Source organism: Chlorocebus sabaeus, chromosome 20 (genome assembly GCF_047675955.1).
Source record: "Chlorocebus sabaeus isolate Y175 chromosome 20, mChlSab1.0.hap1, whole genome shotgun sequence".
Classification (NCBI taxonomy): Eukaryota; Metazoa; Chordata; class Mammalia; order Primates; family Cercopithecidae; genus Chlorocebus; species Chlorocebus sabaeus.
In genome coordinates, this window is record NC_132923.1 from 34,299,593 (window position 1) to 34,587,950 (window position 288,358).

Here is a 288,358-nt window from a genome sequence, read left to right on the forward strand (position 1 = left end):
TTTTACTTCTCTTCTCCTGGACTTTATGCTGTTGTTATATATTTGAGAAACACATGTGTTTTGAATGTCACAGTACATTGATATAATATTTGCTTAAATAATTAATAAGCTTTAAATATTGAATAATAGCTTTAAGTATTTAAAAAATCCTATATATTGGCTCGTGTTCTTGTAATCATTGTTATAATCTCTAATGTTCTTTGCTATTTACTGGTTTACTGCTTCTTCATATTTTGCTTCTCCACTGCCTTTTCATTTGCATTATTTCCAATAAGCATGATTTACTGTCATATATTTGTTTCACGGCACCTACCATTATTTTTCAAGATCTGCTGCTTTGAAGACTTTTTTTCTTTATCATGATTTTGTGAAATTAGATTATGATGTGCCTTACTGTAGTTTTCCTCATGACTTTTGTCCTTGGAAATCATTATTTTTTCCTGTATTTGTGAGTGTAGAATTTTTATCCAATTTGGAAATTCCTCTCACCCTTCAGGAATTCCAAAATTCCTGAAGGAAATTATGTGTATGTATATTATATGGTTTCAAGGTTTTCTTTCCTCCAAATGTCATGTTGAAATATGATCCTCAGTGTTGGAGGTGGCACCTAATGGGAGGTATTGGATCATAGGGGTGGAGCCCTATTGAAGTGCTTAACACCATCACCCGGGTGTTGAGTGAGTTTTCACTCTTAGTTCACACAAGAGCTGGTTGTTTAAAAGAGAATGGCATTTCTCTGGCTTCCTCTCTTGCCATGTGGTATGCCAGCTCCCCCTTTACCTTCCACCATGATTGTAAGCTTTCTGAGGACCTCACCGAAGCAGATGACAGCACTATGTTTTCTGTAGAGCCTGAAGAGCAGAACTGCGAGCCAAATAAACCTCTGTTCTTTATAATACAGTCCCAGGTATTCCTTCCTAGTAATGCAAAACAGACTAACACAGTATGTGTGTGTGTGCAGCAATACAATTATGTGTGTGTGTGTGTGTGTGTAAAATACACGTATCATGGACATATTTTAGTCTACATAAAGCTTTCCCACAACTTAGGGATACTCTGTAGATTTTTTTGAGTATATCCTCTTTCTCTCTGTGCAGCTAGTTTCTGTTATCAAGTTTACTAATACTTTCTCTTGTTTAAGCTACCTTTATTTCTAGGCAGTATTACTGTCAATACAGAAATTTGGTTTTCATTTTTAGAAGCTGGGTCATTTTAAAAACATCTGTGTCTTCCATGTCTCTATTTAACCTGCTCAGTGTTATGTCTGCCATTCTGTATAAAATACAGTTATAATAACTTTTTTCCTTGCATGTTAATTCTAACATCTGTGTAAATTTGAGCTTGTTTGTGTTGAATTATATTGTTAGTTGTGGGGCTATATTTTCCTGCTTTCTTTTTCATACTTAGAAAAGTTTTATAGAATGGCAACCACTGTGAAGTTTGCCTTTTGGATGTGGAATATTTCTGTATCACCATATATATTTTTGAGCCTTGTTCTGGGCTGCACAGAAGTTACTAGGAAACAATTTGGTGTTTTGATTCTGTTTTTAGTTTTTCCTTCGATTGGTAGAACCAGTGTAGCATTTCTTCTGGAGATAATTGCTTCACACTATGGAGGAAAGATGCTTTTTAAAGTGCTCTTTCGATGTTTCATGTATTATGAGGCTTTCCATTCTGGCTTGGGGGAATAGGCACTATTTCTGGTCTTCCGAGCTCTGGGTACGGCTTTCCCATTCCCTCTATTTTTATTTTTTCACGTGCTATTCTATCCCCTCACCCCACCTCACCCCTGCTTTTGTATCCAATAGTTTCCTCACATGCATATGTGGGGCAGCACTCTGTGAACTAGTTGACTAAGATATTCGGAAGATTTTCAGAGGTCTTCTCTCCCCACCTCTCCCAGCTCTCATTATTATTTTTCCTGCAAACTCTAGGTCTCTCTGGACTTTTCACTCTGGCATCTCAATGTAAGAGCTCACCAGGTTTCAACATGGATTCTCCATCATTTCATTATGGTCTGGAAAAGACAATAAGCTAAGTAACAATTTTTAAGAACCCACTTCATTTGTTTCCCATGTCAAAGCAGTGACTTTCTTCTATTATTTGTTTCCATTATTTTGAAAGGAAAACCATTGCTTCCTATATTCCATGGGTCATCAAACTATGGCTCACAGGCCAAATTTGGTAATGTCTATTCACCTACATATAGTCTATGACTGATTTTGTGATATAATAGCAGAGTCAAATCGTCAAATAGTTGCAACGGAAAGTGAATATCCCTCAAAGCTGAAATATGTTATATTTGCCCCTTTACAGAAAACACCTTCTAAGTCTTGATGTATTGTATTATTTTTAGTTTTTTCCAGAAAGTAAAGTAAGTTTCAACTCTGTTACTACCTCTTGCCCAGAAGAATAATTTTTTATTGACAACTTCTTTACTATCTTAATTCTTAATACAGATCATACCAATCTCTGTAAATACTAAAAAGAAACAATATCCATGTATTTTTAATGTCATTAGGTAACCAATCCCAATTCAGGAGCCTAGTTTATGGAATAATTTTGCCAAGTCTTATTTCTGTGTTCTTTACTGTATGTCAGAACATTTTACTGTCCTGACAAATCCTTAATATCTAAGATAGTAGACAATGCAGTATTACTTTACAGTGCTTACACTGTTGAGTTGTGTTAAAATTTGATTCTTGCTTCTTTAAAGAGTTCTGTTAACTACTTTTCTGTTTAAACAAATGCAAAATGATACTTTTTATTAATTCAAAGCTGATAACATGTCATGCATTACTGATTTATTAAATTCCTTGGAATTTTTGGTCTTTCTGCATAATTAAAATTTAGCCAAATGAAGTCTCTACAGCTATGAAAAAGCTTGTATATCTGAAGAATAATACTATTATTCATTGTTTTCCTCCATCCTTTTTTAGTCTAGTTGGATATGAATACTAAATTCGTAATAGTTCCCAGAATGTTCCATGAGTAATTTGCTCTGAATGATTAACTGCTGCTATTTTTAATTACCTTTCTTTATTTGCCTCCCTAACTTCTATCCCTGCTTTAAAAGCTTGAGAGCAGCTCATTTTACTTGTTAATATGTAAGCATATGCTGTACTGTCCTTGGAATAATTTAACCTGTTATATTGGATCTTGATTTTGACTATGAAACATTAGAGATTCCCAAGACTTTTTTCCTACTAAATCATTTTCCAAAAATATAATTATAAGGCACTTCAGATTCTAATTAGTACAGATCTGATTAAATAGCCTATGATGCAAGTTAAATCCTATAAAGCACTGCGATGAATGTGTACAGTCATGAAAACTAGCTTAAACTAGGAAATGTTAGGATGAGTCACTCAGTTCAACCTCCAAGCAGTAAAACAGCAAATTCTTTTCTGGTACCATCTGCTGATGAAGAATATTGGGATCTTCAGTTTATTTAACTAGCCATTAAAGGATCTGAGCAGAGGGACATGATCTGATTTTCCGTTTTAAAAGGATCACTTTGACTGCTAAGTTGAGAATAGACTTTAGAGTTATACAATTCTAAGTACAGAAACTAGTTAAAGGCTATTGAAATATTACAGGACATGATAGTGTCTTCAACAGCAAGGTAAATATGCATATAGTTGTGTTGCAAAGTGGCAATATAGTAGACATATTTCGGGAGATTGCATATAGAGCATTAGGGGTATCAACGATGTTTCTAACTCCATCTGTCCATCTATCTTGTATACTTGTCTTCATAGCTATCTTTTCATTTGCTTGTTTATTTATATTCCCTAAGAAACTAAAATGACGGAATTCCTATTAATTAAGGCAGGAAAGAGCATAGGTTTGGAAGATAGGGGTAATTAAGAGTTTTAGCTTTGAAAATAGGTTAATTTAAAATATCTACTATTTATGCAAGTGGTGATGTAATATAGAAAGTGAATATCAAGGTTTGGAGAAAGGTATAAGTTACAAATATAAATTTTGGAATTATAAGCATATAACATTTTATTTTTCAGGTCATGAGGACGGATGTGATCCAAGAGAGTGAGTGTAGAGTACAGACATCCAAAGACAAAACCCCACAACATACTAGTATTACAAAGTTTGAAGAATGAGGAGGAAGCCTCAAAAAAGATTGAGCAGAGTGGCCAATAAGATAGGAGCAAGTCAGGAGAATATGGTGCTTCAGATCCAAGTGAAAACAATTGATTCTGAAACCAAAAAAGAAAGAGAGGAAAGTTTCTGGTTCCTCATACCTTAAAATCTCTACAACATTCATTCATCTGTATCTGGGATTTTGTATGGCATTTAGTCACCAGAATCAATTGTGGAAGATTATTGAGGAAGATGAAATTAAACTGAAGAAGAAAAATATTCAAGATATCCTAAAGCTTATGAAGACTTGAATGAAAATGTCCATTAACATTAATAATAAATATGACAATAAGCCTGATTTTTCTAGATTACTTTTTACAATATTGCTGACCTCACATAAAGAGACTGTCACTTCAATCACAAATTTGTTTTCACAGAACTAAAGGTATGTGAATTACATTTCCAAGTAGATTGACACAGTAGAGGCACAATAGATACATAATTAACTTTAGGAATGTTGACTCAGATTTAAAAATTAAATAACTAAACAATCCGTTCAATTATTTTCCCATATTCATTGAACTAACATTAATGATTTATTTACTATATCCTAAGTGAAAATATTATGGAAGCCAATAGGACTGAGCAGAGGTGGGGGCAAAGTAAGGCACATCTGACAATATGACCTTCAGGCTATAATTTAAGAAGTGAAAAAAGAATTTTCAGGCAACAAGTCAAGCCAGCAGGTACAGTAGAAAATGGTGGGAGGATGCTGGCATAGGAACAGCCCACAGAAAACAATCATGAAACTGTCTGAAATGTCAGAGGGAAAGTGACATCATCAACAGCATGTTCTTATAGCAAGGTGGGGAGGTTGATGGAAGGTGGAGTAAGAAAGGCAAAGAGTAGACAGTTCTGGAAATGCCTCTTATGTCAAGCTAAGGATTTTGGATTTTATCCTCTAAATCATGGACAGATTCTTCAGCATAGATATGGAATGATCAACTTTGTTCATTATAAAGATATTATCAGTAGTTCGATGGAGTCAGTTCATCCAGTTGGGAACAAATATCAATCAAGCTGACTGTTTTAGCATCATGTAGACAACATAACTGGTTGATTAATTTAAATTTTCAGCCATTTGTTTTGACATGTGTATATACAGCCTCAAAGTAAAAATGATATTTTTAGCATGCCTGATTTAGTACATAATTCTTTATGGCAGCTATATTTAAGAGTCAGTTATATCGCAAATCTTACAGGTGCAAAATTGTGTGTGTGTGTGTAATATACTTTAATCAAAGTAAGCATAATGAAGTACATAAAATAAAATGGCATTAACAGCTAAACAAAAAAAAATGGTACAGTTAAAACTTTTCAAAAATATAATCATAAGCTTTGTTAAATAGTGAGAGTAAAGGATGATAGAACAAAAATTTAGGTTGTATTTTATGTCACCATTCAACTGAGGTTATCCTAAACTTCCTGCCTGGTAGTCAATGAGTAATTCACTTATTTTTATGCACAAAACCATATGCATTTAAAACTGATTCATGCTTTCTTGCATTATTTATAGCAAGTCTAATTTAAACAGGATATGATGTTGAACACTAGAAATAAGAAAAAGTATTACAAAAAAAAGAGTTGATACAAAGTAGACCTAGAAATACGCTTGATGCTTATTTCTGTGTCTACTCTACATTGGAATTTAAGGGCATAAATAATTAAAGTTAAGTCTTCAACACTTCAATTTGAGAAAACAAGAGAACATTGGGGTTTATTGTCCTAATGGTATCATATGTCATCAGAATAGCAAGCTGCAAATAAACCAACAGCTATTTGGCAGAAATGAGAGGGGATTTATAGAGAGGTTAAAAATTGAATTAGATAATTTTACAGTTGCTACTAACACTTTGCTTTTCTTGCTTGTTCACATATTTATGAGCACAATCTTGTGCCTGAAATTTCTGAAATAAGATAACAACAAGCAAAGAAAACATCAGAATAGAAATAATGCTAGTTCACAATATTTTTTTGTGTGATTTTAAATGACTTTGGCCTATAAAAATGTGAGGTAAAGCCCCATCAGATCATGTGGACTTAAATATGGGAGATGTAATTAAACAAACAAACATAGGGCTGTAATGAAAGTAGGGCTCAGGGATCTGGGGGAGACAAATGATAAATGCTCACTACCAACATACATTTTGGTCTTAATAAACCTAAAGATCTTTTAATACAGTGGGTAACTAAAGAGACCTCAATTATCTGATATGCTCTGTGTTTCTTCTTGTCAATAACCTTAGCCCCCTTAATACTGTGTGACACCCTCTCTAAAAATATCTCATTTTGGATAATAAATTATGTGATCAACTATTTATAATAAGTAACACTCTGACTTTTTTTTTTTTTTTTTTTTTTTTTTTTTTTTTTTTTGGCCACCACTGAGCTTTACCTTTTCCTTGGAACGCTATGTTCTCTTATCTTGGAGAGTTTGAGTTGAAATCCTCTTCTTCAATTGTAAATGGGATTCAAGCAATAGTTCTCATTCCCTTCCTATTTTGAAGGGAATACGTTGGCTGGTAAAGATGGCATATATAAATTTAAAGCATATTCTTGGCAGCAACCTGCATGAAATACCACAATCTATCTGTAGATTTTACAGTGCTAATTGCCAGGTGCTGTATTTCATAAAATGTTCAGAGTCCACACAAATGATAAAAGTGCCAGATGGGGCTTGTCCAACAAGAAACCTCAAAAGCTTTTCCCTTCTGTCAGTACAGCAAATTACTCTAAATATTTGTGTGGGTATTATTTGTAACTTCCGTTATGGTGATGGAAAGGAGTTGAATTGAAAAGGAATTAGAAAAATATTTTAAAATTTAGCCCATTTAAATTTCTTATTAATTTTACTGCATACATCTAGCTTTATAATGACCTGTCATCTAAAACTGTACAGATGGAAGTGGTATTTTATTTTTATTATAGTATATGTGCATGTAAAGTATAAATTCATTATATAAACATGGAACATACATCTAAAAACATATATAAATACTCATGATAAAAACCAATTCCTTTAACTCATCACTTTTTATCCATCAGTCTACAACCCAGAATTATTTACTGTATTTCCCCATCATGTGCTTATCCATGCCTTCATTGTTCAATGTTAAATATTGTCACTGACTTTGTCCTATCAGTAGATGAGAGTATAGTTCTCTTAAACTACATTGACTTTTGTTTCCCAATATGCTGAAAACAGGGTTATTTACTAGTTAGTTGAAGCAATAACATTATTTTCATTGTTTTGATAATGGTCATCATAGTTTCAAATTGGTCACAGCAAGTTTTTGTAATGCAATATTATAACTAAAACTTGTGTTTTAATATCTCTTCGCAATACATTCTTTCATACAAATCCTTAGATATGTTTTGCATCAGTGACAACTGGGACAATCTGACCACTGTAATTTTTTCCTCTCATTTTAAAATAATTTTATATAATAGACTAATTTTTAGAGCAGTTTTAGGCTCCCAGACAAATTAAGTAGAAGATCCAGAGATTTTCCATATCATCCCCTTTTCCACTTATATGGAGCCTTCCCCATTATCAACATCCCTCACAAGAGTGGTACATTTGTTACAATCCGTGAACCTATATTCATACATTATTACCCAAAGTACGTAGTTTACATTAGGATTCTCTGTTAGTGTTGTGTATACTATGGATTTTGACAAATATACAACAACATGTATCCACCATTATAGTTCAAATAAAGCAGTTTCATTGTTCTAAAATTTCTCTGCGCTCCACCTATTCATCCCTCCCTCCTTAAGCCCTGGAAGCCATTGTTGTTTTTATAGTCTCCATAGATTTGCCTTTTCAGAATGTCATTTAGTTGGCATCACACAGTATGCAGCCTTTTCATATTGGCTTCTTTCACTTAGTGGTATACATTTAGGAATCCTCCATGTCTTTTCATGACTTGATAGCTCATTTCTTTTTAGCACTAAATAATATTCCATTGCCTGGATGCATCACAGTTTATCCATTCACCTCCTGAAAGACAAGTTGGTTGCCTCTAAGTTTTGGCAACTATGAATAAAGCTGCTAGAAACATTCAGATGCTGGGTTTTGTGTACAATAAGTTTTCAGTTCATTTGGGCAAAAACCAAGAATCATGATAGCTAGACCATATGGTAAGAGTATGTTTAGTTTTTTAAGACACTGTTATACTGTCTTCTAAAATGTCTGTACCATCATTTTGCATTTCCTCTGGCAATGAATGAGCATGAACATTCTTTTTGTTCCACAATCTCATTAGCTTTTGTTGTTGTCAGTACTTTGGATTTAGGCCATTCTTACATGTTTATAGTGGTATCTCTCTTAGTTTAATTTTCAATTTGTAATGATATATGATGTTCAGCATATTTTATATAGTTATTTGTCATCTGTAAATCCTATTTGGTGAGGGGTCTATTCAGGTCTTTTGCCCATTTTTTAGTTGGGTTATTTTTTTTACTGTTGAGTTTGAAGAGTTTTTGTAAATTTTGGATGACCATCATTTATGAGATATGTCCTTTGCAAATATTGTTTCCTAGTCTGTAAACTTTTCTATACTTATATATTGACAGTGTCTTTCTAATAGCAGGGATTTTAATCTTAATGAAATCTAGCTAATCACTTCTATCTTTTATGGTGTTGCATTATATCTAAAAGATTGATTTCATATATAAGGTCATTTAAATTATCTCCTATGTTATCTTCTAGGAATTTTATACTTTTGCATTTTACATTTACATTCATTATACAATTTGAGTTAATTTTTTAACAGGTATAAGGTCTGTGTCTATATTCATTTTTTTCCATATGGATGCCCAGTTGCTCCAGCATTATTTATTAGAAATGTTGACAGCTGTAGTAAAACCTCAGTTCTTGTCTTCTTAGTTAAAAAAAAATTTAAACAAGAGACACCCAGCAATGGAGATGCAGCATAGAACAATTTATTGCCAAGGAGAAAGAATATTCTGAAAGCCAGGTGCAGAATAGACAGTACAAAATGAAAGAGGACTCAGGACTCATCCTTAGAGGACTCATCCTTATAAGACTGCTTATAAAGATGAGATAGTATTGACTGTTACTGGGGAAACTCCTTTTTATGGGAGTCTTACATGATTATTCCTGAGGGGGTGGGAAGAGGTGTTGCTAGTAAGCATGTTCTGGGTGGTCCTCTGGGTGCACATGTGCAGTAGGCATACATGCTTGTTCATACATCACATGTCTCATTAGCATCTTAAATATTCACCCAGTGATACGTTTTTACTGTTATAATGAACAAAAGGTCAGTTTTAGGGCAGGTAAAATCAAAATGTGCATGCTGTCTACAGGGGAGATTTCCTACTGGAGATAGCTTTGCTTGAATGCGCTTGCCGCACAATTGCCACATCCTGAAGATGTGGTTACTTCCTTAACTACCTATCCTGCCTCAATAAGACTATCTTTGCTTCATTGTATTGTTTGGTCCCTTTTTTAAATTAGTTGACTATATTTTTGTGGGTCCTTTTTGGGGCTCATTAACGAATCAGAACCCATTAATCTATCTGTCTATTCTTTTATCCACTTTCTTGATAATTGGCAACTTTATAGTCAGTCTTAAATTTGGGTAGTGTCAGTCCTCTAACTTTGCTCCTCTTTTCTTATATTGTTAGATATTCTGGGTTTTTGCTTCTCCACGTAACTTTAGGATTAGTTTATTGATATCACAAAACAACTTGCTGAATTTTTTGTGATTATGTTGAAATATAGATAAGATGGGAAGAACTGACTGCTTTCACAAGAGTATTTTTGTTTTGCTTGTTTTTCTCACATTGTTCTTGTAAATGTTTTGTTAAATTTCTACCTAAATATTTTATTTGGGGTGTTAATGTAAATAATATCATTTTTCATTTAATATTCTCCTTTTTCATTGCTGGTCGTATTAGTCTGCTTGATCTGCCATCACAAAATACCACAGACTAGTTGGTTTAAACAACAGGTATTTATTTCTCACAGTGGTGGAGATTTCCAAGATCAAAATTCTGGCCAATTAAGTTCCTGGTGAGGCCAGCTTGCAGACAGCCACATTCTGGCTGAGTTCCTGTGTCCTCACATAACAGAGAGTTTTTTATCTGTCTTCCTCTACTTAAAGTCGTCAATCTCATCATCAGGACCCCAACTCCATGACCTTATTTAACTTCAATTACCTCTCAAGACCCATTTCCAGATAATTATATTGGAGGTTAAAACTTCAAAATAGATTTCTTTTTTCTTTTCTTTTCTTTTTTTTTTTTTTTTTTTTTTTTTTTTGAGACAGTGTATCACTGTCACACAGGCTGGAGTTCAGTGGTGTGATCTTGGCTCATAGCAGCCTCAGCCTCCCAGGCCCAATCAATCCTTCCACCTCAGTCTTCCAAATAGCTGGAGATATAGGCGCATGCCACCATACCTAGCTAATTTTTTTAAGAGTCAAGGTCTTACTATGCTGTGCAGGCTGGACTCAAATTCCTAGGCTCAAGTGATCCTCTAGCCTTGACCTCCCAAAGAGGTTGGATTACAGTCATAGGCCACTGTGCCCAGACCAGCTGATGGGATACAATTCAATCTATAGCACTGGTATAAAGGAAATGACAGACTTTTGTACTTTAACCTTACATCTTGAAACCTTGCAATAATTGCTTATGACTTACAAAAGGTTTCGTCATTTTTTCCAGATTTTCTACATAGACAATTATACATCTGTGAACAAAGACAGTTTATTTCTTCCATCCCAGTCAGTATATATATTACATTTCTTACCTTACTGCATTAGTTAGGGCTTCCAATATGATGTTGAAAAGGAGTGATTGAAAGGAATATTGTTGCTTTGCTCCTGATATTACTGGAAAGCTTTTGGTTTGTAACAATTAAGTGTAATGTTATTTGTGAGTTTTTGACGGTATGCTTTATCAGGCTGAGAAATTTCTCTTCTATTTCCAGTTTGCTAAAATATTTGTTTATATCATGAGTGAATGCTGGGTTTTGTCAAGTGCTTTTTATGCATCTGTTAATATAATCATCTAATTTTTCTTCTTTATCCTGTTTGTGCACTAGATTACATTAATTGAATAAACTATTGAACCAGCCTTGCATACCTGGGATAAATCCCACTTGGTCATGATGTATTATTCTTTCTATACATTGGTAGAATTGATTTGCTAATATTTTATTGAGGATGGTTCTATCTATTTTTGTGAGATATATTGATCTGTACTCTTTTTTTGTAATGTCTTACGTATTGGTATTTGAATAATGCTGATCTCATAGAATGAGTCAGAAAATAATTCCTCTGTTTCTATATTTTGGAACAGCTTATAGAGATTTAATATATATATTTTTTAAATGTTTGATAGAATTCACCAATGAACAGGTCTAGTTATGATGTTTTATGCTTGGAAAGGTAATTCATTATTAATTTAATTTCTTTAATAGATATCGACCAATTCAAATTATTTATTCTTGTGTTGATTTGTTACATTGAATCTGCAATGGGCTGAATTGTTTTTTCCAAAAATTTGTATGCTGAAGACTTAACCCTCAATGGGATTGCATTTAGAAATAGGGCCTTCACTTGTAAATTTGTTTGAGTTCTTTGTAGATTTTGGATATCAGCCCTTTGTCAGATGAGTAGATTGCAAAAATTTTCTCCCATTGTTTAGGTTGCCTGTTCACTCTGATGGTAGTTTCTTTTGCTGTGCAGAAGCTCTTTAGTTTAATTAGATCCCATTTGTCAATTTTGCTTTTCATTGCCATTGCTTTTGGTGTTTTAGACACGAAGTCCTTGCTCATGCTTATGTCCTGAATGATATTGCCTAGGTTTTCTTCTAGGTTTTTTATGGCTGTAGGTCTAACATTTAAGTCTTTAATCCATCTTGAATTAATTTTTGTATAAGGTGTAAAGAAGGGATCCAGTTTCAGCTTTCTACCTGTGGCTAGCCAGTTTTCGCAGCACCATTTGTTAAACAGGGAATCCTTTCCCCATTTACTGTTTTTGCCAGGTTTGTCAAAGATCACATGGTTGTAGATGTGAGGTATTATTTCTGAAAGCTCTGTTCTGTTCCATTGGTCTATATCTCTGTTTTGGTACCAGAACCATGCTGTTTTGGTTACTGTAGCCTTGTATTATAATTTGAAATCAGGTAACGTGATGCCTCCAGCTTTGTTCTTTTGGCTTAGGATTGACTCAGCAATGCCAACTCTTTTTTGTTCCACATGAATTTTAAGATAGTTTTTTCCAATTCTGTGAAGAAAATCATTGATAGCTTGATGGGGATGGCATTGAATCTATAAATTACCTTGGGCAATACAGCCATTTTCACGATATCGATTCTTCCTATCCATGAGCACAGAATGTTGTTCCATTTGTTTGTGTCCTTTTTTATTTCATCGAGCAGTGGTTTGTAGTTCTCCTTGAAGAGGTCCTTCAAATCCCTTGTAAGTTGGATTCCTAGGTATTTTATTCTCTTTGAAGCAATGTGAATGGGAGTTCACTCATGATTTGGCTCTCTGTTTGTCTGTTATTGGTGTATAAAATGCTTGTGATTTCTGCACATTGATTTTGTATCCTGAGACTTTACTGAAGTTGCTTATCAGCTTAAGAAGATTTTGGGCTGAGACGATGGAGTTTTCTAAATACACAATCATATCATCTGCAAACAGGGACAATTTGACCTCCTCTTTTCTTAACTGAATACCTTTATTTCTTTCTCCTGACTGATTGCCCTAGCCAGAACTTCCAACACTATGTTGAATAGGAGTGGTGAGAGAGGGCATCCCCGTCTTGTGCCAGTTTTCAAAGAGAATGCTTCCAGTTTTTCCTCATTCAGTATGATATTGGCTATGGGTTTGTCATAGATAGCTCTTATTATTTTGAGATATGTCCCATCAATATCTAGTTTATTGAGAGTTTTTAGCATGAAGAGCTGTTGAATTTTGTCGAAGGCCTTTTCTACATCTATTGAGATAATCATGTGGTTTTTGTCTTTGGTTCTGTTTATATGCTGGATTATGTTTATTGATTTGCATATTTTGAACCAGCCTTACATCCCAGGGATGAAGCCCACTTTTTCATAGTGAATAAGCTTTTTGATGTGCTGCTGGATTCAGTTTGCCAGTATTTTATTGAGGATTTTTGCATCGATGTACATCAGGGATAGTGGTCTAAAATTCCCTTTTATTTGTTGTGTCTCTTCCAGGCTTTGGTATTAGGATGATGCTGGCCTCATAAAATGAGTTAGGGAGGATTCCTTCTTTTTCTGTTGATTAGAATAGCTTCAGAAGGAATTGTAGCAGCTCCTTCTTGTACCTCTGGTAGAATTCAGCTGTGAATCCATCTGTTCCTGGACTCTTTTTGGTTGGTAGGCTATTAATTATTGACTCAATTTCAGAGCCTGTTATTGGTCTATTCAGGGATTCAACTTCTTCCTGGTTTAGTCTTGGGAGGGTGAATGTGTCCAGGAATTTATCTATTTCTTCTAGATTTCCTCATTTATTTACATAGAGGTGTTTATAGTATTATCTGATGGTAGTTTATATTTCTGTGGGGTCAGTGGTGATATCCTCTTTATCATCAAACAAATGTACAAGAAAAAAAACAAACAACCCCATCAAAATATGGGCGAAGGATATGAACAGATATTTCTCAAACGAAGACATTTATGCAGCCAACAAAAACATGAATAAATGCTCATCATCACTGGCCATCAGAGAAATGCAAATCAAAACCACAATGAGATACCATCTCACACCAGTTAGAATAGTGATCATTAAAAAGTCAGGAAACAACAGGTGCTGGAGAGGATGTGGAGAAATAGGAACACTTTTACATTGTTGGTGAGACTGTAAACTAGTTTAACCATTGTGGAAGACAGTATGGCAATTCCTCAAGGATCTAGAACTAGAAATACCATTTGACCCAGTCATCCCATTACTGGGTACATACCCAAAAGATTATAAATCATGCTGTTATAAAGACATATGCACACATATGTTTATTGTGGCACTATTCACAATAGCAAAGACTTGGAACCAACCCAAATGTCCATCAATGATAGACTAGATTAAGAAAATGTGGCACATATACACCATGGAATACTATGCAGCCGTAAAAAAGGATGAGTTCATGTCCATTATAGGGACATGGATGGAGCTGGAAACCATAATTCTGAGCAAACTATCACAAGGACAGAAAACCAAACACAGCATGTTCTCACTCATAGGTGGGAATTGAACAATGAGAACACTAGGACACAGGAACGGGAACATCACACACCAGGGCCTGTCATGGGGTGGGGGGTTGGGAGAGGGATAGAATTAGGACATATACCTAATGTAAATGACTAGTTAATGGGTGCAGCACACCAACATGGCACATGTATACATATGTAACAAACCTACACGTTGTGCACATGTACCCTAGAACTTAAAGTATAATAAAAAAAAAATTAAAGAAAAAAAAAGAAATGGGGCATTTACAAAAGTATTTAGAGTTAAATAAGTTCATAAGATTGGGGCGCTGATACAACAGGATTACTGTTTTGTTTTGTTTTGTTTTGTTTTGTTTTTAAGAAATGACCTCAGAGATCTTGTTCTCTCTTCTCTCATGTGAGCATAGAGTGAGAATAGACTCATCTTCAGTTTTGAAAGAAAGTCCTTACCAGAACCAGATACTGCTGGCACCTTGATCTTGAACATCCAGGCTCCAGAGCTGTGAGAAAATAAATTTCTGTTGATAAGCTCTTTAGTATATAATGTTTTACTATGTCAGCCTGAGCTGATTGAGACAACATCTTTTCAAGGAATAAGTCCATTACACCTGGTTATCAAATTTGCATTCATACAGTTGTCATGATATTCCTTTATTATCCTTTCAATGTCCATGGGATATGTAGTAATTTTCTCTCTTTCATTCTTCATATTAGTCATTTGTGTCTTTTCTCAGTTTTTTTCTTAGCCTGATTAGAGGCTTGTCAATCTTATTGATCTATATAAAGGGCTCGCTTTTCATTTCATCATTTCTTTATCACTTTTCTATTTTGAATTGAATGGGTTTCTGCTCAATTATTATTTTCTTCTTATGACTCTTGGATTTAGTTTGCTCTTCTTTTTCCAGGTTCCTAAGGCTGTAGTTTACCAATTTTACTTTTTTTCCTTTTCTAATATATGTATTCAATGCTATAAATTTCCCTCTAAGTACTGCTTTCACTATGTCCTACACATTTTGATACATTGTATTTTCATTTTAATTTAGTTTAAAATGCTTTTTAATTTCTCTTGAAATGCTTTCTTTGACCCATGTTATTTAGTAATGTGTTGTTTATTCACCACTTAACAGGATTTTTCAGTTATCTTTCTGTTGATTTCTACTGAATTCTGTTGTGGTCTGAAGGCAAATATTGTATAATTTATATTCTTTTAAATATGATAAGGTATGTTTTATGGCCCAGAATTTGGTGTATATTGGGGAACGTTCCATGTGGGCATCAAAAGAAGGGATATTCTTCTGGCTTCAGAAGAAACCATTCATAGATTGTCCATCAAATAACAGTTGATTGATGGTATAGAGTTCAACTGTGTTCATATTGATTTTCTATGTGAAGTATGTGTTCATTTCTGAAAAAGACTGTTGAAGTCTCCAACTATAATGGTGGATTGACTCATTTATTTCTCCTTCCACTTTTGTCAGTTTTGCCTCATATTTTGACACTATGTTGTAGTGATAAATTAAGGATTATTGTGTCTATTTGAGGAATTGATTATTTTTTCAATAGACAATGCTACTCTTTATTCTCTATGAATTCCCTTTAACTGAAGAAGTCAGCTCTGTCTGAAATTAATATAGTTCTACATTATTTTTAAATTAGTGTTAGCATGATATATATTTATCTAATTCTTTACTTTTAATATATGTCTTCATATTTGTGGTGGATTTATTGTAGACAACATATATTTGGGCCTTATTTTTTTGGAATATTTAGACAATTGACATTTAAAGTGATTATTAATATTGTTGGATTAATATCTATCACATCTCTTACTCTTTACCTGTATTCCTCATGTTTTCCTAGTTTTGTCTTCTACTCTTGTTCTGCCTTGTGTAAGCATTTTACATAATATTATTTTATTTCCTTCCTTAGTGTATCAGTTTGTTATTGACTGAATGTGTGACCTCAAAATTTATATATTGAAATGGAAATCTCCAATGTGTTTGTATTTGGAGCTTAAGCTTTTGGATGGTAACTGGGTGATGAGGGTGGTGCCTTCATAAATGAGGTTACTGCCTTCATTAGAAGAAGTCAGAGGTTGCTCTGCTTTCTGCCGTGTGAGGGTATAACAAGAAGATGAACATCTGCAAACCAGGAAGTAGATCCTCACCAGATACTAAAACTACCGGTACCTAGAACTTGGATGCCAGACTCCAAAAGTGTTAGAAATAAATTACTGTTGTTTAAGACACCCAATTTATAGTATTTCTGTCATATTGTCCCAAACACAGTTATACTTCTTTTTTTTAAATTTACTTTATTATTATTATTATTAATATACTTTAAGTTTTAGGGTATATGTGCATAACATGCAGGTTTGTTACATATGTATACTTGTGCCAAGTTGGTGCGCTGCACCCATCAACTCGTCATTTACATCAGATATAACTCCCAATGCAATCCCTCCCCCCTACCCCCTCTCCATGATAGGCCCCGGTGTGTGATGTTCCCCTTCCCGAGTCCAGGTGATCTCATTGTTCAGTTCCCACCTGTGAGTGAGAACATGCGGTGTTTGGTTTTCTGTTCTTGTGATAGTTTGCTAAGAATCATGGTTTCCAGCTGCATCCATGTCCCTACAAAGGACACAAACTCATCCTTTTTTATGGCTGCATAGTATTCCATGGTGTATATGTGCCCCATTTTCTTAATCCAGTCTGTCACTGATGGACATTTGGGTTGATTCCAAGTCTTTGCTATTGTGAATAGTGCCACAATAAACATACATGTGCGTGTGTCTTTATAGCAGCATGATTTATAATCCTTTGGGTATATACCCAGTAATGGGATGGCTGGGTCATATGGTACATCTAGTTCTAGATCCTTGAGGAATCGCCATACTGTTTTCCATAATGGTTGAACTAGTTTACAATCCCACGAACAGTGTAAAAGTGTTCCTATTTCTCCACATCCTCTCCAGCACCTGCTGTTTCCTGACTTTTTAATGATCGCCATTCTAACGGGTGTGAGATGGTATCTCACTGTGGTTTTGATTTGCATTTCTCTGATGGCCAGTGATGATGAGCATTTTTTCATGTGTCTGTTGACTGTATGAAGGTCTTCTTTTGAGAAATATCTGTTCATATCCTTTGCCCACTTTTTGATGGGGTTGTTTGTTTTTTTCTTGTAAATTTGTTTGAGTTCTTTGTAGGTTCTGGATATTAGCCCTTTGTCAGATGAGTAGATTGCAAAAATTTTCTCCCATTCTGTAGGTTGCCTGTTCACTCTGATGGTAGTTTCTTTTGCTGTGCAGAAGCTCTTTAGTTTAATGAGATCCCATTTGTCAATTTTGGCTTTTGCTGCCGTTGCTTTTGGTGTTTTAGACATGAAGTCTTTGCCCATGCCTATGTCCTGAATGGTACTACCTAGGTTTTCCTCTAGGGTTTTTATGGTATTAGGTCTAACATTTAAATATCTAATCCATCTTGAATTAATTTTCGTCTAAGGAATAAAGAAAGGATCCAGTTTCAGCTTTCTACTTATGGCTAGCCAATTTTCCCAGCACCACTTATTAAATAGGGAATCCTTTCCCCATTTCTTGTTTCTCTCAAGTTTGTCAAAGATCAGATGGCTGTAGATGTGTGGTATTATTTCTGAGGACTCTGTTCTGTTCCATTGGTCTATATCTCTGTTTTGGTACCAGTACCATGCTGTTTTGGTTACTGTAGCCTTGTAGTATAGTTTGAAGTCAGGTAGCGTGATGCCTCCAGCTTTGTTCTTTTGACTTAGGATTGTCTTGGAGATGCGGGCTCTTTTTTGGTTCCATATGAACTTTAAAGCAGTTTTTTCCAACTCTGTGAAGAAAATCATTGGTAACTTGATGGGGATGGCATTGAATCTATAAATAACCTTGGGCAGTATGGCCATTTTCACGATATTGATTCTTCCTATCCATGAGCATGGTATGTTCTTCCATTTGTTTGTGTCCTCTTTTATTTCACTGAGCAGTGGTTTGTAGTTCTCCTTGAAGAGGTCCTTAACATCCCTTGTAAGTTGGATTCCTAGGTATTTTATTCTCTTTGAAGCAATTGTGAATGGAAGTTCATTCATGATTTGGCTCTCTGTTTGTCTGTTACTGGTGTATACGAATTCTTGTGATTTTTGCACATTAATTTTGTATCCTGAGACTTTGCTGAAGTTGCTTATCAGCTTAAGGAGATTTTGGGCTGAGAAGATGGGGTTTTCTAAATATACAGTCGTGTCATCTGCAAAGAGGGACAATTTGACTTCTTCTTTTCCTAACTGAATACCTTTGATCTTTCTCTTGCCTGATTGCCCTAGCCAGAACTTCCAACACTATGTTGAATAGGAGTGGTGAGAGAGGGCCTCCCTGTCTTGTGCCAGTTTTCAAAGGGAATTTTTCCAGTTTTTGCCCATTCAGTTTGATATTGGCTGTGGGTTTGTCATAAATAGCTCTTATTATTTTGAGGTAGGTTCCATCAATACCAAATTTATTGAGCGTTTTTAGCATGAAGCGCTGTTGAATTTTGTCAAAAGTCTCTTCTGCATCTATTGAGATAATCATTTGGTTCTTGTCTTTGGTTCTGTTTATATGCTGGATTACATTTATTGATTTGCGTATTTTGAACCAGCCTTGCATCCCAGGGATGAAGCCCACTTGATCATGGTGGATAAGCTTTTTGATGTGCCACTGAATCTGGTTTGCCAGTATTTTATTGAGGATTTTTGCATCGATGTTCATCAGGGATATTGGTCTAAAATTCTCTTTTTTTGTTGTGTCTCTGCCAGACTTTGGTATCAGGATGATGTTGGCCTCATAAAATGAGTTAGGGAGGATTCCCTCTTTTTCTATTGATTGGAATAGTTTCAGAAGGAATGGTACCAGCTCCTCCTTGTACCTCTGGTAGAATTCAGCTGTGAATCCATCTGGTCCTGGACTTTTTTTGGTTGGTAGGCTATTAATTATTGCCTCAATTTCAGAGCCTACTATTGGTATATTCAGGGATTCGACTTCTTCCTGGTTTAGTCTTTGAAGAGTGTAAGTGTCCAGGAAATTATCCATTTCTTCTAGATTTTCTAGTTGATTTGCGTAGAGGTGTTTATAGTATTCTCTGATGGTAGTTTGCATTTCTGTGGGGTCGGTGATGATATCCTCTTTATCATTTTTTATTGCGTCTATTTGATTCTTCTCTCTTTTCTTCTTTATTAGTCTTGCTAGCGGTCTGTCAATTTTGTTGATCTTTTCAAAAAACCAACTCCTGGATTCATTGATTTTTTGGAGGGTTTTTTGTGTCTCTATCTCCTTCAGTTCTGCTCTGATCTAAGTTATTTCTTGCCTTCTGCTAGCTTTCAAATGCGTTTGCTCTTGCTTCTCTAGTTCTTTTAATTGTGATGTTAGAGTGTCAATTTTAGATCTTTCCTGCTTTCTCTTGTGGGCATTTAGTGCTATAAATTTCCCTCTACACACTGCTTTAAATGTGTCCCAGAGATTCTGGTATGTTCTATCTTTGTTCTCATTGGTTTCAAAGAACATCTTTATTTCTGCCTTCATTTCGTTATGTACCCAGTATTCATTCAGGAGCAGGTTGTTCAGTTTCCATGTAGTTGAGCGGTTTTGATTGAGTTTCTTAGTCCTGAGTTCTAGTTTGATTGCACTGTGGTCTGAGAGACAGTTTGTTATAATTTCTGTTCTTGTACATTTGCTGAGGAGTGCTTTACTTCCAATTATGTGGTCAATTTTGGAATAAGTGCGATGTGGTGCTGAGAAGAATGTATATTCTGTTGATTTGGGGTGGAGAGTTCTATAGATGTCTATTAGGTCTGCTTGCTGCATAGATGAGTTCAATTCCTGGGTATCCTTGTTAACTTTCTGTCTCATTGATCTGTCTAACGTTGACAGTGGAGTGTTGAAGTCTCTCATTATTATTGTATGGGAGTCTAAGTCTCTTTGTAAGTCTCTAAGGACTTGCTTTATGATTCTGGGTGCTCCTGTATTGGGTGCATATATATTTAGGATAGTTAGCTCTTCCTGTTGAATTGATCCCTTTACCATTATGTAATGGCCTTCTTTGTCTCTTTTGATCTTTGATGGTTTAAAGTCTGTTTTATCAGAGACTAGTATTGCAACCCCCGCTTTTTTGTGTTCTCCATTTGCTTGGTAAATCTTCCTCCATCCCTTTATTTTGAGCCTATGTATGTCTCTGCGTGTGAGATGGGTCTCCTGAATACAGCAGACTGATGGGTCTTGACTCTTTATCCAGCTTGCCAGTCTGTGTCTTTTAATTGGAGCATTTAGTCCATTTACATTTAAGGTTAATATTGTTATGTGTGAACTTGATCCTGCCATTATGATATTAACTGGTTATTTTGCTCGTTAGTTGATGCAGTTTCTTCCTAGCCTCGATGGTCTTTACATTTTGGCATGTTTTTTCAATGGCTGGTACCAGTTGTTCCTTTCCATGTTTAGTGCTTCCTTCAAGGTCTCTTGTAAGGCAGACCTGGTGGTGACAAAATCTCTAAGCATTTGCTTATCTGTAAAGGATTTTATTTCTCCTTCACTGATTACTTAGTTTGGCTGAATATGAAATTCTGGGTTGAAAATTATTTTCTTTAAGAATGTTGAATATTGGCCCCCACCCTCTTCTGGCTTGTAGAGTTTCTGCCGAGAGATCTGCTGTTAGTCTGATGGGCTTCCCTTTGTGGGTAACCCGACCTTTCTCTCTGGCTGCCCTTAAGATTTTTTCCTTCATTTCAACTTTGGTGAATCTGGCAATTATGTGTCTTGGAGTTGCTCTTCTCGAGGAGTATCTTTGTGGCCTTCTCTGTATTTCCTGGATTTGAATGTTGGCCTGCCCTACTAGGTTGGGGAAGTTCTCCTGGATGATATCCTGAAGAGTGTTTTCCAATTTGGTTCCATTTTCCCCCTCACTTTCAGGCACCCCAATGAGACGTAGATTTGGTCTTTTTACATAATCCCATACTTCTTGCAGGCTTTGTTCATTTCTTTTTCTTCTTTTTTCTTTTGGTTTCTCTTCTCACTTCATTTCATTCATTTGATCCTCAATCGCTGATACTCTTTCTTCCAGTTGATCGAGTCAGTTACTGAAGCTTGTGCATTTGTCACGTATTTCTCGTGTCATGGTTTTCATCTCTTTCATTTTGTTTATGACCTTCTCTGCATTAATTACTCTAGTTATCAATTCTTCCACTTTTTTTTCAAGATTTTTAGTTTCTTTGCGCTGGGTACGTAATTCCTCCTTTAGCTCTGAGAAGTTTGATGGACTGAAGTCTTCTTCTCTCATCTCGTCAAAGTCATTCTCCGTCCAGCTTTGATCTGTTGCTGGCGATGAGCTGCACTCCTTTGCCGGGGGAGATGCGCTCTTATTTTTTGAATTTCCAGCTTTTCTGCCCTGGTTTTTCCCCATCTTTGTGATTTTATCTGCCTCTGTCTTTGATGATGGTGACGTACTGATGGGGTTTTGGTGTAGGTGTCCTTCCTGTTTGATAGTTTTCCTTCTAACAGTCAGGACCCTCAGCTGTAGGTCTGTTGGAGATTGCTTGAGGTCCACTCTAGACCCTGTTTGCCTGGGTATCAGCAGCAGAGGCTGCAGAAGATAGAATATTGCTGAACAGCGAGTGTACCTGTCTGATTCTTGCTTTGGAAACTTCCTCTCAGGGGTGTATTCCACCCTGTGTGGTGTGGGGTGTCAGACTGCCCCAGTGGGGGATGTCTCCCAGTTAGGCTACTCAGGGGTCAAGGACCCACTTGAGCAGGCAGTCTGTCCCTTCTCAGATCTCAACCTCCATGTTGGGAGATCCACTGCTCTCTTCAAAGCTGTCAGACAGAGTCGTTTGCGTCTGCAGAGGTTTCTGCTGCTTTCGTTGTTGTTTAGCTGTGCCCTGTCCCCAGAGGTGGAGTCTACAGAGACAGGCAGGTTCCCTTGAGCTGCTGTGAGCTCCACCCAGTTCGAGCTTCCCAGCGGCTTTGTTTACCTACTGAAGCCTCAGCAATGGCAGGCGCCCCTCCCCCAGCCTCGCTGCTGCCTTGAGGTTAGATCACAGACTGCTGTGCTAGCAATGAGGGAGGCTCCTTGGGTGTGGGACCCTCCCAGCCAGGTGTGGGATATAATCTCCTGGTGTGCCCGTTTGCTTAAAGCGCAGTATTGGGGTGGGAGTTACCCGATTTTCCAGGTGTTGTGTGTCTCAGTTCCCCTGTTTAGGAAAAGGGATTCCCTTCCCCCTTGCACTTCCCAGGTGAGGCGATGCCTCACCCTGCTTCAGCTCTCACTGGTCGGGCTGCAGCAGCTGACCAGCACTGATTGTCCGGCACTCCCTAGTGAGATGAACCCAGTACCTCACTTGAAAATGCAGAAATCACCGGTCTTCTGTGTTGCTCGTGCTGGGAGTTGGAGACTGGAGCTGTTCCTATTTGGCCATCTTGCTCCGCCCCTTTAATTTACTTTTTTAGTGGCTTCTCTAGAGTGTGCAATATACACTTACAAATAATACAAAACCATTTTCAAATAAAACTATACTATTACACAGCTAGTTCAAATGCCTTATAATATATAACAACAAAATAATCCCAATTCTGTCACTGTCATTCCTTTCCTAGCATCACTGCTGTCATTCATTTCACTTATTTATAAGTTTACATGTGCACACACACACACACAGGCAGGCAGTTGACCCTTAAACAACATGGAGTTTAGGGGTGCTGACTCCCTCAGACACACTTGAAAATGACATATAGCTTTTGACTCCCCAAATTTTAACTATGAATAGCCTACTGTTAGCTAGAAACCTTTTTTTGTGTTACAATTTTTTCTTTTTGTATTTACAAAAGCAGTAAATTAACACACATTTTGTATAATATATGTGTTATACACTGTCTTTTTACAGTAAAGTAAGCTAGGTAAAAGAAAATATTATTCAAAAAATAATAAAGAAGAGAAAATGCATTTACTACTAATTAAGTGGAAGTGGATCATTATAAAGACCTTCATCCTGTCACTTGCACACTGAGTGAGTTGCACAGAAGAAGAAAGAGGAGGGGCTGGTCTTGTGTTCTTTGGGGATAACAGAGGCAAAAAAAAAAAAAAATCCACATCTAAGTGGACCCACACAGTTCAAACTCATGTTGTTCAAGGGTCAACTATATGTGTGTGTGTGTGTGTATACACACACATATATATAAGCATACATAATTTAATACTTTTTTTTTAAGACTCTAACTCTGTTGTCCAGGCTGGACTGCAGTGGCATGATCTCAGCTCACTGCAATCTCCATCTCCCGGGTTCAAGTGATTCTCCTGACTCAGCTTCCCGAGTAGCTGGGATTACAGACATCCGCCACCATACTCTTCTAATTTTTGTATTTTTAGTAGAGACAGGGTTTCACTTTGTTGGCCAGGCTAATCTAATTCCCGACCTCGTGATTCACCTGCCTCAGCCTCCCAAAGTCCTGGGATTACAAACGTGAGCCACCATACCAGACTTGAATATATTTTCTGTTACTATTTTAACGAATTATTGTCTGCTTGCTCAATTAAAAATAAAAAATATATTTTTGTTTTACCTTCACTTATGTCTTCCCTTATGTTTTTCATTTTCTTTATGTAGATCCAATTCCTGACCTACACTGTTTTCCTTTCTCTGAAGTTCTTTAAACATTTCTTGCAAGACAAGTCTATTGGCAAAAAAGTTCCTCAATTTTTGTTTGAGAGTCTTTATTTCTTCTTCACTTTTGAAGGATAATTTCACAGGGCAAAAATTGTGGGTTGGTGGGGCTTTGTTCCTTAATATATTAAATATTTCACTATTTTCTCCCTTTGCTTGCATAGTATTTGAGGAGAAGTTGGATCTAATTCTTCTATAAGCATGTTGGGTTTAATTCTTCTGGTTTTTCTTTTTTTCAAAACTGGTCTTTATTTTTGACTTTCTTCATTTTAAAGTTGATATGCATAGGTGTATCATAATAAACTATGCATTTGTTGGCATTCATCCTGTTTGGTGTTCTCTGTGGTTTGGTGTCTGACATTAATTTGGGCAAAATTCTCAGTCATTATTACTTCAAATATTTCTTTCTTTTTTTTTCCTCTCTCTCTGTCACTTCTTCTCCTTCTGAGATTTCCATTACTAATATTTTACCTCTTGTAGTTATCCTAAAATACTTGGATATTTGGTTCTTTTTTTCTCAGTCTTTGTTCTCTTCACTTCAACTTCGGAGGTTTCTCTTGAGATAGTCTTAAGCTCAGTGATTCCTCAGCTGTGCCTAGTCTTCTGATAACCCCATCAAAGACAGTCTTTATTTCTGAAGCAGTGTTTTTGATCTCTGGCATTTATTTCTGATTTTTTCTTAGAGTTTTAATCTCTTTGCTTATATTATCCATGTCTTCTTGTGTTCTGTCTACTTTATCCAATAGAGCCTATAGCGTATTAATTATAGTGGTTTTACATTCTTGGCCTGATAATTGCAATATTCATGCTGTATTTAAGTTTAGTTTTGATTCTTGCTCTATCTCTTCAAACGATGCTTTAGTAAAAGACTTTTATTAATGTGATGGTAACGTGTGGGGAGAGGGGAATTTTTCTGTAGTCCCATACCTAGTCTCAGTCTGAACTGGACCTTTACCTCTGAACTGTAAACTTACAAATTCCTCTCATCCTTCCAACCCCCTTGAGGGGGACTTATTTAAAGAATACCGAATGCTTCGGCATATTTCAAAATGAATCCTCCCCCAACCCTCCCTCAAGACAAACTCAAGGTATTCTTCAGTATTCATTCAGAGAATTTGGTCAGGGTCTTGGAGGTAAAACTCGCAAAAGGGTAGAGACTCCTCCGTGATTGAGTTTTTATTTCTCAGTCTTGTTCACACTAAGCCTCCAGCAATTCGTCAAGTACTTTTTAGTTTTCCTATCCCAGGCCTGGTTCCTGCTGTTTTTGCTCTAGTAAGTTTTGATTATCTGTATTTACCTGTCTGTTGCTACTATGGGTTGGGCATGGGAGAACAATTTGCTCTGGGACTTCATTTCTTTCACAAACCTAAAAAGAATTACCGATTTTTTAGTTTTTTTTTTTTTTTTTCCAGCTTTTCACTTATTGTTAGAAAGGAGAGCTAACATCCAAGCTCCTTACACATGCCAAACCAGAGACAAGAAGCTGGCCACTCTCATGTTAAAGTCTGTTAGAGGAGGCATTCTACAGTATTAAGGAACTAAGTCCAGTGACAGTAAGCAACGTGCATATCAAATACTTGAGACCTCTTTAATTATCTGTTGTCTTAAAAATAGTATTATGAACCTCTTCTTACTTGAGACATACTTCAGAAACCTTAGAACTCCTTCTAAAATGTAGTTGGTTGTTTTGTAGTGCTAAGTAGGTCACAATCAGGTCATGATCCACAACACACCAGATTTAGGACAAATTCCACAAAGATATCCATGACATAGTGAAAAAAAAAATAACTCTGTGAATGAAAATTCCATAGTTGAGCTGATATTTTTCCATTTAACTTCTTTAAAAAATACAACAAACAAAACAGTGCAATGGGAAAAATATTTTGAATTATTATATGTCTTCTTGTACCTTTATTCTTTCCTTAACTTTCATTGATAGTTTGTGCATTGCATTTTGAGTTAAAAATAGATTTCCTTAAAATAGTATAGAAATAAAACTTTATTATTTCTAGAATGCATTTTTCTTTTCCCTGTAGTTGTTTTTGTTTAATTTCTATCTTAGTATTTCAAATATTTCTTCTTCCTCCAGAGCCCATTATTTTCTCTCTTCTTAAAACTTGAGTTTTCTGTTTCAATGTTTTTCCTTAAAGTTTCAAAATCTGTAGTTGTACATTGGCTTTGACCATATACATGGAAATCTATTTAAATTCTCAGTGTACTTGAATGGGGTATTTCATCTGGTATGTTTTGCTTTATGGTTACTGGATCTAAAGGTGATACTTATGATGTGCAATGCTGACACTAATTTATCTAGAAAAGGAGAATGAACTCTTTGACATAAAGATAGACAGTTTGGTGACCTTTTTTATTAAAAAAGTATATTTTTCCATTTACTATTATTTTAATTTTATATTGAGAGGGAGAGGATATAATTCCAGCACATAGCTTGAAGTCAATAAAGTACAGAATTTATATGATGTGTGAAGACTGTTTCAGTGGCTAGATATTATGAAATTTTATTATAATACTCTCCTGTGCCCCTTTACCCTCAATAACTCTATCCTGCTCTAGTTTAATTATAGCTTTCAGCCATGCTCTTCCTCAATCACCTACCCACTTCAAAACATCATTGACATAATAGTAGCCACTGTTAGAGGAGCTATGCTGAGGAAAACCTCAGGAAGAACCATAGAATTATAAAGAATAATATGAAGAACACACTGTAGAAAGATGGCATCAAAAAGAAGGATACAATGGGGAGATCTTGCGGCCATATTTCAGTTTATAATCCCTGGCCATGCAGCAAACCGAAGCAACCTCAAGAAATAAGACATCTCAAGATAACAGAAGTGATCAATTCTTTATCCTCATTTTGTCAGTTTCTCTTATTCTTTAAATCCACCCTGACTTTCACCAATTGGCGCTATTTTAAGGTATTAAGAGCACTCTCTCCTCCTTCTACTGAAAGTTATATGATTAACAAAACCAAACTATGTTTTGGAATACATTTTATAACCTGTCGTTACATTACAGTCACCCTAAATAACAAATAAATTAATATGGACACTGGCTATAAGTGTTGTGATGACACCTACATAAGGAAATCAGTTTTTCTCTATACTTCATGAGATGCAAAGGATAAGGTGATGCCTGTATCATCAGCAAAATAATTTATCCGCTACTGCCTTTTATAAAAACCTAGAAAGCCATCACATATAAACATGTAAAAGTTGATACAAATGTTGAATATTCATCCTTAGGAATATTTAGACACTTACCTGCTTTCTCATTCATGCTACTTTATCATTTTTCTTGATACGTAAAGAATTTCCCAAATTACTTTCCTGAAACTTTTGATCACAGCTCTCTGTATGTAATTGCTCTCAACTTATGTAACAATTTTGCTTTTTTAAAAAAATTGTCTCTTTTTAGAACAGTTTTAGGTTTTTTGAAAGAATAAGAGGTTAGTTAGGACAGAGAGTTCCCACATGCACCATAACAAATTTCCCTATTGATGTTTCCTTAGACTCCTCTTTGTTATGACAGTTTCTCAGACTTTCTTTTTTATTGATAACTATCTTAGTCCATTTTCTCTTGCTATAACTGAATACCTGAGACTGGGTAATTTTTAAAGAATTTTAAAAAGGCATTTATTTCTTACAGATCTGAAGGCTATGAAGTCCAGAGTCTTAGGGGGAGACAGGTGCATCTGATAAAGGCCTTCTAGTTATGGAGATTTTCCTTAGAATCCCAAAATGGCACAAGGCCTGCATGGCAAGTGGGCTGAACATGCTAGCTCAAGTCTCTCTCCCCTTTTATATTCATTAATGTCTTACCCTCATGACTTCTTCTAATCCTAATTACTCCCAAAAAGTTTCAGTTCTCAAATATCGCAGTCAAATTTTTTATCCTCTTTTTCATTTTTTATTTTTAAATGTTGTGTATACATAGCAGGTGCGAACATTTACGATATGCATGAGATGCTTCAATATAGGCATTCAATGTGAAATAAGAACAACATAAAGAATGTGGTATTCATCCCCTTAAGTATTTATTCTTTGAGTTATGAACAATCCCGTCTTTTTAAGTTATTATAAAATGTACAATAAATTTATTATTGACTATAGTCACCTTATTGTACTGTCAAATACTTAAGTCTTATTTATTCTTTATAATTTTTGGTATCAATAAATCATTCTCATTTCCACCTGACCCTCATACTACCCTTACCAGCCTCTGATAAACATCCCTCAACTCTCTCTGGTCATGAGCTCAATTGTTTCAACTTTTAGATCCCACAAATAAGTAAGAACATGTGATATTTCACTTTCTGTGTCCTCTCTTATTTTGCCTAACTTAATGATCTTCAGTTCTAATTATATTGTTGCAAATAACTGTATCTCATTCTTCTTAAATCTGAATAGTACTTCATTGTGTATATGTACCAGATTTTCTTTATCCATTTATCTATTGATGGACACATAGGTTGCTTTCAAATCTTAGCTATCGTAAATAGTGCTGCAACACACATGGAAGTGCAGATATCTCTTCCATATACCAATGTCCTTTATCTTGGATATGTATCCAGCAGTCAGATTGCTAGATCATATGGTAGCTCAATTTTTGCATTTGTGAGGAACCTCTGATCTGTTCTCCATAGTGGCTGTAATAATTTACATACTCAACAACAGTGTAAAAGCTTTCTTTAAAAAAAAAAAAAAAAAAAAGCTTTCTTTTTCACCATATCTTTGCCAGGATTTGTTACTGCCTGTCTCTTGGATGTGAGTCATGTTAACGGGGGTTACATAATACCTCATTGAAGTCTGGATTTGCAATTTTCTTAAGATCAATGATATTGAGCACCTTTTCATATACATGTTTGTCATTTGTATGCCTTCTTTGGAAAAATGTCTACTGAAATCTTTTGCCCATTCTTTGATGAGATTATTAGATTTTTTTTCTGTAGAGTTATTTGAGCTCCTTATATTTTCTGGTTATTAATCCCTTGTCAGATGGGTAGTTTGCAGATATTTTTTCCCATTATGTGGGTTTTCACTTCACTTGACTGATTGTATTCTTTGCTGTGCAGATGCTTTTCAACTTGATGTGATCCTATTTGTCCATGTTTACTTTCGTTGTCTGTTCCAGTAGGTTATTACCCAAAAAGTTTTTGCTCAAACCAATGTCCTGGAGATTTTCCCCAATGTTTTCTTGTAGTAGTTTCACAGCTTGAGGTCTTGAATTTAAGTCTTTAATCCCCTTTCATTTGATTTTTGTATATCAAAAGATATAGGGCTCTAGTTTTATTCTTCTGCATATGGATATCCAGTTTTCCCAGCACAACTGTTTTACCCTAGTATATGTGCTTGAAACCTTTGCTGAAAATAACTTCACTGTATCTGTGCAGATTTGGTTCTGGGTTCTCTATTCTGTTACATTGGTCTGTGTGTCTGTTTTTATAACAGTCCCATGTTGTTTTTGTTACTATAGCTCTGTTGTATAATTTGAAGTCAGAGAATGTGATTCCTCTAATTTTGTTCATTTTGCACAGGGTATCTTTAGCTATCCTGGGTCTTTTTTGGCCCCATATACATTTTAGGATTTTTTTTCTATTTCTGTGAAGAATGTAATTGGTATTTTGACAGAAATTGCATTGCATGTGTAGATTGCTTTGGGTACTATAAATATTTTAACAGTATTGGTTATCTTAAATGGCCCTGATTGATATCTACAGAAATTTGTATTAGTCTGTTCTCTCACTGCAAAAAAGAACTGTAAGAGACAGGGTAATTTATAAAGAAAGCAGGTTTAATCAACTGACAGTTCTGCAGGCTGTACAGGCTTCTGCTTCTGGGGAGGCCTTAGGAAACTTACAATCATTGAAAAGGCAAAGTGGAAGGAAGCACATATTCATATGTTCCTCAGGAGAGAGACAGAGTAAAGGCGGAGGTGCTACACACTTTCAAACAACCAGATCTCTTGAGAACTCTATCATGAGAACGCTAAGGAGAAAGTCTGCTCCCATGATTCAATCACTTCTCACCAGGTCCCTCCTCTAACCCTGTGGTTTACAATTAGGCATTAGATTTGAGTGGAGACACAAAGTCAAGCCATATCACTCTCCATCAAAAAACAATAGAATATAGATTCTTCTCATTATCACATAGCACTTATTACAAAATAGATTATGTAATTGGAAGTAAGCACTCCTCAGCAAATGCAAAATAAGTGAACCATAACCAATAGCCTCTCAGACCACAGCACAATTAAGCTCAAAATAAAGACTAAAATATTTACTCAAAAACATACAATTACATGAAAATTTAACCTGCTCCTGAATGTTTGGCTAAATAATGAAATTAATGCAGAAACCAGTATTTGAGAATAATAAGAACAAAGACACAATATGCCAGAATCCCTGGGGCACAGCTAAGGGAGTTTTAGCAAGGAAACTTGTAGCACCAAATACCTACATCAAAAAGTTAGAAATATCGCAAATTAACAATCTGACATCACAACTAAAACAACTAGAGGAGCAGTAGCAGACAAATCATAAAGCTGTCAGAAGACAAGAAATAATCTAAATCAGAGTTGAAATGAAGGAGACTGAAATGTGAAAAATCATTCAAAAGATCAATGAATCCAGGAGCTGACATTTTGGAAAAATTAAGTAGATAGACCACTAGCTAGACTAATAAAAAAAAGAGATGATTCAAGTAAACACAATCAGAAAAAAAAATAAGGGAGACTTTACCACTGATCTCACAGAAATACAAACAACAATCAGAATATTATGAACACCTCTATGCACATAAATCAGAAAATCAAGAAGAAATTAATAAGTTTCTCAACATTTACACTCCCCAAGACTGAACCAGGAAGAAATTACATCTCTAAAAAGACCAAAAACAAGTTCTAAAATTGAGGGAATAATAAGTAGCCTACTAACCAAACAAACCCCAGGACCAGACAGATTCACAGCTAAATTGTACCAGATGTACGAAGAGCTGGTACCATTCCTATTGACACTATTTCAAAAAATGAGGAAAGGGATTCTTCCATAATTCATACTATGATGCCAGTATAATCCTTATACTAAACTCTAGCAGAGATAAAAGAACAACAAACACTTCAAGTCAATATTCTTGATGAACATTGATGCAAAAGTCCTCAACAGGCTACTCGTAAACTAATCCAGCAGCACAGAAAGAAAAGCTTAACCACCACAATCAAGTAGGCTTAATTCCTGGGATGCAAGGTTAGTTCAACATATGTGTATTAGTTTATTTTCACACTACTGTAAAGAAATATAGCCAACTATCACAAGAACAGAAAACCAAACACTGCATGTTCTCACTCATAGGTGGGAACTGAACAATGAGATCACTTGGACTCGGGAAGGGGAATTTCACACACGGGGCCTATCATGGGGAGTGGGGAGGGGGGAGGGATTGCATTGGGAGTTATACCTGATGTAAATGACGAGTTGATGGGTGCTGACGAGTTGATCGGTGCAGCACAGCAACATGGCACAAGCATACATATGTAACAAATCTGCACATTATGCACATGTACCCTAGAACTTAAAGTATAATAATAATAATAATAATAATAAAAAGAAATATCTGAGACTGGATTATTTTTTAAAGAAAAAACATTTAATTAACTCACAGTTCCACATGGCTGGGGAAGCATCAGTAAACTTATGATAATGGCAGAAGAGGAAGCAGGCACGTTCTTCACAAGGCAGCAGGACACATAATAAGTGTATCCAGGGGAAATGTCAGATCCTTATAAAACCATCAGATGTCGTGAGACTTACTCACTATTATGAGAACAACATGGGAAAAACTGCCCACATGATTTGATTACCTTCACTTAGTCCCACCCTTTACATGTAAGAATTGCAATTTAAGATGAGATTTTAGGTGTAGACACAGCAAAATCATATCATTCATCTCTGGCCCCTCCAAAATCTCATGTCCTCATAATTCAAAACACAGTGATGCCCTTCCAACAGTCCCCCAAATTTTTAGCTCATTCCAGCAATAGGCCAAAAGTCTCAGTCCAAAGTCTCATATGAAACAAGGTAAATCCCTTTTGCCTCTGAGCCTGTAAAATGATAAGCAAGTCACTTCCTAGAAACAATGCAGGTACAGAAATTGGGAAATACACCCATTCCAAATCCGAGAAATTGGCAAAAACTAAGGGTCTACAGGCCCACACAAGTTCAAAATCTGATAGAGCAGTCATTAAACACAAAAGTTCTCAAATGATCTCCTTGGAAATTCATGTTTCACATGCAAGGCATGCTGATACAAGAGCTTGGCTCCCACAGCCTTGGGCAGCTCCAATCTTGTGGCTTCGCAGGGTACAGACCTATCCCACCTGTGTTCATGGGCTGGCATTGAGTGTCTGAAGCTTTTTCAGGTACACTGTGCAAACTGTTGGTGGATCTACTATGCTGAGGTCTGGAGGACAGTGGCATCCTTCTCACAGCTCCACTAGGTACTGCCCCAGTGAGAACTCTGTGCGAGTGCCTACCCCACATTTCCCTTCTCCACTTCTCTAGCAGAGGTTTTCCATAAGGTCTCTACCCCTGCAGCAAACTTCTGCCTGGATATCCAAGTCTTTCCATACATCCTCTAAAATTCAGGCAGAGAATCCCAAATCTTAATCCTTGACTTTTGCTCACCCACAGGCCCAACATCAAATGTAAGCTGCCAAGGTTTGGGGCTTGCACCCTCTGAAGCAGTGGCCTGATCTGTGCATTGGCCCATTTTAGTCATTGTTGAAGCTGAAGGAGCTGAATACAGGTCACATGTCCTGAGGCTGCACAGAGCAGTGGGGACCTGAACCTGGTTCAGGAAACCATTTTTCTCTCCTAGGACTCTGAGCCTGTAATGGTAACGGCTGCTGTGAAGATTTCTGACATGCCTTGGAGACATTTTTCCCATTTTCTCAGTTATTAACACTCAACTCCTAGTTACTTATGCTAGTTTCTGCAGCCTGCTTGATTTTTTTTTTCCAGAAAAAGGTTTGTGTTTTTTTTTCCTACCCATAGTCCGTCTGCAAATTTTCCAAACATTTATGCTCTGATTCCTCTTGAACACTTTGCTGCTTAAAAATTTATTCCACCAGCTACCCTAAATCATCTCTCTCAAGTTCAAAGATCCACAGATCTCTAAGGCAGGGGCAAAATGCTGCCAGTTTCTTTGCCAAAGCATACCAAGAGTCATGTTTGCTCCAGTTTCCAACAAGTTTCTCATCTCCATCTGAGACCACTTCAGCATGGACTTCATTGTCTATATCACCATCAGCATTTTAGTCAAAACCATACAACAAGTCTCTAGGAAGTTCAAAACTTTCCCACATTTTTCTGTCTTCTTCTGAGTCCTCCAGACTGCTCCAACCTCTAACTGTTACCCAGTTCCAAATTTGCGTTCACATTTTGGGCTATCTTTAAAGCATCACGCTGTTACCTGAGTACCAGTTTACTGTATTATTCTTTTCCCATGCTGCTGTGAAGAAATACCCAAGACTAGGTATATTCTAAAGAAAAGAGGATGAATTAACTCACAGTTCCACATGGCTGGAGAAGCCTCAGCAAACTTACAATTATGGCAGAAGGCACATATTTACAGGGCAGTAGGAAACAGAATGAGTGCAAGCAGTGAAAATGCCAGACACTTATAAAACCGTCAGATCTTGTGAAATTCACTCACTATCACAAGAACAGCATGGAGGAAACTAGCCACACCCATGATCTGACAGGTGGGGATTGCAATTCAAGATGAGATTTTGGGTGGGTACACAGCCAAACCATATCAATATGCAAATCAATAAATGGGACTTATCACATAAACAGAACTTAAGACAAAAACCACATGATTATGTCAATAGATGCAGAAAAGCCTTTAGATAAAATTCACATTTTCTTATATTGATAATGCTAAATAAACTAGGTATTTAATAAACATACCTCAAAATAGTAAGAGCTATATATAACAAACCCATACCCGACATCATACAGAATGGACAAAATCCGGATGCATTCCTCTTGAAAACCAGCACAAAACAAGGATGCCCTCTGTCACCATTTCTATTCAACGTAGCATTGGAAGTTCTGGCCTAGGCGATCGGGAAAGAAAAATAAATAAAGGGCATTCAAATAGGAAGATAAAAAGTCAAATTATTTCTGTTTTCAGATGATATAATTCTCTATCTAGAAAACCCATCATCTCAGCCCCAATGCTTCCAACACTGGTAAACAACCTCAGCAAGGTCTGAGGATACAAAGTCAATGTGCCAGAATCACATTGCAGAAATCACATCCATACACCAACAGTCAAACTAAAAGCCAAATCAGGAAAAAAATTGAATTCACAATTGCCACAAAAAGAATAAAATATCCAGGAATACAGCTAACTAGGGGGGTGAAAGATCTCTGCAAGGAGAACTATAAACCACTGCTTGAAGAAATTAGAGATGATACACCAAATGGAAAAACATTCCATGCTCATGAATAAAAAGAGTAAATATCTTGAAAATAGCCATACTTCCCAAAGCAATTTATAGATTCAATGGTATCCCCATTAAACTACCATTGACATTCTTCACATAAATGGAAAAACTAGTTTAAATATTCATATGGAACCAAAGAAGAGCCAAAATAGCCAAGGCAATTGTAATCCAAAAGAACAAAGCTGAAAGCATCACACTGCCCAATGTCAAACTATACTCCATGCTACCGTATCCAAAACAGCATAATATAGTACAAGAACAGACACATAGACCAAAGAAACAGAATAGAGAACCCAGAAATAAGACTGCACACATACCACTATCTGATCATCAGCAAATCTGACAAAAACAAGCTATGGGGTAATAATCGTCTGTTGAATAAATGATTCTGAGATAACAGGCTAGCCATACGTGGAAAATTGAAACTGAACCCCTTCCTTGCACCATATACAAAAATTAACTCAAGATGGATTCGAGACTTAAATGCAAGACCCAAAAACTACAAAAACTCTGGAAGATTAACTAGGCAATTCAATTCAGGATATAGGCATGGGCAACACTTTCACGACAAAGACCGAAAGCAATTGCAACAAAATAACAATTAATGAATGGGATCTAATTAAATTAAAGAGCCTCTGCACAGCAAAAGAAGAATATCACCAGAATAAACAGACAATATAAAGAATGAGAGAAAATTTTTGCAAACTATTTATCTGACAAAGTCTAATATCCAGCATCTATAAGAAACTTAAACAAATTTACAATTAAGAAAACAAACAACCCCATTAAAAAGTGGGCAAAGAATATGAACAGACACTTTTCAAAGAAGACATACATGTATAATAATATATAATATATATAATAATGTATAACAACAATTATATGAAAAAGAAACCCCTCAGCATCACTGATAATTAAAGAAATGCAAGTCAAAACCACAATTAGAGGCCATCTGACACCAGTCTGAATGACTATTATTAAAAAGTTAAAAAATAACAGATGCTGGTGAAGTTTTGGTGAAAAAGGAACACTTACTATCGGTGAGAGTGTAACTTAGTTTAGCCACTGTGGAAGGCAGTGTGGCAAATTCTCAAAGACATAAAGACAGAAATACAATTTGACTTAGTAATCCTATTACTGGGTATATACGCAAAAGAAAACAAATTGTTCTGCTGTAAAGGCACATGCATGCATATGTTCACTGCAGCATTATTTACCATAGCAAAGACATGGAATCAATCTAAATGTCCACCAGTTATAGACGGGATAAAGAAAATGTGGTACCTATACACCATAGAATACTATGCAACTATATATTTTTTAAAAATGACATCACGTCCTTTGCAGGGACATGGATGGGGCTGGAGGCCATAATTCTTAGCAAACTAACACAAGAACAGAAATGCCACATATTCCTTCACTTATAAGAGGTAGCTAAATGATGAAAACATATGGACACATAGAGGGGAATAACACACATTGGGGTCTTTTGGAGGGTGGATGGTGGGAGGAGAGGGAGGATAATGAAAAACAACTAATGGGTTCTAGACTTAAAATATTGATGATGAAATAATCTGTACAAGAAACCCCCATGACAAGTTTATTTCTATAACAAACCTGCACTTGAACCCCTGAACTTAAAAAAAAAGTTAAATATATAGATGATAGATAGATAAATAGATGATACATTGGCAGATAGATAGATGATAGATAGATAGATAGATACAAAGATAGATAGATTCTTTCAATCCACAAATATGCATGAAATATTTTTTCATATTTTAGTCTCCTCTTTACTTTTTTTCTCAGTGTTTTATCATTTTCATTACAGAGATCTTTAACTTCTTTTGTTAATTCCTAGATGTTTAATTTTATGTGTGACTATTGTAAATAGGATTACTTTCTTTTTTTATGATTAAGGAATCAAATTTATTGAATTTATTAGCAAAAGTTGAAACCTAACACGTATGATCCAAAACCAATAAAAGAATATATTATTTTCATGGACTATAGTATTATGTGAATGCTACATTTATTCTAAACAATTAGGGGCTGCAAAAATGAATGCATATTACTAGATAGCAACACTGCTTTTTAGATGGTACACTCTTCATTGAAATGTATTCTTAATTTTACCAGGTTAAACATATTTGAAATCTTATGTCACATGCTTTTTGATAGATAATAGGGAAATAAATTCAGCTTTACCTTTCCACAGTAATTAAAAGTTGAATTTTCCACAGGAATTAAAATTTGAATTTTCACCAAATATGAAATTTCCAAATTAAAAACATATATTTGTACACTCTTAAAAAGGAATGTGGTAGTTCTTGTCAAACAAGGAAATTTAAAGCTTAGAGTTATGGTTTGTCTTATGCTACATAGACTATTCACCTCCCTGAAGATCTAATCATAAGAAAAAAAAATTTATGCATAGTTTTCATCTAAAATTAAGTTTACCAAAGGTAAATAACTGGTTACTAGGAACTGCATTTAGCAGAAATTACTGTAGTAAAAGTTTAGGACAGTTTGAAATAAAACTCAGGAAATAAGATTAATGTGAGTAGTTCTCCAAGATCCTAACTGGTAGGATATAAACTATGGGTAGGAAAAGATAGTACAAAAGGAATTTCTTAAGGTTTAAAAAATACACTTTCATTATAGGAGAAAGAGGATTCAGAGAAACAAAGGATTGTAACATTATTGATTACATTTTTGGTGATTACCCAGAATTTTTTTGTACATGGAAATAGACAGATTTTATTATACTTTAAGTTCTGGGATACATATGGAGAATGTGCAGGTTTGTCACAGGTATACATGTGCCATGGTGGTTTGCTGCACCCATCAAACCATCATCTACATTAAATATTTCTCCTAAAGCTATCCCTCCCGTAGCCCCCAGCCCCCAACAGGTCCAGTGTGTGATGTTCCACTACCTGTGTCTGTGTCCTCATTGTTCCACTCTCACTTATGAGTGAGAACATGCAGTGTTTGGTTTTTGTTCCTGTGTTATGTTACTGAGAATGATGGTTTCCAACTTCATACATGTCCCTACAAGGACAAGAATTCATCCTTTTTATGGCTGCATAGTATTCCATGGTGTATATGTGCCACATTTTCTTTATCCAGTCTATCATTGTCATTGACTTTCTTCACAGAATTAGAAAAAAACTACTTTAAATTTCATATGGAACCAAAAAAGAGCCTGTTTGGCCCAAACAATCCTAAGCAAAAAAAAAAACCAGAAAAAACAAAACAAAAAACAAACAAACAAAGAAACAAAGCTGGAGGCATCATGCTACCTGACTTCAAACTATACTACAAGGCTACAGTAACAAAAACAGCATGGTGCTGCAATCAAAACAGATATATAGACCAATGTAACAGAACAGAGGCCTCAGAAATACACATCTACAACCATCTGATTTTTTACAAATCTGATGAAAACAAGTAATGGGAAAAGGATCCCCTATTTAATAAATGGTGCTGGGAAAATTGGCTAGCCATATGCCAAAAACTGAAACTGGACCCCTTCTTTACACCTTTTACAAAAATTAACTCAAGATATATTAAAACCTTAAACATAAGACCTAAAACCATAAAGACCCTAGAAGAAAACCTAGGCAATACCATTCAGGACATAGGTATAGGCAAAGACTTTATGACTAAACCACAAAAAGCAATGGCAACAAAAGCCAAAATTGACAAACGGGATCTAATTAAACTAAAGAGCTTCTGCACAACAAAAGAAACTATCATCATAGTGAACAGGCAACCTTCAGAATGGGAGACAATTTTTGCAATCTATCCATCTGACAAAGGGCTAATATACAGAATCTACAAAGAACTTAAACAAAATTACAAGGAAAAAGCAACTTCATCAAAAAGTGGGCAAATGGTATAAACAGACACTTCTCAAAAGAAGACATTTATGTGCCCAATAAACATACGAAAAAAAAAAAAAGTGTCATCACTAGTCACTAGAGAAATGCAAATCAAAACCACAATGAGATAATATCTCATGCCAGTTAGAACGGTGATCATTAAAATGTCACCAAACAACAGATGCTAGAGAGGATGTGGAGAAATAGGAACATTTTTACACTGTTGGTGGGAGTGGAAATTAGTTCAACCATTGTGGAAGACAGTGTGGAGTTTTCTCAAGGATCTAGAACCAGAAATACTATTTGACCCAGCAATCCTATTACTGGGTATATACCCAAATGATTAGAAATCATTCTACTATAAAGATACATGCACACATATGTTTATTGCAGTACACAATAGCAAAGACTAGGATGACTTTTTAAATTGTTTTTTCACATTGTTCATTGTTGGCATATAGAAATGCAACTGATTTTTGAATATTGAATTTGCATCTTACAACTTTTTTGAATTTATCAGTTCTAATAGTTTTCTTGTGAAGCCTTTAGGTTTTTCTAATTATAAGAGTATGTAATCTGCAAATGAGGATAATTTGACTTCTTCCTTTACAATCTAGATGCCCTTTATATCTTTCTCTTTGTCATTGCTCTAGCTAGAACTTCCAGTACTATGTTGAATAAGAGTGGTCACTGTGGCCTCCATTTTATGTTCAATATCTTAGAGAAAAGGCTTTCAGTTTTTCCTTATTCAGTATGATACTAGCTGTGGGTTTGTCATATATGAATTTTATTATGTTGAAGTATGGTCCTTCTATACCCAGTTTTTCTTTAGGGTTTTTCTCACAAAGTGATGTTAAATTTTGTCAAATGTTTTTTCAGGATTAATTAAAATAACTATATGGTTTTTATCCTTCATTCTGTTGATATGATGTATCATGTTGATTGATTGTGTATGTTGAACCAGCCTTGCATTCCTGGTATAAATTCCACTTGGCCCTGATGAATTAGCCGTCTAATATATTGCTAAATTTGGTTTGCTAATATTTTGTTGAGCATTTTTGCATAAATATTCATAATTTATATTGGCCTGTAGTTTTTTTTTTTTTTTTTTTTTAATGATTTGTCTTTGTCTGATTTTGTTATCATGGTAATACTGGCCTCATAGAATGAGTTTGAAAGTATTTCCGCCCCACCCATCCACCTTTTTTAATAATAGTTTGAGTAGGGTTGGAATTAGTTCTTGAATGTTCAGTAGATTTCAGCTTTGATACCATTGAATCCTAGGCTTTTCTTTACTGGAAGATTTTGTGTTATTGCTTTAATCTCATTGTTACTGGTCTGTTCAGGTGTTGAATTTCTTCCTGCTTTGACCTTGGAAATTGTGTGTGTGGGAATTTCCTTTTTATTCTTAGATTTTTATTCTTAGATTTTCCAATTTATTGGCATATAGTTACTCATAGTACCACTAATGATCCTTTGAATTTCTGTAGTAGCAGTTGTAATGTCTCCTTTTTAATTACTCATTCTATTTATTCGGATCTTCTTTCTTTTTTTGTCTTAGTCATTCAGGCTAAATGTTAGTCAATTTTGTTTAATCTTAAAAAGAAATTTTTGTTACATTGATCTTTTGTATTGGGTTTTTAATTTCAGTTTCATTTATTTCTTCTCTATTTTTTTTAATCTTACTAATTTTGGGTTTGGTTTGCTCTTCCTTTTCTAATTCTTTAAGATGCATCATTTGACTGTTTATTTGTAATGCTTTCTTTGTTTTCATTTAGGCACTTATGATAATAAACTTCCCTCTTAGTACTACTTTTGTTGTATTCTGTAGGCTTTGGTATATTGAGTTTTTATTATTTGTTCCAAGAATTTTTTTCTTAATTTCCCTCTTGATTTCTTCATTGACTCATTGGACAGTGAGGAGCATATTGTTTAATATCCATGTATTTGTATAATTTACACAATTCCTCTTATTATTAATTTCCAAGTGTATTCCATTGTAGTCAGAGAAGATGCTTGATATTATTTCAATTGATTTTCTTTGAATATTTTAAGACTTGTTTTGTGACCTAACATATAAACTATTCATGAGAATGATAAATATGCTGAGTAAATACAGGTGTATTCTGCAGCTCTTGGATAAAATATTTTGTAAAAAATTATTAGAACCACTAGGACTATAGTGCAAATTAAGTGTGATGTTTCTTTGTTGATTTTTCTGTCTGGAAGATCTGTCCAGTGCAGAAAGTGGAGTGTTGACCTATCCTGGTATTATTGTATTGGGGCCTACTTCTCTCTTTAGCACTATTAATGTTTGCTTTATGTATCTGGGTGGTCCAGTGTTGGATGCATATTTATTTCAAATTGTTATATCCTCTTGCTTAATTGAATGATTTATAATTATACAGTGTCATTCTTTGTCTCTTCTTAGAGTTTTTGTCTTGAAATCTATTTTGTCTGATGTAAGTATTGCAACTCCTACTATTTTTTGGTTTTCATTTTCATGGAATATCTATTTCTATTCCTTTATTTTTAGTCTATGTGTGTCTCTATTGATGAAGTGTGTTTCTTGCAGGAAACAGTTCAGAAGGTCATGTTTTTTATTCATTCAGCTAGTCTGAGTCTTTTGATTGGAAAATTTAGTCCATTATTCAATGTTATAATTGATAAGTAAGGACTTACTCCTGTGTTGTGGGAAGTCAGGGAACCCGAACCGAGGGACTGGCTGAAGCCATGGCAGAAGAACATAAACTGTGAAGATTTCACTGACATTTATTAGTTCCCCAAATTAATACTTTTATAATTTCTTATGCCTGTCTTAACTACAAACTCTGAACATAAATTGTGAAGATTTCATGGACACTTATCATTTCCCCAATCAATACCCTTGTGATTTCCTATGCCTGTCTTTACTTTAATCTCTTAATCCTATCATCTTCGTAAGCTGAGGAGGATGTATGTTGCCTCAGGACCCTGCGATGATTATGTTAACTGTACAGATTGTTTGTAGAGCATGTGTGTTTGAACAATATGAACTCTGGGCACCTTGAAAAAAGAACAGGATAACAACAATGTTCAGTGAACCTTAAACTCTGACTACCAGTGAGCCGGGTGGAACAGAGCCATATTTCTCTTCTTTTAAAAGCAAACGGGAGAAATATCAATGAATTCTTTTTCTCAGCAAGGAATATCCCTGAGAAAGAGAATGCGCACCTGAGGGTAGGCCTCTAAAATGGCTGCTTTGGGGGTGGCTGCCTTTTATGGTCGTGGACAAAGGGATGAATTAAGCCCTGGTCTCCCATAGTGCTCCCAAGCTTATTAGGATAAGGAAATTCCCACTTAATAAATTTTGGTCAGACTGGTTATCTGATCTCAAACCCTGTCTCCTGATAAGACGTTATCAATGACAACGCGGGCCCAAAACTTCATTAACAATTTTAATTTCACCCCGTCCTGTGGTCCTGTGATCTCACCCTGTCTCCATCTGCTTTGCGATATTTCATTACTTTGTGAAGCATGTGATCTCTGTGACCCACACCCTATTCGTACACTCCCTTCCCATTTAAATATAGCTAATAAAAACTTGCTGGTTTTACGGCTCAGGGAGCATTGTGGAACCTGCCAACATGTGATGTCTCCCCCAGACACACAGCTTTAAAATTTATTTCTTTTGTACTCTTTCCTTGTATTTCTCAGACCAACCAATGCTTACGGAAATAGAAAAGAACCCACGTTGAATATCGGGGGTGGGGTTTCCCCAATACTTCTGCAATCTTTTTTTTTTTTTTTTTTTTTTTGACCCTTTTATGGTCTTCTCTTTCTTATTTCTTTCTTTCCTGTCTTCCTCTAGTGAAGATGATTTTGGCTGATGATATAATTTAGTTTCCTGCTTTGTTTGTGTGTGTGTGTCCATCATATATTTTATGGTTTGAGTTTAAAAATAAGGCTTGCAAATGTTGTCTTATTATCAATTATTTTATCCTAATAACAAGACTATTTGCACAAACAGAAAAAAAAAGCAAAAATAAACCTAATAAAAACTACTCCTCAATTTTTACCTTCACTTTTTAACTTTTTTGTTGTTTCTGTTTATATTTCATTGTACTGACTGTGTCTTGAAAAGTTGTTGTAGTTATTATTATTTGTTTTTATTATTTTTTATTTTGAGATGGAATCTCATTCTGGTTGCCCAGGCTAGAGTGCAGTGGCACAATCTTGGCTCACTGAAACCTCTGCCTCCCAGGTTCAAGCAATTCTCTGCCTCAGCTTGCCAGGTAGTGGGATTACAAGTGCCCCCCACCACAACCAGCTAACTTTTGTATTTTTAGTAGAGATAGGATTTCACTATGTTGGCCAGACTGGTCTTGAACTCTTGACCTTTGGTGATCTACCCACCTTGGCCTCCCAAAGTGCTGGGATTACAGCTATGAGCCACCACACCCAGTCTGCAGTTATTATTTTTGATCAGTTCATAATTTTTCTACTTAGGATAAGAATAGTTAACACACCATGGTTATAGTTATAATATTCTGTGTTTTTCTGTGTACTTACAATTACCAGTGAGTTTTGTACCTTCAGGTGATTATTTCTTCCTCATTAATGTCCTTCTGTTTCTGATTGAAGTGTTCCCTTTAGCATTTCTTGTAGAGCAGGCCTGGTATTGATTAAATTCCTCAGCTTTTGTTTGTCTGAAATAGTTTTTATTTCTCTTTCATGTTTGAGGCATATTTTCATCACACATACTCTTACAGGGTAGAAGTGTTTTTTTCTTCAGTACTTTAAATGTCATACCACTACTTCCTGGCTTATAAGATTGCCAATAAAAGTCTGTTGTCAGATATATTGGAGCTCCACTGTGGGATATTTGTTTCCTTTCTCTTGCTGCTTTTAGCATCTTATCTTTATCCCTGACCTTTGGGAGTTTGACTGATAAGTGCCTTGAGTTAGTCTTCTTTGGAATGAATCTGGTTGATGTTCTTCAACCTTCTCCTACTTGGATATTGAAGTCTTTCTCTAGGTTTGTAAAGTTCTCTGCTATTATACCTTTGAATAAATTTTCTACCCTTGTCTCTTTCTCTACCTCTTCATTAAGGTCAAAAACTCTTAGATTTGCCCTTGTGAAGCTACTTGTGATGTCTTGTAGGCATGTCTGTTTGCTTTTTATTCTTTTTTTTTTTTTTTTGTCTCCTCTGATTGTGTATTTTTAAATACCCTGTCTTCAAGCTCACTAATTTTTCCCTTCTGCTTAATTCATTCTGCTATTAAGTGATTCTGATGCATTCTTCAGTATGTCAATTATATTTTTCAGCTCCAGAATTCTTTTAATTATTTCAGTCTCTTTGTTACATTTGTCTGAATGAATTCTGAATTCTTTCTCTGTGTTATCTTGAATTTCTTTGAGTTTTCTCAAAACAGCTATTTTGAATTATCTTCCTGAAAGATCTGTTTCTACAAAATTGGTCTCTGTTGCCTTTTCTAGTTCACTTGGTGAGGTCATATTTTCCTGGATGCTGGTAGGTGTTCTTTGGTGTCTGGGCACTGAAGAGAGGTTTTTTTTTTTGTTTGTTTTTTGTTTTTTTTTTTTTTTCAGTCTGTCTAGACTTATTTGTAGCTGTCCTTTTTGGGAAAACATTCCATGTATTTGAAATAAGTTGGTTGTTGTGATCTAAGCTGTTTCAACTTCAAGAGGTACCCTAAGTCCCGTAAAACTGTGGTTCTTGCAGGTTCATACAGGCCTTGCCTTAATGGTCTTGGACAAGATCCAGGAGAATTTTCTGGATTACTAGGCAGAGACTCTTGTTCCCTTTCTTTATTTTCTTCCAAACAAATGTAGTCTCTCTCCTTGATCTGAGGCACCTAATACTGGGGATGGAGTGACACAAGCACCCCTGTGACCACTACCACTATGGCTATGCTAGATCAGACCCGAATCCAGCACAGTGCTGGGTCTTCACCAAGTCCTGCTATAACCACTCCCTGGCACTGCCTGTGTTTACTTAAGGCCCTAGAGTTCTAAAATCAGCAGGTGGCAAATCAAGTGAGGTCTGTGTCCTTCCCTAAATGGCAGTGAGGTCCTCCAAGTCCCAGGTTGTTGCAGAAGTGCTGTCTGGGAGTCACTAAGATCAAAAACCTTAGAAGTCTGTCTGGTATCCTATTTTATTGCACCTAATCTGGCACTTAAACCAAATGAAAGAGTGCTTCCCACTCCACTTCCCACTCCCCTCAGGGCCAGGGCAGGTCCAGAAATGCCATTCAAGAGTTAAGTCCCAGAATCAGGAACCCCAAGAGCCTGCTTGGTGCTCTAAACTTTGACATATGACAGGAAGAAAAAAAGAAAGAAAGCATAAACTGACATGCTGTATTACTATTTTCTATTTTATATTCCATGCTGCTTAATCAAAAAATGTTGTATTTTATATGGTTTGGATGTGTATCTCTACCCAAATCTCATGTTCAGTTATTGTAATCACCAATGTTGGAGGTGAGGCCTGGTGGGAGATAATTGGATCATAGGAGTGGATCCTTCATGAATGGTTTAGTACCACCCCTTTGGTGCTGTTTTATGATAGAGTTCTCATGAGATCTGGTTGTTATAAAGTGTGTAGCACCTCCCCACCCGCTTCCTCCTGCTCTGGCCATGTGAGGTGCCTCATGCCCCCTTTTCTTCCATCATGATTATAAGTTCCCTGAGGCCTCCCCAGAAATTGATGCCACCATACTTCCTGTACAGCCTGAAGAATGGTAAGCCACTTAAACCTCTTTTCTCTATAAATTACTCAATCTCAGGTATTTCTTGACAGCAGTGTGAGAACAGCCTAACATATAGTTTAATTACTTTAGCAGATTTATAAATTGTGTATACATATTTGTAAATTTTGACAACTATGGCTTCTGTTTCTTTGGTAGACATTACAATTTGTTTAGGCAAAATTACAAATTATGTATGCTTCATTTTCAATTTCTAGGTTCTCTAGGTTCCATAGATTAACAAGAATATTGTGTTTAATCACAAAAGTATATTACACTCAAAATTGGTATTTATATTATATTAGGAAAATATTTATTCAAGTGAGGTACTATCAGGCCATATCCTCTGCTATCAAATGAAACTTTTTGTATAGATTATTCCTAGTTTTTCCCTACTATGATGGGTGGTCTCATAGACCACTTTGACAAACATCCATTTTCAAGATGACTATCCTGGCATCATCAAATCATAGACTCTTGGCTCTTACAGTCTTACTGTTTCTATTTGTTAAGATTTCTTTATAATATTTTGTTTGTGATGAAATTTTGTTTATGATGAAATCTATTTTTTTAACTTTTATTTTAAGTTTATGGGTACACGTGCAGAATGTTCAATTTTGTTCCATAGGTAAGTGTGTGTTATAGGGGTTTGTTTTTCAGATTATTTCATCACCCCAGGCATTAAGCCTAGTATCCACTGGTTATTTTTCCTGATCCTATCCCTCTTCCCACCATTCACCCTCCAATAGGCCCAATGTGTGTTGTTCCTCTCTATGTGTCCATGTATTATCATCGTTTAGTTCCCACTTGTAAGTAAGAGTATGCAGTACTTGGTTTTCTGTTCCCGTGTTAGTTTACTAAGGATAATGGCCTCCAGCTATAATAGAATGAGTTATATTCCTTTGGGTATATACCCAGTAATGGGATTGATAGGTCAAATGGTATTTCTATTTTTAGATCTTTGAAAAATTGCTACACTGTCTTCCACAATGATTGAACTAATTTATACTCCCACCAACACTGTATGTGTGTTCCTTTTTCTCCACAATCCCAGCAGCATCTGTTATTTTTTGACATATATCTTCATGGACTCCTCTATCTACTCTGCAATAAATTCTTGTATAGGTTGAATAACCCTTTTTTAGCATAAAAGTCTGCTAAATTCTTTTCCTTAACATCTATACAACATTATCTACTATAATCTTGTAGCTTTGTAAGAACAGTTTTTTGGGGTAAGCACTTTAGCAGATTTATCTTAAGGTAAGAAATTCACTCTACAACATATGAAACATTTATTAATAGCATTGTCTATTTTCATTTTTTATGTAAGTCCACAAAATAAACTTTTCATAAGGCAGAATTTGGTACTGAAATATTCCAAAAAATTTGTTCTATATATGGACACTTCTTAAACTACAGGAAAATAATTATGAGGTTTTCCTTGAAAAGGTAAGGGTAGTAACATAATGTGGTATGTCAGTAGATGGTAATATGAAAAAAATATATAATTATTAATAACTTCATTGAAAAGCAGTGTGTTTTATTTCACAATATAGATGTAACTGCAATTATAAACTTCAGAGTTAAAGAAAATCCTAGTAGGAGTTCTTGAGATAATTTAAGTAATATGAGGGAAATTTTGCACAATGTGAGTGCTGATTTCTTTAGAAAATCCTAGAAAAAAGGGGCTGTTCATTCAGGAGGCCAGAGGAAAAACAAACAGATGGAATAAAAATGACAAAAATTTGCTGGTGAAAGTAGAATTAAGAATAGAGAGGCAGATGGGAAAACAAATGACATATTTTAGACAGTTCAAAGGTCTTTGGGAAACATTACTTTGGAGTTAGCATTTTGTTTAAGACCTTCCCTTTTCAATTTCAAAAGTGGATTGTTAATTTTTTAATATTTCACTACATTTTAGGGTTTCTTCCAAATGTAATAATTTATTGATTTTGATATATCTGGGTTTCCATAATGACCAATGTCAACATAAGTTTTATCTAGAGCATTTTCCCAAGATAAACGTAGAATAACAGTGAGACTTCATATAGGAAGTGTAAATACTTCCAGAAGGAGATAGCAATTTTGAAATAGACCAACACAAAAGGTACAAAACAGACCTCAAGATAGTCAAAAGTGGGTGTTTGTAAATGATGTCCTGGGGTCCCTACCCTCTCAAGAGACAGAAAGGGACCCTAACATCAGTAGCCCCACCATCCTTAACCCACTTACTTAAACAAAACAATGAATTAACTAATTAAGAAGTGTTTTCATGAAGGCTCTAAGCAAAGTTTGGCCAATTTCTTTTCACTAATTGTGTACCAATCTAATAGATATCCAATAAGACTTCACACCAGCTTAGTTTGGACAGGAAACTATTGAGGTCCATGCCTCCATTTATATCTATGAAGGCCCCTGCTTAAATACTTAACAGATACAAGAAAATCTAAGATAGAAAAAAATCTGTTTGAAAAAGACAGCATATGACAAATAAACTGAAGCAAAAGAAACAACAAAAAATGGTAAGGATAAAGGCAAAGATATTCACAAATGATGCAAATATATGCATAATTCTGCCTTTGGAGCACACAGGAACATATTTTACTTTACAGAGTCCCCATATTTATTGTCTTTGAATTTTCATATATTTTACATGAACTGGGCTTGGGCAGCTGTTACAGGGATAATTGCCACTTACCATCCCTGTTTCATTTCAATGCAATCTTCTATGTAATTTCTATTACTATTTTAGTTTTTCCTCTTTTACTACTCCCTGATATTCAACAAGACTTCAGGACATTCTCATGGTCATTTATGCCCCCCAATATTGCTGCTGAATGAGAAAATGAGCACATAAAATACATAAATTAATTAAAAATATAATTGAATCCTTTCAGGTTATGCCGCCTATTTTCTATAATTATTGCTTGCATTATAAATATGTAAATGCAGATTTAAACCTTTTATTTCTCTGAATTTAGTCAAATTTCAATATATTTGCAGCACATTTTATTTTAATGATTAAAAATCATAATCTCATAATTTCGCTAAGATATTTTATTTTTTTATTTTCCATTTTATTGTGTCATATTTTTGCTGCTTTCTGAGAGAAAAAAAATGAGAAGAAAGAACATTTACTTAACCATATTAATGAAAAATATTCCATATTCTTATTTAGTTATTTGCACAAATTGTGGTTAAAGCCTCAGTCTATTGAATTCATTTATTCTAGCTTAAAACAACTCAAAAACATATTTGTATTACACTGTTGATTTTATACATAGTGTATAAAACAGTTTTCTCTAAAGAGTTTGGCATCCATATGATACTTTTGGAAATACGATATCTACCTTCATTACCCTTTGAGACTTTTTAAAATCTACTCTTCTGTAGGATACTGATGTTATTTTACATTACAAACATTAAAAGAACATTATCAGGAAGTTTTTCTATGGTACAGATTGTGCAATTTCATAGAAAAGTCAATTGTGAATGTTGAAAATACAACTATGAATAACAAGATTAAAAATGTATCTCAAAAAATTTCCTAGAGGAAATAAAAACATACTATGTCTCACTTTAAGACACTTAGGGTAGTATAATTATTTTGTAAAATGCAGTAGAGCACATGAAATGCCAAACAGTTTGGATTGTTAGTAATTTGGCCTTCACTGGAGCCATAATATGCAAACATAAGTGATATGAAAATATAAATGATATATAACATCCAGAAAATATGTAATAGGGGAGAATAACTAGAGAAAATTTGTAGGAATCATATGTATGTATAAAATGTAAAATATCCACAAACAAAATAATCAGTGATTGTTTCATTATTTTTGTTGATTTTATAGAAAAAATATTTTACCTCACTGAGAATAATCTTGATATGTACTTACCAAGGTGCAAGACAATTCATTATAAAACAATAAGAAAAACAGATTGTATGGGCAATATATGAAGTAGTTGGTGAAGCATGATTGGCATAAATCATACAGCTATAAAATATAAATTACAGGGCATGTAACATGAAATCAAGTAATAATTCATAAAATAATATTCTGCACAAATGAGAGTATTTGATATCGGAATAAACAGAATTTTGAAGAATTCTGAAGGATGTTGCAAAATTCAATCAGAGCACAAGCTTCTATCCTTAGATTGTAATTAAGAACATCAGCACCTAATTAAAAGAACAATGCTTATAGTTTGATACAACTAAGATAAATATTTTATTAAAAAGATACATTTTTCAAGTCAAATGTTAATAATACTTAAGCAAAGAAAAAATCGAAAAGAGATGGAAAAGAAAAATTTGTTATGGAATATAAAATGTTGAAGCTGGAATTTATTTAAAAGGAGAAAGGTAAAATTCATTTCCATACCCTAATTTTATCACTGTGTATATATACATACTTATGATATGTCAAAATTCATTATACCTTATTTACACTTTTGACCAAAATTATAAGGTAATTGGGTTAATTTAGTTTATTAACTTTATATATTATCTTATCAGAAAATGGAAACAATAATACACATGGAGATTTTAAAAAGTAATCTTTGATAGAGGTAAAAGAATTTGGAAATTAACTTATTCATGGCCATGCCATAAACCAAATGATAAACAAAATCTATTCTCCATTTCTTAGTCTATGGAAAAGTTCTTTCTCTACTATAATAGGTTTAATAAGAATTGTAAACAGATTCAGAAAATATCAAATTATACACATGATCTTGTTCAGCTTTAAAACTGTATTAATCCTAATTTGACTATTGGCTTTATTCAGGCTGTGAAATAGATAAATCAGTTTTGTTTAAGAAAATAATTAATTAAAAACAAGTTTCATTTGTAACAAGCATAGTTAAAAATCTCTATTCATGACTACTATAAAACATTGCCACTTAACCTGTTTCAGTTTCTTCAATCAAACGTAAATATTAATTGAAGCTACTTAATAAAGTTAGCATACAGATAATCTATGTAGAATTGTTTCTGAAACATGGTACTTTTTAATGTGTTTACAAAATAAAAAACAAATGGAAGATAAACAGATTCTAGGTTTCTTAATGTGCTTACCTATTGTTCTTGCTCTTTCTTGGTGATTGAGCCATTAAAATAACCACTGATAAATCATTTAAAACCACTAATTATCATCAAAGCAACGTACATGTTTGGTAGTTTTCATGTATTTATCACTTGATAAATTTCACACAACTTTAAAAAAGAAATGCGTGATTTTAAATCTCTGTTTAGTTGTCACCTAATAATCCCGTATTAAATGAGACATCGCGAATCTCAAAGGTAAACATTTAGTTATAATCTTGGGTAGATATTATTATATTTTAAAAAGTAAACTCCAACAATTTTTCTGTTTGTAACATGTGTGAACATGGAGTGCAGACATCTCTTCAACATACTGATGTCATATATTTTATATGCATTCCTGGAAATGGAATTGCAGGGTCACATATATTCAATAGTTCTATACCATATAGTTCTATATTTAATTTTAGGGGGTATAGAACATCTGTACTGGTTTTCACAAAAGCTGTACCAGTTTATATTCTCTCTGACAGTGTACAAGGGTTCCCTTTTATTCATATTTTTGCCAACACTTGTTATCTTTTTTAAAATGTAATAGCCATCCTAATGGGTGTGAGTTGCTATGTCATGGTGGTTTTGATTTGCATTTCCCTGATTATTCTGGGTCTTGAGGATCTTTTCATGTATCTGTTATCCACTCACATGTTTTATTTAAGGAAATATCTCTCCAAGTCCTTTGCCCATTTTAAAATCAGATTGTGCTTTCTTTCTATTTTTCTTTCCTTTTTTGGTATTGAGTTGTATGAATTCCTTGTATATATTAGCTCCTTATGAAACATATGGTTTGCATTTTTTTCCTTTCCATAAGTTGTTTTTTCATTCTATTGATTTTTTTTCATTTGCTGCATAGATTTTTTATTTAGATATAATCCCACTTGTTTGTGTCTGCCATTGTTGCCTATGCTTTTCTTGTCATACCGCCAAAAACAATCTTTGCCGAGATCAATGTCAAAGAGTTTTTTTCATGTTCTTTTCTGAGTTTTACTGTTGCTAGTCTTACAATTTAGTTTTTAATCATTGTAAGATAATCTATGCATATATTGTGAGATAAGAGTCCAATTTCAGTTTTTTGCATGTAAGCCAAATATGAATTGAAGAAATGACAAGTGGGTATTGAGGATCACCAGACTCTGATGACAGCTGGAAAACAAAAGGTCATGCACCAGAAGAAAAAACTTTGAGTAAGAGATGTTCAGAAAACCAGGCAAAGAGCCCGGCAAAGGAGGATGAGTTTTAATGTATGGAGTCCAAGTGGCAGGTAATAGACGTTAGGAGAATAAGGACTTTAGAAACAAATTCATTCATTACACTCAGGAGGGAAGTTCATATATTTCGATAACTGATTATAACATGATGGTGATCTTGTGGTGAAGCCCTGGGACGTCAAACACTGGGAAATCTTAAGCTATCAAACAATACCATCAAACATACTTCTTGGTAATAACGTGACTCTGAAAAACATGGGAATGTAATAAGTACAAATAAATCAAACCTATGTATGATGTCAGAGCTTATTTTAGCACTTTATTTATGACTGAGGTTTATATGGTTAGAAATGCTGTCAAATTGCACAATTTATATTAAATAGTCACTGATTTCTAGTGTCTTTAGAAAAAAATGTAATATTGAAAGATGTAATAACTAAAGATTGGTTAAAAAATAGTTTTGAAATGAGAAAGAAAAGAAAAAGTAAAACCAAATAAAGTGACAAATTTGGGAAGATATAGTGTTATGTAATAATGTTATATTATGAAAATGTCTAATTAAAGAGTTTAAGATCAATATTGCACCAAATGTGTCCAGGTACATGTTCCAACATTTTCAATTAAATATGTCGGCTAAGTTTTGACCTTAAAGCAACAGTTACATTAAAAATGTATTCATTTTAAGATTGTAGAATCACATATTGATTTTTTAAAGTTACATAATTAATCCCAGATAATTGCAATTAAAGACACCAAATAGGGCCATCTCAATTTCACTGGGAATTCTGAGTTACTTTATTGTATCAGGTTGTAATTTTATATTAACTCAGTCACTCTAAAAACGTTCATGACTGACTTACATAGCAGATTTACAATGCCAAAATATTAGTCATTATGTTTTATTCCTAAGACTTTTTCATCATTTTATTCCGAAGTCATTTTTGACTGTTATAAATTACCACAACTTCTTGCTACAGATACGTGAGGGTTGTTACACAACATATTTGTTTATTCATTCTTCTTTTTCCTGTTCATAATTCCAAAGAGTTTATTTTAATTATACAGCTTTTGCACAAGACAAATATACAGAACATATATAAACATTTCCCCACTCAAATATTCTAAATCACTAATTACAGAAGACAAGGCCATAAAATAATTTTCAATTTATTCAGCAAACACAAAAGAGTTTAAATGTGGTAATTTTTATTCATTATTCCATGTTTATAAGCTACAGAGGACTACTAAGACTAGGTTCTAAATTCCAGGCATTTATTTTAGAATGAAAAAATGTTCATATATGTAAACAAATAAAATACTATAATAAACTAAAGCAAATTAAGATAAAAGTTTCTATGGGGAAAAAAAATGTAGGAAGTAATCACTTCTTCAGAGGAAAATCATAAAGTCAGGAAAAGCCAAGTAAAAATGATACGTTTTTATTTCTTAACAATACTCATCTTACTTATTATAGATAAAATACAGGTGAATGATTTTAAAAAACTAAGGAAAATGTATAACTAAAAAACTAAAGACATAAAGAAACTAAATGTAAGATATGGTCATGTCATGCTCCTACTTAAAATTTTTGATTTCCTTCAATTATTCGTAGAATAAAATTTCTGATGATCTTACACATGACTACAGCTGAATTTCTTTTTTTTTTTTAAATTATACTTTAAGTTCTAGGGTACATGTGCACAATGTGCAGGTTTGTTACATATGTATACTTGTGCCATGTTGGTGTGCTGCACCCATCAACTCATCAGCACCCATCAACTCGTCACTTACATCAAGTATAACTCCCAATGCAATCCCTCCCCCTTCCTCCCCCTCCATAATAGGCCCCGGTGTGTGATTCCCCTTCCAGAGTCCAAGTGATCTCATTGTTCAGTTCCCACCTATGAGTGAGAACATGCGGTGTTTGGTTTTCTGTTCTTGCGATAGTTTGCTGAGAATGATGGTTTCCAGCTGCATCCATGTCCCTACAAAGGACACAAACTCATCCTTTTTTATGGCAGCATAGTATTCCATGGTGTATATGTGCCACATTTTCTTAATCCAGTCTGTCACTGATGGACATTTGGGTTGATTCCACGTCTTTGCTATTGTGAATAGTGCTGCAATGAACACACGTGTGCATGTGTCTTTATAGCAGCATGATTTATAATCCTTTGGGTATATACCCAGTCATGGGATGGCTGAGTCATGTGGTACTTCTAGTTCTAGATCCTTGAGGAATCGCCATACTGTTTTCCATAATGGTGGAACTAGTTTACAATCCCACCAACAGTGTAAAAGTGTTCCTATTTCTCCACATCCTCTCCAGCACCTGCTGTTTCCTGACTTTTTAATGATCACCATTCTAACTGGTGTGAGATGGTATTGCATTGTGGTTTTGACTTGCATTTCTCTGATGGCCAGTGATGACGAGCATTTTTTCATGTGTCTGTTGACTGTATACATGTCTTCTTTTGAGAAATGTCTGTTCATATCCTTTGTCCACTTTTTGATGGGGTTGTTTGTTTTTTTCTTGTAAATTTGTTTGAGTTCTTTGTAGGTTCTGGATATTAGCCCTTTGTCAGATGAGTAGATTGCAAAAATTTTCTCCCATTCTGTAGGTTGCCTGCTCACTCTGATGGTAGTTTCTTTTGCTGTGCAGAAGCTCTTTAGTTTAATGAGATCCTATTTGTCAATGTTGGCTTTTGCTGCCGTTGCTTTTGGTGTTTTAGACATGAAGTTCTTGCCCATACCTATGTCTTGAATGGTATTACCTAGGTTTTCTTCTAGGGTTTTTATGGTATTAGGTCTAACATTTAAGTCTCTAATCCATCTTGAATTAATTTTCATATAAGGAGTAAGGAAAGGATCCAGTTTCAGCTTTCTATATATGGCTAGCCAATTTTCCCAGCACCATTTATTAAATAGGGAGTCCTTTCCCCATTTCTTGTTTTTCTCAGGTTTGTCAAAGATCAGATGGCTGTAGATGTGTGGTATTATTTCTGAAGACTCTGTTCTGTTCCATTGGTCTATATCTCTGTTTTGGTACCAGTACCATGCTGTTTTGGTTATTGTAGCCTTGTAGTATAGTTTGAAGTCAGGTAGTGTGATGTCTCCAGTTTTGTTCTTTTGACTTAGGATTGTCTTGGCAATGCAGGCTCTTTTTTGGTTCCATATGAACTTTAAAGCAGTTTTTTCCAATTCTGTGAAGAAACTCATTGGTAGTTTGATGGGGATGGCATTGAATCTATAAATTACCTTGTGCAGTATGGCCATTTTCACAATATTGATTCTTCCTATCCATGAGCATGGTATGTTCTTCCATTTGTTTGTGTCCTCTTTTATTTCACTGAGCAGTGGTTTGTAGTTCTCCTTGAAGAGGGCCTTTGCATCCCTTGTAAGTTGGATTCCTAGGTATTTTATTCTCTTGGAAACAATTGTGAGTGGAAGCTCGTTCATGATTTGGCTGTCTGTTTATCTGTTACTGGTGTATAAGAATGCTTGTGATTTTTGCACATTAATTTTGTATCCTGAGACTTTGCTGAAGTTGCTTATCAGCTTAAGGAGATTTTGGGCTGAGATGATGGGGCTTTCTAAATATACAATCATGTCATCTGCAGCTGAATTTCTTTCATGACACTTTTCTGCTCTTCTATATGTTATCCATACTCTCTTATTTTTAGGTGTTTTGTACAATTATGCATTCTAGTTTGAAATTCTTGCACACACAAATCTCTCACCTCAAAAACTAATTTTTTTTCTTTTATCTAGTTAACTCCTACCTGCACTTTAGATCTCAATTCAAAGCCACTTCCATGAGAAAAACTTTCTACATAGCCTCTCTCCTACACACAATGAAATGAGAACCTAACTCACAAAATTCTAGAGTTTACTGTAATATCCTCTTATGCTCTTATGCCTCTGATTGCATCTAGTAAACATATGTTTATATAGATTAATACTCATCTCTCCAAATCATTTAGTGTATCACAATGTCTGGATTTAAAATATATTCATTGAATGAGTTAATCATTTTGATTGATTTTCCCTCAGGCATCTGTAAATGGTTACACATATAACTTCATTGGAAATTATTCATATATATATATATATATATATATATTTTTTTTTTTTTTTTTTGAGACTGAGTCTCACTCTGTCACGAAGGCTAGAGTGCAGTGGAAAAATCTCGGCTCACTGCAAGCTCTGCCTCCTGGGTTCAAGCGATTCTTCTGCCTCAGCCTCCCGAATAGCTGGAACTAAAGGCAGCCCGCACTCCCACACCCTGGTAATTTTTGTCTTTTTTGTAGAGACGGGGTTTCACTATGTTGACCAGGATGGTCTCTGGCCTCTTGACCTCTTGACCTCGGTCTGGACCTCTTGACCTTGTGATCCGCCTGGCTCGGCCTCCCAAAGTGCTGGGGTTACAGGCATGAGCCACCACGTCCGACCTGAAGTTGTCCATATATTTTAACACTTCTTCAAATATCTGACCTGTATTCATACAATTTTATCTTTGGCGTACAGAAATGGTTTGAATCAGATTTAAAATACCCAGGGGCTCATCAGTGGACTAGCTAAATAAATAAAATATTTAGCTTTTATTTTTAACAAATGAAGAATTTCCATTTCCATGATAATGAAGCACTGATGCTATAATGCTTTTCTAGTTTAAAAAATTAGAAAGCTTTACTAAGCATATAAAGTGAGGATTTCCATATATTAGACAATAATAGTGCATAATTGTGATCACTTAGGAAAAACTAAGAAGTAGAGCCTTATCATCACCCTAACTTCCACTAAGAGGCCATTTTTGTACTATATTCAGTGAAAGGGATCACAGGCAGATCATAGTAGTTGAAGAGACAGGCAAGACATATGAGGTGATAAAGTAGGTAGAATTTTAGAAACAAAATACTAGAGAAGAGGGACTTAAACATAAGAGTTACAGAAACTTCCACAGATACCACTGACAATTTTGCTGTATAATGACCTATATAATCATAGGAGAAAAACTCCATGAAGCCAGAAAATTAAAACTATTTGGGAGATGTAGCCACAATAATTTCAAAGATTTTATTGGGATAGAAAGCAGTTCAATTTTGGTAAACTAGAGAAAAGAGACTATACAGTGCTTAAATCAAGCCTAGAGATTTGAGACGGCAGAATAAAAAAATCAGCAAACTTGAAAATTTGATTTATTGTTAGAGTTTATCCAGTCAGAGGAAGAGGAAAAAAAAAATGAATGAAGAAAACGGAACAGATTCTTAGAGAACTGCAGGATACAATCAAATGTACCAATGTACATATAGTGCATTTTCCATAAGGAAAGGAAAGAAAGAAAAGAGAAAAAAATTCCAGAAATAATGGCTAACAACATCTCACATTTGATGAAAAGCAATACACATTCCAGAAGCCAGATAGACTGCAATTAGCAATAAAATCAAAGAGGTTAACACCTATACATATAAAAATTAAACTGTTGAAATCCAAAGACAAAAAGAGAATCTCGAAAGCCACTAAAGAGAAGCAGTTCATCACATACAGAAAATTCTTAATAAGGTAAAGTGCTGATTTATAATTAGAAATTATGTATGCAAAAAGACAGTGTGATGATATAGTCAAAGAACTTAACTAAAAGGACTGTTGACCGTGAATTCTAAATCCAGTAAGATTATTCTTCGAAAATTAAGAAAAAAAATAAGATATTCTCATATCAATAACTGAAAAAATATGTGTCTACCAGACCTACCATACAAGAAATACTACCAGTCTAATAGGCTGACACAAAGGGACATTAACTACTATCTTCAATCCATGTGAATAAATAAAAAGCACAGATAAAGAATATTAATAGGTGAATATAAAATTCAGTGTAAAGTAAAATTTTTGTTACTAGCACTTTTTCTGTACTATTTGGTCTAAAAGACAATTGCATAAAACAACAATCACAAATATCTCTTTAGTTTCCACTCAATTTTGTGTGAACCTAAAACTGCTCTAAAAAACAGAAACTATATTTTAAAAAAATTAAAAAGAAAAATTTAACAAAGAAAACTACTTAAAGTGATAATTATAAATTTGTAGTCATGGGACTACAATGTATAAAGATATGATTTATACAATAATAACACAAAAAAGAGAGGTTGAAACCACATAATGCTTTTCTAAACTACTGAAATTACAATTAATTTGATATTAATACAAACTAGATTATTCTAAATTAAGAAAGTAATTGTAATCTCTAGAAATTAAAATTTAATTCACAATAGCTAGTAATAGAGCAAAAAAACTCAGAGATTTAAAGAAAAATGAAAGAATGTCTTAAAAATACTATACAATTGTATGCTGTATGTCAGAAACAAAATTTATATTAAAAAATGTCATAACGCTTGAAAGTAAAAATACAGTAAAAGATATATTATGTTAATGGTAACCAAAAGAGAACGGAAGTAGCTATCATATTAGATAAAATATACATTGAGAAAAAATAATGGCTACTAAAAATAAGAAATATTTTTATAATGATAAAAGGGCACAGAATCAATGCATCAGGAAATTATGACAATTGTGAACCTAATATCTAAAAATACAGGTGAAAAGTACATGAAACAAAACTGAAAGAATTAGAATAAGAAACAATTCAACAACAATATTTGGAAAAATCAATATCCTAATATCAAAAATGAATAGAATAAACAGAAGGTCAGCAAGAAAATAAAAGTCTTCAATAACACTAGAAATCATTTAGAACCAAAGCATACAGAACATTTCACAAAACAGACATATATAAAACAGCAGCGGAATGCACATTTTTACAAACATACACAGAATGTTGTCCAGATAGACCACATATGATAGGCTACAAAACAAGCCTCATTAAATTTAAAAGAATTGAAATCAAACAAAGTATGTTATTCAACCAGAAAAAAGTAAAAAATTAAAAAAATAAAAGAAGAAAATGTGAAAAGTTAACAGATGTGTGGAAGTTCAAACACACACTTAAACAATGAGTGTAAAAAATCACAAGAGAAATTTGAAAATATTTTGAGATAAATGAAAAAGAAAGCAGAACATGTGGGGTGTGGCTAAAGCAGTAGTTGGGAAGGAATTTATGTCTGTAAATGCTTATATTGAAAAAGAAGAATAATTTTATATCAATAGCCTAACATTCCACCATAAGAAACTAAAATGAAGGGCAAACCAAACCCAAAACAACGAAAGGAAGAAAATAATATTTGGGTGGAAATAAATAAAATACATAATAGGAAAACTATAGAGAAAATAAACCAAAACCAAAAATTGGTTATTTGAAATGATCACCAAAATTACAAGACCTCTGCTATAATAACTAAGATAGAAAGGAGATAAGATTAAAATTATTTAAATCAGAAATAAATGAGAAAAAAATAGTACTGATCATTCAGAAATAAAAAGGATAATAAATAAAAACTATGAACAAACATATGCCAACAAATTAAATACATTACATGAAATGAACAAATTATGAAAATGACATAAACTAAGGAAACTGACTCGAAGAAAGAGATAATCTGAATAGAACTGTAAAAATTGAAGAGGCTGGGTGTGGTGGCTCACACCTGTAATCCCAGCACTTTGGGAAGCTAAAGCAGAAGAATCTTGTGAGGCCAGGAGTTTGAGGCCATCCTGGCCAACATAAGAGAGACCTTTTCTCTACCAAAAATAAAAAATAAAAAATAAAAAATAGCCGGTATGGTGGCCTGTGCCTATAGTTCCAGCTACTCAAGGGGCTGGGGTGGGACGATCACTTGAGCCCAAGAGTCTGAAGCTGCAGTGAGCTGTGGTTGCACCACTGTACTCCAGCCTGAGTGAGCCAGTGAAACCATTTCTAAAATAAAATAAAATAAAATAAAATAAAATAAAATAAAATAAGTAAAAAATATAAACATTAAGAACTAATACTGTATTAGTCCATGTTGTTCTGTTGTTATAACAGAATATCAGGTGTTGGGTAATAAAGAGGTTTATTTTACTCATGGTTCTAGAGTCTGGAAAATTCAAGATAGGGTGGCTGCATTTGGTAAGGGTCTCATGCTGCTTCATAATGTGGAGGAAGTCATCACATGGCAGGAGTATGTGTGAAAACAGCAATCTGACACCTGGAAAAAAGACAAAACACCAGGGTGACCTTGTTTTATTATAAACTGCTCCTGCAGTAGCTAATTCAATTCCTTGAGATCCAGAACCCCCTCTGTCCCATGAGATGGGATTAATCACTTCATGAAGGCAGACCCCTTAAGACAGGAAAAGCCTCTTAAATGTCTCACCACTTTTCAACCAACCTTCAACACCACACTATTACACTGGAGATCAAGCCTTAATATGAGTTTCGGTGGGGACAAACCATATTCAAATCACAGCAACTAGTAATAATGTAAAAACTTCCAACAAAGGAAAGTTCAGACCTAGATGGATACACTACTAAATTCTAACAAATAGTTAGAGAATAATTAATACCAATCATTCACAAGCTTTTCCAAATAATAAAAGAGGAAGGATCACATATCAACTCATTCAGTATTATCCTGATGCCAAACTGAACAAACACATCAAAAGGCAAGAAAATCACAGACCAATGCTCTATGAGAATATAAAAACAAATATAATACACAAAATATGAACAAACTAAATCCAGCAACATATAAAAAGCATTATACAACATGACCAGTTGGAATTTAATTCAGACATACAAGGTTGTTTCAATGTATGAAAATTAGCCAATGTATTGTGCCAAATTAATAGAATAAAAATGAAAATCAAAAGGTCATATCTATAGACATTGAAATGGCACTTGATAAAAATCTGACACCCTTTTCTCATAAAAATGCTTACACATTAGGAATATAAGGGAACACTCTGAAGCTGAAAAGGTATCTATGAAAAACCCACCACTAACATCATACTTTAATGGCAAAACACTGAGTGTTTTCCTCCTAAGATCAGCAGTAAGACAAAGATGATCACTCTCATTACTTTTAGTCAACATAATACTAGAGGTTCTAGCTAGTGCAATTAGGCAGGAAAATGAAATTAAAACCTCCAGATTAAAAATGAAGAAATAAAGTTATCTCTTTTTTGCAGATAACCTAATCTGTTATATTATATTTAGGAAAAAAAAATCTATAACAATAGAGCAGGAAACAAGATGGATATAAAACAATCAATTGCATTTCTGTAACCAAAAATATACTAAGATAAAATTAATAAACAATTCTATCTACATTAATATTAAAAAGAATAAAGTGATTAGAAGTGTATTTGACAGAAAAGCAAAAACATACACACTGAAAGCTAGAAAATATGATGGAAAGGAATTAAAGATTTGAATGAAAAGAAACCTGATGTTCCTGGATCAAGACTCGTGGCAACATTTCACCAATTCAACACAATCTCTATCAAAATTCCAGCTATGTTTTTTTATAGAAATTGACAAGTTAATACAAAATTCATATGGAAATACAAAGGACTCCAAGTAGTCAAAACAATCTTGAAAACGAAGAATAAAGTTGGAATTTACACACTTCCTGATTTCAAAACCTACTACAAATCTACCTTATTCAAGGCAGTGTAGCAGTTGTATGAGGATAAACATATATATCAATGGAATAAAAGTTATAGTGCAGAATTATGTCCTAACAAATTAGTTGAATATTAACAAGGATTTCAAGGCAATGTAATGTGGAAAAAACAGTCTTTTCAGCAAGTGGTGCTGAGACAACTGGATATCCACATGCAAAATTATAAAACTGGGTTTATACTGTATACTATACAAAAATTAACTCAAAACAGATCAAAACCTATATGTTTGAGCTAAAACTATAAAACTATTTTTAAGAAAACATAGGTCTAAATCTTTGTAACCTTATAGTGAGAAATGGTTTCTTGGATATGCCACCAAAAGCACAAATGACAAAGGAAAAATATAGATAAATTGTACCTCATCAGAATAAAAACTCCTTTTGAAAGATTACATTAAAAAAATGAAAAGACATCTCAGAGAATTGGCAAAAACATTTGCAAATCATATAACTGTTAAAAGACTATTATCCATAGTATGTAAAGAACTCTCACAACTCAACAAATTAAAAACACAAAAAAACAGAAAATGGAAAACAAATGTCAATAGCTATTTCTCCAAAGAAATACACAAATGACTGATGAGCACATGAAAATATGTACATATCATTAGTTAGAAGAGAAATGCATACCAAATAAGATACCAGTTCACACTCAATAGTATGGTTCTGGTCAAAAAGACAGATAAAACAACTTTCGATGCGGACAAGAAGAAATTGGAACTCACCTGTTGCTGGTGAGAAAGTAAAATGGTGCCACTAGTTGAGAAAACAATTGGGCTTTTTGTAAAAATCTCAAACATTGTTAGCATACGGCCCAACATTTCCACTTTTATATATCCAGGAGAATAGAAAACCTACGTTCATATGAAACCCTGTACACAAATATTAACTGCAGCATTATTTACAATAACCAAAAAATGGAAACAAATCAAATTTCCATTAATCAATTAATGGGCAAGCAATCATAAATTGATATAACCATACAAAGGAATAGAAATCAGCCATCAAAAGTGAATATATATTGATACATGCTATTACATAGATGATCCTTGAAAACATTGCATGAAAGAAGTCTGACAAAAAAGGCCACACATTCTATGATTCCATTTATATGAAATATTCATAATAGCAAATGTATAAAGACAGAATGATTAGTGGGTGCCATGGGTAATTGTTTTTGAGGGTGATGAGAATATTCTGGTATTAGATATCAGCGATGATTACGTAACTGTAGAATACACTGAATTTCATTGAATTCTACACCTTAAAGGGATACAGTTTGTGGCATGTGAGTAATGTCTCAATTTTTAAAAATTAAAAATCAAGTGTAGGAATGATCTAGATGTTAGACAAATAAATGTTAGCCAAAAATGTATACATTCAAAAATAAAACAACATAAGGCATGCACTTAATGTATGATATCACAACATTAAGTATGAAAACAGAACTTACTGGACATGGAAAGAAGAATGTGTTACATGATTGGGGAAAAAATCAGCAAACAGAAACAAACCAAGAAATTACAGAAATGCTGGAATTAAGCCACAAAGATATTAACACAATTATTAGAAATATTAGTAAAATTACAAAGGAAAACTGGAAGAGGGAATTGGAATATATAAAATATAAAGGTTCTAGAGCTAAAAAGTACGGTATCCAAAATGAAAAGAATTCACCAGATCAGCTTAAGGGGAAAATGAGGTATTGCATAATAAAAGATCAGTAAAATTGGCATAGCAATAGAAATTTACACAAAGTCAAGCAAAAAAAGAAAAAGATTTTTACAAATGAATAGAAAATAAGTTATCTGTGGAGCAATGTCAGTTAATTAAACAAATGTGTAATTGAAGCATGAACAAAAAAAATGAGGGAGTGGGGAAGAAAATTACACTTGAGTAAATAATGCCCAATTTTTCCAAGATTATATATTTATATCCAGATAGCCAAGAATCCCATCTAACCTTAAGCAGAATAAACGACAAAAACAAAAAAAGCAAACTTAGGCACATCATGGTCAAACTTCTTAAAATCAAAGATCAAGAGAAAAATGTAATCCGAAGGGGAAAATGCATACTACATACAGAGAACAACAATAAAGACATTGACTGAATTCTCAACTATCCAAACAGAAACAATGGAAGCACATTTTATGAAAACCAAAAAGATTGCCAATCTGGAATTTCATATAAGGTGAAAAGGTCCTTTAAATATGAAAGTGAAATGAAGACACTTTCGTGTAACTAAAGTTGAGAGAATTTGTTGCCACTCACGCTAGAGGGCGTATTTTTAAAAATGTCTCAGGGCCGGGCGCGGTGGCTCATGTCTGTAATCCCAGCACTTTGGAAGGCCGAGGCGGGCGGATCACTAGGTTAGGAGATAGAGACCATCCTGGCTAACACGGTGAAACCCTGTCTCCACTAAAAATACAAACAAAATTAGCCTGGTGTAGGGGCGGGCGCCTGTATTCCCAGCTACTAGGGAGGCTGAGGCGGAAGAATGGCGTGAACCCGGAAGGCGGAGCTTGCAGTGAGCCAAGATAAAATAAAGAAAGTAATATCAGACTAATGTAATTTTTTTTCAGAAAATTGAGAAGATGGGAGCACTACTCATACCGTGAGACCAGCATAACTCATCATGTAGGGGCAATACAGGTGAAGAAAATTATTCATATGAAAAAATATTGACAAACAGAATGTAGCAATACAACATAGGCTACAGTATTGTTACCAAGTGAAGTTTATTCCGAGAATGTAAGGTTTGTTTAAAATTAGAAAGTCTATCCATGTAATTCATTTCATTGGCGAAATATTGAATGCTACTTTTTTAGTGGAAAAATGTAGAAGTTTGCTGATACTTATCCAAGATAGTTTTAAGTAACCTTTTTCATGATATTAAAAATAAATTTAAATAGTAGGAAAGGATGGATGGAATTACCAAGTAGTTTGAACTATCTGGTTTATAAGATATTTTAATAAAATAATATTTATTTGGGGTTTTTGGTGTAGTGTGCAGTTCTCAATTCTCAGTGTTGACATATGTCTACAAGGTTGAATGGTGAACAGGACAGATAAGGCAACAAAAGGGGGTTATAGTGCAGCACACTATGTACAAATTTTTCTTTTTACTCTTCATTACCCCTAGACCAATTCAATCCCCTCGTTCATTAGGAAGGTCCATTTCTCATAAAGATTCCAATTTCTCAGTCCACAATAAATGTCCAAATAGGTGCTGATTCACCATTATATTTTCTTCATTTACCCAAATACTTGCAATCATGAAGTAAAATATCATGAAAATCCATTTCACAGGCATTAATTTATGAGTCATTAAAAATATTTTTTAAATGCAATTCTGCTTATGTTACCAAGTAATGTATTTAGGGGTTTTATCTGGGTCCTCTCATTATTGTTTACTTGTTCCTCTCACTGTTGGGACCCCCTACCCAAGTTATCTCACTATAGACTGCTCTGTATTAGAAGTTAATTCTAGTTAAATAATGAAATATGTCATATTTTAACATGTGACAATATGTCCCTGTTAACAATTCAAGAACCTCGATCTGCACGTAACCTGTTCTAATTTCTATGAACCTGTTGCTCCTCTATTCACTTAATTTTTTTTCCCCTGGCTTTGGCTATCTGAAATTGCAAGTATTTACAAAAGTGTACTCAATAAATGATTTCACAGTGTCTTTTTATTAGACTATTTTTCCCCTCAGACTACTTTTGTTTTGATATTAAATGGAAATGGCTCCTATAATTATATGTGTTATTTTATTTGTTTGCAATTGTGATAATCTTCACATTCTGCAGTACTTTTAATTAATAGTGTTTCATTTCATTTAACATCATTTAAATATCAAAAAAAGCAACCACTTCTATTTTCAGATATTCAGTGATTTTCTTGAAAGCACACATAAGAACTGACTGAAATGAAAATTGAAAAACTGTTTTCAAAGCCATTACTAAGAGCTTCATTTGGTGCCTGTAGTTTTGTTTTGTTTTGTTTTTGTGGTTTGTTTTTTTTTTTTTTTTTTTGGTCACAGGGTTTGTAGCATTTGGAGTTATTTCATCTTTGTGAGGCATTTATAGTATATATGAGATTTTTAAATATATGAAATACATACACAAGTGCTTTTGAACTAGATATTCTTTTTTCATCAGAGTTACAATTCATCATTATGGTCTCCTATAAATATTTTCTTCAGTTACAAATATTTTTGAAATGAAATCTCTTTAAAAGAACAATATTTTCCAAACGAGTTATGCTCTATTTTTAGAACATGGAGAAAATAAAGTAAATATGAAAAGTAGTATTTTAATGGTGGTAATGGTAGTTAAAGAAAATAAATGATATTACAAATCAATGTATCCTAGCTCAACCATGATGTATTTTTTTAAATGTACAACAAAATTATTCAATATTAGCCACAGTAAATGACTGTTTGTCTGTCACTGTTGTATGTTATTGAAATACTAAGAATAAATATAGAGCTCAAAATAGGCTGTCTTCCATCATTATTATTCCAGCATTATTGGCAATGCTCTGGGGATGTATGCAGCACTTAATAAAACCATACACATAAACAATGCAAATAAGAATTCAGCAAAAGGCAGTTTGTGGTCTTAACTGGAGGTAATTTCTTTTATTTATGCCACCAGATAAAACTTAATTAGGGAATAAAACAGAACAAGAGATAAAGGAAGATACAAACTTGTACATGGTGTACTTGGTAGTGAACTTAAGATCATCTTGGTAGGGTTTTTCTCTCTTATACATGGTTGGGCACAGCATGGTTTTCAAATATTCACTTTATGCAATAAATAGGCAATTGTTCAGCAAGACCCTAAAACAACAATTTCTTCAGCTGTAATTTTTACAGTATAATTGGAGAGGAGGGTACATGCAGGACATTGACAGGAGATGTGATTGAAAATTTATCCTTAGGATTATCTTCATTAAAAATATGTACTATTTGAATGTCTTTCTCAAACCCACTCAAATTAGAAAGGATGATATTATACTTTCCTCTTTTACGGTATTAAAAATAAAGATGTTTTTAAAAAAACATTTGATTCTTATCTTGCCTCACTATTCAGATTAAATCCTCACTTAAACTCCAATTATTTGGGCACCATTTTTTTATATACTTTAAGTTCTAGAGTGCATGTACACAACATGCAGGTTTGTTACATAGGTATACATGTGCCACGTTGGTGTGCTGCACCCATTAACTCATCATTTACATTAGGTATATCTCCTAATGTTATCCTTCCCCCCTCCCCCCATCACATGACAGGCCCCGGTTTGTGATGTTCCCCTTCCTGTATCCAAGTGTTCTCATTGTTCAGTTCCCACCTATGAGTGAGAACATGCCGTGTTTGGTTTACTGTCCTTGTGATAGTTTACTCAGAATGATGGTTTCAGCTTCATCCATGTCTCTACAAAGGACATGAACTCATCCTGTTTTATGACTGCATAGTATTCCATGGTGTATATGTGCCACATATTCTTAATCCAGTCTATCATTGATGGACATTTGGGTTGGTTCCAAGTCTTTGCTATTGTATATAGTGCCACAATAAACATACATGTGCATGTGTTTTTATAGCAGCATGATTTATAATCCTTTGGGTATATACCCAGTAATGGGATGGCTGGATCAAATGATATTTCTTGTCCTAGATCTTTGAGGAATCGCCACACTGTCTTCCACAATGTTTGAACTAGTTTACAGTCCCACCAACAGTGTAAAAGTGTTCCTATTTCTCCACATCCTCTCCAGCACCTGTTGTTTCCTGACTTTTTAATGATCACCATTCTAACTGGTGTGAGATCATATCTCATTGTGGTTTTGATTTGCATTTCTCTGATGGCCAGTGACGATGAGCATTTTTTCATGTGTCTGTTGGCTGCATAAATGTCTTTTTTTGAGAAGTGTCTGTTCATATCCTTTGCCCACTTTTTGATGGGGTTGTTTGATTTTTTCTTGTAAACTTGTTTAACTTCTTTGTACATACTGGGTATTAGCCCTCTGTCAGATGGGTAGATTGTAAAAATTTTCTCCCATTCTGTAGGTTGCCTGTTCATTCTGATGGTAGTTTCTTTTGCTGTGCAGAAGCTCTTTAGTTTAATTAGATCCCATTTGTCTATTTTGGCTTTTGTTGCCAGGGCACCATTTCTATAACATGGGTAGATTCAGAAAATAATGTGTATGTTTGTGTACAGTATGTGTGTGTGTGCACGTGTGTACATACATATGTACACAGATTGAGGGAGGAAAAAGAGAGAGAAAAGTAAAACAAATGCAAATATGGTAACTATTTTGGGGGGAAAATAGTTGAAAGTATACATAATTATTTTTCCTTTTCTAGCAACTTGTTTTGGTTTTGTTTTGAGATGGAGTCTCGCTCTGTCGCCCAGGCTGGAGTGCAGTGGCATGATCTCGGCTTACTATAAGCTCTGCCTCCGGGGTTCACACCATTCTCCCACCTCAGCCTCCTGTGTAGCTGAGACTGCAGGCGCCTACCACCACTCCTGGCTAATTTTTTTGTCTTTTTAGTAGAGACGAGGTTTCACCATGTTAACCAGGATGGTCTCAATCTCCCGACCTCATGATCCACCTGCCTTGGCCTCCCAAAGTGCTGGGATTACAGGCTTTTCTAGCAACTTTTCTGTAAGTCTAAAATTACCTGAAAACAAAAAGTTGAAAGGAAACACTTCCTAAAATTCTAAGATTCTGTTGAAGAGTTACACAAGAAAATAAAAAGCAACATGTACTTTTTAATGAAATTCTAAAAACTTGACAAATCCAGATTCTTTGAAGAGGAGAATTTGACAATACTTTTAGAATAGATTGCTTTCCAACGTCTACTCTAAAGGGCACAATGAAAAATGAGTTATGTATATGAATTCTAGAATATTCCACTTTACACAAAATATAATAGTTACTTGTTCCTTAAGTTCCATGAAGTATACCTTTAGGAGGCAGAATGCTGGTTTTTAATAGCCTGATCTATGAAATACACTAAGTAGTACTACAAATCTCTGACTGTAATAAAAAATTAAAAGTGAACTTCTGAATTTTTCTCCTGGAGAACAAAATGTGTTTATTTTCCCTGTTATCTCCCTGTAATACAGGCTTTATACTCTAATTGGATTCAAATAATAGTGTTTCTGGTGGCGGGTGTCTAGGATCTTGGTATTTTGAACAAAGAATTGAACAAAACGCACAAACAAAGCACTAAGAAAAAAGCACAAATTTATTGAAATGAAACTACACAAACTAGGAAAGGGCTCAAGCAGCTGCTCAAGAGTACTGGTTACAGAGTTTTTCTGGGGTTTAAATACCCTCTAGTGGTTTACCATTGGTTACTTTGTTTACACCCTATGTAAATGAAGTAGTGACCTTCAACCAGTCTGATTGGTTGCATAAGGTGACCAATCATAGGCTGAAGTAAAGTTACAGAGTTACATATGAAGACTTGGTCTGTGACTAGTCTGATTAGTTGCAGGACAGGACCAATCAGAAGTACTTTCATTTTTCCATCTACAACACAGAAAACAAAAGGTGGGAGTGGGGGACATTGCATATGGAGTAGCCTCTGATCCTTTTGTTACTTGGGTGTTGAGAGGTGGGGTTTTCCTTTTTATTCAGTTCTAGGAAGTCTGTGAATCAGTCTTAGGTTCCCTGTCCCCAGACCCTATTCTCCTGCCTCAATAGTAGGTGTGGGAAATATATGCATCAAGGAAGTCAGCATCAATTTACATTCCAACTGTACTGTTGTCAATATGTCCAGATATAATTTATAAGTTACTGGACAATGTCACCTATGTACTCTCTTGCTTGATTATATTTCAGCTGGATTGATTCTTTTAAACCTAATTTCTGGAAAATTGAGGAATTTTCTTTTCATTCTTTGGTGTTATATACAGTAAAACTAGTCATGTAATAGAATAGTAGTGATCCTGCTGATAACAGAAAACCTATTCAACTAGAAATAGACCCTCTGAGTCCTCCTATCTTTATAACATCCCAATAAGATCACATAATTGTTTATCAATATTGACTACCTCATTGTGTAAACAAAAGTTTATGCTTTTTATTTATTATTTTACTTATTTATTGAACAAATATTTATGAGTGTGCCCTGTGTGCCAGAGATTGTAGACATAAAGGATTTAGAAATGAATAAAGTAGAAAAAATAAAACAAAACGCCTGATTTTCACTGAATTTATATTTAAATAGGTGAAAAGCTAAAATAATTAAATACATCATTCAGTATATGAGATTATAACAAGTGTGATAGATTAAAAAAAAAAAAAAAAGCACGAAAGGAGTGAATATGTAACAGAAGGCAAAACTTCTATTTTAAGGTAAGTGGTTACAGAGACCTTTTTAATAATGTGATATTTCACTACTAGGGTAACCCATGCAGTTATTTGAGAGACCTTTCTAGTGCAAAAGTGTTAACGCACATATGAATATTTTTGGACTACCAGGGAACAAATAGGCAATGTAGGGAGAGAAAAGTGAAAGAAGAAGATTGCTGAAGACCCAACGGTGGTAAGGTGTTTGATCATGTAGTGATTCCAAGAGCTTTCGTTTTAACTATGAGTGAATTGGGAAACCACTGGAGAGTTTGGAGCAAAGAAGTTATCTCGCTTTGATTGCTAAGTTGAGTGTAGTTTATGGTGGGCACAAGTGGAAGAAAGAAGACCATTTATGGTTGTAATGCAAGAGCCATATAGTAGTGGTTGAATCAGCCAAATACCCAGCATTGCAGAAAATGTTGGTAACACAAACTCTATTCCAGTTTTCCCATCTAGAAAATTAGTGAATCAGATTTGATGACCTCTTAAGTTGTTTTAAGCTTTAATATCTCATTAGTCTTTGAGTGTCCTAAATTGGAAGTCACAGCTAATTAAACTAGAAAATAAGTTCAGTTAGACAAGTGAAATATTATTTTGTTTGACAAGATTTCCACTCCTCCTCCTTCTTTTAAACACTTGTATTTGTATCTGTGACAGTCATAACAGAAGACAGATGGCACAAGCAAATTAGGATATTTTGAAGGTTTGTAAATAAAGAGACTAATTTTCGAGGTTGGTTAAAGTGTAGAGGATCCACAATGGAGTATGTAGGAATCTTAGCTAGCAGCCATAGAGTAGCCAAGCCCTGTAGGCCCAAAAGAAAAAGGGAATTAAGGAAGAAGAGTTTACTGAAATTAGAATAGAAAGAGGGTTCTATACAGCAGACATTTTCAAAGGAAGAGTGACCCATTATGGAGAGAAACACCAGTGCAGCATAACCTGTCAAGGATATAATCAGGGCAATAAATACCCCAGCCTCACTTTCCTGTCTTAATGTCCTCCCTCCCTCCAATTTCCACTGTCTGAGTAGAGAGCAGAGCTAGAAACGGATACAATCCATACAGATTACCCTCCACCCCAAAGGATAAAGAACACAGGAGGGAAAGTTAGAGAGTACCCGTGGAGGGGCAACTGGAAGATATTTGGCACAGAAAGCAAGGGAAATGCCTTGGTTTATTTGTTCTCTTATTCATGCACTTATTCAAGCATTCATTTAGTCACTCAGAAAAAAGATTATTAAATATGACCAACATGTCAGTACCAGGAATAGATACTGGGTTTATGATGATGGTTCAGAGGGAAATGTTTTCTGAAAATATAGAGATCACAAAACCCCAAACATTATCCCAATCTACCCTTTATTTCACAACTAATTGCATGAAGTAGAGATAAACAGAAAATGTCATACACTGGAGAAATAGTCTAGTTCTAGTATCACTGTATTTCTACAGTGAAGGTCAAGACCGTCTCTGGAAATCCCATCTAAAAGTGAATGCAGCATCTCTCAAGATTCACAAGAGCAAACAGGTATGAGAAATTTGGGGAGGGAACCCTGTATCTTGGAAGTCAGTGGTTGCACCTGTGTTCAAAAACATAGGATATGATCAACTAGAGAATAAGCTGGAATCCTGGGCTCAGTTCTGATTAAACTCTACCCAAACTAATCCAGCCTACTAACTAATGGCCATTTCTATTGATTTAAGTATGATTTAATGATGTAGCCAAAATAATTGTAAAATAGAAGTCAGATCACATAACTTATCACTCACAACACCACAGCGACTTAGCAGACCCCTGAAAATCAAAACAAAATTTCTCAATATCATTTATGAGAACTTAAGTAAGCGGGCCCTCCTCTTATTGCTTCTTCTCCATCACCACGTCCATCTGTGCGTCACACTCCCTTGTCTGGCTTGCTTCAGCCATTCTTTTTAACCATTCCTTTGATATGCCAACACAAGACTTTTGCAGTCTGTTATGTTAGAAATGTTTGGATTTTTTTTTAAAGATAGCTTCAAAGCAAATGCCTCCTGTTTATGCTCCTCTCTCACTATATCAGTGATGTTTTCTCTGGCCACGTGATGTAAAGTAAAAATTTCTCACCCTGATTGACCCCCAGCAGGATTCTCTTTAATCAGTTTCTCTGCTTTGTTTTCCTTCATAGCATTCATCATTATTAGTCCACCATACATCTTACTTACTTCTTTATAGCCTTTTCATCACAACCAAATCTTCATTCCCACAAGAGTATGAATTTTGTTTTTGTTTTTGTTTTGTTCACGGTTTTATCCACAGGGATTAAACATACATAGACTAACAAATGGTGGATGCTCCGTGCAACTTGTAGAATAAATTAATAATAAAAACTTTAAATTTTGGAGTGGTATACTGCAAGATAAGCACGAACAACTAATAATTTCGCCACTCACTAAAATTTCAGTTTAAAAATTAGGAAGAGAAAGGATGTTCTTGAAAGTGGTTGATCAAATAAATGATTTCCTACATTACAACACATAATGCCAGAATAAAGGTCTACTAGAAATGAAAGAATGAAACTCACAGAAATAGCATGGTAAATAAAAAAGAAACTTTTTTTCTTGATAAAGAAAGGCTGTTTAACTGTCTTCTGGGTGGACAGTGAGATAAATATGAAGAAAAACTGTAAAATAAAATATGAAATATTTGTTAATAAGAATAGAAAGTGGGTTGCAGCTCTGAGAGATTATGGAAAATAAAATAATCACAATCATGCATCACTTAATGATGGGGATATGTTCTGAGAAATGCATCATTAGGCAATTTCATCATTGTAGAAACATGCTGGCATTTACACAAACCTAGATGATGTAACCTATGACACACCTAGGCTATGTGGTATAGCCTGTTACTTACTCTCAGGCTACAAACCTGTACAGCATGTTACTCTATTGAATACTATAGGCAACTATAGCACAATGTTATTTGTACACCTAAACATAGAAAATATATAGTAAAAAGACCACATTGTAATCTTTTGAGACCACCATCATATATGTGATCATTTACCAAAACATCATTAGGTAGTGAGCGACAGCATTTTCACTTCTTTTTTTAGCTAATATGTGTAATTTATATAATTACATGTCTCATATTTTTAAATAATTTCAAAAATAGAAAATACACTAAGTATTATCTGGAGTGATTTTTCTCTGAATTATTTTATCCTACTGAAATTTCAAACATTGTTTTCACATGTATTGTTCCATAAAGAGATCTTCTTTACAACCTAGTGAGAAGAGTAAGAATGAAGGAATTATTGTTCTTATTTCACAAGGTCATAAAGTTTAGCTTCAGAGAAAGAGTTCTGCTTACTTAATCAGAGACACACTTTTAAAATTGAGACAAATTTAGCTCATCTGATTTTTAGCCAATGTTTATTCATCCATATCTAACATATGGAAACAAATAAGTCTCACAGAGATCACATGCCTATATGTAATCTATAGTGGTGAGAAATGTCATGATTTCTTTGAATATTTGTAGAATGATTCACTGCAAAAAAGAGAATAGTTAATAGATGCTTTTTCTTTTTTTTAAAAAAAAAAGAGAACAATTTTAGGTTCACAGCAAAATTAAGAGGAAGGTACAGTATTTGCCACATTGCTCTCGCCCCTACACATGCATAGCCTCTACCGTTATCAACATCCTCCACCAGAGTGGTGCACTTTTTACAATTTAGGAGCCTACATTTGATACATCCTAATCACTCACAGGCCATAGTTTACATGAGGACTCACTCTAAGACTTGTACATTCCATGGGTTTAAATAGATGTGTTAACAACATGTATCCATCATTGTAATATCATACTGAGTATTTTCACTGCATTAAAATTCTCTGTGTTCTGCTTATTCATCCCTCCCTCCCCTCTGATCCCTGGAAATCACTGTGTTTTTTTGGTTCATTCGTTTGTTTATTGTTTACTGTCTCCAAATTTTGACTTTTCCAGAATCTCGTATGGTTGCAATTGTACAGTAGATAGCCTTTTTGGATTGGCTTCTTTCACTTAGTATTATGCCTTTATCTTTCTACTATGTTTTTTTCATGGCTGGAAAGCTCATTTCTTTTTACCGCTGAAAATAGTGCATTGCCTAGAGGTACCACAGTTTATGTTTCTACTCACATCCTGAAGAACACCTTGGTTGCTTCCAAGTTTTGGCAACTGTAAATAAAGCGACTATAAACAACTGTGTTTAGGTTTTTGTACACATAAATTTTCAACGTTTTTGGAGAAATACTAAGGATAATGTTTGCTGGGTAGCACAGCATGAGTTGTTTAATTTTATAAGAAACTGAAAAACTGTTTTGTAGAGTGCCTATACGATTCTATCTTCCAACCAGAAAATGAATGAGAATTGCTGTTGCTCTACTTTCTCACAAGTACTTGTTAATGTCATTGTTACAGATTCTGACCATTCTCACTGGTATGTAGGAGTATTTCATTGTCATTTTAACTTGCATTTCTCTGATAACATGTAAAGTGAATCACCTTTTCATGTGCTTATTTGCTATCTATATATCTTTGGTGAGGTGTTTTTTAAGGTCTTTTGTTTAAAAAATTGGATTGTTTGCTGTTTATTGTTGAGTTTTAATAATTCTTTCTATATTTTGGATAATATACCTTTTATCAGATATGCCTTCTGCAAATATTTCCTCCCATACCGTGCCATGTGTTTTCATTTTCTTGAGAGCCCCTTTAGTAGAAGTTTTGAATTTTAATGAAGTCCAGCTCATAAATCTTTTCTTTTATGGTATGTGTCTTCGGTGTTATATGTAAAAAAATCATCCCTATATCAAGCTCATTTAGGTTGTCTACTAGGTTTTCTTCAAAGAGTAATATAGTTTTGCATTTTGTATTAAAGTTCATGGTCCTTTTAGTGTTAATTTTTGTGGCAAGTTTAAGGTCTGTGTTTACATTCATTATTTTGCATGTGAATGTCCTATTTTGCTAGCACTATTGTTGAAAATACTCTTTTCCCCATTCATATATATATATATATATATAGTATTTACAATATGAAAAATAAATACTGTGAACATTTCTATGACCACAGATTGGTTAACCTAGATGAAATGAACCAATTCCTTAAAAGACAGAAATTATCGACTATCACACAAGAAGAAATATATGTATATACATAGTATTATATAATATATAGTGTATATATAATATATTATATATAATATTCTGATATTAGTGTATATATATAAAATATATATATATGTTCCTTTCTCAAAGATCATTTCATTCTATTTGTGTGGGTCTAAATGGGGCTTTCCACTCCGTTACATTAATATATGTGTCTATTTTTTGCTAACACTATACTGTCTTTTATTGAGCTTTACTGTAAGTCTGAATTTAAGTAGTGATAGTGCTTCAACTTTTTCTTCAATATTGTGTTGGCTATTCTGGATCTTTTGCTCCTCTGTATAAATTTTAGAATCAGTTTGTCAATATCCAAACAATCTATTGCTGAAATTTTGATTGGGATTGTATTAAATTATAGGTCTAGTTGAGAATAACTGGTATCTTGACAATATTGAATCTTTCTATCTATGAACAGGAATATCACTAAATTTATGTAGCTTTTCTTTGTTTTCATTCATCAGTGTTTTAGTTTTCCTCATATAGCTCTTATACACATTTTGTTACATTTATACATATGTATTTTATGTTTGTGGAGTGCTAATATAATTGGCATTGTCTTTAATTTCAAGTTTCACTTGTTCATTGAGAAGGCAATTAAATTTTACATGCTAATCTTGTATCCTTCAAACTTGCTACAATTACTTATCACTTACAGGGAGTTTTATCTGTCAATTTTTTTCACATTTACTGCATAGATGATCACGTCATCTGTGAACAAAGGCAGTTTTATTTCTTCCTCTTTAATTAGTGTACCTTTTATTTTCTCTTTTTGTCTATTTCATTAGCTTGTACTTCCAGTATAAAATTTAAAAGCAGTGTTGCTCACTTGACATCCTTACCCTGTTCCTAATCTTAGTGGGAAATCTAGCTTCTCGCCATTGATTATAATGTTAGTGCGAGATTTTTTTTGTTTGTTTTTGTAGATACTACTATTAAGATGAGAAACATTTCTTCTATGCTTAGTTACATAAAGCTTTTATCATGAACACATATATTGTGTCAGATGCCTTTTGCGTCTATTCATTTGATTATGTATTTTTTTCTCCAGCCGATTTTTGTTATGAATCACATTAATTGATGTTTAATGGAAAACTGGCTTTTCAAACCTTGAATAAATTCCAATTGGTCATGATGTGTAATACGTTTTATTCGTTACTTGATTACATTTGCTATTATTTAGTTGTTTTAAAATTCAGACTGTAGAAAATTGTATGATGTTTTTCTTAAATGTTTGTTAGAATTTACCACTGCACCAATTTGGGCCTGATTATTTCTGTTTTGAAATAATATTAATTATTGATTAAATTTTTATAGATATAGACCTATATAGATTATCTATTTCTTCTTGTGTGATAGTTGATAATTTCTGTCTTTTAAGGAATTGGTTCATTTCATCTAGGTTAACCAATCTGTGGTCATAGAAATGTTCACAGTATTTATTCGTCATATTATAAATGTCCCTAGAAACATCCTGTCTTTCATTTCTGATATTAGTAGTTCGTGCCCTCTCTCTTTTTGTCTTAGTTAGCTTGGCTACGTGCTTGTGGGATTTACTGATGCTTTCAAAAAATCAGCTTTGGTTTCATCAGTTTTCCCTATTAATTTCCCATTTTCAGTGTGATCACTTTCTGCTCTACTTTTTATATTTCATTTCTTCTTCAAACTTTGGATTTAATTTCCTCCTATTTTTCTAACTTCCTAAAGCAGAATCTTAGACAATTGATTTTAGGTCTTTCTTCTTTTCAAATATTTGCATTTAATACTACAAACTTTCCTGTACGGCCTGCTTTCACTGCATTCCACAAATTCTGATAAGCTGTGTTTTCACTTTATGTAGTTCAAAATATTTTTAAATTTCTCTTGACTTCTTCTTTGATCTGTGAGTTATTTAACAGTGTGTTGTTTAATCTCCACCTATTTTGGGAGTTCCCATCATATTTCTGTTACTAATTTATAGTTAGTTATATCATGGTCTGAGAGCAGATATTGTGTGACTTCTATTCTTTTAAAATTGTCAAAGAGTGTTTTGTGGTTTAAAATTTGGTCTATCTTGGTGTATGTTCCATGTGAATTTGAAAAGAATGTGTACATTCTGCTGTTGTTGGCTGAAGTAGACTGCAGATGTCAATTATATCCAGTTGATTGATGGCATTGTTTAGTTTAACTCTGTCCTTACTAATTTTCTGCCTACTGAATCTGTCCATTTTTGATAGAGGAATGTTGAAGTCTCCAACTATGATAGTGTATTCATCTATTTCTCCTTGCAGTTGTATTAGCTTTTGCCTCACATAGTTTACTGTGCTGTTTTGGGTGTATATGCATCAACGACTGTTACATTGTCTTGGAGAACTGACCTATTTGTCATGTAATCCCCTTCTTTATTCCTGATAACTTCCCTTGCTTTGAAGTCAGCTCTGTCTGAAATCAACACAGCTACTCCTACTTTCTTATATTAGTGTTAGCATGATGTATTTTTTATCATTCACTTACTTTTAATCTATATGTGTCATTACACATAAAGTAGGTTTCTTATAGACAACATGTCTATAATCAAGTTGTCAAAACTACTTATTTAGTGTTTTGTCATTTTAGAAATACTTAAAATATAAGATTAACCTTTGCTTACTTTATTGACAGATTGACAGATTTTGTGCTTGTACCATATTGAAGTTACAGAGCTATCTATTTTCTTAGATGATACTCTATCACACATCATTTTTAGAAGACTTCAACATATTCTTAAATAATATGAAAGAGTAATACAATGAAAATAATTTTAAATGTACTTCTATATGGAAATGCTCAGCCTTGTCAAAAACTTTATAGTCAGATGCCTACCTTCATACTGGGGATCACTTTTAGAATCTCCGTGATACAACAGTAACAAAACAGACTGATTCAATTGTATTATCTCCTCAAATATTGTGGGCAGAATTGTAGCCAGGGATAAAATTTTCTGAAATATTAAACAACACTTACTGAAGACTTTGAAGAATACACTACAATCCTTCCTTGATTTACATAACAGGTGCATTCCTGGAAATTTTATTGCATATTAAACTTTGCAAGAGTACTATGTGCTTATATGTGAAGTGGAATTAGCTTACACATTCAAATAATTTCAAACAGATTTTCCACCTATGTATATCTACAGATATCATCCTTAAAAGCACCACTGATGCAGGAAATATGTCTTTGGGAGGACTGTCCTTAGCATTGTAGGATAGGGAACAGCCTTGTTCCTTCATTGGTAACATTCCCCAATGATTGTGACAATCCCTGTTGAACCACATTTCCAAAATATTCCCAGGGATCAGTGCCACTTTTTTTCTGAGACTCACTGATGTAAGTCATCTTATTTATTAGACATTATTACTATCATGATTAGTTTTACTTTCAGAGTGATATCCAATTATCACAGGTGAGTCAATCAAGCAATCATGTCTATTAAGGCTACTTTATGTAAACTTACTTCCTGTTCTTTGAAATTTTGATAGTTTCAAGCTCTGGAGGTGTGTGGTTATCTTGGAGCTCCAGAATAACTCGCCCTACAAAAGTCCACATCTTTATCGAAAGTCAAACATCATGTCGCTGTCGTTACCAAGGTTAACTGAGGTATGTACATAATAAAGAGGATAGAAGTACCTAACACTCTAAAGGAGCCACTATTCAATCTTTTAGAACAGAAGCTCATGAGACTTTTAGTTCTAGCACCTTAGAAATTGAATGTGATTTCATAACACAATACAAACAAATATAAATAATCTTTTGTGGCAGGAGCTCTAAGTAAAGAGTGGAAAATTTACATATCTGGGAAAAAATGAGATAATCAGTCCCCAAATATAAAATTTCAGATTTTCCAAGGTTCGTTTGACTTCATTTTAATTTGTGAAGAGATAGGCTATGGTATATTGGAGGAAGATGTGTGTTCAATAGAACAAGAGATCTATTACTCTTTAAATGTGATTGATGTGGACAGTGGGAACACACCCAGGAGTATGCCTTGTAGGCACTTCTCATATCTGTCTACTAGGCCAATGAGTAGAGCACAGAAAAGACAACATGAAAGAGGAAGAATGTGAAGAGGAAAACGGTAACATATTTTCTTAATGCATATGGCTTCTCTTCACAATGTTGATTAAATTTTTGGTCCCACGCAGTGAGACTATCTGTGTCAAGTTGTGTAACTCTTCCACTTTTTTTTTCCAAAAATGTCCTCAAATATTCATTATTAAAATATTCTTCCTAAGTGGTGTTTTTCTACTATTAAGGGAAAATATTACATAGATAAGCTTATTATTATGGAGCAAGGAAAACATACTATGAAAAAAAGACAGAGACAAAGCATTTAGGAGAGTAGTTTACTATTAAAGATTGTGTGCAGGAGAATAAAAATATATCACATATTCACAGTGTTTCTGGGGTGAAAATTTGTAAATCTGTCTATAGTGGAAAGATAACAATTTTCTAACCATAATTTTTATTTATTTATTTATTTATTTATTTATTTATTTATTTATTTATTTTTGTGAGACTGAGTCTCTCTCTGTTGCCCAGGCTGGAGTGCAGAGGTGCAATCTTAGCTCACTACAATCCTCGGCTCCCAGCTTCAGGCAATTCTCCTGCTTCAGCCTCCCTAGTGGCTGGCATTATAGGTGTGAGCCACTGCACCCGGCCTCTACCATAATTTTTAAGTCTGCAAAAATTATCACATATTTTGAGGCTTCAGCCTCACAGAAGTAAAGAGAAATTGCTTTGGTTGCAGACTGAGTAACTTCACAAAATATGGCTCGAGTTTTAGATATTTGGGTGACCAGAAGCAGATAGGGTGACTTGGTGTTATAATTTTAAAAATTTATTTCAGGGATTAAAGTTTCAAAGTGCTGCCTTTTTAAAACAATCCCTGACTCCTAGATGTAAGATGAATATTAAATTATAATGAAGACAAGAGAAAGTGTCAGTGTTGCTCTCTCAATAAAAATAAAAGTAGGGAACACTTAGCACTGCTGTGTGCCATCTAAGTTATCAACCTATCATAGAACATGCAATTCTCAGATTAATTCTATTAATCGTGCTTAGCTTCATTCCCAGTTAAAGATGAGGAAACTGAAGCACCTGTTGGACACCTGATTTGCCTGAAGTTACAGAGTGACTAAAAGTAAATTTTTAAAGCAATTGTATATTTATTTTCCATTTAGTCATTTTATTAAAATTGACATATTCTTGTAAGAACATTGTTTAATGAATAAAGGATTATATTTTATTATGTTTGAAATACAAATATCTATAACTGTAGAATCTATATCTTGTACTAGTACCTCAGCAAGATAATGGGCTGTATGTTACTGATAAGAACTAACAAAATAAACTTCCCAACATAAGATAAAATATAAATAAGTCAACACAATACACACATACAGAGACAGAAAGAGACACGGATATGTCACAGAGAACTTTATGTTGAAAGTTATAATATGTTAATCAAATAAGAGAAAATTTCAGTAAATGAAGACACATTATGTTCATGCAGAGGAAGATTTAGTACCTTAAATATGTTATTTCTGCCCCCCAAAAATCATCTATAAAATCAATGCTCTTCTACTGAATTTATGAAAAGCTTTTATCATAAATTTTGACAGGGTGATTCAGAAGTTTGTACAGATGGAAAGTAACAAGAATAGCTAAGCAATCCTGAAGAAGAAGAAGTTGCATGGATTTGTGCAACCAAATATGAGAATGTATTATAAGTTCTTGTAAAATATTTGCAGGATATTTGTGCTTGAGTAGGAATATAGACTGATGATAGAGTAGAGTAGAAAGTCCAGAAACAGATTTTCACATATTCACAAATCCGACATGTTAGCTATGAAAGTAACATTGAAAAACTAATGGGATATAAAGAATATTCAAAAGCTGATACTTTAACTGTTTTTCGTGTGACAGAAAAATTAAATTGGATCATTACTTCATATCACACACAAAAACCAATTACATATAGCTTAAGGGGTTAAATGTGAAAGATAATTCCTTGAAACTTTTAGAGGAAAATATAGAATATAATTATGAAATTAAAAGATAAAGTATTTTTGAAATAAAGCATAGAAAATCTTAACCATACATAAGCACATTAATAAATTTAATTATAATACAATTTTGAGAACTTTCAGTTTTCTGTGGAAAAAAATGCTATTCATAAATTGAAGGAAGAGATTTACAACACATATAGCTTACAAAGAATTTTTATTAAAAAAGTTATTGGTTGGTTACAGTGGCTCACACCTGTAATCTCAGCACTTTGAGAGGCTGAGGTCGGAGACTCACTTGAGCCCAGGAATTAGAGACCAGCCTGGGCAACATAGCAAGACCCTGTCACTGCAAAATAAAAATTTAAAAAAAAAAGAAAAAAGCTAGGTGTGGTGGTGCGCACCTGTAGTCCCAGCTTCTTGGGAGTCTGAGGTGGTGGGAGGATCCCTTGAGCCCAGGAGTTGAAGGCTGCGATGAGCCATGATCCTGCCATTACATTCCAGCTTATGCAATACAGTGAGATTCTCTTAAAAAAAAATTAAAACTTATGAAAAGTTGCTACAAATCAAAAGGAAAAGAATCAGTAGAAATGTAGAAAAATTAAATAAACATAATTTCAAAAAGGATTAATCATGAAAGATGGATTAAGAGAAAACATCCATTCTTGAAGAAAACTGGGTATCTGAGACATCAATGCCTAGTAGAAGTGAATAGAGAAACTCAATGTGTTGTACATGATCATGCCCCAAATCATTACTGGGCACACATTGAAACCATCATCTCATCATATTAAAAGGCCAGGAGTTTCTTGTCCTCAGAATAAAGTCACCCTTTTAATGGTCTATCTGCCTCTACGCCTCTATCTTTGTCTGGTAATGACCACTTCTCCAAGAAATCTTCTGTGAGAATATCTCATCAAGCTTTTCTCCCAACTTTTGTCATTTCCCAAAAGAAACCTGGGTGTCACAAGTTATTTCTTATCTCTTTAATTTCCTTAAGGCTCTATATAATTCCTCTTTTAAGCATAATTTCCACTGCTCTCCAACACTTAAAAATTTTCCCTTGCCCTTGGAATACACAGTATGTCATCAATACACTTACTTATATCCTCAACCCCTTCTCTGATCATTCTCTTCTCCTCCTTTTAACGAAGCCTGAAGCTCCTGTGGGATCTCATATACTCTCCCTATAAGTTGTCTTATATGGTTGGTGTTTGCATTCTCAGATCAGTGGATCTAATAGGTCCAGATAATCATTTTTTCTTCTTGTCCTTATTACTATTTTCAAACCACTTTTATTATTTCCCATATAAATCACCCAGTTTTGAATCTCATATCAAAGACTCACTTCCTAGACAACCTATGAAATAGTAAAAAGTATTGGCAAACCATATATTTGATAAAGGGTTAACATCCAGAGTATATAAGGAACTCAATTCAATAGCAAAAATCCAACCAAACTGATTTAAAATGGGCAAAGGACTTGGGTGGATATTTCTCGAAAGAAGATATACAAATAAGAAACAGGCATATGAAAACATGTTTAGCATTACTAATCATCAGGGAAATGCAAAGTTAAATTACAATGAGATATTACCTCACATCTGTCTACAGTGAGATAGTACCTCACACCTGTCCACAATATTACCATACACCTGTTAGAATGACGATCGTCAAAATGATGAAAGATAACAAGTGTTGGCAAGAACGTAGAGAAAAGGGAACCCTTGTATACTGTTTGTGGAAATGTAGTTGGGCCAGCTTAAGAAAAAATCTTATGAAAAACCAGTATGAAGGTTCCTCAAAAACATAAAAGTAGAACTACCATATGATGCAGCTATCCCATTATTAGGTATATATTCAAAGGTAATGAAATCAGTATCTCAAAGAGGTAGCTGTACTCCCATGTTCAATGCAGCATTATTCACAATAGCCAAGATATGGAATCAATCTAAATATCCATCAATGGATGAATGGATAAGGAAAATGCACTATACACACAATCAAAAACAATGCAGCCTTTGAAAGAGAAGCAAATTTGAGACAACATGGATGAACTTGAAATGCATTATGTTGAGTCAGGCACAGAAAGCAAAATACTGTATTATCTTACTTATATGAGGAATCTAAAAAACTCAAACTCTCTAGAAGCTATAGTCAAACTCTCAACTTTACAGAAGTAGACAGTAGAATGGTGATTACTAGGGGCTGAGTGGGGAGCTTTAAGGGGGACATTGGTCAAAAGAAACAAAACTTGAGTTAGATAGGAGGAACACATTCAAGAGATATATTGTACAACATGGTAACATGGTGACTATGGTTAATAACATACTGTATTCTTGAAAAGTGTTAAGAGAATCGATTTCAAAAGGTCACATTCTCCACACCTTCTCAAATACTTTTTTGGTCACACCCTAGTCTTTGTAACTACAATAATGGTATCCATTCCATTACCCCAATTTCACAATACCCATGACCACCATCTCCCATCTTTTCAGCTCACTTTGTTTAATACTATGACTCTAAAAGTAGTTTAGAACCCCACTAATATTTGATCTTACTACCTTTTTCATACCTATTCACTTTCCCCTTATAATCACTTGCCTTTTTTGCTCATCTTTAATTCACTAGTATATCTTTATCATTTTATTTCATATACATTCAACTCTTCATTTCTTCTCTTGCTTCCTACACTTACATGACAAAAATCACAATTATATTTAATTCTCACTCTGTACTTATTGCACAATAGCACCTATAAAATTAAATACCGCTGGAGCAAAACAGAGCTACACATTTTAAAGTTGTGTGGCCTGGTAATGATACTGTATTTGTCTTATCCATTTATTCTCTTACACTTATAATTTTTCCTATCTTTTTTTTTCCTTCAAATTTCCAAATACTCTTCCAACAATCACTCTCTGGAGATAATTTTGCTTCCGAGTTTACTAAGAAAATAGAAGTAAACATAAGATAATTTTCATTAGTTTCTACCACCATATTTATCTACCCACCTACATCCAACTTATTTACTCTGCCTTTTTTCCTATTAACATTGATAAATTGTCCAAATTCCTAAAAGTGAAATGGTTGTGAGGGGAAATCATTTCATTTTTTTGCTAAATCTTACCCATCAGTCTCCTGAGTCCGTTTTTCCTTCTCTACTGAATTATTCCTAGAAGCATACAAACATGCTGTAATGTCTCTCACATTCAGTGAGACTATGGCAGCAATCATTCCTACTATTCAGACATTTCCTCTTGAAAAATAGAAAATAACAGAGAACTCCATACAACTGTCAACTTAACAGAACCCACAAACTTTACATCATAAGGAAGTTCCCTAGGAAATACACTGTGAGACAGAGATTGGTCTATTAGCAGGAGATTTATTGGAGAATGTTCTCAGAATAAACACTTTTAAGGAGTAAACAGTAGTATTGGGCAGAAAGAGAAATTAAAGAGTTATATAGTTACAATAAACCTTAGTTACTGTAAAAGATTATGACAGAGGTCACATGTCTGGAGTTAGGATGGCCCTTCAGGGTTTTTCCAAGTCAAGGTAAGCCGTTTGGGTTTCTGTGGTGCTATGTGGCCCAGAAACTGGATTCAGGCTGTCCTTGGAAAGAGGCACAACCCTCAGTGAGCCATGCCCCTTTAGCTGAGGACAATTCCTGAAAAGGAACTCAGCAGTGCCTGGCAGAATGTGCTCCTCCTTTCTAAAAAGATATCTGAGTGGTGCACCTGCAGTGAATAGTTACATTATATTTTCAGAACAAATGAAAAGCAGGAAATTTAAAATACCAAATTGTGTGTAAACCTCCCTAAGGTAGAGATAAATAGGAAACCCATGTGGATGATACCTGACTCCCCTCTCTTTCATATCCCCAATCTAAGGTGTATCCACCTCTTACCATCTCCTCCATTCAAGCTAGCATCCAAGTAATTAATTTTCAAAATTATCTAAAATACAGTCACAGCCTTTTCACTGGTCTCTGTACTACCACCCTTTCCCCACGTTATTCAGTTCTTACTACAGGAAATTAAATGATCTTATTAAACATAAATTATCTTTGCATCACCTCCAAATTAAGAACCTTCTATCTCATTCAAAATAAAAGATAAAGGCCTTCCATGGACCTCTAAGACCCCCTGTATAATGTGGTCCTGAATATTGTGGTCCCTCGTGATCAGACATCCTCCTTGTCCCTAGGTCCTACTAACCTGGTTTCCTTACTGTTCCTAGGACAGTCCAGACATTGTTTTGCTTCAAAGCATTTGCAAATGATGTATCCCTTTTTTGTATGTCTTCCTCATGTAACAGCATCACTCACTTCCATATCTCCTTCTGATCTTTATTCTATTCACCTTCTCAGTGAGTCCTTCCCTAACTACTTGATTTCAATTTGTTGTATCTTGATACCATTTAATATTACATGTTTACTTAAATTTCTTGTTTATTGCCTGCTTTCTCCAACTAAAATGGTAGCTAGAAATCATTAGAAATCATTCTTAATTATTGTCTAACTTTTAGAGTAGACATCCAATCCAAAAATCTAAATTTTGCGTCTGCCACCAAAATATATCTTGAATCTTCTTGCCTTATCCACTTGTGCCAGTGTGGTCCCAGCCACCATCACCTCATCACCTTTTGCTTTAAATGCTGCATTCTTCTAACTGCATTTGGTATTTTCACACCCTTTCCCCAACCCTTCTGTTTTCTCCTCACAGGGCAGCCAGAGTGATACTTTGAAAATATAATTAAGGCCATATCACACCTCTGGAAAAAAAAAAAAAAAGCTATAATACTGACAACAAAATATAAATTTCTTAACATGGCCTACAAGACTCTAACCTCATATCTTATCACCTTCTCTCCACTCATTTCACTAGAATAAAAAATCTATAATGAAGGAAAGTTATTTTTGTCTCTTCTGTTTACTTCTATAATACTAGTACCTAAAACGGTGTCTAGCTTATGGCAAGAATTTAACAAATAATTGTTACATTCAGTTCTCATCATGCATATATTATTTTTCATTCTCGTGTTGCAAATTGTATTTCCAATACTGGCTTTAGCACAGGAACAGAAAACTAAACACCACATGTTCTCACTCATAAGTGGGAGGTGTAACACTGAGAATACATGGATACAGGGAGAGGAACATCACATACCAGGGCCTGTTGAGAGGTGGGGGACAAGGGGAGGGATAGCATCAGGACAAATACCTAATGCATGCCGGGCTTAAAACCTAGATGATGGGTTGATGAGTGTAGCAAACCACCGTGGCACATGTATACCTACGTAACAAACCTGCATGTTCAGCACATGTATCCCAGAACTGGAAGTTTAAAAAAATTCTAATTTCATTTATTTTTTCATAAGGTGACTTGACATTTCTCCCAATCAAAAGGTAAAATCTATTTTCTTGCCTTAAAATCTGGATAGAATTATGACTAGAGAAGAAATTATGCTGTGTGATCTCCAAGGCTAGTCATTAAAAGCAATACAATATTTTCCTAATTGTCTTAAAACATTCACTCTTAAAACTAGGCAATCAAACTGCAAGGAAACGGACACAGTGCATGAAAAAGCCCACATATTGAAGAACTGACACATGGCCCTTGACCCTAGTTGAGTTCTCATATGTGAGTGAGTCATCTTGAACATAAACTCTCTAGCCCTTAATTAGCCATCAAAATTAATTCCTCATAAAGTAGAGATAAGTCATCCCCACTAAATGTTGTCTAAATTAAAGATGTGTGAGCAAAATAAGTGATTGTTATTTTTTATACCACTAAGATTTGGGGAAGTTCATTACATGGCATCAGTAACTAGAACACTTCAGTACATTCTACTTTCAATTCCTACCCACTCTCAGGTCTTTTTACCTGAAGTTTCCTCTACCTAGAACTTTTTTCACTTACAATTCCCTTGTCTTGTGTCCTTATGAGACAAATGAGGCACAAGGTAGTCGAGTCTCTCTGTTCATATGGCACCTTCCTTTTCCCCAAATGTTTGGGTTTAGCTGCAGTAATAACAATCAAACCAACAATCTCCTATAGCAGTTACAAAATTAAATGTTTTTGCTTTTGTTTTATCATATACACAGACGTCTGAGATACTTAGGTTTTGCATTTGTGCAATGCTTCAGAGATGTTATGGAAGATCTCTCTCTTTGTTATTTTTTGTTTCTATTTGTAATTATTTTTCCACTGTCAGTTACATATCGAAGGTAGGGATAAAGAATGAAATGCCTCATGTCAGCTCCATCAGCTACCATTAAATTATTATTCAGATGTACCATACAATAAAGTCTATTTTTAATTAATTGGTAAAAGTTTGTCATAACATTGCCCTTAACTGCAATGGAAAATAATATATTTTAAAAAAGAGTATAAATATCTTACTCACAATTTTATAGATTCTATATTAAATAGCATTTTATATGTATTGGGTTGAATAAAATATATTATTAAAAATAATTTTACCTGTTTTAATACTTTTTTAATGTGGCTACTAGAAAATTTTAAATTTTAAATATATGGTTCACATTATATTTTATTGAACAATGTTGTTCTAAATGGATCAATCATCAACATACAAATTTCATACTGAGGAACAACACAATGTAACTGAAAATCACACATTTGGGAAACAGACCACAGATAGGTTTGAAATTATTAGGAATATGGACTTGAGCTTATAATTTTTTCACTAAGGTTTAGATTATGTACTTGTAAATTAGTAAAAGAAATATTAGCCTTGCAAAATTTTCAAGAATAATCAGTTGTTTCTAATAAGCTTAATACACTCTTGGTACTTGAAAAAATGCTTTCTCAATAGTATGGTTTCTCACAGCACTAATTTTAGTAAGTATTATGGTATTTATTCTGTGTAGTACACTTAGATTGGCATGAGGATATGGCAAAGGTAAACATAAAATGACCTAAGAGGACCTTGTAGAATAATAAAGAATATACATAATAAGAATCTGAAATGAAATGGAAAGGGATTATAGTGATTAATGCATTATTATCATTTACATGGAAAAATAAATTACTAATTTCAGTGGCAGGGGTTAGGTAAAGAAGACATCACATGAGAGAGGTCACAAAGGATAATCTCAACAGTTGATAAATCAGGGATCAGAATGTAAACTATAATTTATTGACATTTATTACTATCTTTACTTGCATTACTTCTTTTGATCTTTACAACCTCTTATGAAATTGTTATTATTCTGTTTTCTATAGTAAAGATAAAGATATGAACAATTGAAAAGTAAAAGAACTTATTCAGTGTCACCATGGCATAGCATATCAGTGGAAGGCACAGGACCTGTGGAGAGTTGGGGGCACACTTAGAAAAAAATAAAAATCTAGAACTGAAACAATCATTGACTGAAGATGTCGGGACCAGAAAGGTATGTTGGCTTGAATGGATAGTCATGCTCAGAGGTTTTTTCTTTGTTTATTAGGTAAAGGATCATCTTTAGTGGGCTTCAGAGAAGGAATGTTATGAGTATTTAAGAGGATATATTGGAAAGGCCTGAAGTTTATAGGAGAAAATAGGTGTTATGTTAGGTCTGTGATTCATATGTGGGGGCAATTCTCTCCCCTCATCCTAGGAGACATGTGGTAATGTCTGGGAACATTTGTGGTTGCCACATCTAGGGGTGGGGTGCTACGGGCATGTAGTAAATAGGGGTCAGGGATGCTGAAATATTGTGCTAGATATAGTAAACAGATCCTCTACAGAAAACAAATCATCTGGCTAGAAATGTCGTTAGTTCTGAGTGTGAGAAAAACCTTGTATTACGAAACTGGTGTCCTCAAGTATGTGCTCACTTAGCACTCATAACTTTTGAATTATATTGAAAACACTTTTATAATTACTTTTGTACTCTCTCACAAAAGACCGCATAAAAGTACAAGTCCTTTTTTTCATCTCAATGTCTCTAGTGCCTTGCACAGCTCCTACCACACAGTAAATAATTAATAGATGATAGCTGATTTGAATTGAATTAAGGCAATGAGAACCTAAACTAGGACAGTAGAACTGGGAATAAAAAAGAAGAGATTTGATATGAAAGAGCTGATACGATTTGGCAATTGACATGGATGATAAAGGAGCGTTTTGCATCAAAAACATTTTGACACAGTAAGCAGGCAGGGAATAAATTCAACTTTGAAAATGTTTTATTTAGTTGCTGGGAGAATAAGGCTGCTTAACAGGCAGTAACAAATTTAAGTCTCAAGTGTCCAGGAATATTCTGAGAAATCAATGCAAATTGCTGCATTTTGTATAAGTATGAAGCTATGGTAAGGTGTGAAATTGTCTAGTGAGATCGCACAGAGTAAAAAAGAATATCAGCTGAAGGCAAACCGCTGGGAATTCCTATACTGAACTTAAGATGTGACTGGCAGAGGCATAGCAAGAAGAATCTTAAGAATAACAGTCAGAAAAAATAAAAAGAAAATAAGAGTGCTATAATATATAGCTGCAGAAAAATCAAGTATGATAAAGATTTAGAAAAGATCATTACATTAAGCAATTAACTCTAATCCCACAAACTTTTTAAGTGCATAAAGATTATTAAGTTATCAGTATGAGTCTTCCCCTTTTTGTTATTTAGTTTTACGCAAAAAGGATCATAGTCTACAGTCTATTTTAAAATGGATCAAAATCATGACATTTGACTAACTACACTTCCTCCTAAAACACATAACAAATCTGTCAACTAGAGTCAGTTTATTTCCTTTTCTGTTCTAGTCAGTTTATTTCCTATTATCAACAATCGCAAATACTGACCTACATAAAGGCTTACACTAAAAGTTCAAGTTTTCTTTTCTTATGTCAGAATAAACAGTTCAGTGACTGTTTTTTAATATATTTAATTTTAGCAAACATACACAAAATGAAAAAATGCACACACCACAATTAAATAGGTCCATGGCTTTTCCAAAGTAAATATTCCTGTGCAACCAGTGCACCTTAGAGATACAGAACATAATCAGCATTCATGAAGGCCCCCTGGGTTTTGTGCAGTAAGCATCCTGCCAAGGATAACCTTTATCCTTATTTCTCACACCATAGATATATTTACCTATTTTGAAATGTATTTACATGGAAATACGAAATGTGAACACTTTTGTGTCTAGCTTCTTTAGTTTAACATTAGGTTTGAAATTTATCTGCTGCATGTGTCTCCAGTTTGGAGAAATGAGCATTTGTGTATATGTATTTTGGTCAACCCATATAGGCATTGCTTTAAGATACATAGCCAGAAGTAGATTCGATAGCTTTAATAGAGACCCAGACCACCAGTTTTCCAGAGAGATATTATCAGTGTAAACACTCACCAGCTGTGCAAAATAGTGCTGGTTGCTGTACAACCTGACCTGTTTGTTTTCCTTTTTAATTGCAAGCATTCTGGTGGCTGTGTAGCAGTGTCACATTGTGGTTTGAATTTGCATTTCTTTCCTAACTAATAAAGTTCAGTACATTTTCAAAGATATGATGGGCATCTTGATATATTATTTTGTGGAGTGCCCACTTAATCTTTTGCCTGCTTTTTCTATTTATTAATTAAATGTTTATTAATTATTATGACATATATTCTATATTTAAAGATTTTGTTAGTAAGGTGTACTACAAATACCTCATCCACACGGTGTATTTAGCCTTTTCACTCATTTAATTAGATCTTTTCATGGAATCATATTATCAATTCTGATATAGTCCTTTTTTTTTTTTCTTTATGATGACTTGGAATTTTACCTAAGTATAGCTGAGGGTTGAAGGGGTAAGAGAAATTTAGGAATTTTTGCCTACTGCAACTTAAGAAAGTCGTCTTGTTTTTTCTTCTAAAAGTTTTATTGGTTTACCTTTTATGTTTATTTCTGAAATACTGGAATTGATTTTTGTGTAAGGTTTGAAGTTCAGGTCTGTGTGTGTGTGTGTGTGCATGTGTGTGTGTATACATATATTCTACATTTTAATATCCAATTAACCTAGTACCTTTGGTAAAGACAATTTTTATCAATTGTGTTATGTTGTTACCTGTTTCATAAACCAGATGATCATACATGTATGGATCTTTTTCTGTACTCTCTACTCTGTGTTCTTGATAAATATGTCTATCCTTGGAGTAGTATCACACTTTCTTAATTTCTTTGTTATATACATATATATACACTGCTATATACCCATATGCTATAGATATATTGTTCCTTGTATGTGTGCAATATATACATATTATATATAATATGGTAATGTATATATACACATATGGATTATATGCGTATATATGGTAATGTGTACATATATACACAAATGTATGTGTATGTATATACATAGATAGGTGAAAATATATATTCTTTTAGTTTATTTCTTCTTCTTCAAGACTTCCCTAAATTTACTAAGTCATTTGGTTTCATATAATTTTTTATAAGAAGATACTGATTTACACACAGATACCCAACTTTTGGGCATTTCATTGATTTTGTGTTATAACATAGATCAATTGGGGGGAAACTGACATAATTATATTTTTATTCAAATTCATGAATGTAAATTATTTCTGTATTTTAGGTCTTCTTTAATGCAGATATGAATATATATATATATATGCACGTGTGCATACACACATACATGAATTGGCTTTTAGTAACAAGATCTTGCACATCTTTCATTAGAGTTAATCCTAGAAATTTAATTTTTTATTCTACAGCAAATGTTATCTTTCACACTTTTAAAATATTTTGCTCATTTATAAAAATTAAATTGATATTATGTATTGAATTACATCCAGCAATATTACTAAATTTAATTACTAACTCTAATAATTTGTCCGAACATTTCTGTGTTTAATTTAATAAGAGATCTCTTCCTCTCCCAACAGATGACAAAATTGATATGAGGTAGGTGCTTCACACTGAGAATGACCTGAAGAATATCAGTCTGTACATTTTATTTTACTTCATCATCCACTTTTTCAAGGAAGTTAGGTAGAAGAGATGGATAGAGAAGTAGTCCTCATCTAGATTAGAAATGAATTGTTGAAATAGGTAACCATAAGCTTGAGAGACTGGGCATAAAGCAAGCTAATGCTTTTAGATTTCTATGTGATCCTTCTCTACTACTTTTGCAAAATTACAAAGAAATGTTTTCTGTTTCATCAACTACCTTTACTTCTAAATAACATTTTAATATTGATTCTTTTCTTTTTTATTAATGAGTGAAATAATTAAGTAACAACCATGTGCTTTGCACCTGGGATATTTATGCTATAATTTGGCTGTGATTTTCTTCAACCATTATCATTGTTACTGCCAGACTAAATTTTCTATAACTTAAGGAATCCTCTCCAAATTTGTCTCTCATTTCTTACCTGTTTTTTTTTTTCTTTAACTAGCTTTTGATAAATTATTTATGCCACAAAATTTGAGAGAGCATTATATGTTTTAGATATGGGGCTGACCTCATTAGAGTTATCTGCTCTGTAACAGGCTGGCCATAAAAATTTACCTCTTAAAAGTATCACCAAAGTTAATCTCCAATTGTACGTATTTCCCGTAGATCAATAACTGCCTCTTACTGTGGATCAGGGTCTTGGTAAGACCTTGTTAGTGAGAGAAAAGTGGGTTATCCCTCAGCATGTTGGAGCTGGGAGCTGCTGTTCTACTTCGTGAAAAGTTAGAGAAAATATTTTTGAGGAAGAGACTTCACTCTGAAAATGATATTCCCTATTATCTACTCAGCTAAAAAAAAAAAAGTGAGAAAAAATATATTTGTGGCTATTCCTTATTATTACAGATAGAACCCAAAATGTTAAAAAAGAAATCTCTGAGAATAAATATAATAAACAGTTGTCATAATAGACCAAGATAATAAAATCAAATATGTGGATAGTCTGCATATCCTACCTGGCTTTATAATAGTGCATAAAATACTAAAACGCCCAGAGACATTAAGTAGACAAGGGAATGGAACCCCAGATGGTATTATTAATGATAGAAATAGTAGAGGTAACTTTATTTGTTCAATTTTTAGTTAAGAGCATACAGTTTATTTGAGTCCATCAAATATCCTTCTGATACTAGTAAGCAATTTAAAGTAGAAAGAAACTGAAGCAAAGAAAGGCTTAATGATTTGCTCCAATCCTTTTAACTTGCTTCAGTACTGAAAGATTGGATGTGATAGCTGACAGTAACAGCAGATGATAGCATAGATAGCAGTTTACAGAACACCCAGTAATAAATAATCATATTATGATTGTAGAATACAAGCCAAAACCTGATGAGTCACTACATTGTACACCACATAATGAGGAAATTAAGACTAATCTGTAAAACTGGATGGAAAAAACTCAAATTACAATATTACTTGTGTTTCAAGGGCAGGAAAATGCTATGTCATTGTTTTTAAACTCCAAGAAATAGTGAGAGCAGTGAGAGAAAATAAATGGACACAACCATATGACCATTTAACATTAATGATATTAACTCAACAGTAATTTTTTAGTCTCTCCACGTGCCCAGAATAATAGTACATACAGGAAATACAGAGATAAGACCCGGGCTCTTCTCTGAAGAGGCACTGCAAGAGACAAATTATTTTGTCTATTGAATGAGACAAATATTTTTAAATCAAATTATACAATGTGCTGTGAAACTTTAAATAGCAAAAATAAAAATAAGAGGAAAGGTATATGCTAAATTCGTCCAATAATTCTAGTAGGCTGAATAATAGCTTTCAAAGATACTAGCTTCTAATCCCCGAAAAAAATGTGTTTTCTCTTTTTTTCTTTTTCTTTTTTTATTTTTATTTTTGGAGTCTCGCTCTGTCGCCCAGGCTAGAATGAAGTGGTGCGATCTCAGCTCACTGCAAGCTCTGGCTTCCAGGTTCACGCCATTCTCCTGCTTCAGCCTCCCGAGCAGCTAGGACTACAAGCGCCCACCACCTCGCTCGGCTAATTTTTTTTTTTTTTTTTTTTTAATAGAGACGAGGTTTCACCATGTTAGCCAGGATGGAAAAAAAGTTCTTTGCAGAAGTGACTGTTAATGATCATGGGATGGAAATATCCTGATTTATAGTCCCTAAATGTAATCACAACTGTTCTTAGAGCCTCAGAGACAAATTACGCATGAAAGAGGAAAAGGCAATGTGACCACAAAGGCAGACATGAGAGTCTTCAGGCCACAAAACAAAGAATGCTGAAGCTACCAGAAGGAAATAGGAAGAAATAAAGAGTTTAGAGCGTCCTGTAGGAGCATGGGCCTGTTCCCACCTTGATTTTGTCCCAGTAAAACTGATTTTGGACTTCTGGCTTCCAGAACTGTGAGATATTAAATTTCTGATGTCTTAAGCCACCATGTTTTGGGGGGTTTTGTTTGTTTGTTTTGGTTTTTTTTTTTTTTTTGGTTGTTTGTTTTTGTTTTTTTTTACAGTAGCCACAGAAAATTAATAACATATATACCAAGAATAAGGAAGCTCAATCTCAAAAATCTGTGTAAACAACTTTAGAGGGAAATTGTTGCTCTTGGCTTTGATATATCTATTTGTCTTTTTGGAGTTGTCAACTCAGCTTTAGTCATGGAATCTTCTGATTCCCTCTGGATACTTAGATATGTACAACCCAAATGGAGCAAATACCAACATATATATTGTCTTTTCCTATTTCCATCATGTAGGCATAAGATCTGAGAAACACTTCATGGAAGGACTGGGATTTGAAAAATGAATTCAATAAGAATTAAAAGAGAAAAAAATTCTAGACAAGTAAAACGGCATGAGCAAAAGAACAGAAAAGACGAAGGTTCTGTTTATATCGTTGATTGACTTGGTTGAAGACATAAAACAATATTTAAACAGTTTGAAAAGTCTATATGGAATTGGGGACATAACTAAATGATAGAGTGACTAAAGCCAAATTGGGAAATAATGTGGAATTGTGATGATGTCTTATTAATGAATGTGTTCTAGGGACTTAGAGTTGATGATTTAAGTATAGGTGAGATGACCAACCTTAGCTCTAATTCTGTGAGCATACTGTTTGTGTCTTCCCCAATAAGACCTTAACCATGTTTGAAACTCTAATTGCCTGAGTGTTTCTGCTAACAGGATGTACTTTGTACAGTTGCTGTCTCTTATAGCTGACCTCAACTAGAGAAGGATGTCCCAGGTTCTTTACTTCTTGGGTGAGATATCTCCGAGGAGTTTTCTGCACTGACTCCCAGAATCCTCAACAGGTTCAAGTTCCAGTTTCCCCAGTGGCACCTTGTCAGATCATAGAACTTACTATCTGAATTGCTTTCTCTGTCTCTTCCTAGTTCTCTGACCCGTGATACCGAGGATCACCTATCATCTCCAAGTAGCCTACCTGTTCTCTAACCCTGTCTCAAGAACTGAATCAGCAAAGGCCAAACTAAGATCATTTTTTTCAAACTTTATTTTTCTATCACACTGTCCAATAATTAATTTTCACAGAGTAGGAAGTATACGTAATTTTGTGTTAACTATAAAGTTTTTGAATAAAATATGTTTGACCAATTTAGGTTTGATTTTCTGATAGACAGTGAATAATAGTAGCAGATTATCTGTTGTGTATCTGTAATTAGATTTAACTGAATGCTTTGTATTTTTATTGCTAAATCTGGCAGCCTTAGGAAATGATAAGTAATAGGTTTATTTGGAAAGACCTTGCATATCAGGAAAAGAAAGAATCTAACCTGAAGCTAACTCTTTGTGCAGGAGACTTTATTAAAAACTAGGTTTTTAACAGCAGTTTTTAATGTGTTTTCATTGTGTACAGCTTAGTGTAATTTGACAAAGAGTACAACTTGCAATAATTTCTCTTTTAGAGAAACCATAGTTATGTTCTCAATTTTTTAATTATTCAATTATCTCAATCAATTTCTGACAAGTGTCAGAAAGATGCTCAAATTCGTTCATATAAAAAGCATATTGTCTAAATCTTGAAACTCTTTGTATGGTTCTATTTTCCATCTCAGATAAGCTCATAAGCATAGAAACAGACTCATCCGCTTTTTTTTTTCTTTTTTAAATGTGTTCTCTTTCTCTTCCACACTCCATATGGTTCTTTTCTGCTTTTGTCCTTCTCACCAGCAAGTTTAAAATTATACAGTATTTAATAGAAGTAGCTATTTTCTCCATGAAAATTAGTTTTATTTATTTGCTTCATCTAAGACATGTTGCTGTGTATTATGTTCACTGTTATCTTCACCTGGATCCATTCCAGAGTGAAAGTGATGTTTGCAATGGTTTTAGAAGCAGCAATTTAAAGCTTCAAGTTAATTTTAAGAGCCATTAAACTCATTAAAATAAACTACTTCAAGCATTTACCTTTGCCATTCTCTGACGTCCCCACTCATCATCTGCATATTTCCTTTATGTAAAGTAGTAAAATTACTTCAAAATATACCTACGGAATTATTCTCAGGTATTCTGTGTTGATTGGTGTGTTTCTTCCCGAAATTTCCATATCACTTAAGAATCATAATATAATCATCTCTGACGTACAGCTTTCTTTTTTCATGTAGCTTTGTGTGCCTGCATTATGACTTCTGAACAAATTATATGCTTCTTAAGAGAAGATGTATAGTTTTGCTTTATTTTATCTTTCTTTGGCCAAAGAGTATTTCCTCTTCTGTGTGAAGTTTCCGTTCATATGCCGAAAATAGCATGTCACACTGTTGTAATTTTTGGTGGTTTGCCCAATTCCACAGCAATGCTAAGCCCCCTAGTTTGCTTTATGAAGGTAGAAACTATGTGTTAGTCTAGTGAATGGATAAATAAACATATTTGTAAACTCATGAAAATACATCAAAATATTACTTATAAACTTTCAAAATATTTTCTATTTTTAATTTTTACAGTTGTTTTTGCATAATGCTAGCTTATTTTTCTGTTGTGAAGATGGCTTATTGCAGTTATCTCAGCTGCACTTGTAAAATAAGGACATTGTCATTCAATTTATTTTCTAATCAAGCAAAGTTTTTCCACATTTTGTGTCACATTATAGGAAATTTATGCTGTCTTGCTAGTTTTAAAGTTTTCTTTCCTCATTTATCCCCAACTTTAAATAGCTTTCAATCCCTGGTCTCACTTCCCACATTCTTCATTAAAAGAATCTCTTACTTCAAACAACACTAGTGTCCCATAAGATTTCTGCATAAATCAAAATAGGTCTTCATGAATATCCAAATTCCACTTTAGGGAATGATGTTTTTTTCTGATGCAGTGTGTAATTCTTCAATTGAAGAGTAATTTGTGTGGAAAAGAGGATGCTAGGAAACTCTCCGCCTTACACATTGGCATAAATTAAAGGTTGTAATGTGCTTCTGCATGTAGAGAATTATGAATACATTTTCTTAGTAGAACAGTCTGTAATAACCGTGTCAAATAGGTTATAATTTATATATTATAACTGAGTTACTCAACTCATGTAGCAAGGAGATGGCAGTGCTTTTAACTGCAACCAGCTTCCAGGTTTTGATCACCTGTGTTTGTGCTTTAGGACACGCCGATAATCTTTGGTAGACTCGGATTTTTTGTTCAAGGCCAATGTTATTTACAAGCAGAGTTAGCAAATAATTTGCTATAAGTTGCCAAATAATTTGCTAAAATATGCCATAAGCCATAATTTGAAGGTAAATTGAAAAAAAATCTTGGCTCACATGAATTCCATTATTAATGTTGTGGTTAATAGGAAGATAACATATATTAATTTATTGAAGGTATTTGGCTATGAATTATAAAATTAATACGTATAAAAATACATGATGTGGGTACTCTTGTCTTCTCTTAATGATAATTAAAATTTAGAATGATTACATGCCAATAAATCACACATCCGAGGAAAATGAAACTCAGTGAAATTAAATAATTTGTCCAGGTAGATTTAGAGCAAACTTTCAAATCCACGACCTTCTGAAAAGATAAGCTGGTATCAATCACTGTCTTGTCTGTCTATTTATTTCATTGTTTCTTTCAATCATTCATTCCAAAATAATTCTAATTTTAAAATACAGTGAAAAAAATGAGACAAATTATCACTTGTCTACAACTTAATGTATCTTGTGAGTTATGATATATGACATCTTCATTTTTATTGATTTTTACATATTCTATAATTTCAACTTTGATTTGCTATAAAGTTTCAGGTATTTGAAACTTTGCTATTGATATTGCTTTTATTGTCCACACATTTATAATTAACTCTTGCTATATGGACTTCGTGAAGAAGAATATATTCTGTAACATCTTGGTCTTTTCGATTTATTGGAGTTTCTTCAACATTTTGTGCATGGGTAATCAATATGAATTTATACAGACACTGAAAAGAGAAGGACTTTCTTATTATTAGTTGGTTTAAAAAATTTAACCAATTTATCTGCATCTTTATTTTCTGTTTTGTTGTTGTTGTTGTTAAAAATTGCTCTTTTAAATCAATACACTTCTGTCATTTTCACATCAATAAATTATTGTGTTTCTAACAGTATTTCTCATATTTTTGAGGCTTTTTAAAAGAAAAAGTGCCATAAATTTTATAGGTTTTTATTATAAAATATTTTGCTCTACATAAAATTATTTCAATTTAATGACAATTTTTCTTGTATTAATAATCCTACCACTATATTTAACTTTTGTGAGCTAAAATTTTGCAACTGTTATTATAATCTGTTGTATAAATTTTTTCATGAGAATGAATTTTGTAATTAGTATCATCTGAATGTATGCTTTTAATTCTGTCAGAGAGCCTTTTAAATTAAAATAAAATTTAATCACAAAGAAAGACATGTTACATATAATTAGTTACACATTACTGAGTAGTATGAAAAACATAAAAATATATTATTTGCTTCAAACTCATTTGGTTAATCAAGTTTATATTTTTTTTGCATTTTTCTGCACCTAACAATATACTCATGTAACTTACTTAAAATTATATTCATGTAGTTTTTTTTCTTTTCGTTTTATCAACAAGGCAAAACATACACATTATTCTAGAATATTCTTTCCTTTTTCACTTAACGATCCATCAATGACATTCATCCGTACCAGTACCTATAGTCCATCTCATATTTTTAGTGCCTGTATCATGTTATATAATATGGGTATATTTTATTCACTCAAAAACTAATATATATGTTAAAGCTATAAAACATTTTGTACATACATTCTTATATTATGATGGTTTTAAACTATCAACTGGAATTCTAAACGATGACATTGATTGATGAAGATATAAATAAAGTTTTATTTATAAACAATACCACCATATTTCTCGTCCTACCCCCGATAGCATATGTAGTTCACAATCCAGTCAATAGTGTGGTACACATTACCATGCCTTCCAGAGTATAAAACAAATGTAACCTTTTAAAATTTCTCAAATATTATAGTGACTATTATTTTAGTTTGCATTCCTAATCACTAGTTTGGTTGAATTCATATTCATGTTTTAGTGGCCTATTTGCATTCTTTAACACTTTTTCCTTTGAGTTAATCATCATTTTTAAAAACGATTCCTTTTAGCAGAGATATATCTCATGTGTATTGCAAATGTATCTTCTAATCCATTATGTCTATATATATTTTAAACTTATTTAACTTAATTATTCAATATTTTATTTTCAAACACCTGTGTTTTCTATATTTTTTTCTTACTATGGGGTATTTAACTAATTTATACATACTCTTACAACTATTATGTTTGCTTCTGTCTCTGTCATGTTGTTTAATGACTAGTGTTTGTTTCTTTGTACTTTCAATCTTGGCCCTTACTCTCAATAAAATCTTTTTATTTGCGGGTTTCTTCAGAACTGCATGCAAAGTTGGTCATTCTACTTTAATTTCAGTAAAGGGCACAATGTCATTCTTTTGTTAAGAATATTATGCTACGATAATCATTCATGCAAATGTTTAAGAACATAAAATTATAACCTGAATATTAGAAATTAAACTGTTTAAACATTTTTCTAATTTTCTGTTGTTAAATCTTTGGATGTGGGAGTAATGTATGCCATCATGTCTTTTTTACATAGGAAAATTAGGAATCAGTTTATAGCCATAGTCATATCAAGTATATTCTACTTAGACAAAATGTGTTCAAATATATGGTAACTGCAGTTTGAGAAATTGCTAATCCATTTTTTAAACAAAGGTTTTAAATAACGTGATCTGCAATAGGAAAAAAAACCCCCACATCTTCTTGATAGCACAACTACAAATTTAAAGAATGTTATCTCTTCTTCAGGAAAAGACTCCAGTGATATTCTTCACCAGTTTGAATACACAAAAATTTAACAATGTGTATAATATTGTCAAATGTCAACTTGGAATGTCAATTTATGGGTTTGCATAATTTACTGGAAAAATATTTTGCCTTATATTTGTCTATATGTGATGTTTACTGATCTCAACTCTTTTAACTAAACATTACAGTCACAATGTTTTTGTTTTTTCTTTTGGTGATTTTTTCACTTATATGTTCACTGTTTATCCAGTAATTACTTATATCATAGCATTATTATGTTTTCTGGGCCCTTGAGTATCTGAGAATTTATTAATTTCAAACAAAGTTCTAACCCTGCTTTGTTTGGAATTTATGGATGATAACATTTTTTTTCTTCAGAACTCTGAAGCTCTAATGTTCATTGTCTTCAGCTCTTCTAAAACAGTGTGCTTTGTTTTTTTATTTGTAAATAAATTTTTTTTTTGTTTCCTGTATTCTTGGACATTTCTTTATTGTTATAGCTTAAAATTTCCAATGAAATATAGTTTGATGTTGTTCTCTTTATTAAGCTTAAAAGCTTTTCTTATATCTTTTACATTTTTGTTCTGAATTATTTATTTATATTAGAAATTATTTCTTGAGTGTTATGCTGTTAGTATCATTGTCTAAGTTTTCACCTTGATTATGGCTACAGAACGATGATAACGGCTAAAACAAAAATTGAGCAGTAAATGCCAAAGGTGACATGCAGGGTCTTATTTTTGTATGGAGGAGACTGAGAGAGCAAGAATCATGGATATGATAGTAACATCAAGAAACTTTGGCTCCATTCTACATGACAGTTCTACCTCTGGACTTAAAACTAGGGTAGGCTTCCTTATTGCTCCTCATTGCCACTTCTGGAACATCCTCTTCCTTTCTTCCCTAATAGCTACTAGCTTTAGTCGCGTAAGCCACCAACTATTACAGACATCGTCTAACTCCTAGAGTCCTTTCCTCCAGTTTCTCAAAGAAACTCTGGAATATGTCACTCTCCCCAAAACTTTTCCTTATTTAATTCTTACTGATTTTCATATCCATATAAATACACCTTCTAATCTCCTGGATTCTTACTTGAACACCTCCACACCAATACTTTTGATTTCCATTCTACTTCAGCAGCCTATCTTCATGAACATACGCTAATTTTTCCGTGTGATATGTACTATTTCAATGTTAAGTTTCCATCCCTCCACATTTACCAACTATCTTCTACTAGTCCTTTGACTCCAACAGTCCTTCAACCCTAACGATACCATTGATCTATAAACTTTTCTCTTTTGCTTATTTCATCATATGTTGAGATCTCTCTCCTCACTCAAACTCAAATCCAACGTTATAATTATACTAATTATTTTGAATATAACCTCATAGGCCTTACTGTATTTTTGCCCTTTATATTTGCTTGGTAAAATACCAACCAACCCTGGTTAAATACTAATGAAGCTTAATGTACCTGGAGAAAAATTGATAGCCTTACGGACTGATCTCATTTAAAATCCTATTCTCCTTAGTGTGTCTTTACCTATCCAGTTATCCTGTATTTCCCTGGCCCATTCAGTCTTTCTCTTCTTAAAATTCTGTATTATTATTCTCTTTTCTCTTCAAATTTTCAATGCCATTTCACTCTCACTTGCAAGTTGTGCTTATTATTTTACTGAGACAATTAAGAAATAAGATAAGACATTCCACAAGCTTCCGTCACCTTATTCATCTATCCTGTGTTACATCTGAAATATGTTTCCTGCCTCTGTTCTCCCCATATACCAGAGATATTGTATGCACCTGTAAGAGCAAACCTACTATATTTGCCCTAGTTGATATTTTTAATATCTATTCAAATATAGCATGTTTTTTCCTTCTCTCTCTAGCGTAATGAACTTCTCCTTTCTCTGTTAAAGCATTCCTACTTGCATATTCATCAAATGTTAGTATCTCTCCCAATATACAAGCAAGAATAAGACTTCTCTCAACTGCATATTCTCTCCAGTCACAACTTATTTCTCCACTTCCATCTATAGCAAAACTCCTCAAAATACATGTCTGTCTTCAACATGGCAAGCAGAATAATGCTTTTAAAATGCAAATTACGCCAAGTTACCTTCCAATGTTTTTGTTTGTTTGTTTTTTAATTATAAGGGCTAAACCCCTTATAATGCCCTAAAAGTCTTACAAGGACCTAAGAGTTCTACACTCTGCGTCTCTGATTGCCATCCTAACCTCACATCCTATCACTTTCTTCCTTTGTAGTTCAATGCAACATACTGGCCTTATGCTGTTTCTCACCTGTGTCTGGCTCTCCAAGGCCCCACCCATCTGCAAGGCTCAACTCTCATTTTCCTTAGATAGTTGTCAAATGTCATCTTCTACGAAAGTTCTTCCTCTACCCAATGTACTTAAAATTGCAAACTCTACAGGACTTTCTATTCCCTTTGATTCATTTACTTTTCTTCATAAGACTTAGCACCTTCTAATATCTAATAACTTACATAAAATGTTGTATTAGTCAGGGTGCTCTGGAGGGACAGCATTCACAGGATATATGAGCGTATGAAAGGGAGTTTATTAAGAAGTATTGACTCACATGATCTCAAGTGGAAGTCTCACAATAAGCTGTCTGCAAGCTGAGGAGAAAGAAAGCCAGTCCAAGCCCCAAAACCTCAAAAGCACGGAAGCCAGCAGTGCAGCCTTCAATCTGTGGTCAGGCAAAGGCCTGAGAGACCCTGGCAAACCACTGGTGAAAGTCCAAAAGTCCAAAAGCTGAAGAACTTGGAGCAAAATGACCAAGAGCGGGAAGCATCCAGCACAGGAGAAAGATGAAAGCCAGAAGCCTCAGCAAATCTGCTCTTTCCAGCTTCTTCTACCTGCTTTACTGTAGCCACACTGACAGCTGATCAGATGATACCCATTCAGATTGAGGGTGGATATGCCTTTCCCAGTCTGCTGACTCAAATGTTCATCTCCTTTGGCAACACCCTCACAGACACGCCCAGGAACAATACTTGGCATCTTTCTATCCAATCAAGATGACACTCAATATTAACTATCACAAATGTACTAAATCTATTTTTTGCCTTCTTTCCAAAGAGTGTAAAATCTTCAAGAGGCAAAGGTTTGGTTTTGTTTGTTGTTATAATTTCAACATTAGGTATATTCTGCTACGTATTATGTGCTCAATATATATTTATTAAATAAATGGATGAATGAATGGGTAAAAGAATATAAATAATCTGCCAGATATAGGCCCTCTGTTTCTCTATCAATTATGTTGCCTATATCTTTGCAAAGAATGGCTACCAGAACAATGCACACACCCTGGGGCTTCCTAGTGTTGTGAGTGAAGTCCATTTGCTACAGGTATGAAGTTACAAGAATCTAAATAGATGACAGAAGTTCACATTTCAGCATGCCTGTCAGTTGCTGCGGGAAACACAGCCTTAGGGAGAGAACTAGGGGCAGACATGCCCTGACTTTTCTTGTGCTGGAGCCCTCTAATCACCCACTAGTGGCTTCCACTGGCAAACCCTGAATAGAAAAGAGTTGACACAAGAGCCTGAGAAGCACAGGTAGCAGAAATTTCTCATCTCTCCCTTGTTTGGCTATCTAGTGCAAGATCCTTTGCCATAGACCTTGCATTAGACGGCCAAATAGGGGAAGTGTGAGAAAAAGATCTGAGGGCAAAATTGTTCATGGCCGGAACACCATTGTTCAAAGATAGTTTAGAAAGGACTGGCAAAAGACAGCTAAACACTTATTCTCAAGTCACTGCCTTGCCAGAAAATCCATAGTGGACTTCACACTTTTTGTCTTGGACAAAGTATAATTAATACGAGTTAGATTACCTGCAGAATAGAGGACTGAAATACCTATTTTAAAGTAGAAGAAATATCTTCTAATAAGGACCAGATGCTTAGCTTGAACTCTGAATGACATTCGTGACAAAAGTTGCATTATTCCACACTAGTTCTAAGTAGCCCACTTGGGCCTGGAAGCAGTTTATTTTTGAAAGAGCACACAGTATTTCAAAGTCAAATGAACCCTGGAGTATTTTATTTTATTTTATTTTATTTTATTTTATTTTATTTTATTTTTCAAACAGGTTCTTGCTCCATTGTCCAGGCTGAAGTGCAATGTCACAATCGCAGTTCACCACAGCCTCAAATGGCCATGCCCAAGTGATCTTCTCACCTCGGTGGAGTTTATTTCATCCCACATACAGCCAAAATTGCTGTAATCCCAAAATTGCTGTCAAACTTCAACTATTTCATGTACTGTAAAATTTCTCCCACCTTGAAATGTCTACTGCATGAAGAATCTTTGAGCTGAAAAAGAATAAATTATAAAGATTGGCATTTATGAACAAAGATAAAACAGACATCTAAATTTCACCCAGTTGTTGACAGATATTATCACAGAACTGTCAATTGGGAAATTGGCACCCTAACTATCATGGTCATTTTACACTTTAAAAAATATCTTATGGATCACCTTGGTTTTCTTTCTATCAGGAATGTTAGATTACTGGATAAATAGATGTAAAAGAAAGGCATCTTTTTGATACTCATTTATTTTTCATCAAAAGAGATTTGTAGTCACAAAGAAAAAGTATGCTCACATAGGTCTGGTTACACTGTGTGCTGCTGGAATATAAAAGATAATAAAAACTGATCAGAGCATGAGATGCCGTGGTGGAAAGCTAGTCAACTAGAGAGCACTGGTCAACTGGCAAACAGATCTGTGAGGCTGCAGGATGAACTTGGAGGACAGTGAAAACCGAGAAGCCTAATCCCATTTCTGCACTTCAGTGTGTGCACTGACTGCTTAACCTACTCCTGAGTATGTGCTATGTGAGAAAACTAGAGTCTCTATCAAATACTCAGGTTGTTTGATTTTCCAAAATGTGTTGCTTGAAATTATTTTACACATGACTCCTTGCTAGACAAGAGTGAATCTGAAATGGAATTTTTCACAGCATGAGATCTTAAATTTAAAACTGCCCTGTTCAGTTTTATTGACAGTGGTTTCTAAAACTAATGATTCCTTTTATTTTCTCCATGAAGCAGCAAATCGATCACAGGTAGACACAGAGATGTATATGCACATGGGCATGATTAAAATGTTACTTATTCTGGTGAACAACTGGAAAATACTTAAACGTCTAACAAAGGAGAGACAGCAGTATGGTTTAAAACACTATGGTTTGTATATACAAATAATACTATGCTCTTCCATGAAACATCCCTTTTCCTGGGCCCATTTCTGAAAGGAAGAATTCCTACTAAAATGACTCACATGTCCTCTTTTCCTACCCCTTTGTACATCCCTCTTTGACTGATCAGTTTCACTAAAAGGACATATGTAATTCAACCAATGCTTCTCTTTACAAATCAAACCTGTCTTCTGAATGTATGTGTTCATTGTTCCTTCATGTTATAAACTCACAGGACCAGACTATACCCCTGCAGGATCCAAGGATGGATTCCACTATGAATCCATAATACAGTATTGGTAAACTTGCTTGGTCCCCAATCTATTTACTTCTATCAAATTATCATCAGTAACAGAGGTAATATTTTTATCATTTTCTCTCAACCTTCCCCATCTGCTCATCTCTCAATTATTTCTTTAGAAAGAAACGAGTTGTTTCTCATTTGTTTGTTTTGTTTTTATCGACTCAACTGAAATCTTAGTTTTTATCAACTAGGAACATTAAAAAGTAGACAAAAGCTGTAATCTGAATACCAAAGTACATTATGAAAATTGAGGTTTCTGGTTTTCTCAAAGCTTTAAATGTTTTACCTTGGTTTGGTTTTAGTTTGGCAAAACTAAAACATTTGTGGGACTTAACGAACTATTGTAAGAAAAATACCCTTTTAACCACTACCCAGGTCCTGCCCTGGCCTAGTTAATAAAACTTTGTCAGCCATCCCAAAAGTTATCCATGTGCCCTGTCCTAATGACAGATCTCTTCTGTGCATCAAAAGAAACAAACACCAATTTGTATAGTAATTATTTTCATTCATTTATTTACTTTCATATTTGTCTAGGTATACATGCATAGGCATTAATAGTATAGTTTTGCCCATTGTTTTAATTTAATATGTCTTTTAACTTTTTATTAGCATTTAGATTCTTCTTCATTCATTTCTCTTTTTTGATTTTTTTTTTTTTAGAGCAGTTTTAGGTTCATAGAAAATTTGAGAGGAAAATACAGAAATTTTCCATCTACACCCACTCACCACACACACATAGCCTCCCACATTATCAACATTCTCCACCAGAGTGGTACCTTTGTTAGAACTGCACCTACATTAACACATCGTTGTCATCCAAAGTCCATACTTTAGGGGTTATTCTGGTGTTGTACATCCTATGGGTTTGGATCACTGTCTAATGACATGTGTTCACTATTATAGTATCTCATGGAATAATTTCATTGCTCAAAAAATCCTCTGGGCTCTATTCCACTCACTGTCTCCTAGAAAACACTGATCTTTTTACTGTCTCCAAATTTGACTTTTCCAGAACATCATTTTGTTGGAATCTTACAGTGTGTAGCTTTTTCAGATAAACTTGCTAAGTAGTAATATGCACTTAAGTTTCTTCAGTGTCTTTTCATACCTTGACATTCATTTATTTTTAATGCTGAGTAATATTCTATTGTCTAGATTGAACAATTTTTAAAAATATATTTACCTACTCAAGGGCAATGAAATTTGTTTATTTATTTACCTAGTCAAGCAAGCAAATTTATGTTTCCAAGTTTTGGCAATGCAACATAAAGTTGCTCTGAGTCATTTTGCTCAAGTTTTTCCGTGCACATGTTTTTAACTGCTTCGGGTAAATACAAAGGAGTGATTTCTGTATCACGTGAATACAGGATCTTCCATTTTGTGAGAACACGACAAATGTCTTCCAATGTGCTTGCACTGTTTTGCATTCTCACCAGCAATAAATGAGGATACCCCACCTCCTCACCTGCGTTTGGTTCTGTCAGTGTCCTGAATTTTGCCCATTCTAATAGGTACATAGTGGTATCTCATTGTCACTTTGGTTTACACTTCTCTGATGACATATGATGTGGAGTAAATTTTATCGTGGTTATTTAGCATCTGTGTCTCTACTTTGATGAGGTCTGTTAATGTCTTTGACACATTTTTTCATTGAATAGGCTTATTGTCTTATGGTTTAGTTTTAAGAGTTCTTCGTATATTTGTGATAATAGTTCTTTACAATGTATGTCTTTTGCAAATATTTTCTCTTAGTCTGTGGTTTGTTTCCTCTTTTTTTTTTCATTTTGTTGATAGTCCCCTTCACAAAGTGGATGTTTTTAATTTTAAAGAAGTCCAGCCTATCAATTTTTTTATTCATTATGTATTTGGTGTCCTACCAAGACAGTTATCACTAAGCCCCAAGATATATAGATTTTCTTCTATGTTATTTTTAAGGAGTTTTAGAGTTCCTTATTTTATGTCTTATCTATGATCCATTTTGAGTTAATGTTGTGAAGAGTGTAAGTCTGTATCTGGATTCATCGTTTTGGCATGTGCATATCTAGTTCTTACACAATCATTTATTTAAAAGACTATCTCTATTGCATTGTCTATATTGCCTACATTGCATTGCCTATATTGCCTATATATTGACTGTACCTTTTATGAATCTATTTCTGAGCTCTCTTTTCTGTTTCATTGATATATATTTTCCATCACCATCCTTTTTGATTACTGTATATTTATACTAAGTCTTTAAGTTAGAGTCAGTCCTTCAGTATTGTTCTTCTTTAATATTCAGTTTGCTATTCTGTGTTGTTGACATTGCCACATAAACTTTAGAATCAGTTTGTAAATACCCACAAAATAACTTGCTGGGATTTTGGTTGGAATTACATTAAATTTGTATATTAAGTTGGGAAGAATTGACATTTTGACAACATGAGACTTAACCATAATCATTGAATATCTCCCACATATAGTTCTTCCTCGATTTCCCTCTTAAGTTTTATAGTTTTACTCATATTCATGCTGTATGTATTTTGTTATATTTATATCCATTTCATTTTGGGGATTATAATGTAAGTGATACTGTGATTTTAACTTTAAATTACACTTGTTCATTGCTGGTATATAGAAAAGCATTTGACTTTTATGTATTCAACTGGTATACTGCAACCTTGCTGTAATCAATTATTATTCCAGGCTTTTGTTTTTGTTTTTGTTTTGCTAGTTATTCCGGACTTTCTACATAGACAAGCACGTCAACTGCAAACAAAGAGAGTTTTATTTATTCCTTCCTGATTGAGATTCCTTTTATTTCCTTTTCTTATTTAATTAGCTATGATTTCTAGTACAAGATTGAAAAGAAGTGGCAAGAAGGGATGTTCTTACTTTTTTCCTGATTTTAGTGGAAAAGCTTCTAATTTCTCATCATTAAGTAAGATGTTAACTGTAGGATTTCATAGATATTCTTAGCAAGGTGAGAAATATTTCTTCTATTCTTAGTTTATTGAGTTTTTATCATGTATGACTGTTGGATTTTTTCAAACGCTTTCCCTGAAACTCTTGATGTCATTGTGTGATTTTTCTTCTCTAGCCTATTGATGTGATGGTTTACATTAAATGATTTTTGAATAGTAAACCAGCCTTGCAAACCTGGGATAAATACTGCTGGTCATAGTGTATATTTCTTTTTATTCACTGTTGAATTCAACATATTAATATTTTGTTGAAGATTTTTATACATTTATAAGAGATAGTGTTCTGCAGCTTTTTTTTTTTCCTTGTCTGCTTTTGGTGTTAAGATAATTCTGGTCTCACACAATGAGTTAGAAAGTTTTCCTGCTGCTTCTGTTTTCTGAGAGAGGTTATGGAGAATTGGTATATTTTGTCTTAAGTATTTGGTAGAATTCACCCAAGAATTCATCTTGGCCTGGTGCTTCACTTCACATTCACTTTTTTTTGGAATGATATTATTCAATTTCTTTAATAGATTTAGTTCTACTCAAATTATCTATGTATTTTTGTAGGAGTTTTGACAGAATGTATCTCAAAATGAATTAGTTCATTTTGTCAAGATTATCAAATGTGTGGGCATAGCATTCTTCATAGTATTTTTTGATTACCTATTTAATATCCATGAGATCTGTAGTGTTGTCCCCTCATTTATTTCACACATTAGTAATATTTGTCTTTTCTCTGTTTTGCTTAGTTAGCCTGGTTAGAGGATGATGTACTTTATTATTTGTTTCAATGAACAAGCCTTTAGCTTTTATTGATTTTCACTATTGGTTTTCTGTTTTCAATTTCTTTAACATCTGCTCTAATTTTTTAAAACTTTCCTTTCTTATGCTTACTTTGCATTTAATTTACTCTTATTTTTCTAGTTACATAATGTGGAAGCTTAGATGATCAAGTTCAAATTTCTCTTCCTTTCTATTAGCTGCGTTTAATGCTGTACATTTTCCTCTAAAAACTGCTTTCACTGCATTCTACAAATTTTGTTAAGTTGTGGTTTTATTTCATTCAGTTTAAAATATTTTTAAATGTCTTAAAATTTTTTGATTCATGCATTATTTAGAAGCATGTTGTTTAATTTTCAAATATTTTTAGGTTTTCTTAAGGTCTTTCAGTTATTGATTTCTAATGCAATTGCATTGAATTTTGAGAACAGATATTATATGATTTCTACTATTTTAAATGCATTAAGGTATGTTGTATGGCCCAGAATGTGCTCTATCTTTGTGTATGTTCCATGCAAGCTTGAGAATAATGTATATTCTATTTTGTTGGGTGAAGTAGTCTATAGATGTTAATTATATCTAGCTGATTGATGGTGTTGTTGAGTTTCACTATGTTCTTACTTTCTACCATTCTGGTTCTATCCATTTCTGATAGAAACATGTTGAAATCTCCAACTATGATAATATATTCATCTATTTCTTCTCGCAGTTTTATCAGTTTTTGCCTCACATAGTTTGATATTCTGTTGTTAGGTACACACACCTTAAGGTACCTTAATTTTCTTGGAAAATTGACACTTTTATCATTGTGCAATGCCCTTTCTTACTCCTGATAGCTTTTCTTGCACTGAAGTCTATTCTGTCTGAAATTAATATAGCTATTTCTGCTTTTTAAAAATGTGTTAGAAGAGTATATAATTTGTACCGTCTATTTTCTTTTGTGTTTCTTTATATTTAAAGTGGGTTTTTTGTAAACAACACGTATTTGGTTCTTGTTTTTTGATCTACTCTGACAATTTTTGTTGTTTGTTTGTCCATTTAGACCATTGTCATTCAAAGCAATTATTGACCTAGTTGTATTAATATCTACCATGTTTGTTTCTGTTTTCTATTTGAGGTTCTTTGTTCCTGTTTTTGTTGTCCACTCTTTTTCTGTCCTTTGTAGTTTTAATTGAGCATTTTATAGTATTCCATTTTTTATTCTTTTGGTATATCAATTACTTTTTCAAATTGTTGCCTTGAAGTTTACAATTACATTTACAATTAACTGAAGTCTACTTTAAGAAACTATACTGTCTCATTATGAGTACCTTATAATTAAAAAATTATTAATTTCTCACTTCCATCCCTTGTATTATTCCTGTCATTCATTTCATTTATTTATCATATTATCCCATTCTCACACTGCTATACAGAAACACCTGAGACTGGGTAATTTATCAAGAAAAGAGGTTTAATTGGCTTATGGTTCTGTGGTCTATCCAGGAAGCATGGCAGCATCTGCTTGCCTTCTGGGGAGACCTCAAAAAACCTGCAATTATAGCAGAAGCAAAGAGGGAAGCAGGCATGTCCTACGTGGCCAGAGGAAAAGGAAGAGAGTGAGAGGGCGTGGTGGTACTACACACTTTTAAACAACCAGATCTCCCAATAACTCACTCACTATCAGCACTGAGAACAGCATTGAGGGCATGGTGCAAACCCATTCATGAGAATTCTGCCCTCGTTATCCAGTCACCTCCTACCAGTCCCCACCACCAACACAGGGGATTACAATTTGACATGAGATTTGGTGAAGACACAGATTCAAACCATATCATTTATAATCACACATAAGCATATCTATATGTCTCTATATATACCATACACATAATATTACACATAAGCATACAAAAATAAAATACATTGTCATTATTATTTTAAACCATTATCTGTTGGATCAACAAAGAATAAGAACAAATAATAAAAGTTTTTATTTTATATTCCCTTATTCACTTTTTATATAGATTTGAGTTTCTGACTTGTTACTTTCCTTTTCTCTAAAGAACTTTTAACATTTTTTACAAGGCAAGACTACTGGCAACAAATTGCCTCGATTTTTGTTTATCTGAGAAAGTTGTAATGTCTCCCTCACTTTTGAAAGGTAATTTCACCTGGTGAATTTTAGATTGATGGTTTTGTCGCTGTTGCTGTTTGCTCTCAACACTTTAGGTATTTCACTCCACTCTCTTCCTGCTTGCAGATGTAATTTTTATTCCTATCTTTGCTCTTCTGTAGCTAAAGTGTTTCCCCTCACTCCAGCTTCTTTCGGGTTGGGTTCTTTACCTTTGATTTTTAGTAGTTTGAAAATGATATACCTACATGTAGTTTTTTTTTGTTTTTTTGTTTTGTTTTGTTTTGTTTTGTTTTGTTTTGTTTTTATGTTGTCATTTATACTGCTTGGTGTTCTCTGTGGTTTTGTGACATTGATTTTTAAAACTTCTCAGTATTTATTGCTTCAAATATTTCATTTGTATTTTCTTTATTTCTTCTCCTTTTGGTCTTATTATGCAGTTTTACACCATATGTAGTTGTTTCTGTTATTCTCATTTTTTTCTTAGAATTTAGTCTTTCTTTGTGTAAAACTGGTGAATGGTTTATTCAACTATTCAAACAGGTAAGTAAAAGAAACTAAAGAATATACAATGCAAGAATCATTCCTGGAGGGATATTAAGTTAACTATGTACATTCTCCATGACTGGCTATTTGGTGAATCATCAGGATTAAAATGAAAAATACACATTTAACAGACACTGCTCTTTTTCCTGAGAGAAAAAAACCTCACGTTTCCTACTCACTTCAAGAATAAACTCCACATTACTAAAAAGTCTTTAGATCACAATTTTTGTTTTGGTCCTATTCAATTTCTCTATAGAATCTCTCAGTCTTTACACTACTTAGGCATTGCTGTGGGTCCCTGGCATTTACCGGTTTTTAGATTAGGCCAGTTCCTTTCCCAATTTCAGCAGCTGTTTTGAACTTGAGTGACTGTACTTTTCTATAAAAACTCACAAGTTATTTTGGAGTTCTCCTGTTGTCAGGTCTATCAAATTCCCCCTTCCTTTCCTCTGGTTTTTTGCATGCAGATGCCAAAAACACACAGGTCTAATGGTTGTTGTGTATTCACTGACTTCAGTGTTTATGTTCACGAAGAAAACTTATCACCTAGGTTTTGGTTTTGTTATCTAATTAACTGCTTTGAATGGGAATCTAAGGAGATTCAAAAATGATCCTGCTACTTCTTTCACTAACCTTCCAGGAGCACATGCAGTTTTTCATGGCTTAGAAGTATAGGTTATGTGAAGTTTTGAATACAGTGAATTATAGCAGTTTGTTGAGGTTCTATTTACAGAGGTGTTACAGTTTTATACAGTTGCACAGTTGAATTTTTACTAATATTTACTAAATACATGCCATAATTCTTAATAAGCAGGGATGTTAACTTAACCTCTTCTATAAAACATAATTTTTATTTTATCAGAAATGGCTGACACCAGGCTTTGATTAAAGGGAAATTACATGAATTTAGTCCCCTAAATCAGTGTATTATTGAAATTTGTGCAAAAAAAAAAAAAAAAAAAAAAAAGCAAAATGAGACATGTAGATTTTATGACTGAACACATAAGAAAGAACAGCAGGTCTTTGATATGAGCAGAATAGCCCATCTTCTTAGTTTGAGCTATAAAAAAATATTTCACTAAAATTATTTCAACCGAAACACTAAGATGTACCTTGAAATATATAAAAAATACAGTGTTTTAAAAATATACCTTAATCTCTACTGTTAGAAAAATAGAATTTGAGAATTTTTAAAAAGATAGGTTGATGAACTTGAAAGAAGAAGAGATTTTCTCAAGACAAAGTCAAAACCTTCAACTTTGACCTCTGTGAAAGAGAAAAAGTGACATAACATATTTGATTTTAAACATGATACTATAAAAATGGGGCATATTTAGACATAACTAGAACAAAGTTTACTATGTTCCGAAAACACTTAACAAAAGTACATAGGCAAGATCATAGAGAGTAGATGTGAAAGACTTCTTAGAGAAATCCAGGTTTTGATAAATTATTTAACTATATCCTCTTAAAACTTTATAATATCTATAGTAGCAATGTAATCTGGTATAATGTGACCCTTTCTATCTTGTCTATTCACCTTAGGTCCCCAAACTGAGAACAGCAGAAATTAAGTAATCTTTGTATTATAAAAAGAGATAATAGGCAATCTATATGGGACTTCCAAAGAAATGGGCCCAAGACAAATCCAGTCACCATTAATGCATCATCCACATTTAAGCTAGAAATCCATTAAGAGGCCAAAACTGTTAATTCCTTTGGACAGATCAGGAAGACTGATTTTTCCCCTGTCCTCTGTATAGAAGAAAAAAAGGGGAGTACGGCACCCCTTCAGTCACAGAACAAAGGAAAATAAAGTCAGAAAATCATTTGGAGACCTCAACATTTATGATCCCTGGAGTATTATAGAATTATGGACATAGGGACTGTTCCTGACTCATGCTCATTAAAAATCTAACAAGAGAGTAGTTGGCTGGAGTGCTTAGTGATCATTATAATAGGGCAGGATGTCATTGGGAAGATCTTTTTGCCCTAAGAAAATTATCTAATCTTTCTCTCCCCTTGCCAAACCTTAGAGAATCCAATCATAGAATAAAAATAGCAGGGGACAGAGCAGTGTGTGGAGACTCACATCATGAACTTTTGCTCCAAGAACTACTACAGGAATATACCAGGAAAACCAAGAGAATCCACAGACCCTTTAGTGGAACTGGACCACTGTTACAGGCTCCCTGAGAGGCTGAAAAATTGTGAGTCTACTTGCTTTCTCAGCAAGGAGGTTTGTGGTCTGGGGCAAGTTCTCAACCCTAGTAGCCAGCTGCCTGGCAATAGATTTAGTACTGTTGTGTGGGGCATGAGGGGAGTGAGACCAGCCTTTAGGGCTGTGGGCTGCATGGAAGCAGGGTGAGACCTGTGACTACCACCTTTCCCCCACTTCCCTGGTGACTTGTATGACTCAGCAGAGACAGCCATAATCCCACTGGGAATATGACTCCATTGGACTGGGAACCACACCCCCAGCCCCCAGAGCAGCTGCAATAAGCCCTGCCCAAGGAGAGGCTGAGCTCAGACATGCTTCCCGCCCCCACCTGGCGGTCTTTATCTACCCACCCTGGTAGCTGAAGACAAAGGTCATAATCTCTTGGGAGCCCTATAGCCTTGTCCACCACCTGAGAATCCTGAATACGTAACCAAGTGTCCCTAGGGCAAGTTTGCATCCTCCCTATAGGACTGCAGCTGATGCACTCTTGAAAGTGCCACCTTCTGGCTGGAGGCGAACCAACACAAAACCAGCACACTAAACAAAACACAACCAAGAACCCGCACAGAATCTACTCCCCTGCCATCTCCACAGGAGCAGGTGCTGGTATCCATGGCTGCAAGACCTGAAGACAGATCACATCACAGGACTCTTGGTAGACACTCCCTAATACCAACCAAGAACCCAGTAGCTCCACTGGGCAGCTAGACCCAGAGGAGCAAAAGTAATCACTACAGTTCAGCTTTCAGGAAGCCCTGTTCCCAGGGGAAGGGGGAGAATAACACATCAAGGGAGCACCCCATGGGACAAAAGAATCCGAACAGCAGGCCGGGCGCAGTGGCTCAAGCCTGTAATCCCAGCACTTTGGGAGGCCGAGACGGTCGGATCACGAGGTCAGGAGATCGAGACCATCCTGGCTAACACGGTGAAACCCCGTCTCTACTAAAAAATACAAAAAACTAGCCGGGCGAGGTGGCGGGCGTCTGTAGTCCCAGCTACTCGGGAGGCGAAGGCAGGAGAATGGCGTGAACCCGGGAGGCGGAGCTTGCTGTGAGCCATGATCCGGCCACTGCACTCCAGCCTGGGTGACAGAGCGAGACTCCGTCTCAAAAAAAAGAATTTAAAAAAAAAAAAAAAAAAAAAGAATCTGAACAGCAGCCCAGATCTTCCCTCTGACGTAGTCTACCCAAATGAGAAGGAACCAGAAAAACAAGTCTGGTAATATGACAAAACAACATTCCTTAACATCACCAAATGATCATGCCACTTCACCAGCAATGTATCCAAACCAAGACAAAGTCTTGAATTGCCAAAAAGAGAATTCAGAAGGTCAATTATTAAACTAATCAGGGCATCACCAGAGGAAGGTGAAGTCCAACTTAAAGAAATCATAAACACAATACAGGATATGAAAGGAAAATTCTTCAGTGAAATAGATACCATAAATAAAAAATAATCACAACTTCTGGAAATCAAGGACACACTTGAGAAATGCAAAATGCACTGAAAAGTCTCAGTAATAGAATCAAACAAGCAGAAGAAAGAACTTCTGAGCTCAAAGACAAAGCTTTTGAATTAACTCAATCCATCAAAGACACAGAAAAAAGAATTTTTTAAAAAATTTACAAAAAAATTTTTCTGCAATAAGCTTGGGACTATGTTAAAAATCCAAACCTAAAATAATAGGTGTTCCTAAGGAAGAAGATAAATCTAAACTTTTATAAAACATATTTGAGGGAATATTTAAGGAAAACTTCCCTGACCTTGCTAGAGAACTAGACATCCAAATAAAAGAAGCTAAAAGAACACCTGGAAAATTCATCACAAAAAGATCATCACCTATGCACATAGTCATCTGGTTATCAAAAGTCAAGATGAAAGAATTTTAAGAGCTATGAGGCAAAGCATCAGGTAACCTATAAAAATATCTCTATCAGATTAACAGCAGATTTCTCAGCAGAAACCCTACAAGCTAGAAGGGATTAGGATCCTATTTTAGCCTCCTTAAACAAAACAATTATCAGCCAAGAATTTTTTATCCAGTGAAACTGAACTTAATCAATGAAGAAATGATATAGTTTTTCCAGTCCAAAAAATACTGAGAGAATTCACCATTACCAAGCGAGTATTACAGGAACTACTAAAAGGAACTCTAAATCTTGAAACCCATCCTTAAATAAACCAAAATAGAGTTTCCTTAAGGTATAAATCTCACACGACCTATATGACAATGACACAAAGGAAACAAAACAAAACAAAACAAAGTATTCAGGCAACAAATAGCAAAATAAATACAATAGTAGCTCACATCTCCATACCAACATTAAACGTAAATGGCCTAACTGTTCCACTTAAAAGATATGGAATGGCAGAACAGATAAGAACTCACCAACCAAGTTTCTGCTGTCTTCAGGAGACTTACCTGACACGAAGGACTCACATGAACTTAAGATAAAGAGGTGGAAAAAGATATTTTCATGCAAATTGACACCAAAAGCAAGCAAGAGTAGCTATTCTTGTATCAGATAAAACAAACTTTAAAGCAACAACAGTTTAAAAAGACAGAGAAACATTATATAATAATAAAGGGACTCATTCAAAAGAAAAGCATTACAATTCTAAATATATATGCACCTAACACTAAAGTTCCCAAATTTATAAGCTAATTACTACTAGACCTAAGAAATGAGATAAATGGTCTCATATCCATTTGTTAATGTCCATTTGTTAACAAATATTAAGTCCATTTATGGGGGGACTTTAATACTCCACTGACAGCACTAGACAGGCCATCAAGACAGAAAGTCAACAAAGAAACAATGGACTTAAACAATACAACAAATGGACTTAACATTTCTTAAGTCCATTAACAAATGGACTTAGATATTTACAGAACATATTCTACTCAACAACTGTAGAATATACATTCTATTCATCAGCACATGAAATATTCTCCAAGATAGACCATATGTTAGGTCACAAAACAAGTCTCAGTAAATTTACAAAAATCAAAATATCAAGTACTCACTCAGATCACAGTGGAATTAAATTGGAAATTAACTCCAAAAGGAGCCCTCAAAACCAAAAAAAAAATACATGGAAATTAAATAACTTGCTCACAAATTATCATTGAGTCAACAACAAAATAAAGATGGAAATTTAAAAATTCTTTGAACTGTATAATAATAGTGACACAACATATCAAAAGCTCTGGGATACAGCAAAAATGGTACTAAAATGAAAGTGCATAGCATTAAATAGCTACATCAAAAAGTCTGAAAAAGCACAAATTGACAATCTAAGGTCACAACTCACAGAACTGGAGAAACAAGAAAAATCCAAACCCAAATCCAGCAGAAGAAAAGAAGTAACAAAGATCAGAGCAGAAGAAATTGAAACAAATTTTTTAAAAATACAGAAGTTAAATGAAACAAAAAAAGCTGTTACTTTGAAAAGATAAATGAAAGTGATAGACCATTAATGAGATTAAACAAGAAAAAAGAAGATCCAAATAAGTTCAGTTACTTACAAACGAAACAGGAGATATTACAACTGATACCACAGAAATACCAAAAAGTATTCAATGCTACTATGAATATCTTTATGCACATAAACTAGAAAACCTAGAGGACATGGATAAATTCCTGGAAATATACAAATCTCATATCTTAAACCAGGAAACTATAGAATCTCTGAACAGACTAATAACAAGCAGTGAGATTTAAATGGTAGTAAAAAAAAAAAAAAAAAAAAAAAAAAGCCAACAAAATAGAGTCCAGGACCAGACAGATTCAGAGCTGAATTAAATTAGAGATTCAAAGAAGAATTGGCACCAATCCTATTGACACTATTCCAAAAGATAAAGAAAAAGGGAATCCTCCCTAAATGATTCTATGAAGCCAGTGTCACCCTATTACCAGAATCAGGGAAGACATAACAACAACAAAAAGAACTACAGATCCATATCCCTGATAAATAGAGATGCAAAAATCCTCAACATCATCCTAATGAACAAAATTCAACAGCTTATCGAAAGGATAATCCACCATAATCAAGTGGGTTTCATATCAGGGATTCAGGGATGGTTTAACATACATAAGCCAATAAAGGTGAATCACTACATAAACAGAATTAAGAATAATAATCACATTATCAACTCAATAGATGCAGAGAAAGCATTTGATAAAATTCAGCATCCTTTATGATTAAAATCCTCAGCAAAATCAGCGTGAAAGGGACATAACTTAGGGTAATACAAGCCATCTATAACAAACCCGCTCCAATATTATACTGAATGGGCAAAGTTGAAATCATTCCCCTTGAGAACTGGAACAAAACAAGGATGACCACTTTTACCACTTCTATTTAACAAAATACCTGAAGTCTTAGCCAGAGCAATCAGACAAGAGAAGGAAATCAAGGACATACAAATTGGTAAAGAGGAAGTCAAATTATCACTGTTTGATGATGATTGATTGTATACCTAGAAAACCCCTATGACTTCTCCAAAAAGCTCCTAGAACTGGTAAATGAATTCAGCAAAGTTTCAGGATACAGCATTAACGTGCACAAATCAGTAGCTCTGATATATACCAGCAGTGACCAAACTGAGAATCAAATCAAGAACTCAGCCCCTTTCACAATAACTGCAAAAATAAATACAATACAATACAATACAAAACAACACAACACAATACTTAGGAATATACATAACCAAGGATGCAAAAGATCTCTATAAGGAAAATTACAAAACACTGATGAAAGAAATCAGAGTACAAAAACAAGTGGAATCATATCCCATGCTCATGGATGGGTAGAGTTAATATTCTGAAAATGACCACACTGCCAAAAGCCATCTTCAAATTCAATGCAATTCCCATCAAAATACCATCATCATTCTTCAGAGAACTAGAAAAAAAAATCCTAAAATTCATATGGAACCTAAAGAGAAACTGCATAGCCAAAGCAAGACTGAGAGAAAAGAATAAACCTGAAAGCATCACATGACCTCATTTTAAACTATACTCTATGGCAATAGTCACACCAAAACAGCATGGTACTGGCATAAAAATAGACACATAGACCATTGGAACTGAATAGATAACCCACAAATAAAGCCAAATATGTACAGCCAACTGATCTTCGACAAAGCAAAGAAAGACGAAGTGAGGAAAGGACACCCTATGCAACCCATGGTGCTGGGATAATTGGCAAGCCACATGTCGAAGAGTGAAACTGGATCCTCATCTCTCACCTTACATAGAAATCAACTTAAGATGGATCAAAGACTTAAATCTAAGACACAAAACCATAAAGATTCTGAAAAATAACATCAGAAAAACCTTCTAGACTTTGGCTAAGGCAAAGACTTCATGACCACACACCCAAAAGCAAGTGTAACAAAAACCAAGATAAATAGATTAAACTAAGAAGCTTCTGCACAGCCAAAGAAATAATCAGCAGAGTTAACAGACAACCTGCAGAGTGGGAGAAAATCTTCACAATCTATACATCCAAGAAAGAACTAATATCCAGAATCTACAAAGAACTCAAACAAATCAGTAAGAAAAAACAAAACAGTCTCATCCAAAACTGGGCTAAGGACACAAACAGATGATACTCAAAAGAAGATATATGAATGGCCAACAAGCATATGGAAAAATTCTCAACATCACTAATGGTCAGAGAAATGCAAATAAAAACCACAATGTGATACCACCTTACTCCTGCAAGACTGACCATTATCAAAAAATCAAAAGATAATATATTTTGGCATAGATGTGGTGAAAAGGGAATACTTTTACACTGTGGGTGGGAATGTAAACTAGTACTACCACTGTGGAAAACCATGTAGATATATCTTAAATAACTAAAAGTAGATCTACCGTTTGATCCAGCAATCTCACTAGGTATCCCAGAAGAAAGAACAGTCATTTTTCAAAAGAGATACTTGCCATGCATGTCTATGGCAGCATGATTTGCAAATACAAAATATGAAAGCAGCCCAAATGCCCAACGATCAATGAGTGGATACATAAAATGTGATATATATTTACAATGGAATACTACTCAGTCATAAAAGGAATGAAATAATGGCATTCACAGCAACCCGGATGGAATTGGAGATCATTATTCTAAGTGAAGTAACTAAGGAATGGAAAATCAAATACTGTATGTTCTCACTCATATGGGGAGCTAAGCTATAAGGATTCAAAGGCATAAGAATAATACATTGAACTTTGGGGACTTGGGGTAAAGGTGGCAGGTGGCAAGGGATGAAAGACTACACATTCGGTACAGTGTATACTGCTCAGTGATGGATGCAACAAAATCTCATAAATCACCACTAAACAACTTATTCATGTAACCAAACATGTAAACAAATACCACCTGTTCCCCAAAACCTACTGATATAAAAAAATTAAAGAGAAACATTTACTAGTTATTAAATATTTACTAGTAAAGATTTACAAAACAGAAAAAAATGCAGGGGAGGACTGGAAGGGAAAAATCAGCTGCTGCTCTCATTCACACTGCAGGCTTCCAAGCAAGAATAGAGCCCAAACTGTGAAATTCCCACCTATGAGTGAGAACATGTGGTGTTTGGTTTTTTGTCCTTGTGATAGTTTACTGAGAACAGTGTTTTCCAGCTTCATCCATGTCCCTATAAAGGACATGAACTCATCCTTTTTTGTGGCTGCATAGTATTCTATGGTGTATATGCGCCACATTTTCTTAATCCAGTCTATCATTGATGGACATTTGGATTGGTTCCAAGTCTTTGCTATTGTGAATAGTGCCGCAAGACATTTATGCAGCCAACAGACACACGATACTCATCATCATTGGCTATCAGAGAAATGTAAATCCAAACCACAATGAGATACCATCTCACACCAGTTAGAATGGCAATCATTAAAAAATCAGGAAACAACAGGTGCTGGAGAGGATGTGGAGAAATAGGAACACTTTTACACTGTAGGTGGGACTGTAAACTAGTTCAACCATTGTGGAAGACAGCGTGACGATTCCTCAAGGATCTAGAACTAGAAATACCATTTGACCCAGCCATCCCATTACTGGGTATATACCCAAAGGATTATAAATCATGCTGCTATAAAGACACATGCACACGTATGTTTATTGAGGCACTATTCACAATATCAATTCTTAACATCTACAAACTGAGACTATTAACTACAAGAACAACTAGGGAAAGACACAATCAACTGCTTGTAAGAATGTCAGTCTACCAGCCTAGGAAACATAGCAAGGCCCTGTTTCTACAAAATCAAAAAATTAGCTGGGTGTGGTGGCACTTGCCTGTGGTACCAGCTACTTTGGAGGCTGAGGGAGATGGACTGCTTGAGCCCAGGAGGTCGAGGTTGCAGTGAACTGTGATCGTGCCACTGCACTCCAGCCCGGACACGAGCATCAGATCCAGTCTCAAAAATATAATTCATTTTAATCTTCCATTTTGGAGAATATTTTGTGGCTCTGCCTCTACTATTGAATTGTCTGCAAGCAATGACAGTTTGTTTTTCCCTTTTCCATTCCTTCTGTGTTTTCACTTCTCTTTATTGTCTTACTCTGCAAGGCAAAATCCTCTACAACAATTACTGGTAGGTGTGATGTCAGTTGGCATTCTTATAGGTTTCCTGGAATCGAGGAATAATATTTCAATAAATTTCCCAGAAAGGATGATGTTTTTTGAAGGTATGGTGTAAATACTTTTAATCAAACTGAGGACATTATTTTATTATACTTTATTGAATAATTTTTATTGAAAATTATGTTAAATTGTATCAAACAACTTTTACTATCATGTAGATAACCATATAGAATAGATTAGCATAATAAACAATCTGTTATGTGTATACGACCTGAAAACAGGTAGTGTGTGCATGTGCGTGTGTGTGTGTGTGTATATATATATATACATGAATTGTATTCATCTATTTTATATTGATTTCTAGTTTAGTTGCATTTTGGGCAAATATATATATACACACATACTCCTATATGTACTACTATATATACTATATATGCGCTATACACATACTATGCATATATGTATAGGTATATATACACACATATATATGCACACATATATGTATACAATCTCCAACTTCTTATATATTTATGTGCATCACCAATTATATGTATTACATAGAATATGTAACAACATATATTCTATGTATAATGTAGAGTATAATTGTATATAAGATAATATATAGTCTCTATGTAATATAAAATTGTAGAATATTATCATTCATAATTATTGGGCAGTCATTTTTAAATTTATTTTAATTTTCTTGTTGAGTTTTAGAAGAAAAGTTATGATAAAATTTATAAAGTGATTTCAGGGGTGCTTTTAATTTAACTTTACAATGATATTTTTTCTTAAATGTTCACTGGAACCTTCCAGTGAAGTCATTATGGGGCTGAAGTTTTCTTTAAGAGAAGATCTTTACAATTTTTATCCTATGTTCACTATTCTGATAGGATAATTCAGGGGTTTTGGTTTTGTTTTGCTTTAGTCTGTTTTTCTACCTTATTTATTTTAGGAATATATTAACCTAGTTTATGTTTCATACATACAGTATTTATTCATGGAAAATTTTGCTCTAAAAATGCATTGAGTATATCCCACCACATTTCAGACTTAGTGTATTTTCTAAAGAATGTTATGATTTTGTTTTTTAGCTAATTTATTCATTAATTTAAAAATACATTGTTTAACTTACAAAAATATAAGATTTTCTATTTATCTATTTTATATTGATTTCAGTTTAGTTGCATTTTGGGTAAATGATATGCTCAAAATAATTTATTTGAAATTTGTTGAGATTTGGTTTATAAAAAAATTATTACGATTTTTGTAACTTTTATGGGCTCTTGGCAGTAATGTATACCCTGCAGTTTCTTGGCTTCAGTTTATAAACTATGTTTAAATCTTACATATCCTAATAATGTATATGTTCACTTATTCTATCAGTTGTTGAGTGAGGGATATTAACTATACTAATTTGTGAGTTTTCCTATTTTTTCTGTAGTATAGTCAATTTTTGTTTTGTTGTTATATGTATACAAATTTTAAAAAATTATATATTCCTCGTGATTTAAACATTTTAGTATCATGAAGCTACTCCTTATCTTTGGTGATTCGTTTGCTCTAAAGTTTATTTTGTCAACTTTTCTTTATCATTTCTATGGTAGATCTTTGTGATACTCTTACATAAGAACTTTTTTACTTATAGTTTACATTTGTTTATATTAAACGAAATGTAGTTTCTTGTTCATTTGTTCAATAATCTTTGACTTTGATCAGGAAGTTTAAATCCATTTTTATTCAAAATAATCACTGTTATATCTGGAAGCAGGATTCTATCATCTTTTATGCCTTCTATTTATGCTGCCTGTTTCATACATTTTCTTCTTTCTTGACTTAATTTGGATTGATAAATTATTTTTCCACTTTATTAGCATCCTAGTTGGAAATTCATACACCCTGTTAGTTTCATGCATCTTTCTGTTTTGAATTACTGAAGTTTCACTATTATATATGTGATTATCTTTCATAGGTCATGCATGAGATTTTCTGCACTTCTTGAATGTGTAAATTGGTGTCTGAAAATTCTCAGACAGTGTCTCTTTATATATTGCTTCTTTCTCATTCTTTTGCTCTCTGCAGGGAAGACTAATTAAACTATTGAAGCATCTCACTTTCCACACAGTTTCTTTGATCTGACATATGAAATTTATATCTTTTTTCAGTGATGCATTTTAGATAATATTTTGTGTTCTATATCCCAGCCTAATAATTACATTTCCCCATTTATTTTTTATTTACAAATATGACAATAATAAAATATGCATATTATAAGTATACAGATAAGTAAATATTTATAAACCAAACAAACATATCACAATCATTCAGATCAAGAGAAATATTAGCACGAATCTGTTCATGCTCTCATCTAGTCACAATGTCCTCCTCAAGTATAACCACTAGAAAGGCTTCTACTAGCATATTTTAGGTTTATTTATTTGTATAGATATAATTATACAATTGTTTTCTATTGTATCTGACTTACTTCATTCATAACTCATATGAGATTCATCTATATTGCCAGGTACAATTGTTGATCATTTCTTCTCACTTCTGTTGAGTATTCCATAATGAGAATATAATTTATGTGCTCTACTATTGGTGAACATTTTAGTAGGTTCAAGTGTTTTCCTATTATTAATAATGTTGCTGTTAACATTCTAGTACACATCTTGTGAAGCACACACATACACACACAGTAGTGAATTCTTAAAATTTTATGTTGCCTCAGCATCCATTTTAAATGTGACTTGGGCTGTCTCTTTCCAGAAGTAGGGTTTGGTCACCTTTGACACAGTTTCTATTTCTCTGCCTCCTCTCAGTTTCTCAAAGTGGTCAATACAAATTTTTCCTGTGCATCTGCTTCCTGGTGACCACTTCCCTATGTGGAACAGCTCGATACAACTCACTGGACTTGTCCCACTGATATTCACTCGCTGCATGGACTGCAAATATACCATAGTGACCACCTCTCTGTCAGAGCATGCTTCCATGGAGCACATGTCTCTTTGCTTTAAACATACGAATTAAAACTCCTTGCAAGAAGCCTGTTTGCATAATGCCCTGGACCCCTGAAGGGACTTTGGCTGACAGGATCTTCTCTCTCTTGGTCCCTACTCACCGATTAATCATATGTGTCCAAGATGGCCTCCCACTTACTGTTGACCCTGCAAAGTGTGCTGCCCTTTTCTCTCTGAGACCTGTATGTCATAAGCTGCTTCTGTCATTTTAGGTGTTTTATTGAGTTGTGTCCTGTGTAACTTATCTGACCCATGCAAAAAACCTAACTTCCTTACTAGTCAACGTTGTTTTAGAGAGTGGCTATCTTGGTAGAAATAAACAAGACACAGGTCAAATGAGAGCCAAAAGGCCATCCACCAGTATAAACAAGCTTCCTGTGAGAGGTAACCCTGGCCATAAGATGGACACTTAAGCATTAGATTATTGCTAGGATAAAGAATATCACATGAAAGAAAATTGTAAGTAACCATGACCAAATCCCTGGAGCCCCACCCGGCCAGAGTTAGAGATTACAACCACTCTTGTGAGGGAAACCTCAAGATCCAATTAGAGAAAAACACACATACACACACACACACACACACTCTCTCTCTCACACACACACACTCTCACTCTCTCTCTCTTTCACACACACACACACACGCACACACATTTCTGTTGAGTATATACTTAGTACTAGCATTGCTAGATCATAGATTATTGGTAAATTCTGACCAGAAGTTTTCCTGCAGTGCAAGAGTTGAGGCTTGAAAGTCTCCACCTAGATTTCAGAGGATGTATGGAAAAGCCTGGATGTCCGGGCAGAAGCCAGCTGCAGCGGTAGAGTCCTCATGGAGAACCTCTACTAGGGCACTGCCATGGGGATGTGTGGGGTTGAAGCCCCCGCACAGAATTCCCATGGGGGAACTGCCTAGTGGAGCTGTGAGAAGAGGGCCACCGTCCTCCAGACCCCAGAATGGTAGATCCACCAGTAGCTTTCACCATACATCTGGAAAAGCCATAGGTACTCAACCCCAGCCCATGAAAGCAGCTGTGGCACTGTATTCTGCAAAGTCTCGGGACAGAGCTGCCCAAGGCCTTAGGAACTCACCACTTGCATCAATGTGTTGTGGATATGAGACATAGAGTCAAATGAGATTACTTTGGAACTTTAGGATTTAACGACTGCCCTGCTGGTTTTGGGACTTGCATGGGCCTGTAGCCTCTTTCTTCTGGCTGATTTCTTCCTCTTGGAAGGGGAGTTTTTACCCCATTTACCTATATATCCATTATGTTTTGCAAGTAACTAACTTATTTTTAATTTTATGGGCTCATATAAATAAGTCCTTGTCTCAGATGAGACTTTGGACTTTGGACTTTTGAGTCAATGCTGGAATGAGTTAAGACTTCAGGGAACTGTTGGGAAGGCATGAATAAATTTAGCAAATTATATGAGAAGGACATCAGGTTTGGGAGGGGCTGGGGCGGAATGATATGGTTTGGATCTGTGTCCCCACCCAAATCTTATGTCAAATTGTAATCTCCAATGTTGGAGGTGGGGTCTAGTGGGAGCTGATTGGATCATGAAGGTGGATCCTTCATGAATGGTTTCGAACCACCACTTTGGTTCTGTTTGAGTGATAGTGAGTGATTGAGTTATCATCATATCTGGTTGCAGCACCCTGCCACACTTCCTCCTGGTCCAGCCATGTAAAATGTGCCTGCTTCCGCTTCACCTTCCATATGACTGCAAGTTACCTGATGCCTCTTCCACCAGCTTTCTGTACAGCTTGCAGAACCATGAATAATCACACCCGTTTTCTTTATAAATTACCCAGTCTCAGCCATTTCTTTATAGCAATGCAAGAATGGACTAACACAGTATTTGTGAAAAATGGAGATGTTGTAAAATGGAGATGTTTCATAAGAAAGAATGATCTCCTTTTGATATAAGTTATGTGACCGCAAGCATACTTGGATATCTCAATATTTAATCTGGGCCAGACACATCTTGATGTGTCAAGAAAGTGGCTGGAGAACTGTGTTGGTGGTCCTAGGGCTCTTCCTGCTTCCATTGTGACACAAACTACTTTTATTATTTAAATTATTAGTAAATCTTTTTGTGGTAATCTCTTTTACTTGAGTTAATTTGATTTGTCATTATAATCTTTTGTTGTATTTCAAGATTGTGGTAGAATCAAGATACTAGCAGTGGCAAGGTAAAGTAATAATTTGTACTAGACTGAAATACGAATGCATTTCACAAAACGAAATCCTAGTAATTTTTTATTGTTTTTAGGCAATGTTTATTTAACAACCATAGAAAGTTCAGATAACATATCTTCTAAAAAAAGGGATTCACTCTTTGTTTTGTTAGGCATAAAAGAGTAAGGTACTAATTGCATCAATCCATGCCATGGGTTCATTGGTATAAAATGAGCTAATATATCCTATTTGGTAGCATAAGCCAACTAATTCTTTTTTTCTGCTCTACCAAATTTACTGCCGATATTTTCAATGAGTTTTTTTTGTTGTTGTTGTTGTTGTTGTTGTTAAATTTAAACTAATTTATAGTTTCTAAATTTTTACTTTAAATCTTTTATGAGATTTTCATAATTTTTAAACTTTTCTTTTTTTCTCTTTTAGAAAGGTAAGCATGAATAACTAGAATACATAAAATATAAGCAATTATTTTTCTACTCTCTGCTTTTATCTGCTTCTTATAACTCTTGGTGATTTGTTTAATTATATGCCTTTTAATCTTTTTTTTTATTTTTTTTATTTATTTATTTTTTAATTTATTTATTATTATTAAACTTCAAGTTGTAGGGTACATGTGCACAACGTGCAGGTTTACTACATATGTATACTTGTGCCATGTTGGTGTGCTGCACCCATCAACTCGTCATTTACATCAGGTATAACTCCCAATGCAATCCCTCCTCCCTCCCCCCTCCCCATGATAGGCCCCGGTGTGTGATGTTCCCCTTCCCGAGTCCAAGTGATCTCATTGCTCAGTTCCCACCTACGAGTGAGAACATGCGGTGTTTGGTTTTCTGTTCTTGTGATAGTTTGCTAAGAATGATGGTTTCCAGCTGCATCCATGTCCCTACAAAGGACACAAACTCATCCTTTTTTATGGCTGCATAGTATTCCATGGTGTATATGTGCCACATTTTCTTAATCCAATCTGTCACTGATGGACATTTGGGTTGATTCCAAGTCTTTGCTATTGTGAATAGTGCTGCAATAAACATACGTGTGCATGTGTCCTTATAGCAGCATAATTTATAATCCTTTGGGAATATACCCAGTAATGGGATGGCTGGGTCATATGGTACATCTAGTTCTAGATCCTTGAGGAATCGCCATACTGTTTTCCATAATGGTTGAACTAGTTTACAATCCCACCAACAGTGTAAAAGTGTTCCTATTTCTCCACATCCTCTCCAGCACCTGTTGTTTCCTGACTTTTTAATGATCGCCATTCTAACTGGTGTGAGATGGTATCTCATTGTGGTTTTGATTTGCATTTCTCTGATGGCCAGTGATGATGAGCATTTTTTCATGTGTCTGTTGGCTGTATGAATGTCTTCTTTTGAGAAATGTCTGTTCATATCCTTTGCCCACTTTTGGATGGGGTTGTTTGTTTTTTTCTTGTAAATTTGTTTGAGTTCTTTGTAGGTTCTGGATATTAGCCCTTTGTCAGATGAGTAGATTGCAAAAATTTTCTCCCATTCTGTAGGTTGCCTGCTCACTCTGATGGTAGTTTCTTTTGCTGTGCAGAAGCTCTTTAGTTTGATGAGATCCCATTTGTCAATTTTGGCTTTTGTTGCCATTGCTTTTGGTGTTTTAGACATGAAGTCTTTGCCCATGCCTATGTCCTGAATGGTACTACCTAGGTTTTCCTCTAGGATTTTTATGGTATTAGGTCTAACATTTAAGTCTCTAATCCATCTTGAATTAATTTTCGTATAAGGAGTAAGGAAAGGATCCAGTTTCAGCTTTCTACTTATGGCTAGCCAGTTTTCCCAGCACCATTTATTAAATAGGGAATCCTTTCCCCATTTCTTGTTTCTCTCAGGTTTGTCAAAGATCAGATGGCTGTAGATGTGTGGTATTATTTCTGAGGACTCTGTTCTGTTCCATTGGTCTATATCTCTGTTTTGGTACCAGTACCATGCTGTTTTGGTTACTGTAGCCTTGTAGTATAGTTTGAAGTCAGGTAGCGTGATGCCTCCAGCTTTGTTCTTTTGACTTAGGATTGTCTTGGAGATGCGGGCTCTTTTTTGGTTCCATATGAACTTTAAAGCAGTTTTTTCCAATTCTGTGAAGAAGCTCATTGGTAGCTTGATGGGGATGGCATTGAATCTATAAATTACCTTGGGCAGTATGGCCATTTTCACGATATTGATTCTTCCTATCCATGAGCATGGTATGTTCTTCCATTTGTTTGTGTCCTCTTTGATTTCACTGAGCAGTGGTTTGTAGTTCTCCTTGAAGAGGTCCTTTACATCCCTTGTCAGTTGGATTCCTAGGTATTTTATTCTCTTTGAAGCAATTGTGAATGGAAGTTCATTCCTGATTTGGCTCTCTGTTTGTCTGTCACTGGTGTATAAGAATGCTTGTGATTTTTGCACATTAATTTTGTATCCTGAGACTTTGCTGAAGTTGCTGATCAGCTTAAGGAGATTTTGGGCTGAGACAATGGGGTTTTCTAAATATACAATCATGTCGTCTGCAAACAGGGACAATTTGACTTCTTCTTTTCCTAACTGAATCCCCTTGATTTCTTTCTCTTGCCTGATTGCCCTAGCCAGAACTTCCAACACTATGTTGAATAGGAGTGGTGAGAGAGGGCATCCCTGTCTTGTGCCAGTTTTCAAAGGGAATTTTTCCAGTTTTTGCCCATTCAGTATGATATTGGCTGTGGGTTTGTCATAAATAGCTCTTATGATTTTGAGGTACGTTCCATCAATACCGAATTTATTGAGCGTTTTTAGCATGAAGGGCTGTTGAATTTTGTCAAAAGCCTTTTCTGCATCTATTGAGATAATGATGTGGTTCTTGTCTTTGGTTCTGTTTATATGCTGGATTATGTTTATTGATTTGCGAATGTTGAACCAGCCTTGCATCCCAGGGATGAAGCCCACTTGATCATGGTGGATAAGCTTTTTGATGTGCTGCTGAATCCGGTTTGCCAGTATTTTATTGAGGATTTTTGCATCGATGTTCATCAGGGATATTGGTCTAAAATTCTCTTTTTTTGTTGTGTCTCTGCCAGGCTTTGGTATCAGGATGATGTTGGCCTCATAAAATGAGTTAGGGAGGATTCCCTCTTTTTCTATTGATTGGAATAGTTTCAGAAGGAATGGTACCAGCTCCTCCTTGTACCTCTGGTAGAATTCAGCTGTGAATCCATCTGGTCCTGGACTTTTTTTGGTTGGTAGGCTATTAATTATTGCCTCAATTTCAGAGCCTACTATTGGTATATTCAGGGATTCAACTTCTTCCTGGTTTAGTCTTGGAAGAGTGTAAGTGTCCAGGAAATTATCCATTTCTTCTAGATTTTCCAGTTTATTTGCGTAGAGGTGTTTATAGTATTCTCTGATGGTAGTTTGTATTTCTGTGGGGTCGGTGGTGATATCCCCTTTATCATTTTTAATTGCGTCGATTTGATTCTTCTCTCTTTTCTTCTTTATTAGTCTTGCTAGTGGTCTGTCAATTTTGTTGATCTTTTCAAAAAACCAACTCCTGGATTCATTGATTTTTTGGAGGGTTTTTTGTGTCTCTATCTCCTTCAGTTCTGCTCTGATCTGAGTTATTTCTTGCCTTCTGCTAGCTTTCGAATGTGTTTGCTCTTGCTTCTCTAGTTCTTTTAATTGCGATGTTAGAGTGTCAATTTTAGATCTTTCCTGCTTTCTCTTGTGGGCATTTAGTGCTATAAATTTCCCTCTACACACTGCTTTAAATGTGTCCCAGAGATTCTGGTATGTTGTATCTTTGTTCTCATTGGTTTCAAAGAACATCTTTATTTCTGCCTTCATTTCGTTATGTACCCAGTAGTCATTCAGGAGCAGGTTGTTCAGTTTCCATGTAGTTGAGCGGTTTTGATTGAGTTTCTTAGTCCTGAGTTCTAATTTGATTGCACTGTGGTCTGAGAGACAGTTTGTTATAATTTCTGTTCTTGCACATTTGCTGAGGAGTGCTTTACTTCCGATTACGTGGTCAATTTTGGAGTAAGTATGATGTGGTGCTGAGAAGAATGTATATTCTGTTGATTTGGGGTGGAGAGTTCTATAGATGTCTATTAGGTCTGCTTGCTGCAGAGATGAGTTCAATTCCTGGATATCCTTGTTAACTTTCTGTCTCGTTGATCTGTCTAATGTTGACAGTGGAGTGTTGAAGTCTCCCATTATTATTGTATGGGAGTCTAAGTCTCTTTGTAAGTCTCTAAGGACTTGCTTTATGAATCTGGGTGCTCCTGTATTGGGTGCATATATATTTAGGATAGTTAGCTCTTCCTGTTGAATTGATCCCTTTACCATTATGTAATGGCCTTCTTTGTCTCTTTTGATCTTTGATGGTTTAAAGTCTGTTTTATCAGAGACTAGTATTGCAACCCCCGCTTTTTTGTGTTCTCCATTTGCTTGGTAAATCTTCCTCCATCCCTTTATTTTGAGCCTATGTATGTCTCTGCGTGTGAGATGGGTCTCCTGAATACAGCAGACTGATGGGTCTTGACTCTTTATCCAGTTTGCCAGTCTGTGTCTTTTAATTGGAGCATTTAGTCCATTTACATTTAAGGTTAAGATTGTTATGTGTGAACTTGATCCTGCCATTATGATATTAACTGGTTATTTTGCTCGTTAGTTGATGCAGTTTCTTCCTAGCCTTGATGGTCTTTACATTTTGGCATGTTTTTGCAATGGCTGGTACCAGTTGTTCCTTTCCATGTTTAGTGCTTCCTTCAGGGTCTCTTGTAAGGCAGGCCTAGTGGTGACAAAATCTCTAAGCATTTGCTTATCTGTAAAGGATTTTATTTCTCCTTCACTTATGAAACTTAGTTTGGCTGGATATAAAATTCTGGGTTTAAAATTCTTTTCTTTAAGAATGTTGAATATTGGCCCCCACTCTCTTCTGGCTTGAAGAGTTTCTGCCGAGAGATCTGCTGTTAGTCTGATGGGCTTCCCTTTGTGGGTAACCCGACCTTTCTCTCTGGCTGCCCTTAAGATTTTTTCCTTCATTTCAACTTTGGTGAATCTGGCAATTATGTGTCTTGGAGTTGCTCTTCTCGAGGAGTATCTTTGTGGCGTTCTCTGTATTTCCTGGATTTGAATGTTGGCCTGCCCTACTAGGTTGGGGAAGTTCTCCTGGATGATATCCTGAAGAGTGTTTTCCAACTTGGTTCCATTTTCCCCGTCACTTTCAGGCACCCCAATCAGACGTAGATTTGGTCTTTTTACATAATCCCATACTTCTTGTAGGCTTTGTTCATTTCTTTTTCTTCTTTTTTCTTTTGGTTTCTCTTCTCGCTTCATTTCATTCATTTGATCCTCCATCGCTGACATTCTTTCTTCCAGTTGATCGAGACGGTTACTGAAGCTTGTGCATTTGTCACGTATTTCTCGTGCCATGGTTTTCGTCTCTTTCATTTCGTTTGTGAGCTTCTCTGCATTAATTACTCTAGCCATCAATTCTTCCACTTTTTTTTCAAGATTTTTAGTTTCTTTGCACTGGGTACGTAATTCCTCCTTTAGCTCTGAGAAATTTGATGGACTGAAGCCTTCTTCTCTCATCTCGTCGAAGTCATTCTCCGTCCAGCTTTGATCCGTTGCTGGCGATGAGCTGCGCTCCTTTGCCGGGGGAGATGCGCTCTTATTTTTTGAATTTCCAGCTTTTCTGCCCTGCTTTTTCCCCATCTTTGTGGTTTTATCTGCCTCTGGTCTTTGATGATGGTGATGTACTGATGGGGTTTTGGTGTAGGTGTCCTTCCTGTTTGATAGCTTTCCTTCTAACAGTCAGGATCCTCAGCTGTAGGTTGTAGCTGTAGGAGATTGCTTGAGGTCCACTCCAGACCCTGTTTGCCTGGGTATCAGCAGCAGAGGCTGCAGAAGATAGAATATTTCTGAACAGCGAGTGTACCTGTCTGATTCTTGCTTTGGAATCTTCCTCTCAGGGGTGTACTCCACCCTGTGAGGTGTGGGGTGTCAGACTGCCCCTAGTGGGGGATGTCTCCCAGTTAGGCTACTCAGGGATCAGGGACCCACTTGAGCAGGGAGTCTGTCCCTTCTCAGATCTCAACCTCCATGTTGGGAGATCCACTGCTCTCTTCAAAGCTGTCAGACAGAGTCGTTTGCGTCTGCAGAGCTGCTGCGTTTGTTATTATTTACTGTGCCCTGTCCCCAGAGGTGGAGTCTACAGAGACAGGCAGGTTTCCTTGAGCTGCTGTGAGCTCCACCCAGTTCGAGCTTCCCAGCAGCTTTGTTTACCTACTTAAGCCTCAGCAATGGCGGGCGCCCCTCCCCCAGCCTCGCTGCTGCCTTGCCGGTAGATCACAGACTGCTGTGCTAGCAATGAGGGAGGCTCCGTGGGTGTGGGACACTCCCGGCCAGGTGTAGGATATGATCTCCTGGTGTGCCTGTCTGCTTAAAGCGCAGTATTGGGGTGGGAGTTACCCGATTTTCCAGGTGTTGTGTGTCTCAGTTCCCCTGGCTAGGAAAAGGGATTCCCTTACCCCTTGCGCTTTCCAGGTGAGGCAATGCCTCGCCCTGCTTCAGCTCTCACTGGTCGGGCTGCAGCAGCTGACCAGCACCGATCGTCTGGCACTCCCCAGTGAGATGAACCCAGTACCTCAGTTGAAAATGCAGAAATCGCAGGTCTTCTGTGTCGCTCGCGCTGGGAGTTGGAGACTGGAGCTGTTCCGATTCGGCCATCTTGCTCCGCCCTCGCCTTTTAATCTTTGACTGAATATTACATATGGAGTTTTCTGTTGCCTAGGATAAAAGTTCTTTCCTCCTGAGAATGTTCTTGTTTACTTCTGCTAGGTATTGAGGATACAACTGGTTTGGTACTAATTTCATTGCTTAAATTAATCATGGTATCAGCCACTATTTCTGGGGGACAGTTTTCTTTTCTTTAAAATTATTTTATTTTTCCTTCTTTGCCCAATACCTTAGAAATATTTTCTTTAGTCACATCTTTGGGTTCAGACTGTTTTGTAAGTTCTCCACTGTTATTTTAGCTTTTTGATACTTTTGAGGTTATTATAAAATATTTTATTCATCTTTGCTTATCTATTTCAACAAAAGTTTTGGAAAGACTTGCCTAGTCATTGCATTAGAAATGGAAGCCTTTAACATTTTTAAGACAACATATTATCTGAACACAAAAAATTTCTACTTTACAAGAAAATATTTTTTAAAATACAGAACAATACCAATGAAAATTTGGAATTGTTTCTTTCTTTTCAGGCCAACCACAAATTTCAGATAAAATTGACTGAAATCTTAATTTTAACCTCATCAATTTTTATTTTTCTACCTTGTTTCTGTTTTTGTTTTATCATAACAGTTTCACTCCTATTACTAATTTATGCATTTTAAATTTTATTTATTGCCTCTTCTTTCATGCAACAAGAGGACTTTTCTAAGTCATTTTTTTAACTCATACCTAAAATAGTGATTGATATATAGTAGATACTCAAGTATCATACAGTGGAGACCAGGATAAATATTTATAAGTATTTTGACAAAATTTTCAATCAAGTAAGAAATCATATCCCTATAAATAAATAAAGATTGTATTGGTTCATTAGATATGATACAAATTATATAGATAATAAAACTTTTTATTAAGAACATTTATTCTTAAATGGGATGACTGAATTAACATTAACATTTTAATAAGAATAATACCCTTAAAATATGAATTACAGCACATAGTAATACAATAACAGTAGTATCATAAAACAAAATTTTTATCATTATTCTTGAGATGTGTATGTGTGCTTGCGGACCTCTAGAAAAATTATACCAATTACTGTCAAAAAGCAAACCTATCCTGAAGTAAGTATGTGAATAATTTCATAAGGGTTGGGTTAGAACAAAATTATGAAATTGTAAAATATCATTGTACCATAAATGTATTGTTAAAATTAATCACACTTACTTCATAGAAGGTATACATGTTTTGTTCTTCTTGGTTTTATCCAAATACTCCATTAAAGCAAATAAGAGGAATTTATTGAGCAATTATGATAAATTACAAGCAATTATAGCAACAAGCCCTGTGTTAGGATCTAGGAATAGAATGGTGCCTACCCACATGAGGACTACATGTCAATAGTTTGGTGACATATGAACCAAAAACAGCACAATATGTAGCTCTAAGTCAGTTAGCTGTGTTTTAACATACATTACACATCACATATATTACATAATATGTTTTCAGACATATTACAAGGCTATATGGAGAAAAACAGAAATACATTCAGAGATGATTTTCTAAATTAACTTCATCTTTCAATATGAAAAAATTAAGAAAATCCTCCAAAGTCTATCACCAAAACCTTTTTTCTACAAGGAGTATACCATAGTTTAATTTATAAGAAACTCCTTGGCAAACCATTTTAGAGTTTAATAAATCTTTATAATCCTAGTTTTAGTAATCAGTATCACATTCTAATAATATCACATCAAGGGAAATGATTTTTTTATATTGACATATTCATAATTGTACCTGAGGCTGCCTTTTGTATCATTTCTCTTTTTCATCAACTTTATTTGACAGCGCTTTTACTTGTGGCTTTTGATGACCACATTAGGTTTGTATTTTAACACAAAGGTCTTTGGAAAGCCTATGAGGATTGTTATGATACAAATAATTCAAGAGATAATGGACAATTTTTATTCACACTTCATTTAATATTTAAAACCAAACAATTCCATCATATAACCTTTGTTTACCTAATGATATTTTAGTTCAAAAAAAGTAGTTAATGTTTATAATATGTATATCCAAATACTGATTGTCATCAGTCATACACAATGCCATTTCTATATGGTAACATATTCTTAAAACATAAATAAATGTGTATATGAATATTAAAAATCCTAAGTGTAGTAAATTTTCTAAACATAGCTTCTAACATTTAAGAAAGCTTAGTAATCTATGTGGGCAAAATTTCATTAAGCAGTTGACACTTTCAAGTATTAATATTACCATGTTAGTACTTTCTAGGAAGGAGGAAAAATACCTCCTTTCTGAAACAATTGTCAGTAGTCTTTTAAAACAGAAATTTATTATCATATCTGGCATTCATTTGTAGATCATTGTTTAGAGTAAATCATCGTTAAGTGTAATAGACTTTGCAGTCATCCATAAAAATGAGGCCAACTCTCATTGACAGTTCTGAACACAATACCATCCAATGTCAGTATAGTTCCCACTGTGGAAATTTGTGATATGTGGTTCATGAGATCTCCCACAGTTGCTGTCTTCAGAGTACACTGATTTTTCTCTGGTATAGTAAAGTTGTGATTTGTAAAGCTGTTACTACAATTTCTTTGAGGGACAGCACATTGTCATTTGTTGAAGTTAAGTGAGTGTCTGAGGTTTACATTTTGATAATGTGGATATGACAAAAAGTAAATTGTCTAAAAAACCATTATAATGTGAGTTTAAGAAATGATTTTCTGAAAAGCTATTCGTTTTGATTATGGGAAAATTTATACATACAACCATTTCAGAATTGTACTTCTAAAGTTACAAAAAATTTAAAAATTCTATTTTCAGAATTTAGGTTGTAAATGATCAGCCCAGAGTAATAGTTTTTTTCTTTACTGTGTTCAAAACCAATCACAGCCTAACAAAAATATCTACCTTGAGTATGTTAACATTTATCAAATTATTCAATGAATAAAGATATTTTCCCTTTATAACTCATAATTAAATATTTCAAAAATAAATTTTGTTTAGAAAAAAATCCAAAATTAAAGAGATACAGATATTCCTTTGTGATGCTAGCTTCAGATCATTTTGCAATAATTTTTCATACAATTAATTTTCACACAGTACTTAAAAACTCAAGAAATTTCCATGAGATAAGGTAAATCAAATCTACAATGCAAAGAATCTTTTTATCTCTAAAGCCTCAAGCAAACAGTAATATTAAAATACATAATTTAGTAATATATTATCCTCTTCTTTATCTGATTGCCTAAAGTGGATTTTCTTCTTTCCTGAAGTTGTAGGATACTATAAATGAAATGTCCTGAATGAGAAAAGAAATAGAACTGGAAGAATTGTTTGGTTTAAATATTTGAATAACTAGTAATAAGAAATTCAATTACTTAAAATATCTTTCTTCTATAATTTAGGATATTTATCTGTTCCTACCATGTGTGACATAGGTTTTTTTTTTTTTTTTCACCTTGAGATAACTGAGATTTATAATATTTATATAACCTTTATAAAGTTACTAGCTCAAAAGAAATTGACTTAGTTTAACACTGTTTAGTCTTTTCTAGCCAATCCATTTGTCTTAGTCCATTTGAGACATTATAGCAAAATACCATAGACCACGTTGTTCATAAACAACAGAAATACATTTCTCACAATTTTCTTGGCTGAGAAGTTCAAGACTATGTCACCAGCAGATTTTGTGTCTAGTGAAGGCCCACTTCCTGGTTCATAGAAAGTGTCTTCTCACTGCTTTTTCATATGAGGAAAGAGCAGGACAACTCGCTGGGGCTTCTTTTATAAGAGCATTAATCTTATTCATGACCTAATTAACTCTTGAAGACCCTACCTTCCAAAACCATCACATTGGCAATTAGGTTTGAACATACGAATTTGGGGGAAGAAAAAAACATCCAGACCATAGCACCATTCTCTCTCTGCCCTGTTCTTCACCCGAGGTTACAACATTTTCTAGTGCTGGTAGGCATTCTTACAAAAATGGCACATTTCAATCTGTGCTTTAGTATCTCCTCTCTTCTGCAGTAGTGAAATGAAGTGATGCAGGATTTTTTGCTCTTTAGCTCAAAATCCTGGCTTCTTGTCTCATGACCAGGGAGAATTAGGCATGCAGACACATTAAAGGATAACGATGGTGGAATTTATTAAATGAAAAGAAAACTCTTAAAAAAGCGAGGGGTCCTGCAAACAGATTTCCACCTCACAAATTGAATAACAGGGCCACCATACACCAGCCGAAGAGGCCAGGCTCATTCCCTGAATGAAGTGTGAGTTCCTGGTGGCTCCACCTCAGTCCCTCAGTGCACATGGGCCTCTACGTAGTCCACTATCGACATGCCCCGGAAAACCCCCTGGGCAGCTTCCCTTATCTGCACAAGACATCTGGTGTAAACATGTGTGGGGCAGGATGGAGATTCTCCAGGACGTTTCCTATCTGCCTAAGCTGTTGACTGTCTCCTGCTTCTATCATTAATGTCATTTGTTTCATCAAGAAACTTTCCCCTTCCATGAACTCTTTAGTCCCATATATGGACTTTGTTTATAGTAATTAAAGTTATTTTGCCCTGCCCAGTTTTAGAAGCTATAGTTCCATATCCTAGATGTAGTGCCAAAAGATGCCTAGTCCACCACGCTAGCTAAAGCTGAATTCTCTCCAAAACAATCACTGCTACCTCTATTCACAACATTTTTTTTCTCATATTAAATACAGTTTTCACCCTGTATGATTTCTTACTCAACCAGTATCTAGAGAAGCTAGGGGTCTCAAAAAGAAGCTTCAGACAAATGTCTGGAGATCAGTATTAAGATTTCCATAAAAATGTCATGTGTTTATAGTCTCAATACATCCTTACAAAATAGCAATTGGAAAGTACAGGCTGTCAGAGCTTTGGCTCTCAGATTCCAGTCGGCCCACTGAAATAAGCGACCGACTCAGAAATTTTCTGTGACAATGTCATAATTTAGATAACAGTAAACTTTGCCCATTTACCTATATTGCTTAAATTACAGTTACAAATGCTCAGAACCAAACTAGAATCCTGGTTTGGAAATCACAATGCTCTGATGTTACCATAGAAGGGAGATTTCTATATTAGTTCTAGTTTCATTCAAAAAATGTCCAAGTATGCCTTGGAAAGATTACTCCAGAGAAAAATCACAAATTTAGTATTCTGTAAAGTAGCATTCCCTTTTATAGCAGTGAAGTGAACATAAGAGCAAAGCTGTAGAGTGTTAGGATGGATTGTCTCCCTATAGTAACCTAGTGATCTTGGAATCTTCTAGTCTGTTTTGAGGTTTTAATATAATGATAAGACTAGCATATCTAGGTTATTTTAGGTAGTCATTGCTGGAGAAATTTATAAAGATTTAAGTCAAATTTTTCTTAAGTTGCTCAGATGTCTCAATAGTTCCAGAATTCAACTATCATTTTAAAAGTACCCGAAGTTGGAAGCCTAAAATGCTTGTAGTCACAGAGTCCAAATTTAAAACACTAATTATTTCTTTATTTAGTCTAAGGTCAGGGGCATGGGGTGAAAGCTATGTTTGCTATAGAAAAACACGTTCCAGGCCGGGCGCGGTGGCTCACGCCTGCACTTTGGGAGTCGGAGACGGGCGGATCAGGAGGTCAGGAAATCGAGACCATCCTGGCTAACACGGTGAAACCCTGTCTTACTAAAAATACAAAAAATTAGCCGGGCTTGGTGGCGGGCGCCTGTAGTCCCAGCTACTTGGGAGGTTGAGGCATGAGAATGGCGTGAACCCGGGAGGCGGAGCTTACAGTGAGTCGAGATTGGGCCACTGAACTCCAGCCTGGGCGACAGAGCAAGACTCCGTCTCAAAAAAGAAAAAAAAAAGAAAGAAAGAAAGAAAGAAAGAAAGAAAAGAAAAACACGTTCCATCTGGGCACTGTGGTTCATGCCTATAATCCCAGTACTTTGGGAGGCTGAGGTGGGTGGATCACTTGAGCCCAAGAGTTAGAGACCAGCCTGGGCAACACGACAAAACCCCTTCTCTACAAAGTATACAAAAATTAGTCAGGTATGGTGGCACGTGCCTGTGGTCCCAGCTACTTAGGAGGCTGAGGTGGAAGGATCACTTAAACCCGGAAAATCAAGGCTGCAGTGAGCTGTTTTCACACCACTGCACCCCAGCCCAGGTGATGGAAGTCAGACCCTTTTTCAAGAAAGAAAAGAACGTGTGATGGAATTCCGAATGTATTTGAGGGAGATTGAGTGTAATAATCCTTCAATCTCTCTAGGAAATTTCCTGGCCAGAGATTAGTTGTCATAGAGAGCAGATACCCAAAGATATTTTTTCAGATAAGAGACAACCAAATTCCTGGTAGACTATATTCAGCATCTTAAATAACCCGTTGATTTGCTAGGATCTGGTAATAAGAAATACGACATTTTTTACTGTGGCTTGAGTAAGTCAGAAAGTTGAACTTGTCATCCGTGCTGAGTTGGCCTGATGGTTAATGATTCCTTTGGAAAACATAATGAAGTGTTTTGTTTTAGTACAATTCAAGCTTCCTGGAAGCATACCTGTATTGCACCTGCCAGCCTGCAGTCAGGTTAATTAGCTGGCAGTGTGAATATGTTTCTCAGTCAGTTTAGCAATTCTGATAAGGCGGTGACAGGCACTTTCATGCCTCTATTTTCATACTGAGGTTTATTAAATCTAAAATGCTGAAGAGAGTGAAGGTTGATAGGGATGTTGATGTTTTGCTGAAAAGTTCTTGTTATAACCTTTGAATAATTTTCAAACCAGAATTTACGTAAGGACTTTGAAATACTAAAGTAATAGAATGTCACAGTTTGGTAGAAAGTGAGGATTTGGAAGAAAAGCCATATATTTTCATGGAATTAGCTATTGATCCCCATTATAGACTAAAGATGGTACTTAACCACATTGGTCAGCTACTACCAAATTGAAGTACAAAAAAATAAGCCGTTTAAAACCACTTGATGACCTTGTATTCCCCCTTATATTACATCCCTTGGCAATGAGAGCAGGCTCAGTTATCAGTTTGTGCTTCCTGCCAAGTTTGAAAGAAAGAAAAATATGTATATTCTTCTTCACTATATAAAGCCTGAAGCCTCACTTTCACATGCGTGTGTGTGTATATATATCTATATGCATTGCCCTAAGCTATACAAAAGATGAGAACTCAGTATTTCTAGTATTTGTTGGCATAAGAAACATAGAATCCTTAAGGAATTTATTTAAAAACAAATTGTGAATGGCATTAGAAACGGTGATGCAAACTGGGTATCAGTCTGTGGCAGTCCTAAGTACAGGTCTTGGAATGCCACTCAAACTCTTACCAATAATGTGCTAAGTGTTGAACACTGGAGGGAGCCATTGTGTTGGGAGATGTGGAGGCCAATAAATAGAGTGACACGTTCAGCCATTACTTGTTTCTGAGAGTATGTACATGGAAGAACTGTAACAACGTAGGAAGCACAGGTGTTTTTTGTTTGTTTGTTTGTTTGTTTGTTTTTTCATTTGGGGGATCAAATATCTAATGGGAAACAGCTCAGCTAGCTGTTTCCAGGCTTATAAGCCCGTGTACAGGATATGCCACTTTGTCCGTATAGTTGCACAGAGAGGAACGTAAAATTATAAGATGGTAGAAACTTGTCACAAATATTTACCTATTCAGTGAAAGCATTTTGGATATGTATTATTTTTAGGTGATCATCTAGAGTTCAGGGCTCTATAGGCCCCTCTCTCACATATTCCGTGAATTCATTTAATACATTTTATTAGACAGTGAAGTTTTGAAAAGGAGGGGACAATAATTTAAAGGCAGAAATGAGAAGAGCTAAAAGAAAATCAAAACCTTCTATATGCCCTATCCCAGAATTGATAGGTGCTAGCAGATTAAAATTAGGCATGATTAATTTTAGGGGTTAAGCAGGTAATTAATGGGTCAGTACTAGATCGTCATGAATACATGATGGTTTCATTCATGCTTTGGGTGGCAAAGTCATGGGAAGATGGTAAAGGTTGATGGCAGATGATTATGTGACAAGAGAAAATGTGAATAAGTCAAAATCTTAGTAAGGAGCAGAGTATCCATAAAAGGGGCACTCTTTCAAGTGTTTATAAATAGAAACTCAGGAGAATTCTTTAGTGTGACTTTCCAGTTCTACAAAATAGCACCTGTCTCTCCTTTCTCTTACCTTTTTGTTGGTTCATTTCACATAACAACAACAGAACAACAACAACCAAAAAAGTTTTCTTGCAGTCTTAAAGGCGTTACTGTGTATATGACATTATATAAATACATAATTAAAATACTTTGATAGTTTACTCATTCATTTATTCAAAAAGACTGACTAAGCAGCTAACAGATATGAGATGTTGTGCTAGGTGATTCAGGTGAAATTATGAACAAAATACCCCATGAGTAATCCTTGAAAACTCCTTTTCATTCATACTTTTAAAGTATACTTCCTAAATATCCCTCAAGGCCCCAAATACAATAGAATGAAAGCAAATTTAGAAAGCACAAAAGCAAACATGTCAATACCACGTTCAAGTAAATAAAAGGGAAATGAACCTGGAAAGTGGTAGGTAGCCACGGGCCAAGGTAAATAGCCATTTATTATTCTTAAGGCATCTAGAAATTTCTAAATATGACCTCAGACACTAGCTTGCCAAACTGAATAATAGACATAATCATGATGAAGAGGGTTGAATGGAAAAATGCTAAGCCATTTTGACAGACATCTTCAATAGCCACATAGAAAGAAACATAAGTAAGTGCTTCTGAGAAACTGAGTTACATGTAATGAACGATATTTATAAAAATCTAAATTTTAGATGCTTTAAAGTATTAGAGTTAGTTAGCTTTTGTTATTGATGTTCCACTTACTGAATTACTAGTGAGAATACAAATAGCATCGTGGCTTGAAAGTGTTTTTATTAGAAAAACACAAGTCGCCTAAGATCTTCAATTTCAAATAATTTTTCACAAACAATTTTGCTTCTATGTTATACCTAGGAATTTAATTCTTAATTGAGTTCCCTATTAGTTTGAAGGAATATCTTTCTACAAATATTTCTGTTTTGTTTCTTTAAGGATTTTTTTCACTTTTCATTCATGACTGGATATCCTTTCAGATATAGTTCTAAGGCAATATATCCATGTGATAAATCTTTTAAATTCCATAAGAAAATATGCAATGAAAAATAAGCCCTGATTTATTCTATATTCATAATTCTTAACCATGATCCCCAGAGAAAACAGTAGTCATCAGGTTCTTAGACAGCTACTCTTTTATCTTTTCCTCAACAATATATTTAGAAAATTATTTAACATCAACCTTTAAGAAGTCAATTAAATTTGCATAAAATGTTATATGTTGTGCCACTGAAAATGGATACTAATGAAGATTATGAGAGGCCAAAAATATTTAAAAGTCAGTTTTACTAAATAATAACATGGTCTTGTTAACAAGTTGCCTATTATGCTGGTTATTTGATGTTCTGTTTATTAGTTAAGTGGACTGAATACATAGTTTCTTCTAATAACATTTTGATAAGTTTATGGGTCTACACAAATTATTACTTTAATACTTACAGCACTAAATTAACTGATTCCAAGAAAAAGCAATGTGAGTTGGCAAATATCTGAATCTGGATCAGTGAATAAATGGTGAATAGATGTCAGAAAGTAGAAACAGAGAGATGATAGGGCTGCTTGAACTCAAAAGATTGAGATAACTTGTGTTTAGTAAAGCCATTGAAGAGTGGTTCCCTTTGGTAAAGTGCTTAGTGCAGTCTATTTTTATGGCCCAAGAGAAGATACTTCTAACCACTTCACTTAATTGACTGTTTCCTAATCCATCTGATTTAATCATTTGGATATTGCTTCTTTGATAGTTAGCCTAACATTTTCTTCACTTAATTTTATCTGATTTCCTCTACTTCTACTCTTGCATCACATTGTTCTGGAGGAATAAGACGGACAGGCTTTAATGGATGTGTCTTAATGTATACTCTTAATTTCGGGTATTAAAATAATTAGGAAATTGAAAATATAGAATAATTCCTTATCTGTCTCATTAATTGCCTTAAATATTCCTATTATGTTTTCACATTGGTCCCATGAGTAATGATATAAGAAAGAATTTGTTACATTATAGAAAAAAATCCTACACATTTATTAGATTTATACCTATAGGTCAAAGTCCATTACAATATTATCCCTGATTAATATTATTTTACTTCCCTGAGTTGCAGTTATGCTTTGCATAATGGGTGATCAGAATTCAGTGCAATGAAAGAGTCATGGAGGTCATACTCGAACAAGTGGAATGTGGTGAGTAATAGCTCTGAGGTCTAGAGTGATATTTAATATAAGTCCCATTATTTTTCTAATGTATGTATCCTTTTTTTATCTAGAAATTAGAACATTATTAATGTTCAATGACATTGTGCCCCTTTTATCAAATGAAAGTCTGAGACCTTTGCATGGCACACTGAAAGAGTAAAGGCACCAGGTTTCGATACTGTTATATAAGCTTGCACATGATGAAAAGCTAACTTTTAATTTGAGAAAAAAAGATCATAAAATTCATATGTCTTTGAAATCTTACCGTGATAACCTATTTCACTGATCAATAGGGCACATTTTTGCAAAAAAAAAAAAAAAAACCCACACAAAACAAAATACACAAGTATAACTTGTATATATAATCTATATACAGAAAATAATCTGGAAGAACATATACTCACAGTTCTTGTTTGTAAATTGGTTAGCTGGCCCTACTTCAGGGACATTTCTCCCCTGCAAGAAGGCAGGTGAGAGCAGTTGGGGGCAGCTGGGAACCCCGACTCCCCAAACCACAATTCTTGTTTTTTTCTGAAATTTACTACACCTCTATAAATTGTATCGGATTCCCAAGATAGAAGCAACTAAAAGGACATCTGATTTAATCATTCATTGCACAAAGAATAATTTAGATATAGATTTTTGTCAGGATATAACGCTACCAGAAGTAAATCTACCCTATGAGATATAATGTGAAGGCAAGATTTCTGGAAAACATTCCAAAATCATCTCCCTATAGAAACAGGAAAAAACAAGCCCTGCTTTCCCAAGCTTCTTCTATTTGGAGTTACTCTTGTCCAAATGCAGTTTTAACTGTACCATATTCTCAGCCAGTTCAGAAACAGAGAATAAATTAGCAATTTCATACTTAATGACCGATTGGACAGGGAATTTATTGCACTTCTCTTTCCTATCTTGCAATCTCTTCTAACTTTTCCTTATCTAGCAATTTAGTTCCTGTGGACTGCAACTCAGAGGCATTAAGCTCAGTTCCCTTAGCAGCAACACCAATGACATGACAGGTTCTAATCTTCTTCATCGGGGTGTTAATTCTCAACCCCTATACCTCCAGTCACAGACATCCTTCTATTAAATGAAAAGATTGTCGAAATTATTGATTTTTTTAATCCAGATGCTATGTTTTTGTTTTTGTTTTTTTTTCTGAATATAGTTTTCCACAGGCATTACCTATCACAATGGACAACTTTAGGTTTCTGTGATTGGCCAAAAGTTGCCTGAACTTGCTATGACTATTTGAATATTTTTGCACTACAATTCTCTGCTGTCCCTCATGCACCCACAGCTAATTAATATTTTTCCACCCTCTCCTACCTAGAATGACCAGTATGTCTTATGTAGGCACCCCATCAGAATAACATTGGTAATAAACTGATATTCAGATAGAGATTGGTACTTATTTTCCCTTACCAATAACTTTGCATGTCAAGGGCTCGGGATTTCTCCAAGAGCAGAAACGTTAGGGAAATCTCTGACTATAGGTTTTTGGCTCAGTTGCAGCCATTATTTATTTGAGTGGGCATCAGTTTCTTGTCAGACAGAATCTCTGGGCAAAAGCTATTGTAGGACTATATAACATATCTTTCCACAGTGGCACCTTTTTGAGAATAAAACGAAGTTGAACAGAGGTTAAATTTTCAGGATGCCTAGGTCACCAGTCATAAACCAAGCAAACTGAGTTAATAATCCCTCTGGCTATTAAGTTCCTGGTTCCAGAATCAGGGAATGAATTATTTGCATACATTTATTTAATGCTTACTTGAATTACAATATACTAGGCAATTTACTGGGCCTTCAAGCTACATGGAGATTCAGGAAGACATATTTACATTCATGGACCTTGTTATCTAATGGTGAAAGCAACTGCACAATTATAAGTATGATGAGAACTATAAAACAAATAGAAAAATATGATGAGAAAATATAACTTGGGAGTGTCAAACTAAAAATAAATTTGAGAAAAATATCTCCAAATATGTTTTTATTTAAGACTGAGAAATGAGAATTAAAACTGGAATGCATGGAATGGCAAACCAAAAGTGCATTTGGTGTTGGAAGATTAAATGGAAGTTTTTATTGGCAAAAAGGAAGAGGTTCACATAAACGGCTTAGTAAAAGAGTTCATTGGTCCAGAAGCTCAAAACCAGAGTTGTCATCTATTCATTGGTGGAGATGCCATTACTGGGCAAGTGTCATTTTGAGAGCATTGTATCTAAATTACTGCAGTCCTAAAGAATTTCTAGAGATTAAACTTGTCGTAGAAGCATGTGTATATGTGCAAAATATGTAAGCCATGTAAAGGAGATGCATGAAGGACATGAAGGGATTTCTTGTGGGGATTTTAGAAAATCTTTGGAAACAGATTTTTATCTCACACATGAAAGTGTGAGCCTCCTCTGTCTTCATGCCTTCCCAGCCCTATTTTGTCTGAGTGTTATGGCTGTGACTTCATCCTGGTATCTGCGAGGATGCTAGCCTAGCTTTGCAAATCAGGGAGAAAAATTTGGAAAATGGACATATAAGCCAAAACCTCAAAATGAGAGTGAGACAAAAATATGCAATGCTGACCAAGATGGCCCCACAGCTTGACGAAATTTTAGACAGGCTTTCTACTGACTCTAGGTCCCTGACCTTTTCTTTGAACATCTACTGTAGCAAACTGATAATTGCAAATTCTTTCTCTGCCTCCTTTGACATCAAATGTTCTCCCATCCTCTTCCCAGTTTTCCCAAAAAGAAATTTTTTTCTCAAGAACTTAGGAGCTGCCCCTTTGCAATGCAATTGCCAAATGACATAGTACCCCAATTTATCTCCCAGTTTCTGTGGGAGGGTAGAAGCCTAACTTAGACAAGGATAATTAGCAAACACAGATGGCCTAACAACATTGACTACATCCCACTTGGTGTCCTTTACTGCTTTTCCATTAGCTCACCTCAGTTTTACAAACCCTCCTGCCTTTTGTTTCAGCTGAGCTGAGTTCGGCCACTCTTCTGTATTACCATAGTCTCTCAAGAGTTTCAAATAAAGTCTCTCTTGTTTGTTCACCTCTATCCAGTGCAGATTTGCATTGACAAAACTCAACTAAAAATGGGCAATGTGGGACTTTTAAGGAACAGAGGGATAACCAGTATCATTAAAGCACAGAGAATGAAAAGGTTGGTTAGTAGTTTTTATGTTGATGGAGGGGGCAGAAAAACATTCATTTATTAAGATACTGTAGAGAAAATAATTCATTTGTTGTTTCCATTCAACTTCTATAATGTAAGCCCTAAATATTTGTTTCTGATGAATTCAGGTTTCACTAAACCATTGTTTAAGTTTTAGCCACTTGTTCAACAAAATTAAATTATGTATAGCATAAACTATGCTATTTGTATTAGAATGTGAAGGAGGGAAGGAAGGAAGGAAGGAAGGAAGGAAGGAAGGAAGGAAGGAAGGAAGGAAGGAAGGAAGGAAGGAAGGAAGGAAGGGAGGGAGGGAGGGAGGGAGGGAGGGAGGAAGGGAGGAAGGAAGGAAGGAAGGGAGGGAGGGAGGGAGGAAGAAAGGGAGAAAAAGAAGGAAGGAAGAGAGGGAGGGGAAAAATGGAAAACATAAAATAGTTAAAGGACACTTTCTGACTCTTAGAATTTAAAATTGAAGTGAGACATTTATATAAAAATATCCCAAACAAATGTTCAATGAGGGACCAAGAAGACAGATATTTTCAGACTGATGTTGTCTGTTAAAATATATTTGAAACTCATACCATTTCTACTTGTTAAGTATTTTTAATTATTGGTCAACTTTACAAATTTTTCTACTTATTTCTTAAATTATAGTTTGTTTTTATTGCTGTATAATTGTCTCAAGTGAATAGAATTTAATAAATTTCTTAAAACAAATAATTTTCTCTTGACATCACCTGACATTACGTAGTAGCACAGCAACTCTGATTCGAATGGTCACCTCCTTTGCCATGCCCTCCTTTCTCTCTTCTGAATATTAACATTTGATCTACTTTTTAAAAAGCATCCATTTAGTTAACATTTATTGATATCTACAAAGTATCATAATGGAAGATCCCCAACATTTTCTCCCCTCAGCCCTACTTCATACTTCAAGAAATAAAATAAAAATACTGCTATGACTCTACGAGTAGGCAGTTAATGAGAATGCATTTGCTATTGTAATACAGGAGAGGACTTTTGTTTGTGAAATGGAAGAGTTAGGTTGTAATTCTCAACCCTGGCTTCCAATTAGAGTCACAAGGAGGACCTTTTTAAATACCAGAGATAATGAGCCACATCTACAGAAATACAGTTGGAATTGTTCTGTGGTAGAGCTGGGGTATCAACATTTTAATTTCATACAATTATTCCTTGGTATTCAAGAGAAATTGGTTCCAGAACCCCCTCAAATATCAAAATCCACGGATGCTCAAGTCCCTTATCTAAAATGATGTAGCATTTGTATATAACCTACCCACATCCTCCTGTTTACTTTAAATTATCTCTAGATTATTGATACAATGTAGAAAAATTATACTGAGTACCTAATACAATATGAATGCTATGAAAATAGTTGTTATACAGTATTGTTTAAAGAATAAGAAGAAAAAATTCTCTACATGTTCAGTACAGATGCAATTTTTATTTTACAAACATTTTTGATTCACAATTGGTTGAATGCACAGATGTGGAGCCCACAGATACAGAGGGCCACCTGTGTATATGTTTTTTCTATTTCCCCAGGGGAATCTAATGTGCAGTCATGGTTACACACAACCATGTGTCTAAGAGTCTATGTAAGGTAATCTCTCCTGATCTTTGTTTATCAGGAGGGCCCTGTACACTCCTCATCATGGCTTTGTAAGAGGATCTTCTCCCTAGTTCCAACCTGGGAGATATTAGGGAGAAGAATTTAGTGGTTTTCTTTCCTCATTACTGATTGCTTCCCATAGCAGGGAAGAATGGATAAAGATGTGGTATTCATTAAATATATCTCAAATACTTGCCTGGAGTTTGTTTTCCAGCCAGTTGTAGCTCTTTGCCCTTTAGACTATCATGGCTAAGCAAAGTATTTATTTCTCATTGTAGTCTAGCCTAGTTAATTAAAGTTCTATATGTTATTTATGGCAAAAGTATCTGTAGGTAATAACTTACTCTTTGCCAGCATCATTCTATATAGATAGATTTCTCCTGTTTAGATGGGATGAATGGTTCAAAAGAAAATTTGTAATCCTGGAACCCTTGGTTAAATATCATATTAATGTTACCTGCTCTAATATCATCACATAAATTTGCCTATATCAAGGCAATTCTGTCTAAATCAACTCATACCCTAAATATGACATAGGAAATATTTTATCATAATTAAAATAACATGATAATATTATTAAAGACAATATTGGTGATATCGTTACCATCAATACTAAGAATTTTTACTTATAGCTTCAATTTATTATTTTAAATTTATATTCATTTCTCATTTAATCTTCACTATAAATCTATGAGATAAATAGATTAGACCCATTTTTACATGAGAAAATTGAGGCTTAAATAGTTTAGGAAATAGAACTGAATTTGAAATTAAAACTGTCAAACTCATGATGTTCTTAGTAAATACTAAATTAGGTATAAATTTTCACTATAGTAAATATTAATAGCTACTATTTATTTATTCCCATCATGTGCATGATATTCAGCAGATGATTCCTGATTCTTACATTACTGCTATAAATTAGACATTAATATTTACATATTACAGACAAAAAAACTGAAACACTGGTAATTTGCATAAATTGCCTAAGGCCTCCTCACAATTTGGTTACACATCTGAGTCTGCTATCTCTAAAATTCATGCAGGAATAATGATTTGTTAAGGAAAAGGAATAGAAATGCCTGTAGCACCAGGCACAAGCGTAGGAGAATATAAAGAGATGAGCCAAGAAACCATATGATACCAAATTATGGAAAGTCTTTTACAAGTCATTTTTTCAAGTTTGCATAACAAATAGCCCCCCTTATACAACACTTTCATGTACTATAAACTCTTCTAGATGCTTTATATATATATATATATGTGTGTGTGTATATATATATATACACAAATAAATATATATATGTATAGTCCAACCTCTTTATTCCATCACCCTCTTGACCATTGCTTTTCATTTCTGGCATCATGTATTCTGTATCACATAAATTAAAACACTTTTACACAAAAACAAAGAGTAAGTATTTATCTAATCTGCATGTCTGAAAGGAGAAATATTAATCTGATGATTTGTCTTTTAGGAGCCCGGAGAGGTTAAGCTCATACAAAAGGAAGATGTTTAAATTTTAGGTTCTTAGTAATTTTAGTTTTTGTACACATTAAACCATGAACAGAGAGAAATAAACAGGAAAGAGTATATATTTTTTAAAATTCCCTAGATGACTCACTACAACTGAAAATCAAATCTATTCCCAATCTAAAGCATTGCAGAAAAAAACAGGATAAAGTACACCTATAAGACATGAGATAAGAGAACAACTGGGTTCCACATGCTCATAAAACTGTGTCAAATTTTATACCAGAAAATGAATAACAGAAAATTACAAAGATAATTAATTTCTGGAATGCAAGAGTTACTCCTTGTGTCTTCTGTTCCTCGATCAGCATTTTCGACAGTGAGTAGTTAGGTGTTCAGTTATTAATTCAAAATTGTATATTTCTTATATTATACTCAACTAGTTATAGAAGGACATTGAGAAAAGTATTGTTTTAAATTTTCCCATGAGCACTAAGTAGTGACAAATTAGGTCATCTCTAAAGAGATTCTTCCTTGAGTATCCCATATATGCAGGTGCCCTCACTTAATTCTTATATTATTTTTCACTTCTAGCACCCATTGTTTTCTTTGTAAAACTCACTTATAAGCATACATTTATTTGTTTGCTTCTGTACCTAATACCTGTTTTCCCCATTAGAAAACCAGTTTCACAGAGCCAAGAAGCAAATCATTTTGTTCACCAGATAATTGCCTCACAATGTACCTGGATATAGAAATGTTCTATAAAATGCCTTGAATAGGTGATTAATCTGTTACCTTCAATACATGCTACCTTCGTATTCCTCTAACATTAAAGTAGATATGAAAAAAAGATACAAATGGGACAATAAATTAACAAATGTAATTAAAATATCTAAATAAATACATATGCCACATAAAAGGTAAAGGTGAGAATTAAGTCATTAAACAATTATCAGTATAATATGGAAAGGATATGTGTACAATATTTATTATTGTTATACTGCCAGAAAAGTTAAAACTGATTTTTGAATGCATTTAACTGACTTCTGGGTGACAGCTCATGGGTAAATTAAATCTGTCAAAACTTGGGAAAAATTCCAACACTGGAAGTTAAGGAAGAATGCTATTAAAATAAGAGGAACTGAGAAATTAGTGCTTGAAAATGCAGATGTGACCAGACTAAGAAAAGCTACCACTTCCATTTTCAAGGAGATACCAAGTCACTGAAAAATAAGAAAGTAAAAATCTTGGAGGGATAATTGAAAACTGGTTATAGAAACTTGGCCCATAACCATAAAATTAACTCAGGTTCATCAAGTCAAAGCAGAAGGTGTAAAAATAAATAACAGAATAAAAACACTAATATTTACAGTGATGATAGTCCTAATAATGAATATAATAAAATAACTACAATAGTGAATATAATAGCTCACAGGTATTAAACACTTCCCACATTCTGGGACTTGTGGCAGTTTGTATGTATTAACTTATTTGTGACTTGAAAAAACTCTTTGAAGTAGATTCTATTGTCATCAATATATTGCAAATAAGGAAGCTGAAACACAGAAAAGTGAAGTAATTTGCCTAAGGTTTCATATGCAGTAACTGGAGGATGAAGGTTAAACCTAGGTAATACCTCTCCTACTATTACTCTCAGGCTGAATTGGTAATAAAACTATATTCCAATCAGCCTTCCAGCTTAAGATCTGGTTGAAGGATATGGACTAAAATGTGGTAACATGTAGGGTATTGATTTATTACAAGAGAATTTATTTTGTTTTGGTAGTGATTTTTTAGATATGACACCAAAAGCTCTGTCCATGAAAAAAAATTAAGTTAGAATTTATTAAAATTAAAAAAAAAAAAACTTTTGTGGTGTGAGAACATTGTTAATAGAATAAAAAGTCACAGGCAATAGCAAATATTTGGAAAACATGTATAAAATAGAGAACTTCAATCTAAAATAGGCAAAGCACCCTTAAATTTTTACAAAAAGAACCCAATTAAATATGGACAAAAATCTAACAGACACATCACCAATTAAGAGATACAGGCTTGGTGCAGTGGCTCACATCTGCAATCCCAGCACTTTGGGAGGTCAAGGTGGGCAGATCACCTGAGGCTGGGAGTTCAAGACCAGTATGGCCAACATGGTGAAACCCCATCTCTACTAAAAATAGAAAAATTAGCCAGGCGTGGTGGCACATGTCTGTAATCCCAGCTACTCGGGAGGCTGAGGCAGGAGAATCGCTAGAACCCGGGGGGTGGAGGTTGCAGTGAGCTGAGATTATGCCATTGCACTCCAGCCTGGGCAACAAGAGTGAAACTCCATCTCCAAAATAAATAAATAAATTAATTAATAAAAAGAGATAAAAAAGGCATACAAGCATATGAAAGGATGTTCAACATAACTTAGGAAATTGCAAAAAGAAAGCAACAACGTAATACCATTGCATATACCATTAGAATGGGTAAAATCCAAAAATCTTTACAATGCCAAATGTTGGAGAGGATGTGGAGCAACATGAATCTCATTCATTGCTGCTATGAAAGCAAACTTGTATAGCCACTTTGTAGGATGGATTGGTAGTTATTTAGAAAGTTAAACATATTCTAATTACACAGTTTGTCAATTAAGCACCTAGATATTTACGCAACTGATTTCTTGAAGTGTATGGCCACACAAAAATCTGTATGTGAATGTCTATAGCACCTTTATTGATAATTGCCAAAAACTGAAATTAAAATTTAACAACAAAATGGGATTTATCCCCAATAATACTAGACTGATTCAACATTCAGAATGTAATCTATCATATCAATAGGCTAAAGAAGTAAAATCATATGATTATAACAATACATGCAGAAAACATTGACAAAATCCAACACTCATTCATGATTTAAAAGAAAAAACTCCCAGTAAACTAAAAATAGAGAGAACAATACCCACAGTTTATTAAAGATTATCTACGTGAAAACCTGCATCTAACGTCATACTTGATGGTGAGAAACTAGAAGTTTTCCCACTTAAGATCAGACGAAAGACAAGGATGCCCACTTACCACTGTTTTTCAACAATGTAATGGAAATCCCAGCTAATGTGATAAAACACAAAAAAGAAATAACATGTATATAGATTGGAAGGAAAAACTAAACTGCTTCACACAGTTCAAAGATGACATGATTCTTTGTAGAAAATGCCAAAGAATCAACCATAGGAAGGGCGGTGGCTCACACCTGTAATCCCGGCACTTTAGGAGGCCAAGGCAGTGAAAATAGTATATATGATAGTATAATTATGAATCGATGTCACTATACATTTGTTCAAACTCATAAAATGTACAATACCAAGAATGAACCCTAATGCAAATTATGGTCTTTGGATAGCAATGATGAGTCAATGTAGGTTCATCAATTACAACAAATATATTTTGGGGGATAAAAAAATGAGGGTGGCTATGCATGTGTGGGGCAAGAGACATAGAGGAAATCTCTGTATTTTCCACCCAGTTTTGTTTTGTACCTAAAACTTCTCTAAAAAATAAAATATACTGAAAAAATCTTAAAGCAACAGAAATGTCCTTCAGCAGAAGAATGAATACACATCCATACAGTGGAATACTCTTCATCAATAAAAATAAATGGGTTATTAACTCATAAAAACATGCAGGAATCCTAAATGCATATTTCTGAGTGAAAAAATTAACATCAGTCTGAAAATATCATATACTATATAATTTTAATTATATAATATTATAGAAAAGGCCAAACTATAGAGGTAGTAAAACGATATGTGCTTGCTAGTGGTTTAGGGTTAAATAAGCAAAACAGGAGATTTTTAGTGCACTGAAACTATTTTATATTCTAATAATGTATATATGACATTATGCATGTATCAAAACTCATACAATTTACACTACAAGAAATGAACTTTATGCAAATTTTTAAAATAATATAGGAGGTTGGGGATCCCAGGAAGAGATGTTCCATATGACATGAAAACCTTACTGTATTACAGCTATGTAAATAAACTCAGCAAAGTGAATTGGGGGAAAAGTGCTGACCTAAGTAACTTTAGTAATAAATAGAATACGTAAGACTGAAGTAAAAAAAACCTACACATAAGCCTGTATTCCAGTTGATAAAGTTTCTCCCCACAAGAGTACAGCTTATTAATTCTTATATTGTTTTACATGTATACTGGAATGGAAAAATTAAGTAAACAACCGGCAGATACTGGGAGCCAGGTTTCTTACTGTTGGAATTGGAATTTACAGATAAACAAAGGGAGGAGGCTAGAATGATCCATGTGGTGATATATTAGAGTTGGAGACACCAGCATGAACTCTTGTTTGGACTAATATAGATGCTGAGTACATATAGAAACATTTACAGATAAGAATCGATGCATGAATTGATACACATGTGACGTATTTTCTTGCTCTGTCAAATGAAAACGCCTAGAAGCAATGATACTCCAGTAACAATCCTAGCGCCCACATCCTAGTTTCCAATACCATTTTTGTATGGAAGCAACAAGGGATCCTTGGAGAAATGGTTGATTCTAGACTAAGGGAGGAAATATATAAAATGACACTGGAGCATGTTGTAGGAACAGAAAGCAAATATGGTCTCAAAAAAAAAAAAAAAAAACAAAAGCCCACCACCAACAAACAAACAAACAAATGAACAACAAGAAGAAAGCTTGCATTGATGTGGATATGTCAGAAGTCAGAGGGATATAGGGGCCAATAGAAAGGGCTCCCAATGGCCAAAGCCAGTACAATTTAAGCAAAAAAAGAAAAAAAAATCCACAACTATTAAATTAATATTTGATTATAATATAAAATATATATCTATAAAGACATAATAATATAAAAACCTATTAAATAAATGAGGAATAAGAGACAAATATCTCTTGCAGAAAAGTTTCAAGTAATTGATATAGATACCATATCCTCACAAACAAGAAGCATAAATCTAAATGTTTTAAGTGTAAGATGTGCATAGTAATTCTTTCTAAAGCATGTAGAACGGAAAGGGGGAAAAATATTAAGTTTACATGAGAAAATCTGACAACACTACCTCAGCCAGATGGCCAATATCAATATAAACAGTGATAAATCATGTTGCTGGTGTAGCTCTTTGATATGATGGGATAAAAATGGTACTTTAGTCATGGGTCTTCTTCCACAAACCCACAACATCAATCTTATCACGAGAAAACATCAGACAGATCTCATGAGAGGGTATCTCACAAAATCCTTGGTCATCAAAATTTTTCAAGGTCATCAAAAACAAGGCAAGTTTAAGAGAAACAGCTCATAGGCAAAATCCTTGGTCATCAAAAATTTTCAAGGTCATCAAAACAAGGAAAGTTTAAGAGAAACAGCTAATAGGAATTTAAAGAGACATGATAAGTAAGTGTCAGATCCTGGATAAGATCTTAGATCTTTTTAAGTAAAAAGCCTTTACATAAAAACTAAAGAAATACAAATAAATTGTATACTTTTATCAACAATAATGTATTGATTTTGGATTATTCTTTGTAACAATTGTATCATACTAATGTAAGATATTAATAATAGGGAAAACTGAGTGAGAGGGTATTTGAGGCAGGACAAATATTAATGATTGCTAGTGGGCTAGGATTAAACAGCCAATACATGGAAGGATTTTAGGGCAGTGTAAGTATTTGTTTGACATTGTAAAGGTATACATGACATTATGCATGTGTCAAAACTCACTGCTAACTCCTCAATTTTTTCTTAAATTTACAACTCTTCTAAAATATCTTTATGGCCAGGCATGGTGGCACACACCTGTAATCCCAGCACTTTGGGAGGGCAAAGTGGGAGCATCACTTGCAGCCAGGAGTTAGAAACCAACCTGGACAATATAGTGAGACCCCTATCTCTACAAAAAATGAAAAAATAAAACAATAGTCTGGCATGGCGACTTGTGCCTCCTAGCTACTCTGGAGGCTGAGGCAGGTGGATCACTTTGAGACTAGGAGTTCAAGGTTATAGTGCACTATGATGATGCCACTGTACTCCAGCCTGACAGAGTGAGACCCTATCTCTAAATAAATAAATAAATAAATAAATAAATAAATAAATAAATTTAAAATGTATTTTTTTTAAAAAAACTAACATTCTATTTCAGGGGAATGGTCTCTGTATATTCACAGAATTCACCTCTCTACCTCATACAATAACTAGAATGTCCCTGGAGGATGTCAGTGAACTACCACACTGGAATAATAAGTAGCAACAATTGTAGCCATCAGTGGCATCTTTGCTAGAACAGCTCAATACGTTATGTAGCTATTGAGCTAAAAAAAAAAAAAAAAAAAAAACTCATTATTTTTTATTCTTACAAGAAAAGAAGATTAGTAATGGTTTGCATGCACTTAGAATAAAAGACATTATCCATTTAGTTTTGGCATGAAGCATGAGGCTATATTAACTCTCCCATCTTCTGTCATAATGTAGTCTGAGAAGATCTGGACTGCATGGCTATCCCTGCATTCTCTTCCTGGTGCTGGTGTAATAAATTATTACAAACGTGGTAGCTTAAACAACAGAAATTGATTCTTCCTTAGCTCCGGATGCCAGAAGTCTGAAATCAGGATGTAGCGAAAACACACTCCTCTGAAAGGAGGGGAGTCGTGAAGAATCTGCCTCATCTCTTCCAGCTTCTTGTGGCTGTTGACAATCTTCAGCCTGTGGCCACATCTCTTTCTCTGCTCCATCTTCAGATTACCTGTCCTGTCAAATCTGCTTTCTGTTCTGTCTGATCCACTTCTGCCTCTCTCTTACAAGGATGCATGTGATTATATTTAGAGTCCACCAAACTATCCAATATAAATCTCTCATCTAAATATTCTTAATCATATATTTTGCCACATAAGTTAGTATTATTATATATAATATTATACTTGCCATGTGAGTTTATTAGTCAACTTTCACTCTTTTGCCATATAAAGTAATATTTACCGGTTCTAGGGATGTTGACATGTCCTTGTGGCTACTGTTCAGTCTACTGTAATCCCACAGATTATCCTATAAATTACCGTATGAGTGGCATCATATTAACCAAAGTAGATGAGTAGGAACTAGCCAGGAAATTAGATGCTTCCTTAGTTTCATGTGCTCCAAACAGTTTAAGATTACCATATGATAATTGAGGGGCCTACTACATAAGTATAAATTTAAAGATCTTGTGATCTTGGGTAAAAGGTACATCTCTAAGGTAAAGAACAAATAAAGAGGATTCTAGAGAAAAAAATATTATTAGCAGACCTGCAATGTATTCTCTCCTTTGTCCTTAAAAAGGAAAATATGGCCTAATTAACAGCTCTTGTATACAGGCTAATGAAATTCCTCTACATATTATGAACTCTAGAGATAGAGTTCTTGCTTATAAGATACTTTCAGCCAGACATACCTGACCTATCTGTGTTGCTTATTGTAATTAAAATTAGTATATTGGGATTTATGGAGTAGCACTCCGGAAAATGTCATATAAGCTATGTAATTATCAAAGTATAAAATGCATCCTTTGGTCATGGAGTTAGTGAATAAAATAGCTCCTATGTAATTATGTTCTGTGTGCATTACTTGGAAACTGCGTGTTACATCAGTGCAGGTGCTAATGCAGCAAGGAAAGGTCTGTGGAGCAGCGTTAGCCATAGGTCCCAGTAGTGCACTTCTCTACATTGTGCCTGAGCCTTGTATTATTGTAATTATCTATAAACTTTAGCACTAGGTATATTTTGGATTTTTATTAGTCTGATTTGGGCAATGTGATCCTTTGTATTTTTCCAGGAACAATCATGTAAGGCATACAAAATAGCTTAAATCAATACTATTTATTTTTATAGTGCTAGGACTTTAACATGTGAAATACATGGGTCCGGAAACCAAGTGGTGGAAATAAGGATATTCTTGCTTACCATCATCCCCAGTGTACTACTTTGGGTGACTGTGCTTATTATCTCTACAAGTCTAGGCTCTGCAGTGAAGGTGACCAGGTTTTGGTTCTCAAAAGGGGAACCCTTCTACCGGAGGATATGGCAAGAGTTTCAATCAACGGTAGCTACAGCTTCCACCTAGGTATTTCACATTCCTGTTCTAAAAGAACAATAGAGAAGAAGGGGATTCACCATCTTGGTAATTGTAAGGAATACAGACTACCAGAAGATGATAGGGCTCCTGTGATGCAGTGGGAGCAGGAGGGAAAATCTTGATGCGCGGGTTACCCACTTACATTCCTCAGAGTACTCTTTTGTCCACTTTTGACAGTTAATGAACAAAAGGACCAATTCTGGCCTGAGAAAGGTACTGTATGTGTGGACCAAAATACCCGAGGATTAAGGGTCTGAATCACACAAACAGGTGAGCCAAAATGAACACTAGAGGCGCTGAGTGATAGTGGGGTGAACAAGACTGGCCAGAGATGAGAAACAGTGATTATCACTTCCGGCTTTAAAACAGCCTTTACTGCAATTCATCCCACCAACTTTCCATTCCGAAGTCTCTTCTGGAAGAAAGGTCCATTGGAATCCTGGAGTGTTTTTCCAAAATCTCTGTGAAGAGCAGCACAAAGCGTGGGTGGTAATGGATGCTGAGATAAACTGTCCAGTTAGCCCTTCGGGTAAAAAGAAATTACTCTCCCAGTTCCTGGCAGTCCTGGAGAAATATGGCCCTCAGCTGTCAACCTTCTTTGGGGATTGTCTCAACTAAAAGAAGCTGCCTCACCCAAGCTCACATCTCTTCCCAGGGCAACCCTCATCCAGTAACAGATGTTGACGTCAAAAGGTCCAATTGCCTCATCGCAACTGAAATAATCACAGTTTGAAAGCTCATGATTAGATCCCCATTGTAACCTTCTTTGAGACAACATTAACACTTCAACTTGTCCCTCTGCTCAATCCTGCTTCCTTCCTCTCCCTTTAAGTATTCTAAATACTAATGTCTATTTCAGAATCTGCTCCTAAGGAAACACAACTTGCAGCAACATCCAAACCTTATCCAAAAATACAATTTATGTACGAATGAGTGTGGTTGTAAACAAAAAAAGGTACAATCCCCCCTTATAGTTTAAAATTGTCCATCTTTCTTTTCCTCCCCATGCCTATCTCTAAAAGGTCAATATAGCCATGAAATTTAGAATCTCACTCAATCCCATTCTAATTTTTCTTCTCCAAATGGTCACTCTGACATTAATATACTATTTGAATTCATTTCACTTTTCTCTTTTTGTATGACACACTATGCCTCTGAAATATGTCCATATATGTGGTGTCCATGGGATTATTAAAGTCATCAGAATAAATAAGACTGGAGAGAGAACAACAGAGGCAGAGAGGCAAGGAGAGAGGGAAAGAGAGAGGCAGAAACAGGGACAGAGAGACTGAGATAATAGAAAAAGTGAAGAAAGAAGGAAATCAAGGAATAAATATTGGAGAATTTCTACTGTTAGGATAAGAAAGAAGGAAGGGTGAGAGCTAGTTTTCTTCATTTGCAAAACAAAAGTCTTGGAAAAGTTTTCTATTTAAAAAGCTAGATGAAAGAGCTAATACGACAATCCAAAGCCAAAAATCAAAGCTCCAGGAGATGAAAATAAGTGTGTGCAATATGGATATGCTTCTACAAAAATGATGACCCAAAGGAAATCACACTTTCTGAATTCCTCTAAGATTGCTTTATACAAATATTCCATAGTTTAAGAAAATAAAATACAGGGTAGGTATCTTCGTCTAAAACAAACAAAAGTTTTTGCTTTTGCTTTCATAATTAAAATCTGGCATTTTTTAGTATTTTGAAATGTATTTGAGAGAAAAATACTGAAAATATTTGACTATCAATTTGAAACTTTGTTGAGAAACTTACAACCTTCATCCCCCCATCTATGCCATCATAATTCACTTTTATAGTCATTATGAAGTTCCCATTTATGTGTCCATTTTATTAGCAGCACACTGTATTTTAACCTTCAAAATAAACTATAAACATTTACAGATTCAAATTCCCATAGGTATGTTTAAATCTAATTTATTTTTTCTAGTGTTAAATTGCATATTTTCTTATTTTCTAATAAGATTTCCTGGGTAATGAAACTTTTATGCTTCAGTGTTTTCATTTTGCATTTATTCAGTGAAATCATTTGGAAAGTCCTGGTGTGCACTCAGGCTAATTAATGAATTTAGAGGGTATCATTATAATTTTAAACTTTCCTATCAGAATAAAAAGTGGACCCTCTCTCTTCAAATACTTTCTAAATCTCTTTCCTGTTGTATTTCATCTTAGCATTTGTAACTATTATAAAATTGTAATGCATAATTTTAAATAAATATATTAAAATGTAATATATAATTTTAAATAAATACACATTTAAATTTAACATAATTTTAAATAAATACATATATTGTTCAATATGGTGTTGTCTGTCTCTTCCACTAGAAAGCACTCTCTATGGGAACAAGAGACCAGTTTTATTCCATACAACAGCACTTAGAAGAACAGAGACCAGCTTAAGTTAAGCACGCCATAAATACTCCTGAATAAATGTAAAATCATATTTCTGACATATATTTAAAACTAGCCTCATCTTAAGTTCACTTTTCTTATTTTATAAAGAATCCTATATTAGTGCCATGGACATTTTTCTAAATTCAATTAATGTTAAACAATGAGCTTTAAGAGAAAAACTGAATAATAATTTTAATCATAAAACTTTCTTATATGTACAAAACATTAATTTAATTTTGTGAGAATTAATTTTCTATGTAAATTTAATTTACATTAAGTTAGGGAAATAAGAACCCTTAAAATTGTAGCAATGTAAAAGTTATTTGAATAAGTACAATTGCATTCTCTAACTATCCCAAATTAGCTTTCATTCATGACTCACCACAATCAAAATTATAATATTTATTAGATTAAGGGATTTCTCTTTTGCTCTGACTTTTCTTCCAGGAAGAAACTAACATGATTTTGTTTATTAGTTTACATAATTTCTACACTTAGAATTTTTAATATCTTCTTGCAAATATATTTAACTGCTCTGGGCAGCAGGTTGTATTTTAATCAATTTCTTTTATTCTAGACTTTTTAGTTTAGTTGAGGTAACAGGAAGACTAAGTTAGCAAGTATATAGAAATCACTGATTACATTTATTTAAATTATAATATTAATACAAATAAGCCTGAGGTTGCATTTTGATCTGGTTTCCTAAGAACTTAACCAAATTATTAAACTTCGTGTGTGTGTGTGTGTGTGTGTGTGTGTGTATATATATATATAAAAATAACATCTCTCTAAGAGATTGAAAAGTCTACATTGGCATATTGCAAGTTCTACTATAAATTCTACAGTTAAATAAGCCTATTTGTTTTAAGTTAATAAATATATGTTCTGCATTTTAATGACCACAAAGCTCTTTTTTATATAAAATATTAAAATCTCTGAAAAAAATTCTCTCTTAAATACACTTTGAAAAAGATCTATTGGACACATTGGATGATCAAAATATATTTGGATGTTTTATTGATTAAAAATTATCTATTGAATATCTACTTTGTATGAGACACTGAGTATATAATGAATGACATAATTTATTGTAATAATATAACAATATATAATAATACATAGTAATGTATTATAATATATTTTATGTATTATGATATATTATATAATTATAATAATATATAATAATGTAATAATTCATCCATTATTATAAACAAATATAATAATAACTTCTTCTAGCTTCTCTCATAGAATGAAATTTTCATATTTTCCATGTACTCTCCTTAACAAAGAATATGACTTTCAGTGTGACTATATGAATGCTATCTGTAGAGAATATAAGCTGTCAGTACAAAATTAATGTGGATATCTGAACATTTTAATATATGCATACTTGTTATATACTTATGATTTGTCCTCTCATAAGAACAACATTTGCATTAAGTTCAGAAATATTTCTGATTCAGGAGTCAAATCACTCTTTGTAGCAAAAATGAGAAGAAAAATCTCACTTGAGGCAATTCTTAACATTAGTTGAGAGTGCGGAAAGAAATTTTAGGAAACCCAAGGTCACATTTTAGTGTCACCAAATGGTAAAGATGAAATTTTTATCTTTGTTGGCATTTTACTAAAATGCTTCTCTAAATTCTACTTGTATTAATGGATTATAATTTTAGAAATAGCATTAAAAATATGCTTCTTACAATATACAATCATAATGGTATCTAAGATAAACATTATATTTTAATATATGCATATTACATATAATTTTATAGGTTTCATAATAGAATAAACATTATAATACCAGCCAGTAAGGTGATGTACAATCCTGTGGAGTGTCCTTACAATTCAAACTCTGATGCCTATTACAGAAAAAACAATGGAATCCTCAAAAAGTCTGTACGTCAAGGTTGAGCAGATTTAAAAATTGAGTGATCAATTCCAGTTCCACTAACATGTATGGAATTTGCAGTTAAAATTATTCTATCATTTTTTTCCTGAAATGTGTTTAAAATTAGATAACATAACAGATGTCTGACAACACATCCTCTAACCTATTAACTTATGTCCTCCAATGTTTTTTGGTATTTTCAATGCCTTAGATCATTTAGCTTTTACCCTTTGTTGATATTTTGAGTTTATGCAGTTGTTATCGGTTAATCTGTTAGTATTTTAAATGACGGGTGCCCACAGTGACATCTTTGGTGCCAAAATATTTGATTAGCTCATAAATTTTACCAAATATCAAGAATTCACAAGCAGAAGATAGAATAAAATTTTCTGAGGCAAATATTTTGGAATTAGATGTAAGAGTTGATATGTTAAGATATTCATATTAATTTATGTAAGAGTATTCCTGACTGCTCTGGTAATAGGAAAAGGCTAAAATTGGAGAGGACTGTAGATTATTCCAAAGCAGTGGAAGAATTTAATATGCCATATAGGAGCCTTTTTGAATGCAGGCTTTTAAGTTCTGTCCTAAGATGCCTCAGGCCTAGGGACATTAAAAAAAAAAAAAGTAAATAAAAATAATCTGTAAACCAGGACTATGTTATTTTATGCTAACTCTGGGTCCCAGTGTGTCAAAAAATTTTTAAATAAAGTTTACATTTTTAAGTACATACTTATGTATATGAAGTGCTACCATGTGCTATCATCATAACAAACAACTAGTATTTATTGAATCTCACAATGTTTGTGATACTCTTTAATCAGAAAGACTGAATCATGAAAATTTCATTTCAGATAGCAGATTAAATTAAAAGTTAATTTAGAGTGAAACAACTTGCATCATTTATCTATTTTCATTATTTTAAAAAGAAGACAAAATAGTGGTAGTAGGAGTAATATAAGGAAGAAGAGGAGACAAGGAGCTAAGGAATCCAAAAGGATAACACAAAAAAGCCTGCAAAAAGGCAAATGATGCGTAAGTGCCTACAACTATCTTACCAACAATTAAAATGAAAAATGGAAAGGGGGAAAGGTCCAGACAGTTCTTACTAATTAATTTTCACTTTGAGAGGACTACTAAAAATAGAGAAAGAAAAGAAGACTTTTGGAGTTTCCAGTCCTATAATGAGTGGTCTGTAGAAAAAAAATGTTAACTTCACAAGGATCGGTGTTCAGAAACATCAGCCGGCTAAAATTCCCTCTGATAGAGAATTCACGGTGGTTATTATCTCCTCAAAAAAACAAACAGCTATCAGTGAGGCTGAGGAAAAATTTCCAAACTGGAACACATGCAGTATTTCAGTTAATATATTTCCAACTCCTAAGCTATCATGTTTCTTGGGGACATGGAGAAATATTTATAACTAAAAGACCTTCCCTTTTTATTATTCTTTGGCACTGGCACTTCTGGAAAATAGGGTTCTCTTCGTTAGTGTTTCTTTTCTCTATATATTAGGCAGGGGAATGTGAGTGATGAAAATTTCCTCCCAGGTGACATTAATCCTGTCCGTGTGCTTACATCTAGCTTTGGGAAATGTGGTGTAGTAGAATGCATGCTGTCTATTCCATTTTCTACTGCTGTAAAAGAATATCTAAAACTGAGTAATTCATAGTGAACAGAAATGTAACTTTTCACAGTTCTACAGGCAGTCCAAAATTAAGGTGCCAGCATCTTGCAAGGGACTTCTTGCTATTTCATCACATAGCAGAAGAAGGAAGGGCAAAGAGGCAAAGGGGGATGAAACCTGACCTTTTACAGGAGTATGAATTCCACCCATGAGGGCAGACCCCTCATGACTTTCTCACCTCCCAAAGTTCTCACCTCCTAATACCACCACAATGGAAATCACATTTCAACAGGAGTTTTGGAGGGCACAAACATTAAAACCATAGCATATTGCCTCTATCTCCCCCAAATTCAGGAGTTTCTCACATACAAAATGCAGTCATTCCATTCCAATAGCTCCAAAAGTCTTAAGTTGTTCTAGAACCAGCTCAAAAGCTCAGAATGTCATCTAAACATCATATGAATGAGACTCAAATTACAATTCATTTAGAGGCAAAATCTCATTCATCTGTGAGCCTATAAAATCAAAACAAGTAATGTGCTTCCAAAACACAATGGTGGGATAAGCAAAGGATAGTTCTGCCTTCCATAGGGTCCTTGATCATTGGTACAACTCAGCCAAGTTCTTTGCCATTTCATAAAAGAATGGTCTTTTTTTTAGTTTCAAATACTTTGTTCCTTAGTTTTGTCTGAGACTTCATCAGAATTGCCTGAACCATCTATGTTTCTTCCCAACATTCTGATCACAGTCACCTAAGTAACCTCTAATACTTCCTACAGCACACTTTTTTTTTCCAACCCTCACCAGAATTGCCACTAATTCTGCATTCACAGCAATATAGGCTTTATCTAGCATTCAGTTCTAGAAAAAGTTTCTGTTTCTACCTGACACTTTTCGAAACTCTATCCATTACCCAGTTCCAAGGCGGCTTTTACATTTTCAGGTATTTGTTATAACAACATCCTACCTCTTTGATGCAAATTTCTATCTTAATCTGTTTTGTGCTGCTATAACAGAATATGTAAAACTGGGTAATTTATAAAAAACAGAAATGTATTGCCTCACAGTGCTGGAGGCCATGAAGTCCGAGATAAAGGCATTTGGAGTTTTGGTGTCCCAATCTCCACTTTCAAGATGGCACCTTAAATGCTATATGCTCTGAGGAAGGGTAATTCTGTTCCTCACATGGCAGAAGAGAAGAAGAGAGCAAATCCACTCCTGCAAGCTCTTTTTATAGTGGCATTAATCTATTCATTATAATGGATGCTTTTGAACTACCTAAACAACACCTCTTAGGCCCCACCTCCCAAAACCGTTGCATTGGGAATTAAGCTTCCAATACATGAATGTGGAGGGGATAAAAACATTTAAACCATAGTAATAGTGTACTGAGTAGTCCTGTGATATCAATGATTGCTTGGATGCTCCATCTAAATCTGTTTTCAGAAGGGTGCTTATTCTTCTACAAACCAGGAGAGTTGACTACTGATGGTTCATAGATGAGACCCACTTTGGGAATGGAAGTCAGCTGAAGGAAGCTTGAACCCAACTTGGGACAACTGAGTAGGGCCTTCTCAAGCCAAGAGCTCCCCTTGGGGCTAACTTACATCCATGTCAACAACTACATCTCAGTCCCCCCAAATGCTGTGCCTAATCTGGCTTTCCTTACTGACTCATAGCTTTCTTCCCTAGAACACTTCTCAATAAACCTCCTACATACAAATCTTAATCCAAAAGCCTGTTTCCCTGGGGACATACCTCAAGAAAGGTCTCAGTTTCCTTAACAGTAAAGTGAGAGTCTTTGGTATGATCATCTTTAAGATACCTGCTGGATTTAGCATTCTATGTTTCTTTTTTTAAAATTTTCTTTTATTATTATTATACTTTTAAAGCATATTTCCTCAATTACCTTTCACAGTTACATTGGCTTATTTTATTCTAGTACAGACTAAGAAAATTAATCATATTGATTATAATCACTAAATAAATTTTTATTCTTTAAATCTGTATAAACTATACAAATTTTTTAATTTGCATACATTTAAGAGTTACAAGTTCATTTTGGATGCATGGATATATTGCATAGTGGTGAAGTCTGGGCTTTTGGCATAACCATTATCTGAAGAGTATACATTGTATCTATTAAGTAATTTCTCATCTCTCAGTCTCCCATCTTGATTTTCTACTAAGTGAAGAGTGTGAGTTTTAGCGTATGGGCTTTTAGTTAACATAGGCTCTACATAGAGATTGTTTTTTAATTACTCCAGGTTTTGGAGTGCATTCTGGCTAATATGGACAGTGGATAATGACTATAAAATAATTACAGTTTATGTTGAGCACAAATACTGTGTAAATGGCAGGAAACATAATAAATAGAAACATCTACGCTAACAGCTTTCACAATTTAGAAAAGACATGCTTTTTTTTTTTTTTTTTTTTTTTTTTTTTTTGAGACGGAGTCTTGCTCTGTCGCCCAGGCTGGAGTGCAGTGGCCGGATCTCAGCTCACTGCAAGCTCCTTTAAAGAATTTTCATGGAAATCTCTGTGACAAAAGTGGTAATATACAGGATAGTACAATTATGCATTCAGTATTAAGAATAATTTTAGTCATAAAATTTAACATTTTATAAAGCAGGAAAATAAACATAGAAATAATTTAAACCTTAAGAATTGAAACAATTTTGGGGGGGTAAATGAACACACCTAGAACAAGAATATTCAAATAATGAAAACATTTTATTTGTAGACCATTTTTAATGAAGATGTTTAATATTTTACTGAATCTCTAGAAAGTCAGTGAAAATATAGAGAAAGGACCCAGAGAGGGTTTTTAAAATGTAAGAGAGTTTCAAAAGTACACCTGATATATATTGTAGAACCACAATATAAATGAAATACATAGCCTCTTAGGAAACCACTTTTCTTAAAGTTTGATGCATAGTTACTATAAATTTCAATTTTTAAGATGCATTTAAGGAGTCTAGTGAAGTTTTACAGATTAGATTATATTTTTGCAATAATATCAATGATAGAATAATTCACAAGATCTTAAATGTTAGATGCTACCTTCCAGTATAAATGTTGATATTTTAAAGTCATTTAACTTCTAGAAAAGGCTACTTTCAGAGTAGCCACACTTCCCAATGCCTCTTATATGGATTTTAAGTACTGTAGTATAAATGATCCATTGCACAAAAATGCCACAGGCTCAGGATACTGTGTGAATTCCAGCAGCCATCAAAAGTTTTACCTGCTAAAATGATATAACTAGAGACTGAGAAGTTCCAGGATTAGGGACAAACACAGAAAACTTATTATTGCTTTTGAAAAGGACACATTCAAATGATAAATCTAACTCAATTGGCTAAACTATCGTGACCCTATTCGTAGGTTCATAGGTGACAAGAGAATTGTCTACATAAGACATATGTTACTGGTCTATTTTAAAATGTGCAAACAAAATCAACAGTTATTTTTATTTGAAAAAATAATGTATCCTCCAAAAAGGGAGGCCAATATGATTATGGTTAGAAAATAAAAATTAATCTTACTCTAAGAATTATAAATGACAGGAAATGTTTATGTTGCTTATGAAAACAGTATTCTAAAAAAGCTTGATTGAATTTAATCTGTCAAGCACATATAGATCCTTCATGAAAAACAATTTATTTTACTTTTCAATACCTTTATCATTGAGATAAAATAATTTATCCTGGCCGTAGATACACTTTTATTTTTAAATCAACTTAGAACATTGCCATGCTCTGGGATTTATTGTATTTTGTGACTTTCCTGGAGTCTTTTTGATAAAGATTTTCTTCATTTAGTCTGAATGTATTAATAATCTTAAAGTACAAACTAACTGTCAGAAACTTGGAAGTAAAACTTCAGCAGAAATAAAACAGAAAAATCTCAACCATTTATCATGCAATTTCAAAATAGTTTCAATCTCAACTTTTTAAAACTGGATACTATCTAATAAATATGAGGAGTCTTGTTTGCTTTTTTTTTCTGTCTCTTTTGTCTTTTTTGTCACTCAAAAAAAAAAAAAAAAAAAAAACACCAAACATAGAAAATTATACCGAGTTTTAAAACCGTAACTCAAGTTGAAAACACAATACTTATAATTGTATTTTTATCAATTAACTTCAAAAAAATCATAGATACAAAAATAATATATGTCATATAATCATCGAGCAGTAATTTTTGCTGAATGAATGAGCACATGAGTTTAATTTAGTATAGTTTATATTATATACTTTAATGATATTTATTAGTCAAAGGAAAACGTATTTTCTTTGACATTTTTTACATCAGGGTAATATGATGTCTATATACAAAAGCTACTCCTGTTTGAGAAATAGATTACATTTTGATATTAAAGGCATTGCATTTCCCAATTGGGAAATCATTCCAGAGATATCAAAACAAGTATCCTCTGTCATTTACCCAACTTCGATCCCTCAATCCCCACCATGATCTTTCCTTAGTTCCATAGATAGATGAGCTCAGAGATTTTACTATGTCTTCCTGAGACTCATTGTTCTCACCTTTAAAAAGTAGATTGTTAACGCCTACTGCGCTAATTACCAGTTTATTGCCTCTCAGTTCCAAGTTCATGCTACATTGCCTTTTATGTGAAAATGTAACTGGGCCTTTTAAATCGCTTACCTTTGCCAGCTGCTGGTAAAGAGTGCTGGAGAGATGTTGCAGAAGGAATGAGTTTTGCTTATTGGTTCTAGTGTGCCTTTCTACAGGCTCTTGCAGCAGGTGTAGTTCCTTCACTGCCCAGTTCCTGCAGGCACCACACCTTCTCAGGCATCTGGCTTTTGCAGGGGAAGGCAGCCAGCAGCAGCCGGTAGGTTTCCATGGCATCCCCTCAGGAAGTTTCATAAATTATCTCCAGTAAGACATCTCCACCTGAATAGTCTTTTCCTATCATGCAAAACAACAAATCTTTAGCAAGTTCCATCACCCTGATATTACTGCAACTTTTCAGCTATTCAGTGAACAGAACTCTCACTGGAAAGTTCTGTATATCTCAGCCCTGGAGGCAAGGTTCTTCACTGTGTGTCTTTCTTAACCACGGAGGTGGCAGCTTCTCATTATATCTGTTATTATTATATGTTTTGGAATTCTCTGTATTTTTACTAAATAACACGTTTTTATTTCATTCTCCTGTTCTACTGAATAATCATCTGTATTAAACTTGGACTCAGACTGACACATCTAATATTACTTAAGGGTTATGCCTACTTAGCATATGAAAACTCTCTGAAGCGTAACAGGTGTTCCACAACTACTATTTATCTTTCTGTCTTGGATTTTAAATATCATTATATCAAACTCATGTTTGTCCTAATCAAAATTTACCTTTCTAAATATTAGATATGTTAAGTTTATGCAGAATGGCAGAGTCTGTCAATGTGGATTAAAGTTTCAGTATGCTGGCAAATCGACAATAAGGAGGACTCCAAGGTGAAGTGTGTGTGAACAACTACGCTTTAGAGTAAGATTCTGATAGTTTAATTTTATATTACTAATATTTTTCTTCCCTGTCTGTATTCATTCATGACACCTACTATGTGTCAATCATTACTGTAAGTACCAGGAGAATCAGATTAAGAGGGAACTCAGTGTGCAATAATATTAGAGAAAAGTAAAAATATAAATGTAATGTAGTACAATTATTAGAATAAGGGAAGCAATAATAATTAGGGAAATACATGGAAAGGTCTCCCAATCCTGCTTTTGCATGTGAAAGATAATGGTGGGGGGCAGTGAGGAAAGGGTTAGCTCAGAGAAGCCTTCCTAAAGAAAGAATTTTCTGAAATGGAATTTTCTGAATTTTCTTAAATGGTAAAGATAGGCTTAGTCACCTATGTACTACTGGTCTTCCCTTCTAAGTTGTCTGAATTTTCAGCTACAGGGGAATGGCACAGGCCAAGGATATCAGCATAGAACATAACATTGTAAGAGTTACATTTTCAGAAGATTATAGCAATAAAATAACAATAAATAAGATAATAACACATTTTTGGAGAGTCACACAGAGGGACCCAGGAAGTAGAAGACAGAAGATATATAACAAGAGTAAGGTCTAAAGTAAGGTAGAAAGTATAAAGGAGGGAGATTAAAGAGACATTTAGGAAATAGAATCAAAGCTGTTAGTTAACCATTGGATGGAATAATGGAGATAGGAAGGAGTCAGTGACGCCTTCTGTGATTGTGATTTGGGCAATAGGTAAAATGATATCAGGTGGGAGGGAAATTGAAAAGAGGATGATTTGTGTGGGTAGTGGGAAAAAGATGATTGGTTCATTGTTGAACTAGTTAAGTTTGAATACAAGATATTTTTTATACCCAATAGACATTTAGAGATTTTTATTTAACATTCAAGAGATGGTTTAGGAGGGTCTACATGATATTTATTAATTCATCATGAGTATGTTTTATGTAGGTGCAATAAAAAAATGTTCATAATACAGTCAGCTCTCTGTGTCATTGGTTCCACATCCCATGGATTCATCCAACTGTGGATAAAAATTATTCAAAAAAAAAAAAATCGATTGTCGTGTCTGTACTGAAAATGTTCAGACTATTTTTTCTTGTCACTATTCCCTAAAGAATGTAATAACTATTTATATAGTGTTCACATTTTGTCAGATATTATAATCAGTCTAGAGATGATTTAAAGTATAAGGGATGATGTATTCCATGCAAGTTTAAATAAGGGACTTGAGAATCTGTGAATTTTGATATCCACTGAGGTTCTACAACCAATCCCCCACAGATACTGAGGAACAACTGTAATTTAGAAAACTGAGAGAAGCTACCTGAGTAGACTATTTACACAATAATACTGCACTAACAACCTGATGAATTTAGTGGTTTGGAACAGTAGCATTTATTTTTGGCTCTTGAATCTGTTGAGGAACTAAGATTCCACTGATACAGGTTTTGCATACTTGGGATTGCTCCAAGATGCAGATTGGATCTGGGGCTGCTTTATCTATCTCAGCTGCTTTAGATCAGTGGTTAATCAAAGCAGGTGTTCCTCATGGCAAAAAGCAGGAGTGAAAAAAGGTAAACCCAAACATGAAAGCATATTTCAAGGCTCTACTCACATCATAACTCTTAACATCACGATGACCAAAGCAAGTCTTGTGGCCAAACTGAAACCAAGAGGCAAGAGACACTATGGAAGCTACATGTTTTACCATGTGGAAGGAATAGGTAATTCATTGCAGGTAATTCATTGTTTTTGGTCAGTTGAATTTTTGCTGGGCCTAAGAACAAAGTTAGTAGAATGGAGGCTTGAAAAGTGGGGTAAAGCCTAAGGGATAAATGGATTTTGTTCAAGAGGAGAACCTTGGAGGAATTTGCAGAAAACTCTGAGGCATAAGAGACAGGTTGAAATCTAATTTACTCTTGTACTAAGACAAAACATCATGTGGATCTGTGAGTCCTGCTCTGACTTTGGTAAATGTTTATAACCCTTGAACTCTTGTTGATGTAAGTTTTTTTGCTTAATACTATTCTTTCAGTGCTTGCATATATTAATTTGTATTACTTGTGGTTGTATGTTAATATTCTCACATTGCAGCTACATTATAGACATCTTGATAATTGAGACTGAGTTTCACAACAATTTGTTACACCATCGGTAACTTGTCCTTACTCCTAAGGATGTTTAATGATGTTTATAGCACCCATTAAAAATATAATGAGATAATGTAAACAAGTACTTAGCGCAATGTGTTGTAGAGAATAGTTGTTCAATAATTCTTACTTTTCTTCCTCATTATACCTACAAATATTACATCAAAGAATAAATGGAGGAAAACAGGGTACACAATTAAATCTATGGCAATTTAGTTTTCTTATGACTAACTTTTATTATTTCATTTTGAAGTAGAAAATATGATAATTTAGTGTAAAAACAAAACAAATTAGAAAAATTTGTTTTTCTAGAAAAACACATTTACATAAACTTAAAATGTACATTTACATAAACATAAAACTTAAAATTTTACAGTCTAAAGTGATAATGTATATTGCTCAAAGGATACATAGAAAAATATTTTTTAAAGACACATAATAACTGTAGAACAGTTCCTTCTCTCTGAGAAGGGAGGAAAAGAAATAGAAATGAAGCAGGACATGGATACAACTGGCATGGTATGTGTAGTATTTTATTTTTTAAAAAAGTTTTCAACAAATATGGCATTTATAAAAAGCTTACATTTGTTAAATCTGGGTGGTAGACATATGAGTTTTCCTTGTATTGTTATCTCTAATATATTAATCAAAATGTTTCATCATTTTCAAAATTGTAGAAAAGTCATCCAAAACAATAAATACATAAAATAAGAGTAAAAACTATTTTAGAAAGGCAAATTTCAAATGAATTGTATCTAGCATTTAATACATACCCTATATTTTTTAGAACTTTAATTACCTAGCTCCTGATGTTAGTATTATGAAATTTTTGCTTTCAGATAAGTGCTGAAGAGAAGAATACAATAAAAAGATTAGAGATTTCAAATATTTCATTGAGATTTTAGCTTAATCAATTGGTGAAATTTGACCAGCTTTAATAAGATTAAAGTATGTCAAAATGCCAGAAAAAGTGCTTTATTAGTTTATTTAGTGTGATTAGAATATCAACAAAGATATTTATGTAGAGAACCTCAAAAAAATTCCAGTCAGTATTTATTGATTTGATAAATCATATGTGAGTTTGCTTGAATTTTATTGCATTTTTAACTGAAGGAAAATATTTACACAGTAAAATACATAATTTTAACTATACAATTTGATGTTTGAGAAATGAACACACTAATGTAATCAGCACCTCAATCAGAAAGTTCCATCATCCCAGAAAGTTTCCCCATATCACATTAAAATTAACTTCCAACCCCTTAAAGGCAAGCCCTGTTCTAATTTTTACTACCAGGGGTTAGTTTTGTCTGTTCTGGGACTTCATATAGAGTAACAGAGTATGCACTCATTTTTATCTGGATTACTTTGCTCAGCATAATGTTTTTAAGAGTTACCTATTATGTGGAATATATCAGGAGTCCAATATTTAATGTCTAAGCAGTATTCCATTATAGGAATATATCACTATTTGTTTATGCATCTCTTTATAATTGGTTGTTTCCAATTTTTAGTTATTATGAGTTGCCACAAACATTCTATATGTCTTTTTAGGTACATGTTTTCATTTCTCTTGAGTAAATAAGTAAGACTACAATTCCTGGGTGGATTCAGTTTTAAATTTATAAGAAACTTTGAAACACTTTTTCAAAGTGGATGTACAATTTTACATTTCCACACATGGTGAAAGACTTCCAGTTCTTTATTATCCCAACATTTGGTCTTGTTAATATATTAAATTTTAGTCACTCTCATGAATGTGTAGTGGTTTCCCACTAGAGGTTATTATTTATCTTATTATATTTCCTCATATATTCTGTTGTGAGATATTCTATTCTTTACCCAATGTTTTAATTAAATTGTCTTTTTACTGATATTTTATTATTGATATATTATTATTTCAGTATAGAAATTCTTTGTCAGAATAGGTACTAAAAATATTTTCTATCAGTATGTGACTGACTTGACTTCTAATTTTCTTTAGGACGTCTTTTGATGAGAAGAATTTCCAGATTTTTTTTGTTTGTTTGTTTAATTCTGTCCCTCAGGTTGGAGTGTAGTGGCATGATCATAGTTTACTGCAGGCTCCATCTCCTGGAGTGAAGTGATTCTCCTGTTTCAGTTTCCTAAGCACTTGTGACTACAGGCATGTGCCACTGTGTCTGGCTAATTTTTTTGTTTGTTTTTTTTGTAGAGACCAGTTTTGCTATTTTCCAATCAGTTCTCGAACTCCTGCCTCAAACTATCCTCCTGCCTCAGCCTCCTGAATAGCTGGGATTACAGGTACGATCCACCAAGAGATTTTAATTTTGATGAATTATAATGAATCTCTTTTTCTCTCTCTCTCTCTCTTTATTTTTTGTTTGCTAACAGCTGTAAGTGTATATAAAGTTTATTTGTCGCAGAAAGTATATATCTGGGTCCTTTTTCCAGTCTAAAAATCTCTGCTTTTCATGTGGAGTATTTTGCCTATATATATTTAATATAATTGTTTATGTGGTTGGATGAGGTCTGTCACTGTGCCAGTCAACTTCTATTTGCCTTATTTTTGTGGTTCTTGTGCTGTATTTCTCATTTCATCATTCTTTAATTAAATAGTTGTGGTATTCTATTTTAATTCCTCTACTAGCGTTTTCACTGTATATATTTTTATTATTAGATTGTTTGTGGGTACTTTAGGAATTATAATATGTGATCACGTCACATAAAATTTAAGAATTTTTCCAAGTAACTGCCACTTGCCTTCTGGCCTTTGTGTTGGTTTCTGTATATTGTTCAACTATCTATCTAATAAATCCTATTATAGTGTTACGATTTTTATTTGGTTTTAAATAATCAGTTTCCTTCAAATAAAATTTAAGGATAGAAAAAAGGAAGTTTGTTACATTTATCTGCACATCAGCCACTACTATAGAAAGAGTTTTCATCTAGTAGTATTCTACTTTATTTTTAAAAAGAGGGCCCCGCACGGTGGCTCAAACCTGTAATCTCAGCACTTTGGGAGGCTGAGGCAGGAGGATCACGAGGTCAGGAGATCAAGACCATCCTGGCTAACACGGTGAAACCCCATCTCAACTAAAAATACAAAAATTAGCAGGGCGTGGTGGCGGGCACCTGTAGTCCCAGCTACTCCGGAAGCTGACGCATGAGAATACCGTGAACCCGGGAAGCGGAGCTTGCAGTGAGCCAAGATTGCGCCACTGTACTCCAGCCTGGGCGACCGAGCCAGACTCCATCTCAAAAAAAAAAAGAAGCGGTTTTTCTTATTGTCTTTTGAGATAGAGTTTCGCTCTTGTTTCCCAGGCTGCAGTGTGATGGCGCGATCTCGGCTTACCGGGTTCAAGTGATTCTCCTACCTCAGCCTCCCGAGTGGCTGGGATTACAGGCATGCGCCACCATGCCCGGCTAATTTTGTAATTTTAGCAGAGACAGGGTTTATACATGTTGATCAGGCTGGTCTTGAACTCCCGACCTCAGGTGATCCACCCGCGTGGGTCTCCCAAAGTGCTGGGATTACAGACGTGAGCCACCATGCCTGGCCTGAGGTTTTTCTTATTGTACAAGTCTTCTTTTAATCAATTATTTTAGCTTTTGTTTAATTTATATATTTTCCTTCATTTAAGATTCATAGTCCTGTGTTGATTCTTGTTCGATGCCTAAAAAGAGTTGAATCATTTATTTTATCCAGATTTATGAATGTTTTTAATGGAGTCTAGTCTGGGTGCCAGTCAGGACTGGTCATGGCTGGAAGTAGAATACATCATTTTTATTTTATAATCACAAATTATTCTTATCACTTTACCGTAAGAAACAATGATGCGCGCATACACACACACACACACACACACACACACAGAGAGAGAGAGAGAGAGAGAGAGAGAGAGAGAGAGAGAGAGAGAGAGAGAGATCTACAAATGGCCCTGGAATTCTAATTCTAAAGATTACACATGAATTAATTATTGGATCTGTGTGTATAAAAAGAGGTTAAGTTAACTTTTTTTTTTTTTCCAGTAAGAAGTGAGACAAATAATTCAGGCATACTTCTTTTTTTAAGATAAATGAAACTTGAGTTCCGTTATTATATCCTTCTACAAAAATAATGCTTTTTTTAAGATTATACATGGACTGGGTGCGGTGGCTCATGCCTGTAATCCTAGCACTTTGGGAGGCCAAGGCGGGTGGATCACGAGGTCAGGAGATGGAGAGCATCTTGGCTAACACAGTGAAACCCCGTCTCTACTTAAAAAAAAAAAAAAAAAAAAAAAATTACAAAAGATAGGCGGGTGCGGTGGTGGGCGCTTGTAGTCCCAGCTACTGGGGAGACTGAGGCAGGAGAATGGCTTGAACCTGAGAGGCGGAGCTTGCAGTAAGCCAGGATCCCACCACTGCACTCCAGCCTGGGTGAAAGAGCAAAACTCTGTCTCAAAAAAAAAAAAAAAAAAAAAAGCTTATACATGACTTTCTTTGTACAAGTCAGACAATGTATCATAGGAGGCAGCTTTCTATCTACAAAGGATAGGACAAGATTAATATTACTGAGACCAAGTGTGGGCCAGGTTCTGAGCTTGATAAATGTTGCATATTTTAAGTCACTAAATTTTTAGAATTCTTATTTTATGCATGAGAAAATTGAGGATCGAAGATGTTCACAATCTTTTCTGGTCACTAATTTATAGGTGTAAACCTGGAATTAGAAAGACAATCACTTTAAAATTAAAGTACATTTGAAACTAATCTACTGTGGATAATGATATTGTAACTATGCAAATGCTTTAGCTGGGATAGAACAAGATTACAAGAAAAAAGAGAATTGAGACATTGACCTGTGGTTATAAGAAAACAATAAAGCTTTAGTTAAGAGTTGCCAATTCAGATTCCTTCACAGTCCAGGAAAATGCAAGCCTACATAAATGAAAACTTTTTTTGTTTAGTATTAGTAAAGAAAACAGGTCCACCTGTAGCCATTTTGCCTTCCATTGGCTGGTACCTGTTTCATTCTTTCCAAAGTTTAATAGTTTTCAAACAGTTCTTAATGGAGACAAAGTGATGCTGAGAAATTGTCTGAGAAATGGCCATAGTAGAGGTGCTATTAGGCAAGGTAGAAATCCCACTTTTTTTTTTTTTCAAATAGACCTGCTCCACTTTTGACACTTATATATATTTGATATTTTGCTCTTTTTTATTTTTTGTAGAAAGAGTTTTGCTACTTAAAAAATCAAAACCACTGAACAATGGAATCAAGGGGTTTTCAGATACTTCAGATCCACTTCTATGGTTGGCCCCTACTAGCTCAATGGAAGTATTCTGGGAGGTAGCAGTGGCTTGGCAGAAGGAGGTCAACCAGTGTGAAGTCATTTTATAAAGCACTTCCTATTTTAAGTCATAGAGAAATATGGCCTGTGAGGTCAGATAATAGGCTTCAAAGAGCTGTGCTACCTACAGTAAGTGAGTGACTACTGCAGGAAGTAAGCTGGTTGGAACACCAGGATATCCTGTCCTAAATTAGTATTTCCAACCACCTCCACCCTTTAGTAGAAAATAATAATAATAATATTAAATATTTTATAATATCATCTTTAAAAGCAGACAACTCCCAGGTATGTATTTTTAAAATGGAAAGTTTTCAAAAATATTTACAAGAAAACTATGCCACTATTCACTGGAGAATATTCAGGATACAGCTTATTTGTCTATCTGCTCAGATCCTAGAGCAAATTAAATTTTCTAACTTGAAGAACATAGAGCTTTCTGAGAATAGGACAACTGAAACATGATTTTCCATCCTAGACCTAAACTTCATGTTGTTGTTTTATGTTTTGCTTTGTTTTGTTTTTTTGAGACTGCACCATCTTAGCTGACTGCAACCTCCACCTCTTGGGTTCAAGCAATTATTGTGCCTCAGCCTCTTAAGTAGCTGGGATGACAGGCATACACCACTACGCCTGGCCAATTTTTGCATTTTCAGTAGAGATATGCCACAACACCCAGCTAATTTTTTATCTTTAGTAGAAATGGGGTTTCACCATGTTGGCTAGGCTGGTCTTGAACTCCTGACCTCAAGTGATCCATGTGCCTTAGCCTCCCAATGTGCTGGGAATGCGAGCGTGAGCCACTGCACCCAGCCCGTGTTTCTAATTTCAGTTACTTCAATGTATACACTTAGTTTAGTGATTATTTACATATTTTTGAATATGTATCTTTAAAATATGAATTAACTTGACAATAAAAAATATTAAGTTTCAAGATACATAATATCCCTATTATCTGTCCTGTTTTCTGTACACTTGACATTTAAAGCCTTCTTTAAACTCTGATTAAATTACTGAAAACTCATTTACTGTACTTTTTTGAGAACTGGGATTATCTTGCATTGTGAAACCCTATTATGGTTTTCGGCTGGGCTCCAGGTACAAGATAAATATTTTTATTATCCTGTCTTCCGAAGAGATGATGTGAGTAACAGTACATGAATATAAGGTTAAAATTTTTCTTGGTTAGTTCTTGATGTACTTATGTTTGGCAAAATTGCAGAGATCTACAATTATGATAATTTCCTTGAGAAGTACCTCAATCTCTTTTCTCTCTTTCACTATCCTTTCTTTCTACCTATTAGAAGTTATGTATTGCTTTGGGGTCAAATAATAGTGAGAGATTTGTTATGTTCTGAAAGTTAGAGTAAAGTTCTTTTATCATCTCACCTCTAGCATTTTCCAAAGCACATTGTAAGTAATAATGCTTGGTGCATTTTTGTTTAAAATTGATCGATTCTGGCTCAGGAAAGAGTGATAATTTAATAGTTTCATATAAATCTAGCATAGAATCAGGATAACAAAATAAATTAAAAACTTCCTGCAACCTGTCAGTAGTGAATCTATTATATTAGCAATGATTCATGAAATTAAGATGTTTAATTTTAAATTTTGAATTTAAAAATTTTCTATATTAAAAACAATAATATTTAATTTTAATTGATAAGTAAATTTTGATGATGGCAAAGAGTAAGTAAATAATTTTCATTACAGTTTTGCTAATTAATATTTCAAGAATTTAATTAATTTCAAAGTATACAAATCTCTGTACAATTTTCAGGAAATAAAAAGAAAACAAACTGTATTTGTTTTGAGAGAAGGCTACAGATATACTTAGAGATAGGCATGCAAAGAAGTATTTACAGTACAATATGGACATTTCTGTATAAAGGTGTACATATACAATAGTAGACTATGAAGATATGAAACAATGAAGTCAACCCAAGGCAGTCAATTGAGCGTTTCCTTGGGAGGATGCTCTTGAATAGAAACTAGAAGAAGTAGGAATTATGAGTATATGTACGGTAGTGAAAGTTGTTTAAAACATAGCAAGTTCAGAGAACATGTAGTAAAGAATACCAAGAATAAAAAGAAAAGACATTCAGTAAAAGAAGTACAAACTATGGCAATGCAAATGAGAATTTAATGAAAAAGCAGGGCACATGTTATGAAGGACCTTATAAAATATATAAATTTGATATTTTATAATCATGCAATGCTAATTCATTCAACGAAAAATGTTTTAATACATTTTTTTGTATGTAAAATGCCACCGCTGAAGATGAATTAAAAAACCATATGAACAATAATAATTAATGATAAATTCTAAAAACATATACAGTTCCTGACTTACAATTGTTTGACTTACTGATTTTCAGCTTTACAATGGTGTGAAAGCAATACCCATTAAGTAGAAACCACACTTCAGGTGCCAATACAAAATTGTTTTTCACTTTCAGTACAGAATTCAATAAATTATATGAGCTATTCAACACTTTATTATAAAATACATTTTGTGTTAGATGATTTTTGCCCAACTGTAGGTTATATATAAAGCAAGTATTCTGATCATGTTTATGGTAGGATATGCTAAGCTATGATGCTCAGTAGATTAGGTGTATTAAATACACTTTCAACCTGCAATATTTTCAACTTGGACAATGCGTTTATCAGACTATAACCCCATCATAAGCTGAAGAGCATCTGTGCTAATTAGAATTTGGGGACAATAAGACTTTTTTCCTGAAAGAAAAGTTGAAAGGAAATTGAATTAATGCTGCTTTTGTAGTTTAGTTTCCAAATGCATGAATTTCTAAGCAAATACACTTTGATCAAACAATTTATTTCATCTGCATTTTCAACCGGTCACTGTGAATCAATACCTAGCATTTCCCCTGATCCCAAAGGAGTGAGTTAAACATTGCAAATAACTGATTGCTCAGCTCACGCGAACTCAAATTATATTGTAAAATGTTAATGTGACTATTACTGAAGATGCTTATAATGTTTTATTTGCTTCAAATATAAAATGTGCCACAAAAATATTAAACATTTTTTTACTTAGACAATATCAAAAAATTAAATATTAGGCAAAGCAAAATAGTACCTAAATGCTGCTAATCTAGAGGTGATAATCACTATTATTTTCATAAAACAAACTTCTATTTTACTCTTAAAAAACCCTAATTTATGCAAAAATATGATAATTCAATGCTGTTTTATTATTAGATATATGTTACTTAACATTATATGTTAAATAATTTTCTTGACCATTAAATGTACCTCAAAATATAATTTAAAGTAATTGCTTAATATCCTATTATATTAATGTAATAATCCTCTGTTGTAGGTTACTTAGTTTATTTCAAAAATATCATTGTCTTAAATATAGCTTCAATGAAGAAATCAGTAATTTTTTTTTGGAAAAAAAGTTCCACAAAAGGAATTACTCGATATTTAAGTGTTTAAACTTCTGATTTTTTTTTTTTTTTTTGCCAAATACTCCACAGAAATACAGCACCAATTTACATTCTAGCTACCTTTATCCCTTAGTTTTATCTGAACTTTAAAAACAAAAAATTGCATCATTAGTAGATGCTAAAACTAGTGGGTTATCATTTGATAAGAAATCAGGAATTTAAAAATTATAAAATATCTCTCTCCAAATTTATATGTTAGGCCAAAAAAGTAATTTTACAAAAAAAAATCTGACATATATAACTCCAACCAAGAATTGAAGTTAACATCACCAGTAATGGGATAAAACTATAAGAGTGAGTAAAAAGCCCAGTCTCAATTCTATGGTATTCCTACCAATAATACACCTAACCTGAATACAAGCATGAAGAAATATCAGATCAACCCAAATCAAGTGACATTCTTCTCAACAAACTGGCTAATAAGGTTCAGAAATAGCAAAGTCAAGAAACTTAAAGGAAAGAGGAGTGTAGGAATATGGAGAAAGGCAGATAGAGGGAAACAGAGACAGAGAGAGAGAGAGAGAGAATGATTATAAAGTAAATGGAGAAAAATGTAAACAATGGCCAAATATAGGTGGAAGGCTTTTAGCAGTTACTTTTACTATTGCATGTTTTCTGTAAATTTAAAATTAAATCAAAAGTTAAAAGTACAAAAAATGATCAATGTGATAGAAGCAAACCATACTTCAAAAAAAAAAAAAAAAAAGTCCAATCTGGTTAAATATGTTCTACATTACAGGTGAGGCTCACTTTGTCTAGTATTGCAAGGCCTTAAATTAACAATGCAAGCTGAAGATATGCAAAAAATTCTCAATAATCAATGGAAAAAAAAATTGTGATTGTTCCATGACCCTTAAACCTTTTTCTCAAAACATTAAAAACTCCTTTACTACCAGTTATACATACATAGGCAAATAAAAAAACTAAACTCATATTTATTTCAGAAATATTTATAAAATTTAACTGCAATTTAAAGCATTAGAAACATTGAGAACTAAAGTGTTTACTTTGTACAAACTTAGCAAGAGTAGTTTAAAAAGTGTTTGCCTCCAGCCTGGGCAATAGAGCAAGACTCCATCTCTAAAGAAAAAGAGGATGGGTGGATGTTTGCCTGTCTATGATTTTGCAAGTTATAATTTTCTAAGTTTGGATTACTTTCTAACATTTTATTCATTTCATGTACTTTCAATGCCATGAAATATCTCCAAGTGTTCCATCAATGTAAATATTTTTTGCTGGCATCTTTGCCTCTGGGATATCTTCATCATTTTGTCATGACTGCTTTCCTCATTTATGTTGATAATTTCAACTTCATTAAGTTCCTTTGGTTGTATATCTAGAGGCTTTCGAATGGTGACAATCAACATTTCCAGAGCTATGTATCTCTTCTTTGACAGCATATTCACATTCTATTCAAATTTTACTTCCAGCACTATCTTGTTTCTTTACTAACACTTTCTTCTTTACTGGAGAACTTTCTATTTTGATTATTTGTTTAATGTCAAATGGATTTATCTTTAGGAGACAAGGAGGCAACACAATTGCATGTATTGCTCTCTTCACGTGAACTAAATAAGAAATGACAATGACCAATCACTGACAGACTTAGAATAAAGTGGTTGGTTACTGATCAGAATTTGTATCTGTTATAATTTGTTGACTAAAGAGATAGCAGAGAACTTTGTACTTTATGCATTTACTTAGTTATTATACTGTGGTAACAGAAATTTGAACCTTGATTTTGGACGACTGGTGCTATTAAACTAAAACCTGGCGACTTGAGTTTGTGCATATCCAAACCATACAAAACAAGGACTGCCTTTACTTTCCTTTATGATGTCAGTAGAGAAATGGCTTTACTTTGATAATAATGGAATTTTTAATTAGATAAAAATATTTTGAAAATTATTTGATATTACATATTTGAGTTCTTACCACTTTTATGTGGCTACTATGGGTTTCCAGAAACTCAATGTGGATCAGAAATTCAAAGTTTTATTTCTAGTCCTACTACTAGTGCATCACATTCAATATGACAAACCACATAAATTCTTTTGAACTCTTAAATGTCTGTGAAAGAAAAACTGATACACATTTTTTTCTGTCACAGTCTTATTTAACTCCTGTTTTTCTGACATTGTTATTTACACTTTTCACTGTCAAAATTGTACTGATTTGGGGAATAAATTATATAGCTAGGACCCACTTTATTCTCTCTGTGTCAAAAGTTTTGTGTCTCTACGCTAAACTAGGAATATTATTTTTTACATAGTAGCATTGGCATTGCAATGCTGTAACTGCTATCTACAATTACAAGGACATTCAACATGCTAGTTAAAAAGTAAAGACAAATTTTCTGTATATTGTACGTTTTTGCAAGTCATATGAATTTTTATAGACAAAAATTAATCTTTTATCACTTCTCAAACAAAACTTATTTTTATCACTAAAAGGAACTATGTGTAAGTCACCTATATAAGTACACCTGACTCTGTATAAGTCACCTTATATTCATAAGCATAATAAGCTTATAGTACACATATAATATCCACCAGTGACCTGCCCTATGTGACAGAGCCACCAAACACATATACAAAACTTTTGTACCTTCCTGATCATCCCTGTTGACAGGTCTAAATTCAGAAACACAATTATATCCCAGTGTATGAACTGAATCATGTTTTTAAGAAAATATTTACATATGTTTATGTTGTTGAGAAAAATGAGGTGATAAGTTTAGGAGAAAGAGGTTTACTTTTATATATAAGAATATGCTCTAGTAATTTTATTGTAATTATTGCCAACATTTACCTCAAATGATAAACATTGAATAAAACACTAAAAATCTTCCCACAGATCTCAGTTTTCTAAATATGAATTTTTAACACAAATACCCCCAATTGTATACCTTAACATTCACTCCAATCAACATTCGAGCTGAGAAATGTTGTATGTAATTTGTGTACAACTCATAACAAATTTAAGCAAGATATCTACATTAAACTTTAACTTAAATCCTGAAAAATAAACCAAAAAAAAAAGAGTGTTTATCTGAATGTCTTTATTTCATATCCAATGTTTTAATATATTTAAGATGAGATACCATCTTTCTGATCTTTCTAATCAAATGTAAAAATTTTAAATACTGGATTGAAAGTCAAAAATAAATGACACATGAACAGATTTTCCTTTGTATACTTTATCTCCTGACAAAGCACTCTTACTTTCCTGTGAATTTATTGATAAGATAATTTAGAATTTTCAAGTGCTGCTTAATTCAACATATAAAATTACCTTTACTAAATAGAAAAAAGTTATATGGACATTGATATGTCCTGGAAATTCCAAGTTACATATATCTTATAATGTTTAATGTTATGATTTAATTTTTATAATTTAAATTTAGGGTCAAGATTTAGTATATTGTTTGAAGTTATGACCCATATTATAGTAACTATAGTATACTTCAAATATTTTTTTCAATGTCACATTTTGACAAACATTTTTGGTTGAAATATTTCAAATACTTTAAATAATATTTCTTTTAATATCACATTTTGGCCAAACTTTTTTGATAGAATACACATGTATACATGCAATATATTGAACATCTGGTAACCTTCAATTATTCGGCCAGGTGTGTTTATCTCAGGTGCGTTTATCTTTAAATATTTGGTCTGACCTCCCTTATCACAATATTTCAGTATTTTTAAACAGTGGATGTTACAGAAAGGAACATCATACATTCACATTGCCTGGCTTGAACAAACCAAGTAACTTTTCTCTGACTCTTGTCTTCCAAGTGTTAAAATGGAGACATCAGATTACATTATTTCCAATGTTCCCATATTCTAAAGATTTGTGAGTCTCAGTGGCATTCCCAAATCCTACAGTTACTAAGGAGTTGTGTATGATCATTATTATTTTGTGCTAGATTTTTATTCTTTAATGTATTTATTTATTAATTAAAAATTCAGAATTCTTACATATTTTCTCTAAATATTACCCAGTGTCTGTGACAAATCATAAAAAAATCTCAATTTTCTTAAGGTTTACTATCAGTAATAACATTGTGTTGAATAGTCTATATGACTTACATTGTCTTTCTTTATTCTTTCAATGTTTTCAGTGATGGAAATATAATTTTTATCCCCATTTTATGAAAATTAAAAAGACAGAAAATAAAAAAGAAAAAGAAAATGAAGCATAGAGAGGCTAAATAATAAATTTGATGTCACATAGCTAGTAAGTTGCACTGTGAGGACTCAAGCCCTTAAACATGGAATTACAATATGTGGGGTGGGAGTGATAGTCAATAGAAGATTTTAATTTATTCAAGAACATTTATAATATATTTTAAAATATTAAGGCAATTTCCTCTAAACTCGTGTATTAGTCTATTTTATGCTGCTAATAAAGACATACCCGAGACTGGGTAATTTATAAAGAAAAGAGGTTTAATTGACTCACAGTTCAGCATGACTGGGGAGGCCTCAGGAGACTTACAATCATGGCAGAAGGGGAAGAAAACACATCGTTCTTCACAGAGAGGCAGCAAGGAGAAGTGCCTAGCAAAGGGGGCAAAGCTCCTTATAAAACCATTGGATCTCGTGAGAACTCACTCACTATCATAAGAACAGCATAGGAGTAACTGCCACCATGATTCAACTACCTCACACCAGGTCCCTCCCTGACATGTGGGGATTATGGGAACTACAATTTAAGATGAGATTTGGGTAGACACACAGCCAAACCATATCAACTTGACTTTGATATGGCATCCATATAAAAAATATTACATATTATATGTTCAGACTCATAATACACCGCCCCAAAATATAACTATAGTATGCAAGAATATACCACCCCAGAATATACCTTTTAGGCATATTTTAAGCTGATTATTCTAAGAAACTGCAGATAAGAGTGGCTCTGAAAAGCTGTCCTTTTATAAAAGAAAGCTAGATCTATAAAGGAAACAATTGCCATGAAAATCTCATGAACTAGAGAAGATGTTATCATAGGAGAGATTACTGAAGGGCAACACTTAGCTCAGGCAGACTTTGTCACAGGCTATTACAGATTCTTCTGATGGACTACTCTGAGACAACTTTTAGTACCTGCGAGGCTTTTTATTTGTATAACAAGACAGCATTTGTTTGCCATACATTTCCTCCCATAACCTTCCCATGACCTGTTGCCACTTCCCCCACAGAAGTCACAAGCTCCTGTTTCACTGTAGCTCAGAGATATATGCACCTCAATCATCTGACTCTTCTTCAGGTCTCATATTTTGTGAGATGTCAATGCGTATGCACATAATAAATGTATGTCTTTTCTGCTGTAATGTTTCTACTGTCAGTTTATTTCACAGCCTCAATTACTGAACCTTCAGAGAGTAAAGAGAAAGATTTCCCTCTTCCCTACAGATGCTTTCTAGCTGCCCAATCTGGGATATCACAGAAGTCTGAATAGTGAATTCAAGTATTACATTTATTGTATCCATACTTAAGCCAGTGCAATTTAAAAAATGTGAAACTTCTTAAAATAAATTCATTTTGATTATCCAAAAATAAGTTAAAACTTACTTCATGTCAAATAAAAATGACGAAAAGAAAGGGTTAATTTTAACAGTATAATGCTTTCAACTTACAATATATTCGATCTGGGGATAATTTTTAGCAAAATCAGTTTTATCAGTAGCTGAGTAAACAGATTGCTTTAAGAATTGTAATAACCACTGAAATCCAGACCTTGCTTATTGCTATTATTACATTTTCTCCTAGCCTCAAATTATTGTCCTATCTTAAAAGAAAAAGAAAAGAAAAAGAAAAAAACCCCTATTGTACTTCTAGCTAATTTATTTTTTAAAAACATCAAACAGGCCAGCACATCTTCATCTATGGAACTTAATTCTACAGGGGAAGACGGATATTACTTTTAAAAATAAATCACTTTAGACCTATGACCTTGGATATATTGCCTAATAATTCCATGTCTTAAAGTGAAACTACTAGCTATGATTCTCAAAACCTGCCACTTACCCACAGTCAACATCATACTGAATGGGCAAAAACTGGAACCATTCCTCTTGAGAACTGGAGGAAGACAAAGACGCTCACTCTCACCACTCCTATTCCACATAGTACTGTAAGTGCTAGCCAGAGCAAAAGAAAGAAATAAATGGCATCAAAATAGGAAAAAAAAAAAAAGAAAGAGTTCAAACTATCTTTCTTTATGGACGGTATGATTCTATACCTAGACAACCCTATAGACTCTGCCAAAAGGCTCCTGGAACTGACAAAAGACATCAGTAAAAATTCAGGATATAAAATCAATGTACAGAAATTAGCATTTCTAAAACCAATAATATACAAGCTCAGACCCAAAGCAATAATGCAAACCAATTTACAATAGTCACAAAAAAAAAAAACAAGGAATACATCTAACCAAAGACAGATAAGATATCTAAAAGAAGTACAAAACACTGCTAAAAGAAATCATAGATGACACAAAGAAATGGAAAACATCCTATGCTTATGCATCTGAAGAATAAATATTGTAAAAATAGCCATACCGCCCAAAGCAATCTACAGATTCAATGCTATTCCTATCAAACTATCAATATCATTTTTCACAGAACTAGAAATAAATTCTAAATTGTATGTGGAACTAAAAAAGAGCCCAGATAGCCAAAGAAATCCTAAGCAAAAAGAACAAAGCTGGAGGCATCACATTGCCCAACTTCAGACTATACTGTAGGGCTACAGGAAGCAGAATAGCATGGTACTGGTACAAAAAAATAAGGACACATAGACCCGTGGAACAGAATAGAGAACCCAGAAACAAAGCTGCACAACTACAGCCATCTGATATTCAACAAAGTTGACAAAAACAAACAATGGGAAAAAGACTCCCTATTCAATAAAAAGTGCTAGGATAGCTGGCTAGCCATATGCAGAAGAATGAAATTGAACCACTACCTATCACCGTATACGAACATTGACTCAAGATGGATTAGAGATTTAAATGAAAGACCTAAAACTATAAGAATCCTAGAAGAAAATCTCAGAAACACCATTCTGAACAACAGCCTTGGGAAAAAATTTATGACCAATTCGTCAAAAGCAATCACAAAAACAAAAATTGACAGGAGGGACCTAATTAAACTAAAGAGCTTCTGCACAGCAAAAGAAAACTATAAACAGAGTAAACAGATGACCTAAAGGATGGGAGAAAATATTTGAAAACTACGCATTTGAAAAAACTTTAATGTCCAGAATTTATAAATAATTTCAAAAAGCAGAAAATGATCCCATTTATTAAAAAATGGGTAAAAAATAACTAATCAGAGAAATACAAATCAAAAACACAATGAAATACCATCTCACACCAGTCATTATACACTGTTGGTGAGAATGTAAATTAGTTCAGCCACTGCAGAAAGCAATTCAAAAATTTTTCAAATAACAAACAGAACTACCATTTGACCCAGTAATTCCATTACTAGGTACCTATCTCAAAAAACACAAAAAGACACATGCACTCATATGTTTATCATGGCACTATTCACCATAGGAAAGACATAGAATCAACCTAGGTTCCCATCAATGGTGGGCTGGGTAAAAAAGATGTGGTACACATACACCATGGAACGCTCTGCAGCCATTAAACATGAAATTACATCCTTTGCAACAACATGGATGCAGCTGGAGGCCATTGTCCTAAGAAAATAAGAGCAGGAACAAATAAGAGCAGGAAGAGAAAACCAAATACCACATGTTCTCACTTATAAGCGGGAACTAAACACTGGGTATTCGTGAACATAAAAATGAGAATAATAGATGCTGGGGACTAGTAGAGTAGGGAGGGAAGGGTAGAACAAGGGTTGAAAAGCTACCTTTGGGTACTATGTTCACTACTTGGATGAGAGGATTATTTGTGCCTCAAACCTCAGCATCACTCAATATGCTCAGGTAACAAACCTGAACATGTACCTTCTGAATCTAAAATAAAAGTTAAAAAAAAATAAAATAAAAAATAAATAAAAATTACTGCAACATTAAATACTTCCACTCAAGGAAAGAATACTGAATTCTTGAAAAAGGAATAAACTTTTCTACTTTTATTCATCCCAAATCCCCAACAGGAATGCCCTTCCTGTGCTATATATAAACTTGCCTATCTTCCAAATGAATTTGAGCATTATCTCTTTGGTAAAGCCTTCATTGAAATTATTATATTTCTTATCTTTTGGCATTGCATTGTTTAACTTTCTATTTTATTGAAAACACTGTGTAGTATATTTCTTAAAATAAACAGAGTGTCTCATAGGGTCTTGTGGATATGATAGTTATTAGTATTTTTTTAAAAAATCCTAACAATATGACAATGCTAAAATGGACTGTGAGTGCTAAAAGCAATGACAGAAATGTATTCGGAAATAATAATTATATTATTTTCTTAAACTCACATTTTTATAATTTTTAAAGGAACAAGTTTAAACAGCATATTGCAATTATTTGAGATTCCTGAATTATGCATTTTCCATGTCCCACATCCATGATTGTTTAGAGTTGTTTTCTCTTTTTACACATTCTTCTGTCCTCCCTAGGTCAAATGCTTCCACTTCCTGAACTTACAGTACATGATGTAGATCTAATGTTCCTGGAAGGAAATCTCAAAACAAATTCACAAATCAAAATTCTCTTTATATTTCTTCAGCTGATGTTGATTACTTACTTGAAATATGGTTTCTGACCTTCTTGATTAGAGTCAATAACTGTTTTCAGAGGAGGTAATTGAGTCTCATCTGTGTAATAGCTTAGAATTAGATAGCTTAACAGCATTTTTAATCCAGAAAACAGTACAAATACAACTGTTCAACTTTTTTATACATCAGTATCATAGCAAAAGCTTTTATAGTTTTTATCGTTCAGTAATTTTCAAAAGATTCAGAGGACCCCAGGCCTGAAAATCTCTTTTTCTATTTTAAAAATGTATTATTTTCATTTGAAGAGATTTTGCAGACCTATTTCTTGTTAGGGAACTTGGAAATATACATGGAGATCCCTTGGCAGCAAGAAGTTGAATAGCAAAATGAAGAAAAATAGATGAAATCAGGCTGCTCTGCTTAAATTCTGTATTGAAATACCACAGTGGCTGGACAGAGCACAGTGACAAAAATGTGAGGAGGAAATACTGAGAATTCAGGGCACGTATATATGTCTGAAAATCTGTCCATAAATAGCAGGTAGCAAAATTAAGGACCTGAAATATATAATGCACCTTATGTATCAGATTCTGTTATTTTGCATAAATATGCAACAACAATATGGCTATTACTATGCTTATTTTCAAATAAAGATGCTATCCTAGGGAGGATACGTAACTAATGCAATGCCTCGCCAAAGTTGAATGGTATCTTCTTGCTATCAATTATATATTTCCCTTAATAAAGAATTAGTTGGTATTTAAAACAAGGTTAATGTGACTTCAACGCACTGGCCTTTTATCCTAGAACACCACCTACATATCCATTGGTGTTAGGACAGACCTTCCATTCCTAGAAGTAACACAGACATGAGTAAAAAAGTAATTCAGTGATTAAACATGTTATTGGAGCCAGAATGCTTCCTTGAAACATAAGTCTAATGTAATCCAGTTCTATGAGATTTTGCATGATTTTTGTTTTGTTCATTACCGAAATTTTGTCTGGTTGTTGTTACTTTACAACTGAACTCTACCACTCTCCTCTATATTCACTATGAAGCACTCTTACAAATTCTACTTGCTGTTAATAAGTTTTCCCAATGTTTTACTCAGTGCTGTATGCATGATGAATGTTTCCCAAATGTATGACACACCTTTATGGATAAATATCAAGTGAAGATTCAACCTTCTACTCGATATCTAAGCAACCTTATAGACTTTTTATGGAAATAATGTTGCATCTTAAAATATGCAACATTATTTAAATAAATTTATAATTGGTAGTTTAGATGTCTAATAAAAAGCCAATCATTAGTCCTGTATTGCTTTATAAATCTATTTCTTTTTTTTTCTTTTTTTATCGTATTTTCTTTTTTTATTACATGTTAAGTTCTGAGATGCATGTGCAGAAAGTGCAGGTTTGTTACATAGGTATACATGTGCCATGGTGGTTTGCTGCACCCATCAGCCTGTTATCGATATTATGTATTTCTCCTAATGCTATCCGTCCACTTACCCCCCACCTCCCAACAGGCCCTGCTGTGTGTTGTTCCCCTCCCTGTGCCCATATGTTCTCATCGTTCAACTCCCACTTATGAGCGAGAACATGCAGTGTTTGGTTTTCTATTACTATGTTAGTTTGCTGAGAATAATGGTTTCCAGCTTCATCCATGTGTGTGTAAAGGACATGAACTTATTCTTTTTATGGCTGCATAGTATTCCGTGGTGTGTATGTGCCACTTTTTTTAATCCAGTCTAACATTGATGGGCATTTGTGTTGGTTCCAAGTATTTGCTATTGTGAATAGTGCCACAATGAACATACGTGTGCATGTGTCTTTATAGTGGAATGATTTATAATCCTTTGGGTATATACCCAGTAATAGGATTGCTGGGTCAAATGGTATTCCTAGTTCTAGATCATTGAGGAATCGCCACACTGTCTTCCACAATGGTTGAAATAATTTACACTCTCACCAACAGTGTAAAAGCATTCCTATTTCTCCACATCCTATCCAGCGTCTGTTGTTTCCTGACTTTTTAATGATCGCCATTGTGAGATGGTATCTCATTGTGGTTTTGATTTGCATTTCTCTGATGACCAGTGATGATGAGCATTTGTGTGTGTGTGTCTGTTGGCTGCATAAATGTCTTCTTTTGAGAAGTGTCTGTTCATATTCTTTGCCCACTTTTTGATGGGGTTGTTTATATTTTTTCTTGTAAATTTGTTTAAGTTCCTTGCAGATTGTGGATATTAGCCCTTTGTCAGATGGGTAGATTGCAAAAATTTTCTCCCATTCTGTAGGTTGCCTGGTCACTCTGGTGATACTATTGATAAGGAGAGACATAAGAACTGATTGTATCATAAATTGGGCGAGATTTAGACAGTCCACTTCCACCCCTTTCACACACACTTCTCTAAAATTACTGATTCTTGAGTTCAAAAAAACAAGCAACCTTTACCAAATGCAAATTAAGCAAAGATGGGACTTATTTTTCTCAAAGATATTTATTAAAATGCTGAAAAGGGAAGACTCATTACAAACTTCCCTTACCCACCCATCGTATATTTTGGTTATGTTTTACAGTCAAACACAAGTATATTGAACAACTCTCAATTCAGGTCATCATTTCCTACTATGACCAAAACACACACACACACACACAAAGTGACACCTCATGAATGCTGCATTCTTTCTTAAGTGCTAAAAGTTTTGATAGCAAGCCTAGATATATTTATCTCATGCCATAGTTTAGAGGTTTTGATTTTCTTCTTTCTTCCCTAAAGAGGGAGAGGTGTGTATTGACTCATCTTCAGCCTCACAACAGTTGTCTCATTTTTTATGGTTTCTCAAAAAGAAATAACTGGTGGTTCTATAGTGACGATGAAAAGCTCTTTCAGTATACGATTCATCTGGATCTAGACACATGAACACATCATAAGTGACTATACTTTCCCCTACTATTTATCACTTAATTTAGTAATAACTATTCTATTTTATTCTATTTAAAGATAAATCTTGTTTCTTAGAAAGATAACATAAAAAAAGTTTTTATCTTGTAAATTTGTTTAAGTTCCCTATAAATTCTGGATATTAGACCTTTGTCAGATGGACAGATTACAAAAAGTTTCTCCCATTCTATAGCTTGTCTGTTCACTCTGATGATATTTTCTTTTGCTGTGCAGATGCTCTTTAGTTTAATTAGATGCCATTTGTCAATTTTGGCTTTTATTGCAATTGCTTTTGACATTTTCACCATGAAATATTTGTCCATCCCTATGTCCTGAATGGTATTGTCTAGATTTTCATCTGGGGTTTTTATAGTTTTAGGTTTTATATTTAAGTCTTTATTCCATCTTGTGTTAATTTTTGTATATAGTGTAAGGAAGGGATCCAGTTTCAAGTTCCTGCATATGGCTAGCCAGTTCTCCCAGCTCCATTTATTAAATAGGAAATTCTTTCTTTATTCCTTGTCTTTGTCAGGTTTGTTGAAGATCAGGTGGTTGTAGGTATGAGGTCTTATTTCTGAGATCTCTATTCAGTTCCATTGGTCTTTGTGTCTGTTTTTGAACCAGTACCATGCTGTTTTGGTGACTGTAGCCATGTAGGATTGTTTGATGTCAGATAGCATGATGCCTCCAGATTTGTCCCTTTTGCTTTGGATTGGCTTTGCTATGTGGGCCCTTTTTTGGTTTCATATGAAATTTAAAGTAGTTTTTCCTAATCATGTGAAGAATGTTGATGGTAGTTTTAATGGGAATAACATTGAATCTATAAATTACTTTGGACAGTATGGTCATTGTCATGATATTGATTCTTCCTGTCCATGAGCATGGAATGTTTTTCCATTTGTTTTTATCCTCTGTGATTTCCTTGAGCAGTGGTCTATAGTTCTTCTTGAAGAGGTCCTTCACTTCCCTGCTTAACTGTATTCCTAGGTATTTTATTTTCTTTGTAGCAATTGTGAATGACAGTTCATTCATGATTTGTCTCTCTGCTTGTCTGTTGTTTCTGTATAGGATTGCTTGCATTTTGAGTACATTGATTTTGTATCCTGATACTTAGCTGAAGTTGCTTATCAGCTTAAAAAGCTTTTGGCTGATATGATGGGGTTTTCTAGATAACAGATCATGTCATCTGCAAACAGAGACAATTTGACTTCCTTTTTTCCTGCCTGAATACCCTTAATTTCTTTATCTTGCCTGATTGTCCTGGCCAGAATTTCCAATGCTATGTTGAACAGGAGTGGTAAGAGAGGGCAACCTTGTCTTGTGCTCATTTTCAAGGGGAATGCTTCCAGCTTTTGCCCATCCAGTATGATACTGGCTGTAGGCTTGTAATAAATGGCTTTTATTATTTTGTAGTATGTTCCTTCAATATCTAGTTTATTGAGAGTTTTTAATATGAAGGATGTTGAATTTTACGGAAGGCATTTTATGTTTCTATTGAGATAATCATGTGGTTTTTGTCTTTAGTTCTGTTGATGTGATGGATTACATTTATTGATTTATATATGTTGAACAAGCCTTGCATCCCAGGGATGAAGCTGATCTTACCATGGTGGATAAGCTTTTTGATATGCTGCTGGTTTGGTTTGCCAGTATTTTACTGAGGAATTCTGCATCAATGTTCATTGGAAATGGCCTGAAGTTTTCTCTTTTTTTGTTGTATCTCTGCCAGGTTTTATCAGGATGATGCTTGCTTCCCAAAATGAATTAGGGAGGAGTCTCTCCTTTTCAATTGTTTGGAATAGTTTCAGAAGAAATGGTACCACCTCCTCCTTGTACCTCTGAAAGAATTCAGCTGTCAATCTATCTGGTCCCAGACTTTTTTTAGTTGGTAGGCTATTTATTAGTCCCTCAATTTCAGAACTCATTATTGGTCCATTCAGGGATTCAGCTTCTTCTTGGTTCAGTCTTGGGAGGGTGTATGTGTCCAGAAATTTATCAACTTTTTCTGTATTTTCTAGTTTATTTGCAAAGAGACATTTATGGTATTTTCTGATGGTTGTTTGCATTTCTGTGGGGTCAGTGGTATTATCCCCTTTATCATTTTTTGTTGTATCTATTTGATTCTTCTCTCTTTTTCCATTGTTAATCTAGCTAGTGATCTATTTTAATTTTTTCAAAGAAGCAGCTCCTGAATTCGTTGATTTTTTGAAGGCTTTTTTTGTGTGTCTATCTCATTCAGCTCTGCTCTGATCTGGGTTATTTCTTGTCTTTTGCTAGCTTTGTGGTTTCTTTGCTCTTGGTTCTCTATTTCTTTCAGTTGTGATGTTAGGACGTTGATTTCAGAGTTTTTTTCTTCTCTCTCTCTCTTTTTTTTTTTTTTTGCGGAGGGGAGTTGTTTTTTTGTTTGTCTGAAATGGAGTCTCACTCTGTAACCCAGTCTGGAGTGCAGTGGTGTGATCTTGGCTCACTGCAAATTCTGCCTCCCAGGTTCAAGAATTCTCCTGCCTCAGCTTCCCCAGTAGCTGGTATTACAGACACCCTCCACCACGCCTGGCTAATTTTTGTATTTTTACTAGAGACAGCATTTCACTATGTTGACCAGGCTGTTCTCAAACTCCTGACCTCAAGCGATACACCCACCTCAGCCTCCCAAAGTGCTGGGATTACAGGAGTGAGCCACCACACCATTCTGATTTGAAATCTTTCTAGCTTTTTGATGTGGGCACTTAGTGGATAAATTTCCCTCTTAATACTGCTTTAGCTGTGTCCCAGATGCTATCTCATTGTTCTCCTTAGTTTCAAAGAGTTTCTTGATTTCTGCATTAATTTCATTGTTTAACAAGGAATCATTCAGGAGCAGGTTGTTCAATTTCCGTGCAGTTGTGTGGTTTTGAATGAGTTTCTTAATCTTGAGCTCTAATTTAATTGCATTGTGGTCTGAGAAACTATTTGTTATGATTTAATAAGCAAATAACTTTCACTTCCTATGTCTCATCTCTCTCTATAAAAATTAGAATAGTAGTATATCTCAATTATTGCTAAAATAGAAGAATGTAACCTAATACTTCATATGAAGCACATTATCATTTTGTATTATTACCAACTTTACCCTAAGCCATAATTTTCTATTTAACTTTTACTCAGGAATAGTATTTTTCAACTCCTTTTACATATTTAGAAGAAGTATATATAAATTATATTAAATATATTATGTTTGTGTTGTATGTTGACATATATATATTATTGTAAAATATTTTATAATTCTAGACTATTAAACACTCTTCTAATAGTTTGTGGCATATCTTTTGCACATGTGCTTTAACATTGACCTGATTAGAGTGCTGGCAAAAGTTTCCTTTAGTTCATTATCAATTGTAATTACTATTTATATACTTAGAATTGTGTCTTATAATATTGGTTCATATATTCAATTAAATAATTATATTCAGAACCCATTGACCTCTAAATAATAATCTAAGTAAAATATATGGTTTAGCATCAATAAGCATATTTGTTCAGCTTAAGTGAATTCATCTATTTGACTTATATTTCTTTTGGTTGGGATTAAAGTTTCAGGTATAATTTTTTTATAACTTAAAATAATGGTGTGATATATCTTTTTCTAAGTCAAAATTTTATAAATTCAATGCTTATTTTTAAAGGGGAATTTTGGGATTTCTCCTCTCTAACAAAATTTCTCAGAATATCAGAAAATACCATAAAAGTAGAATTAAATTAATAACAACACAGAATAATAAGGAAGGATGGTTTCATTAAGTTCATTTTGATAAATTCCGGGAACATAGAAAGCAAAATGGATGGGATTGATTAAGGAATAAATGTAGAGAAAACTTCAGCTTAAAATACCCATGAAAGAAAATTGCTTCAAAGATGACAATTCCAGAAATAACACAAGCTCAGTTCCAACAAATACGCGGAGCACAGAAGGTCATGAGGTTTTTAGTGTAAGAAAGTCAAAAACCATAATATATAGTAACTGTAAGAACTATAATGTATAATTTAAGGAAGTTAAGAAATATAAAATATACAAATAAACTGGGCTTTGGATCCCAAGAATGATGCCGAAGAGCTGCTAGGGGAAGCATTCTTCTTCCCAAGCTGACAAAGCTACAAATAATATCTATAAAAATTAAAAGATCCTTTAGAGATAGCATCTAGATGAAAGACTAGTGTTGGAGATAGCAGCAATTTTTTTTTTTTCCTGGAAATCCACAAAGATATCTATGAAGGAAAAATCAAAGGAGATCAACTGACATCTTCTAGTTGAAAATTATGAGGATTGTTCTCCAAAAAAGAAAAAAAATCAGAGTTTTCCAGAGGTGACAGGAGCTAGGATTAGAGGTGCAAGGCAGTGTCCTCAGGTAGAATTCCTCTGTAGACCTCGAAAGAGTTGTTTAGAAATGAATTATCTCTCCTCTCCTCTCTCTCTCTCTCTCTCTCTCTCAAAATCCACCTCAATCAAGACTTTGTCCATGCTATTCTGCTCCACTCAATGTCACCAATAACCCCTACATCACCAAATAGAATATTTGATTATTCTTGCTCTCAGCAGCATTTGAATAAATTAATCACTGTCTATTGTTGGAAACATTTTTTTTTTCATTTGACTTCTGAGATATTAAACTGTCCTGCATATCTTACTATCTTACTGCTCCCTACTTTGAATTTTTCTCATCTATATCTACAGTCATTTGCTAGGTGACTTGGTTCATCTCATGACTTTAATTACCAACTAAGAGATAATGATTCCAGACTTATATCCTGCGAAGACCCTCCCCATGAATTCCAGACTTCTGTACAAGTCTGACAGTTTACATGAAAACGTCATGTAAAAGTCAATTAGGCATCATACACTTATGACATGCAAAACCAAAATATTACTTATTCTACAGGAACCTGGTCATACCTCAGTGTGTTATGCATTTTAGTAAATCATCCTAACTTTAACATAAAGTGCTTAAGCAAAATACTTGAAATTATCATTGACTCCTTTTTCTTTTATGATTCCCAATGTAATCAATTACTCCTGTTATTTCTGTGCACATTAGAAAAGTGGACTACTTCTTATTAATTTGTTATCACTATTTCATTCCAGCCTACCATAATCTCAGCTTGATTGGTGCAATTTCCTTCTAACTCTTGTCTCTCTAATACTTTATATTTCAAAAAGTAATCAAACGGATCTTTTGAAAATATAAGTCAGATTACATCCTTCCCTATCACTCTTAGAATAAATAAAATTCAAAGTCCAATCATTGCCTATAGGATATCTTGTAATCTAGTTTCTGACTACCTCTCTAAGCTCCTCTCCCACCATTCTTTTTCTCTTTTCACTCACTGGGCTTCAAACTCAGTAGTCTCCATGGTTGTCTTCAAGTTTGCCGAAGTTTTTACCCGGGACTGAAATTGTGTTCTTCAAAGAGTGAGGGGTTTGCTCCTTTCCTCCATTCAAATTTGAAATCACGTGTCGCCTCTTTGAAAAGACCTTACTCAGACATCCTATGAAGAATAATACACTTCACTTCTGTCTTCTTCTGTTACTTCTGGTGTTTTTGTTGCCATAGTAATGCACATTGTCAGGAATTACATTTTTTTTTTTTCAATTTACTTTTTACTGTTACCACCTATAGAATATGAGCCCAAGAAAGTAACTTTGACATATTTTTTATTTTTGTAGCAGTGACTCCAGGAAGAAGAACTGCCAAATAATATATGTCTAATATATTTGTGTTAAATGAAAACATAAAATTATTATTTAGTTTCTGGCAAAATATTTAACATCTTGTTTTCTCAAACTATATACTTCATATTTTCTTTGAACAAATGTTTTAGAATTCTAGATACTTGGTATTATAAACAGATTTGAGAATAATTTAAACTTAAGAAAAATTCATAATTATTCTGCTAAAATTTATTTATTTATATACTTTTTAACAGAGATAGGGTCTCCCTATATTACTCAGGCTGATCTTGAACTCCTGGGCTCAAGGAATTCTCCTACCTTGGCCTTCCAAAGTGCTAGGATTACAGGCATGAGCCACTATGCCGGGCTGCTGGAATTTACATTAAACTAAAAATAACTTTTCCCTTTCATGAACAAGTTATGTGCTCATTTAATTATTTATTTTATATGAGAAATGTGCATTTTTATATAAAAAACACACCTCCTTATATATATACATTTAATTTTTAACTTTCTTTAACTACCTTTAACAAGTAAGAATGTTATTGAATTTAAAATTTTATTTTTGTTTTCTTCTTTTTAAATTTTTGTTTACTTAAAAAACTTTGAGGCAATTGTCATAAAATAATGTGTATTCACTTAAAATGTATAATTTGATGAGTTTAAACATAGGTATACATCTGTGAAAATCAGCACCACAATTGAGATAATGAACATACCAATAACCCCCCAATTTTTTTTCTCCTTGTAATAACGATCTCCACCTGCACTATACCCCTTCTCCCATTCCTTGGCAACCACTAATCTGCTTTCTGTCATTGTCCATTACTTTGCATTTCATAGAATTTTATGTAGATAGAATTATACAGTCCCTTAATTTTTGTCTGACTTTTTTCACTCAATAATTATTTTGAGATTTATTCATTTTGTTGAATATATCAATTGTTTTTTCTTTTTATTGGTTTGTAGTGATTCAAGGCATGAAAATATCAAATTTTCCTATTGATGGGCATAGGGTTGCCAGAATTAGGAGAGAAAAAAAAAAAACAGTATAACCAGTTAAATTTGTTTTGTTTTTAAACTTTCATTTTAATTTACTTTTACTTATTCATTATTGGAACAAATGTTAAACAATCTCTAAACTTGTAAATTTGCCATGCATTCTTTCTATTTTCTTTTAAAAATTTTCTTGTAAGATTATTTGCTACCACCCTCACAACCAACTCAGTGCATTCTTACAACCTTTTGGCTTAATAAATTTCTTGACAGAAAAGTGACAGGTAATTTATTATGTATCCGGAAGATAAAAACAAACTAACAAACAAAAACCTTTCCTATTCTTTATCCAATTATTTCCTTGTATGCTTTTCCTATAATAGATACTCAAGAAATGTTTGTGGATTATTTATTTATTTGTTTAATACATCACTCACTTAGGTCTTTTCTACTTGGTATTTGAAAATGGTAGTGATAGGAATTATGCATGCACAATTTAGAGTTGGTGAGACTCTAATAGTATCCTATGGATAATAAAATACACTGCATATAATAAAGGATAAAACCAGTACCTCTATGAGTAATTGAAGTTTTTCTAACAAAATTTAGAAATGCAATATTTTTCTTAAGCTGTATTTATAGATATAAGCTTTTAGTATATAGTTAATATATGAAAATTGTACACATTTAATATACACATTTTGAACAGTTTGGACATATGCATATACCATATACCATATACACATTATATCACCACAATCAAGCTACTCAACATATTCATCACCTCCAAAAATGTTCTTGTGTTCTTGTGTAAGATTTTTGTTTGTTTGTGGTGAGAACTCAACACTAGATCTATTCTCTTTATATTTTAAAGTACGTAATCCTATATTGTTGACTATAAGCACAATGTTGTATAGCAGATCTTGAAAACTTACTCACCTTGTATAACTGAAACTTTATATCAATTGAGCAACAATTCCACATTTCCTCCTTCCCCTCAGCCCCTAGCAACCACCAGTCTGTCCTCTGCTTCAACAATTTCAACTATTTAAGATATCTCAGGTAAGTAGAATCATTCAGTATTTGTCCTTCTGTGAATGACTTCTTACAATTAGCATAATGTCTTCTATGATCATCTACATTGTTGAAAATGCTAATCCCAGTGATATTTGAATTTCAGATACTTGGATAAACCATTAGTTTTGCTGGGCACGGTGGCTCACGCCTCTAATCCTAGCACTTTGGGAGGCTGAGGCAGGCAGATCACCTAAGGTCGGGAGTTCAAGACCAGCCTGACCGACATGGAGAAACTCCGTCTCTACGAAAAATACAAAATTAGCCGGGCGTGATGGTGCATGCCTGCAATCCCAGCTACTCAGGAGGCTGAGGCGGGAGAATCACTTGAACCTGGGAGGCAGAGGTTGTGGTGAGCTGAGATCATGCCATTGCACTCCAGCCTCGGCAACAAGAGCAAAACTCTGTCTTAAAAAAAAAAGTTAATATATTTATTTCCCAAATGTTGCACAGAACATTCTTACAATGAAAATTTTCTATTATTCATCTGAAATTCAAATTTAACTATGTATACTTTTTAAATCTGATAAACTCTAAGTCATGACTAATACAAATAAAGCTGCCATGAACATTCATGTACAAGTCTTTGAAGGGACATTAGCCAGGAAGAGGCAGGAAGATCACTTGAGCCCAGGAGGTCAAGGATGCAGTGAGCTGTGATCATACAATTGTATTCCATAGCCTAGATGAGAGAGGGAGATTCTGTCTCAAAAAATAAAAAGAAAAAAACAAAAGAATCAAGCTATGTCCATTAATGAATGAATGGGTAAAGAAAATGTGAGGCCAGGCACAGTGCCTCTTGCTAAACTTGGGAAGTTTTCAACTATTATTTCATTTAATAGGCTTATTGTTTTTATAGTCTCTTCACATTCTGGGACACCAAATATCTGAATATTTAGATATTTGGCTTTATGGTGTCCCATATGTCACATAGACTTTGTTAATTCTTTTTTTGTTTTGTTTTGTTTAGTCTGACTAGATTATTTCAAAAGACCTGCCTTCAGGTTCTAAAATTCTTTCTTCTTCATCTAGTCCATTTTTGAAGCTTTTGAATGTATCTTGTATTTTATTCAATGGTTACTTCAGCTCCAAAAGTTCTGTTGGTTTCATTTTTATGACACCTATCTCTGGTAAAGTTCTCATACACATCCTGCCTTTTTTTTTCTGCTTTCTTTGTGTTGTTTTTCTGAGCTTTCTTGTATGCCACTGAACTTCTTTAATATCATTATGTTTCATTCTTTTCCTGGGATTTCCTTTTTTTTTTTTTTCATTAGAATCTGTTGCTAGAGAATTATTGTGATTCTTTGGAGACATCACATGTCCTTGCTTTCTCTCTTTTTTTTTTTTTTTTTTTTTTTTTGTTTGTTTGTTTTATTCTTGCACTGAAGTCCACACATCTGGGGTCACAATAATGTCTTTCAATTTTTTTGAATTTGATTTTGTAGGAGGGGACTTTCCTGAAGATACATCTGTGGTATTGGTTGGGTAGCATAATTTGGCTTTGATTCTAGGTACATGCAGTAGTAATCTTCATATGATTTATTTGGCTATAAACAGCAAGAATAGAGTCTGTGACATCCTCAGGGGTTTAGGGCACAATTTTTAGTGGAGGCTGTGGTAATTTTGCTGGACAGTGACATCAGATGGGTCAGTCCTCAGAGCCCAGAGGCGGCAGTGGCAGACTGAGTGTGCCTATCCCTAGGCCCCAGAGTTAGCATACACTGTCACCAATGTTAGCAATTTCAGATGGGCCAATTCCTGGACCTCCAGGTGCTCCTGGCAGCATGATTGATTGTGTGGTACAAGCTTCTATGCTGTGAGCCTGCTGCAGAGAAGAGCAGGCTTGCTTTCAGTGGCAACAGTTATAAACCAGCAGCTGGGGAGTACACATTTCAGTCCCAGGTGACAGCTTTAAGTGGGGAAGCCTTTCCTTGGAGCACTTATAAATGCATAGTGACCCTGTTGCCAGGGGCAGCAGGGTTGCTGCCAATAGCTTATGCTTTGGCCATGGCTGCAGGTAGGGCATGTCAATGAAACCACAGGGATGTGGAGATTCAGGGTCTGTTGGGCATCAGAACAGAATGCAGCCTCAGGGTGAGGCACTCGAAATGGTGCCTTGTTGTAGCTGTTTAGGACTTGGGAACTACGTGGGTTGCCATCACACAGTCTCCAGGCAGCTTTCTCTGTTAGTCTCAGGGCCCATGTAGGTTGAGGGGCTCTCCTGTGGCTAGAAGACATACAAGAAATACAAGATAGAAACATGAACTGCAGGAGGTTATTCACTTATCCTTTCCCAACATCAGAGAGCCTCTCCAGGCTCCCAATAAATCCTGGCTGAGCAAGCTGCCTTGCTTCCCTCTCTCCTTGCCTGAGGAATTACCTGTGATTTCTCTACTGAATTTCAGCATTCTCTCTTATGTGCTCTATTGGAGTGTGATTTCCTTTGGTTCTTCTTTATGGAGGAGGTGAGTACCAGATACCTTTGGCAAGCCATCTTGAAGTCTTCATATATATTGACCTTGGTGGATTATTTGCATCTGTTGATTATTGTTTTACCATTAGTTTTCAAGATGCATTTTTATATCCATAAAGCATACACCTCTTCACTCTGTTACACTTCAAAATAAATAAATAAATAACCAAGAAATACTCCCACATTAAATTATTGTATATAGGATAATTTTATAAATGTCCATGTATCTACCAATCAACTGTCATATCTTAACTTTATGCCATATTAGCTTCCAGCTATGTTTAATGGTTTATAAAAATAATTGCATGGCTAGTAGAAATTCCTCAATTTCTGCCTCAACTCCACAGTTATACCTCTATTTCTTTCTCTCCAGAGATAACCAATATCCTGTATTTGAAGTTTAAAAGTATCATCCAGATTTTATACTTTTACTATATGTGCTCAAGGTTTTAAATAATAGCAGTATTTTAGATATTAGGTTAAATAGAAATATATTATTTATAAAAATATCATTTATATTGCCTTATAAACTGTCTTATTTAACTTATGATTTTACAGTTTCCTCATGTTCATTCACATAGCCCCAGCTCTTTAATTTTTACCTGCTAAACAGTATTTCATTTTATGCATGTCTATGATGTATTTCTTCCTTCTAATCTTGGGGAGAAGAAATCAGAGAAGTCTCTAAGAAATAGCATTTGATGTGAACTTAGAATAATACATAGGCTTTTATTAGAGGAAATACCAGAGAAAAAAATAATTTGTTCCTAAAAGGCATTTTCTTTCATTGAGAAAATACAACCTCAATATTTTTTTATCTTAAAAAACTAATTTTTTTTTTCTTTTTGTTGATGGAAAACAGTAAGGTTATTTTCAAATCTCTGGTACATTCAAGGTTACAAATAGAACAACAATTGTAGTGACCATATTTCTTTCCAGATATAACCCTAATTTAACTGAAAGAAAAAGTCCTTTGCATTCTAATGGTTTTGCTTTGTGGAAAATGAATTTTGTTGAAATAGTCAGGCAAAGCTCCAACAATTAGGGTTTCTGTCACTTTTGTTTTGGTTGAAAGCAGTGTTAGGAATGGATGTTCCAGAACCACCTCTTTGGAATAATAGGGCCAGCTTTAAAAAATTGTGGGTTTTTTTTTTTTTTTCATTTAAAAAATAAAAGCTGTTTTACAAATACTTTTGCATCCTTTGTTACTATAAACATTATTTTGGTTGTGAGCTTCTGGGACAGATATTTTCAGATCATGTTTTCTATCCCCAAGATGTTTGCCCTTAAAATACAGCAGACTTTCATTTATTTGACTATATTTGAAGTCAAGCAAATTTGATAACATATTAGAAATCAAGTAAATTCAATTATAATCATTTTTAAAGTTTATTAATTTGACATGTCACATGTGTTTTTAAACTTTTTTGCTATTAAATTGTTAATGTACGTCATTATAATTTTACAGTCAAAAAGGATAATCTACCATGTAGACATTAAGATTTAGTTTAAGTTCAAATACTCTTAAGCACAATGAATTGTTTGCCTGTACTCTTTTGGATTCTAAAAATTTCTTACCTGAAGTATTGTTCTTTTATAAATTTGCTAACGTTTCTTGGAAGAGTTAGAACATCATTCTTTTAGGGATAAAAGATGAGAAATATAAAAACACGTAGCATATTTAATTGAAATTGTTTTAATTAAACATTTACCTAATTCCTAATTCTTAAAAAATGTCTTTGTTTATAAGTTGAGGCTTATGAATTTAGTCTGGGTTTGGAAAATGATGTTTGATGAGGATTTAGTGAATACTTCAGTACCTTGGTTCAGAATTTTCTCTATTTGACTTAAAAAAATATGCCTTTATTTTTCTGCTTTTCTTCTAGTCACTTGCTCTTCATAGGTTCTGTTGTTTATATACACCACAGAAAACAAGAACAAGCATATGTATATATAATATACAATAACATATCTAATACATAATTTATATAATATAATCTAATGTATAATATACATTAGATAAATATATTGTTTATGTATACATAAATATTTACAAATGTATAAATATATATAAGACCCCTGGCTTATAACTCCCCTAGCCCTTGTTGTAATCTTTTGTTATACTGTTGGGTATGTTAAACCTCGGAGGCAGGCCTCAGTAAACAGAATCTCTCTGACCTTCCCCTACCCTCCTTTCACTTGTTCCAATCTTCCCAGCCTTTCTGATAGTGGATCTTAAGAGGGTCCCACCCTATTCCCTGGGGTAAGGAATGCTGACGTCATAAAGCTTCAATGAAAACCCAAGAAAACTGGAATCCGAGGCTATACTGCTAAACTAAGACATTAGTTCAGGATTCTTTTTGTTGTTGTTGTTGTTGTTGCTGTTCTAAATTGATAGGAACAGTTTCTGCAGTATCTCCTACATGTATAATTTTCCATGTCTGTTCTTTTAGAAGAAATTTATAAATTTTTTCTTTATTTCCTAAAGCAGAGGTTCATGGTTATATGATTACTTAATTAAAAAAAGTTTAATGTGCTGAATTAACATGGTGTTGAAGGAACACTGGAAGAGTTACCTGGCAATTGATCAAGGTGTTTTATCTTTTAGGCCAACACTCACATAAAAATACCTCATAAATCTGAAAGGCTGATTACTCCACCAGTAGTGGGAACATTTTTACAAAATAAAATTGAATGAATGAGAAAGGGCTTTTTAATGTAACTGAAACACAGTATTACTGAGCTCTTCCTTTTAGAGCAGATATTATTATGTGTGTCACAGGCATATTTCATTGAATGTTTTTAAGAGAGCAATAAGAACTCTCGAGGTATTTCTCCACAGTATTTTAAAACTAATGTACTTTAGTATACGGATAAACAATAAATATCAAAATAGTTTTACACCTTTTGAAATAACATATATTTAATATAAGTAGCATAGTTGTGTGATGACTGCTAATGATCATTTGGACATAAATTAATTGAATGTTTTATAGTCAACACTAGTGATTTCACTGGAAGAGTCTCTGTCATTCTGAGGCAGTAGATGGACATGCCAAATAAACAAATTCACGTTGTCTATTTGTCTACAATAAATGAGCCAGCTTAATGTAGATGTGTAAATTTAATATATAGCTAAGATTTGATCTATTGTAGTATGACAGCATGATCTACAACTTTGGAGTATTCTACACATCTTTAAAGATAGGTATGTCTTTTTCCTTTGAACTAAAATTTACAAAACTCGACACAATAAGAAACATTTTGCACAAAGAAATAGATAAAATCATCTTTGTAATATCAGGTGTTCAGAATCAACACCTTTAAGAGGACATTTAAAGGGCCATTAGTGCCCTTGATCAATAGACTATATGGCATTGGCTGGATAATAAAAAATAATGAGTTATTGTACATAAATATTCTCCGATAAATACAATTTACAGGCTTGATACTGTTGGAAATAGAGGAGCTTCTTTCCCCAAATATGCTTTTCCGTTACTTAAATCTATATCTATCCGTATAATGAAGCTGAAATTGGTTCCATAATTGCTATTTTTTGTGCATTTTTTATAATTTAATTTAAGAATCAGTCTATGACATTTCTACATAAATAATGCAAACAGAATATCACTTACAATTATGCCAGAGACAGTTATAACATGCCTCTCTATTACATGGAATTATACATAAATTTATGATATAGAAAGGAAAGGACAGCACAGACTTGTAAATCAATTCCAAAATTCAATGGCCCAGCAATGTTGCTTTATAACAGTGTAAGAAAGTCAAATAGAACTCCTTTATAACAATTTAGTTAGAAGACAAGACAAACGCTTGTCATATGGTTGTTGATCTATCTAAATAAAAGGACTAATTATAATAAACATTTGACTGCGTGCCGTGTCTCATGCCTGGAATTCCAGCACTTTGGGAGGCCAAGGCAGGAGTTTAACTTGACTCCAGAAGTTTGAGAACAGCCTGGGCAACATGTGAGATCCTGTCTCTACAAAAAATAAAAACACATAGTTAATACTATTTTCGGGATTTATTGCATTACACAAAAAATGGGTAGGACTTATATAGTCCTATCATCTATTGTAGCCCTAGCATTTATTACAGTCCTAGCATATATTAAGTGAGATTAGAAACTTGACAGTTACCACTTTTAAGGTTGACAATATGAAGAAAATATCTACAAATATTCCCATTAAGATTATGATGGATTTATTGAAAAAGATAAAATACTAGCCTGGAAAGACTAAATTTAAAATGATATACTTTTATACACAAAATGAAACCACTGAATGAGGTTTTTAAAAAGTATGCTAGTATGCTGGTATAGAAATGTCTTTAAGACATTGTTTTTTGCTTCTATGTTCATCCTTAGTATAGGTTAGCCACTTGGTAAGGGTGCTGAATACAGAATAAAGCTTGTCACAGCAAAAATAAACCAATCTCTAGAAGAACCACTTACAATAACTCAGCTGCTGTGTTGCCACCTCTGAGGCCATTCTACAGTGAGGAGACTGGCCTAAGTATGTTCTTTAAAAACTTGCAATCTATTTCAATCTCTTTTTGTGTAGAATGTGACCAAGGTACAGAAATGCTCCAAGGGCAAATCACTAGAAAAAAATACATGTGTATTAATATAACAAAAGGGTCAAGAGTATTTATCTTTTTGATTGCATGGTTTGCATTCTGTTGTGTCTCCTCTATATTATACTGATTTTAATTTTCTTTGCCCTTAATTTATTCCTTACAGCCAATCTAGTTAATTACAGTTCTGAAAGATGTTTCCTTTTAATGATTTTTCTTTACATATTTCACTTCTTTCAATTATAGTTACCTAAGGCATTATTCTGGAATAGAGAAGATTATAGCCCTTAGTTGAAACCATGTTTAATTTCAACAGTGGCAGAAATGTGCAGAAGATTTCTTTTTTCTTTTTTTTTTTTAAGCTGATAGTATTTTGAGAGCAAAAGAAATATTAGGCAAGACAGGCAATAAAAATTTTATGTGATTTAAGAGCACAACGCCTTCTCTACAGAATTAATATGGTTTGCAGCAAATTCCACATCAACTATGAAATATAAAAGTAGAGAGATCTATTATTATGTACTGCTATACTCACATTGCTTCCAAATAGAATATATATTAATTCAGACATCTGACATTGCTTGACATCAACACAGTATGACCTAGCTTCTGAGTTCCATGACTCTGTTTCTTTTGCCAAAATAGAAATTTATTTTCTGTATTTTCTCACATGGTAACAACAGAGAAGTTGAGAGAAAAAGGTACACCCACTTCCAAGTGGTTAATTAATTTACATAAGAAAGGAGTAAGTAAGGACCAAGGTACTATTTTGTAACACTTTAATCATCAAATTTTAAAAATAAAACACATTTTCTATACTTAGTGTTATTTTTATCTTGCCTACAAGTTTTCTATATATTCAAGGAAAATATTTTTATACTTTAAGTAACTCAAGAAAATATATGTTTGTGTTTTATACAACTATAAGCACTTTCAAAATCATTATTTCACTTGCTTCATCTAGAAATTGTCTTGATGCAGACAAAAAGTCTGTCTATGCAAAAATTCATTGTTTAAAAATGCATTCTGAGAATTCAAGGTGTTTTTAAAAATTTAGATATATGTTTTATTGCATATAGTAAAATGGTCAATTGTCAGTGAAATTGAACCTTTAAATCTATGTAAGTGTAAAAAAGAATTTAAAGTCATTCATATATAAAATCTCACTTCTGGCCATAATACTCCTATATGCAAGGCATGCACCAAGTTTAAAGCTGTTTACTTCTACTTCCAAGGTAAGGAAGAGAACCATATTTTAAGGAAAGAGAATTTGTGTACATAATCCCTATTTTTTCCCCCAAAGGATATGATCACATAAGGCAACATTCATGTATCATAAGATCTGAATAACCAACTACAAATACTGTTTTATTAAAATGTGAATATATACATTTTTGCTTTTATGTGGGTTATCTTAAGTAAATTTTTTTCAGAAGCTTCATGTCACCTGGATTTCTATCAGAAGTGGCATACTTCAGTTTAAGCTCATCAGACATAGGACTGAGACCAGCAGATCCTTACTATGATGGGCATTTGTAACAGTAATTCATTTAGGCCTTTGTTGATAAGACATGAGATCTTGAGAAGAGACTGACATTTGATTAGTGAACTGGTGACAGAACAAAAATTGTTTTTTGCAGTATAGCTGCTGCCATTTGGAATATGCTGAAATAAACCTGTGCCCAAGATTCGTAATCATCAGAAAACATGTCTGCAAACTAGTTTCAAATAGTCATAAAGACACATTTCTTAAATGTTCTGTTGCAAAGCTGATTATTATTCATAGATAGAAGTTCTGTAAATGCTTTCACCTGATAGGCCAGCAGAGACTTTTGTCATTTTTTTAATAACTCCTCTACTATATTGTGTTAAAATATTGGACTTCTATTATGAAATAATGTACATAAAATCTGGTAAATAAACTTACATTTAAATGATTAAAAAATACTTTTTCTATATGAGTTAGTAAGTTGGTTCATTTTTAAAAATCATGCCAAAATACCTTTCTTATTCTGCCTAGAAAACATTAGCATAAGTGTTAGCCAATGGGGACTGTGTAATTCTTTTTGCTCTATAGTTTAGCTGTATTTTGAATGTGGAGAGTGGGCTATAATCAAAATAAGGACCACAGTATTAATGTTTATCATGGAAATAAGTGAGGTTATCTGAATGAGATGTCAAATCAATAAATGATTTTTTTTACCTAATTGACTGTAATGTTTTGAATGACCACCATACATAAAGACATCGTGATGTTGGAAAGTTAGTTATCTTTTATTTCACCAGGAAAGAGTGTAAAATAGGTAAATAGCCACCAGGTTAAAGCCAAGAATCCTTCTTCCTGATTTTTTTGCTGTAGCCATAAACAAATACTCAAACATTCAGTCCATTGTACATATCACCTCTAGCTAAGTGATATGTAAGCTTTCTTGTACCTCTGCACTTCTATGAATGTTGTAATTGGCATTTCTCATAGCCTTTAGATAAAATATGAGAATGGTTCTTGATTGTAGCTTCAGGTTATCACAAATTTAGGCTACATTTATTTATTAGAGGAGACCCAGTTTAAGTGAAACTGCAAACAGTTAAAGATTTTTATGTATAATTAGCTACATGCTTTAAATAGATTTTTAAGATCTATTATTACAAATCACATAAATCAAAGAAAGATTTCAATTACAGAAACGTAATGAGTTAAAAGGTGGTCATGAGAGTTCTGCTTCCAGTACTGCCATGAACTCCTAACAAAACAATCATGTAGCATATAATAACGATAAACTCTTGACAAAACTCCTAGGGAAAACAAAATCCTCTGAGCTACCTGAAGGCACTAGAGAGCAAATTAATATAGGCAGGACTAGAGAGAAGTTGAGACTCAGATAAAGAGAACAGAGCTTGAGAGTTTTCTCATTTTGTCACATTTAGCCAAATTGTAGCCCTTCCAGTATGCACCATGTAAGTTGGTTGGCTAAAACTCTGATAGAAAACACAAGGTCCTGCTACCTGGCAGAATTAAAGGACAGTGTTCAAGGCACCACAGGCACTAGAAAATGAAGAAGATACAAATCTATGAAAAGAGCAAGCCAGAAAATGGAAACTCAAATTAGGATAACAGTCAAATATCTGATTGACCATTGAACTACACATGCACAGGGTAGACTCCAAGCAGACAACTAAATCTAACAAGTTGAATGAAAGTTCACTCTGAAATCACAGAAGGGGTGCCAGAAATTGCAATTTATTTTATCAAAGATAAATACTGTTTACACAATTATTCTTTGGCAGAACCTAACATAATCCAAATTCTCAACAACATGAAATTCACAACACCCAAAATATAATTCAAAGTTGCATGTCACAAAAAGAAACAAGAAAACATTACCCATTCCTAAAAGAAAAGAAGAATCAATGAAATAAAGAGCAACAGCAAAGTGAACTAAATTTTGGAATGACAAAGACAGAATTTTAAACACAATTATAACTGCTCAAGAAAGATGGAGTCAGATTGTAGCAAAACGGAGACATCAATAGATATGCAATAAATAAGTATAATAAAATGTTCATTATAGAATCAAGATATTCACTTCAAATGTATGTTAATTTTTATGTATTTGTTAATTTTTCATAAGATAATGAAAAAAGAATATATATTTTACAAAAATAAAAAGTAGTATAATCCTGAAGATAAATACTTTGTCTTTGTTACTGAACTAAAGGGTATTATGCTAAATTTATCATATGCATATAAATATCTCTATCTCTGTTCTATTGGCCCAGCTTATTCTACCTAGCTGATAATGTTGGGAAGAACATATAAATATAATAAAAACATTTAATTTTATAAGTGAATAATTGACTACAATCAGGACAAAGAAAGACTATTTAAAACAGTAAATGTGTACAAGCTTTGAAAATTAAAAAAAGATACTACACAGCAGTTATTCTTTTCCCAACTGACACCATTCAAGTCAGTTTTCTCTGAGCTTATATTTCTTCAATTTATAGAATGTAGCTAATTTTACATATCCCCTAGGATTATTGTAAGATCAAATAAGAGAATACATTTGGAAAACATTGTATCAACTTAGAAGCATGTACAAAATATGATCATTCTATAATAAGTTTAAAAAAGACATTTGACTTATTTCAAAGAGTCTCTTAGTTCTTACGAGAATCAGATAAAGTATATGAGTTGATATGGTTTGGATTTGCATCTCCACTCAAATATCATGTCTAATTGTAATCTCATTGGTTAAAGCAAATGGTTGGTGGGAGGTGATTGATCATGGGGACACATTTTCTCCTTACTGTTCTCATGATAGTACATGAGCTATCATTAGTTCTGGTGGTTTAAAAGTGTGTGGCACCTCCTCCCTCCCTCTCTTTGTTCTTCTCTGCCCACATAAGGTGTGCCTGCTTCTCCTTTGCCTTCTGCCATGATTGTAAGATTCTTGAGGTCTCTGCAGCCATGCCTATACAGCCTGCAAAACTGTGAGCCAGCTAAACCTCTTTTCTTTATACATTACACAGTCTCAGGTATTCTTTTAGAAATGTGATATGGTTTGGCTATGTCCCCACCCAAATCTCACCTTGAATTGTAATAATCCCCATGTGTCATGCAAGGGACCCAGTGGGAGGTAATTAAGTCATGGGGACAGGTTTTTTTCATGCTGTTTTCATGATAATGAGTAATTCTCACAAGATCTGGTACTTTCATAAAGGGGAGTTTCCCTGCGCATACTCTCTTGCCTGCCATCACATAAGACGTTACTTTGCTCCTCATTTACCATCAGCCATGATTGCAAGGCCTCCCCAGCCATGTGGAACTGTAAGTCAATTAAACCTCTTTCCTTTATAAATTACCCAATCTCAAGTATGTCTTTATTAGTAGCAAGAGAACGGACTAATACAGTAAATTGGTACTGGGTAGTGGGATGCTGCTGTAAAGATAACCAAAAATGTGGAAGTGACTTTGGAACTGGATAACATGCAGAGGTTGAAACAGTATGGAGGGCTCAGAAGAAGATAGGAAAATGTGGGAAAGTTTGGAATGTCCTGGAGACTTGTTGAATGGCTTTGACCAAAATGCTGCTAGTAATATGGACAATGAAATCCAGGCTGAGGTAGTCTCAGATGGAGATGAGGAACTTGTTGTGAAATGGAGTAAAGTTTACTCTTCCTACATGAAAAGACAGGTGGTATTTTGCCCCTGCCCTGGAGATGTGTGGAACTTTGAGCTTGAGATAAATGATTTAGGATTTCTGATAAAAGAAATTTCTAAGCGGCAAAGTGTTCAAGAGGAAGTAGAGCATAAAAGTTTGGAAAATTTGCAGCCTGAGAATGCAATAGGAAAGAAAAACTGATTTTCTGGGAAAAAAAAATTCAAGCCCACTGCAGAAATTTGCATAAGTAACGAGGAGCACAATGTTGTATCACCAAGACAATGGGAAAAATTTCTCCAGGGCATGTCAGAGATCTTCACAGCAACCCCTCCCACCACAGACCTGGGGGCCTAGGATGAAAAAATGATTTTATGGGCCTGCCTCAGGCCTCCACTACTGTGTACAGCCTAGGGACTTGAGTCCCTGCATCCCAGTTGCTCCAGATATGGTGAAAAGGGGATAAGGTACAGCTCTAGTTGTGGCTCCAAAGGATGCAAGCCCCAAACTTTGGCAGCTTCAACATGGTGTTGACCCTACAGGTGCACAGAACTCAAGGATTGAGGTTTGGATACCTCCACCTAGATTTCAGGGGGTGTATGGAAATGCCTACATGTCCAGGCAGAATTTAGTTACAGGGTGGGGGGCTCATGGAGAACCTCTGTTAGGGCAGTGCAGAAGGGAAATGTGGCGTCGGATCCCCACACAGAGTCCCCACTGGGGCCCTGCCTAGTGGAGCTGTGAGAAGAGGGCCATTGTCCTCCAGACCCCAGAATGGTAGGTTCACTGACGGCTTGCACTGTGCACCTAAAAAAGCTGTAGACACTCAAAGCCAGTACATGAAAGCAGCTGAGAGGGAGGCTGTCCTCCACAAAGCCACAGGGGCAGAGCTGCCCAAGGCCATGGAAGGCTACCTCTTGTATCAGAGTGACCTGGAGACATGGAGTCAAGGGAGATCATTTTGGAACTTTTAAGGTTTAATGACTCTCCTATTGGATTTAGAATTGCATGAAGCCTGTAGCCCGTTTGTTTTGGACAGTTTCTCGCAGTTGAAATGGGTGTGTTTACCCAATGCCTGTGCCCCCATTGTATGTAGAAAGTAACTAACTTGCTTTTGATTTTACAGGCTCATAGGCAGAAAGAACTTGCCTTGTCTCAGACGAGACTTCGGACTGGACTTTTGAGTTAAGCTGAAATGAGTTAAGATTTTGGGAGACTATTGGGAATGCATGATTAGTTTTGAAATGTGACGACATGAGATTTGTGAGTGTCCATGAGTCAAATGACATGGTTTAGCTGTGTCTCCACACAAATTTCACCTTGAATTGTAATAATCCCCACTTCTCATGGGAGGAAGCTGGTGGGAGGTAATTGAATCATGGGATGGGTCTTTCCCATGCTACTCTCATGATAGTAAATAAGTCTCATGAGATCTGATGGCTTACTAAAGGGGAGTTCCCATGAACAAGCTCTCTTATATGCTCCATGTAAGATGTGATTTTTCTCTTCATTCACCTTCAGCCATGTTTGTGAGGCCTCTTCAATCATGGAGAGCTGTGAGTCAATTAAAACTCTTTTCTTTATAAGTTACCCAGTCTCAAGTGTGTCTTTATTAGCATTGTGAGAACAGACTAATACACAATGTGAGAATGGACTAATATGTGAGTGTATTTTATAAATCATAAAGTGGTAAAACAATGTTATTAGCTAATATAATAACTATTTTGAAGTTTCTTCTTACCTTGATTAATGTAGTTATTTTGATCATTAACAAAAGATACGAAAACTGATGTATATACACATATCACACATATGTAATCATATATACATGTAAAATTATAGTTATGTGCTATAAATAATAATCAAACTTTCTAATCTTTATAAAGGGAAATAGAGATTCTTTATAGTGGATTATTTCATTATGTAAGTACATTTTCTGTCAAGATTAGCTTTTATTTATATAAAACTTGCTTTGGATTATCTGTGCCACATGCCAATCAGATAATAAAGTGACTACATATTATCTAAAATAAAAAATAACGTATGTGTAAGAAAATTTTGGCAACATATGTTTGATAATTTTTGACTTTTAAAAAATCATTTGCAATAAATAAAATTTGTATTCTTAAGTATTCTTACAATATTACATTATCATATATATACACATATATATATTCTATCTGTGTTATAACTTACTCTGTAGGAAAAATTATGTTTACTTCATCATATGTGAAACCAAAGGCTAATCTGATTTTGCCCACCAAACTTAATCTGCCTTGTTGGCTTTTAATCACTTACTTCTAGTTGATCTTAGAACTTCAACTAACTTCCTTATAGATAACACCTCTGACTGTGGGTGACTTTAGTAATAGTTGCTTAAAGTTGTTTTTCAGGAACTAGAAGGCCAGCTCTTGTCTAGTTTAATCCAGTCGAGACCACTATCTTTCAATTGGGGCTGTGCAGGTGCCTGAAGAGTGACCTTTCAACATCAGAGGACCAAAACCTTCACACTCATTAGATGATGCTAATACCACGATTTTCTGCATACAAATTTTATGACAAACTATATCCTCAATTACGCGTATACAGAAACCACTATTACCTCACTTTTTTACCCACCAATCACCTTTCCCATACTTTAGACCCCACTTTCTATTCCATAAGCATGCCTCATCACTATTTTCAAGGACATGAATTTGAGATTTGTTCTTCCATCTTCCTGCATGGCAGTCTTCTAAATAAAATCTCTTTAACACCAACCTGTTGACATGCTGATTGGCTCATTGCTTGCAGGCAGAATAAACCTGATTGCTAACAGATGTGTGAAGTTTTCTCCTCACACAAAGCAATTATTTAATTTTCTGTAAATACCCACTGGGTGTCCTGCTATTTAATTCAACTCTGACATTATCTACTTGGAGTAAGCATCAGATCTCACAGAATAAGAGCTCAGTCCCACAAGACTGCTGCCCCCCTACTTCCCAACATTAGTCACAAGTCAAGGTCATCTCCTGGAAAACTGACTGGCTATAAATTAGAGGCTTATAAAACTCCCTCCTCTTGTTCAACTATTTGCTAGAAGGGCTCACAGAACTCAGGAAAAAGATGTACCTACTATTACCTCTTAATTATAAAAAGGTACAACTCCTGGCTAACAGTCATAGCTCATAACTGTAATCCCAGTGTTTTGGCAGGCCAAGGCAGGAGGATTATTTGCAACCATAAGTAGGATACCAGCCTGGCAACATGGCGAGACCCCATCTCTACAAAAAAATAATGATAATAATTTTAAAATAAAAATTAAAAAGCAACAACTCTTAAAAAGCCAAATGGAAGAAATGAATTAGGCAAAGTATGGAGAAAAGGGAATGAAGCTCCCATGTCCTCTCTAAGGTACCACCTTCCCAGTACCTCCATGTGCTCAGCAACCTGGGAGTTCTTCAAACCTATCCTTTTGAGTTTTATATGGAGTCTTCATTAGATAGGCATAATTGATAAGACTGATAAATCATTGGCCATTGGTGATTAATTCAATATTCAGCTCTTCTCCCCTTCCTGGAGGTCAGCTCACAGCTGAGGCTGAAAGCTCCAACCCTCAAATCATATGGTCATTTCCCCTGATAGCCAGCCCCCATCATGGGGCTATCCAGAAGTCCCTAACCATCAGTCATCTCATTAGCATACAAAAAGACATATCACTCTGGAGATCCCAAGGGTCTTAGGAGCTGAATGTCAGGAAACAGGGACAGAAACCAAATATATATTTCCTATTATTTCACATTACTGCTAACCATGACTAGTTTCAACTAATGAGAAGGTCATATGACCTGGGTAATAGGCCTATACACCATTTGTTAGAACTGAAAATTGACCATTACTGGTCTGCACTTCCAGGTCTCAGAAGGGCTCAGCAATAGACAGTATAGGACAACAGAATAAGACGTATTCATGAAATCAACTACAATGCTTTCAAGAATGAGCCAGGACTATAATTTGAGAGGCTAACCTCTGGGACTTTCAAACCTGGTTGATCTTAAAAATCATCTGGGCAAAATTTTAAAAATATAGTTTCCCAGAAGCTATAAACCTAATAAATCATCTTTGGGAGTTGAGACCCCTAAATTCTTTATTTTTTTGAAGCTCTGTTGATTATTATGATCATTAAAGTATGGAAAATACCCAGTACTATATTTACATCATTTACATCTTCTAATTCCCATGTTATTAAATAGAAACTGTGTCAAGAAGAATAACGTCTTCAAAGTTCAGGTCTCAAAAACAAAACAATAAAACAAAAGTAGAAGCCTGTTTTTTTCAAAAAGATGATATAATAGTAAGTTTATTTAAAAATAATAAATAATAGTTATTTTAAAACGTATTGCCTGTTATTGAGTACTCACTAAGTTTTTTGCATTTCTCTTTATTATTTCTAGGTGAGATTTTTTGATTTATTGACGAGGTGTTCCTAGGAGGAACTAGTAAAGGAGTGGGAGAAGTAAGACAGAACAGAAAGACATGCAGGCCGATTTTTCAGGAACAACCTAAGCCTGATTATGCAGAAAGCTCTGGAGCATTAATTATACTTTGGAGTTGGTTCTGACTTGAGGCAAGGGAGTTGGGCATTTATTTTACTGTACTAGTCAGTCATTGGCTATGACTGTTGAAGTTGGAGGTAGGGGAGAGAATATAAAATCCCAGGCAGCTTTCAGCACTCCAGTACATATGGGTAAAGCAGGTCCAGTACACAAAGGTAGTAGTTGCATAAGCAAATTGTTGAAACAAAAGCATGCAGAAACTGAGAGATAGTTAAAAAGAACCAGTAAGTGGTTTAAAACTGTCTGGGAGGAGGCCTGACAGTGTTTAATACATCAATTTAACAAATACTGATTGAAAGCATGAGCTGTGTCAGATCCACCATTCTAGGCGGAAGATATAACAGTGAAAAGGAAAAAACAAACAAACAAAAAACAGACAAAAGCCACTGTCTTTATAGAAGTTACATTCTAAAGGGTTATATAATTTTGCAATAAATCAGAATAAGAAACAAAGACTTATGTAAAAAGCATTTATAGGGGTGGTAATATATGAATCATCAGAAGCACATTGATAAGAAGAAAAAGCCTATGTCACGATATGTTATTGAGTTGGCATTTGCTAGAAAGAATTAATTAATCCCATACATTCTCTTGAAAAACCCTGTAAAATTTATTCTAGAAGCATCTTTTAAAGCAAGCTTGTCCAACTCACAGGTGCAGGCCACATGTGGACCAGGATGGCTTTGAATGTGACCCAATACAAATTCATAAACTTTCTTAAAATATTATGAGATTTGTTTTGCATTTTTCTTTAGTTCATTCACTATCATTAGCGTTAGTGTATTTTATATGTGGCCCAAGACAATTCTTCCAATGTGGCCTGGGAAGCCAAAAGATTGGACATCCCTGTGTTAGAGGATAAAAGGCAAGGGAGGCATTTATCCATAGGCCAATATTCTATTGGTCAAAATTTCACCCCACAAGGATAAACTGTGCTGCACCAGCAGAATGTTTATGTTTATGCCAAGAAGTTTCTTGTAGCATCCCCACTTTGGCAGCCACTACTGTGTTATCCTTGAGTAGGCCAACAGTAAAGAACAGAAAAATAGAAAGCACAACAAAGAGCTCATGTGAGATACTCTTAAAGCACATCCAGAGCTGATTCACAACAACCATGACTAGAGTAAAAACAAATGAGAAAAATCACATAAGATGACATGAACAAGAAAAAAACAAACAACCCAATCAAAAAGTGGGCAAAGGATATGAACAGACACTTCTCAAAAGAAGACATTTATGTGGCCAACAAACATATGAAAATAAGCTCATCATCACTGGTCATTAGAGAAATGCAAATCAAAACCACAATGAGATATCATCTCACACCAGTTAGAATGGTGATCATTAAAAAGTCAGGAAAAAACAGATGCTGGCCAGCATGTGGAGAAAGAGGAACGCTTTTACACTATTGGTGGGAGTGTAAATTAGTTCAACCATTGTGGAAGACAGTGTGGCAATTCCTCAAGGATCTAGAACCAGAAATACCATTTGACCCAGCCATCCCATTACTGGGCATATACCCAAAGGATTATAAATCATCCTACTATCAAGACACGTGCACACATATGTTTATTGTAACACTGTTCACAATAGCAAAGAGTTAGAACCAACCCAAATGCTCATCAATGATAGACTGGATGAAAAAATGTGGCACTTATACACCATGGAATAGTATGCAGCCATTAAAAGGGATGGGTTCATGTCCTTTGCAGGGACATGGATGAAGCTGGAAACTATCATTCTCAGCAAACTAACACAGGAACAGAAAATGAAACACCACATGTTCTCACTCATAAGTGGGAGTTGAACAATGAGAGCACATGGACACAGGAAAGAGAACATCACACACTGGGGTCTGTCAGAGCCTGGGGGGCTAGGGGAGGGATAGCATTAGGAGAAATACCTAATGTAGATGATGGGTCGATGGGTGCAGCAAACCACCATGGCATGTGTATACCTATGTAACAAACTTGCAAGTTCTGCAGATGTATCCCAGAACTTAAAGTATAATAAAAAATAAATAAAGATGTCATGTACAAGCATTATCTGATGCAGATCACCCCTTGTACTACACTTTTCCATATGTTTCTTCCCTTAAATCAAATCCAACACTGAGTCATTGTGAAGATTATGAATCACGGAAATTAAAACATCCTCATACATTTAATAAAATCAGTTGTCAGAAGTTTCTGACAAAAACAACGACTTAGAAGAGAGTTACAGCTTAGTATTAACCATTAACTAACTTACTCTTTGGTTTACTTTCTTACCGTTTCTTACTGCCTGTAAGTGAAACAGACAAGTTCCCAAGGTACTAATTTCCATTAATTGTTTCTATAGATAACATCTTTAATGTTGAGAAACCTCAAGTTTTCCATTTGAAAAATTTTTTAGATCTCGCATTCCAGTGAAACTACCAATGCCAATTAGTGCGAAGGCCCTCACTGAGGCGCTAACTCAGCTGAAGAATGCAGTTTTCACATCCTAATGATCTCTTCCACCTCACCCTGACCAATCAATGACCCCCAACTCTTCAGTCCCTTGCCTACAACAATCACCTTAAAAACCCTAGATCAGAACCCCTGAGGAGGATGGATTAGAGGGCTCCTCTCAACTCTTTGTTTGACTGCTCAGTGACTATTAAACTCTTTCTCTATTGCAACCCCTGCTATTCGGTATATTGGTCTGTTATTGTACAGTGGGCAGATGAGACTGGTGGTCCTGTAACAAATTATCTGCAAAGTCTTGTGGCAAGAAAGTAAACCACAATCAACACTACAGCCACTGATCTTTAGGTCATATTTAATATTTATTAGATAAAACTTTCAACATCCTTCTTTCACTCACCCTCAGTCATCAGCTTGGCTGCTCTGAGTTGTTACAAGACCCAAATTTCCAAACAGTATCAGCTCTTCTTGGCTTTGACATTGTCAGCCTATGGTTGCTGTAATGTGTATTCAAATTTATCACTAGTCCCAAAAGCCTCAAGAGACTCTGAAGAGAGTATCTTGGATTCCAAAATATTCCTCCTCCATTATTTAACAGCAATCCTAGTTCTTCATTTTAATTGGAGTCAATTATCCCTGATAGTATAGTAATTTCTTTCTTTGACTGACAGCCTACCAGAATGAAAAAAAGCAAAGTGAACAGGTGATAGTGTTAATTTTCCGTATAACAAAGTGATTCCCCCAGCAGAGGCATTTTTCACATCCTCAGGAACCAGGAAGTTGACTCCAGCAGAGTCAAACATGCTAGAGACAAAAGTGGTACTATGGTAAAGAAAGGTAAACCCAAATATGAAGTAGATGTAAAATGTATAATCCCTGTCCCTTCTAGGGTGGGGTTTGGGTCATAATCACCGAAGATGTTATAACCCTGAATGTTGAAATTTTGAATGATCAAAATTTCTAAAGCCTAAATTCTGAAAATTACAACCCAAAAACATCAAAATTTGAAAAATATAATTATAGAAAAAATTATTTTAGAAAATTATTTTAAAAGACATTCATTTACATTTTTACAGGGAGATGTAATCACTTCTCAGCCTTTTGGCTAAGATCAAGTGTAGTATCTGTTCTTATCAGTAAAAGGGAATTTCTTTGAAACACATAAAAACACAAGAGATAACTCCATAGGCCACTTCACACAGTAGAACAGACAATAATAACATACATATTTGTTAACCTAAAATAATCAAAAACTTCAGAATCTAGTTTAAAGAGAATTTGTTCAAGCAGAAAGCTTAAGGATGGCCACCTGGGAACACAGATTCAAGTTGCCCTGAATATACACTCCAATTAGCAGCCCTGATAAGTAGGGTTTTGAGGAAAAAAAGAGAGAATGTTTATGAGTTGTTCACCAAGAGTTTACTTGTTAACATAAGCTATTGATTGGCTATACAGTGTTCTTTGTATTACAAATTCCAGGAACATGATGATAATGGGTGAGGCAGCAATTCAGGAATAAAAATGTTTCTAAACAATTGCCTCCAGGCATGGGTACAGGAATATTATTAACATCCCATACTTACGTCTCTCTGGACCTGATAAATTTTGCATACCTCAAATAGCTCAGACATCTCCAAGAGATTTTTCTTTTATCCTCTCCCAACTTTTCATCAGGGTTTTTCAAAGAAAGCATTGTAGATGAACTCAAACAATTTTGGCTCCTTTTATGTTCAGGAGCTTAGTCCCACATCACTAGAAAAACTCATTCTCAGATGGTGCTATCCCACATGGGTAATAGGGGAAGAATGTGTTTCAGTGAGGAATTGTAAAAGCAACAAAAACCAAATTGTGATGGCATCACAGGGTGACAAAAAATGAGATATAAGTAAAGTCCCTGATGTATAACTGCTGTCATTTGTCAAATCATCTCTTGTCTTCAGGATACCATGAGTATAGTTTTTTTTCTAAAAAAGTAAAATAACATGAGATACATAGTAGAAATATAATGAACATAAAGGTTACAACAAAAAGAATTTGCATTCTAAACAAACAAACAAACAAACAAAAAAACACACTATTCCACCGGGAATCAACTAAAACCATCACAAAAAAAAAAATTAAAACTGAGTCATTCTTTAGAGACTTGTAACCAATAAATAATTGAAGATTTAGTCCAAATTGTAGGAAAATGATAAAAACTCAAAAATGATGGACAAGGTTAGAGTCTAATAATTGGTGTACTACATTTTTCTTCTAAAATATAATTTTTCTCTGTCCAGTTTCCCAAAGAAAAATGTTAGTAGGGCAAATTTATTTGCAAAATAACATTTATTATTATGCTTTGCCTGATTATTTGCATAAAGTGCAACAAGAATAATGAATGGCCACATAGGCCCTTTTAAGTTGGATTTGCTGCATTTTTTTCTTTTTTAGACGATGTCTCACTCTGTCGCCCAGGCTGAAGTGCAGTAGGCACAATCTTGGCTCACTGCAACCTTTGCCTCCTGGATTCAAGCAATTCTGCTACCTCAGCCCTTTGCGTAGCTGGGACTATAGGCATGCCACCACACCCAGCTAATTGTGTGTGTGTGTGTGTGTGTGTGTGTGTATTTTTGGTATAGGCGGGGTTTCACCATGTTGGCCAGGCTGGTCTCAAACTCCTGACCACAAGTGATCCACCTGCTTCTGCCTCCCAAACTGCTGGGATTACAGTCATAAGCCACCTAGCCCAGCCCCTACTTTGCTAAAATTTTTTTACAAGTAATCTCAGATAAGACTTTTAAAGCTTCTTGAGACTAGGAAGCAAAACCAAGAATTCATCATCAGAATATGCCTGTAATAGCTGCACAAATTGGGTAAATTCCTTTTTTCTTGAGGACCTAAAATATCTTGAAATAGTTGGTCCTCTCAAAAAGTGACATTCTTTACTACAGCAAGGTCAGGAATGTTGCAAGGGAACTTTGTAGAAAAGGCACCAGGGCCAGTCTTTACAAGGATCATTTTATTGGCTCTAAAAGTTAACCTCAACTAATTAAAGCAGTCTTGTTATATCTGAAAATACGCCACTTCAGCCAAAGCATTGGTAAAACAACCAGTGTATCTAATTTTGTTCTGTTACAAATGAAAACAGATTTTTAATGAACTTTTGTAAATAACTATATTGCCATAATTAAGAATAGTAACATATAGTTTTTAAATTCTGCATAACTCAGGTAGAGAGAAAGGCAAATGTTTCCATTTTGCTCACAAAAGTATAGTTTACTCAATTACTATAAGCTATAAGTAACTCAAAAAGAAAAAGGTTTTTGATCCTGGAAAATAATAAGAATCAACAATGTTCCAAACAAAAAAATTATGAAATCATTTCAGTCCTCTATCAGCTCAGTCTCAAGTAACCAATTCTTGTACTGTTTGATGTTGGGTTGGCAATCTTCATGAACACTTCAGTTTTATATTAGAGTTCTGGAAGTCTTAGGCCGATGGTATGATCTCTAAAGTTATCAGAGACCTGTATTCAAGAGTACTTGCCAGAGTCTTTTTTAATGAATTTTCTTAAAGAAGCAAATTTTGAACTGTTTACTATATCTAATTATAAACCACTTTTGAGAAGAATCAAAATAAAATAATTATCTGTGGATGACAAAAGGCTTAGAACAGCCATGCAAAATTGAGGCCAGGCATGGCGGCTCACGCCTGAAATCCCAGCACTTTTGGAGGCTGAGGTGGGCAGATTGCTTGAGGTCAGGAGCTTGAGACCAGCCTGGCCAACATGGTGAAACCCCATCTCTACTGAAAATTAAAAAAAAAAAAAAATAGCTGGGTGTGCTGGTGTGTCCCTGTAGTCCCAGCTACTTGGTAGGCTGAGGCACAAGATTTACTTGAACCTGGGAGGAAGAGTTTGCAGTGAGCTAAGATCATACAACTACACTTCAGTCTGAGTGACAAAGTAAGACTCTGTCTCATAAAAAAGGAAAAAACACAATTGATAAATTGATAATGAACTAATAATCATAATTAGAACTGAAAACATATACTATTATTTATATAAAAAGTAAATTAGTAATTATTACTATTTTTTCTTTATTAGGCCATATCAAATAGAAAGAAAATATCAAATTTATTTAGCCAAAGTGACAATTCAAGGATTTTTAAAAGCCAATGCTTCTGCTCTTTGATAAAAGGAGACTCAGTTTCGCAAGCAATCAAAAGACCCAATGAAGACAGCATAAGACAAACAAAATTTGTCTCTCTCTTTCTCTTCCTTCTCTCTTTTTTCAGTTTACTTAAAGGGTAAAGAATTTTTTTTACTATCTCCTATTAATACTACATGAAAATCTTGTTCAAAAGACACAAATTTTACTGTTAGAGTAGTGTATTATCAATACTAAAGCTAATTTTAATAAGATCTTATAACAAATCCATCTAATCTCAGCTTTGACCACACACAATAAGATTTCCATAAATTTTTTACAATATTTTATAATTTTATATTAAAGAGCAAGTCAGCTGCACCAAAAAAAAAAAAAAAACAAAAACAAAAACAAAAAAAAACAAAAAAAACAACAATACTATCGTTTCAACACAGGCAACCAGTCTCTGGCATTGCATCAGTGTGATTTTGAAGTTAATGCTTAATTTTTAGAAATATATAAATAATTCTGTTCTAATTTGGGCCCACTTGGTCAAAAAACAAAGCTACTTTTACTAGATTAATCTTCCACAAAATTGATTCAACTTGCTTAATCCTTCAGTTTTGCCTTATACTTTCCTTCTGTATTGACATTTTACCTGAAAACAAACGTATACTTTACTTTTCCCCTTATCACTTTGACTACACTGTGAAAGGAAAATAAATCTTGGAAATCTTGAGTCCCCAAAATCACAAAACTAAAGAGAAAAGTCAAGGTGGGAACTGCTTAGGGCAAACCTGCCTCCCATTCTATTCAAAGTCATCCTTCTGCTCACTGAGATCAATGAATATCTGATTGCCTTCTTTGGAAAGGTTCATCAGAAACTCAAAAGATTGCAACAATTTATCTCTCACCTACCTGTGATCTGTATGCCTCTGCCCTGCTTGAGTTGTCCCATCTTTCCAGATGGAACCAATGTACATCTGACATATATTGATTGATGTCTCATGTCTTTCTAAAACATATAAAACCAAGCTATGCCCCAACCAACTTGGGCACATGTCATCAGGACCTCCTGAGGCTGTGTCACAGATGCATGTCCTCAACCTTGGCAAAATAAACATTCTAAATTAACTGTGACCTGTTTCAGATTTTCACATTCACATTTTGGTACCCACAAAGGGATTCTGAGTGGAGATGCCCCTGACCTTTGATAAATCTTCTATTGGTTCTTGGTACCAGCATGAGTTAACTTTATGGTTCAGACCAATAGGACAACTTGCTGAGGTCTGGGAATTCTCTCTCTAGAGAATCCCCGATGTCCCAAAATTTGGTCAAGATCTAAAATTTATTTTGCTGTACAATTCCTGTTTATTTTTTTGGAGTTTTACTTGCTTCCAACGAGGAAGGCAAGATTTTCTGTTTCCATGATGATGGGAGGAAGGTAACTACCTTACAGAATTTGCACTTGCTCCCAGCAGGGAAGACAAATTCTAGTTTGTTTGTTTGTTTGTTTGTTTGTTCCTGCTTCTAGGATGATAGAAAGCAGTCTTCAGTCTGAGAACCATCCTCAGGTAAGTAGCTAAATTGGGGTTTTGTCTTGGCTGAAGCTTAACAACAAGCTGGCTTTAGTTTGTCCTTACCAATAGAGCACTCAGTGATCACATTGTTGGGGTTTTGTGGTGGTGTTGTTTGTTCTGGTCCTTCTCCCATCAGACTTGATAAATTCTACCTGATGAGGTCAAATCCAAGTAAGAATATTTGTTCTGGTCTTTCTCCCATCAGACTTGACCAATTCTACCTGATGTGGTCAAATCCAAGTGAGAATTCCAAACTGTAGGTTAGAAAGCCTCTCTAATTTGGCCAAAATGCCTTGCAGCTGCAAAAGAGGAAAAAACAAACAAAGAAAAAAAACCCAAAAATCATGCGCTTGGTTTCTATGTTTGCTTCCTTTCTTAAAAACAAACAAGAAAAAAAAATAAAAACCCGAATGTTCTCATTTACTTTTTTTCTACCTGATCCCTCCTTCCTCCTTCGCAATCTGCAGTACCAAAAATCTAGAGAAAACTAATGACTTGAACCCCTTTAAAGAATTCAGAGCAAAGCCACCCTCATCTCTTTTGCAGTGTTCTCTTTGTGGAGTTTCAAAAGTCACAAGCAGATTCTTCTTATGTTTAAAGCTCTGTTTTCCTGTATTGCATGACCCTGACCTCTTTGGCTTCAGAAGTACCAGATTACCTTGTACTCTGACAGGATTTGACCTTAGCATGTGTAATGGCAGATGAGAACTACAAAGTAGGGGTGGCTGAGCGCAGTTTACAGGAAGTGGTCTTGGCTGATTTTTTTTTTTTTTTTTACCTTTCCTAGAAAGCTGTTGTTTAAAGGTTCTAATTCTAGTTTGGAGAAGCATTCTAAGGTGCCTTCTCTATTGATTTTCTCCCAAAATTAATCCCAATTTGGCTTGTCTGTGTGCATTTGCATGAGGAAATGAACTGTTGTTCTCATAAAGCTAATAAGAGACTGAGATTTCTCAGCTCCAAAGAGAAAGGGCATTTGCTCCCCTCAGCCAAAATGCACTTCTGAGTGATCAGGGGCCTCGTGAAAATGGCCAGGGGGTTGATGCCCTGTGATGTGGAGCAACTCTGCAGGGAAATCCCCAACAAAAATTATTTTTTTAAAAAAAGGCTCATCCAGGAAATGCACATAAGGGCTGATCACCCAGCATTTTGAGCCCTCTCACAGGTCAAAGAGGGTGGAAATGACTCAGTGGTGACACATGGCAGATTTCTGCCCACAAGCAGCACACGTTGATCCATTATATTAAAACCCTAACCCACAACTCATTTCCCACTTATAAGAAAAAAAGTGGGAAACAAATAACCTAAGAATGAGGAAAAAACAAGGAGGATGATCCCCTTGCTAGCACTCCGTAGGTTTTATGGCACCTCCACCTGCAAGAGTTTATGTAAAATTTAAGTAATATGGTCTTTGTGCACATTTACATTTTAAAAAAAAAAAGAGCCCTAAGATCTACATGCAAACTATAGAGTTCCTAAGTTTTCTTTTTCTCTATTTTCCTTTCTGTCTGGTTTAAATCTGCTATTTTTCTATTAACATAAAATCCACCATTTGGATTCAACAAATGTTTTTTGTTTGCAAGCTGGTGAATTTGTATTTATCTCATGGCCAAAGTTGTGAGGTAAAAGCTATAGGATCTTTGTGTGTGTGTTTATGTGCCTGTGTGTATATATATTTTAAATGCCCTTATAATTTCTATAATTTTATATTTAATTTGGCAATTAAATCCATTTTAATTTCCCTCTAGCACACCAGACTTTTTCTCTTCATACTTTATGAGGTAAATTTTGTTATTTGATTTTCATCTGAGTTATTTATTTTAATATGCAAAATTAAGGCTATTTAGCTGACAACTGCCTAGGGTTATCAAGTATTGATACAGGTTACCTATTGAAACATGTTATCCAGAAGTTGAAAGTTGTAGATGGGAAAAAAAGTTTTTTATGAATCTATAAGATGTACTTCTATCAGCATACCTAATACATCTACATATTTATGTGTCATGTACACAGTGTGGCATTACTGAAAATATATAGAAGGGCTCTAATTAATTGGCTTAAGAAAATGAAAGTGCTTAAATAAAATATTTTATCAGAAAAAAAGACTAGTCAAATACTTTTTCAAGTTCATGTAACTTAAGTAAAATCTTCAATAAATAACCTAGCTTTAAAATTATTGGTAAAGTATAATAATATTAGAAATGTCTTAAGAATTGCCAGCATATGTTTTTGTTTGCATTTATAAATCAAGCAATTTTGTACTTATCAATGCCAAATACTATAAGGTGTCAAAAGTTGGCATAGGGGTTAGAAAACTGTAAACCCAGCCCCAAACAGAGTGATCTTTGCTTGTCTAATCCTTTTTAATACATTTTTATTAAATAAGACATTGACATTGGCATAATGAAAATAGCTACATCTTGAATTATTTAGTAAAATTACTATAACTTCTAATCTTGTGGCCTTTTGGTAAAGGAGTGTTATCATCTTTGTTTCAAAGCTAAACTATAAACTAAGTTCCTTCCAAAGTCCAGCAATGAACAAGAACGGTTTGGATGTTAGAAGCAAGATGGGTTTAGTTAGGTCATATCTTCTTCACTGTCTCAGAATTTTGCAATGGCTAGTTTTATAACTTTAAATGATGACTATCACAGTTTCCATAAATAATCTAGGTAAACAATTAAAGTGAAGTAATTCAGTAAATGCAACAAGATAGATAAATACTCATAGACAAACTTGTCATAATTTAAAATATAAAACTATTAAATTAAATAATAGATATTTTATTATTTTGGTATTTTCAAATAAAATATATTGTTGTAAAACATTATTTCTAAAAAAATCTTTTTAAAAAGGTGAACATTTTTTGTCTAATTTTAAGCTTATTTAAAGATTACACAGGTATAAAACAAGGTAAAAGGACCCAGAAATAAGACAGATGTAAACAAAGTTATAAAAATGTAGAGGTATTTTTTGGTAAGAAAGTTTAAAGATAAATAATTTCATATGAAAAAATAATCTTGTATGATAAATTTAGGCCTAGAAAAAAATGAGTGGTTGTTTAAGGAAGAGGAATGTTCAGGACAAACCAGAAAGTCCAAATGTGTCATGAATGGTCTGTATAAGGCACAATAAGAGGATTTATTAAAAAAAAAAAAAAAAAAAAAACTTATATGATCAAGTTGTCTATAAATTAAAGATAGATTATAGTAGTCTTACTAGAGATTGGGTATGATGTAAAAACACACACACTAAAGAATTGATTAGAACAATAAAATTTTCTTAAGGGATTGATTTACTCTTAAGAAATTATAAGAGATTTTCTTAGCCCAAAGTTCAACTTTTATTGCCTCTCACTCTTTTCGGTTTTCTTTCATCTTTTAAAAGACAAGCAATAGTCATGATCTCCTTGAACTCATGTTCAGCTCATATAACCTTTTTTCCCATCAAGTTCTGTTTCTTGTGGCCTGATGCTAACAATATTTTTTTGAAGGCCTAAAGGAAATTTTTTCTTCTTACATAATATTCTGTGTACTGCAGAAGGTCTTTTCTTTCACCTTTTGGTAACTGGCCTAACAGATTTTATATTTTATAAAAATAAATTTTAAGCCATTATTATAAAGTTTTGGTTTGCTTAGAAAAAAAGTTGAGATAAAAAATTTAATTAAGATTATTACATCTATGTATCTTTCTGTATGTACTTTTAAAGTCCTTGTGACATTGAGGTAGAGGGCTTTGATTCCTGGATCCAAAAAGGATACCAAGTCCTGCTAAAGCTTAAACAATGACGGCAATTAAAGCCTCATCTTCAGGTCCCATAGAAAATGCCAATCAAAATAAACTGCATTCCTGAGACACAAGTCCAGAAATTAAAGGCTTTCAACTCTTCAAAGCCCAGAGACTATGGTGGAAAAGACGGACATGTGAGATTGTAAGAACCAATTTTATAGGATGAAATAAGTTCAGTTTCTCTATAAATTAACCATTAATATCAAAGGCACACTGATGCAAGACCAGAATATGGACCCCTGTGTCATATTAACAATGTTTTCTTGGAGGATTAACTGGCTCCTTAATAAATTTATCAAAGACTTGTGGAAGTTACGTCTTATGCTCAAGATTAAAATTTTATAGATTATTTATAAAATTTTGGAAAACAAATTTAATTGGCCTCATGCTGTTATTATTAGGGCTTATTGTTTGAAAACTTAAGTCTTCTCTCTCAAAGAATGATGGTTTTTGCCTTTTTTTTTGAAATTCTTAAGTTAGCACTTGGTTAAATGAATGACTTATTTTACAATGACCTGTGATCCTTTTTTTGTTATATCAAGTGTCTTAAATCTTTGATATTTGACAAACTTTCCAAAATCAAATTATACATATATCTTTTACTGACCTAATTAATCCTTTAAGATATTAGGTTCTGTAAAGTCAAAAATGACATATTTGTCTTTTTTGATATAAAAATTAAACAAGAGGTATTTTCTAATATGAAATATTAAACATGAGTGTTTGGTTTTCTTTAACTGTATTCATATAAATATATTATTGATATATGTTCCAAAATTATGACAAATTCCTATAATTCTGATATGACTTAAGATACATTATTAGTAATAATTATAACTGTTATGTTAAATTATTGCATGCCACAGAGGTAACAAATTTACTTGTGAATTGTGTCTTTGACTATGGCTGTTCTAAAGCTTTTTGTCATTCTTGTACAATTCTCTTGTTTTACTCCTCTTAAAAGGTGGTTTTATAATCAGCTGTAAAGCTTTAACAGGTGCTCTTGAATGCAGAACTCTGATAACTTTGGAAATTGCAACATCAGAATAGAGGAAAAACTTTCAGGACTCATGGAGAGCTGAAATGTCTATGTATATTAAGCAGAACAGGAATTAACTGCATGGACTAAACTAATAGAATATTGAAGCAATCTTTTTGACTTTTTACTGAGTCACTGAAACTTTTCTTTTGAGCTATTGACAGCTTTTAACAGGTATACTCCAATGAAGAAAATTTGGATCATATTTGTTTCTCTCTATCTGATTTATCTAAAATTTGGAAACTATTTGTGAGTAGTCTTAACTTATGGCAATATAACTATTTGCATAAATACAATAAGAATCTCTTTTTATTTGTAACATGACACAATGAAAGAAACTCATTATTTTACCAAGTCTTTCATGGAAATGTTGGGCTTTCCTTTCAGGTATTAAACTTGACTTATAGAACCAATAAAAGCCCATTGGAAAAACTGGCCTCATACCTTATCTACACAGTCCCTGTACAGGATTTCTAACCTGTGGTAAGTAAAGAATGTCACTTTCAAACAGGCCCAGGGTCCCAAGTTATCTTGCAACCTCAAGAAGAGAATTCACCCAACTAGTAGGCATTTGATGATATAAATCCATGGCTGAGCTTGGCTTTAGAAAGCTCTATCTGAGATTCCTTCTATGAAACAAAATTTCATCAAAGCCAATTTAAAAAACCTATGTAAAAAATAATTATTTTTGCTTCACTTGAGATAAATAATATGGCCAAGTATAGTAAAGAAAATCAGTCCTACCATGATGTATCTTTAGTAAAAATAGAAAACCAGAGAGAGAAAAATGTTTCAAAAACTATGATATACCTGTTGTTAGATTCTATTCTTGCCTAAAGTTTTTCAATTTGTATTGTGTTTTACAGCTTGGACTGAATTCTACTTTTTCTTGGCTACAAGTATTCAAAATAGTGTTTTTAATTTTTTTCCTCTTTTTTTTCCTATTTTTTTCTAATTTAGAGCCACTGAAAACTAAACTGTGCTTTCATAAAGCTCTGCAAACTGAGAATAGACAACTTAAACTTCAGAGGAAAATAACAGCACCCTTTTTACATACATAAGCCACTTTTATACGTGCCTACTGATATATGGACTTCAGAGTGATGTGGTCTATATAGATTTTCCAGGACTGCTCTTTTGTTTGTTGACGTTTTTCTCCCTTCCCCTATGTTCTCTTCATAGGACATGAGACTTCTCAACCTGATAGAAAGGAGCTTTCCTAGTAACTTGGGACCTACCCATCTAGGAATAAACCATCCTAGCCATGACAGATCAGATGAAACCTGAGATCAGAGACTCATTTTCTTCTATAATGTTTTCTTCAATAGATTTTAAAAAAGAAAAGTGGGGAAATGTGAAAGAAAAATAAATGTTGGAAATCTTGGGGCCCAAAATCACTAGCTAAAAGGAAAAGTCAAGCTGGAAATTGCTTAGGGCAAACCTGCCTCCCATTTTATTCAAAGTCATCCCTCTCTTCACTGAGATACATTCATATCTGATTGCCTCCTTTGGAAAGGCTAATCAGAAACTCAAACAATTGCTACTATTTGTCTCTTATCTACTGGTGACCTGGAAGCCCCCTCCCTGCTTGAGTTATCCCACTTTTCTAGAAAGAATCAATGTACACATTACAGATATTGATTGATGTCTCATGTCTTTCTAAAATGTATAAAACCAAGCTGTACCCCAACCACCCTGGGCATGTGTCATCAGGACCTCCTGAGGCTTTGTCATGGGTGCACATCCTCAACCTCGGCGAAATAACCTTTCTAAAGTAACTGAGACGTCTCTCAGATATGTGGGGTTCACAACACAAAATTCTCAAGCACAGGAGAAAAAACACTATGTGTTCAAGTTTCTTTATCAAAAATCCATGTTACTTTTTCATACACTTTCTGCACATTTTTTTCTTATTTCTAGGAGTTTTAATTACATATATTAATTAGAATTTTTAATATATGTAATTTAAACTCTCAATAATTTAGTTGTTTGTGAAAACCTAGAAATTAAGCAATTTGAACTGTCACTTATCAACATTTTATAAATATACATTTCATAATTTTTAGAAACATGTACTCTCTCATAAAATAAAACAAAAATGTTTACTAACAGATTCAAATATATTTAGCTTCTCTATACTATAGTGGTGAAAGGGCTAATGTCCCCTTCACCCTCTTAAGTTTCACTGGAAGTCAATAGACAAAAGGGAAATTAATACAATACAAGGAAGACAAATTTATTGTGCATGGGGAGTGAATACCTCAATTCTCCAATGCTGCACAGAAGCTTATATACTCTTTTTCATACAGAAGAGAGGATATGGAGAATGTAGATAATTTTTTGAGAGGAAGTAAATGGTTATTAGGTAGACTGAACAGTCCAGGAAGAAAACAAAAAATAACTTTTGATTCTCTTTGAAAATTTTTTTTTTTTAATTTTATATTTCAGAGGCAGGGTCTCACTCTCTCACCCAGGCTGGAGTACAATAGCACAATCATAGCTCATTGCAGCCTCAAACTCCTGGGCTTAAGCAGTCTATCCCCCCTCAACTTCCTGAGTAGATGGAACTATAGGCACACAATACCATGCATGGCTAATTTTTAATTCTTTTGATAGAGATCGAGTCTTGCTTTGTTATCCTTGCTGGTTATGAACTTCAGGGCCTCAACCAATCCTTCCACCTGGGCCTCCCAAAGTGCTGAGATAGCAGTTTTGAGCCACCATGCCCAGTCCGTCATTAAGATTTAAATGAGTACAGGAGACAGGCATTATCTTATGTAAAAGTACATCCAGGGGTGCTTGTATTCCTCAGTATTATTTTCCTAAACAGATCATGACATTTCAGGGAGAGGAAATTGTGCAACTTTTAGAAAGAAGCTTTCCTGGTTAAATTAGCAAATTCTATAAAGAACTGCCCCCTGTACTAGGGGCAGAGATGAATAAGACAAGGTAAAGGTGATCTTGAGTCTGAGGCTTATTTCTGAGGCCTTTTAATTTTCAAAAGCACTTTGCATGCTTAAGCACCATATTTTGGGAAATAATTTTCTGTACCCCAACAATACCACATAAAAAAAGATTATATAAACTTTAATGTATGTTTATGACCGGGCGCGGTGGCTCAAGCCTGTAATCCCAGCACTTTGGGAGGCCGAGACGGGCGGATCACGAGGTCAGGAGATCGAGACCATCCTGGCTAATACAGTGAAACCCCGTCTCTACTAAAAAATACAAAAAAATAGCCGGGTGAGGTGGCGGGCGCCTGTAGTCCCAGCTATAGGGAGGCTGAGGCAGGAGAATGGCACAAACCCGGGAGACGGAGCTTGCAGTGAGCTGCGATCCGGCCACTGCACTCCAGCCTGGGCGACAGCGCGAGACTCCCTCTCAAAAAAAAAAAAAAAAAAAAAACTTTAATGTATGTTTAATGTTTTATATTATAAAGTAATATATTACAGTTATTATAGTTAGTTTTAATATTTTTACTTATTTATAAATGACCTTGACCTTCAATGAGTATCTATTATGTAATTTCACTTTAAGGTTTCAAATTACTAAAAAGATTTTTGAAACTATGAAGAGTTTGTGTATATGTATTTCACCTGATTTACTTATTTTTAACAACCATAAAAACTATTCATTACAATTTTATGAGACATTGACTAAAGCTAGCCATTATCTTTAATTATTTCTGGGCTATTTTTGCAGCATGTAAATGTTAGAAAGGAGCCACCTAAAGAAGAACCCTAAAGTTAAATACATGAGTATTTTGCTATTCTGAGGACACAGCTATTTTCATTAAACAGACAATATTCACTAGTGTTATTTACCAACGATTTATGTAAGTCACTAGCTCAAAGGCATTTGAGTTACTTTCTACTCTTCTGATAAAGTATTTAAGTGCTTTCTTTTAATGTAAGCCAATTAATTAAAACTCTTTGATATATTCTGGCAATACAATATCACATATACGTTACATATATAAACATACAGATGTATAGACAGAAGGAGATTTTTGTGGATTTATAAGGTTCTTCATTTGCTAGTCTTCAAATAGTTGCTCTTTCTCTCTTTACCAAATTCTAAACAATTGTTAGCCGGCCAGGTGCAGTGGCTCATGCCTGTAATCCGAACAATTTAGGAGACTGAGGCGGGAGGATCACTTATGCCCAGGAGTTTGAGACCAGCCACAGCAATGTAGCATGACCTAGTCTCTACAAAAAAATAAATATAATTTTAAGAAAATTGTTAGCTAGGCAACCCTAAATTTGCACTTCTAAAGGGATGACTCTGAGGATAAAATTTACATCTCAAAGGCATAGAATTTGGATCTAAATTTCATTATTTACTGAGACCAAAAAAAGGGATAAGTAAAGCTCAGTCAACACAAGGTTGTGAGCTGGGCATGGTGGCTCACTCTTGTAACCTAAGCTACGCTGGAAGCTTTCTTGAGGCCAGAAGTTTGAGATCAACCTAAACAACATAGTAAGACCCTGTCTGTTAAAAAATCTTTTTAAATTAGCTAGCTGTGGTAGCACACACCTGTGTTTTAGTTGCTTGGGAGGCTTAGGTGGGAGAATCCCTTGAGCCCAAGACAAGGCTGCAGTGACCTATGTCTGTAATACTGCATTCCAACCTAAGGGACAGTGACATTTTATCTCTAAAAAAAAAAAAAAAAAAAAAAAAAAAAGCCATGATTTTCAGGAAGAGAAGGTAAGGTTTTTTATGTAAACTTTAAACTAATGTCTTCTCTATTGTGAAAGTTTCTAGATGCTTTGTTGCAGGAAGATACCTTTAAAAATGGAGATTTTCTTTATAGAGGTGAATTTCTTTTACAAAATAGCCTGGTGAATGCCAGAAAGCCATATTATTGGAGACCAATCTAGCTTAATAGGTGGTCTTTTCCACTTAGCTTGTTTATTGATTAGATTACTGACTTCAGGGTAGAGTCATTTAATGAATAAGGCAAAGAAAATTGTTGCAGTTTCCAGAACGTAGTGTTTAAATATAAGAAAACCAGGCACAACTGAAAGACAGTACAACTAGATCTCTAAAAATCAAGGATCTCACTTTTACAGTGAATCCCAGGTCCCCCCAAATAGGGAAACACGATGAGACTGGGTCACACAAGCTTTCACAGTATACCTCACTACAGAGATATTTCTCCAAGGCTGGTGGGCAGCTCATGCGAATCAGCCTATTCTGTAATTAACCTGTTGCCAAGGGGAGTCGTATCCCTTGGTGGTAAACAATCTCATGGTCTTCAAATATTCAGACCTGTCTTTATATCCAAATGTGCAAAGAAATGAGTAGCCCCTTGAAGTAACAACCATTCATTGAAACCTCTCTCAGTCAACTCTAAAACTGCAGCTGTAACTGCTCCATAGGTTCACCTTGCCCGCTTCCTAGACAGAGGTAATTTATTAAGACAGGGGAGCTGCAGTGGAGAAAGAGTAATTCACACAGAGCTGGCTGTGTGGGAGATTGGAGTTTTGTTATTACTGAGATCGGTCAACTTGAGGATCAGACTTTTTAGGGATAATTTGGTGGGTAGGGGGCCAATGTGTCAGGAGTGCTGACTGGTTGGCTCATGATAAAATCATAGGGAGTTGAAGCTCTCCTCTTACACTGAGTCAGTTCTAGGGTGGGGCCCACAGAACTGGTTGGCAGGTCCAGGTTGGATTATCCAGTTTTCAGAAATGCAAAAACTTGAAAAGACATCTCAAAAGGCCAATCTTGGGTCCACAATAGTGATGTTATCTTCAAAAGTAATTGGGAAAGTTGCAGTTCTTATAATCTCCAGAATAATGGCTGGTAAGATTTAAATTCCAGCCCCTCTCATCCTAACTTTGTGGCTGGGGGCCTTTCATTCATTTTAGGACAACAGTTTTGCTTTTGGGAAGGGCTATTATTTAAACTGTAAGCTAAATTCCATCCCAAGGCTAGTTCAGCCTATGCCCAGGAATGGACAAGGACAATTTAGGGGTTAGAAGCAAGATAGACTTGGGAAGGTCTCATATCTTTCACTGTCATAATTTCCTCAGTTATAATTTTGCAAAGACGTTTTCACAGCCTTTGCCAGTTACACACCAGTCATTGAACACATATAGGTGGTTTTCTCTCAGTACAGAGTAATCCCTGGCACCCCAAAAGCCAAAGAGATCAAGTAACATAATTCAAAAGGGAGCAGAGCATTAGGCCTGAGAAGAACATGTCCATGACTTTTGATTCCACAGGAAAACAGAATACCTCAAAAAGAGGGTGAGTGGTACATTTTTGTGTGTTAACTTGTCTGAGTCATTAGAAATCTCTAAATTTCTTCATGTGTTACTGTAGACAGAAAAGAGGGAGAAGAAGCTTGAATATCAGCTTTTAATTAAGCTGAACTTTGACCATGGAGTTCTTAAAAAAAAAAATCATTTCACATATTTCATTGTCAGATTTTTGCTGGACAAAACAGCTTATATTCCTAGTTTTCCATCTCTCTCTTTTTTTTTTTTTTTTAACAAAATGTACCTTTTGAAGTGACTCACCAAAATCAATAAGCCTTAGCCAAGGTTATGAATTAACCAGGGATGCATGAGACATCTCCGATGTGGTGTAACACAGTCCTCACAAGATGCAGAAACATCACAAAAGCAAGATAAAAAAAGTTTTGCTAGTTGTAAATGGAGTACAACTCACGTTTTTGTCTGGTGATGTTTTTTTCTAGGATCTCGGCTTCCTAGCTGAGTGCCTATACATGAAACCCAAAAGCCCTGTATGCCCCATAGGTGAAAAAAAATTAGGAAATCAAAAGCTGTTTATTGGAAGGGAAAGGGATCAATAACAAATATTTACTCCAAGTGGTTGAGTAAATAATTTAAAACAAATGAGACTGAATTTCCAAGCCTGAATTGAACCTGGGTGTAGCCATGAAAGCACAGAATCTTAGCAACTAGACCACAGTGTGGAGGACTTTTTTGTAAATTCTGCAGGGGATCTAAAGCAGGCAGTTTGAGTATTTAAAGGATTTTAACTTGTCTCCGATCAGATCTCAGCTGGAATGCTACTTAGCTAATTTCCTGGACGTTCTCATTTCAAAAACATGATAGGATGTATATCTTCAAGGAACTGCAGGGCAAATTTAAAGGGTATGTCTGATATTGGGTCAAGAAATCAGTGTTATTTATATGAATTTTTGTTTAAAAATTGTTGAAACTATATATTTATAATCTCAGCAGTTTAATTCTGTAGTTGTTCCGTTTGTTCCCTCTCTTCCAAATTTAAACATATTTTCCTCCTTTTGAGAGAAGGAAATAAGTGCATTGTGAAATTTCAGAAATCTCTGCCTAAGAGATGTGTGGAAGCCAAGGAACAAGTAGAAAAGGAGACAGTTGCAGGCGAAGAGTGTATCTGCCCAGTGGGTTCTCCTTGCCCACTGCCTACACAGAGCTGATTTATCAAGACAGGGAAATTGAAGTAGAGAAGGAGTTTAATTCATGCACAGCTGGCTATATGGGAGACTGGGGTTTTATTATTACTTAAATCAGTCTCCCTGATAATTTGGGGATTGAGGTTTGTAAAGATAATTTGGTGGGTAGGAGCCAGTGAGTCCAGAGTGTTGACTGGTTGGGTTGATAATGAAATCTTAGTGATCTGAAGCCTGGGTGGCGGCCACAAAACCAGATGAGCCAGTTTACCCATATGGGTGGTGCCAGCTAATTCATAAGGTGTAGAGTCTGCAAAATATTTCAAGCTCTGATCTTAGGTTTTACAATAGTGATGTTCTTCCCATGAGCAATTTGTAGCCTCCAGCTACATGACTGCTAAACCATACATTTTAATATTGTGGCTAAATTGTAAGTCCTACAAAGGCAGTCTAGTTTCCAAGCAGGAAGGGGATATGTTTTTGGAAAGAGCCATTATTATCTTTGTTTCAAAGTGAAACTATAAACTAAGTTCCTCCCAAATTTAATTCAGCCTATGCCCAGGGTGAACAAGGAGAGCTTGGAGGTTAGAAGCAAGATGGAGTTGGTTAGGTCAGATGTCTTTCACTGTAACAATTTTCTCATTTATAATTTTTCATTGGCAGTTGCAATCCCTTCCTTTGAGTTTTATAACACTTTATTCTTAAGGCGTGGACTATGAAGATGGGAAAAGGCTGATGATCATTCTGGTTTCTTCCTGCTCAAAGGGGGCAGAGTGGAAATAGAAGTTGATCTAAAGGTGAGAAGAGCAGAAATGCTTTGCAGTTAGCTCTCTGATTATACTCTTGCATGCTGGGCTGGGATTGTAAGACTTTCGGGGCAAACGTGTTGGTATTCTCATCTACAATTTTAGTACGGAATTTACACAAACAGCATAGTATAAGTAAAATGATGAGTCCTAGGATAAGAAGTGCAATTACCGGTTTTAAAAGTAAAAATTTGAAAGCATTAGTTTGGGGACACAAATGCCCACAAAGAATTTAGGATTTAGTCAAAATTGCAGAAAATAATAAAAACTGAAGAACAACTAAAAACAGATGTACTATGATTTTTTGCAACATAATTTTTCTCTCTCCAGTTCCCATTTTTATTAAAGACAAATCATAGTGGGATGAATTTATTTGCAAAATAAGTTTTAGTATTATTATACTTGGCCTGATTATTTGCATAAAATAATAACCATAGATGCATGAGTTTTCTAAAAGAGATGGTAAGCAGTTTCTCTCAGACAGACACACTCTTTTTAATTTAATTTTATTTTTTACAAGATTTAAAATCTCCCTATCGGTAGCTCAGAGAAGGGAAAATTCAAGACAAATCAGAAGCTGTCCATGGGGTAAAAAGAATCAATAAATGGCAAAACTTACACAAATAATAAACCAGAAAGGATTTGTTTCATAAGGTGGGAATAGAACTCAAGCCACTATTGTGAAGGTTCAGAGCTTTAGCTACTGAGCTAAAGCACAGGATTATTTACTATTGCTCTCCCCAGGAGTCTAAGGCAGTCATTTTTGAGCTTACAAATGAGTTTTAGTAGCTCGAGATAATTTTTAAGACTACCTATGACATGACCCCCAAAATTCCTGTCCTCTGGATGGCAGAGATCAAGAGGAAATATTCTCCACATTATCACAACATTAAGTTCTCAAGGACATAAAACAAGACAAGAGAGACACTTATTCTGGTATTGGTTTCAGGGCCCCTCATCAAACTTTGTAACTGCCCAGCCTTCTGTGCTGTCTTAAAAAGGGGTGTATAGGGGTCCTAAGCCCATATTCTATCCTATGATACCAATCTCTCTATTACAGAACAACAGAGAAAGACAAATTTATAGAACAAAGCACGAAAGATTTGCTACAACCTAAGACTAGCCTCACAAATCCTTTCTTCTATTAATCAAATCTTTGCAGAGGAGGCAAACTGTGATGTTTACTGTGTCATACACACACACATACAGAGGCCAGAGGCCTGGCTGGTAAGAAGTGTTTATGTTTTTTGATGGCGTACCAGGTTTCCAGGTTCCCTTTCTCTGCAGCTTCCAGAAGAATGAACAGTCACCCTGAGTCAGGCCTACTGAGCTTCTTGTAACAATTGTTTCCAGATTCAGTGTATGTAACTGGCCAGACAAACTGGGAGAACCTACTGGATTTCAATCCACAATTTCTTCAGAGATCTCCTCCACATATACAAACAAACACAAGAAAAAGACAAGAAGAATACTTTCCAGACAGAGATTCCAGACAAATCACAAACTAAGAGTATTCCTTCAAGTAAGTCCTCTATTCTCCATCCAATTAGTACAGACTTCCAGTGATGGGGAGACAGAGAGACATCCCATGATGGGGCTACAGACACCTGGCGATGAGGCTATAGTTATGGGACTCTCCCTGAGAGTATTTTTTCATTGAAATTGAATCCATCCACACTGGCACCACAGTAGCCCACTAGTAGAGAAGATGCCAGAGACAGCCCCTAGTCCAAGAGAACTAGGCGGCCACTTGGGCTGGCTTCTGGATCCATCACCAGAGGAGGGCTACTGAACCACAGGCAGCTGGCGACAAGGGTGATCCTAGATGACCACCCAATTTTGTAACTGCCCAGTAGGTTCTCCTTGCCCACTGTCTAGACAGAGCTGATTTATCAAGACAGAATAACTGCAATAGAAAAAAGGGTTTAATTCATATACAGCTGGCCTTATGAGAGACCACAGTTTTGTTATTACCAAAATCAGTCTCCCTGAGAATTTGGGGATCAAGGCTTGTAAAGATAATTAGATGGGTAGGAGCCAGTAAGTCAAGAATGATGATTGGTTGGGTTGGAACTGAAATCATAGGGACTCAGAGTCATCCTCCTTCACTGAGTCAAATCCTGGTGAGGGAGTGGGGGGTGGGACATGGGGGTGGGGCACAAGACTAGGTGAGCCAGTTTGTTAATCTGGTTGATGCCAGCTAATCTATCAAATACAGGGTCTGCAAAATATTTCAAGCACTGATCTTAGGTTTTACAATAGTGACATTATCCCCGGGAGCAATTTGGGAGGGTCAGGATCTTGTAGCCTTCAGCTGCATGACTGCTAATCCATAATTTCTAAACTTGTGGTTAATTTGTTAGTCCTAAAAAGGCAGTCTAGTTTTCAAGTAGGAAGGAGGTTTGTTTTTGGAAAGGGCTATTATCATCTTTGTTTCAAAGTTAAACTACAAGTTCCTCCCCAAGTTAGTTTGATCTATACCCAGGAATGAACAAGGACAAGTTGAAGGTTAGAAGCAAGATGGAGTTGGTTAGGTCAGATCTCTTTCACTGTAAAAATTTTCTCAGTTGTATTTAATAATTTTGCAATGTGAGTCTCAAATGGAGAAAGCTTTGAAAGTCTTTTTAAATTTATAAATAGTTCCAAATATCTTTTTGTTTATTTCTTTAATGAAGACAATGTTTTTCTTTCAGAATTCTTTTAGAAGCTTCTAGGTGATACTGGAAGTAAGCCTCTCATTCAATTTGTCTTGTTCTAAAACAAGATTTTTCTAATTGTGCACACAGAAAAATTAATGCACAATTTCTAATTGCACAACACAGATAAATTTCAAAGGAACTACATTTTAGCCATTGTAATCTGAGGTTATCATGAGTTGTACATTACCGGTTTTCTAAATATTTGCATTTAGAGATTTTGTAAGTTTTTAACATAAATCCAGCTGGTGTTTATAACGGCTGATTTTTTTCTTAAGGAAGGAAATTTGGTTTTAGAGACACAATTGCCCATAATTTAGATTTTCTTTCCTGAATGGCCAAAATCCCAGTGGACCTCATAAATAGTCATATATTATTGTGGTCTCTCAAAAGAATAGTTTTAGATTTGTCAACTGAACCAAGATTCAGATTCTGGGCAGTTGTAAATATATACATTTATATAAATCAGCTATATATATATAAGATAAATATATGTATAGCTTAAGCAAATATATATTTATAATTTAGCTATATATATAAGATAAATATATATTTTGTTCCTTAAGCTACAAACATTTTACTTTCTCTTATCAAAGAGAAACTCTTTTCTCTTTGACCAAATTTTGAACAAGAGAAAAGGTTGTGAACTCCAACAGGTGAAACCAACAAAATGTTAACCTCAAAGAAAAGTGAAAATCACAATTCTGCTGTAAGCCGATTCTCTAGAGAATAACAGACAAAACTCTTACCTTAAAGGTTTAAAGTAGAACTTTAATCTGCCTTGAGCATGGAATCAGGTCACTTGAATAGAGTATGAATCTCAAACCAAAAGATCGGGGAGATTTGAAATCCAAGAGGAGACTCAACAGATACCCCTGCCAGCTCATCAAGGCTAGGTGATCAAAAGTTTGTTCATGCTTGCCAGAGATGGTGAATTCCTCTTCGAAGGGTTTAACTGTATAATGTTCTTGTTCTTTGTTCAGAGGCTCAATCTTCTTGTACTCTCTTTTCTCTAGCCTGCAGACAACCCTCCCACTCTTGCTGTGCCCTAATGTGCCCATACATGTCTCAGCCTCACTCTACATTCCTTTCCTTATTTGGAAAAAGGTTAGCCTTCTTATTCTCTGTAGGAAACCCTCTTCCCTTTCCTCCTTCTCCCCCATCACATGCCTACCTTATCTAGAAGTTTTAAGTGTTTAGCCAATTGGAACTAGTTCAGGTTGTGTGGTCTGACTCCAGCCAATGGGGAATGACATAAAAGCAGGGACAGTGTTAGGAATAAAAATCTTTGCTGTCCTTTGTTCAGGATGCTCTTGAAATCATGACGGATGTAGGCAGCACCCTTCTGCAGAAGTAAATTGCCTTGCGAGAAATCCTTTGTTCCACTGCTGATTCTTTTTTGTGGCACTGAGCACTTGTTTCTAACAATCTTGGGGGCTCATCAGGGATTTCCTTTCTCCTCCGGGGAAGGGTCCACGATTGTCTCCCATTAGGAGATGCAGCATCCCACTGCCTTGTGGTGGCCTCAGGGACAAGGGGATTGGGACCTCCCCCAGCATGACACATAAACCCAGACTCTTAGCAACACAACTAGAAAGGATCCTCACCTCTGATACACATAAAGCTAAAATCCCCTGGGGAAGTAGTAAGAAGAAAACAATATCCCATTCCCCTATAAGACAGAATAGGCTTGAAGCCCATAATTGAAAGTCTTATTCACAATGGGCTCCTTGAACCCTGCATGTCCCCTTATAAAACCCCAATACTGCCTGTAAAGAAATCAGATGGGTCATACCGACTAGTACAAGACCTCAGATCTATCAGCCAAATAGTCTAGACTACTCATCTCATTGTGCCTAACCCTTACACCATCCTCAGCAAAATCCCATATGACCATCAATGGTTTACACTAATAGACTAAAAAGCTGCCTTTTAGGCATGTCCATTGGCTAAGGACAGTGGGGACATATTCGCTTTCAAATGAGAAGATCCTCATTCTGGACAGAAGCAACAGTACCGATGGATACTTTTGCCCCAAGGGTTCACAGATTCCCCTAACCTTATTGGCCAAATTTTAGAACAAGTTCTAGAACAACTTCATACCCCAAAACACATATGTCTGCTCCAGTATGTGGATGCTCTTCTAATATCTGGTGAAGATGTAGAGAAAGTAGCTGTTTTCTCTACAAAACTTCTTAACCATTTACAAGGTGAAGGATCAGGATTACAAGTTTCAAAAGAAAACCTCCAGTTTGTAGAGGCGGAAGTTAAATATTTAGGGCACTTAATAAGTAAAGGTAAACAAAGGAATGAGTAGAAGGAATCCTATCCTAACCTTTGCCTCAAACTAATCAGGAGCTCAGAAAATGTTTAGGATTAGTTGGATATTGCTGCTTACAGCTTGAACTGATATGCTCTAAACACTAAACTTTTATACCAAAAACTTACCTAGTGGAAATCTGACCATCATCTGTGGACTTCTGAAGAAATTTATCAACATGAAGAGTTAAAACATATGCTTATAACTGCCCCTGTTCTAGCCTTACCCTCCCTAGAAAAAAACATTCCACTCTTTTGTTAACATGAATAATGGGGTGACTTTGGGGCTGCTTACCCAGGAACACGGAGGCTGCAGGCAGCCTGTAGCCTTTCTATCAAAGGTTTTAGACCCAGTGACATGTGGATGGCCCAAATGCATTCAATCCATTGTGGCAACCATGTTATTGACTAAAGAAAGCAGGAAGTTAACCTTTGGGGGAAAATTAATGGTAATCATGCCTCATCAAGTTAGAACTGCTTAAACCAAAAGGCAGGGAGGTGGCTCACTGACTCAAGGATCTTAAAATACAAAGCTATTCTATTAGAAAGAGATGATTTAACACTAACCACTGATCACTCACTCATCCGAGCAGATTTCTTAACAAGGAATCTAAACCTAAAAAGAGAACACACATTTTGAGATTTAATTGACTACCAAACAAAATTCAGACCAGATTTAGGAGAGATCCCTTTCAAAATGGGGTGGCATTTATTTATAGATGGCTGCTCCCAGGTAATTGAGGGAAAAAGACATAATGGGTATTCAATAACGGATGCAGAAGCTTTAGCCGAAACAGAAAGGTTGTCTAATAATTGGTCTGCCCAAACTTGTGGACTGTTTGCATTGATCAGGCTGTAAAATACTTGCAAAACCAGGAAGGGACCATTTATACTGACTCTAAGTATGCCCTTGGGGTAGCTCCTACTTTCGGGAAAATTTGGACTGAACGAGGTCTTATTCACAGCAAAGGCCAAGATCTCGTCCACAAAGAGTTAATCACCCAAGTATTAAATAATCTCTAGTTACCAGAAGAGATAGCTGTTGTCCATGTCCCAGAGCACCAAAAAGGCATTTCCTTTGAATGTCAGGGAAATAACCTTGCAGATCAGGTAGCCAAACAGGCTGCTATTTCCTCGAAGGTGCTTGTTTTTCACTGAACCCTTTGTCTTACTGCACTTCCCATTTTCTCTCCCACTGAAAAGGAAAAATTAATAAAATTAGGAGCTAAAGAAAACCCAAAAGTAAAATGGGTATTATCAGATCAAAGAGAAATGTTATCCAAACCCCTCATGAGGGAAGTCTTTTCTCAGCTGCATCAAGGGACCCACCAGGGGCCCCAAGCAATGTGTGACACAGTCCTTAGGGTTTATGATGGGTGTACAGAAATTTATACCCAGGCCTAACAAGTTATGGATAGCTGTCTAATATGTTAAAAAAAAAAAAAAAAAAAAAAACTAATAAGCAGGCTTTAGGAAAATCACCCCTTGAGTGAAGAAATCCAGGACTAAGACTGTTCCAAAGTGTTCAAGTTGATTATACAGAAATGCCTCCAATTAGTCACCTGAAATACCTATTAGTAATAGTGAATCATAGTACATCATCTCACTCACTGGGTAGAAGTTATTCACTTTTCAAATGTGACTGCTAATAATGTAGTTAAGGCATTAATTGAAGGTATTATAACCAGGTTTGGATTAATAGAAAATGTTGATTCATATAATGGGACTCATTTCCCTGTACATATTATTTAAAAAGCTAGGCCAAGCATTTAGAAATAAAATAGAAATACCATACCCCCTGGCACCCACCTTCATCAAGAAGAGTAGAAAGAATGAACCAGCCTGTGAAGAACCACCTAACCGAATTAATCCTAGAGACTCGGTTGCCATGGACTAAATGCCTCCCCATTGCCTTGTTAAGAATCTGAAGTGCCCCTCGAAAAGATATTGGCTTATCACCTTAGGAAATGCTATATGGGTTACCTAATTTACACTCCGTTGCTGGTATTCTTATGTCTGAAACTAAAGATCAGTTCCTCAAAAGCTATATACTTGGTCTGTCTTCCACTTTTTCTTTGCTCAGAACTGAAGGCCTTTTAGCAAAAACACCACCTTTGGAGTTCCCAGCACATCAGCACCAGCCTGGGGATCACATCAAAAGCTGGAAAGAAGGAAAACTCGAACTGGCTACGAAGGACCCCATCTAGTGCTCCTGACGATAGAAACTGCTGTCCGCACAGATGAAAGGGAATGGACACACCACATGCGAGTGAAAGCAGTGACTTCTACAGCCAGAGAAAAATGGGCCATCACCCTAGGGCCTACCCCCACCAACTTAACTCTAAAAAGGGCTTAATAATCACTTGCTTATTTTCCCTTTTCTTTCTGACAGAAAGTCACCTTGTCATCAATATGATTCAAACTAATTATCCCTTAACCCTCCAGTTTGACACTTGTTCAGTCATCCCATGTGAAGACGAACAAGCTCAAAGGCAACTATCAAATACAGATAAGAATCTATGTCCATACCATAGTGAGTCAACCAAGTATAAGTATAAAGCCTTAAAAAGTCCCTGTGGTGACTGGACAGTTGTTTGGTGGACTATCCAATATGGAGGGTGGACAGCCAGGCTCCCTTCTTGAAACAAGTTTTAAGGACTAAAACAGAAACCCCAACTTATTTGTGGTCCCACCTCACCAAATTGTAAGTCATTACAGTATAACCCCTTATTGCTAATTATGGATAACCCCCAAACAATGGCCCAAGAACCCTCCATATTTGAATGGTATGGGTTAGGGGCAGAGATTACAGGATGGGACCCCATAGAAATCTTCTCTCTGAGGTTAGCTAAACCATCAGCGAAAAACAATAAAGAAATCCAGATCCAGGGTCCGGAGAATGTATGGAACCTAACGCTCTTCCCAAACATATCAGGCTCAGTGATCTCCTCCCATCTCCAGAACGACCCAACTAAGGTAACAGTTGTAGAGTTAAAGAATTTAAGGCAAACTATAGCTCTAGAGATGGAGTACAAAGATGCAAATGCCTGGCTGGAATGGCTTCAACATTCCATCCATAAACAAAAGCAATAGTTACCCTTGTGCGCACAACAGGACAGACGCCCAAATTGTCCCCTTTCCACTTGAATGGTCCTCCAGCAGGCCAGGCATTAATTTTTTGGTAGGTCTCTTCCAACACCCCACAGCCTGGAGTAATGAATTATGTCAAGCTCTCTCTCTGCTATTCTGCCAAAGTCCAGCACCCTGCAGGTCAGCCCCCGAGGGTCATCCAGCTTCTGTCTCCTGATGCCAATTTTATCTCATGCCTCTCAAGACAAGGGGAAAACTTAGCATTTCTTGGAGACCTAAAGGGATGCAGTGAGCTTAAGTCATTCTGAGAGCTAACCAATGAGTCTGCCCCAATCCATCACCAAGTGGATGTATAGTAGTATTGTGGCGGACCATTACTGGACACTCTGCCAAGTAACTGGAGTGGTGCTTGTGCTCTATTCCAATTGTCTATCCCTTTCACCCTAGTATTTCATCAACCAAAAAGAATAAAAACAAATAGTCATAAAACAAGAGGTGTCCCTCATGGGTCCTTTGACCCTCATGTTTATATAGATGCTATTGGAGTCCTGAGAGGGGTGCCAGATGAATTTAAGTTCCAAAATCAAATAATTGCAGAGTTTGAGTCCATACTATTCTTGTGGTTAATTGTACATAAAAATGTAAATTGGATAAATTATATTTATTACAACCAGCAACGATTTGTTAACTATACTAAAGATGCTATTAAAGGGATAGCTACACAGTTAGGACCCACCAGCAAAATGGCTTGGGAAAATAGAATAGCATTAGACATGATACTAGCAGAAAAGGGTGGAGTCTGTGTCATGATTGGAACTCAATGTTGCACTTTTATACCTATTAATACAACTCCCAATGGAACCATAACAAAAGCATTACAAGATCTTACTGCTTTGTCCAATGAACTAGCTAAGAATTCAGGAATAAATGATCCCTTCACTTATTTAATGGAAAAATGGTTCAGCAGATGGAAAGAACTTATGTCCTCAATCCTTACTTCTCTTGCCATCATTATAGGTCTGCTTATTCTTGTAGGACGTTGTGTCATACCCTGTGCCTGAGGCCTAGTACAAAGGCTTATAGAAACAGCTCTCACAAAAACCTCCCCTACTTCTCATCCTACATATTCAAATAAAATCTTGTTTCTAGGTGATCAAGAAGAACAGCAAAGCCGAATCATGTTAGAAAAATTTGAAGAGAAATAATTATCAATAAAACAAAGGGGAGAATTGCCAGAGATGATGAATTCCTCTTCAAAGGGTTTAATTGTGTAATGTTCTTGTTCTTTGTTCATAGGCTCAACCTTCTTGCGCTCTCTTGTTTCTAGCCTACATACAGCCCTCCCACTCTTGCTGTGTGCTAACATGCTCAAACATGTCTCAGCTTCAATCTACATTCCTTTCCTTATTTGGATAAAGTTAGCCTTCTCATTCTCTATAGGTGGCCCTCTTCCCTTTCCTCCTTCTCCCCCATCATGCACCTACCTTATCTAGAAGGTTTAAGTATTTAGCTAATCAGGACTAGTTCAGGTTGTGTGATTTGACTCCAGCCAATGGGAAACTGCACGGAAACACGGACTGTGTTAGGAATAAAACCCTTACTCTCCTTTGTTCGGGGTGCTCTTGCGACTGTGGCTGATGCAGGCAGCACCCTTCTGCAGAATTAAATTGTCTTGCTGAGAAATCCTTTGTTTCAGTGCTGGTACTTCTTTGTGGCACCGAGCACTTGTTTTCTAACAATGCTGGTACTGAGGCCCTCATTATGCACAAAAATGGGAGATCTCTGGAGGCTTGCTTTAAGATACCTACATGATTACCAAAACGTCAACCTAAAATAATCAAAAAGTCAGAAGGCAGTTTAAAGAGAGTTTATTCAAGCACAAAATTTGAGGATGGCCACCTGGGAGCATAGATTCAAATTGCCCTGAATATACACTATAGGTAGATGTTTAGAAAAAAGAAGAAGCAGTTCTAAGTTGTTCACCAAGAATTTAAATTTAAATAGAATGAGGTATTTATTGGCTTATCAATTGTATTTTGTATTACAAATTCCTGGAACATGAAGGTAATAGGTGAGGATGTTAGGAACAAGAATACCTTTAACACTTGCCCCAAGGCATGGGTGCAGGAGTGTAACTAAAGTCCTATACTCATGTTTATTTGGACCTGATAAATGTTTGCATACCTCAAATAGCTCAGATACCTCTGAGCTATTTTTTTCTTATGTGTTTGAAAGCATAAACACTCAGTTATATGACAGTTGCTTAGGTATAATAATTATAACCAGATGTATCATATTCATTTTAAAAAGGTCAAAAAGTAAAATGTATAAATACATATCACTATGGTTAGTAATTGTATGACTGTAGCTTTATAATTGTTGTCATCTGAAATATGTGAAGTATAACCAAAATTTTTTGAAGCGATCAGTAAAAAACTGTGATGAGTCACCACTGCATATGTAATGTTATCTATCATAAGTGCAGATATACAGGAAGGACATGTCTTCATTTAGTCAGAAAGTTTCAACACTTTTACGTATGTGCACATTGCTTACACACAACATCAATGTTGTGATAATGCACTTTCATAAAGTAAATTTTGTGATAATGCACTTTCATGAAGTCAACTTTGGAAAATGTGTAAAATGCATTAGAAATCTCCCAAAGTCTTTACACAATGTATACCTTCAGTATTGGAAATGATGTAAAGATGAAACACACAGCATAGCAAATTGTAAACAGTCGTGCTGAAAGTTTAAAGTCGTTGAGGAAAAAAAAAACACACACACAAAAAATCTCCCATCAAAAAAACTAAATAGAAAATTTGACATATGAAAAAGTATATTACAGGGATAGATTTGGAACAGTTACACAGAGTGGCTAAAAGATCGCCAATTTTCACAATCATTAACTATATTTTGTTTTGTTTTTGGTTTTTTTTTTTTTAGAGATGGAGTCTTGCTCTTGTTGTCCAGGCTGGAGCAAAATGGTACAATCTTGGCTCACTGCAAACTCTACCTCCTGGAAACAAGCAATTCTTCTGCCTCAGCCTCGCAAGTAGCTGGGATTACAGGCGCCCACCCCTACACCTGGCTAACTTTTCTATTTTTAGTAGAGATAGGGTTTCACCATGTTGGCCAGGATGGTCTTGAATTCCTGACCTCAGGTGACCTGCCTGCCTCAGCCTCCCAAAATGCTTGGATTACAGACATGAGTCGCCATTCCCAACTGTTGACTATATATTGAAGTCAGCATCTTAATGAATGGCACTGTTTTGTCCTAGGGCAGGATTCTCCCCAAAGAATATGTTCACATTCATTTTCTATGTGGCACTGGTTTTTTGAAATTCCTCTATGATTTATTTTACACTAACATGCACTTTCCTTATTAAGTTTTTCCATTTTCTTTCTCATGTTTCTATGTTGTTTTAAGTATGCTGAAATCCATTCTGCGTGCACTCATATGCAGATCACATTTTTGGCAGAAACAGTACTGGTGATCATAAAACATCATTGTGTCTTCTTATCTTACTGGACATGCAATTATTTTTAAACCAGTAAGTAATTGTGTTGGATTCTTCAAGCAAATGCAGCTTTCATTCATTAAATACTTTTGGAATTTCATCAGCTAAAATGTATGGCAGTGCAGGCAAATGAAGCATTCTTGAATTGAAATTTTTATTATTGCTGTACCTTGCGGCCAATCCATTCATCTAAATTTTGTGCCAAATGCAAATAAAGACAACAATAAAGTAATAGTCCTGTCTATTAATATGACTGTCCTGTGTACAACCAAAGACACACTAATCGCTTCTTCAGAATTTGTCTTTCAGGATTTTGACATTCAGGCTTTTATTTTCTCAGGATTGTGATTTTCAAGATTTTAGATATTAGAGATTTTAAACTTCAGGGATTTTCATATCTTGTTATTTCAACATTCAGGATTATGGAGTTGTGGATTTATGGAGTTGTGGATTGTGTTTTTCAGGATTATAATCTGTACTGTCTAGAATAAAAGGCATCTGATGCAGTAAACCTGCCATTCAGTGGCAGACTAGTCTCCTTAAGGATTGATGCCATGAGAGCTTAGCAATGCTCTCAAGAAATGCAGTGTGCACATTCAGTGTGGTCATAGATCAGCCTTGGAGAGAGGATTGCACAACCCTGCTGTCATGGCCACACACACCAACACTGTGATCACAAAGGAAAGAAGTTAATTGTCACTCCTAGGACAGGTCATCCTCTCAACCTGGTTGTTAAGTGTCTTCTTTATAGTGGATGATTCTCTTTTGTGAGCATTAACTTAATACACAAAGATATAAGCAATCTGTTCCTAGCCCTATAGGTATGTGCTTGTGTTCCTTCCCAGAATTTCTTTTCTCAAACCTTTTTTTTTTTTTTTTTTTTTTTGAGTTGGAGTCTAGCACTATCAGCCTGGCTGGAATGCAGTGGCACGACCTCAGCTCACTGCAACCTCCGCCTCCCAGCTTTAAGTGATTATCCTGCCTCAGCCTCCCAAGTAGCTGGGATTACAGGCACCCACCACCACATCTGGGTAATTTTTGGTATATTTAGTAGAGACGGGGTTCCACTTCTCTAATCTTTAAATCTAGCTTCTTCCAGATCTCTGACTAATCTGAAAAGTCATTTACCTTTACCCAGTAGTCTGTGCATATCAATTCATATTTCAGGCCACTCTTTTTCTTCATACAAAGTGAATGACAAAATATGATGCCCAAAGCTCTACCAAATGGGAGAATTTCCATAGTATTTTAGGGCTTCCTGAGAGACAGTCTGTGATACATATCAATATATTATGCCTTCTCACTTGGAAACCAGACCGAGCTCTCTGTCAGTTGGTCACAGACAAGATCACATGAATCTCTAAATCTGATCTGAAAAAGGGCTTCAGTAGGAATCTAGGTTACCTCATCATTTAATTATCTTGTTACTTCTGGATGTTTTTGTATTGACTCTTGAAATGCACCATTTCAAGTGCAGAATAGATTGTTATTATACCTGCCTGATCTGATTGAAGAGTGGAACTAAATATAGCAAATCTCAGGATTCAGAAACTTAAATAGATGTACATTATGGCCTGAGGAAGGGATTCCTATTTTATGGAGTGGGTTTGTTAGCATTTCAGTTGTAGTTGCTGCTTTAAAATAGTAGGCTGCTACCATAACTTTTTTCCCTTTCATTAGCCTTTATTTGTAAGAAATAAAATACAAGATATGATTGAGTGTGTGTGTGTGTGTGTGTGTATCTATATACTAAACCTTGTCAAACAATAACTTTGTATGCCATGGTGGCTAGGTATTCAGTCTTTATAATACTCAGTAGCATATCAGAAACTTATTTTTCTAATGATACTAACACAGAAGTTATAGTTTCCTACAGAATCCTCAAGGTCTATGCTACAACGCTTATATTTTTATTCACTAAAATTATGTCACTGTACCTTGGATCTCCTGCAGTGTCCTTCCTTTTTCTGGACCCATTTAAAATGGACAGATTTTAGGGTCACTAATAATAGGTTGAAGAGTAATAGCATATATGTTTTATGTTGTCTCCAAAATCCAAAGATGTCCACTAAGTACTACACCTTTATTCACAAGGTGCAACAATATTCTTTTTTATTCCAGAAAAGCACAGGGGATGTTCCATACCATTGGATTTCTATAAAGTTCACAAATGTGGCAGGCAAGAGATCCCATGCTATTGTACATATGTCTTCCTAAGGCTTTCAGGCTACATGGCATTTTTTTCTCCATCAGGTCCAATTAGCAAGATGTGGGACCGGCATTATGATCTGTGGAATGGCAAGATGATCAATGTCCTGTGGACTGTACTGTTCAGAGAACCCCGAGGCAAGATAATAAACATACACCATCTTTTTAAAGTGAATGTGAATAGTTTTTGATTCTCTTTGGTGATAGAGATTAGTAAAAATGCTTTGACAAAGTAAATACTGGCAAAACAAGCACTAGACGGCCAGGTACAGTGACTCACGCCTGTAATTCCAACACATTGGGAGGCCGAGGTGGGCAGGCCACCTGAGGTCAGGAGTTTGAGATCTAGCCAGAAGTTGAGCCTGACCAACATGGTTAAAACCCATTTCTACTAAAAATACAGAAATTATCCGGGTGTGGTGGCAGGCACCTGCAATCCCAGCTAACTCAGGAGACTGAGAGAAAAGAATCACTTGAACCCAGGAGGCAGAGTTTGCAGTGAGCAGAGATCATGCCATTGAGCTCGTCTGGGTGACAAGAGTGAGACTCCATCTCAAAAAACAAAAAACAAACAAAAAACAAATACCAGAAACTGTGTTGATCTACTGTATTCAAAATGCTGAACTGAGCGTGGAAGTGAATATCTACATTTTCGGTAGTCCAACACAATTCATCTATTTTTACCAGGGACAAACAGGTAGAAAGGAAAACATCATGACCACTTTCCATAAATTCTTTAAGTCTTTGATGAAGGTATAACGTGGTGTGGCTTCTGGTTTATAATCTTGACTTGTTGGAATGACTTTCACTTGAAACTTCCCACTTAATTTTTCTTATTAGAATAGATTAGAAAACCTATGCAAGAGTTCTGCCAACTGCTAAGCATATTTATCCCAATTACACATTTGGGAACCATAAAAGGCACCATACAGTTGTTCTACACACCCATAGTACTCATTATGAGGTGGATTAAGACCGGAAATACATTTATTATCACCTTTCTTCTATGAATTCCTACTTCAGTGAGAAGACCTTGATGGCATTTTTGTGCACCCCGGTATTATGATAAACTCAGTCCAACAGTTCTAATAAAGTTTCAGAATTTCTCATTGTCCAGTGTGCAACTTCCTTTGGGGGAAAGGATTGAAAAAACATTTGTCACACATACGGCATTATTTCTGAGTCATTCTTGTTCAATCATCTGGCTCTAGGCTTGTGAAATTAATCATATTTAAAATCCAAGGAAACAACTGTGATTTCCCATTTCAATGGCAGATGTCACATTTTTGCTTGCCAACTCTCCATAATTTTTTTTATTTTTATTTTTATTTTAGATTCGGGGGTATATGTACAAATTTGTTACGAGGGTGTATTTTGTGATGTTGAAGTTTGGACTTCTATTGATCCTGTCACCCAGAGAGTGAACCTGGTACCTAATAAGAAGTTTTACAACTCTTGCTCCCCTCCCTCCATTTGAGTCCCTAGTGTCTATTGTTTCCATGATTATATTTGTGTGTACCCAAGATATAGCTCCCACATATAAGTGAGAATATGCAATATTTGTTTTTCTGTTTCTGTATTGATTTGCTTAGGATAACAGCATTCAGCTGCACCATGTTGCTGCAAATAACATGATTTTATTTTTTTATGGTTGCATGGTATTTCATGATGTATATGTACCACACTTTCTTTATTCATTCACCATTGATGGGCACCTACGTTGATTCCACATCTTTATAATTGTGCATAGTGCTGTAATGAACATATATGTGCACGTGTCTTTTTTGTAAAACAATTTATTTTCCTTTGAGTATATACCCACTAATGGGATTGCTGGGTCAAATGACAATTCTAATTTTAGTTCTTTGAGATATCTCCAAACTGCTTTCCAGAGTGACTGAACTAATTTGCATTCTCACTGTGTAAGCCTTCCCTTTTCTCTGCCTTCTTGCCAACATCTGTTGCTTTTGACTTTTTAATAAAAACCGTTCTGACTAGTGTGAGATGGTACCTTATAGGGATTTTGATTTATATCTTTCTGATGATTAGTGATATTGAGCATATTTTTTCACGTTTATTGGTCACTTGTATGTCTTCTTTTAAGAAGTATCAGTCATTTGTCCACTTTTTAATGTGGTTGATACCCCCTCACCCCCCGTTGAATTGTTTGTAGATTCTGCTAGATAGATAGTTTGCAAACATTTTCCCCATTCTGTAAACTGTCTGTTTACTCTTTTGAGAGTTTATTTTGCTGTGCAGAAGTTCTTTAGTTTAATTAAGTCCCATTTATCTATATTTGATTGCGTTGCATTTGCTTTGGGGGATGACCACTCTCACTATTCAATATAGTACTGGCAGTCCTACCCATAGCAATCAGGGAAAGAAAGACTTAAAAGGGATCCAAATAAGAAAAGATAAAGTCAAATTATCTCTCTTCACTGACAATATGGATCCATACCTGGAAAATGTAGAAAATCCTAAAGATTTCACCAAAAGACTCCTAGACTTGATAAATGACTTCAGGAGTCTCAGGATACAAAATCAATGTACAAAAATCAGTAGCATTTCTATAAACCAGTAATAGTCAAGTTGAGAGCAAAGTAAAAAAATGCAATCCCATTCATAATACCCACAAAATATTTTAAATACCTAGAAATTCACCTAACCAAGGAGGTGTAAGATCTCCATGGGGAGAACTACTAAACACTGCTGAAAGAAATTATAGACAACACAAACATATTGAAAAGCATTCCATGATCACAGATTGGAAGAATCAATAAAATTAAAATAGCTATACTGCTCAAAGTAATCTACAGATTTAACACCATTCTTACCAAATTATTAATGTCATTTTTCACAGAATTAGAAGTTTTCTAAAATACATGTGAAACAAATAAACAAACAAACAAAAAGTCAGAATAGCTAAGGTGATCCTAAACAAAAACAACGAAGCCAGAGACATCGCATTACCCAACTTCAAAGTATACTTCAAGGCTGTGGTAACTAAAACAGCATGGTAGTACAAAAATAGACACAGAAACCAATGGAAGAGAATAGAGACTGCTGAAATGAAACCATTTACCTACAACCAGTTGATCTTCAACAAAGTCAACAGAAATAAACAATGGGGAAAGGACACCCCATCCAATAAATTGTGCTGGGAAAACTGGCTAGAAGAGTGAAACTGGACCACTACCTTTCATTACATAAAAAATTGGCACAAGATGGATTAAAGATTTAAATGTAAGACGTCAATAGTTAATATAAAAGTTGAGCAGCATTCTATCTATCCATTAAGATTACCATGATTCTTTTATCACTTCAGAAATCTGTCAGACAAGTTAGCCTGGTTTTTATGCCAATCTTGCTACTTTTTACAGTAATTAGGTCACCTTACCTCTGAGTTAAATGATGCAATTTAGTTTCTGCCTTTCCCTAATCTTATTTATTTCCTATATATTAGAGAGCTCAGTAGCATGATATCATCTCCCAGCTTATAGAAGACAGCTGTTACTGAACTTCTCAAGATGCTGTGACATATCTCATTTATTTTTCACTTTCCACCTTAAAGGAGGTAGTATTGCCTGGGCCCTCTTAGGGAATATACTCTGGTGATATAATAAATCTCATTTAATTTGTTACTTTTCTATGTTTTCTTACTCTTGTTCGGTGCTACAAAATTTCCAACATCTTTGCTTTGTTTACTCAAAGATGTTTACTCAAGTATTTTAGCTTGAAATAGCCGTTCCATCAAAATGTTAGCATCAACTCCAGATGTCCTCACCAGAACATTGAATTTTTTGAGATATGGGTGAGTGTTATTAGCTAAGGAAATTACTTCAATAGAGGTTAATTTTCTACCCTATCTTTTTGGTCTAACACTTTACAAATCACTGCCTCCTCTGGCTTCCTCTCCTTCTGATACATAATAGCCAAACCTTACAATCCATTTGATGTGTAATCATTTTAATCCTGAAACACAGACTGTATTTCCACACCATTGGGTTAAAATATGATTTGGGTGATTAAAATTATAAAACTTGGTGGGGGTGATGTTCTAGCATTACATTTGAAAGTCCATCTTCCAGTTGAGGTATTTAAGGGATCTTAAAGAAGGGGAAGATATCTATCCTCTGTCAAAAAGTAGGAAAAGGAATTTTTTATAACACATAAAAAGTTGAGGGAATTAGTGTTCCAAGTTCCACAGAATCATGCACCAAAAAATCCCCATCTCATTCTCAGACTCTTGCTATTAAGGCCTCAAACAAAAAGAAAGAGAAAAAGAAAGAAAGAAAAGAAACACACCTTTTCAAGCTATAGATTCATCTTCTTTGCAATTCTGCCTTCCTTACACTTAGATTCTGGTCTGATATTCAACACTGTCTTGAGACAATAGGAGATGAAGTTCTCCTTATATTGTCATAGAGACACATCAGTCTTCAGTTGATGGCTATATAATTTAACCTGTAATTTCTATTTCTCAAGGATCTCAATGCCAGCCTCTCCATAACCTTTGTAATGTTAATATTTATTGCCTCCACAGTTCTCAAATGTCACAGTCACAATATAGCACAATGTGCTTTCTGTGTACACTTCATTCCAGTCCAGCACAGGGAAGAATTATAGGAATTGTAAAATGGGTATGCATCTCAGGGTTTTTCAGCTCCCCACTTAACACCAGCAATAGTTTCTTATTGCCATATGACCGATTCATAATCGACTTCCAAATTTTCAGCTTTCTAAGCAACTGTGGGTACTATTGTCTTAACATGGGCCTTACAACAGAGTAAAACCTAAAATAGAAGGTTAAATATAAGTAATTTACAGGCAAAGAAAATCCAGGAAGCAGAAGTGAGGGATGGGGGAAAAAGGCAAAATAGAGAGAGAGGCAATACAAGAAGGCCACAGTGGATAGGCCATGCTATGGGCAACTAGTTACTCAATATCACGGAATCTTTTTTTATTTTTATTTTTATTTATTTATTTATTTATTTATTTTTTTGAGACAGATTCTCACTCTGTCATCCAGGCTAGACTACAATGGCACATTCTCAGCTCACTGCAATATCCGCCTCCCAGGTTCAAACAATTTTCCTGCCTCAGTCTCCTGAGTAGCTTGGATTACAGGCAAGCGCTACCATGCCCTGTCATTTTTGTATTTTTAGTAGAGATGGGGTTTCACTATGTTGGCCAGGCTGGTCTTGAACTCCTGACTTTGTGATCCACCTGGCTCGGCCTCTCAAAGTGCTGGGATTACAGGTGTGAGCCACCATGCCTGGCCCTCACAGAATATTGAAAAGGTTTCTTAGACTAGTACGTCACAATGATGAAAGGAGAGAATATCTCCCTATTGGTTCTCATTCTCCTCAGGTCATCCCACAGAGTGTTAAATTCCCATTTCCCAACTGTATATGTGTGAGATCCAAGAGCCTTGCACCTGTGTCAGCAAATGCAAGGACAAGGAAACTAGACATCAAGGAGGTAAGGCCTGAGATAAGAAACTGCCAAGTGGTCCCTACATGAAGCTGTCTGGAGCCCTCACAGAACTAACTACCCAACAGTGACTGATGTAAGGCAGGGGAGGTTGGGCAAATCTGAAACAGCACACACATAAGAAGTGGCTGATACAGGAAAAAGATAAACAATAAACAAAATGTACAATATGGTAAATTATGACATGTGTATGGAAAAATACATAGCAAGAAAAGGGGATGGAAAGATCAGGGACTGGTGAGTCAATTTTAAATAAGATGATTAGAGAGAGCTGGAGAGATAAAATGTGGCAAAGTTACATATGGCTTTGAAGGACATTTTAAGGAATTTTGCTCTAAGTAACACAGATAGTCTCTGGAAGACGTTGAGAGGAGACATGATGTATCCTGACTTACATTTGTCTGCTGTCTGCAGGACATGCTACATGTAGGGAAATAGCTAAAGCAGAGAAATCTATTTGAGGATATCATAGTAATCTAGTGGAAGAATGTAAAGTTTTAGACCAAAATGGTAGTGCTGGAGGTACTAACAGGTGGTCAAATAATAGATATATTTAGAAGGTAAACCTAGGACCATTTGCTGATTTTATGTGAGTTCTAACATTATGGACTTAAATAATTCAAAGAATTGAACTGGAAAGAAGTCATAAATTATTTATTATTTTTAACGTATTCCCTCAACAATTGGAGTTATTATCACCATTTTCTAGATGAGGAAACTGAGGTTCAAGAGAGGTGAAATTAAATATCCAAGGTAAAGTCACAAGGAAAAGAGCTGGCATTTGAAAAAAGCCAGATGCTTTTCTCTCTAACATTACACTTAAAAGAAGTAAGGTCAGGTCTGAAAATTTGACAAAAAATGGCTATTCTGAGTGTCATAGCTTGAAATTGAGCCTCTTACGTCCTTCTTGCTTCACTGCAGAATTTAGGAAAGTATACAGTTGCAAAGCATGGATTTAATAATCTCAGTTGTGGGGATGGGAAGGTCTTATGGTTATTTTGAAGTTATAAAAATTAAAGAGTGAAACTCTAAGAATTGTGAATTAAATCAATATCTTTATGATCCAAATTGTCTAAACCAATGCTCAGCTTAATAGCTACTGAAACCCCGAAGATTCTCTGTAGTTGTCAGATCTGTAATGCTGATAGTCACATTGATCCACCAACGGAAGAAGAGAAGGTCTCATGCTTCATAGTTTAACCAATAGACATTATCCTTCAATGAAGGATAGCATATTAATGAGCAGTGATCTTGAAGGAAAGGAGAACTACTCTGGGAGTATCAACACTTAATTTATTAGTTTGGTAAGAGGGTAAGAAGAAAGCAATCCCATAGTTTGAAAAATAGATCCCTGGAGGCTGTACAGTCTGCCTTTTCTCATTAAGTTCATCTAGACACAGGGCTCCCACTGACTTCCAAGGGAACCCTAACCTTGCATTGACATCCCGAAGGATGAAGAATTACAGGAAAAACTGTCTAGTTCCACTCTGAGAACCTGTAGAGATGGAGGATGGCAAATTCCTTTACGTTGGGCTTATGATCTTATCACTTTTAAGAATTCCACAGGTTGAGTGGGTACTAGGACAAGAATGTAAATATAAAAATAGAATATGGATGGCTTAACATCAAATTAAAATCCTAGAATTAAATTGTCATGTGCCATTAAAGAGATGTAGAAGAGATGATAAAGTATTTCTGCAGAGATTCTTCTTCCAGCTATGAAAAGAACATGAACCAATCTACAAAGCTAATGACTTGGTATCCGGTGACTAAAAGTGAATTAAGAAATTAAGTAAAATGTAAAGTAAAATCTTGGCAATGCAAAATCCTTCATTAATGACTCACCTGACACACTGAGGAGACATCATGGTAAAATCCACTGTACATTTCCTTCCTGAAAGGAAAACCAAATAAAGGATTTTTAAGAGAGTCCAAATAATAAAGCTTTTACTTTATGATTCATTGTCTTAAGTTATTAGTTATTCTGGTGCACTGCAGTGGAGTGTTCCATAATAGTTCAGCTGAAAATGGTGTTATACATAGCGTTAAAAGTTTAGCAATTATCATGGTAATTAAAACTTGATTTCTTAAAAAAAAAGAAATCTATCTGTCTCTTTTGCAACTTCTGCGAAGTATTGATTGAAGGATGTGCAGTTGCATTAATTGCTAAGTTTTATAGCATCATTGTGTGTATATGTGTTTGTGTTTGTGTGTACGTGCTCATAGTTTTAACTGGAGAAGCAAAGGCTGAAGCCATCTTTCTCCAATGGCATTTTTTCAAATATTCAATTCTTTAAAAAACTAAAAAAAAGTTACCGTATATATTTGAAGTTTACAACATGATGTTACACAATACATATAGATAGTGATGTGGTTTTAACAGTAAAGTAGATTAACATATCTATCATGCCACATAGTTACTTTTCTTTTTTATCTGTACAAGCAATGAAGAAACACATAGTTACTTTTTACTATTTTCATGATGAGAGCAGCTAAAGTCTACTTATTCAACAAAAATTTTTAATACAATTCAATTTTATTAATTTTAGCCCTCATTTTGTGTATTAGATCTCTAGATTTATTCATCCTACATATCTGCCATTATTTATTTATTTATTGACTCTGCTTGATAACACCTGTCATTTTGTTCAACTCTTTACACCATTTAAAATAGCATCTGATTTATAGAACACACATGGAAAGCGATTTCCTTCTTATGAGCCTGAACTCATCATTCTAGGTTACATGAAACATGTCTGACCATGGTTATGAGAAGTGGTAATTTCAATATTTCAATAATTTGAAAATTTTATTAGGAAAAACATGATTCAATGTTTATAATTGTCACCATCAGAAGGGGACATTTTGTATACATATATTGGATCTCTAAGTCCATGTGCTGCTATAACAAAAGACCTGAGACTGGGTAATTTACAAAGAATAAGAATTTATTTTTCATGGTTCTGGGGCCTGAGAAGTCCAAGATGAAAGAACTGGCAGGTTCAATAGTCTGGTGAGGGACGCGGTCTGCTTCCAAGATGCCGCCTGGATGCTGCGTCCTCCAGAGGGGAGAAATGCTGTGTCTTCACATGGCAGAAGACACAAGGGCAAGCTTCTGAATGCTGTGAAGGCTCTTTGATAAGGTCCTTAATCTCATTTATGAAAGAGGACCCCTCATGGCCTAATTACTTCTTGAAGTTTCCACTTCCTCGTACTGTTATATTGACTACATCTGAATTTTGAAGGGGACACATTCAAACTGTAACACTGAGTCATAGTATTTATTCCTCAGTTTTGACTTTTAATGTTAAGTTCAGAAACAAAAAGTCTGACATATTGAAATTCTTTTTTGATATATAGATATAAATGGTTTATTTGTCCCACAAAACACCAACTCCTTCCCATTTAAAGCTAATAAAATTTCCTCCCTAGTAGCCCTCTCGTTTCTCTTACTTTAGCCACTCTCTTCATTTAGATTTTCACCATTTTCACTAGGATTATTTTAATTCTCTGGTAACTGGTATTCCAATCTCGAATATTTCCTACATCTACTATGTATTCAGCAACACAGGGAAAACATATGTCCTAAAATATGGTTTTGATTCTCCTTAGAGATCCTTATATGATTTATCACTCATGGTTTAGTCGAATAAGTGGAACTACAGGACACACACACAGGCGCACACACACATACTCCCACACCACTGTAGGGGCTGGTTAAGAAGGACTGCAATCTTTGCATCTGACGCTAGAGCTTGAAGTCTGCAGGACAGGTAAGCTGACAATGGTGATGGATGTAAAGTGGGAGAGAGTGAGAACAATTTGTTACCTAAAATCATGAGCTGGAAAACACATGCATGTTAAACTCTGTGGCAGGTCTCACTTCTCCTGACTTTGTTCATATGTATGTCTTCACAGAAGCTGGCATCTTTCAGGGAAAGATTGAACAGTTAAAAGACTGGCTGCTGCCCCAGGCTGATAAAGTAAGCCAGCAGATTGATGACAACACGTGTGTGCTAGAAAATGCCTCATTGTTCACTTCTCCATCTAAATCTTGCTTGAAATTCTCAGTTATAGCCCACCCTAAATGAAAACATATGCAGAAAAAACTTGAGGGTTATGTATTTTAGTCTAGCCAACTTGAGAACTCTCTTAGGCTAAAGTTCAAACATTTTAGCACATTTTATAAGGTTTAAAATATTTTTTTCTGGTCTTTCTACCACTCTTATACCCCTACCAAACTGCATGCTACATCAGGGGCTCAGAAATTTTATCTGTAAATGTTAAATAAATATTAAATAGTTTACACATTGTGAGCCATACATGATTGTTCATATTCTTGTTTCTTTGTTTGTTATACAACCTTAAAACCATTGTTAGCTCACAACCCTATAAAAACAGGTCACAGACTACATTTTGTCTGTGGACTGTATTTTGCAATTCCATCCTACCCTATCCTACAACAGACAGACTCAAAATTATATTCATTGTCCTCAAATCTCCACATACTTTAAATCTAATTCTTCTTATACATACCTTTCTTTAGAAATACATTTATCAAATTTTTGTACCTATGCAACTTCTATTTATCTCATACTACTCAGATAAAATGTCCTTATTCCTAGAAAAACTTTCCCAGGCAATAAATTAGATTTGGTTCCCCCCCATAAAACTTTGTACATAATCCTGGTATAATGCCTTATGATTATAATTTTCCATGCCTACCTTATCCATTGAACTAAAAGTTGCATAAAATCAGAGTCAATACTTTTACTTTTTTTTTTTTTTTTTGAGACGGAAACTTGTTCTGTCACCAGGCTGGAGTGCAGTGGCACCATCTCGGGTCACTGCAACCTCTGCCTCCCAGGTTCAAGTGATTCCCCTACTGCAGCCTCCTAAGTAGCTGGGATTACAGGTGCATGCCACCACGTCTGGCTAATTTTTTGTATTTTTAGTAGAGACAGGGTTTCACTGTATTGGCCAGGATGATCTCGATCTCCTGACCTCACGATCTGCCCACCTCAGTCTCCCAAAGTGATGGGATTGCAGGCGTGAGCCACCACACCTAGCCACTTTCTCCATTTCAGTTCCCCAATGGCCAGGACAATGACTGGCATCAACTGGGCTCTCACTTGGTATAACTTGAATTATAATCACATTTATGTCCACTTTGCCTTTCCATAAAGGAATTGAGGTGGCTTACAACCAAAGTATAAACAATGAAATGACAAAATAGAAATATAAAAACCGAATCATGGAAAAGGAGGATACTAAACTACTAAAATACATGTCAACTTAGTTTCTGTGGTGAGTTTCAAATTCGGATTTATTGTTTTGGGGGAATGAAAAAAGAAACAATTTGTTATGATGTTTTGTTTATAAAACAGAAGCAGCAGCATACCATTTGATCATGAGAAGCATTTACTTTCTCACTGTGAAATTTTAAACCATTCTCAAGAAGAACTTGATACACAAAATTGGAAATTCTCGTAAAATTATATGATGAACAGTGTCCTCCACATTTTTTTTTCTTAGACATAAGATCTTGCTATGTTTCCCAGGCTGGCCTGAAACTCCTGGGTGAAAGCGGTCGTCTGATCTCAGCCTCCTGAATAGCTGCAACTACCTGCATGTGCCATGGGGCCAGGCAATGCTTTGAAAGCAAATGCAGTAGTGAATTCTATATAGCTTTAACCTGGAGCTTAAGAAGAATGATAACTTTCAGATGGAATCAGGTACCTTGACTAATCTTCTACTACCATTTTGGAGTGATTTTCTTACACGTACAGACATTACATGGGCAGTTCAATTACTATAGTCGTTCCTTGTAGGAGCATAGGCTGAATCATTGAGTATGACAATTGAAGGAAAGAAGATCAATAGCTTGATTTGAAGGAAACATAGAATGAAAGACTGCGTAAGAGAACTGCTCTTTTACACCCTGCCTAAAATACGAATTTGCAGCAAAAAAGGTCAGACTCACTTTAATTTATTAATCTGATAATTACTCTTAAGTGGAGTAGTGAGTAAAACGAGATAGAACAAACTGACTAATATTGATATTTCAAAACTGTTGTTCATGGCTGGGCACAGTGGCTCATGCCTGTAATTCCAGCACTTTGGGAAACCAAGGCGAGATGAGATGATTGCTTGAGGCCAGGAGTTTGAGACCATTCTGGACAACATAGCGAGACATCATCTTAACCTGTTGCTTCAATACTGAATGACACTGAAAGTTTTCTTAAGGAATACATGGGGATAAGATAATAAAGGTCCACCTCACAGCCATGACTATAGGAAATAATTCCCAAGTGCATTAGAAAAAAAAGAATTGTGGTTAGAGCCTGTATCCCCCTTAGGGATGATATTGATGCAACAATACCTGAAGTATTAAATTGCATATACCTAAAATATATTTTCTAAGTATGACTTTTCTCAGTTGGAGTGTGGATAAAAACTTGGGAAGAAACAATTTTCAACTCTGTTTTTCTATGAAGGCAAAAAAGTTGACATTCTTTGACACTTCTATATTTCTTATTTAATAGCCCCATGAAGAATTTTTTAAATGGCTGAAATATAGGTGATTCTCTACTTACCACCATATCTCTTCTATTCTTTGTCCCTTTATAACATGTTCTCTTTCCTGCTGCCTGCAATAATTTTGTGTATGTCTTACCTCAGTTTCTTTTTTTATTAATTTTTTATCTTCAATAGCTGTTGGAGTACAAGTAGTTTTTGTTACATAGATTAGTTATATACCGGAGAATTCTGAGATTTTAGTGCACCTGAGTAGTGTACATTGTACCTAATGTGTAGTAATTTATTCCTCTCTCCCCATGACCCTCCCCCTTCTGAATCTCTAAAGTCCATTTATCACTCTGTATGTTTTTGCATACTCATAGCTTAGCTCCCACTTATAAGTGAGAATGTACGGTTTTTGATTTTCCACTCCTGTGTTACTTCACTTGGAATAATGGCCTCCAGCTCCATCCAAGTCCCTGAAAAAGATATTACTTTGTCCTTTTTAATAGCTGAGTAGTTTTCCATGGTGTATATATACAACATTTTCTTTATTCACTCATTAGTTGATAGGCACTTAGGTTGATTCCACATCTTTACAATTCACAATCGTGCTGCTATAAGCATACATATACACATGTCTTTTTCATATAATGACTTACTTTCCTTTGGGTAGATACCCAGTAGTGAGATTGCTGGATCAAATGAAAGATCTACTTTTACCTGTTTAAAGAATCTCCATATATTTTTCCACTGAGGTAGTACTAATTTACATTTCCACCAGTAATGTGTAAGTGTTCCCCTTTCCCCATATCCGTGCCATCATCTATTGTTTTTTGACTTTTTAGTAATGGCCATTTGTACTGGAAGGTGGTATCTCATGGTTTTAATTTGCAGTTCCATGATAATTAGTGATATTAAGCATTTTTTTTTTTTTCATGTTTATTGGCCATTTGTAGATCTTCTTTTGGAAAATGTCTGTTGGGTTTTTTGCTCACTTTTTGATGAAATTATTTTTTTTTCTTGCTGATTTGTTTTTCTCTATGAATTCTGGATACTAGTCCTTTGTCAGATGCATAGTTTGCAAATATTTTCTCACATTCCTTGTGATGTCTGTTTGATTTTTTCTTTGGCTGTGCAGAAGCTTTTGAGTTTAATTAGGTCTCATTTATTTATTTTTGGTTTTGTTGTGTTTGCTTTTTGGGGTTTTAGTCATAAATTCTTTGCCTAGGCCAATGTCTAAAAAAGTTTTTCCAATTTTTGTTGTCTTCTAGAAATTTTATAGTTTCAGGTCTTGTATTTAAGTCTTTTATCCATCTTGAGTTGATTTTTGTATACAGTGAAACATATTCTTTTACATGTGGTTTGCCAGTTTTCCAAGTACTACCTATGTTTTTGCATGCTTTGTTGAAGATCAGTTGGCCGCACGTATTTAGCTTTATTTCTGAATTCTCTATGATGTTCCTTTGGTCTATATGCCTACTTTTATATAGCCTTGTAGTATAATTTGAAGTCTGATAATGTGATGCCTCCAGATTTGTTATTTTTGCTTAGGACTGCTTTAGTTATTTAGGCTCCGTTTTTGGTTCCATATGAACTTTAGGATCGGTTTTTCCTTATCCTATGAAAAATCCTGTTAGTATTTGGATGGAAATGGCATCGAATCTGTAGACTGCTTTGGTTAGTATGGTCATTTTTACAATATTGACTCTTCCAATCCATGAGCATGGAATGTGTTTCCTTTTGTTTGTGTCATTTATAATTTCAGCAGTGTTTTGTAGTTCTCCCTTGTAGATACCTTTCACCTCCTTGGTTTAAAATATTCTTAGTTTTTTTTGGTTTGTTTGTTTGATTTTGTCATTGTTGTTGTTGTTGTTGTTGTTGTTGTTTTCGGCTGTTGCAAAAGGCATTGAGTTTCAGCTGTTGCAAAAGGCATTATTTCTTAGCTTGGTCATTGTTAGTGTATAGCAGTGCTACTGATTTGTGTACCATTGACTTTTAACCTGAGACTTGACTGAATTTGTTAAGAGTTTTTAACATGAAGCGGTGTTGAATTTTTTCAAAGGCCTTTTCTGCATCTATTAAGATAATCATATGTTTTTTTGTCTTTTGTTTTGTTTATCTGATGAATTAAGTTTATTGATTTTCATATGTTGAAGCAGCCTTGCATCTTAGTAATGAATCCAATTTGATCATGGTGGATAAGTTTTTTTTTTATGTCAGCTGGATCTGGTTTGTAGTATTTAATTGAGGATTTTTGCATTGATGTTAATCAAGGATATTGGCCTGAAGTTTTCTGTTTTTGTAGTATCTCTGCCATGTTTTGGATCAGGATGATATTGCCCTCACAAAATGAGTTAGGAAGGAGTCACTTCTTGGTCTTCGGTATTTTTTTTTTCTTGGCAGCCTCAATTTTTGAACTTATTATTGGTCTGTTTTGGGATTCAATTTCTTTCTGGTTCAGTCTCAGGTGGGTGTATGTGCCCAGGAATGTATCCATTTCTTTAAGATTTTGTAGTTTTTGTGCACAGAGGTTTTTTTAGAATTCTGTGATGATTGCTTGTATTTCTATGGGGTCAGTGGATATATTCCCCTTATTATTTCTGAATGCGTTTATTTGAATCTTCTCCCATTTCTTATTTATTAGTCTAGTCAGCAGTCTATCTATTTTATTTTATTTTTCCAAAAATTATTTTATTTTTTTTTTGTGTTAGTCTTTTTCAGTTTGCTCTGATCTTGGTTATTTCTTGTTTTCTGCTAGCTTTAGGGCTTGTTTGCCCTTGGTTCTTTAGTTCTTTTAGTTAAGATGTTCGGTTGTTAACTTGAAATTATTCTAGTTGTTTGTTGTGGGTATTTAGTACTATAAATTTTTCTCTTAACACTGCTTTAGCTGCATCCCAGTTATTCTGGGAAATTGTATCTGTGTTCTCATTAGTTTCAATGAACTTCGTAATTTCTGTCTTAGTTTCATTATTTACCCAAGAGTCAGTCAGGAGCAGGTTGTTCAATTTTCATGTAGTTGTGTGGTTTTGAGTTAGTTTCTTAATCTTAAGTTCTAATTTGATTTTGCTGTGGTCTGAGACTTTTATGATTTCAGTTCTTTTGCATTTGCTGAGGAGTGTTTTACTTCCAACTATGTGATCAACCTTAGAGTGAGTGCTGTGTGGCGCTTAGAAGAATGTATATTCTGTTGTTTCGGGGTGGAGAGTTCTGTAGATATCTATTAGGTCAACTTGATCCAAAGCTTAGTTTAGGTCCTAAATATCTTTGTTAATTATCTGTCTCAATGATATGCATAATGTTGTCATTGGGGTGTTAAAGTCTCCCACTATTATTGTATGGGAGGCTAATTCTCTTTGTAGGCATTTATGAACTTGCTTTATGAGTCTGGGTGCCTCTCTGTTGGCTGCATATATATTTAGGATAGTTAGTTTTGAACCCTTTACTATTATGTAATGACCTTCTTTGTCATTTTTGATCCTTGTTGGTTTAAAGTCTGTTTTGTTAGAAATTAGGATGGCAACCGTGCTTTTCTGCTTTTTTCTGTCTTCTATTTGCTTGATAAATTTTCCTCCATCCCTTTATTTTGAGCCTATGTATGTTTTTGCATGTGAGATGGGTTTCTTGAAGACATCATACCAATGGGTCTTGTTTCTCTTTTTTTTTTTTTGAGACAGAGTCTTGCTCTGTCACCCAGGCTGGAGTGCAGTGGCGGGATCTCGGCTCACTGCAAGCTCCACCTCCCGGGTTCACACCCTTCTCCTGCCTCAGCCTCCCGAGTAGCTGGGACTACAGGCGCCTGCCACCTCGCCCGGCTAATTTTTTTGTATTTTTTTAGTAGAGACGGGGTTTCACCGTGTTAGCCAGGATGGTCTCGATCTCCTGACCTCGTGATCCGCCCATCTCGGCCTCCCAAAGTGCTGGGATTACAGGCTTGAGCCACCGCGCCCGGCCTCCAATGGGTCTTGTTTCTTTATCCAGCTTGCCACTGTGTGTCTTTTCACTGGGACATTTAGCCTGTTTACATTTAGGATTAGCATTATTATGTGTGGATTTGATCCTGTCATCATGATCCCATCTGGTTACTTTGCATACTAGTTGATGCAGTTTCTTCATAACGTCATTGGTCTGAGTACTTTAGTGTGTTTTTGGAGTGGCTGATAATGGTTATTCCTCTTCATATTTAGTGCTTCCTTCGGGAGCTCTTGCAACACAGGTCTGGTGGTAGCAAATTTCCTCAGCATTAGCTTGTATGAAAAGCATATTTCTGCTTCACTTATGAAGCTTAGTTTGGCCAGATATGAGATTCTGGCTTGGACATTCTTTCCTTTAACATTGTTGAATATTGGCTCCCAGTCTCTTTTGGCTTGTAGGGTTTCCACTGAGAGATCCATGTTTGTCTGAAGCACTTCTCTTTTTAGGTGACTTGGCCTTTCTCTCTGGCTGCTTTTAAGTTTTTGTTTTTTGTTGTTGTTGTTGTTGTTTTGTTTTTTTTCATTTCAACCTTGGAGAATCTGATGCTGATGTGCCTTGGGAATGATTCTTTCACAGAGTATCTTATGGGATTCTCTGCATTTTCTAAATTTGAATGTTGGCCTAATTTTCTAGGTTGGGTAAGTTCTCCTGGATGATACCCTGAAGTATATTTTCCAATTTGGTTCCATTCTTCCTATCTCTTTCAGGTACTCCAATCCATCAGACATTCAGTCTCCTTATGTAATCTTATATTTCTCAGAGGTTTTGTTCTTTCATTTTCATATTTTTCTCTATTCTTGTCTGCCTGTCTTATTTCAGAAAGATAGTCTTCAAGGTCTGAGATTCTTTTCTCTACTTGGTCTATTCTGCTATCAATACTGGTGATTTCATTGTGAAGTTCTTGTAGTGTGTTTTTCTTTTTCTTTTTCTTTTCTTTTTTGAGACAGAGTCTGGCTCTGTCACCCAGGCTGGAGTGCAGTGACACAATCTCGGCTCACTGCAACCTCCGCCTCGTGGGTTCATGTCATTCTCCTGCCTCAGCCTCCTGAGTAGTTGGGACTACAGGCACCCGTCACCACACCCGGCTAATTTTTTGTACTTTTTTTAGTAGAGACGAATTTTCACCGTGTAGCCAGGATGGTCTCGATCTCCTGACCTTGTGATCTGCCTGCCTTGGCCTCCCAAAGTGCTGGGATTACAGGCGTGAACCACTACGCCTGGCCTGTAGTATGTTTTTCAACTCTAACAGGTCAATTACGTTCTTCTCTATATTGGCTATTTTTGCTATCAGCTTCTATATTGTTTTATCATCATTCTTAGTTCCTTTGCAGTGGGTTACAACATGCTCCTTTGGCTTAGTCAAGTTCATTATTGCCCACATTCTGAAGCCTACTTCTGTAATTTCAGCCATCTCTGCCCCAACTCAATTCAGAGCCCTTGCTGTAGATGAGTCATGGTCATTTGGAGGAAAAGGGGCACTCTGTTTTTTTTTGTTTTCAGCATTTTTTGTTGTTGTTGTTGATTCTTTCTCATCTTTTTGGGCTTATCTACCTTCAATCTTTGGATGGAGTTTTTGTAGGTTTGTTGTTGTTGTTTTCCGTTTGTTTTTGTTTTAATAGCCTGGACTCTCTTCCCTAGGACTGCTACAGTATGCTAGGGGTCCACTGCAGAACCTAGTTGCCCCAGTTTTTCCCATATCTGGAGGTATCACCAATGAAGGTTGCAAAACAACAAAGGTTGTAGCTTGCCCCTTCCTCTGGAAGCTTGGTTCTGGAGGGAGCTGACCTATTGTTGGCCTGAATGTGCCTGTGGAAGGTGGCTGGAGACCCAGGTTGGGAAGTCTCACCCAGTCAGGAGAAACAGGGTCAGGGACTCACTTAAAGAAGCAGTTTGGCTGCTTTTGGTAGAGCAGCTACGTTGGAGAGTCCAAACTAATTGGATCCTCTCAGCCCCCAATTAGTTTGGGCTCTCCAAGACCCATAGGATGGACTGGCTGAGAGGCCCAAAAAGGCCAAGGTGGCAGCTTACCCTGGCCCTCAGGCATTATATCCTAGGGAGAAATTAGAGCTTTTTCAGCTTCATAGAACATGAATGGGGGTGGCTGGAAGCCCCAGCTGGGCAGACCCAGCTGGGAGGATGTACCCCGTGAGGAGGAATGGATCAGGGTCCAGTTTTAAAAAGCATTCTGGCTATGCCTTGACAAAACAGCTGTGTTGTGGTGGAGAACCATCTGTGCCCCTGTCAGCTTGGACTCTCCAAAGGCCGCAGGCTCGAAAAGCAGAATTGTCCAACTAGCTCAGGTGGCAGCTCTCTCCTCCCCCAGGCATTCTGTCCCAGGCAAAGATCAGAGCTCTGCAGGTGGGCATGGCTAGATGACCTCCCTTGGAGACCCTGCCCAATGTGGAGAAATGGATTGGGGCCTGGCATAAAGAAGCAGTCTGGCCATAATTTGGAAAAGCCACTGTCCCATGGTGCTATAGAGACCCTTACTCATCTGGACCCTTTGGATGCTCCAAAGCTCACAGGCTGAAATGGCTGAGTTGACCGAACAGCAGAGATGGCACATGCCCCTTACCCTAAGGGCTCTGTGCTGTCTCAGGCAAGCTTCATCCTATTGCCAGTGGCTGGTTGGAATTCCAAGCCAGTGGGTCTCATATTGTGAGGTGCTTTGTAAGTGGGGCCCACAGAACAATGCTTCCTGACTCTTGTATTCTGCCCCCTTCCTAGGGGAATAGGTGGGCCTCTCACCTTATCTGAGTTGCAGATGCATTTGCTGGGGATCCCGTGGCAGAAGTGTGTAAAGCACCTGAGTCTGTGCATGCCTGAGTACCTGCTCCGCCAAGACTCCACAGAGCTCTGTGTGTTGGACCCAAGGCCCTGGTGACATGGGCTCACAGAAGGATCCCCTGATCTGCAAGTTCCAAAGATCTATGAAAGAAGCATGATTTCCTGGGGTCCCACAATCTCTCACTGCTTTTCTTGGCTGGGAGTGGGGTTCCCTTTGTTGTGTGTCACTCTCAGGTGGGTCATTGTTCCACCTTACTTTTCTTCATTCTCTGTGGTTCGAGTTGTTTCCTAATCAGTCCCAACGCGAGAACTTGGATATTTCAGTTGAAGGTGCTGTATTCACTTGCCCCTTTTATTCCTCTCTGTGAGTGCCACAGATCACAGCTGTGTCTATCAGCCATCTTGTCCCCTCACTGCACTAGTGATCTTTGTTATTGCTTTTCTTCTTCTAGCTTTGGGTTTAGTTTGTTCTGCTAGCTCTGCTTCCTTGAGGTGTGACATTAGGTTGTCAATGTATGCACTTTCAGACATTATTTTTAAACGAAGAGTAATTTATTTTTATCTATGTATTTATTACTGAGACAGATTCTCACTCTGTTGTGCAGGCTAGAGTACAGTGGTGCAATCTCAGCTCACTGCAACCTCCACCTCTCACATTCAAGAGATTCTGCCACCTCAGCCTCCCAAGTAGCTGGGGCATGCCACCATGCCCAGCTAATTTTTTTGTTTTGTTTTGTTTTGTTTTTTATTTTTTTTTGGTACAGGTGGGTTTTTGCCACATTGCCCAGGCCGGTCTCAAACTCCTGAGTTCACGGCAATCTGCCTACCTCGGCATCCCAAAGTGCCTGGATTACAGGTGTGAGTAACTGTGCCCAACCCAGACTTTTTGATACAGTCATTTTAGTGCAATAAACTTTCCTCTTAGTAGTGGTTTTGCTTTATCCCAGAACTTCCAATAATTTGTGTCATTATCATTCAATTCAAGGAATTTTTAAATTTCCATCTTGATTTTATTGTTAACCCAGGTATCATTTAGGAGCAGATTATTTAATTTCTATGTATTTGTATAGTTTTGGGGTTCCTTTTGGAGTTGATTTCTAGTTTTATTCTGCTGTGGTCTGAAAATATACTTGATATAATTTGGATTTTTAAAAATTTGTTGAGATGTTTTGTGGTCTATTATATAGTCTGTCTTGGAGAATGTTCCATGTGCTAATGAGAAGAATATATATTCTGCAGTTCTTGGGTAGAATCTGTAAATATCTATTAATTCCATTTGTCCTAGTTTGTCATTTAACTCTATTGTTTCTGTTGACTGCCTGACTTGAAGATCTTTCTAATGCTGTCAGTGGTGTATTGAAGTCTCCCACTATTATTGTGTTGCTGCCTATCTCATTTCTTAGGTCTAGTAGTCATTGTTTTATAAATCCAGGAGCTCCAGTGTTAGGTGCTTATACATTTAGATTTGTAATATCTTCATGTTGGATTGATCCTTTTAACATTATATAGTGACCATCTTTGTCTTTTATTGTTGTTCCTTTAAAGTATGTTTTGTCTGATACAAGAATAGCTACTCCTGTTCTTTTTTTGTTTCCATTTTAATGAAGACAGCAGATATTTGGATTGTGATTATTTTATCTATTCTGACATTTTGTATCATATAAGTGGAACATTTAAGACATTTGCATTCAACTTTAATATTGAGATGCGACAGGTATTGTTCTTTTCATCATGTTAATTGTTACCTAGATATTTTTTTTTTCATTGTGTTATTGTTTCATGGGCCTTGTGAGTTTTAAGCTTTCAAAAGGTTCTATTTTGGTGCGTATCTAGCTTTTGTTTCAAGGTTTAGAACTTCTTTTAGCATTTCTTGTAGTACTCGTTTGGTAGTGACAAAGTCCCTTAGCTTTTGTTTGTATAAAAATGATTTTATTTTTCCTTCATTTGTGAAATTTAGTTTTACGGGATACAAAATCCTTGGCTGACCATTGTTTTGTTTAAGGAGGTTGAAGATAAGACCTCGATCTCTTCAGCTTGTGAGAAATCAGCTGTTAGTCTGATGGGTTTTCCTGCGTAGGTTAGCTGATGTTTTTGTCTTAATGCTCTTAGAATTAGTTCCTTCATGTTTACTTTACATAGTCTGATGACTATATTATTTGATGAAGATCTATTTGCAATGAATTTCCCAGGAGTTTTTTGAGCTTCTTAGATTTGGATATCTAGATCTCTAGCCAGGCGGGGAAAGTTTTCCTCAACTTATCCCCTCAAATAAGTTTTCCGGACTCATTGTTTTCTCTTCTCCCTCAGAAACACCAATTGTTCTGAGGTTTGGCCTTTTTACATAATCCTGTATATCTTGAAGACTTTATTCATTTCTTTTGATTTTTTTCATCTGATTGGGTTAATTCTAAAGCCTTGCCTTGAGCTCTGAAATTCTTTTTTTCTATTTGTTCTAGTCTATTATTAACACTTTCCACTGCAAATTGTAATTCCCTAAGTGTGCCTTTTATTTCCGGAAGTTCTGATTGATTTTTTTCTTGATGATGTCTAACTCTCTAGAAAATTTTTTATCTATATGCTGAACTGTTTTTTAAATTTCTTCATTATGGTTTTCACTTTTCTCTGATATCTCCTTGGGTAACTTAATAATAGTCCTTCTGTATTCCTCATCTAGTATTTCAAAGATTTCATCTTGGTTTGGATCCATTGCTGGAGTGCTAGTGTGATCTTTCAGGAGTGTTATAGAACCCGTTATGTCCTATTACCAGAGTTAGTTTTCTGGTTCCTTCTCATTGAGGTAGATTATTTCTTCTAATTACTCTTGAATTTATGCTTGATTAGACTGTGTTTGTTTTGCTTGTTTGTTTGTTTGTTTGTTCTTTAATTTCTTTTTTCCCCTTAAGGATGTGATTTTAATGCTTAAAGTTAATTACATCCTAATTAGGTTTTTAGTGCTTTTGGGGTGAAAGTTCTGTAAGAGTTTCTTGGTTAGAAATAGTTTTTGTATGTGGCTTTCTTACATGCTACTTGTGTTAGCAACATGCTTGGGGTATGAGCAAGTTTGCTGTCTCTTATGGGGTTGGAATAGTAGAGGTCTTTTAAAGCTTATCTCATTCCTCTATGGTGTTCACTTTTTAAATTATTTTTCCCTAATATTTTATTTACTGATTTGATGGTTCAAACTTCAGGTCAGTAGGAGAAGTATCCCTGGGTATGAACCGGTGTGGTTATAGTTTGTGAGTAAATGTAATACCCAATGGTGAGCAAAGGTCTTAGCCATGACAGGTGACTGGAGGAGCTCTCAATGAGTCACACTGAGGTCTTATTAGGGGAAAGGATTGAACCCACCTCTGCTCCCTTGCCAGGTCAGCAGGAAAGTTATCCACCTCTCAGACACACTGTTGTCCCAGTATTTTAGCTATTCAGATCAGACAGGCACCTCTTTTCATCTGTAGAAGTATTGATGTTCCAAGTAGAGAAGAATTGTGACTCTGTCTCTCATGTAAGCCTGAACATGGAGGGTGCTCCTCCTGCAGGGATACAGTCACATTGACATGTTCCAGAAAGATTATAGTTGTACCCACACCAAGTTTCCATGGTAGAAGCCCCAACTGTGCCTGTGGTTGTGGACAAGAGAGAAAAGGCATCCCCTTCTCCAAGACACTTCATGCACATCAGGGCTATCTGACTGTTGGGTTAGAGCTGAAGACTTTCCCTGTGAGTCTTGCACTGCAAATGTGCCTCTGCTGAAAGAAACTTCCCACCAGGGGAAAGATCTGGTGCTTAAGACCTGCCATCCAGACTCGTTTGTCCCAAATGGTGTTCCCTTGATGTGATGCCCTTCCCATTCCCCTAGGAGTGGGGTTGCCTGGGAACTAGACTACTGTGAGTGCTGGTGCTTTTCTGGGTCTAGCCACCCAGCAAAGTTGACACACTCCAGCCTGATGTTGGGGAATGTCTGCAAGGTATCCAGTGATGTGACCTGTCCCCAAGTCTCCCAGCAGTGGGCAGCAGCGCCAGCTCTAATGGTAGTGGCAGGGGAGTAACATAGACTCTGTGAAATTCCTTAGTTATTGATAGCCTTAGTGTGTTGGCTTTCTTGAACACTGGTTATAGTAGTAATAAACTGGTCATGTGGACAGACTCAGGATCTCCTCATTAGACAGAGTGGTGCAGGCAGTGATAATGGCTGAGATCACACAGCCATCTTCTTCCTGGGCATAGTGTTGTTCTACCAGTAGATGCTGCAATCAACTGTTGGTTAGCCTCCAGCCAGGAGGTGGCGCATGTAAAAGAGCATCAGCTGTGGTAGTAGCAGTGGGATTTTTGCTTGCCTTATATTGCCCAGTGGGGATACTCTAGTTTCTCATGCAATGGGTAGTACCATATAGCTCCCAAGAGATTATGTTGTTTATATTAAACTACTAGGATGGGTGCTATGGCAAAGCCAGGTTGGGGGTGGGTCACATGGGTTTGTAGTCTGAGTCTCTACATACAGGGCAAGCAGCAGTCCCTGTGGGTCTTGAGGGATAGGAGCAGATCTCAGGCCACTGGGTTGATGTTCCAAAGGGGAGCATTGCTGCCTCTGATGCACAGAATTTGTGCAGAGAGTAGGGAGTTTCAGGCAGCAGTAAGCCACACACAGATCCCACACACTTGGCAAGGTACAGCCAGTCTGGCATTGTTCTACTTTTTTTTTTTCATTGTGTTATTGTTTCATGGGCCTTAGCAAGCTAAGTTCCAGTTGCATTCAGAACTTGCAACTATCCTGGGTCATAAGCTTTCCCCATAGAGGTAGCAACTGCATCTTTCAGGCCATTCCCTTCCCCATCAGCTGCAAAGCTGGGGTCTTGGCTTCCGCATTTGTGGCTCCTGCCCTCACATCTGCAGCCCACTTTTAACTCTCCCCAGCTCCAGCTCTGGCCAAGGGAGTTAATCCCCACCCTCTGATATATCATGAAACTCCAATTGGAGCTTCTTTCAACCTGTGAACAATGACTGAACTTTCTGGCTGTCATACACAAGGTTTCCTCTGACAAACAGTACATATTGACTTCCCTCAGTCCACACTAGAATCTGGGAGTGCATGTAATGGTCTTCCCATCACTGCTTCTACTTTTATATTCCGCAACCCTCCCCAAGTCAGTTCTGGAACTGGGTAGGGTTAAGGCCTTCCACCATAGTCTAACTTCCAGGGTCCCTACTGGGGGCTGTGTATGTCAGAGGCAATCTCTTTCCTTCTCACAATCCTGACTCACAGTGTAGGCTGCAACCTCCTGCTTCCTTCAAAGGGTCTATAGATGCCTTCAGTTTTCCTGTCTAACTCTTGCATAGCTTCTTGGAAAAAAGTTCACAGTGTGAATCTCTACACACTATTTTGTTCTTCAAAGTGGGAGAGAGATGCTAGCAAGGCCTCTAGTCTTCCATCTTGAAAAATAAAAACAAAAACAAAAATATCAGTTTCTAATAAATGATGTTGTTAATGTGGCTTCTACTGATGCCTTCACTGGTCCCATATCCCTTCTGTTCTTCAATTCTACATGCTTGTCTCTCCTGCCAGGGTCACTTTTCTCACTCTTTCTGGTTTACAGATAGTATAGTCAGATTTTTTAAAAAAATTATAAAATAGAGTGAATGTTTCCTTTTATGTGGTCATCAGATCTATCAGACCTAGGTACAATCTTCCTAACAAAGCCCAACTGTCTCCAAATGTTCGGGGTTATTGTTGGAATGACTTTTAAGGCTAGGGCTTTCCTTGGTCTGAAAGTTCTTTAGACAGATTTCAGATAGTTGAGATGTAAATGAATAATGCATCTGTATCACATTTTGTGACATTTAAGATTTCCAGTGATTTGTTTTCAACTTACATTTCTGGCTTTTCTCTAAATGTCCCTCTGTGAAATCTGTGCTTTAGCCAACTTAGGTGATCTGTTGCCTCTTAAATGGACCTGGAGAGTTTTCTTCCTTATGTCTTTCCTCAGTGTGTTCTCTGCTTGCAGTGCCTTCTAACCTGTTCTGCTAGTGGAATTCTGATTGATGTTTTAAAACCCAGTCCTTATCTGACATCATTAGTCAGGCTTTCCCGATCTTAGCCAGAATTATTTCCCCATTTTGATCTGCTATGATAATGACAGGATTAGTTACAATGAAACATAAAATAAGAGACAGTAAGAAATTTTGATTTCTATCTTTAGTTCTACTTATTATATGACCTTAAATAAAACATTTAGTGTCTTATACTTAGTATTTACCCAGCTTAATATCCAGTTCTATTTTGAGCTTCAAAGACTTACTAAACTTTAAAATTTTAGATGAAAACTAACACCTTTGAGAGTTTTAAAGTGTTTTACAAATAAAAAGTACTGCTTTATAATTGAACATTTGTTTAAAGTTATTGTTTATAGTGATTTTATACTTTCCTTACACAAAAATTAGGACAATTCTAGTACTCACCTCTTATTGATAAATGAGTTAATATATGTGAAGTGCTTAGCACAGAGTCTAGCACATAGAAGAAGCCTAATCAATGGTTAACTTGATGCTTTTCTCTGACTACTTTTAAGATTCATGTTGTCCTAAGATTCACTGATATTCACTCTTTTCAGTCTTCGTCATATCTATGTTTGACTTTAAATAGTTTCTACTATTAAATTTTTAGATTTACTGATTTTTTTTCTGCCATGTCTAACTACTGTAATTTCATCCAGTGTATTTGCAACTTTATTTTATTTGTTCATCTCTAGAAATACAATTTGCCTGTTGTTTAGTATCATGCATTTATCTTCTCACTTTATTCTTATATTCCTTAACCTTCTAGAACTTATGGAATATAGTTGCAATATCTGTTTTTAACATCCATATCACTAATTTCATCATCTCTTTTACTTGTGAGTCTGTTTCTATTGATTGTTTATTTTACCCTAAGTGTGGATCATATTTTGCTGCTCCATCCCAGGCCTGGTAATTTTTGTGTGTGTGTGTGTGTGTTTGTTTGGTTATTTAATTTATTTATTTTTTGAGACAGGGTCGCACTCTGTCTCCCAGACTGGTGGGCAGTAGCATGATCACAGCACACTGCAGCCTCAACTTCCTGGGCTCCAGCATTCCTCCTACCTTAGTCTCATAAGTAGCTGGGACCACAGGAGCACACCACCTTACCTGGCTAATTTTTTTTTTTTTTTTTGGTAGAGACAGGATTTGGTCATGTTTCCCAGGCTGGCCTCAAACTCCTGAGCTCAAGCAATACACCTGCTTTGGCCTCTCAAAATGCTAGGAATATAGGCATGAACCACTGTGCCCAGCCATACCTGGTAATTTTTATTTGGTTTCCAGATAATACAAATTTAATATTGTTGGATACTCAATGTTATATTCTTTTAAATATTGCTGAGTTTTCTTCTGGATCGTAGTCTGTTACTTGAAATCAATTTGGGTCCTTTTCAGATTTGATTTTAAGTTTTATTAGGGTACATTTAGAAAGACTTTTATTCTATGGCTTATTGTGTTCCAATACCCAGGCAATAGCCTTCTGAAGGTTCTGCATGAGGTCCTGGTATTATGACATGTTTACACAGTGGCTAGTGGGAAAGCAAACTCCTCTAGTCTTATGAAAGCCTTGGGGACTTTTCAGCCTCTTGTTTGCTAGTTCTTTATCCATTCTTGATTAGTATCCACTCACACAGATAATACTCAGCTTGAGATTCCAGTGGCCCCTTCTGCAGATCTTTGAAGTGCTCTCTCTGCAACTTTTTCCTCCCTTAATTCAGCTCCACAAATTGTTTTCCCCAAACTCTGATTCTATCTCCTTCATTCAATGGACCATCAAGACTTATTTATGTCCCTACTTCCTGCACTACTAACTGAAAGCTACTTCTAGGCAGGAAGCTGAAGTAATCACAGGCTTACCTCGGTTGTCTCCCATCTCTTAGTGAGCATAGTCCTGAGGTGTCTCCCGTCCAATATCTGAGAACTAGCGTTTCATATAAGTAAAAGAGTAAACAGTTTTTTTCAAATCCCATCATAGGCTAAACTAGAAATTCCTATCACAATGCTTTGCACAAAGTAATACTACAAAATATTGCTGTTTTGCTTAAATAATTGGTGGTGAAAACATGACCAGTTGAATATCTTCATTGTTGATTTGGCATTATTTTACCTTTATGAGCCTAAATGCTTTGGCTTGAATTTCCTATGAGAAATACAGACACAAGACCCCCTGAAAGGAAAACGGGAAGTAAAAACATGAAGGAGAAACTAGAGAGAACGTGTTCGGAGTGAGTAAAAAAGAATGACTATCAGTTAAATATTAAACTTACCAACTCATGAAATGTCTTCATCATTCTCATTAGTGTTTTAAGAGGAAAACAACCAGAAATTTAAAAAAAGAAGTAAGAAAATGAAAAAATCCTGATCTACTGAAAATAGAATACTTGGAATAAGTTTTCTTTTGCTGCTGACTGTCATAAAAAATTAAAAGTTTGGGCATATGGCTTTTGAGGTTTGAGGCTTTAAAACCCTTAGATACAACACTTATGAGTCTGTCAAATTAATGGTAAATTAAGCAAATCCAGAGAAGTAATGTACCATGCATTTCCTAGCTTATAACTTATAAGCCTATTTCTTTCTGTTTAAACTCTCTAGATGATAGCCTTATAACTTGCCAAATCCCAACCACAATTCTATTTCTTTTTCAAAATCTTGAACATCATAGATATAGAAATAAAGCAGAGTGAATAAAGAACAACTTAGAAATGCCACCACAGTACCACAAACTGCTATATTGATTATACACAGTGACATATGTTACCATATTTAAATATAGTTCAATCTCAAACTAGACTAGAGCATAAAGACAAATGGTCACACATATCTAAGGGCTGCCATAAAGTTAAAAAAAAAGATTTTATGTCTAAACATTTTGATGTATTATAAATGTAAATATCTATAATAATATATAATATAAATGTATAAAATACAGTATATAACTATTTTGATATATTTATAAAACATATGAAAACACATAGATACCAACCAAAAAATCAATTTTAATCCTTCTTCCATGTATTGAACTCATGTATTGCTTTACCTGAATTTCAAGTAATTTGTTTACTTTTTACACAAAACCATTCAGTCAGTAACACAAGAAGCCTACATATTTTTCTAGATTTTATAGTTGACTTACTTGCATTGCTTTTTCAATATCCACTCATTAGTAAAATGAGTGTGCATGAACAGAGAAAGAATGAAATCAACAGCTCCACAAAAATTTGATATCAAGATGTTTGCCAAGGGAGCTAAGTTATTATGATCAGTTGAGTTAACCAGCCACAAACCAACTTCCTGAAGACTTTCAAAAGATTTTCTTTTTCATTTTTTCATAGTATTTTGTTATTTGATTATCAGGCAAGTGTATAAACTAGCAGCTGTTACTTAAAACACACCCCACGAAGTATGTCTTTAAGTCTGTGCTAGAAGTAGAGTGTTACAAATGTGATTTTGTGCACTGATTACATTCAATACAAAAAAAAGTTTAATTGTACACTTACCAATTTGTTTAACAAATCATTCTAACTAATAAATTTCTTAATATAATGTCTATATTAAAAAATAAAAATAAAAGCCAACTCTTAAGAAGAGGAACTTCCTGCATACTTTATATTACTTAGCATCTTGAACAGACAAGCGTTACTTCAATAGATTGCCATTCAAGAAGAAAAAGATAACTTTATTGGGCTATAATAAAAATTAAAATTTGTGTTTATATAAAAATAGTCACTTTTTAAACTCTGTATAGCATGTCAAACAACCAATGTAAACAGTAAGAAAAAAACCTCTAATTTCCATTATTGCTTTGGTGTACATAGTTCAATTTAGACCATATTTTAAATGACTTAAAAATGTCAAATATAAAGATTAATTGTTTGAAAAGATGATTATAACAGAAGACTTGCATAATAGAAAAGGGACAACTGAGAGAGATTATCAGAAAATTAAAAACATAAAGTTAATGTTTTCGTGTTTTTCTATTTTTAGTAAAAAGTGACAAGTAAATATCATTCTGAAGAAGAGCAATAGGAAATTAAGAAGTACATGCAACCTTTTATCATTGACATACAGAGATGTAAATAAACAAAACTATTAGTAAGACCACAAGTCTCCCATGTATAAAATGGAAGTTGAAGAAACCATGGTTTGCTTAGAATTGAAAATGATTGTTTAAAAAAACAATAAAAATGGGCGGTCGCGGTGGCTCACTCCTGTAATCCCAGCACTTTGGGAGGCCGAGGCGGGTGGATAACGAGGTCAGGAGACAGAGACCATCCTGGCTAACGCAGTGAAACCCCGTCTCTATTAAAAAAAAAATACAAAATAAATAAATAAATAAATAAAATTAGCCGGGCGAGGTGGTGAGCGCCTGTAGTCCCAGCTACTCGGGAGGCTGAGGCAGGAGAATGGCGTGAACCCTGGAGGCGGAGCTTGCAGTGAGCCGAGATCGCGCCACTGCACTCCAGCCTGGGTGACAGAGCGAGACTCCGCCTCACAAAGAAAAAAAAAAAAAAAATTTTTTTTACTTGAAATCAGATGCCTTAAGTTATAAAACGTTACACATAAAGCAAAAACAACATTTCTCTTTAAAGCCTTTGCAAGTTTATCTATACTTTTATGGCAGCTTATGGTATTGTGACTGATGGCAAGTTCACAACAGGATGGCATGCCTGCAGCGATCCCAACCCTTGTCTTCTCAGAGGAAAGATTTCAACCGAGAGACCTAGGTAAGTTTTAAAGCAGAGGAAAAGGTTTTTTAAAAGAGGCAAAGTACATATGGAACAGGGTCAAGAGGGTGAGTGGAGACATCTAGTGCCAGTCTAACTCTTGGCTCGGGATTTTTTTTATTTTTTATTTTTTTCTTTTTGACGGTCTCGTTCTGTCGCTCAGGGTGGAGTGCAGTGCAGTGGAGTGTGGATCATGAAGTGGAGTGCTAGATCACAATTCACTGCAGCCTTAACCTCCCAGGCTTAAATGATCTGCTGACCTGTCTCCAGAGTAACTGGGACTACATGCACATGCCACCACACCTGTCTAATTTTTTTTTTTCTTTTTTTTTTTTTTTGTCTAGATAAGGTTTTGCCATGTTGCCTAGGCTGGTCTTGAACTCTTGGGCTCAAGTGATCCACTTGCCTCGGCCTCCCAAAGTGTTAGGATTGCAAGTATCAGCCACTGTGCCAAGCCTGGGATTTTTATACATTGGCTTGGTTCCCAAGGTTTTTCTTCTCTTCCTTTGATCCCCAGCTAGGGTAGAGCTGTTGCTCAATTGGCACATGCACAGTGGCCTGCCAGCACTCGGGAGGGGCCACATGCGTGGTGTGTTTATTGAAGTTGTGTTCATGTTCACTTAGGGTGATTTTCCTTTCCTGGTGTAGCGCCCCCAGAGAAAGGTCATATACCAGTCAAACTTCACCATTTTGCCCCCTAGTGCACATGCTTAGAAACTTATCAGGGAATTGTGGATTGCTAGCTCCAGGTGTTTTCTATTTGTTGGGAAAATCCTCTCCTTCTTTGCACCAGTTGTGGACACTTACCATTTCAGAGGGACAGTTTTATGGTCACCCGACCATCACCTAATGAGTGCCTGCCATTTCTGGGTGCCCTCTCTTGCCCTACTCATATTTGGCTAACTAATTACTCTAACATTTCCTCACTCAAATGTCCAAGATCCAGTTCTTAGGGATAATGTGTAAACGTCAGTTTTCTGTAACTGTTGCTGACAGAGGACCAGTGGTTGCCCCGTGGGTATCAGCCTCTTGCGAGCTGTCAGGGCAGGCTGGCTTCACAGGTTGGCAGAAGTGGTGCCCAGTCAGGTCCAAGGAAGACAAAGGTAGGATTTTGTCTCTGTCATGTTCCACTGGTGGGCAGTTCAGAGGTCCCCTGTAGAAGGGTGACACTGGAATATTGAGTGGACAGTATCCTTCACTGAGGATCATCTGGAGCTTGACAACCTGAATGCAAGAGGAGACAAATTGAGTTATTAGATTCAGGAGACATGGACAAAAAGGAGCAAAATTAAGAGGCAAAATTAAGAGACAAACAACTGAACCCACAAAGGGAAGAGTCCAGGAGAATCATTTCCAGGTTCCTTCCCAACCTAACCAACCCTGAGAGGCTTGTTCCAGTAAATGGGGAGCTTGAACTATGAGTTACCCGATGCTGTCTTGTACTTTTTTTATTGATTGATTTATCCAAAAGTAACTTTTGTCTACGGCCAAACAAATCCCTTCCTGTGCCGTCATTAACGTATATAGTCCTTGGCGATTTTAGAGGACTATGGCTGCCAAAGAGTTGATTCGTTCTTCTGTGGTTGTCAGAGTTTTAGCCATGGCATCAATGCTGTTGGCTGTTTCTGTTGAGAGTTGACTATAGGTTAAGGAGGCTTGTGTGACTAGTGATTTCTACTCCCATACAGGCTGTGATACAGAGTCCCACAAGAAGGGGAGTTAGTTGTATAGTTCTCTTCACCCTGGGCAAGATGGAATGCCTATAGATTGACACTGGAAGGGAGAAATTGCCAGGGGCTATAAAGAAGTCCGGGGATAAATAGTCTATGATACAAGTTCTAGTTCAGTTAGTGGGGAGGCTCTAACATAGATGGCCCCCTGGGTTTTAAGATAAATAGAGATGTCAAAATGAAACAAGGGAGTGAGGTCAGGTTTAGAAAATCCTGAGACTGCCCATCATGCCCAGGTAGTTGGTAAATGTAATTATGCCAGCCAAGATTCGAGTGCATGGGGTTTGGCCCTGGTTAGCTCCTTGGTTCAGTTCTTTCAATAAAGATAAGTTAGAGTTTGGTCCAATAGAATCTATTCTTTTGTAGAGCAGAAGTTGGCTATTTGCAGACATTGGGTGGAATTAGTAGGCAAGCTTTAAAGGACAGGCAAAGGTTTATTTGAAGAAACACATTATACTTGGAAGAGGGCCAAGCAGGCAACTTGACAAATCAAATGCCCTGCCTAGCCCTTGACTTAGGATGTTTGTGCATTGGCTTGGTTCAGGCTTTTTCTTTTCCTTTTTCCTTTTCCTTTTTCCTTTTCCTCCCTTGATTCCTTCCTAGGGGCAAGCTGTTGCTCAATTGTTGCCTGCCAGCACTTTGGGATAGGTTACATGTGCAATGTGTTTACTGAAGTTGTGTGCATGTTTACTTGGGGTAATTTCCCCTACTGGTCAAGTGCCCCCTTAAAAAGGTCACATATTGGTCAAACTCCACCATCTTGCCAACTATGGCACATACTTAAAACCTTATCAGGGAATTGTGGTTTGCTGGCTCCTGAAGTTTTCTATTCATTGGGGAACTTCTCTCTCTCTTGGTGACAGTTGTGGCCATTTGTCATTTCAGAGGGACAGTTTTATGATCACCTGGACATCACCTGATGAATGCCTGCCATTTCTGGTGGCTCTTCCCTACCCTGTTCATATCTGTCTAACTACTCTAACATTATTACTCAGCGCATTCCTTAAAAAGTGTATTTAACAAAATACATGTATCCAATACTCAATGCAATTTCAAAATATAAGAATTAACAGTAAAATATAGATAGTAGTTTTGTAAATGATGTCTTCTTTTATGAGAATTTGATCATCTAGATATTGGACATTTTAAAAAATTAAGGTTTATATCTCCACTCTGCCACTTATTATCCATGTGACCTCTTGCCAGTCATTTACCATTCTGGATCTTTATTTTCAGATTATTCATATGTGTAATATCTATCAAGATGGCTGCAATAATAACATGAGATGACTTATTATTCTGGATCTTTGGTTTGACACAAACAGATACATTCATTTCTTTCAAGAATGTGCAAGGTACTTCTAGAAATTAAGCAGATACAGTCATTAAATACAGTTTGTTTCTTTGGGAACAAAACTTCAGAAATAGTTACAAAAGGTGAGAAGATTATCTAGTCATGTCATTTTTGATAACTATAATTTTAAAAACTAACTGATTTTTTTAAGATTTAGCTTCCATAAACCAATACGCATAATGCCAGCTGATGGGTCCTATAAATATTGCTTGCAACTAGGACTTACCAGTTATAAAAATAAACACTAACTTAAAAAGCAAAGCAGAGAATAAACTATCTGCTTGATTAAAATTATTTCTGATGCAATATCAGCACACATTTACTACTATCTCTGATAACTGTTTTAAAATGTTAACACATTTCACATGGTACCGTGAACATCATAATGGTTTTATATGCAGATTTATTATTCTTTGCCAATAGACTACGTTATTTGTCAGGGAATGCAAGTTTACCCCCGATAAACTGGTTGGCTATTTTTTTGTCTTTGAGTGTTGATTTTGTTAAAACATGATCAGTTCAAAGACATCAAAGGTGATAATTAAGAGTTTCATTTTATGCCCCAAAGATATTGGATAATAAATTTAAAATAATTATAGCTTTAAATTGCAAATAATATAAATTTTTATTTAAAAAAGTACATTAGTAACATTTCAATACCTATGAATATTGTAACAACATTAGTTGCACCATTTTGTGTTTTGCTTTCTCTCTACCTTTTGGGGAGACGAAAGGACTTTTTATTCTCTAAGTGGTCTCACAGAAAAACTTATTTTTTATTAATTCAAAATTGTCATTCGTTTACAATAATTATTATTTACACTTCTCTTATTGCTCCAAATTTGGCCAGCGAGATTCTATTTATATGGGTTCCTAGGCTCTTCTGACATGATCACATTAGTCCTTGAAAAGTTTCGTCTTCTTGGGACATGATATTATTTGTTCTCTTTTTTCAGTTTTTGCTCATGTGTTAAAACCAGTCATTACTTCAAGGAGCCCAAATTGTTTAAGTGGATATACATGTGAAATCTATTTCTTATTTTCCAAAAGTATTAATGCTATTAGGAAAAGGATATTGGAAGGAAGACTAGTATTTTCATTAATCTCCCTAGTTCCCAGGAGGAAGAGTGAAAGACTCAATAGTCATCTGTCATTATGTTCTTGCCAGAACCCCGGAAGTTTACAGTCAAAAAAGATGTCAAATCATAAAGCCAATGAGAAATCCAAAATCTAGAATGTATACAGATTACATAGGTAAAAATAACAGAATATTTTGAAGACCATCAAAAGATAGAAGTACTAAAATATCAAAAAGAAAATGAAGACAGATGCCCAAAAATACAGAGAAGTAGGAAGGAACCATGAAACATCAAATCCAATCAGACAGATACATCGTTGTGAGGCATCAGTACCAAGAAGATCTAGAATCTGAAGTTAATTATTTTCCTGAAAATATTGTATTTACATGCATGCTACAGAGATTATATTACATCTTGGGGTTTGACAGTCACTCTGCAGATAAGACAAAAAATAATTATCTAGATAAAATAACCAATAATTAAAACTTTTCAGTCTTCGAACTTTCCTCAAAAGGCATAAGCTGATTTACAAATAAATCAATTAATAGTCTCAACAAAATGTATCATTCTTAGTAAGAAGGTTGTAAATTTCAGATACTCAACAACATGACACTAAAATGTCCAACAGCTAATACAAACTACAAGCCACGTGAAGAAACAGGAACATGTAATCCATAAGTACGAGAAAAAAATCAGTCAATACAAACCGACTAAAAAATGGCAAGGAAGATGGAAGAAGCATCCAGGAACTTTAAGAGAACTATGTTAAAACATTCAAGCACTTAAAGGAAAGTATAAACATAATGAAAAGAGTCATGGAGATTTAACATATGGAACTTCAAATGCAAAAAATAAAAAAAAAAAACACCTTAAAATGAAATAATCACTGGGTTAGCTTATGGAAAAATTAGAGAAAGATGAGAAAGGATTAGTGAATATGAAGACAGGGAAATAGAATTACCTGAAATGACGCACAGAAAAAAGTAGGTTGACAGAAACAAAACGTTCTTTCAGTTTCCTTGTGGTGATATCAAGAAGTCTAATATATGTAAAATTGGAGATGACATACAAAAAGAAAAGAGATATGATGGAGGAAACTACCAAGAAATAATATCTATTTCTCATCAAAAAACAGTTCAAAAGACAACATAGCATTTTAAAGTACTGAATAAAATTTAAAAGATTTTCAATGCAGATGCTGCATCCAGCAAAGCATTTGAGAACAATAAAAATAAAATATTTACATTTTTAAATAGCAAAACCTGAGAGAAGTTTGAGCTCTCAGGTTTAGACCAACACTACACAAAAGGCTAAAACATTTTTTTTTAGACTGAATGCAAAGTTTAAAAAATGGTAAATATAAATAGAAATAATTCTTGATTTTTAATATTGTTAAATAATACTAGACTGTTTAAAGCAAAATTAATAGCAATATATTGACTGCTTTATTAGTTGTACAGATGTAAAATGTATTATAATAATAGTACAAAGAACAAAAAGGAGGAAATGGAAATACAGTCTACCAGATTCTTTAAATATACATAATTCTACAACATGTTTTACAAGTAGATGGTCATAAGTTAAGGATATATATTGTAAGTCTAGCAACCATTAAAATATAAAACAAACAAACAAAAAAACAGTTAATAAGACAGTAGAGGAGATGTTTCTCATCCCCTCATTTTGGTTTCTAAGCTCCTTCTGCCTGGAATAAATTTCCTGCTGTTTTCTCTTTTTCTCACCCTCTCTGTACCAGGGTTAAATCTTCTACTTTGGAATTTTTGTTACTGTATCATATATAAAATATGCCATATATTATTTCCCCAAATCCCCAGTCATGTGGCCCACCATACTTTGGGCAAATACCTATTTTAGATGGTACAACATTATTATGTGTTTTCTTTCATGAGCTAGATATTAAAGTGGGTCCTGGAGATGTGTCACTGTGTTAGTCCATATTCTGTTGCTTATAACAGAATGCCTGAAACAGTAATTCATAAAGAAAATGAATTTATTTCTTATACTTGTGGAGGCTGAGAAGTCCAAAGTCAAGGACTGATCGGCTGAGAGCCTCCTTGCTGGTAAGGACTCTCTTCAGAGGCCTGAGTCATAGCAGGGCCTGGGACAGGGTGATTGTATTGAGCAAACTAACATTCTAGGTTAGGTCTCTCTTCCTCTTCTTACAAAGCTACTAGTTCCGCTCTCATGAAAACCTGTTGGTTTACTAGCCTATTAATTTATGAGTATGTGAAAAAATTAATCCATTCATAAGAGCAGAGCCCTCTTAAGGACCCTACCTCTCCATATTGCCACATTGGGGATGAAGTTTCAACATGAGCTTTGGAGAGGACATTCAAACCACATCAGTCAGTGAACAGAGTAGAAAGAATTTCTGTTCCGATAAAGCTTACATTCTATGAATAAAGGTGAATATTAAATGTGTGATCATAATAGCTAAA

The 288,358-nt window shown here is 34.9% G+C and overlaps 1 long non-coding RNA gene and 1 pseudogene across 1 annotated transcript; one reads left to right on the forward strand and one right to left on the reverse strand.

Moving 5' to 3' along the window:
- Positions 1–104,157: 104,157 nt before the first annotated feature.
- Positions 104,158–242,178, reverse strand: LOC140709360 (uncharacterized). The gene is made up of 3 exons (XR_012089869.1): positions 241,799–242,178; positions 169,121–169,384; positions 104,158–104,378 (listed from the first exon to the last, which is right to left on the reverse strand). It is a non-coding gene; the product is annotated as an uncharacterized lncRNA (long non-coding RNA).
- On the forward strand, positions 220,693–220,793 carry LOC119624510 (U2 spliceosomal RNA; annotated as a pseudogene).
- Positions 242,179–288,358: the final 46,180 nt, after the last annotated feature.